This window comes from Eleginops maclovinus, chromosome 7, assembly GCF_036324505.1.
Source record: "Eleginops maclovinus isolate JMC-PN-2008 ecotype Puerto Natales chromosome 7, JC_Emac_rtc_rv5, whole genome shotgun sequence".
Lineage (NCBI taxonomy): Eukaryota > Metazoa > Chordata > Actinopteri > Perciformes > Eleginopidae > Eleginops > Eleginops maclovinus.
In genome coordinates, this window is record NC_086355.1 from 11,638,764 (window position 1) to 11,927,121 (window position 288,358).

Sequence of the window (288,358 nt, forward strand, 5' to 3'; positions counted from 1 at the left end):
GATAAGCCATGGTTAGAGAGCTCACTGCCGGACTATTTAAGGACATTTGTCACTTCCCCAGAAAGCCTGCACCCTTTCCTTAAACCTCGTGTCAAAGCAGTTAAGCCTCCAGCAGCCAAGCCTCCTGCAGCCAAGCCTTCTGCAGCAAAACCTTCTGCAGCCACGCTTCCGGCTCAAATTTCGGCCCTAGCAGCCGCGTTCCCGGCTGCAGTTCCGGCTCGGTCGACTCCAGTCCAACCTGTCCTGTCGGCGGCCCGGCCGACTCCAGCCCCTGCTGTCCTGTCGGCGGCCCGGCCAACTCCAGCCTCGCCTTTCCTCTCGACTCCGGCCTCGCCTGTCCAGTCGACTCCGGCCTCGACTCCAGCCTTTCCTGTCCAGTTGACTCCGGCCTTGACTCCGGTCTTGACTTCGGCCTTGACTCCAGCCTTGACTCTAGCCTTGACTCCAGCCTTGACTCCAGCCTCGCCTGTCCAGTCGACTCCAGTCACACCTGTTCCTGCTCCTGTCCTGTTTGGGGTCCCGTGAAGACCTGTTCTGCCGGGGGTCCCGAAGACATCATTTCCTGCTCCGTTGGGGGTCCTGCCGTCGCCTGTTCCGATGGGGGTCCCGCCAACACCTGCGCGGTTGGGGGTCCTGCCGTCACCTGTTCCGATGGGGGTCCCACCAACACCTGCTCTTGTTCCGACGGGGTCCTGCCAACATCTACTCCCGTTCTGTTGGGGGTCCCGCCGCTGGAACTAGCAAGCCTTGAAATTGACTGGAACTAGTGAGCGTTTCAATTGACTGGAACTAGCGAGAGTTGAAATTGTCTGGAACTAGCGAGCGCTGCAATTGACCGGAACTAGTGAAGGTTGAAATAAAGTGGAACTAGCGAGAGTTGAAATTGATGAGAACTAGCAAGCAAAGGTGGTGAGCAACGCAAAGGTGGTGAGCAACGCAAAGGTGGTGAGCAACGCAAAGCTTGTGAGCAACGCAAAGCTTGTGAGCAACGCAAAGCTTGTGAGCAACGCTCGCTAGTACAGGAACTAGAGGGTTGCAATTGACTGGAACTAGTGAGCGTTGAAATTGATGCGAACCAGCGAGCAAAGCTCGTGAGCAACGCTCGCTAGTACAGGAAAAAGCGATGATTTCAATCGACTGGAATTACCTAGCGTTGAAATTGACTGGAACTAGCAAGCATTGCAATTGACTGGAACTAGTGAGCGTTGAAATACAGTGGAACTAGTGAGCTTTGAAATTGACTGGGAACTAGCGAGAGTTGAAATTGATGAGAACCAGCGAGCAAAGCTCGTGAGCAACTCTCGCTAGTACAGGAAATAGTGATGATTTCAATTGACTGGAACTAGCAAGCATGGCAATTGACTGGAACTAGCAAGCCTTGAAATTGACTGGAACTAGTGAGCGTTTCAATTGACTGGAACTAGCGAGCGCTGCAATTGACCGGAACTAGTGAAGGTTGAAATAAAGTGGAACTAGCGAGAGTTGAAATTGATGCGAACCAGCGAGCAAAGCTTGTGAGCAACAGTCGCTAGTACAGGAAATAGCGATGATTTCAATTGACTGGAACTAGCGAGCGTTGCAATTGACTCGAACTAGCGAGCGTTGCAATTGACTCGAACTAGCGAGCGTTGCATTTGACCGGAACTTGCCGGTGTTGAAATTGACTGGAACTAGCGAGCGTTGCAATTGACCCGAACTAGCGAGTGTTGCAATTGACTGGAACTAGCAAGCCTTGAAATTGACTGGAACTAGTGAGCGTTTCAATTGACTGGAACTAGCGAGAGTTGAAATTGTCTGGAACTAGCGAGCGCTGCAATTGACCGGAACTAGTGAAGGTTGAAATAAAATGGAACTAGCGAGAGTTGAAATTGATGCGAACCAGCGAGCAAAGCTTGTGAGCAACAGTCGCTAGTACAGGAAATAGCGATGATTTCAATTGACTGGAATTACCTAGCGTTGAAATTGACTGGAACTAGCAAGCATTGCAATTGACTGGAACTAGTGAGCGTTGAAATACAGTGGAACTAGTGAGCTTTGAAATTGACTGGGAACTAGCGAGAGTTGAAATTGATGAGAACCAGCGAGCAAAGCTCGTGAGCAACTCTCGCTAGTACAGGAAATAGTGATGATTTCAATTGACTGGAACTAGCAAGCATGGCAATTGACTGGAACTAGCAAGCCTTGAAATTGACTGGAACTAGTGAGCGTTTCAATTGACTGGAACTAGCGAGCGCTGCAATTGACCGGAACTAGTGAAGGTTGAAATAAAGTGGAACTAGCGAGAGTTGAAATTGATGCGAACCAGCGAGCAAAGCTTGTGAGCAACAGTCGCTAGTACAGGAAATAGCGATGATTTCAATTGACTGGAACTAGCGAGCGTTGCAATTGACTCGAACTAGCGAGCGTTGCAATTGACTCGAACTAGCGAGCGTTGCATTTGACCGGAACTTGCCGGTGTTGAAATTGACTGGAACTAGCGAGCGTTGCAATTGACCCGAACTAGCGAGTGTTGCAATTGACTGGAACTAGCAAGCCTTGAAATTGACTGGAACTAGTGAGCGTTTCAATTGACTGGAACTAGCGAGAGTTGAAATTGTCTGGAACTAGCGAGCGCTGCAATTGACCGGAACTAGTGAAGGTTGAAATAAAGTGGAACTAGCGAGAGTTGAAATTGATGCGAACCAGCGAGCAAAGCTTGTGAGCAACAGTCGCTAGTACAGGAAATAGCGATGATTTCAATTGACTGGAACTAGCGAGCGTTGCAATTGACTCGAACTAGCGAGCGTTGCAATTGACTCGAACTAGCGAGCGTTGCATTTGACCGGAACTTGCCGGTGTTGAAATTGACTGGAACTAGCGAGCGTTGCAATTGACCCGAACTAGCGAGCGTTGCAATTGACTCGAACTAGCGAGCGTTGCATTTGACCGGAACTTGCCGGTGTTGAAATTGACTGGAACTAGCGAGCGTTGCAATTGACTCGAACTAGCGAGCGTTGCATTTGACCGGAACTTGCCGGTGTTGAAATTGACTGGAACTAGCGAGCGTTGCAATTGACCCGAACTAGCGAACATTGAAATTGACAGGAACTAGCAAGCACAGCTTGTGAGCAACGCTCGCTAGTACAGGAACTACTGAGGGTTGCATTTCAATCGAACTAGCGAGCGTTGCAATTGACTCAAACTAGCGAGCGTTGCATTTCAAACCATGGTTAGAGAGCTCACTGCCGGACTATTTAAGGACATTTGTCATGTCCCCAGAAAGCCTGCACCCTTTCCTTAAACCTCATGTCACAGCAGTGATGCTTCCTGCAGCCAAGCCTCCTGCAGCCAAGCCTCCTGCAGCCAAGCCTTCTGCAGCCAAGCCTTCTGCAGCCACGCTTCTGGCTCAAGTTTTGGCCCTAGCAGCCGCGTTCCCAGCTGCAGTTCCGGCTCGGTCGAGTCCAGCCCCACCTGTCCTGTCGGCGGCCCGGCCGACTCCAGCCCCTGCCGTCCTGTCGGCGGCCCGGTCGACTCCAGCCCCTGCTGTCCTGTCGGCAGCCCGGCCGACTCCAGCCCCTGCTGTCCTGTCGGCGGCCCGGCCGACACCAGCCTCGCCTTTCCTCTCGACTCCGGCCTCGACTCCAGCCTTGCTTGTCCAGTTGACTCTGGCCTTGACTCCGGTCTTGACTTCGGCCTTGACTCCAGCCTTGACTCTAGCCTTGACTCCAGCTTTGACTCCAGCCTCGCCTGTCCAGTCGACTCCAGTTTCCCCTGTCCAGTCGCCTCCAGTCACACCTGTTCCTGCTCCTGTCCTGTTTGGGGTCCCGTGGAGACTCGTTCTGCCGGGGGTCCCGAAGACATCATTTCCTGCTCCGTTGGGGGTCCTGCCGTCGCCTGTTCCGATGGGGGTCCCGCCAACACCTGCTCCGTTGGGGGTCCTGCCGTCACCTGTTCCGATGGGGGTCCCACCAACACCTGCTCTTGTTCCGACGGGGGTCCTGCCAACATCTACTCCCGTTCTGTTGGGGGTCCCGCCGCCACCTGTTCTGATGGGGCTCCCACCAACTCCTCACCCCCTCAAGTCGGTGGTCCCTCCGACACCTGTTCCGATGGGGGTCCCGCCAACTGTTGAGCATTTAAATTGACGAGAACTAGCGAGCAAAGGTGGTGAGCAATGCAAAGGTCGTGAGCAACGCAAAGGTCGTGAGCAACGCAAAGCTTGTGAGCAACGCAAAGCTCGTGAGCAACGCAAAGCTCGTGAGCAACGCTTGCTGGTACAGGAACTACAGGGTTGCAATTGACTGGAACTAGTGAGCGTTGAAATAGAGTGGAACTGTTGAGCATTGAAATTGACGCTAACTAGCGAGCAAAGCTTGTAATCAACGCTCGCTAGTACAGGAAAAAGCGATGATTTAAATCGACTGGAATTACCTAGCGTTGAAATTGACTGGAACTACTGAGTGTTGAAATTGACTGGAACTAGCGAGCATTGAAATTGTCTGGAACTAGCGAGCGTTGCAGTTGACTGGAACTAGTGAGCGTTGCAGTTGAGTGGAACTAGTGAGCTTTGAAATTGTCTGGAACTAGCAAGCATTGCAATTGACTGGAACTAGTGAGCGTTGAAATACAGTCGAACTAGTGAGAGTTGAAATTGACGCGAACCAGCGAGCAACGCTCGTGAGCAACTCTCGCTAGTACAAGAAATAGTGATGATTTCAATTGACTGGAACTAGCGAGCATGGCAATTGACTGGAACTAGCAAGCCTTGAAATTGACTGGAACTAGTGAGCGTTTCAATTGACCGGAACTTGCCGGTGTTGAAATTGACTGGAACTAGCGAGCGTTGCAATTGACCCGTACTAGCGAGTGTGCAATTGACTGGAACTTGCCGGTGTTGAAATTGACTGGAACTAGTGAGCGCTGCAATTGACCGGAACTAGCGACAGTTGAAATTGTCTGGAACTAGCGAGCGTTGCAATTGACCGGAAATAGTGAAGGTTGAAATAAAGTGGAACTAGTGAGAGTTGAAATTGATGCAAACCAGCGAGCAAAGCTTGTGACAACAGTCGTTAGTACAGGAACTAGCGAGCGTTGCAATTGACTGGAACTAGCAAGCGTTGCAATTGACCCGAACTAGCGACAGTTGAAATTGTCTGGAACTAGCGAGCGTTGCAATTGACCGGAAATAGTGAAGGTTGAAATAAAGTGGAACTAGTGAGAGTTGAAATTGATGCAAACCAGCGAGCAAAGCTTGTGACAACAGTCGTTAGTACAGGAACTAGCGATGATTTCAATTGACCGGAACTTGCGAGTGTTGAAATTGACTGGAACTAGCAAGCATTGAAATTGACGGGAACTAGCGAGCGTTGCAATTGACTGGAACTAGCAAGCGTTGCAATTGACTGGAACTAGTGAGAGTTGCAATTGACTGGAACTAGCGAGCATTGAAATTGACGGGAACTAGCAAGCACAGCGCATGAGCAACGCTCGCTAGTACAGGAACTACAGAGGGTTGCATTTCGATCGAATTAGCGAGCGTTGCAATTGACTCAAACTAGCGAGCATTGCATTTCAAGCCATGGTTAGAGAGCTCACTGCCGGAATATTTAAGGACATTTGTCATGTCCCCAGAAAGCCTGCACCCTTTCCTTAAACCTCATGTCACAGCAGTGATGCTTCCTGCAGCCAAGCCTCCTGCAGCCAATCCTCCTGCAGTCAAGCCTCCAGCAGTCAAGCCTCGAGCAGCCAAGCCTCGAGCAGCCAAGCCTCCTGCAGCCAAGCCTTCTGCAGCCAAGCCTTCTGCAGCCAAGCCTTCTCAAGTTTTGGCCTGGCTCGGCCGACTCCAGCCCCACCTGTCCTGTCGGCGGCCTGGTCGACTCTAGCCCCTGCTGTCCTGTCAGCGGCCTGGTCGACTCCAGCAGGGGCTGGTTGCATTTCAATCGAACTAGCGAGCGTTGCAATTGACACGAACTAGCGAGCGTTGCATTTGACCGGAACTTGCGAGTTTTGAAATTGACTGGAATTAGCGCGCATTGAAATTGACGGGAACTAGCAAGCAACCTTTTCCGAGAACCAGCACCTTATCGTGGTGGAGAGGTTTGTGTGCCCCGATGAACCTGGGGGCTGTGTTGTCTGGAACCTTGTGTTCCTGGTAGGGTCTCCCATGGCAAATTGGTCTCAGGTAAGGGGCCAGACTAAGATTGGTTCAAAAAGACTTCATGAATGAACATAATTGGAAGCGAGGATACCCGGCCCGGAGGAAGCCCGGGGTCCCCTTCTGGAGCCAGGCCCAGAAGGAGGACTCGTCAGCGAGCGTCTGGTGGCCGGGCTTGCCACGGAGCCCGGCCGGGCACAGCCCGAAAAAGCAACGTGGGCAACACCTCCGCTTCTCCGTCCCGCGGGCCCACCACCTACGGGAAACAACGATGGGGTCGGGTGCGCTGCCAGAAGGGTGGCAGTGAAAGCAGAGGGTCTCGACGGACCAGACTCAGGCGACAGAAGTTGGCTTTGGGGACGTGGAATGTCACCTCTCTGGGGGGGAAGGAGCCGGAGCTTGTGCGGGAGGTGGAGCGTTACCAGTTGGATCTGGTGGGGCTCACCTCTACGCACAGCGTCGGCTCTGGAACCTTACTTCTGGATAGGGGTTGGACTCTATTCTTCTCCGGAGTTGTCCAAGGTGTGAGGCGCCGAGCGGGTGTGGGGATACTCACAAGCCCCCGGTTGAGTGCCGCTTTGTTGGAGTTTACCCCAGTGGACGAGAGGGTCGCCTCCCTACGCCTGCGGGTCATGGGGGGGAAAACTCTGACTGTTGTGTGTGCTTATGCACCAAACAGCAGTTCAGAGTATTCGGCCTTCTTGGAGACCCTGAAAGAAGTCCTGTATGGGGCTCCTGAAGGGGACTCCTTAGTCTTGCTGGGAGACTTCAACGCACACGTGGGCAATGATGGAGACACTTGGAGGGGCGTGATTGGGAGGAACGGCCCCCCTGATCTGAACCGGAGTGGTGGTTTGTTACTGGACTTCTGTGCTAGTCATGGATTGGCCATAACAAACACCATGTTCGAACATAAGGATGCTCATAAGTGTACTGTGGTACCAGAGCACCCTAGGCAGAAGGTCCATGATCGATTTTGTAATCGTATCATCGGATCTGAGGCCGCATGTTTTGGACACTCGGGTGAAGAGAGGGGCGGAGTTGTCAACTGATCACCATCTGGTGGTGAGTTGGGTCGAGTGGCGGGGGAAGCCTCTGGACAGACCTGGTAAGCCCAAACGTGTAGTGCGGGTGAACTGAGAACGTCTGGAGGAGTCCCATGTCCAGGAAGCCTTCAACTCACACCTCCGGCGGAGCTTTTCAGGCATCCCTGTGGAGGCTGGGGACATTGAACCAGAGTGGGCGGTGTTCAAAGCTTCTATTGCCGAAGCTGCGGCGGGGAGCTGTGGTCTCAAGGTCTTAGGTGCCTCAAGGGGCGGTAACCCTCGAACCTCGTGGTGGACACCGGTGGTTAGGGAAGCCGTCCGACTGAAGAAGGAGGCCTTCCGGGATATGTTATCCCTGGGTACTCCTGACGCAGTTGCAAGGTATCGACAGGCCCGAAGGGCAGCAGCCTCAGCCGTGGCCGACGCAAAGCAGCGGGTGTGGGAGAAGTTCGGAGAAGCCATGGAGAAGGACTTTCGGTCGGCACCAAAGTTGTTCTGGAAAACTGTCCGGCACCTCAGGAGGGGGAAGCAGGGTACCATCCAAGCTGTGTACAGTAAGGATGGGGCGCTGTTGACCTCAACTGATAGTGTGTTAGGGCGGTGGAAGGAACACTTTGAGGAACTCCTGAATCCGACAACTCCGCACTCTATGTTAGAGGCGGAGCTGGAGTATGAAGGGGGATCAATTCCAATCTCACGGGGGGAAGTCACTGAGGTAGTTAAACAGCTCCACAGTGGCAAAGCCCCGGGGGTGGATGAGATCCGCCCAGAAATGCTGAAGGCTCTGGGTGTTGAGGGACTGTCATGGTTGACACGTCTCGTCAACATTGCGTGGAAGTCGGAAACAGTACCGAAGGAGTGGCAGACCGGGGTGGTGGTTCCTCTCTTTAAAAAGGGGGATCAGAGGGTGTGTGCCAATTACAGAGGCATCACATTACTCAGCCTCCCCGGGAAAGTTTACTCTAAGGTGCTGGAAAGGAGGGTCCGGCCTATTGTCGAACCTCAGATTGAAGAGGAACGGCGTATGACCGGGTTCCCAGGGAGATACTGTGGGAGGTGCTGCGGGAGTATGGGGTGAGGGGGTCTTTGCTCAGGGCCATCCAATCTCTGTACTCCCAAAGCGAGAGCTGTGTCCGGGTCCTCGGCAGCACGTCGGACCGTTTTCCGGTGAGGGTTGGCCTCCGCCAGGGCTGCGCTTTGTCACCAATCATGTTTGTGATATTCATGGACAGGATTTCGAGGCGTAGTCGTGGGGGAGGGGGTTTGCAGTTCGGTGGGCTAAGGATTGCACCACTGCTTTTTGCAGATGATGTGGTTCTAATGGCTTCATCGGTCTGTGACCTTCAGCACTCACTGGATCGGTTCGCGGCCGAGTGTGAAGCGGCTGGGATGAGGATCAGCACCTCCAAATCTGAGGCCATGGTTCTCAGCAGGAAACCGATGGATTGTCCACTCCAGGTAGGGAATGAAGCCTTACCCCAAGTGAAGGAGTTCAAGTATCTCGGGGTCTTGTTCTCGAGTGAGGGAACAATGGAGCGTGAGATGGGCCGGAGAATCGGAGCAGCGGGAACGGTACTGCAGTCGCTTTACCGCACCGTTGTGACGAAAAGAGAGCTGAGCCAGAAGGCAAAGCTCTCTGTCTACCGGGCCATCTTCATTCCTACCCTCACCTATGGTCATGAAGGATGGGTCATGACCGAAAGAACGAGATCGCGGATACAAGCGGCCGAAATGGGATTTCTCCGCAGGGTGGCTGGCATCTCCCTTAGGGATAAGGTGAGAAGTTCAGTCATCCGGGAGGGACTCGGAGTAGAACCGCTGCTCCTTCGCGTTGAAAGGAGCCAGTTGAGGTGGTTTGGGCACCTAGTGAGTGCCACCTAGTGAGGATGCCACCTGGGCGCCTCCCTAGGGAGGTGTTCCAGGCACGTCCAGCTGGGAAGAGACCGAGGGGTAGACCTAGGACCAGGTGGAGGGATTATATCTCTTCACTGGCCTGGGAGTGCCTTGGAATCCCCCAGTCAGAGCTGGTGGATGTGGCCAGGGAAAGGAAAGTTTGGGGCTCTCTGCTGGAGCTGTTACCTCCGCGACCCTGACGGAAAAGCGGGAGAAGATGGATGGATGGATGGATAGCAAGCAAAGCCCGTGAGCAACGCTCGCTAGTACAGGAACTAGCGAGTGTTGCATTTCAATCGAACTAGCGAGCAATTGACTGGAACTAGCGAGCGTTGCATTTGACTGGAACTAGTGAGTTTTGAAATTGACGGGAACTAGCGAGCGTTGCAATTCACTGGAACTAGTATGTGTTGAAACACAGTGGAACTGTTGAGCATTGAAAATGACGCGAACTACGGAGCAAAGCTCGTGAGCAACGCTCGGTAGTACAGGAAATAGCGATGATTGCAATTGACTGGAACTAGTGAGCGTTGCAATTGACGTGACCCAGCAAGCGTTGCAATTGACTGGAACTAGTGAGTGTTGCAATTGACTGGAACTAGTCAGCGTTGCATTTGACTGGAACTGGCAAGCTTTGCAATTGACTGGAACTATCGAGCGTTGAAATTGACTGGAAGTGGAGAGAGTTGCAATTGACGGTACTAGCGAGCTTTGCAAAAGACTGCAACTGATGCGCGTTGAATTTGAGGGGAACTAGTGAGCGTTGCAATAACTTGCTACCGTTGTAATTGAGGGGAAATATAGAACAAAGCTCATGAGCAACGCTTGCAAGCGTTGAAATTGACGAGAACTAGTGAGCAAAGCCTGGTCTGCTGTCCTTTTTTTCTCATGTTCCTGTATGACACGTTCTTCCTCACCCGGTCTGCTGTGCTCTCTTTCTCATGTTCCTGTAACACACGTTTTCCCTCATCCGTTCTGCTGTCCTCTATTTGTCATCTTCATGTAAGACATGTTTCTTCTCTCTTGGTCTTGTGAACATTTAAATAACCTTGAAAATACAGCATCATTTTCACCTGGTATTATAATGTATGTTAACCTTGATATATTCATGAAAGCATGTATTTCATCCAAACTGGCAAACACAACCTTCTCACAAGTCCTTAAAGTGTAGAGTGAGTGTCAGGGTAGAACTTCATTTAGAATTCAAGATCAAAGTCAAAGAGGATGTCATCTTGAAGGTTCCATTCCAAATAAGGAGTGAATGACTATGTAACAGGAAGTAAAAATGTACCCATGCTGTTGCTAAGCAACGCAATTCTGTTGAGATAATGTTAAGAAATGTAAACATCAATCAATACATTTATATATCAAAATACTTTATTAATCTTAAAGGGAAATGGAACATGTTCTGTAGAAACCCATGCTGGCAGACAATCAGAAGACAGTAAACAGTGTGTTTGCGTTTTCAGTTTCTTTTTCCCACTTCCTGTCTATATTCACTCCTATGTGTTAGCAGGTAATATAGACTTAAAGAGCCCTCAGAGCAGATATAAACTCTCCTATTTTTTTTATAAGAAGTTATTTCGAGGAACAAATCGGTTTCCTGTCGGCTCATTTCCTCTTCTTATTGGTGCGAGGTCACAAAAAGCAACTAAAAGTAACTCGAAACAACATGCAAAATGTGTAGATCATATCTCTTTTTCAGTAAAAAAATAAATAAATGTAAATCATAAGTAAAATACCATGATGACAACTGGAATTTTAATTTTTAATTTTTTTATACTGCAGTTGGTTAAGGTTTAAAGACTAGCAATGCACACACAAGAACTTCATGATAACTCAACCTAAATTGGAATTTATCAATGGATGCATTGTATATTATTTTCTGGAGTATAACAGAAATTACACTTTGTACAGTGTCAATTTATTACACACATTATTTATACTTTTTAAAATAATAGTATTTATTCATTATATGAAAAATAACAATCAGCTTGATAACCCACATCTTGAATTGCATTTATGGATGAAAGGATTGTCTTTTTCTATATCATGCTTGAATCTAAACATTGTTCAGTGTTTTTTAGAGTTTTTTTTGTTGGCAAATGTTTGCCTATTCCAACAATTGTTTATAGTTTCTCTTTTACAATAAAATGATTTTTCATTCATAAGTATACTGATAATAAAAAATGTTTTATTTTTTATACAAAAAAGTTTGTGCACATTTCTGTGTTTTTGTGCAGATACAGATTTAGTTGTGACTTTTTTTCAGTACCTTAGAGTACAAAGAAGTTATGAATGACTTTGACCTTTTAGAGCTGCAGAAAATATACCTGTAGACAAACAAAAAAACCCTGCAGACAATAGGCCAGCAGACCTAAAGACTTGAAGACATGCAAACCTGTAGATCTTTAGTCCTTTAGCCAATTGGTAGAGCCATAACATGAAGCCCACAGTGCCTTCTAGAGTTACTTTCGATGGACTGCTTGATCGGAAATGTGCTTTCATGTTCGGCTAATTTTATTGTTAATTAATGTTTAATGTTTAATGTTTCAGGTCAGACTAATGTTGGAGTACGTGTTGGAAGAAATGCAACCAAAACAGTCTTTATTTGGCAGAACATTTTGTTTTTATGATCGAAATGTAAATTGGGACGACAATTATTATTATAATTATTATTATTTGTAGTAGTAGTAGAAAAAGAGGTTATGAAATGTAGCATTTTGAGGGTTTGTCGCCCTCTGCAGGTACATATGGTAATTACAACTCTCCCTCTAAATCCTCCAATCCCCCCCCCAAAAAAACACAGTTTATGATTTACTAATATCTAAATAAATATGGAAATGTTTTAAGTATGCTATCATAAAATCTAAAACCGAATAATTTAGTTTTATTTTTAAAGTTTGAATCGTCACAGTTTTTCGACGGAAGTGGATTCGTCGGACTCATTTAGATGACGTACTTACATGGGCTACCGTTGCAACTTGACAGCTGAACATCAATGCTGCTAAAATGAGCTTATTGGCAACATTATAAACATTTAAAACAATTTAAGACCTATTTGTTTCTTACTTCACTATGAATTGAATCTGTCCTTGACCCTTCTTTAGGCAGACGGTGATTTTTATTGCGGATTAAAGGCTGTTTTACAGACATCATCATGTCGTTTCTAGTGGACTCAGTCATCATGTTCACCTCACAGGTAATCAAGAGTCTGTGAAGTCAACACATTGTTGTATTTCTTTAACTGAAGAAGAATGTACCTTGCATGTTGTAAGCTAAAGTTATAATCCATATTTTCAAAGCTTTATGACGATCTTCAACGGCAGGTTTCTTGTTCTTGTTGAGCCCTGGCGAAGTTTTGATATCTTTCATCTAAATTCCAAAACGCTGGGAAGTTAGATTTAGGTTTCTTATTTTACAGACTATTCCCTCAGTTTGAAAGACTGCCTACCTAAAGGGTTTTACTTAATGACCACCAATAAACGTCACAAAACTATCGGTATTTTCAATATCTCCGTGCTATATATCTCATATTCGTGAAAATATTGCTTCAAAAATCGTCATTAGTTTGAATTGATTGTCAGAGACAACACAAATGAAAACCATAATATATATTAACTTCCATGTCATGTGAACCAGTGACTTCAAATCCATACCCGATATTATTACTATACTGGACAAATAAGACAACATTTATTTTACACTGGATTTTGTTGCTTCTTATAATTTATATGAATATTCTTCATCAAAAGTATGCTGATCTTTTATAAAAAATCTGTTGCTGAGTCATGTGTAAGTGTGCTGGGATACAAAATGAAAGCAACTGAATTCAACTATATTATTATTTAAACCTGTGCTTTTCAGCATTTCCTTTTGGAAAAATGTATCAAGCACAAAGCACTGTAAATCTTAGGGTAATTCATAGAGTTGTTTTTGTAAATGAGCATTTCTGATGGAAAAATGTGAGAATGTAATCTTTAACCTCCCTCTTTCCTCATATGTCCCATTGATGCCAAAACAGGTGCTGTTCTTTGGATTTGGCTGGTTATTCTTTATGCGCCAGCTGTTTAAAGATTATGAGGTACAGTAGTGATCCTGGATGTGTTAGCATAATAAGTGTCCCACTGAGAGACATTTTCAAAGGCATTTTCATTGCCTCATCACCAATACAATTGTAGACATTGAAGTCCTGAAAGTGTTTGTGTTTGTTCACAGATACGACAGTATGTTGTCCAGGTGGTTTTCTCCATCACTTTTGCCTTTTCATGTACCATGTTTGAGCTTATCATCTTTGAGATCCTGGGGGCCTTAAGTAGCACGTAAGTACATTTTCTGTATACAATAACCTTTTATTTCATTTTTGAAGATGTAAATTATGACCTTCATGTGTTTTCCACAGCTCTAGGTATTTTCATTGGAAGTTCAACCTCTATGTGATACTGCTGGTCCTAATCTTTGTGGTGCCTTTTTACATTGGTTACTTTGTTGTCAGCAACATACGTCTGTGTAAGTAAAGCTGATTAGCTGTGTATTGACAAAAACAAAACTGTTACTAAACGATAAAATGGACAGCTATTTTTGAAGGATTTCTTTTTCCTGCACATTATGTCACAGAAAGCTGTTTTGTTTATATCTGTTGTAGTGCAGAGACAGAAGCTTCTGTTCGCTTGTATGGTGTGGTTCACCTTCATGTATTTCTTCTGGAAATTGGGTGACCCATTCCCAATCTTAAGTCCCAAACATGGTGAGTGTGCATCTTTCTCCTCTGGGCACCTTTATGCCTTATTTATGCCTTTTAAAAGAAAAAATGTGATAGGCCTTTGTAGAGAGTTTTGAAAAGCAAGTGACCCATGGTGTTACTGTTTTCAGTCAGTTGTGTTTATTTTGTTTAGGCATCCTGTCCATTGAGCAACTGATCAGCCGTGTTGGTGTGATCGGAGTGACACTCATGGCTCTGCTGTCCGGGTTTGGTGCAGTCAACTGTCCGTACACATACATGTCCTATTTCCTCAGGTAATTTCAGCTGTGTGATTTCTCTGGCTTTACCTTAGCAGCTGTAACTCACAGCCTTTTGATTGGAGTCATTAATGCATCAGAAGTTACCATCCCAAATCATATTCCTGTTCTCTAGACAGATGCTGGCTTTTATTTGATGCTTCCCATTTGTTATTTTCACAGAAATGTAACAGACAGTGACATTCTTGCCCTGGAAAGACGGCTGCTACAGACTATGGACATGATTGTCAGCAAGAAGAAAAGGCAAGTAAAAAAAAAAGAAAGATTTATTATTATACTTTTTTAAAATAAAATAAATGAAAATAAATTATTGTGCCACTGGTATTTGTTCTGTGTGTAGAATTGCCATGACACGGAGGCAGATGTACCAGCGTGGGGAAGACCAGAACAAACAGACAGGATTCTGGGGCATGATCAAGAGTGTAACCTCTACACCTCCAGGCAGCGAAAGTATCCTTCACACTTATTTTGAGTTTAACCATAAAGTCTCAATGTTAAGCTTTTACTAGATGAATATGTGCTTATTGTCTGCAGTATTTAGAAGATGTCAGCCTTGACTTTTTCCCTCCAGATCTTTCTCAGATCCAGCAGGAGGTTGATGCTCTAGAGGAGCTGAGTCGGCAACTCTTTCTGGAGACTGTGGACCTTCAATCCACCAAGGTAAAGAATACGCACGCACGCACGCACGCACGCACGCACGCACGCACGCACGCACGCACGCACGTACGCACGCACCTACAACACACACTCACTCACTCACTCACTCACATGAAAGCACAAGCTACTGTGCTCCATTTTTCCATGAAGAAACATAAATAGACGTAATCTAAAACAAGCACAGTTTAAAAACACCCCTCTGCTTAACGGAGCCTTGGTTAGTTTCAGCTCATCATCTAGCTGACCGCCTTGGGACTTTATAGTTCAGGTTCTGCCTCACAACTCTCATTCTTTCGTTCTAAGGCCGCAGGAGGGATCTGTTTAAAGTGAAAAAGCTAAGATAAGAGAAGGAACTTGTTTGCTTACTTGTTTGCCATATCAATTAACACGTGATGATGTGTCGGTGTGCTGTTGACGTGGCAATAAGCTAAACATATTACACGTTGAACCTACTTTAATTGTTATAGGTTTTATGAGCTGTTATTATTTTATAACTCCTCGTAAGGTTCAATTTAAGTATAGCACATGTTGCTGCTTATTGACTAGCAAGACCCATCCCCATAACTATCTCTCTTCATGTTATCAGTGTAGAGTTTTCCCAGCTGTAGACCTTGTCCAGGTGTGGCTTTGTGTTTCTCTGTAGTTGTTACGCACCTTGTACGTGTTTGTTGTTTGTGCCTTTCCCACCCCCTCAGTTGATTATTAGCAAGTAGTGCAGTTCGTACTGGTGTGGGGGGGCAGGTTTAAAAGCAAACGAAAAAGGTAAAGAGAAAACAACTGAAAACTGCAACTTTAAATCCCATTTACTAAAAAGGTGGTAGGGCTGTGTTGTTATCCCACCATTGAGTATGATCAATAATTGAGTCCAGCTTTTTTTGTGGAGTTCCTGTCTGGTTTAGTCTCCTTTAATATCTGGGTTTGTTTAAAAGGGCTTCCTGCAGCAGTTACTTACAATAATTTGCTTAGACTTAACCATACATTAAAAATCCTATAATAGAAAATGCAAAAAGAGACTTTAAGGCTCTGAAGTCTTTATTCTGTGAGTTTGGTACAGTGAGGTTCCCCTCTCACATTTCACAATCATTCTATGGAAATAAAAATGTCAATTATCTTGATTATTACTGTTTCAACCACAGAGTACCTACCTAAACTTTACAGAAACTGGTACAACACAAACATGACTTCATCATTTGTAATATATAAACAAGCCAGTGTCTGTACAATCCTCCTCCTCCACCAGGCTTATTGCCACAATATATATTTCATCACATTCAGTATTGCATCACAGGACCGGATACAATTAATAAATTAAAGATATACCTTTGATAGCGTATTTTCAGCTCTACTCTTGGTCTGTCACATGAGTTAGTCCCATGAAGTTGCCCTTATCAGTCCTTTCAATGGTTTTACACACAACTAAAAGCCTGATAACTTTCGCTAAACTGAAATGTAGGCTTGTAACCACTGGGCTATGCCAAGTACCTCACTTCTATCCATACACACTCATTTGAATTACTTCTCTTACATGCAATAAATGATTCACTTATTCCAACCACCTTTCCTTACCTTTAGGAGCGAATTGAGTACTCCAAGACTTTCCAGGGGAAGTACTTCAATTTCCTCGGATACTTCTTTTCCATCTACTGTGTTTGGAAAATCTTCATGGTGAGACCATTAACAATTCTATTCTGGCAAAGTTTTTTTGTCACTCACTCTCATACACACATACAGTCGGTAATGTAAGCACTGAGGCCCAGTGACATGATCACAATTTGCCCTTTGGTTTTCTCCATCGTTAAAAATGAAATAGAAAATGTACTTTGATTTACTTTTCACAATTCATCTTCTGTCCATCATAGGCCACAATAAACATTGTGTTTGATCGAGTTGGAAAGACGGATCCAGTGACGAGGGGTATTGAAATTACAGTGAACTACTTGGGCATCCAGTTTGATGTAAGACACACAAACACACACACACACACACACACACACACACACACACACACACACACACACACACACACACACACACACACACACACACACACACACACCTTCCACTGCAGTGATCCTGGTCTTGGTCGCTTTTAATCTTTTTCCGTGTAGGACATTATTTGATTGTTTTGTGTCCTCAGAATACGGGAGAATGTTCAAATTAAAATAATCGATGAATGAAGATTGACATGATCTATCCACACTTGTCTTTGCTTTTGGTCTAATCTTCTCCCTTTTCAGGTAAAGTTTTGGTCCCAACACATCTCTTTCATCTTGGTGGGGATAATAATCGTTACATCCATCCGTGGCTTACTCATCACCCTCACTAAGGTAAAATGATCCCACCATGACCATACATGTTGGAACGGCTAGAGATCTTGAGGCTAATACATGTGTGGGATGCATTGTGATTGATACCTTTTAACCAACCATTTCATTATTCTTGGTATTTTAGTTTTTCTACGCAATATCGAGCAGCAAGTCCTCCAATGTCATCGTACTTGTCCTCGCTCAGATCATGGTGAGTGAGCTGCTTTATAGTTATCTATTACCAGAGCACAGCCTACAAACACCAGGTCAACCTAAAATGTCTCTCTGTGTGTCTCACTCCACCAGGGGATGTATTTTGTATCATCTGTTCTGCTGATGCGTATGAGCATGCCGCTGGAGTATCGCTCTATCGTGACGGAGGTTCTGGGAGAGCTGCAGTTCAACTTCTACCACCGCTGGTTTGACGTCATTTTCCTGGTCAGCGCCTTGTCCAGCATCCTCTTCCTTTATCTCGCCCACAAGCAGGCGCCAGAGAAACAAATGTCCCTCTGATCCCCCTACATCTCTGGATGTGACTCCTGAGCCCTTGGTGACTTTGAATCTGGAATTCAGGGATATCCAGGAACCTGATTTTTTTTATATATATGGGGCATAATTATCTGGACTGCCTGTTCCTGAATCAGGAATAGCTAATTGTTGGATACTAATGATGGGGGAGTATTGGAGCACTACTTAAAAAATGTTGTTAATTCAACATACATTTCAAATTCAAACAATGACATTTTGCTCTCTGGCCCCTATATTATCATTATATTTGTCTGAACACACTGGAGTTGTTCTGTTCACGGCACATCCCTGCCTCTCTCTTACTGAAGTGAAAATGGACTGAGGAAAGATCATGATGTAACTCATGGTCTCCTTCATGACAGAAAATGTGTAATTCAATAATTGGGAACAAAAAGAAAAGCCTATAAAGTAAAATGAATTCAGATAGTTTGTGTTCATTTATTGTGTTTAATTATTTGGACATTAAAAAAGGCAGATCTTTGCATAGAGAAACTAATACATAACATTCCCCAGTGTTACTGGCAACAGGAATATTGTTAGCTTAGGTTCTGTTGCTTGTAGATATCTTGGTAACACAAGTCATCTCAGGTTTTGGCAGACATTATACATTAATAAGATCAATGCACATGCTCATTAACAAAAAGGCTAGATCTACTATTTGCATCATGGGAAGAAAAAAAAGTATTCAAGGACACTTTTTACATGGTTGAGATATTGACAATGAATTTCAAAAGTCTTTACTGTCCTTTATCCACGTGAATTTCCTTTTCTTCTCTGATATCAATTGGATGTGTGAAGCCCATAGAGTTGATTGTTTAAAATGACAATGGATCAACATTAGATAGACCAATCGGAGAGCGTCTCCTTGTGGTAGCTTCTCAGAGTCTCTCATCAAGACTGTCTTGAGATGAAGATGATTTTGTCTAGAAGAGAAAAGAAGGAATATTTGAAATATTTTACAATTTAATAGAAATGACATACATGCAATGAAACTCGGTCTAGTAAAGATGCAGCAACCACAGCTAAAACCAAGAATTCGAGTACAGATAGACACATGGGAGGGAAGGAGATTATTAGATAAACTATTTACAATGCTGAACATCTTAGCTTATTTTGTTTGCATGCTAACATTTGCTAACTGGCACAAAGTAGTGCTCAGGCTCATTACAGGTAAAAGGCCATCAAACAAAGTATTTAATCAATTAAAATAGTGACGAATGGATTATGGGGATAAATTCCAATAAGTTCTAATTCATCCTGAGGGGGTCAACAAAATGTAATGTCAATACAGTCAATGTATGGCCAAACATTTCACTCAAAACCACAAATATTTCATGATGTTTTTTGAGGAACTGTCAGAGGATCAACTCAGTTATTAGGATTTATTGTTCGGGGGATATCTGTTCCAAAGTGTATGTCAATCCAAAAGTAGTAGGGATATATGACTCTGGAACAAAGAACTGGACTGACAATCAACACTCACCCTCTCCCGCTCTTGTTCAGTTGGGCTTTCAGGTCTGGCCTCCTCTTCATGTCTCTCTTCTTCCTCTGGAGTGTCTGCAGTGTGGACCTGGACATAAGATGTTTCCCCAAGGAGCAGGCGTGTGATGGACACTCCTTTAGCTTTCAGTTGGTCATAGACACTCCTTTTAGCCAGTAGCATCTCCAGAGAGCTGCCACTGCTGCGGATCATTTCCACCACCTCCTCGTGGCTGCTCTGCTCCACATTCACTCCGTTCACCTCCACCACCATGTCGTCATCCTCCAGACCCGCCCTGTCAGCCGCTCCACCGCTTATCACCTGAAACAAAGTGTGTCACCACATTGATCTGCAATTGAAATGACTAAATGGCAGGCATTCCTTTAACCCTTACCTCCTTGATGAATTGTCCAGAGATCCCCTGGATGCCGTTCAGGTGAAAGCCATAGCCTGCCGCGGTCTTCTCCATCCTACACAGTTTAGGCTTGAGCTCCTCCTTCCTCGCCTGAACAGGTGTGGTTGGCCGCACAGGAGCAGGTAAATTCAGGGCTTCTGTGTAACTCGGAGGTGAGCTTGAATCTCTAGTCTCCTCCAAGAAGAGCATAGGAGACACTTTCCCCTGTGAGGGAAACAACAATGATGTTATATTGACCAAGGGTTCCCACATATTTGAAAAAGCATATCCTTACTACCATTTTTTTCTCTTGGATGAACTTTTCAACCTAAATTCCCATTTGAAATCATGTTAATACCGCTTAAATACTTTTAAATTACATTTTTCTTGTTAGTGATCTTGAAAACGTACAGAAAATGAGCAGTAGAAAACTGGCCCAATCCTTATACTGCCAGAAATGTAAACTTACCAGTGTAAAGCTGACTTTTGTTGTGCTTTTACTTTGAAACAATAACTCTTTGCAAACTGTCAGAATCAAATTATAGTTATAAAGGCCCAAAAGTTAACATGGGTGGAAGTACTGGACACAATACTGGAGGCTTGTTTTATAGTTGCAAATTGTGGCCATATGTAGATGTGCACGTTGTAATGATACAGCAGACTTAATTTATAGCATATTAGGGTAGCCTGACTCACCTTCTTATACATTTGGTCTGTGTCTTTGTCCACCACCAGGAAGCAGCATTTATTTCCACTCTGCCTGATCATGTCCACCACCTGCCCATGGTTGCAGCCGTCCACCTCCTTGCCGTCCACAGCTACTAGTCTGTCCATTTCCTTCACACCCTCCCTTTCTGCTGGGCTGCCTCTGGAAATGTCCTTCAAGAAGTGGCCTGCATGGAGTTAAGGAGCACACTGTTAGATGCCAGACATCTCTCTGCGTTAAAATACAAGTGATGTGTAATATGAATGGCCTTACATTTTTGGGTTGTGTCCTCATTGAGCAGGAAGCCAAAGCCATCAGTTCCTTTGGTAATTTCAATGATGCATGGCTTGTGTGGGAGATGCTTGGCGGTGGCTAACCACGCTCCTATCTTCTTGTTCTGGTAGTGCCTGTCTGTTTCCTCGTCCACAAGCAGGAACATGATGCTGCCGCCAGACAGCTTGATCTTCTCCACTACTTCCTCATGTGTGGCGCCTTCGACACTCTCCCCGTTGACTTCCAGCAGGCGGTCTTTGACATTAACCCCCGCCCTGTCAGCCACACTTCCTTTCATCACTTCTGTCATGAACAAACCCGGCGCACCTGGAGGATGTTATGGAAGGTATGAAAAAAAATTAGGATATATATTTAGACACTATATTACCAGACACCAGATATTTCAGGTGATGTTATCAACACAGTCATCTGCAGGCTGGTTGAAATTATAGTACCACTTTCTAATAAGACACCCCTTAATAATGCAGAAACCAATATTTGCATGAACATCCTTAAATCCCCGGGCTTTGCTAATCACTTGGTAGTTGGGTTACATCCACCTCTACTATGGCACTTGCTTTGCTTGAAATATTGCTCCAACCCTCCCTCTCACTTTGGACCTTCTGAAACCTTTTCAAATGTTTTGGGACGCCTAAAATCGGTTTAAAAATGTGGAACCCGAAGTGACACTAGATGGTGGAGTTTGCAATTACCTTTGTGGAACTGATAAACACTGAAAGGGTTACATTTGTAATATGAAAACACGGACACAACCACACCGTACAAAACATGTGATAGTGATCTTTGAATCACAAGGTAGCCATTCCCTGAAGCATACACTGCTCTATGGTCATTTCAAAACAAATGGGACCATCAGGATGTATTGAAGAAGAAAACAAGCAAGTACGATATAGTACCCATTACAAAAATGTTGACTAAGGTTTTTGCAAGAACACAGTGTCCTATAAGCTTGAAATTGCATCTCCTTGGGTGCGGTTGGTTGTGATGAGAAAAGGTTCTGTAGCACCTGTAACCACACCTAATGGTGATATTGCAAGTCTGGAAGTATGGACTTTTGTAGCGAGGTTAAACCCATTGCACGTCAGCAAAACTCTGATGTGTTAAAGACATTTGTGTAGTACCCCAAAGAACATGTCATACTGGAGGAGGATATAATATCACAAGTTTCTGATCTATACAGAAAAAGTGAAAATGTTATTTGACCATTAATAAAAAAACGAATAATTACAACTCCCTCCCACATTTGTAGATACATTTAACCATCCTCTTTTGGGCCTAAACTGTGATTCCCTAACTACCACCTCAGCTCACCTTTTTCTGACCGAATGGAAAACCCATAGCCTGAGCTGGACTTAACCAGGTAGCACAGTTTGGGTTTTAGATCCTGTTTGGAAGCCCCATTGGCCACTGGTGTGCTCTGAGGGTGGGACAGGTTCACTCCCTGTGCTTTAGCTTGCACGTAGGAATCTTCATCCAGGATGTGAAACGTGACTGTTGGTCCACTGTTTCTCACCATCTCCACCACCTGTCCCGGGGAAACACATACACAGCAGAAGGTCTTAAGCAAGATGCCTGTCACAGCATAATGCCATCAGTATATGGACACCAAAATGTATTTATAGGTAGTAAAAGACAGGTAAATAAAATAACAGAATACATGATTAACCTTTAAATAATACTGTTAGTTTAATTATTCAAATGTTAACATTTTAAAGAGGAAATATAAACTATAGAACTTTTCTTTAACATCCAATAGGTTGTTGTACTTTACCAACATCAGACGATGAATCAATTCTGTATCTATATGTAGTTTTGATACACATTTAACCATATATCCATTATTTATGATCATTATCTGCATATCATAATCTTGAGGAGCATGTACATGTCTCTTGTCTTCAGTGATGACCACAATGAAAACACGTTTTGGATTATTCGTGGGATCCTTGACATTCTGTGTATGATTTAGTATCTCTTCTCATAATGTGAAAGTCACCTGACTATTTATTCAAAAATGTTTATGTAGTTTAGTTAGCTTACTTTCTTGCCTGCTAAAATGGATATACCCATCTTGTTATTTCATAAGCAGGATATTTGAAATAGGGTAAGGCCTATTTTAATCAAACTCTGTTTTTGATTACTCTGAGTAATGGTGAAGAAAAATATTTAAAGCCTTACTTTACTATATTTCCTTTTGCATTTTCTGGGCTCCATGTCAGGATTTATTGTTGATAAATGTAATGCACTGCGGTAGTTCTACATCCTACTCACCTCTGAATGGGACAGTTCATCAACAAATTCTCCATTGACCCGCAGGATGCGATCTCCATCTTTCATGCCAGCCAGTTCAGCTGGACCTCCCATTTCCAGGCAGCGGATCAGGTGACCCTCTTCAGCGTGCTCCACCCTCAAGTAGAATCCAAATGTGTGACCCTGCCTCTTGGTCAGAGAAATCACCCTCGGCTTGTACCCGGCCATGTCCTAAGGTGGAGAAGGTAAAAACATAGACTCACAAATTAAATCTTGTTATGTCTTTTATCACATCATTTGGTGGTATGGAGCCTGTGATAAACAAAGAGGTACAAGTAAACAGGAAAGTGCTAAGTTAAAGTTATTAATTTAGCCTTTTATTCAAGGAGTAGCTGTAGATAGTGGTTTCTTAAATGACACTTAAATTCTCTCCTGCTGTCACTACTTTGACCATTTAGAAATCCTCATTAATCGGCAGACAACCCTAACCCAAAGAGGCCCTAGAAGTGCTGAAGGCTTCAGATGAAAAGTTAATCTTCCATGTTCTTGCGCTCCAGTGGCAGTTAATGGTTAAGAACTCACAAGCACAGCTGACTGCTTTGTGACACATCTCTTTAAAAAGACAGCCTGGACTTTGAATACATGCTAAGGATTGTGACTGCAATCATTTTACTGAAGTATATACATAAAGGAAACTCATAAAATGTGTGTATGTGCCTTCTGATAGATTAGATTAGTTAATGTAGGATACTGATGGTCCAACAGCTCTACCTGTGAACGGATGCGTCATCTCCCAACAAATATATGACCAAAATCATTTTTAGTTTGGATTTTTTTTGTAAAGACTTTATTTTACAGTATCTAACTTTTTTATTGGTTGCCGTCTCCTGCTAATAATATAATTGAAAAGGTGCACACACAAGCGGGCAGATTATAAAGTTAACTATCAGAATTACACTTGAGTTCATATAAATACACCCGTCTATATCGTCTTCAGGAAAGTTTACTCACTAATCCACTATGTTTACAGTAGAAGAATGTGTATTGTACTACTTGTTTGTAGTTTCCAAAGTTTTTGGCTAGTAATGTCTACATGCACTTATTACGTATGTGGCTAGCTCTACCAACAGGTTAACTTCTCCTATTTTCAAGAAACCTTAAGTGATAAAATGATCAACGTAAGGAAATATTTTTAATATTTCTAGCAATCTGACATGAATTGGAATTATATTATATATGATTATAAAGGCAAAACTATATACAGATTAGTAGTAGTGATTAGTAGCGTTTTGAATGCACACTCACCAGCTCGTCTCTGCTCAGTGTCCCAGTTCAAAGGAGGAGCTCACCTGTCACTGCTGTAATCTAATATTTCTTCAACCTGTCTTATTTCAACTCCTCCTCCGCCTCCTTCACCCTCTTGCTCTGTACACAGAGACTTTGACGGGACAAAGGTGCGCCTAAAGGCTGAGTTATTTAACAGTGTCTCGTGTCAGGAATGTCTCTGGAGGCGATGGCCCTTTGCAATCTGTCCACGAGATGAAGCATTCATCTGGTGGTCAAAGGTACAATGACGCAGGGGGCAATAAGCAATTTCAGGAATCATTATGGTATTCATATTACAGTCAGCAATACATTAAGGGAAAGGAATCATGTGTACTAATTTGCATAAATCGAATTGTTATAAATGGGAGTGTCTCGATTGTGTAACAGACTTTTGTAAGCTCATTCAAAATGATTGCTTATCTTAAAGCTATCCATTTTAAGCAACTTGAAAACAAGAAAACTAAATCTAATTTTGAGGTTTTTTTTATTCACTTTACTAAATTGTTATGGTATCCAGGGGGCAGTGTACGGTATTTTGCAGCAAGATATACAAACTGAAACAACTCCTATTAAACTTAACAGCCACAAAAAATCAAATCGTAAGGTGTCTTCTAACATGGAATAAATCAATGAATCTATTTTAAGTCAAATAATATCATAATTTGTCCCTGATAACAAGCCATCAGTGGGTTAGGGGTTAGGGTGTTTCAAAAGCCTTGGCAAACATCAAGGAAATTCAGTGATTCTATTTTTTAGTTGAACAGTAATCGCAAACTTAATGGATCTTTATTTATTTTCAGAACAACTTCTACATAGTTATGAGTGTTACGGCTGTAGTTCTGTTTTCCAGATTTATGGTTGGAGTGTTCTACTGAGTCCTGTGGCTATAAAAGTCTTATTACGATACTGCTGTCCTTCATATGGGACAAAGGTGACAAAAACTTAACTTAAGCCAAGCGAAACACATCTGCAACTGTAAAAGTGAAAGTATTACTGTGCTAGATTAGTGGACTTTAATTGTACCCTCATTACAATTAACAGGAGTCTGATCTTATCTGCCAACGCCTTCAGCGAGACTATTAATCTTCAGTTAAGGTGAAGCGATTACATTGGAGTGATAACAACAGTTTATGGTCCACATAGTCATCAGCAGTGCTTCCCCTTCTCTTTCAAACACAACATGGATTACAATCCTTCTTGACAACAATCTGTTGCAGTGACACTTTGGCTGCTTTGCAAAACCATGTTGCGGCCATCTACTGTTGTCATGAAGATTCATTCTTGAAATGTTTTTAAATGGATTTATACAGTATATTATTAAGTTGGAGACTCAACTCTTTTTGCTGATGTATCATAGCACATTGATCACTACAGTACTTTTACATGACATACTTTAGTACTCCTTATGTTACACTAACATTAATAATAATTATATATTCAACACAAATAAAACTAAAGCCAAAGATGCTACATTTTAAAAGAAATTACTTTTTCATTTTTTCTGAAATCATCCCTATATTCTGACAGCATGGCATGAGACGAATAGGTTGTGGAAAAAATAATGTTCCTCTGTCTTCATTTACTTTTTCCACATCAAACATATTAATCTCTGTGAGTCCTGTCAAATATTTCATTTCCCATAAATCCCTTGCAAAGCCCTTTTATCGATGCCTAGAAACCTGCATTAGCAGCACTTTTATTTTATCATACTCTTTTTGGCACACTGTTACACTTCACAGTGAATTACCGCCACCAGAGGTAATGTTTATCGACAGATATGCATACAGTAACCGTTGGTGGAAAGATTGCCAGATATCCATTACCATCCTCCCACTCTGCAGAAATGTGCATTATGCCCACGCTGTAAAGTGTATAGAGATATTGTGACATAAACAATACAGGAACCCTTATTCTTAAACATCACTCTACAGCACTTTGAAGATGCATTTACTGATTTATTTGCTTTGACCTTTTGGGAGAAGCGGAAACAAGCTGTGGACATAACATTAACATGTTATCACGTTTTGAGTTTATACTGTATACTTGTTGGCCACTATGTTACCTCTGTTTTTTGTCTCTACAGTAGCCTGTACAACTATATCTATAACTTCATCACTATAACGCTATGTAAGGCCATGGGAAGCTTCAGATTCAGGAGATGATTGTCTTAAGGTTCTGTGACCCCTTTTCGCATTGTCAAATTATGATGTGAAGTATAATGCTAAAAAGATGTATTGTAACCGCTTTAGGTAAAGACCAAATTGAGTTAAACCATAACTCTCTACCTCTTGTTCAGTGTATGTTTTCACCAACAGCACTCATGAAGGAAGGATGAGGGTGCAGGACTGTTTGCCACAAATTGAAAACAACTGCAGGAAATTGCAGAATCTTTGCCGGATCCAGGGCGTCAGTCTCCCTGCTTGTACACAAAGGCACTAACCCACGGGTGTGTGTACCGCTATAACATGCACTTACAACTGTTGATGGTTCGGTGCTCTAAGCTTACTGATGATAACACACACACCTCCAACCTTGTAGCTACGCACTCTCCAGCCCGGAGCCATGTTTGAACAATCGATCCCAGGGGTCTAGGAGCCACAACCAGAGAAGTGAGTGGAGACAGAAATGTTTTCAGCTTGGCTTAGCACTGGTGCATTCACTATCCATTACCCTCAGCCATCACCTTGTGTTTGCCTGAGAAAAATATTTTTCTGTGACCCGACTTCCTGGATTGATGAATCCTCTGTGCTCCAGGTGCTTATTTGATCTGAAACCTATTCTTAGTTTTGTGAACAGAACACACAAAAGTATGCATCTGCTGTATCTCCAGAGGATACAGACATTAGCTGGAAAATGTCACCCCAGAAGCTATTATCTCCAACCTGTCTTCATCAGCAGTGGAGCATCAGTAATCAACACGCCTTGCCAGTTTGTGATTACCGCACTCAACTGGGAGCCCTATTCTCTCTCTTCATCTTGATTGGCATCCTCACATGGCTTGTTTATCTGGGGTAAGTGGCCATGCACATGACCTGTCAGTATTAGCTAATTAGACCAGGAGAAAGATTAGAGGAGGGCCTCAAATAACGACCCCTTTTTTTCTCTCTGGGAGTCATTTGGGCATGCAGAGGCCAAGCCAGCCGGTCCCCTCTCTCCTCAGCAATAACACGCGACATTTCAACCTCCATAATGTCAGGTGGCGTGGAAGAGACAGGCTCTGCATTGCCTTGGAGGAAAAAAAAGCATGTAACCTGTCCTGGGTGGGCCAAAGGAACATATTAGCTCTATGGCTCATCTCCAGCTCAACACAACACCAAGGAGCAGCTGGACTAAACCCCATTATCTTAACCTTGATGAAATAATTTATGATAGGAGCTTTACAAAAGCATTTTTCTAATTAAAACAAAATTTTACACTGACCAGCCTTTAATAAATCATTAAAATATGTTTTGAACAGACCAGAAAAAAATGTAAGTGTTGCATTCATTAATACTATTATGATGATATACCAGTCCACTGCAAGGAAGAAACAGTATATACATTTTTATATGATAGGATTCAATTATAATGTGACAGAATGAAAATGATTTCAATTATGATAAGATATAATAACAAAGAGCAGACTGTCCGAGGTGCTTCGCTTGCAAAGGACTGCATGAATGCAACATGTATTTATATTTTCTGATGAGTATTTTCCATCAACACTGCTCTGTAACAGCATTTTTGATCGACAGACTGGAAGTGCACTCATACACCACACAGGGGCGACAGTGCGCATATAAAATCTCTACAGAGTCACACATCAGGAGCATGAGGTCACCCATCCATCCATTAGCTAAACCAGTTTATCCCTCAATGGTCGCGTGGAGGCTGGAGCTAACCGCAGCTGGCATTGGGAGAGAAGCCTGCTTCTCTTTGGTCAGATCTCCAGACTGACATACATCAATTCACCCACCCACACACCTTTGGGCAAAGTAGTATACGCCATTAGACTTACCTCCATGTCCGAGTATGTTTATAGTCTTTACTCGAATATGTTTTCAATCTCACTTACCTCGTTTATTAACATTGCTTCTAGTTTTATAATCGAAAATCTGAAATTGCACAGATTCTGAGTGTGTAAGGCCTAGATGTGACAAGATGATATTTTAACGGGACTAAGACAGGATAGCATGGCAAATGGGTTGTCACTCAAAACGCACTAAGCTGGGAAACTGTTATTCGTTAATTAGAATGAATGAACAATTAAGAAGGTTAATGTAGTGTTGTTGATAAGGCGCCTTCTTAATGACGTTTTATCCCCAACCCCCATGCTAGATGTTTCTAATTTTATAGCACCTTAAGTAATTAATTAACTCCCCTTATTAATGGTTTCATGATATTGTTTTATCCAACGTGTCAATAGCCTTACACGTTTCACACACAAAATGATATTTATTTCATTGTATGCTTTTAATCAAGGTTTTCTTTTTAATTCAGAAAAACAAAACTTTCTCATTAACACCTGTAATTGCCAAGTCTGTTTTAAATCTCTGTGCTGAAGTGTTTTCAAGTTAACAAAAAATATAACTGTTGAGAGCGTCCACAAACTGACCAATGGCCGTGACACACACACACACACACACACACACACACACACACACACACACACACACACACACACACACACACACACACACACACACACACACACACACACACACACACACACACACACACACACACTCTATATGACTACTACTCTCTCCATGCGGTTCATTTGGAAAGGCGCAGCATTGCGCCGCGCTCCTCCTCTCTCCTGGTGCGCACCGATCATTGATTAACAAGCGTGATGCAAAATGAGGCACATCTACAGCATCTAAGCAGGAAAAAATAACGAAAAATAAGTATTTAACAGGTTTTTGTTTATTTTAGAGTTGGAAAGCGAAACAATTGCCTCTGTCAGAAGGACTATGGATGCCGAGTTGTTTTTTTTTTTTTTACCACTTTAAAGGTTTAGACGATAATTGACAAACGCTCTGAATCGAACTTACATTAACCCTAGAGACAATTTTAATTAAAAAAACATGGATCTTTATGCGCAAAATGAGACCTTCTCTTCCCCAGAGTGCGTCAGACCGCAGACTGATGCGCTGCAGAACGGAGCCGGTAACGGGAGCTTGGAGACATCAAACATCACCTGCAGCAACGTTTCCACACTCCTCACACCTAAGCGTGCAAGGCACAAAGGTGAGCGGACACACACTCAACATGTTGGCATATATGGTGGTTAATTATAAACTGTTACACGACCTTTTGCTGTTCTCTATTGACCTGACTTAGGCTACTTGCCTTCAGGTAGTAGCTAATCGGAGACAAAATGTGCTTCAAAACAAAATGTAGTTTTAATAGAAATACTCCCAGTTCAACGTTAGGTTTTTAATAAAGTTGTATTAAATATATGCTGAACGATCAAGATCTCAAGATCTTGATCGTTCAGCATAACATTTTAGTTGATCAATTGTTATTCACCTGGACTAGGATATGATACACTGATGTACTAATCTCTATTTTAAGTAACAATAGTAAAGCTGTGTTAGGTTCTGCTCTATGTTAAGGAAAAAATAGCCTTTTTTAAATTTCCAGATTGGACATAGGTGCATAAAGTGAAATAGGAATACAAGAGCAGAGAGCGAGAGAGACATACAGTATATAGAGAGAAAGAGAGTGTGTGTGTGTGTGTGTGTGTGTGTGTGTGTGTGTGTGTGTGTGTGTGTGTGTGTGTGTGTGTGTGTGTGTGTGTGTGTGTGTGTCTGTCAGAAAGTTAGAAATTGCATTCTGTGACCCACAGGGGATTGATTCATAAAAAAAGTCTCATGGCTTCATATCTGGAGTGTGTTGTGCTGCTGCTCACTACGTTTTTACATATACGTACATTTAATATCTGATTAAAGTTTATATATTATATGTGTTTATTGTCCATTACTTAATTGAAATTGACAGAATAATGATGTGTTTTAGTCCATTGTTATCTATAAAAAGACTTGACTAGTGAACAAGACAGAACGTTAAAGTGCGTCATCACTCTCGCTATTTCCTCTCAGTCTCATCATCACATGCTATTTTCTAACTAACATTGGCTGTGTTTATTTCCTAATGGCTATTTGACAGCATTTGCATGTGTTGATGAGGTGTGTGTGTGTGTGTGTGTGTGTGTGTGTGTGTGTGTGTGTGTGTGTGTGTGTGTGTGTGTGTGTGTGTGTGTGTGTGTGTGTGTGTGTGTGTGTGTGTGTGTGTGTGTGTGTGTGTGTGTGAGTTGCTTCACATCTTCTACACCTGTTAGTGATGAGTAATGTTGCGCTCCCAGCCATGAATATGACATTACACTGAGCTAAATCAGTACATTAATGATTACTGACACACTTAGGGGGAAGCGCAGGAGCATAGTTAAATTGTGAGCTTAATCTATTTTTTATGTTGCACTATTATGTTGTGCCCAAACACTGCTATGCTTACAAATAATCACCTCTCTGCAGTTAAACTTTTCGTTGCATTTTTTCTTCTTAATTAACATTCCCACTGTATCCAACAAAAAGCACCACACAGCCATCTTCTAGTGAGACAAAACGATGATGTCTTACCCTGTACAACTGCTTTCACCATCATTATTCACGCTGTCACTCGAGAGTTTGATAACCTCCCACCCCGCTCACTCCTTTCCATCTCTCTCTGTCCATCAATCATAGGCTCTGTGTTTATGGAGCAGATTGAGCTGTGTTGCCACTTGCTCACCAAAGACCACGGATGTCGAAGCATGTGCCATGGACCGCTTATAACCTTCTAGCAGGTTTTCATTCTTACCAAAGGGATCTCACAAATATATGATTTCTCTCTCAAACACACTTTTTCAGGGAAATCAGGGAAGTAAGCTGGAGCTGATTAAAAATAATCAACATTAATCATTGGAGGGAAACAAACAGCAGTACCTTTGATATAAATATTCGGCACAAAGATAAGTGCCGAATGACGTAAAGTTAGGCAAAACATTTTGGTGGTTTAGTTGAAATGACAACTTTTCTAACGTTATGGAAACTTCACCTTCATGGTTACATTTATAATCAGATGTTCAAGGGGACTGAACAAATGTGGTCATTCTGTCTGTAAAGGGAACTTCTGCTCTTAAAATCTGACATTTGATTTACTTATCCCTCCATTCATCCGACCTCCCCCTATGCATAATTTATCGCTCCACAATAACTTCACCTGACTTTCCCCTTTGCTCGTAATGGTCTAGTAATTACAAATAACACAGAGGGCTTTGAATTTAACTATTGTTTCTCAGGAGGTGCTTTGTGAAGTAGAAATTAATAATCCTAAAGATTTAATTAGGCTTTGAGACTACAATTTATTATAAGAAAGCCTGCAATGTAGAGTTTGAGAGACTCTTACAAGGACTGTCAAACACTTGGGTTAATATCTGTCTTAATTAAATTCCTCACTTCTATAGAAGAGCAGTACACTCTTATTTGGGCAAAATGCACCCAGCATGGGTAATAGATATTTCTATGAAAAATGGTTTAAATACATCATTGCTTTCAGATAATTTCACTATTCTGGCATCAACCTCTGACACAGGCACTGAATGATAGCAAACACATCTTAAAGCCAAGAAAATCTACTCTCACTGTTGGGAGGGAACATGTCACACCATAAACACCTTTTAGAGTGTTTTCACATTGCATTAAGCTTAGGAGTTATATTTATTTGAAACAGAAACCTGCAGACTCTCTAATTGCTTCATGGCAAAGGGTTGACACCCACTGCAGTAAACTTGATAGAGTTTATGGTCGCTTTACGTTAAGCCTGCCATGCCATATTTACTGCACAAGACACACAGTGATGACTTCATTAATAGAGTCAATAAAGATGCTGTCAAAGATGCTGATGCTGATTATAGTTCTATTTATTTACAGTAGGCCATTCATTTGGAGCGGATGATGATGATGAGGCAACAGCAGGGTTCATCATTCGCTAACTGTAACAAACAGCCATTTTTTCAATGCCTTAACACAGAACAGTTCATCCCTCACAAAAGTAATTTAGTAGAATTATATTTCAACCCTCCACCGCTTTTTATTTCCCTCTTCACTCCTCCCACTTCTCTCAGTGCTCCATCTCTCCTGTTTGTGTTTATTTCACTATCTCCATTGATCATCCTCTCTCATCTCCATGTCTCAGAGCTGATGTGTTTAATACATGCTTGCACTGTGTGAAAACCAACCAACATGTTGTGTAAAAGTCAGTCTGCCATGACCAGGGTCTCTGCGGCTCATGTGTTGTAGTCTGTCAGTCAACAGAAAGTGGTTTCATTCAGTGCCTCGATCAACTTGCCCAGGGTACGGTTGGCTTAGTGGCAAGGCTGAGATGACATTTACTATGCTGGATTAGCTACTGGCTGTGACATTTACCAATACCTCAGTCTTACAAGAGCAGAGTCGACTTTTCCCTGATAGGTGCAGCGACACGAGGGCCAACTGGGACAGAGAGAGACACGCACTGCATATGTATGAGGAAGGGAGTAAATCAGAGTAAATATAATGTCTGACGTACTGAATATGAGAAGCAGGTGAAAGCTTAAATATTCATGGACGGAATGCAAACCTCATTATTAATTCATCCACCAGTTCACTGCATATCTAATAATAGTGTGCAGTTATGGTTCCGCTTAAAGCATTTTAATGTTATTGTTGGCACATAATCTGTTAACCAGCTTTTCATTTTCAACACTTACATTGCTGGTAAAATAACAGTGATTATGTGTTCATATCGAGGTTACACAGGAGGTGGTTAAGTTGGCATTTCCACAACTGAACTGAAATATGTCTCGTAGAGTGTATGTACACAGAGTGTTGAATATAGCAGACATGCCATGTATAGTGATTAAACCAAATACAGATACATTACAGAGGTATAAGGTGCAAGGAATGCATTCTTAAAAAAGTATAATTGCACGTCAAAATCTGTTTTCTCTGACATGGATTTCTTTGAAAACTGCAATGCATTAACCTGTGGAAATTGCAACACAATAATTGTTCCAGCTACATGCACATCGCCTCTTGTCTGTAAAGATCAGACTGTGTGCCAGGGCCTGTGGTGAGAGGTGGGCTGGCAGTAACATCAGTGGGCAAAGTAGTAAGTAAGTAAGTCATGAAGTAATGAGACTCAAATGTCGTGACAGTAATGGAAAAGAGCTGTGTGGGTTGGGCCAGAACTGCCAGGTTATTTACTTATAATAAAGTAATGCAGTTTAACAACTTTATTTGTACATTTGTAGTTGAACACACAAATCTGCCTTCAGACAAATATATCTGATGAACAACTGCTGAACATAAATAAAAAGTCAATAATTTGCACCATTGTTTAAAGAATAAGGTGCCTTGTGTGCTCTGAAAGTATAGAATATGCATACAAAGCAAAAACAAGCCCTCAATAAGACATTTGCTATTGATTATGTTAATATATTTCTGTCATGAGCGGCATTGTATTATTATTATAAAATAACTGCAGTGTATTCGCTGAATTTATTTAATCACTTATTTTAAGAAAAATTAGCTTTTTTGGTTTACGCAACCCAACAGTGAGCGTGTAATATTTTCCTCTTATGGTAGTAGTACAACATTAACAAGTCTCTCAGTCTTTGCATCATGTCTTGAGACTCTCCAGATAATATGGGTTTGTCTGCCAGTTCTCACAGGTGGTGTATTATTTAAAGTAAAATTATTTAAAGCTAAACACTGTAGGTGGAGTGTTCATTATACACCCCCCTGAGGAGCACCACATGCAGCACAGCTGTGTGATGTAGACCAGCACAGAACAGCCAGAAGGAAGCCAGTGAACCTGAGGGAAATATATAATAACTCTCCACCATGTTCAACAGTTAGTCACTAAATCTGATTGGCTGCTGTTCAGGTTGTGTGCAGTGTGCTCATTGTCACTGTTAAGCCGTGCCCTACTGTCTGAATTAAAAAGATGTTGGCCCTAAAGCCGAAACAATGATCCAAAATAAAACGCACCTACATCAATCCTTAGCTTAACCTGATATAATATGTAATAATGTTATTGTTAATCTGCATCGGCAAAGAAACTAGCAACTAAAATAAATGTAAACAAGTAAACAAATCCTTCAGAATTTTAGTGCAGAAGAAATGTAAGGTAGCAGAAAAGTTTCCAACACTGACAGATCCTAGCTTGATTTACACTCATCGATGAAAACTGTGACCATTTTATTTTCCAGCACTATATATGTTGTTGAGAAACTGTAGACCTGTCTTTGTACATCATAATAACTTTACAGCCTTTAGGAAAAGAGACTAATAATGTCATCATGCTAACAGTCTTTTTTTAACACATCCATTTCAGAAATAATAACCTGTGCAGCACAATGGTGAGCGAGGTGATTTATATAAATGCTTCCGCTCTAAACACATAAGCAGGTATTGGGAATACTGGCCTGAAGGTATGTGTAAATGTGCTGAGGGAGTTATCAGTGTTTCCCGCACAGCCAGCAAACACACAGGGAAGCTAATTGGCTTTAATTAAGCAAAGGCCAGTGTAACACATTTCAGGAGGGAGGGAGAGAGGGAGAGAGAGGGAGAGAGAGGGAGGGAGAGAGCGAGAGAGAGAGAGAGAGCGAGAGAGAGAGAGGCAGGCAAAGGCCAGTGTAACACATTTCAGGAGAGAGAGAGAGAGAAATTAAGAAGTGGTGGTTACTCGCCTGCCAATCATCCTTCTGCACATTTTCATTATGCTCATGCAGATGAATGTGAACAAAATGAAACACCTTCAGTTCCCTCCATTTGCAAGCCTGGTGTGGTTGAGAAACCCTGATGTTCAGTCAGCACAAGAGTACCCACAGAATACAGGCTACTGCCTTTTATCTGCATATAAGTGTGTGAGACAGATGGTGCGGCCTAATGTCATTAGATGTGTGTGTGTGTGTGTGTGTGTGTGTGTGTGTGTGTGTGTGTGTGTGTGTGTGTGTGTGTGTGTGTGTGTGTGTGTGTGTGTGTGTGTGTGTGTGTGTGTGTGTGTGTGTGTGTGTGTGTGTGTGTGTGTGTGTGTGTGTGTGTATGTGTATTTGTTTGTGTGTGTGTATGTGTATTTGTTTGTTTGTGTGTGTGAGGTTGGAAGACAGACTGACTTTTGATGAACGAGCTGAGAGTTGCTGGGTGGAGGCAAGAGCATTACATCAATTAGGTGACATGCCATCAACCTGCTTTCATTCATGAACATCTACTTTTGGAGAATCTTAAACAGCAACAGGGAGTGCTGCATTATGAGTAGTTTTCCTGTAGAATAATAAAGACTATTATATGCTGTGAGGGTGAGGAGAAGGATTTTAAATTCTAGATGGTGGAGATCAATGTGAGAAAAGCAGTCTAAATATATAGTAGATTCGGAGGTAGATAAATCATTGCGGTTCAAAGGAGGGGATTAATTGTGTCTCTTTAAATGATAATTTTATCATTAAAGAAGCACAAGAAATTATCATAACTGACTGATACAGGAACAAAAGGCTCAATGGAGCTTTAGCTCTCTCAGTGCTGAAAAGAAACCTTGAGTTGTTTTAATTTTTCTTTTATAAATGATGAGGAATATGCTGCTATCACATTAGATAGACTATTTTACCAGTTTAAACAAGATCCTTCCAGTTTGGGGGAACGCCATTTCCTTTCAAGTTATTTCCTGTGCTGTACTGTTCAAATGTTTTACATTTTGACCTAAAGGTAAGGCTGCCTTTTTAATGAATGTGGATGTGACACAGGCCAAGGGCTAAATACTGTTCATATACTTTTGATGTTCAGAGTCATTGAGCTGTGATCGATATGACACTAAAAGAATAACCTTGAGGGTACTGGTCAGCAAGAAAAACATTAATCAATGATGATGTTGTCAACATATGGTTGTTAACAAGCAGAATGTTAAAAGGGCCTGTGTTCAAAACCTGACTTTCTGCTGGTTCAAGGGAATTGAGAAACATGTCATGAGATGTGTCATGGTGTGCTGGCTTTGCTCCTACAGTACTTACATGTGTTTTTGAGACAATTCTACTTGAGAGCAGGAAGAGAGGAAAAATTTCAAGTAATAATGCAAACCACAAAAAACTCTTGAGATGCAAAAAGGGTAAAGCTCAAGGAGAGAGGCCTGAAAGATTACAATTAACTTTAAAAAATAGCCTCATAGAAACAGTTCTGCAGTGAGTCAACAGAAACATGGAGCTAGCACATTTGGTTAAGGTTGCAGGGAACATACCCTCTCTGGATGTGTTTTATTTTAATACACCAGTGCCTTCAAAGGACTGTTGCTGGTATATTTTCAGGGGATTAAGGTTTGAGTGTTTTGGCTATCTCTACAACTCTGTCAGTGATGTTTGCATGTGAAGTGATTTGTGTCCTGGGGATGTGCACATGGGTGCGTTCAATACCCAGGATAGAGACCCAGTAGGTAGCCTGTTAAAAAAAAGTGTTGTTTCTAGGCAGATGGTGAGGTAAAGATAACAGAAAAGCAGAAAACATTCCAGTAAAGGTGCCAATTGCTAAGCGCACAGATTGCAGTTGTACTTTAGTATGTTTGAAGTGGAAACTATATTAATGTTGCTACCCAAATGCTGTGTGGTGAAGAACTACACAAAAAATCCAGAATTGGACTTTCATGATGATTTGACAGGATCTAGACTTTGATATCTTTCTCAGTCAAACCTGGTTACACTAGACCTAGATAATTAGTGGCTTGCCATGTCAGCAGAAATGCATAACAACAGCCAAAGCAACCTGAATCAGGATGGTACAGCAGAGACAAAAACAGCAGGTAGATTCGGGTCAATTATATCTGTAAATATGTTTTTAACTTGTATTCCCTTTTTGTTCTCCAACAGGTTTAACACTTTACTTTACACTTCCTCACTTTTTTGACTGTTTAGCCATCATGAATCCACGGTTTAGTGAGTTCCTCAAACAAAAAATTCATATTTTCCATGGTGTTTTCTGATGGACAAAACGAATGTTTGTTGTCCACAGTGGTCGTTAATTTGACGGGACTTCTTTCTGCAGATTGAGATGCCTGAACAGAATCCCTTCATCTTCCTAAGAAATGGTCTGTTCTCTTTAGCAGCGGTCTACTAGCAAAAAATAGCACACCTCTGGAATGTCCAAATTGACCAATTAGAATTGAGTATTAAAATAAGCTGTGTAAAAGAATTAGAGTGATATTATAAAAAAGAGACCAACTCAGTTAGTTGGATCTAGTATGTTTAGTATAACACAGAAGTATTGCTATTGGTACCAGGTATTCGTAATCAATAATGACAGCATGATTGTATTGATCCTCATCTGATGGTTCAATACTGCAAACACACCAACTCATCCTCTCCTCTTGTCCCTCTCTGTACCAGATGAAGACCACACACTGCGGATTCTGCTCTACTCACTGATCTTTTTCCTGAGCGTGTTTGGCAACCTGCTGATTATTCTGGTGCTGACAGTCAATAAGCGCATGCGCACCGTGACAAACACCTTCCTGCTGTCGCTCGCCGTCAGTGACCTGATGATGGCCGTTTTCTGTATGCCTTTCACCCTCATCCCCAGCATCCTCAAGAACTTCATCTTTGGAGCGGCCATGTGCAAGATAGTCTCCTACCTAATGGGTGAGTTGAGGAGAGACAAAAATCCTTGCTTGGATACATTGAAAGCAGAATAAAACATGCTTATTGTTATGTAGAAATGGTCTCTGTAAAGCAGTTGTATTAAACTGTTGCCACAGAAGGTTGTTTCAAATATAATCAGGCTTTTTATGCACAAACAAAAAAGTGAAGGATCTTGCTCCCTCTTATTTAACACATTTTCTTTGAAGGTTTAGAGAAGTCGTTCATTATTCAGAAGAATTACCATGACCAAATATTTTGAACAAATCTGCATTCAGTGTGCAGGCAACAAGGAACAAACAGATTGCAGAGACCCATTAAACCCACAGACATGTTCTTACCATTAGGAAGTGCATGTTTCAAAATGATGACTCTCTATACACTTGTAAGTATGGGAATCCACCATTTCTTCTTGAAACATTTTCATGAATATTCACAACCATATGTCCATTTATTGGTATACACAGCCTCACAAGATGCCAGACAGATAATTGATATATAATATGCTTTCACGTAATAATTTTTTTTAGCAGTTTTGGACTTTTTATTTTATTTGTATTTTCTCCCCTTGCATCTTATAGAGTAAAAGCTAGCCTAGTCACTGAAAAACAAACATGAGATCAGTTTATAATAATACAATTGTTACTTGCAGCCTAGTTATCTTAATTGCACTCTTCAAAGGCAAACAAGCATGGCTTCATAGAGAGCATATTGTAAACAAACTATTTTCGCTAATATTTCCATAAGTCTTTTCTAAGCAACACCTAATTTAAGATGGTGTTTTCAAGGATATTCGGTACAGACACTTTTTCCACAGCTGGTTAAAACAAAGCTCTGTGGCACACTGAAACATCACTTATTGGTGAACCGATTTGGCACTTCACAGTGAAATTGCTCAAACAGAAAGTATGTATTTTATTTGTTACTTTCATCAATTCTACTATGACCTGCCTGCAAACCTGACTAAACTAATTTGCTGTCTACATCTTCCATTTTTGTGTTAGCTTTAAATAGAAAGACAATTACATTTCAGTTTGATTAAAAACTCATATTGTCTTGAAAAGATGTCAACTGGCATATCCAATACAAACGTTTAAGGGGGACTAAGCACTACAAAATTGACGCCCACTGTTGTGACTACTGTGTGATTGTTGTACTGCGGAAATAAAACTCCATTAAGATGCAGTTACTGTATTGACTTACACCACTTTACAAAGGCATAGATTACCATTAAAGAGTAACTTTTTCATTACCTCCCCTGTTTGTGGGAGGTTCATGGGTGAGTTTGAGTTAGGAAAAGGTAATTCTAGTTTGCGTCAAGGAAAATATCCATTAACAATAACATAAAAATAGAAACATTGTGCTCACCCTGAAAGACAAGACATCTGAGAATAAAATAGAAAATGTGGATTCAATTAAGAAGATAGCATAGGATTGTTGGAAAGATAACCGTCATGCACTGAGAAAAGGTGAACAAACCCAAAGGACTGACTGTTGGCTGATTGTTCTTTACTTCATTGAGATCTGACTTGTGCATACAAACAAATACACACCAACAGAAATACACAAACACGCACGCACGCACGCACGCACGGACGCACGGACGCACGCTCGCACGCACACACACACAGTCTGTATTCTTGTTGAGAACATGGATAAAGAGTAATTTCCCGTCTTGCCCTGTCAGGAGGGATTGCAGATAACATCTGTGGCACAGGCCAACATGATTTCTCCTACCAAGACTCAGATAACCATCCCCGCCTTACATTATATTCATTGGCTCATCTCCACAGAGCCCCACATTTTGTTCCCTGTTATGATTGCAGATATTCAAAGAAAAACAAACATGTTTTTCTGACTTTTATATTGCGGGTCCAAGCTCTGTTCTGAGCACAGAGCGGTAATCACTTTTATTGATCAAAAGTAAAGATAGCTTGTATGTGTTTACTTACTTGTAAACAATCAGTTTTGTTTTGCTTACAGGAATATCTGTGAGCATCTCCACATTCAGCCTGGTTGCTATAGCTATCGAGCGGTACAGCGCCATCTGTAACCCCTTGAAGTCACGGGTGTGGCAGACCCGCTCCCATGCCTATCGGGTGATTGCTGCTACCTGGGTGCTGGCCTTCGTCATCATGATCCCCTACCCAGTTATCAGCAACTTGGATTCTTTTCAGCGTGCTGACAACACCACTGCTCACCAGTGCCGCCCCAAGTGGCCCCTCGCTACCGCCGAGCAGGCCTGGTGAGTGTTTGGCTTGCAGATGATGTGTGCTTTAAACATCCCACTTCATCATCGTCATGTTTATATGTGAGCAGAAGTACAGAGGGCTGTAAAGTCAGTGAACAGTGTAATTAATGTCAGTCACACAGCATTTATCAAAACTTTAGCTAGCATTAGCCACGAAAGTTACCACTAACATATTTAATGTCCCGTTACATAAAAGTGATGGGAAAATAATTACATTTTTTAAACAACTTAGTCTTACTTCAAGTTTTCTAGGAGACACAGGGAGATTTTGCATAAGAGACGACAGATTATCTGCATATGTTATGTTATATATTAAAATGTTTGGTTCTATACAATAAGAAATCGGAGAGGTTTACATTAAAGGTTATTTTTACTAACAACATTTAAGGTCATTTTAATGTTGAATGTCACATGACGTGAACAGAGAAGGCCAAAGGAGGAATTTTCCTCCTGCAATTAGTTTTTGGAATCCTCGCTTAAAATTCTCCATAGCAGCAAAGTGACAACTGTAATCCACCAACCATTGTCCGTTAAAACCATGCACTGCTCAGCACATCTCATTGAGGGATTAAAAAAGAACAAATACAGATTAGTGAGATCCTCCAAAACACACGCACGCACGCACGCACGCACGCACGCACGCACGCACGCACGCACGCACGCACGCACGCACGCACACACACACACACACACACACACACACACACACACACACACACACACACACACACATAATATTTGGATAACCAGTGGTGGAAATGTATGTCATTTTGTGTGTGTGTGTGTGTGTGTGTGTGTGTGTGTGTGTGTGTGTGTGTGTGTGTGTGTGTGTGTGTGTGTGTGTGTGTGTGTGTGTTTGTGCTTTCAACTAAGCATGCGACCCTGAAACACCTCATTTACTTTCATGTTTGGAAATCTTTTTTTGGCAGCTTTTATTATCCGACCATCGGGTGTTCCTTGTGGAAACATTAGGGCAGATGAAGAGAGCAGACGGATGTTTCAAGGTTTTTTATGAATGAAAAATTAGGATAGAACAGGCTTTAGGGTTATTTCAGAGAGCTCTGTGTGTTTTTGTGCACAGCTGGAAGATGTTCAAACATGTCTTTATTTGAGTGAATGCTTTGGTGTATGCATTTGTGAATGAGTACCAGACCCAGTGTCCCTACTGTATTAGCATAAGATTGTAATCCTCAGAGGATAGCATCACAAAAACACAATTAGTAATATTGCAACATTTACAGCTTTTCTAACGGTCTTGCCAACATTCCAGAAGACTTACCATCTGGATAGAGAATGCATTATTCACTGTATGATAACACTAAAAATGAACCATAAATATAGAGTGAGAGAAAGAAACACAAGTCCTCAATAAACTTCAGTACATCTGGAACTCTGCCGCTCGTCTCCTCACCCACACCCGCTCCCGTGACCACATCACCCCTGCCCTGCAGAACCTCCACTGGCTCCCCGTCCCACAACGCATCCACTTCAAGATCCTTCTCCTCACCCACAAAGCCCTCCATCACCAGGCCCCCTCCTACCTCACAGACCTGTTCCAACACCCAACTCCCTCTCACTTCCTCCCAGGACCAAACTCTGGACCTGGGGAGACAGAGCCTTCTCTGTCGCTGTCCCCTCCCCTCTGGAACTCACTCCCCAAAAACAACCGTGACCTCCCCGACCTCACAATGTTTAAATTCCAAATCAAAACTCACCTTTTCAAAACTGCTTTTGTAAATCTGTGAATTAATGTTGTGTTTTAAATATATTAAGTGTGTGGTTTGAATTGTGTTTTAATGAATTGTTTCTCTGTAAAGTGTCTTTGAGTTTTTAGAAAAGCTGTCTATAAATAAAATGTATTATTATTATTATTAGTAGTAGTAGCATTATTAGTACTATTATTATTAATAATAATAATCAAAGTCCCTGTTTAGGGTGTGGTTCATGATTGGAATTTTAGTCCATGAAAACACATTTTTACCTGTTCCGAATTTGCAACCCTATTTTATATCCAGACAGTGGAAATTAAATATTGTACACTGGAATAAAAGGTATGAATGTGTTTATGTATGAAAATTAAAAAGATAATAATACTGTAAATAAAAATATATTGTGTTTTAAAGTCTTTACACGCTTAGCAAGGTACGCTTTTTGAAAGCTAATCCACCTGTGCTAAGTGTTAGCTGAATGAAAAGTTAAATGTTATGTAGTTTCTAACATCAGGAAAAAGTTTTTCATCAAAATGGTTTGGAAAGTCTGTGAGGATTTTGGAAATACTGTATTCTCTGAATTTCCATTATTTGAATTTATTGATAGTGGTTAGACAATTAGAGATTAAAGGGTAGAAAACTGTGGCCACATGACTGCCTGAGTGCTGCACATGGGACCTTTACCCCTCTCTTGTGTCTTTTAGGTACATTCTTCTGCTGCTTGTGCTGTTTGCAATCCCAGGGCTGGTGATGATTGTAGCCTATGGACTGATCTCCAGGGAACTTTACAGAGGCATCCAGTTTGAGATGGACCACAAAAAAGACTCTACTGGTAAGACCATGCACACTAAACATACAGAAAACACACACAAGTGTACAGTAAAGCTTAAATGAGGACATGCTAGTTCATAGGCAACAGTCAATGAATATCATTGATCACAGAAGTGCAGCATTGAGTAGAAACAGCGAATGTTTAGACTCCAGAAGTATGAGCTTATGCAAAGACGAATGGGTAGTTTGGACAGACAGACAGACAGATAGACGGACGGACGGACGGACGGACCGGACAGACAGACAGACAGACAGACAGACAGACAGACAGACAGACAGACAGACAGACAGACAGACAGACAGACAGACAGACAGACAGACAGACAGACAGACAGACAGACAGACAGACAGACAGACAGACAGACAGACAGACAGACAGTTTATTAAAATGTCAACATGGTAATTTGCATGCATGGATTCACGATTTTTCTAGTGTCTTTGTTTCTCAAACCGAAATTACAACCAGTTATTGTCCTACATTTAGAGAGATGACTTAATAAAGGAATTATGAAGAAATCAATCCATGTGAACTGATGTGATGCCATCTGTTCCCCCCTCCTCAGAGGAGAGAAAGGATGTAGATGGACGGGAACAGAAAGATTGTTCAAGCTTTTGGAAAATAAGACTTGGACTTCATAAAAATGCGAAGGTGACCCATGAAGGTACAGCACACCCGGTTCTTTTCTCTACTACATTTTAGAATGAAAAAACCAAAAACAAATCACAGAACCAGCCAAGTTGTTAATCCTTATCCTATCATTGGCAATACCTCAACAAACATGACAAAAACAAGGCACTGACCACAACACTCAAAGCTTTCTTTTGACCTCAAAAAACGTTTTGAGTAAACACTGTTTTTTCTGATGATTTGATTGCATTATCATTACATTGTTGAGTCAGATAATGTCACAATATAAATGTCACACAATGTGGCACCCAACCCGAATGTAACGTTTTTTTAAATTCACGTTAATGATGAGTATTTTATTTTAATCACCACGATTTCATTAGTGCTACAATCATTGAAATGTGTGCAGGTTAAGTGGAACATAACCTTTTGTGAGCATATGAGAGTTTGTCTCGGGTGAAAGCAGCAGGGAGTGAATTTGCTGGTGCTTCATTAGTGGATGGATTGGCTGGCAGCTGCGGGCCTGGACATCACCATCTGTCTGGTCTCAGAGAGGAAGAGTTTTGGGTTAAAAAAAAAGAGCTTGAAAGAATACGAGCATGGGTTGAAAAAAAAAGGGGATTAAGGATTAAGAATTTCCCAAAATAACCTATTCAAAAATGTGGTTTACTACCTTAATAGTTTCTGTGAGTACTTGCTTGCCTCATGTGACTAAGCTGAGCAGCTGCTCTTTGAAGAGCTATGATTGACGTTAGACCAGCCTCACAGATGGGTGCATGTGTTATCACAGAGCTAGACTGTAGGACACACGGTTCCTCAGGTCAATTTCTAACAGGTGAGTATGTGGGTGGGAAAGGTCAGGTGATTGGGAAAGGCAAACAAGGGGTAATTGAAGGTGAGGGAGTGGCTGGATCTGGGAGTCTACCTAGTAAAGTAAAAGCAAGAACTTTAACATACAATACAGAAGTATACTTGCTATTATTAGTTTAAATATCCTTTTTTGCTCTGGTCTCCTATACAGATGTGAAGAATGGACTGACCCCCGCTGTGTCTAGCGGCAGTGATGATGGCGATGGCTGCTACGTTAATGTCGTCCGGCGACCGCACTCTAAGGAATGTCCACCATGGCTACATCTGTCAGGGCAAATAAGGCAGAGAGACCGCGTAGCAACACATCTGAAGCTAAGCTGGAGGCCAAAAAGCGAGTAATCCGCATGCTGGTGGTCATTGTTGTCCTTTTCTTCCTCTGCTGGATGCCGCTGTACTGTGTCAACACCTGGAGAGCGTTCGATGACATCTCGGCCAAACATGCCCTCACAGGCGCTCCCATCGCTTTCATCCATTTGCTGTGTTACACTTCTGCCTGCGTCAACCCTATTATTTACTGCTTCATGAACACACGTTTCCGCAAAGCTCTGCTAGCCACGTTCTCGTGCTGTGCATCACCTTGCAATCGCCGTCGCCACCATGGGCTACGGGACAACGAGGAGGATGTTATGGCAACGGGGGCGTCTATGTCCAAGTTTAGTTATACTACAGTCAGCACCATGGGAACCTGCTGAGGCAGATCGACGAAGCCACAATCCAGAGGAGACAGTTACTACGGCAACACAGCACCCTGCATCCTGTGTTTTTATGACAATTCTGCGCTCATGAGGACAGACATGGAAAAAACAGGCCAAACAGATAGAAGTATAGAAACATCACTCATTACTGAGACTAAAGTTATATATGTATATGAGTTACACATAGATTATTTAATGAAACCCAGTCCAACATACATAGATACTGTATGTTTAAAAAAGCACAAAAAAATACAGTTATGTCTTGTTGGACTGCACCAAGGCTAATTGTATGCTTAGATGTTTGTGTGTGTGTGTGTGTGTGTGTGTGTGTGTGTGTGTGTGTGTGTGTGTGTGTGTGTGTGTGTGTGTGTGTGTGTGTGTGTGTGTGTGTGTGTGTGTGTGTGTGTGTGTGTGTGTGTGTGTGGTGGGCTTGGCTGTATGATTATGTTCTGGTGGCAGCTTAACAACTTACTAGTGATTGTGTAGCTATACAAATAGGAAGGCAGTGTGCTATGTCATTTTTAACTGGGTTTTATACTTTGCTGTTAGTTGTTTATCCAAGTTTATGATGGTAATGCAATTGCCTTGTGGACTAAGTGCCTGGTTCTTAATACTATGTTATATCTGTCTTCTGTTGATGAGTCTCATTCATCACAAGCACCGTAATCACAGGCAGATTGAAACCTCGATGGTTGTGGAAGTTGTGTTTAAAGACACAAAGTGAAAATCCTCATCAGAATATACAGTAGGTCTCTCCTGACGGGACCTGATATATGAGCGTGTTGTCAGTTCTACATGGTTCCACGGTTTGCAGAAAATACTTGTATAGGTGGATAAATAGCTAAGATAAGGACATTGGTGATGCCTTGTGTAGTGGTTATAATCTGTAATGCTTGCCACCTATGTATTCTTTCTTATTTTTAGAGCCGGTTTTGTCTGCGTATGCTGCAATGTTAGTTATTAATGTACGTCAGTGCAGTTTTACATGGTAGCAAATGTGAGAACATTGACTTGACTCTGGTTGACTTGAACATGTGTTTCTTTTTCATTTGAGGGAATTTAGTTTGAGGGTAGTACATAATACCCATCACTTTGTGGAGAACATCTGGATTGAAATCTTGGTCAGAGTACAAGAGAAAATACTGCATACTGGAATTAAAAAAAAGATAACAAATGTAATAAAGTTCACCAGGAGCAGGCTCTAGAATTAAACAGTAAATGGTACTCATAGGATTTTATTAGTTACCATATCCGCGCTGTATGACAGCATGAAAGGCTTTTTTTTTATGAACACTGTTCCCTTCAGCCTGACAGTTATTGAGGGTTAAGCCACAACAAATAAGTTCACTGAGAATTCAAAAACTTGCAGTCCCTGTGAACCCACCCGCAGGCGACAAAATGGCAGCCGGGTTTCAGAGGTCTCTGTTTGTTGTGGCCTGTCTGGCGTGTCTGACTCTGTCTCCCCTGCTCACCTCACAGTAATTGTGTTACAACCCGAACCCTGCCAGGCTGAGTGCACCAAAGCACAATGCTGTCAGCCTCTCAAATACTAATAGATGAATAGCTTGCCTTACTGAGCTTTTTTTTTTTCATGTTCTAGATTGACTTTCAGCTTTTCTGCGTTTATTGTGTGCACCTTTTCCTTTGTGTTTAAAATATAAATCATACTGAAGTCTTGCTAGACTCAACTACAGAAAGACAGACTCTATTCAGCCAAAACTTCAATCTGTATAATGTAAAATACAGCAGGAAAAAAGCTTATTGACAAACAGCTCCTGCTCCTGTTGCTTTATACTGAGACAACTTTACCATCACGTGTGTCCAGTGTCAAGCTTATGTCAAGTGATGAGGGACAGCCAGAACATAACATATAACCTCCCTTTGTCTCACTGTGCAGACCCAGGCCCTATCATCTTTAAACACAAGAGGCACACATTCATCTATCTGATCCCATTGTCTCTGGGCTTGACGGGTCTGTACTGAAAAGCCTTTGTATGAATGGCTTATGAATCATACTCTAATATGAACCGGCAGTGAAAAAATACAAGATCAATTGTATTTCTGTGTTCTGATCACAAATTCATACTGTGAAAGCAGATTTTTAATTTGTCACAGTGATTGAAGTTCCCCTGCAGTAAAAAGGCAGAGAGGAGGTCATTATGTGTCTGCTATTGCGTTTCTCAGAAACAGAAATACTGTTACACCGGCATGTTTATCAGTGATAGGTGGAGAGTATTTTTTTTTCACAGAGAGCCGTGAGAAGCTGATTTCCCTGCAGTGTCATAGAAGCCGTTTGACGTTATGACTTGCTCCCCAATCCACATCACCTCATCCAGTTGTTACAAACACACACACACACCTAGAAAGTACTCCAGCTTAAACTGGTTATTATGCACTGGCTCCCAACGAATTACAAACATGTTCCAATAATTATTTTTCCAAGGGGGGGCTATGGTTTAAAAACTGCAAGAGTTAAAATCTTTTGTATTCACCAAACACAGAGAATACCCGCCCATCTGTAGAGTTTCCCCTCACAAAGAGGTTTTGCATGTTTTGTATGATTTCTTTTGCTTTTCCAGCCCATAATCCTGCACTTATCAACTAGAGACAGCTGGCAGTGTTTTTCCTAAAAGAAAAATAAAAGAAAAAAACTGCTCAGCACCAAACAGCAAACAGCAAACAGCAAACAGACAACGATAGTGTTTATTTGTTGAACATAGAGGAGAATAAATATTAAAATATCAAATATTTGGTGAAGACCAAAACAATGTATATAAGCCAGCTGTTTGCTGACATGTTACCTTACTAATTAAGATGATACTATATCGATGTTGTGTTTGAAGCTTGTTCTTCTTCACCTCAAACAAGTTAGTTTTGAAATAAAACATGTAATATATCTCAAAAGCTGGACAAAAAAAATGTGTTTTTGTTTCTCTGAGACTACATCACAATGAATACTGTGGTTTCTAAACATAAAACTCATTATAAAGAGGGTAAAAGTGTCGGCCGACTGCTATCAGGGATCCTCCTCACGTTCACACGAGTAATCAATCATGTTCAGACAAGGTAGCCTTTATAAACTGACAAGCACTCGCTCTTGTTTGTGATTATTATGCACCTGCTGCAGGTTAAACTACTCTCTTTTCACAAAGACTACATAAAGCTGTCATTGGTTGTGTTGATTGATATTTTTCCCGCTACCACCCTGGTCTTTTCATTGTTATAGCTTCCTATCACCATGCTTGAGGAGGGCATATACCTTGAGCATTATGTGTGCCCATTTCTCAGTTTCTGTTGGGCTGTCAGGGGCTTTATTGGATTCTCTGAAGCTCTCACCGCTGTTTGGATTTCAAAGTACCTTTATGATCTTTACCAAATAAAAGTGTAACCATTTGTTACACTGCTCGTGGATGATAAGTACGCCGTCCACAGGTGTTGCAGATAGAGCCGTTGGGACACAAGTCTTGGCAGGGTCATAATTGATTAATGAGAGCAAAGCTGGTATTTCAGGAGTTCACAGTTGCCTGAATTGGCTGCACAGGCAGGTGTGTTCATGACACATCCACTCAGCAGTGCTAAAATAAGGAATGATGAAGTTTGGTCTGAATTGTATTGTTACTCTTTGTATTGTGATCGTTGGTATTGCTTTTAACTTATTTCCATTTAACTGAAGGTTTTTGTTTATGAGGTTATTTCTGCAGTAGCAAATCTTTTCTGAATGTCATATGGACCTTTAAAGTTGTGTCCACTGCAACAAGTAGACCAGAGGTAGGATCAATCCTAGAAAAAGTGTGTGCTTATGGTAAATTGATTTACAACAACATATTATTATCATCATTAATTATTATTATCAACTGAGAAAGAAAGCACTAAAAGTAGAGGGCCTTTTTCAAGATGCCCACAACATTAGTTCATAATGCAGGACCTTCCTTTGTTGATTTTGTACTTTCGTGGTGCATCATTTGCTAACACATTTTTAATTATTCAAATTACTATAGCCACACGGTACATTTGGGGACCAAACAGGGTCTGGAGACCCAGGATAGTTTCCAGCTTGGAAGTGCTTGTACACATTTAATTGTGAAATAAGAAGCTCTGTTCTGGAACGAGAAAGGGTTCATTTTCCGATGTGTCCACCATAACACAATGCTGCCTTTTTCTAAAGGCTGTCAAAAACATCTTTGTTGTTGAGTCTACGAGACGGGGAGAATTGAGAAGCCCTCGTTCACATGTGCAGGAAGTGGCTCTGTGAGTTATGTTTTTTAATAGTCTTCAGAATTGTATAAGAAATATGTGTCAGTCACTTCCGCCATTATATCAATAAGATCCATGCAGTGTGAGTGCAGGAATAATATCGTGGAACATAATCATGAGGATTTTAGATTGTGTCGTCTGGGTATTGTTTCATTACTGAGGATATTTACCGTCTCTGGGGTGGATTTAGGATTAGTGCAGCCATCATCCTGTGAATGTCAGTGACAATATGTGGTGACACAAGTCTTGCTCAGCAACATGCAAATATGAATTGTACCTGCTCCAATCTGTGCTCATATCTGCTCATCTGTATCCTTATTGATATGCACAGTATAGTAGTATCTTAATAGTACATAAATAAGGTGTGACAATATGAAACTAATTATTCTCTTGTATATTTGTGTGTTTTGTGTTGGAAAGACCTGATCTTGTGTTTCAGTGATCTGTCATGTTCCATGTTCCCAAGCAACTTGTTTAGGCCGCAGGCCAATTGCGGGTGAACATGGATGAAGGGTTAGAGAAGCATACAGGGGTGAATTTTAGATCTGCTCCAACGGCCACAGTTGCCAGGCCACCATTGCCTTAAGTGTGTTTTGAGTGTACTGTATGTGTATGTCTGTGTGTGCATGTGTGTATGTCCTTCATGCATTTAATGTGCGCATACTTGAGTCACTGTTGTTTGAGGGGAAATGAGAGCTGGAGATGAATACATTTGGCAGCCTCGTTTCCCCTTCTACGAAAAAGACATGATGCTTAGAGTGACAATTGTCCTTCCTGAAACAGTGACATCTTTGAGAAAACAATCTGTGAAAAATAGTAGTTGTGTTTCTCTTGGCTGCTGTCCATGCTGTTATCTTGACATGTGTTTTTGTGCTGCTATGATGCTAAAAAGGCCTTTGGTGTTGACTTGTGCTTTGGAATGTGTAGTTTTCCACTCTGGTTTATGCTCTCGATGGAGGAGGTTCAACAGGTCTACCTCCCTTATGATAGAGCAGATTCATTGTTATTATGATTGTCATTACAGACACTATTTGTTTTTCTGACATGATACACAGAAGCGTGCTATCTCTCGGCATGAGGATCATCTGGATAGCATTTGTATATTCTAAGTACGGAAAAGTGCGCGCGTGTTCGTCAACGTAGGAGCCATCATTATAAAGTGGAGGCTCATTTTTAGCCATTCGTTACATGCGATCCTAGAAATGTAATGCTGGTTGCTAAGGCTTTCCTAACTGATGATCCTCATGACAGACAGATGCACATTTCATTTTTTCTAGTCTGTCTCTGTGTCTCTGTGTCTCTGTCTCTCTCATGCACAGACATGCGGGTGACTATCCAGCTGGTAGGCTTTTTTCTGTCCTGTTCTGTAATTCTAATAAAGTCTCTATGTAAAATCTATTCATGTATTCTATGACATTCTGGTGCAAGTATAAATGACTTTCCCTGTGCATTGGATGCTTCTCATACATTTGAAACCATCTTGCTCACCATTTAAGAGAGAACAACACATTCATTAGGCTTTATCTGTTTGTTTCAGCTGCTGTGAGCAGCAGAGAACCAGGCTGTGCAGAAACTGTAGAAGGTGAAGTGCACAGGCGTGGCAACTGGCTCATTACCTTGCTTAGTCGGTGGTTCTGCTTAAAGTGGCCTTAATATAATCAACAAATAAATGTAATGTTTGCATATAGCTACTCTTTACAAAGCCGCATAAAGCTGTTCAAAGCACTTACAGCAACTCAAATGTGAATAAACCCATAAGGGCTGTCAAAGTTAACGTGATAATAACGTGCTGACATTTGTTTGACACTTATTTTTTGTAAACAGATTAACGCATGCTGTGTTAAGAAGCACCCTACTTTTTTCATCCTGATAAAGCTACATTGTAAACAACAAATCTTTGTTCAAATCGGCAAAACAAAAGCTGGTTCACATTAGCTGTTATTAATCTATCACCTCCGAGACAGGAGCATTGCAGAACAGTGCCACATGGTAGCAATAATTGTGTTGGGGAATTTCACAGGGATTGGTATATACAGTATATCTGTATGTGCACATTACCATAGAGCATGCTTGAAAAAACAATCCATTAAGGTAGGCCTACGTCTTAAACAGATGGAAAATAAGTGATTCCTTTATAATAACTTATGATCAATAATCAACTTATGGTTGGTTCATGTTCTTCTAAAAAGCACATTAAAAACATGTGCGGATTTAGATTGTGTCGCCTGGGTTAGCTTGACCTTCAAAACACAATTCCCTTCCGGTCGACATCGATTGACAGCATTTACATTTTTACAACAGTGTGTGAAATCAACTCACTGTAAACTGAATATAATTTGATGACAAGGTTGTGTGAAATGTCTGATGAAGGAAGAACTTACTCTCAATACAGCAAAAGGACACTGCCTGGCTAATTAATGAATGGACGAGCATTAAGCCCGGAAATCAATGTGGCGTTAAAGGGATTTCATCATTCCAAACTACAATAATGACACAAATCCTTTTGCTCCCCCGACTGAATAGAATTACATGTATCTTGTCAGCTGCTGTCATTGAGACACAATTAGACTTAAAAAGGTTAAAGTGTTCTTTTTGTATGGCAGGTTTTGCTTGTTCCTAAGCAGCAACACTTTCCTCTTTTCATCATCTATTGATCTCTGCTCTGATCATTAGAGGATTTAAAGCCAGCAAATTTCTGGGAGCAATTACAAACAACGGCCATTACCTCCGGCCACACATCCTCCAATCACCGCCTCATTGCGGCCTAAATAAGGGGAGGTCAGCGAGGTCTTCTCTTGGGGGTTGGAGACATCTCTCTATGTCAATACATTCAAAAAGCAATTTGAAAGAGGACACTGATTTGGCACATTGTGTATTAACAGCTTTTCACTTCCTGGTCTGCACTGTATTCTGTATTTTGTGGCACCGACCCAACAGATTATTGAAGTCATGAATGGGCTACTGTGGGGCTAAACAAGGCCTTGGTTTATGAATTTAAATATAAAAGGGCCCTTCTGTCTTCTATCTGTGTGATATGAGCTGATGAGCAATCATGGACTCTATGAACCTGTGTGTCCCATAGGACATGTCAGAGATAAAATCCCTCCCCTTAAAATCCCTTATACTCTGATCAAATTGTAAACTGTAAATTGATTGGGGATTCAGAATTTGCTTCCCTGGAAAGAAGAAAATCTGCTGACAGGCAGGAGGAACTAAACGCCTTGGCAGTAAAAATGTACTAAATTGACAGAAAGTATTGTTCCCTGATTTGGAAAGCTGTGAAAGAACAGTATAAAATGAATTAAAGAGCCTTATAAAATGTCAGGGCTCTTGTGTACAGAACCAGATGCAATAACACAGTGACATTCTAGCTCAGGAACCACTTGAGCATGCCTTGACAAATGATAGGACTTAATGCCTCTGGGAGCCTCCCAGTAACTTTTAATTTATTCAAAATGTGTTTTAACCAGGAGGCACCCCTTGAGGTAACCTTATCTCTTTAAAACAGAAAACACAGAGATAATAATTAAAAGTTTTCGTAAGAAAAACTCAAGAGTCAGTTTTAAATAAATTGAAATTTATTTTGAAAGTTTATCCTCATCTTTTAACTGCAGTGTACATACCGTATGTGTTTGCTATATTGAGGTAGTCATCAATGACAATTTAAATACATTTTATTTTTTAAAGTGTTAGGATCCTCTATTTCACTTCCCTCAAGGTTTCAAATAAATTGTACGTATACAACCTAAAATGTATTATTTTTGTGTACTACATTTTAACAATGATGATACAAAATATAACCTTTTATTTCCATTAAAAAGCAATGCATGCACAAACCACAGTGACTGACAGCTTATGCTGACAGACAGACACATACAGACACACAGACACACAGACAGACAGACAGACAGACACACACACACAGACACACACACAGACACACAGACACAGCCAGACACACAGACAGACACACAGACACACAGACAGACACACACACACACAGCAGCCATCCATTAACAGAGGTATCAAACAACGGACCCCAGAGAACAAACGAGAGAAAGAGAAACACAAGGCATCTTGCAGAGTCTTTCATCCTTTTGATTCATTTTTGAATATAACATTTCCTCAAGTCAAGTTCAGAAACTTAGCAACTAACTCTGTGATACAAAGAAAGTACAATATATGTAGTTGTGTCTCTGTGGTGGGATGAAAGCTCCTTACCAAAGGTAGAAAATGCTATTGACAAGTAATAGCGCATTTATTTCTGCCATTCATTTCAAAGAAAGATTTAAATTGATTGAATTTTATTCCATGGATACCACTTGTGCTCTTTTGTTTATGTGCTTTAAAATACACTGTTAGAACAATTGGCCCATTATAGGAGTCCCTTCATATTTACAGAAGCAATTATTATCTTTAAATCAATTATTATTAATATTATTTTGTTGTTGTATGTTGCTTTGATTGTTTTAATTGTTCATACAATGCTACTGTTTGTACCTAAACAAAAAAGTCCCCTATTTTCTGCACCTATGGTTTTCTTACACACCATAATATGTAGAAAAATAATTGATCTAATATTGGCTGAATGAAGTACTGCGTGTTACTAGCTGCATTTGCAGTTTACAAATTACTCCAGTCCACATTTGCGAGTGATGATTTCCACTGTTCACCTTAGTGGTCTAACATGTTTATGTTTTCTGTACCTTCCTTCCTCTTATCCATTACAAAAAGGGCTTATTATGGCTTCTGACCAATGTGTGCCGCCTGTTTGATTTCATGTTCATTTTCTGCTATAATGTTTGCTCTGACAAGCTGCTGCCTAATTATCACTGGATCATTTAATGAACTTGGATCTCATTGAATAAACACTTTCATTAATTTGACAGGGGCAATACAAAACAAGGGAGACAAGCAGACATGGGGCATCATTCATTTTAAGTTAAGGAATGATAAGATGCTTTAGTTAAAGTTTAAATTACTACATCTATAAACATTTAGATTAGATATAGAACAATATGACTTTAATTAGATGGAGTGGTCTTGAGTATTAATCATAAGGGTATTGTTCAGAAAATGTTTGTTTCTTCTGTACCGGATCACATAAGGGATAGCATTTTCAAGATATGAAGTCCTACCAGTAGATGTGTGACAAAGGGACACATTTGTCCATTATAGAATCAGAAAATAAGAGGGGAAGCTGAACACCTAAAACCTTCAATAAAGGAACAGCAGGGTAAAAGGAAGAAAGGGGCATATAGGGGGATTAGTCAATGTTTCTTCCATCTCCACTTCCCTAATTGCCACATTAAGAGACAGGATGGGAAAATGGACAGAGTGCTCTGGTGAGCCTTGGAAATACAGACAAGAGTGAGTTTTAATGCAGTGTACAGCAATTCCATAGACCTGATGGAGCTCTGTATATTATTTCCACATGGCTAAAAGCCTATCCCAGAGAGGAATGCTTGCTCTTATTTTCCATACGTTCTACTTTAAAATCCATAACTGAGCTCTAGCATTTCCTGAGATGTACTCCAAAGAGAATAGTTAATTAACAAAATAAGGCTGTTTGAGAAATGTGGGAACTTGAGTGATGGAACAAATGCAAAAAAAACGTAGCTATGCAATGTCATTGTTGTCAAAGCTTTATGTTTAAGTATCTGAAATTAAGCTTTTAATTATAAAGCTAAACACTGAGCCACAGAGGTAACAGTGGATCAACAATATTCAAACAGATAAGGGACACAACCCTCCTCTCAATCCGAAACATGTCACATAGTTATCTTTGTGGTGTATTAGTGATGGCAGCTGCTACTTGATGGATAAGTGGGTTGTATGGAGGTTCAGGGATGGGAGGACCTGCCAACGATGCAGACAGGTGACCTTTGGGTTGTGTCACCATGCAAATAGAATAGCTCTATAAGGAGAAGGGTAGAGTGCATTAGAGTAATGGTTGCCCTTCATCAGAGACGTGATGGAAAGGCTGCTTATTGGGGCAATCAATGTTTTCAGGCCCCACCGTGGTCGCCAGGTCCATGAATAGAGACAGAAATCAACACATTGTTGTTTCTGTTAAATAATAAATGACCAACTACACAAATAATGCGGAAGTCTACATAATTTGCAATTAAAAATATTAATGAGTCTCTTGTTGCTAAAGACTAAATACAATATCAATGTTTTGTCTTATTGTTTTATAAGTCACAAATCATACAGAAAACAGACGTTAGAAAAAAATTTTTTTTTGCTAGAATACTGAAAAGTACAAAAATAAATGATCTGGTTATGCATATCAGATGATGCAGATAATGTGTTGAATCAGTAATGCACAGAAATGTACTTTAAACAACATTTTGGAACCAGGTTTCCTAACCTAGGTCCTATGCTTATCCAATAATGCAACCTACAATATACATTACTGGGCTCATGCACCTCAACTATAATACTCCAAGCTTAAAAAATTCCACTTTTTGAACTTTCATAATTAATACGGAAAATATACACAGACCAGAAACAATAAAACTTAAATATTTGAAAAGTATTTCATAACACACTCTTAATGCATCCTACATACAACAACAATGATATTCAATGGGAACCTCGTTTACAGAATATAGTCATTTATTTTTGCACGGTTCATGTCCTGCAGTGGTGGTTGAGGCTTTTGTCTCCCACCGGATGTTGGGTGAAGGGTATTCCAGGCACCCCATGTGGATTGAGGCACAAAATACACACATCTGTTGCATACTACTGTATTTGCTTTACTTTTACTCTTGGAAATCTCAAACAACATTTGGTTGAAAGCACATGAATTGGTTATTCAAATGTACCTTTCCTGTGTTAGACCACTCAAGATGAGGTTAAGTATTATTGTATGAATCAAACTTTAGAGTTAAAGATGATGAATGTAACTCTAACTCTTCATCTAGATTAATCAATTATAGCGCATACCAGCCAGTTAAATTGACATTGAGTTAATAAATGTCCAGAAGGCTAACTAAATTGATTACTGTGTAGCCACACACACACACACACACACACACACACACACACACACACACACACACACACACACACACACACACACACACACACACACACACACACACACACACACACACATGCACACACACATGCACACACGATGGAATCCTAATTTTAGAAGGGAATTCATCTAATCAAAAATAGTCAAAGGTAATTACTGATGTCACCTGCACCTCAGTCCCTGATGATGACTGATGTGGTCTGAAGGATTGAAGGAATATGGCTGCCGCATCTGCTCAGGATAGTCCCTGTTAGCCAGTGGGAGGCTGGTAAATGGCAACAACAGAGCTGAATTCTAACATGCTAATCAAAGAGTCAGACAGTTTCTACCGAAGGGAAATCAGTGGTTAATTTAGCTTCAAGCAAAACCTGCACAGACACTAAAACTCAGGTAAAAAATGAGCAGGCACTCTGGAGCGCATACATACACAGGACATTTGCTAATACACGTTTTTGTCTATTAGAGTTCCTTGGGACAGAATAACAATCCACACTCACATTAGTCCCAAAAATGGTTTGTGTCAATGCATAAATAGGTGGCTCATAAACGTTTATCAACTAGCAATGGGCTGATAAATTATCACAGTCGATCTTTCCCAAGACCAGCCATGCATGTCAGAGGCAGCGTGACTGAGTCAAAGGGTCTTGTTTTATTAAACATGAATATGTTCTTCTGGCCTGCGGCATGACAGATCTCATCAACCTTCAATTAACCCTGCAGCTCCTCATCTCCTCTGGCCCTTTCCTCATGTTCTGCGAGAGGCGGATGACCAGAGGATGTTTTTACAGTCGCACCAGGTTGACAACACTGAGGGGAAGTCGCTAATTGCAGTTTCCCTTCAGTGCCTTTCACTGGACGTAGAATCAGTGCTGGAATAAAATAGATTACTCAGGAAAAAGCAGCAAGGGTGATGCAAAAAGGTGAAGGTGTTTTTTTTTTTAATCTGTCTGCCTGCCTTTGTACCTTTAAAGTCAGCCTTTCCATTGCTGACCCATTTCACCTCACTCCCTGCTTTTCATTGATTTCACTCCAGCAAGTTTTAGATTATTTCAGATTTAATTGTTTTTGATTTGATCAAACATTTCTAGGAAGATAATGCTGGTTCTCAAAGTTGATAGGAAATTAAAAGCATTAGATCATTACAACAGTTACAGTTGTTGCTCTTATGATCCCCTTCTTATAATTAAATCTGAATATTTTTAATTATACGCTTTACACTAGCTTCGAGTGAGGCTGGGAATATTACCCAACTGTTATTTCTCAACAAATATTAGACAGGAGGTCGTGAAACTTTAAATAAATTGTAGACTGAGTAAATCATAAAGAGTTTTTATTCAACACTGACATGATGTTTCAATAATTGATTGTGTGTGTAATATTTTGAACTCTTTTAATGGATTGCCATGAAATCTGTTCAGGATTATAAAGGTTTCTAGAGGATTGTTTTTATTACATTTCCAGGACTAGTTTGTTAAATGTTTTCCCACTGATTGTTTTCTTAGAGAACAAATACAAGCACAAGCTAGGCCAGGTTTGCATCATTGATCTTTAATCATGACAAATCTAAACACTGCCGCCTGATCAGGCCAAAGCACATCCAAATATTTAGATTTAATCTGGTTGAGAATAATGAGGCATGTTAGAGATTCAAAAAACAAAACACTCACAAAACATTAGTTATTAGTTAAGTGAGGTAAAAGTGATAAATGTTTTTTTTCTATGCATGATGAAATAAGCAAAGCAGAAGGTTTAAATCTAAAAAAGATATTCTTGCAATGGGATCCTGCCTGCTGTGGCGCCAAATCGGCCATGACGCCACGATCATACCCTTCTTTAAATTCGGCCTTGAGTTTGATTTGAATCACTTGTTAAGTGGTTTACCTTCACGCTGTGTTTTCTATCTCGGTGATAAAATCTGTCCGAAGAATAAACATCTGGCAATTTACTCATAACAGATTAAGTGGTTGTTGAGGACAGATTTCCCAGGAGCACATTTCGCTCACAAGGTTAAAATAATACCAGCATTGCTGTCATGGCTGGAAAAAATGGTGGATGGAGTTTTCAAGGACATTAACATTGGGGGTGTCCCAGTGATAAGCACCTGTTTGAGACTTACTGCAACACAGCCTCTGCCTTCTGTCACATAACAATAGCTTGGCCTTGAGACCTCTCACTGTCCTCTGATGGAAAACACTGATAGTAATACTGCAAACTCTGTATGATAAGGACTGGATAAGAGAGAAAGTTCCACTTCTGGGTGGAAAACTGCTTGACAGATGCAAGTCTCAGCCTTGACGGTAGGCGTCCAGCCACAGCAGATTTACTCCCTGGAATCCCCTGTTGACACATTGATCTGAGAGAGCTTAACCCACTGCGACCTTTGGATTGACAATCACACATATCACACATTGTATAAACTTGGTGTGTCTGTGCCCATGATCACAGAAAGTTGAAGTCATCTCATAAAAACAACGTCTTACAGGACGGGAATTAGTGAATATTTTCCCAACACACAAGAGACAAAAGAGAGAGTGTGAGACAGTTAGTTATCTTACTCTACTCAAAAAATACGAGTTTTTTAGAAGCTGAAAACAAAGTTATCAGTGTGGGATGATGCCAGGTCGATTTGACCTCAGTACTTGGATTTATGATGTGCATGTATCAGTTATAAAAATAACATAAATTTATATTGTAAAACAGATGTTATTTTTTTTAAAAGCACATTTAACAAAAGTTAAAATTTTAACTTGCACCAAAGCAGGTGATTTATGTGCTAAACAGAAACCTTAAATCTAGGTTTGGCAGTAATGAACAAAAGGTTCAATGCTTTAAAGAAATGTTGCAGCAAACATGAAGGAGAGCGCCAAACTCTGTAGCCAGGACTGATATTTAGAAGGTTTGGGATGGGCAGCCTTGCACTTTAGGCACAGCGGGATTCAAAGCAAACACATGCCGCTATTTTTGCACCCACCAAGCCGCTTAGAAGTAATTCATAACATCAGCTCATATTTTTAAACCACTGAGAAAACATTGGTGTTTAACCGGTCATCGTCCTTTCAAATTCAATTTGTTGAACTAGGATGAATTACATTCTAGGTTCAGGGGTCATGCTTTAGTCCGCCAAATCTGTCTCTCTAATTCTTTCTTTGTAAATCATGTGACCTGTGTATGTTGTGGATGAAATACATGAGGAAAATTCTCTTAACGAATGATTAAAATACAATGCAGAAACCACTATATGTTGTACATTACACAAGGCTTATAAACTGGGATTTCCAGAATAATTTCATGTTTAATGCCTTGTATCCTTTGAATATCTGGACATGAAATGTATGTATAGTCATAAAAGAGCTGTAACCAGTAGCTTATTCTGAGGAGACTTCTCTCCAACAAAGCGGCAGCATCAGTTATGTCTGTATGTTCCGAAAAACAAAAAATGTTCACGTTTAAGTAACATATCCCCCGACAGGCCATGGTGATTATATTCTTTTTGTGGGAAAGTTATTTTTGCCTCTCTCTCTTCTCTGAACTTCTACATCCCGAGTCTTTTACGCATTATTCTTAACCTGTCCACCAGGTGTCCTCTAAATTTTCTCCTGCTACCCTGCCCTGAAATTACCTCAGCTGCCACGCCCTTCTCCACACCTGCACTTTATTTCTTCATCCCTGCAGTACTTATACCTGCCTCTTTTCCTCATTTCCAGTTTGTCAAATGTGCCTTGTGCTTCATGCCTTTGCTTTCTATCTTATGTTATCTCTTGTCTGTAGCCTACCTGAAACCTGGCCCTCTGGAGTCTTTTAGCCGCCTCTGCCTGACCTTTGGATTCTGGATTTATATGCCTGATCTTAGCTGGGTTTATATTTCTGTTTGGACTCCTGGTTTGGGCCTTTGCCTCGTGATTCCTGTCCCTGCCAGTAAGCCTATTTACATATACTTCTGTTTAATCACTGGACTTATCTTCTCTGCCTGCTCTGTCTGTTTGGCTCCAAAACTGTATTTCCTGACTCAAAAAGCAACATTGTCAAACAATTTATTTTGTAGATTTAGAGAACTCGATTGTGAAACAAGCCACATGTTTAACATTTCCCTCAAAATCTAAACTTTTTCTAGAAAAAAATAAATTAGGAAAACAGTTAATGTCTTATTAGTGCTGCATACAGATTGGAGTCACTTACCAATGTAATGGGAATTGATCCAATCTTAGTTTTAACATCTGTTGTGTTTGATATCCATTACTTTCAGACTCTTACTAAGACTAACTTAAAGAAGAAAATGCTAATTTTCAGTTTCATATTTGTATTATGTGACTCTCCTGTCTGTGCTGCAGCACCTCTTCCCTCTGTCTGAAACGAGAGCTGGGACCGAGAGTTTTAAAGTTTGTCTACCGTCACTTTCACTGAAAACATACAATTGTATTGGCTTATTTTAACAATGTCATCGAATAATTCCTTCCGATATAAATGCAGATCTGCTGTAAGCTAGCTACTGTAGCTAACGTAGCTAACTTAGTTATTTCAAACATACTCATCAAATTCGAACTATTATAAAACATGTTAAAGTATAAAGCATGTTTCGCCAAGTTGGTGACTGTTTTCTAAATGATGTGCATGTGTTGTCAAATTGGTGAATATGTTTCTTTATATGCATGTGTTTTAGCAAATTCGTGTTTTAATTGCATCATCTTGGCAAGAAGTGGTTTGCGCCATTGTAGCAGGTTTGCGCCATTGTAGCAGGTTTGCACCAGTCAGACACCATATGTAATTGATAGGAAAAGGATATTGTTTTTCATAGTACACATGGAAGCAAGGTGAAGAATAGATTGAAACTTCTTATCCTAAGCACATTCAAAAAGAGCTCAAATTCGGACTCTGTTGGAAATGGTTAACTAGGCTTTTGGCAGACCACCCTTAAAAATACCCTCTCTGATCAAATCTGATTCTGAAAGCATTCATTGATATGGTAATGCCAGTAACATGACAGAAAAAAATATTTACCATGCCTGCTTGACAAAATGATATATAGAAGGACAAACAAAAAACCCTATCTAGCCCATTAAAGCAGATGTAAGAGCTTTGGTTTGGCTTCTGAATTCAGGGCATTGTCTGTTTTCTCTGTATTAGATTGTCTTTGTATTATAGGAAACACTAATGCTTCATTAGCATTCCTCTTGACTTCAGATTAAAAAGTGAATCCAAATAACTTTGTTTACGGTATCCATCTCTCTGTAATGTAATTGTATGTGTTTGTATTATTCTGCCAGCAACAGTTAGTGAACATTTAAACATTCTGTTGCCAATAACAATACTGGCCCAACTGTTGCCATAGCAGCTGAGTGATTATTACATCCTCCATTTGTCAAATATAAGTTAGCTTATTTTATTCCCCCATCCAACCCTTATTTGAATCCCCCATTTAAAATTATTGTTAGACTTTTATCTGTAGGTACCCAAAATATTGTAGAAATTCTGTACATTTTATGAGCTTTTAAGATTTGAAGCCAAGAATGTCCCTTCTGTGCAAATGATTTGTTCTGGCGTTATCTTGACAAAATGAACATATACAGTTATTTTTCATGCCAATTTGTGAACATTAAAAAGTCTGATGAGATAAGTAGGTTTTACCCTTTTACACCTTTAAATTAAGATATATTGCAAGGGATCCGATAATGAGTAGTCAGCTTGAAGTACGTCAGTTCACAATGAGTAATTTGATGCGTCTCGAGCGACTGATTGTGACAGAAGCACACATACACACACTATAGGCAAATAAGCACATGCACCATTCCTATTCGCTAAGACTAAATGGATAATTGTTTTTGAACTGCAGTGGAAGAAATGCACTTAGCGGGACTGGCCTGCCAAAAACTAAAAGAAATGTTAATGAAAGTGATTATACTAGAAATATATATTTTTAATAATATCTCTAGTACAGAAACAATGGTGATGAACAATAGTGGTTGGCAGGCATAACATCAGCATCCTCTCTGTCTTAACTCTTGTAAAGATGTGTCACAAATAATGCTGCCGAATGTCCACTGAGGCCATGTCCTATTGATGACTGCTGTGGGTAAATGGAAAAACAAATGGGTAAAAGAAGGGTCAATATAACGCTTGTCAGGTATATTTCAGCATCTTATAATGGCAACGGCTGTCATAATGAGGCGCTCCTCAATCCTCAAAAAAGTGTAGACAACTTGAAATAATACAAATAAAAATAAATCATTGGCTGATCATTCATCTTGAAATTAAGTTGTTGTAAGAGTGTTTCCTGAAAAGATTCAAAAAAGTTTGACCATCTTAAAGTTATGTTTGTGATGCTTGAAATTAAACCAACCAGGGTCATGCACATGTAGTAATTTCTTTAATCCGGTTTGAAGATATGGTTCAACAATATTCCGCTATGCTCGCCAATGATAACTGCATGACTTCCTTTTCTAGCTTTGGCATGTTCTTCTGTAGTGTGGTAATGAGCTAATACAAGCTGGGTAATTTAGACATTATTAAAAGCAGCAAAGCTCTATGCTCTTTTGAACTATTCTTAGGTATCAAATTTAACATATGCAATATATTCCAAGAATCATTATGATGTGTCTTTATGGATAATGCACTAAAGAAAGATGATTTTCTCTACACAATGTGATTTATTCTATGTCACGCTCCCAGTTTCCTGCATACATTTCACAACCCAATTTAAGGTGAAGGTTCAACCTTTGGTAATGAGCTAATCAGGATTTGTCGTGCCACCACTATGATTAGGTTATTTGAAAGTTAACCGTTTTAATAGTAAATGATTGTGACAGAGCAACCAATAGATTTATGATTGATTATTACTTTTACTGGTAAAATGGTTACTTCACTACTCTTCGCACGTTATTTACAGTATGTGATTTATCGTTACAAACAGTTCCTTTTAGGTTACAGTAGTCTATTACTTCTGATGCAGATGTGTTCCTCGGCAGGCAGTGTGAAGCCTACGCAGCGTGAGAACAGTGGCTTGTCTAATAGACAAGATTCATGTGACCAAGTTCTGTGGTATTGAAGCACATTTAGGTAGCAGTTTTTCAAAGAACAAACTACCAATTAGGTCCAAAGGAAGACTGTAGGCAACTACACCAACAACCAATCAGATAGGGAAATGGAAAAGGCTTTTCTTAGAACATGAATAGTACTGCATTAAAAAACAAACACCTAAGGGAGTGCCTTGTTATGAGTTCTTACCGGTGTTGTAGTTTTTTCTTATTTTCTTAAGTCGGGTGAAAGCTGAGAGAGATTGAATGCACTCATATTTTCCTTCTTATTCTTACTTTTTAATCTCGAAAAGAGGCAATATTTTGAGATGCTTATTGTTAAATTTTTCACTGAGGAAGATTTTGCTCTCTCACCGTGAATGCTCCCGGTGTATTTATTGTAGACAGACAGCCCACCTTTGGCCAGTCAGCTGATGTCTGCGGCAGATGGTATTAGAAACAGATGCTATCGGTCAGGGTTTAGCTCCATTTGGGTTTAATAACTGGTGCTCTTTGTGACCCGTGTATGAGTAGGCTTTCATTTAAGAGAGGGCGATGGAGAAAAGAGGGGGAAATAGATTTACGCCCGCGTGTCAGTGAAATGCATCCCTGTACTCCTGATAAGACAACAACACATTTCTTATAACATCAGCGTAACAATGTTGGTCTGTTTATATTCAATCATAAGCCGCTAACTTTTAAATCCCCTCATCCCATCTGTTTGACCTTTGAGCACTTCAGCTTGCACACTGGTTTAGCTGTGGCATCTATCACAAAATGAACTGCAGCTAAACATCAGTGTTAAAATTGTGTTCATTGATGAGCAATGTAGTAAGAAGAAGTGAAGAGACGCTTCAAAGAACAAAATTTGACCCAGTGGTCTTGTTCTGATTATTTTGTTATTTGTGACCCACAGAAATTCGGAAAATGAGGGATTGAGACGGGGAGATCTGCAGATAATTGGACAGGACTTTTAACCCAGGCTTTGAAGATTTTAAATCTCAGGAGCCACACAGTCTTATTGGGGACAATTTAATGTTGCATTTGCTTTTTTTTAATTATGCCCCAAACTTTTGTAGGGGCAGCATAAATAATCAGGTCTGCATTGATAACGTTTTATATTAACGTTTTTATATACACGCATACCATTTTGAGCGATTATCTTGGGCTTCAGCGAGAGGTGTTTTTGTGCAAACTTTTGCACAATCTTCATTTTGATACTTGAAGAAAATTGTGTGATAGGAATAGGCACCACCAATTACAATATTGTGATGTTTAAATTCCAAATGTTACATCCTTGCCCTTATGCTCCAACTATGTATCTTCTTGCTTTAGTAGTTTCCTCAAATGACATCGTATCTATAATAACGCCATCAAATAAACAGAATTATCCTGTTATGAAACACATTGTTAACCCACAGAACAGTTGATCCCTGATAATACATGGGGAAAAAAACATAGCATTTTATGATGAAATGTTCCTGCTTTGTTTTCAGTTGTGACAAACGTTGGAGAATTTGCACATATAGTGTAAAACAGATAAAGTACCTTTTAAAAAAACTTTTTATTTGCACATTCTGGATCGCTGTACCTTTTGGAACCATAGAAATAAAATTGTTCACAAACCTGGTGATTAGGAAATTAGCAATGATGCAGTTTTTCATTAGATTTGTCACAGCACTAGTATTAATAGCTAACATGCAATGTGAATGGAAATTGTGAATACTTTGCTAGAATACCAGACAACCCAAACTGTGATGAACTCCTTAACGGGTAGATCGTGTGTGATACTTGTTAGTGAATATTTTGTGTAAGCTTGTAACCTTTCGCTCAGGCCTGTGACCTCCTCAAACACGTGGCCATTTGTCTCCTCACAGCTGCTTGTGTACTGCTTGTTTTCAAGTTAGCCAGTTGTGTCCTTCCTCTCTGTCCTCCTCTGGCATAGGCTAACAGCCTTGCAGGTGCTGTTATCTTCATTAAGCAGGGGCAGCATGGGCTTCCGAAGCCTTGTTGTCCCCACAGTGGGTACAAGCTCATGCTGACCTAAGATTGGCTTTATTGTTTAGGGACAGCTATCTCCAGTTCATCTGGACCCAGATGCTCCGGTAAATACCTTATTGTGACCTAGATGACAGTTCAAGTTAGACGTATTGTCCTAGATTGTTTAGTCTGCTGCTCTGAGAATGTTGATTACCCATTTGGAACTAGTTAAAACTCTTCCTATCCCTGAGATCTTCAGAATTGGTTTGGCAACCGCTGTGGCAACGCGTGTCTACAGTAAATGTCTTGTCAATTCTCGGGCCGTAACTCCGAATAAATCCAACAGTGTTTTGCCATGAAGTTCCATGCTCTCCAGGGTCTCTGAGTTTCGTCTCCATTCTTTCAGAAGTTTCCACCACAATACTGTCTTCTACCAAACTTTTAGTTCTTTTATAGCTATTGAGCACCAGTCAGGTTGTAAGCCACACGCCTTTCCTGTCTTTGCTGTTTACTGTGTACTTTATTTCTGGTAGCTTCGCACAAAATGGATGAAAGGAAGCAAAAGGCAACAAGTTGGTTTTTGAACACCTGCTGGAGAACAATTGAATAATCCAATATGGTTTATCTCTGGCTAGAGGTGAGTCTCCACCTGATGCGCTGAGGGAAATCCACACCATTAAGTCACACTATGCTTTTCAAGGTCATAAAGGTCACATGGCACTCATGCAAGAGTTGCTTGCGTGGCATTCAGACTGAAAAAAGCACTGAATAAATCAAAAGGAGTTGTGTTGGTTGCGTCATGCGCTGCTGAGATAAAGAAAGACAATCCAGAAAGTGGAGATGGAGAAAATCATCCAGAAATATGTCGGCCTATTAGAAGACTAAACATTTCACAGTTGTTTATGATACTGGGAGACAGGTCTTTCAAACTGGGAAAAGATATTAAGGAGACAACTTTTCTGCCTTTGCTGAGTTAAATCAAGCAATGTTAACCTGCATGTGTGTGTGATGTACAGTATGTAATCACATTGATTTGCAGCTATAGTTACGGGTTAAACCTTTCTCCTTGAAGACCCTGCATTGTTTTTCACTGAGCTCTCTGCCTAGACATCCCTATCATGTCAACACGGTGCCATTAAATAAATAGGAGTGCTTAAGAACTCATTATTCCTTGCATGTCTGATGCAGTTCAAATTAAACTTTTGTTTTATTTAATGTAATGCTAGTTTCATAGCCCTCAACTTGTGTTATGTACCAAACAGCTGTACTGAGGAAGAAGTGTGAAAGGGATATTTTGTCTGTCCAAGCTATCTCAGTGGCAGGAGGAAAGGCTAAGAGGCTTTGGGCTGGTCCTCTGGTCAGTACAACACACACAAGCGCACAGATATCAGCACAATCCATGCAAGCCTATTTTTAATGTCTAAGTAATATTGTAACAAATGCGGTACTGGTGAAAAAGGTATGATACCCAGGGAATGATTGAATAAGATGCCTGCTCCTTCCAGGTAGATGGTTCTAATGAGCAGTGCGTTTTAATTATGCAGATTTTAATCATCCTTAATTCTATTCCGTTCAACCAAGAAGTTATCACTACAATATGTTATTCATGGATAGTATACACTTCCTTTTTAAGGATGCAGACCCATAAGTCATGCCCCACTGTTTTCTCTGAATTTCCTTTGCCATTAATGCTGCCTTTTATTTTAAAACCGTGACCAAATTATCTTGTAGAAAGGCACCATATATCTGTATCTTAGATTAATGAATGGCTGGCTCTGCTGGCACTTTAACTTGGTGTGCACGTTCGGGATTAGATGGGGACAGATTATAAAGACGAGAAATGTTTTGTTGTAATAGATAACGGTGGAGGAAGATATAAAGAAACATATCGAGACAGCATTAAAAGCTCCAAATGGTTTCTTCTGATAATTTCACTAGCACCACAGGTGAGGGCAGAGTTATGCATATTATGTTTCACTGATAGAAAGGGAAGTATTCTGGAGACATTGCTTCTGCCTGACAGCCATATATAATCAGCTCTGAATTGTATTTCTATTTTTATCCAACTGCTTTAATATGTGCCCTTTCTCTCATTCTGTCATAAGACCCACTGAGGATTACAGGTGTCAGGCTTGCATTACACAACACTGAGTAACATTATCAATCAATCAACCAATCAGTCGAACTTTATTAATAATATCACACATTTTACATTTCTCAGTTGACTTTACAGTTTGTACAAAATATGAACACCACACCCTCTGTCCGTGGACCCTCACATCAACCAGGAAAAACTTCTAAAGAAACGCACTCACCACAGTCGAGGGGGAACATGGAAGAAAACCTCAGGGAGAGCAGCCGGGAAGGGATCCCTCTCCCAGGACAGACAGACTTGATGTCGTGTGTAAATTAAAAGGTGATGCATTTACAACATAGGTAGTCCAAATGCTCGAAAATGCATGAGTCTATAAATAAGAAGATGGTGAATCCAGGTTGATGTCAACAATCCTGTGGGTGCCATCAAAGAAGTACTAAGGTGAGCATCAGGCTGGACCACGGCAACAGGCACAGCCAGGACTCAGGGTCCAAGACTTAGGATCCACGACTTAGGATCCACTACTCGGGATCCACGACTCAGGACTAAACCAAATGAAACAAGAGAAGCCCTGAGAAAACTGTACACTGCATTGTGCATCAAAATCCACATGTGTTTTCACTTCATTATGTAATAGTTATTACAGAAACAATGGAGTAGTGAAATCAAAGGGAAAGTTGTCTCATATTAGCTCCTTAGAGTAACCTATCATTACATTTAGTTTCCAGTGTGGGTTTCTCACTCCTGTTTAAGTAAAATCTAAGGAGACCGTCATATTGGAGGCGCCTAATCAGTGACAGAGGGACAATAAGAAACAATTAATGATCAATTGGGCTTCTCTGGCTGTGACTGACACTTGCAACAATGCCACTCACACTGCTGTATAACATTTCTAACCCAGTACCCATCTCTGCTCATCTAATCAACTAAGCATCCATTTAATTATAATTCCATTAAGCCCTTAACACTGACCAAAGCTGATGCCCGTAGATCAGAAATAATAATGCAGGACAATCAGATGCTTCACTTTTCCCCCTAATGTCAGCAATGATGTGAATGACACTGCCGTGTTTGTTTGAATTTCCTTCTTATTCCCTGTAGCCCTAATGTTGCTTTCCTACCCCGCTTCCTGTTATAAAACCTGAACAGACGCAGAGTATACACTCTCAAAACAAGTGGGTAAAAAAACAGGAGGATTAAAAACATGACTCAGTTCAGTTTGGTTCAGTGCTTCTGCCTAGTTCTGCCTTTTTGATTTATGGATTGCTTCGGATCAAAAGCAACAGTTGGTTTTATATCAGTTACGGGAAGCAATTCTGTGCGACTGGTTTTAGTTTCAGTTTCAAAAGGCCATGTTTAAAAAAAAAAAAGACATGTTTCTCTTTATTAGTGAGACCAATAAAGTGATGTTATAATCCTGCATACTACTGACCTCTGTTGGTGGGTGTATGGCACCCATACCCATATGTAGTTTATTCTACTACAGTAGCAATAATGCTGCATGGCCACTCTGTAAAAATCTATTAAAAAAAATACATTTAATTTCAAAGCACACATACACACATAGTGTTATGCTCAAAGTCTGTGGTCTGGATGACAGGCAGTATATTGGATGATGTCGATTGGCGGGCTAGCTGAGGATTAGTCAGATGAGCTCATCCCTGCAGCAAGCTGAAATAGAAATGTGGGACATAATCCGAAGCAGAGGGGTTACTGGCACAGAGGAATATATGCAATTTGGTATTGTTCCTCAGCGTTACAGTATAATACACCATAACTAAAGCACAGAAACCCCCCATACTATGTTTGCAATAAAGCAAGTGGGAAATAAGACTTTGGCAGCCCATATTTGACCCACTCTAACTTAATCCTTGCAGTAACACTCAGTTAATGGGCCACATAAAGTATGAATGGACACAGCCATGGCATCAAACCTTATCATGCAAACTCATCATGCAGAGTCAACGATAATGCAATCCATAACGTCAGTGGTACTCAGTTAACAGCTTAATACATTTGTGTGCAGTGCCATTACTTTTTAAAAGCTCAGTTTATGCAATTGACCTGCCTGGCCTCAGCAGTTGTTGGTCAGCAGTTTCATAATGTATGATTGTAAAGTGTATCCAGCCCAGAGAGAAGGTAAATGCCTAAAGTGTGTGTGGCATAAATGCAATGTAAACACTTGATAGAATAACAGCATAACGTGGATGTGGTATAAAGAAATCCCTCTGCTGATATAAAGATCACCCAACTTCAGCACAAAATCGAATATATAAATGCCTGATATTCATTCATTAATTTCCCCAAGGGGTTATACTCTCAACATGTCTTCAAGATCTATTTCTGCTCTCTACCATGTATGCCAGAACACACACTCCTTCTTGCATGCTGATACTGCCATCTCATGGTTTCAAATGTGACTGCGTGCTTCAGCCTATCTCTTAAACATGGATAGATGCACAAAATCGGTACTATGGAAATTTGTTCAAGATTTTTATTGCATTATCATAAAACATTAAAAGCTTAAAAATATGGGTTACATATTGCTTGCTTACAATACCTACCAGTTGAGTTGTACTGTATATGTCCCTGTAAGATATATCTTTCTAAAGTATTTGTAAATAGTGACGTCATCATTGTTACTTAAACTCCAGCTCGGTGGTTACAGATTTTTAACATAATGTCAGAATTGGGCTTAGGATTACTGCAGTCTGAGCAAAGTTGAAATGGGCATTCACAGGCCATTGTTGGTTCAATGATGAGATCATCGGAATACCTTTATTGATCCTACAGAGGGGAAATGTACGAGTCTCTGCATTTGACCCATCCTAGTGTTAGGAGCAGTGGGCTGCCATTATGTACGGTGCCTGGGGAGCAGTGTCAGGGACTCTTCAGTAGCACTTGGTCATTCCGGGACTTGAACTGGTGACCTTCCAGTTCAGAAGCCAAATCCCTATGGACTTTGCCACCACCCCCCTCAGCGAGGCTCACTATGGGAAGTGTGGGGTCTAGGACTAAAATCATATGTTTTTTTATTCTATTTGTTTTGAAAAATGCTTTTATTAACATTATTATAATAAATATATATATATGATTAATTTATTAAAAGTAATTCAATTAGATTGCCTCCAAGATTGAAAAGCAAATTCAGCGTGATTTGAAATAGTGATTTATATCTTTTGAACAATCACAATTGTTATTTAACAATAAATATGTTTAGATTAGAGCATAAACTATGCATTTATTCAACAGTGAAACATATAAACTATTTCTTAATTCATAAATAAATACTGACGGTTGGTTTATTTCTTTAAGTGGATTTCTCTTGTGCTCAGTCAGCTGACAACATTACCATCAGCATGCATCATTAGGGAACATCATTGTCAGCACCTCAGTAGAAAATGTGCTGTGTGATTGCTCTTTGTGTCATCATCGGAGGTTGTTGAGAGGTGGAAATTGCAAATTCAGAAACTCCTTTAGATACTTATGATAACAGCTGTTATTCCCTGACCTGATATTGTGCGCATCAGTTCAACCATTTCTTTGAGGTAAAACGTTCACCCTTAGTTTATGAAAGCCTGTAACACAACCGCTGTTTGTCCATCTTAATTGAAACATGTTACATCATACAAAAACACAACAGAGGAACAGATTATATGTCTGTATTTATTTTCATCAGAACACAATTTTAATCATTGTAGCAGTAGTTTTCATACTTTTTGAAAAGATCATGACTTGTGAGACTTTTATAAATCATTTCATCAAAGTTGTTTGTAAAAAAATTAAAGAAGTTACTTGAACTAAAGCATCTATAATATTACAATATACTGGTAGTATAATAGTAATCATAATAATCATAATCGCAATGATACTTCTATATGACTTTAAACCTTTTTCATTTCTATAATCATAAATCTTTCACACACACAGAGCCACAACCTTTCACAATAAGGTTGCGAAGCTGAGGACGAGTCTATTGGTTAAACCTCACCACATTCTCTTTTAACATCAATGATTTCGGACGCTCCAAATCAAAAAATAAAAATAGAAGAAGAAGAAGAGAAAGAAGAAAGTAACAGCATGACGTGAACTAAAATACACAAGGAAACCTGGACGCAAAGACATACATTGTTCAGCATACTAGGGAACGTATTTACAACCAAAAAAGGAATGGGCTTCTGCATAGATCCACAGGATAGAGAACTGAACTATTGTGAAACAGAGAGAGGCTGAGAGGAGGGCAATATTTGTGTACATGCCATTTTGTGGTGGGTGCACAGGAGGTAAGGGGCAAGAGGCATACATAGTCTATATGTGCAGGGGGAAAAAACACAAATTTAGTTGTTGTAGTTTTGTGAAATGACAGACCATACCCTACGACTGCTACAGACCACTGTCAGGGATCTACAGTAGATTGAATCGATAGGACCCTACACAGTTTCTTCTCAGAATAGTGCAGTAAAAAGTGAAAACACACTAGAAATTAAATTAACACAGCAGAGTAACTGTTGCGTGCATGCCTGCATTACCAACGAAAGTCATCAGAGATTTACATCAGTCAAACCTAATTTTATTGTCTGGAAGAAACATTGCACTCCTTGGCGTGAAGCGGCATGAAAGACAACACAGCATTCACACCCACGCAACCACAGCCAGGATGGTTCCTGCATGTAAAGCAGAAGTGATTTATTGTATGAATACATGTCCAGCATTTGGTTTGTGATGGCTGTTGCATCACAGGATGAACTGCTGACATGATAGGCAGAATGAGATCACATGAATAGATCCCTTACCGTGGTGAGTGTTGTTGAGGCTTATGAAATGCAATCTGGTTATTGCTAACATGGCACATTTTTCTAACACTGACAGATCCTATTTGTCCTCCTGTTGTCCATTAAGTTTGATCATGAAAATCCTAGTGTCATATCAGATCTAAATTTGGTTTATTTTACTTGATATAAGGTAGGCTTTGGCACCAGTTTCAGGTCATTGCACCATCTAATTTCAGACAAGGGCATTGGGATATATTCTGAAGGGCAAGTGAAAGGAAACAAATACATACACCCCTATCTCAGTCAGATTTGGGTCAGGCGCTAACACAGTTATTTCATATTGTACATTACAATGATTTATATTAAAGTCCAGACAGTTTAAAGGCTGCAGTGAATAATGAGTTGACTAATGCAGCAGGTGCCTGTAAAGACAGTGGTGGTTTGCCACACCTGTCCCTAAGGCCCCAAGGTCATAGCAGAGCTAATGAGCGCTCCAAAGATTACAGAGTGATTAGCAACAGACATTAACACACACACACACACACTCGTGCACAAGCACGCAGATAGACACGCACACTCACACACACACACACACACACACACACACACACACACACACACACACACACACACACACACACACACACACACACACACACACACACACACACACATGCACGCACGCGGACACACACACACACGGACCCATCACCTTTTCCACCAGAGCTCAGCCTTCCTGACTCCTGTGTGTATGACAGTCCTTGTGTGAGAGGTCTTCAGCAGCGGTAGCAATATAATATAATAAAAGATATGTCTATCTACTGGTGACCAATAGAGTAGCAGCATTTTTCTATCACTGACTGCGGCCGTCTGAGATGGGCATGGGTGTGCTGAGCTGAATGACAATGAGTTGTTAGGTTTTTAATGCAAGCTGGAGTGGTAATGTCAAGAGTGGGGCAGGGTCCAAACACAAAAGAAAGTACAGCGTCAAATAATCCAATATAGTGGTTATTCAGACATGTTGTGAATAAAGATGAATTTTAAATCCTCATATAAGCTGTATAATAAAGTTCTTGACATCAGATTGAACATCTCAATTTACTTAAGAGGGTAAAATGCATTAAACAACATATGTTATCTTTGATTACCTGATCTCATAGCCTTGTTTATCAAAGGAAAAACAATCTTGAAACTAAAAAGAAGTCAGCCCTTAAAGTCACACCATTCCTTTCTGTTCACACACTGGTCAACATTTATAAAATAAACATGAGTTTTTACTATTATCCAGTTATTCCATTAGTGCTTAAACAAACACACTCCTCTCTATGGGTTTTTTCTCTCTGCAGCAACAGCCAGTGCACAAGTTTAAGAGAAACAGGAAATGATGAGCATTTTTTCACGCTCTGTCACCATCTGAATGTGAATGTTGTCAAGTGTGTCCGACTGTGTTGATTATAATGTTTTGTACTGTTTATCTTAATAAGCCCTTTACTTAATGAGACATTAGCTTGATGTTTTAGGAGAAAGTATGTGGCAGTGGGCATGCGACAGGGGCTGATTGTGGATGAGATGTGGAGTTCGGAGTGGGGCTGAGAACAATCAACAAAAGAGGCTGCCATACCCTTGCAGAGAGCCTCCACCTGCAGTTTGTTAACAGCCATTACACATTAAGATTCAACAGTCGAAGCAGTTGTCCGTGTGTTGGTGATATGTACCTACTGTATTATGGCTGGGATTTTCCTTCAAGTAACTGCAAGAAGCATGCTACCTTTCCCAGGGAGACATCTAATTTTCATCCTGTCTGCATGGGAGTTCCAATTAACCATTATAGAACTTAAAGGCAACATCCAGTCAGTATGATTCCTGTGAATGAAAAGGCCTGAGGATTAAATGAAACCACCAATATTGACATCAGAATTGGTTTGAGGGCAAAGCAGTGATAACAGGAACAACGTATTTCTGCTTTAACTGCTGGTTACAGCAGGCAGAAGAAAGTTTAGTAATTATTCAATGTTGTGAATAACTATTTTGACTGCATAGTACCTTTTTCAAATCTAAAATAGCACAAGCGTTTGTGTCAAGAACAACAGGGTAATATATTTATTGATCGAGTGTAATGTTTTTTTATGTCAGTGAACTTTGCTGAGCTGTGTTGTGTGACCACAATCTGAATGGGGTTTTCGTAAAATGCCTAAAATAAGAGCTTTGGTTAAAACAAGCTTTAAAGAGTTTCATGTTTTACTATATGAAATAAATATGTTCCTATTTGTGTTTTATTTTATTTTATAAGCTTCCTGTCCTGTGATTAAACACGGTTGATAACAAGTGGCTGATTTACATTTCATCATCTAGGATTAATAAAATGAAATTAAACAACAATTACCAAAACCAATGTTAAGATTCCCTCCTAACTTTGACGTTGTGTTTAATAAAAGCATTAAACAGGTCAAAAAACAGAAGAATGCAACCTGAGATCTTCATATTCATATTTGTTGACATTATATATATATATCATTTTTTATTTGAAGCAATATTTTATTCAGATTGTGTTTATTTGGCTCAGCCTTGTCGCAGTGTTGGCCTTAAACTTTAATGATCATTCTGGTTTAATACGTCTTGCATGCAACTTTTTATAGTTTTGGCTGTCAGTTTTATTGATAATGATAACGTTTTACAGAACAAAGTTACTGCTGAGATCTGTCAACACATTCCTTATATTAGTCCACAAGAGGTCAGATGACACATACTTAGTATATATTATAAGATATCAATTTAGCAAGATTAATTTATTTAGCATAAAGACTGATATTCAGATGTTGTTTGTGATGGTGAAGGAATGCATCCTGCTTGGGTCTGATGTGTTGCACAGTTCAGCCAAGGGTTAGCTTTTCACTGATTCTCTGTTTTTATATTTTAAAAAGGTGGGAATAGGTTAGCTCACTATATATAATGTAGGAAAACTGTAAACCTTAGTTCAGACATCAGAAGCACATATGAATCCCAGTTTCCCAGTGATTGTAGCCAACACAACAGCACAGCAGAGCTAAGTGACATGTGAAAGAGGGTTGGGGGGGACATTTTTGCTGCATCAGCCTTTTAACTCGCCATTTATGATACTTTTCAGTGACACGCACTCATCCTGTCGTGCACACACAGACATACAAGCACACCCATGCACACTCGCACACACACAGTTCATTTAGAAACGCATATCAATCGCAAATAAACTTGCAGCTAATTATTAATTTAACGTATTATCGGTCTTATTTAGAGAACACATTTTCTTCCTGTATGAGAGAACCAGAAAAAAACTCAAAAGGATGAACATTAGAAAGAGAATATGATTGTGTTATCCCTTAGTCAGCCAGTGCAACAGAAACCAATAATTGGAACACAGTGTAAAAAAGCGTAGTGAGAGAAACTCAGCCATGGGGAAGCCGACCTTCCCACTCAACAAAGGCTGTGGCATTGTCCCCTTTCTACCTAAGGGACTGTTGGGGTCCCTTAGTATGTCTGTTTGTTTTCTTATTTGTTTGTTGATTGATTTGTGTGTCTTTCGTCTCCAAGCGTCCCTCATTTTCCATTTGCCAGAAAGTGTTGCAGAGTGTCCACAGGCATACAGCTCCAGCCAATCGTACCACTGTGGCTGTATTTTTCCACATTGGTTGCCATGGTGAGGGATTCCCCCACCCCAACAACCTCACCTCGTTCTGGCAGCTCTATCACTCCTCATTGGCAGGGCTCTCCTCCAGAGGCGTGATGGTGGGGAGGCCCAGTCCTGTTGCATTGTGGGATGCAGTGAGGCTGGCAACAGTGTGTAGGAGGACAAGGACCAACAGGCAGAGTTTGAGCCGGCTGTTACACAGTCTGCAGGCTGCCGATGAGCTGAGGGAGGTTCGGTGCTGGCATGGCGGGTGAGTTCTTTTCAGTGTCCCCCGGGAACGGTTGTCCACTTTCAAGTCCCACCGCACATCGCAGCACTTTGCATTCGGGTCAACACCTGATGGGTAGTCCTCCAGCAGCCCTGGGGGTTGTTGGAAGGGAAAACAGATCTCAGTGAGATTGTCATTTCAAATGTAACACTTTTTTAAACTAATCAAAATGTACCAAAGCCAAGAGAGCTCAGTTCCCAAGAATGAAGAAAAAGTAAGCAAATGGAGAAAAAGTAAACATTGTTACCCAACTTTCCAACACACAATCTCTTTTCAAGACATTCACCTCAGCTTTTGATGTCCCTCTAAAATCTGTTTCATGGTTTTCCTATACTTATAGAGCTGAAACAATAACTCAAAGTAGACAAATGACAGCAACTAAAGAGAATTATTTTTCAGTCAATTACAATTTATTAAAACAATGTAAAAAACGAAATGGTTCAAGCTCCTAAAATATAAAAATCTGCCGATTTTTTGTATCTTTCTATAAAAACAATTAATGTCATATTTGGGGTAAGGGAAAAACAAACTTACATACAGTTTAGGTTTTGATCATTTCTTTATAAAAACCAACATCATCCTTAAAAATTAAAAATAAATGGACGAAAGCAGCATTGTTTATAGTTCTTCATGGATGAGTTAAAATGATAACAAGAAAAACGGACAAATCACAAACACTATTTTTATTATCTAATGCTATACTGTACATTAAGGTAACCTGATGCTCAACATGACCACCAGGGGGCAACATTAGCTTTGTGATTTGACTGAGTGTCTTAGTATGTTCTGGATGCCCCCACTCACCTTCCATGTATGAGGAAAAAAAATCTGGTTAAGGGTAACCATTTATTTAGCATTCAGCTTTGTGTATGCATGTGTGCGTGTGTGTTTTGACTGCAGCAAACATTATTTCATTGCATTCACTAAAGCTGCTAAGTTGTACAGCGGCCACTTGGTGCTGTCAGTAATTGGCCACCATGTTGTGGTATGGTGTAACACCCTGTTTGCCTGGTTATTAAACAGAACATCCTGTAACTGTCAAGTCATAAGGGTTTGGTGTGTGTCCGTGTGCTCAATAAGTGTGTGGGCATTATATTGAGGGATTGAGGTTCGATAAGCATGTACCTAGTGTTCAAAAGTCCATTATTTGGGGAGGTAATGCAGTTTGAACCATCAAAGTTCAATACTTCACAGGGCAGATGCATGTGCTGATCTTTAAAATAAGGTAAAACAAACCAATAAGCTTAAAACTATCCAAATAATCCATAAATTGTAAGACTTTCTTTTACCTGTGCATATAAAACTTGGGCTGCCTCCATGAATGAGATCATCATTGTCAGGCAGGACGAAAGGGCACCGCTGCTGCACCTCCAGGCAGTACTGACCACAGGGGATTGGCTTACTGCAGTGCATCTGGGTGGTCTGGAAGTACTGAGAACACAGCCAGGGCTTATAAACCATCTAGGTGGGAGACATAGAGGTGAGAGCAGGGGGGAGAGAGGAAGACAGGTGAAGGGGGTGCAGAGATAGGAAATTGAAGAGTTAAGGAGGGTTGCATTGGATGATACGCATGCACACACTCGCATGTACGTACATCAACCATGACCTCTACAGCTATTGATTCTCACAGGACTGAGCAGATATCCTGGTGATCCTGAAATTCCCTGTTTAATGAATGTGGCTGTTGCTGGGCTCTCATCACTTTGACAGTCAATATACAGTATTACCCCGCCTCATCTTCTCAACGACTCACATAATGCATGTGTACTGTGTCGTGCACAGAATTCAGAATAGGATGCTTTGATATCTTCAGCTGTTTCACTGTGACCACACATCAATAGTAAAACATAGTCACCTGCAACTTGTAATTAAACAGGCCTTAAACATTTGAAACATCTATTGAATCACCTTTCACTACCAAATTGATAACGATTTTAATACCATTTCAACAATCTAAATGATTAATGGTATCATATACTGTTAGGTTTGTTTGCAACAATAATGCTGTAAGCACTGAAAGAAAACAAGCTTATTTTTAAATTATCATTATTGCCCAATTTTGTAATGACACTGGTGTTAAATTATTATTAAAATATGTATTTGAGGCAAGTTTGAATATGCAGAATATGCATGTACATGCTCCTTACAGGGCCTGTATTATGTAATGTTGATTTCATCTGTGTTCATTTTGTAATTTCTTCTCACCAATTCTCTCAACTCTATAAGTGGGGACAAATGATTTACTTAGCACCTATTATTATTTTTTCTTCTAATGTGATTAGCTATTTGCATCATGCAGAATTATCACCTGCAGCAATATACTGGCATTTCCTGTGAAACACTCCAGGGACTCCTAGTCAAGCTAGCACCTGCTATTAGCTAATCATCACGCCTAAAAACAGTGCACCAAACCACAAGTCACACAACTTCCTGCATAGACTGTAAGAGAGGAATATCAAGTGTTGATAAATGTATAAACGGAAGTTCGTAATAATTCATATTTAATAATGAATTAACAACAATTCACATTCATGTTCTTGTATGTATTACATTTTCATAAACATGTATGTAGAGCTTCTTATGGATGAATAAGAATATCTTACTTGAAATAAGAGAATTACACAAGCACACAAAATCGTTAGAAATATATTCCCTATACAGGGAACAAAAAAAGTCTTCTACACTAAGGTTGCTTTGAACTGAGCTATAAATACATCTGTAAATGTTGACTCAATCTAGCCAAGATGTAAAGCAGAGGACAGGGGGAAAATAACATTGATGGTACAGAGTTAATTTTACATCCTTGACGGTGAATAACAGACATTGCCGGCTATGTTTTATGACAACAGAGGTTATAATGATAATGATGTTTGGACTTCATCAAACATAATTATGGGTTTAATATTGAAACCATTTTCTTGAACAATGGAGGAGTTAACAATGGTGGATGATAAAGGATGTAAGCCGCCTTCGTTTATTCCTCACAAAAAGGTTTCTCAAAAAGGTTGCTGTGTAATGTTGCTTCCTTATTTAAAATATGTGATATAAATACATTTAAAAAAGAGGATGCATTAGGACACTATTCTTAGAAATTGTATACTGTAAGTTTAAGGTTGTTGTCATAACAAAGAGATGCTTGACTATTGTCTTTATCGTAAAAAGTTCCTATTGTCTGCCACTCAAATATCTCTTGTGCTTATAATGGCCACACTGAGATGTCTTTTTGTAGCATCTGTAATGATATAATATATCACATCATTATATCATTATCTAAATATTGCTCCAACATAACATGACTGCTCAGTTGAATCATCTGTCATGCTCATTGCCGACTGAGAGCTATATATTATATGCATGACAGAACACATGCACATACGGTACAGTACAGTAAATTGCTCTGCTCTAATAATTAGATTTGCATTTGAAAATAAGGTTGGTTTCTCTGGACACACACACACACACACACACACACACACACACACACACACACACACACACACACACACACACACACACACACATAAAAACACACTGCCCTTCTTGCTAATCTACCAGTGTATAAATGTCACAAATGAAAATGTGTCACATTTGACATCTTGTGCATACAATATGAGATGGATATTTCTAAATGATTTACACACTGTGAGTCAGTGTATGTTTGAGTATCAGTGTCCCTGTACGTGTGAAAGTACACAGCAGTCTTTTGCAATATCTTTTCCACATCAAGTCCTCGTGTTTCCAGTGTTGTGGATCCTGTAGCTGTCAGAGTGGGAACATAAAGACAAACTGGGGTAGAATCTGCAACGTGTCGCATTACACTAACAATGTCACTGAGTGTCAAGTAAAGTCTGTTTTAGTATTTATCAGACATTTTACCTACTCAGCAGAATCTCAGAAAACAATGTCAAAGTCAAGGTCTGTTTAGTTGCACTGAAGCTTAGTTATAAATCAAAATGAACAATATATATCATCAAACTAAAGAGATTAACTTTAAACATTGCCTCAAGGAGTTTACCCTGACTTTAGCATAACAGAAAAGGGCTTGTATCAGAGGCAACCATGTTTTCCATCTGCATTTCCATTCCCTTTCATCAGAATTCATGTCAGTGTTCATTAAAGCTTATTTCCAAGGACAAAGAACTATGGTAGGTTTGATCTATGTGACACGATCTCCATGCAACTCGAACAAAAGGGCAAGCGTGCCCTGTAACCTGCAAGTCAGCAAAACATATGTCTGAACTGCAACAGATGTGGGAAAGAAACCATGTCTTTTTTGGCCCCTTTGCAATCAGTTTCAAGGTAGTGATGCCCACTGCTGCTGCTGCATGCTGCTGTAGACTGTACTGTAGACCCATGACTTGTTATTTATCATCCTACTGTCAAAGCCCAGAGATGGAGAAAGAGACATGGAGTGAGAGAAATATAAGGAGTGGCATTAGAGAGATAGTGGTAGAGTGGACTCTTTCTCTCCTTTATATAACAATCTGATGTGTACTCTCGTTTGCCTTGGGGAGACAGTAAAATACTGCTTTCTCCTTAGCCAGTTAGAGGTCGGCCAGCTGGCTCTTAAAACTTTACTCTCCTTTTTTCTGTCACCTTTCCATTCCTTTAACATCTCCCACTTGCGTTTGCTGTCTGAACTCATCCCCTCCTGTGTTGTCATCTTTCCCATGGAGGGTGTGACTGCGGCACAGTGTCACAGAACCTACCTCATTGTTTTGATTTGCTAGCGGTGCTTTTACCGTAAATTCCCCATTGGAAAGACGCATGAAAAACATAGGAAATGTATTTGCATCACTTTTGGCAAATATCAATGTAATACAGTGGATCACAACACTAATTTAATCATTGAGTATCTATTAATCAATGGAAGTTCACAATAATTAACATATGTGCTTTGTAAATTTTGAATGTTCATCTGCACTGCTTTAGGTATTTAGCTTCACATCAGTATGACAGCATAGTCACATGAAAATCACCGGTCTATTTTTTATTTGCTGTTATTTCCGTCCTTTCTATGCATTTGTATGCAAAATTGCTTCGCATTACAGCAAAATGGTTCATAAATGTAACCCTACAAATAAATAGATTTAATGTAAAATGATGTCATTAGGGGAAATTAAGATAAACTAATGTAAAAGCACAGTTGGACTATAGGTTAAATGTTATCCAAAACCAAATTTCCACTCTAAATGCTTTAGTTAAGTTATAATCTCTCTGCATAACACAGATATAGAGGAGGCATGATTGAATCAAAGTCAAAGGGAACAATACAGTGGAGATAAACAGATGCAAATTTGCTTAAAGCATTTTAGGTGAAAACACTTCTGCTGAAGGGTGAAAAAGGACAAGAACAACTTCAGTGAATATTTCATGCCGTCTGGATTGTGTGACGACATGAGTATACAAAGACCACAGACTGCATAGAGATAGATATCAGCTGATAAAGGGGGCGGCTGTTTCAGGAGTGGTTGTTCACCAATAGGGAGGACGGAGATTCGATCCCCCAGCCCCCGCGGTCAACTTGTCGAAGTGTGTGAAAGATACTGAACTCCAAGTTGTTCCCTAGTGTGTGTGTGTGTGTGTGTGTGTGTGTGTGTGTGTGTGTGTGTGTGTGTGTGTGTGTGTGTGTGTGTGTGTGTGTGTGTGTGTGTGTGTGTGTGTGTGTGTGTGTGTGTGTGTGTGTGTGTGTGTGTGTGTGTGTGTGTGTGTGTGTGTGTGTGTGTGTCAAAAAGGTGAAAGCCTCTGCCTAAAACTTGTGTTGTAAAAGCACGGAGTAGCTGTAAAAACTAGGAAAGCACAATATAAATGCAGTCCATGAGAGAGGGTCTAAGTCCAAATAGGCTACACGCTAAATCTCACTCCCCTCCATGCCCTCTTGGTTTACTTGGCTTTCTGCAGAGTTGCGACTCAGCTGTCCCGTGGATTGGATTATTTCATAACGATTAGGGTAATAGGGTTATAATTGATGGAAGGCCCTATCCTGGCCTGTGGTATTGGTTTTAAGTGGCCCCGGATGGCCCTGCCTTGTCAGTGCCTCATCTTTAATGGTTTATCATTACTTGTGGTTGTGGCTAAACTGATGTCAAAGGCTGAGGGAGCTGGTAACAACAATACAGATTACTGAATTCATTCCTCTTCAACATGAAGCATAGCAGTGCTACAGAGGCATAAACATTCAAAAACTCTCATGAGCCGCCTCGTCACTTACAACTAAAACAGCCATTCACTGCTTCACTGCATTTAGGCTATCCTCTTTTCTTTTATCCGCTTTTCTGCTCTGCTTATTTAAATGATCCTCGGCTTAAATAATGAACCAGGACAAGTGTACAGCACAATAGTTGGAATTTAAATGTGTTTTATTTGAAAGGGTCAACGCAATTTAACAAAGTTAAACCATAAACATGGTGTGCTGCAGAGAGTTTGTGGCTATTGCTCATTTTCAAATCTTTTCCCTGGTATGGCTTTTACTTGTGCAGTGCGCGTCAAATGCACAGCTTCTAGTAGCATACTGTAGGACCACAACACACAGTGATCTCATAATACACACATACAGCAATACTCATACAAAGACACCTTAACTGTTAAAGGTACAGGAAGCTAAACATGGAAAAGAAATGTCCTCTTGTTTGCTTTTAGTCATTATTTAACTTTGCTCGTGTATCTGGAATTATTTGATTTTTTTATGAGTTATGTGTACCAGAGTTGACAGCCTTTTATGGGAGAAAGCATTCACTATGCTCCTAGTTACTTTGCTACAGTCTTGTCTTTGGGTATATCTTTAATATTGTCTCAAATGCTAGATTGTTCATCAAGAAGATTGAGAGAACAACATTATTAAAGTTCTCAGAGCTGGTATTAGCATACTTTTAAGTTCTGTCAGGAAATTATAAAGATATGCAGAGTCAAGTAAAGCCTCATCGTCTCTGCTTTTAACCCATTTTACCACATAAACCAAAGAGTTTCTTTTGTTTAATCTGAATCATTCTAATTTTATCTTCACACACCAAATGCTGTTAGGTCTTCAGCTGCAAAATAATTACATAATTAGTAATTATAGTCAATAAGCACTGCTGAAACATTTTTAGAGACAGAAAAAGCAAATTCATCTTCAATGTTTGGAAGAGCTGGAAAACGTTTAAGGTTTTTGGATTGGTGCGTCTTTGACTATTGTAAATACTCATTAAAAAAAGATCTACAGTACAAGATTTAATTAGTTTTATTGAAATAAATTAATGGACCCTATGCACTATATACTGTCCACTGAATGAAATGTAATTTCCCATACAGTGAACATTATCATTCTGTATGCTCTCCACAGTGTTGGATGAAATGAGCAGTCCATTCAAGCAGTGACAGTAAGGCCTTCCGAGATGAAAGGGGTCAAATAGAGGTTGTGCTTTAGTAGGAGCCAGCATGTAAACTATCACTTTAAATCCTACAGCAGCAGCAGCAGCAGCAATGCCCCATGGGAGTTACAGTACATGATGGGGGCTAAAGGGTCAAATGGCAAAGGTTACACTAAATATAATCTTTAAAGAAAGCCATCCACATATTTAAACAAATGAATGTGCATGGCTAAACACTGTCAAGTCGATGAATGTAATCAAGCGTTAACTCAAATACAAAGAAAAATCAAACCAAGGGTCTCATGTGTATGTATAATTAATTCAATACTACCCAACTCCCCTGATCACATAAGCAGATAACATTTAATTGGCTGTGATGTGCATTTCCTTTTTATGTACGGTGAAAACATGCATGTGTGTATATTGACTATGTGTCTTAGTCTTAGTCTTAGGAGCCAGTGCAAACAGTGTCTACAGCTGTTTTTAAGGGAAAATGTAATGCAGCTAAGATCTCAACAACAAGACAGACTAAAATAAACAGGCAGGTTTAGCCAAGGTGGTAAGAAAATCCAATGAGATTTTTTGAGTAAAAACAAAAGGCGAGCAAGGCTGCTGGCACATCGACTCTACACACACAATTCATTGATTAAAAGAGAAGTGGCGCAGGAAGCACTCATGCAACTCCCTGAGAGGCACCTATTCAATTACATTCATGTTATATTTGAATGACTGTGTTGAAACATGAGGGCTGGTTTTCATTATGACCCACCTGCTGTTTGTGGCACATGCTTAACAAAAACGTTTGCACATACACACAATCGGTGGTGAACAGCTAAACACCACTTTGTATCTTTTAATATGGGCTGCTTATTTGGCAAACAAAAGCCATGCTAATGTAATTACCACACGCCAAGGGCATACAGTATTATATTGTGTCAGGTTATTAAAAGGAGAATATATCCAAACAAATAAAGAGACAGAGGGGGATGAGTGTGTAAACATAGAATAAGCTCAGTCTACAGACATGGCCAAGTTCACTCGATTGTTTCTTTCGACGTTTGACAGGGCATGTTTAATGTAGAAATCAGGTAGTGGGATTCTCAGGAAAAAAAATACAACAAGCATTACGAGTGCTGAATCTCAATAGCAGCAGAAAAGGGATACATGAAAAATGAATGAATGAAAGATACGGTCATGGCAGCGTGTGAATTAATAATGAGAGGAGTTGTTCACTGCCTACAAGAGTGCCGGGTGGTGCAGGTGTGAGCCTCCGAGACATTCTGCTTCAGAATCTACACTCAGGATGTCACTCTGTCTGGACTAGTTGATGAAGTTATCACCTAGCTAGCTCCCATCACACACACACACACACACACACACACACACACACACACACACACACACACACACACACACACACACACACACACACACACACACACACACACACACACACACACACACACACACACACACATTTATAAACATGAGCTGTGTGACAAAAATTGTGACGTCTCTGTTACTGTAACTATGATCTTAATGGATGACAGTACAGTATAAGGAAAACAAGTGGTTCTGATTCAGGCGCCAATACAGTTTACACTTGAGTAATTTGGGCTCTATTGACGACTAAACTCACGTTTTGGCAAGGCTCAAGGTTTTATAGATTGGCATGATATTTTGTACGGATATATCCTGGTTCCCAGAGATAAATTGGGATGATTTAGATTTTACTCAGCCTTTTCATGTAGCTCCACCAGCAGGTTTACATAACAAGTGAAGCTTGGCATAATGTTAAATCAGTATCAAATGAAGCTTGGCAAAATCACAACCCATTCCTTTAAATGGTAAGAGAAGATACAAGAATACGTAAAGTCTGAAGTAGGTGATAACAGCAAAATGCCACAGCAAATATGTACCAGGGGAACTTGGAGCAGATCAAATAGGAAGAAAGGTTAATACTAAAACATGACCTTACTATCAAACACAGTGAATTCCCTCTGCTGTTAACAGAAATTAACAAACTTACAAACAGAAACATGTTTGACCCCTTATTCATTTCAAAGGAACATTTGCCAATGGGCGAACTTATTGGGTTTGCTGTGGCCCAGCCAAGAATCCGCTAACATTTTGTGGTCCTGTTACTCTTTGCTTGCACCTACTGGTCTTGGTAGTCTAAACCCTAAAACTCCTCGTATACAGAATACAGATGGCAGAGACAAAGAGAGTGTCAGAGAAATGATGCATGCCAGGATGGAGATGGATGGAGAAGAACATTTTCTACAGGGAGCACATCCATATGCACAAAACATTTGCCCTAAACCTAATTTTGTTGATCAATCAAGGTTATCTGGATGTAATTCATCGACACTGTCCTGCTGACACACTATGATAATTAATTTGACAAAGATAATTATCAGCAAGACGGGCCTACTGTTAGTGAGAGTGATGAATCAACACCCACTGCAGTCATACAGCCTGCTGTTAGCTCTACTGGTCCATACTTGTCTGCAAGAGTCTTTACCTGCAGCTCAGCTATAAACTCCCGCTGAGGCTCTCATTCCTGCATCCCCAGCCATGCAAACATGTTAAATACTGCAGGTAATCCCAGCAACAGACAAATGTTCTCCATAAGTACCACAGGAAAATCCCTTTCCGCGATCTCTCCTGCTGCTATGCATGTCCCCCCCCCCCCGCCCCTCATTCACCACCTCACTCCCCCCCATGTCTCGCTCTGCAGTGTGTACTGCAGCAGTTGGATGAAAAATGGCCTTGAAGGGGGGGCTGGCGCAAGGTTGCCTGCAGAGACATAACAGATATACACGCTCACCTTCAGACACTCTTTCTAGCTTTGCTGTGCCAATTCACTATCTCACGTTCAGTGTCTTTCACAGATAAAGCATTTAAAACAGAGAGAAAGAGAGAAAGATGGACGAGGAGGATCCCTTGAAATTGTGCCCATGTCCTAAATTGGTCAGTACACACAAAAGTGCTCACTTGAAGTATGCAGCCTATGTGTGCATTCACATACACACAAATCTTTCCTCAGCACTTCAATTGGGATGTTTTTGGCTGTTCACATCTTTATAAAAAGAGTCATATCATCCATTTTAATCCGGCTAAGGCATGAAAGAAAAGTCAGAGACAAAGGAGTATGAATCCTGAAAGATTGCAGCTGAAGTGTATCCCTGCTTCAATTATTTGAAGTTTGAATTTACAGTTTTAGACCAAACCGTCAATCCATTTCAACAAAATTGTTGCTTACTGTAAGGATAGGACCTTTTGAGTCCAAGGTCGTGCGTTAATTGCATGCAGTGTCCTTTTGTGTTTCCAGTTTTTTGCCAATTATTTCATGTAAAAAAAAAAAACTTAAAAAAAACATGTAGCTATATAAAGGTATTAGAATTATTTTCCCGTGGCTAACATGGTTTTAATTTAATCATTTTTCAGCCCAAACTGCTATGCTGCATTCAAGTGTGTAACCGTTTCTCCTAGAAACAACCTCCAAGTGTGAGCATCCAAATTAGATTAATTTAGTTTAACATGAACACAAATAAGTTGCTGTCAACATGTGAGATACACAAACAAGTTTTGATGTCTGTGAACATCCTTACTAAACTTACAAGTACAGTACATACAATCACACATCCACTCACACATGCATGCCCAATCTCTTGGAACACAGCAGAACATCAGCACTATCAACTGTTTAATTATCAGATGAGCAGCAACCAGAGCTGAAGAGGTTTCGATAATAGAGGTCTTGTCCGGGCAGGTCCAGCAACAAGCTGGCTGTGAACCCGATGACAAGCTGCTTTAATACTTCACTAACACACACACGCACGCGTGCACGCACATGCACACACATACACTCACACTTGACAAGGGATTTGACTCTAAACCTTTCGTAGAATCAATCCTGCAAACACTAACTTACCAATTTACAGGCTAATTCCTACGTACAATCAAAAGGATAAACAACCTTAAGGCAATTGCAAAGTTTACGATGTTCTGTTCATGTCAACCCTGTGATACAGATGTTTTCATTTAGAGGTGTTTTTAATAAATAACTGTGGTTGTTTTTAAGGCTGTGGCTGATGTCTATAGTGTCACATTGGATTTTAAATGCTTCTTTTTTATATTGAAAATATAGTTATACTTGAGGACAAAAAAAACACAACGCAAAGGTTGTATTATAACAGCATCGAGTGATTGCTGTTGTGTGATTTTCGTAAGGTATAACATCACCATTCCTTTTTCTTTAATACCCCTTTTTTTATCTGTCAAAATACGAGTTAATATCAGCATAAAAGCACACAGCAGTTGAAGAAACACTTACACATTTGGAGGTTCAATTAAACCCTTCATGTGTCCTCAGACTTGGAGAACACACAAATGATAAACTAAACACTGACCCAATTGAAAAAGTTGCAAACTACTGTAAATAATGGATTGAATAATGTTATTCGTGAATCAATAAATGGAGTATTACTAGCCGCCGTTTTTTTAAACTCAATGCTCCTTTCAACAACAATTCCACCAATTTCATTCAGTTAAACCAAAACTCAAGCTGACATCTTACTAACCATCAATGTGATGTATCCATGCATTTGAAAAATAATTTATAAAGCCATTGAAAATATTATCCCAGTGAGATTTTGCAAATGTAAAGATATTTGTTTTTACATAGGCAATACGATGTTGTGATGGTCCCAGACAGAAACTTCAGAATCAGAATTAGAAGCAGTATATAGTTTGAGTTTGGTGTCTAGGCTCGGCCTCATCACTCCACATATTAACATAGAACATTGAGTGATGATTAGATAACTAACCCCCGAGCCCACAAGTGGAGAGGAAGCTGGGGTGTCGGTGGGGCAGGCGAGCATCCCCAACCTGAACACAGCAGCACCGAGGTGAACGCATTAGCAGCGTGGAAACAGCAGTGGCGGCAGCAGCATTAGCTTAAATAGAGCGCCAGATTTAGGAGACTGTGTTTGGTTGGTTGCAAGAGTGACGAGGGGCGTTATGTGCGAATGTATCATTGGTGCTCGAGTTGACTGCCTGAACTAGCTCGCAGGCTTCGCCCCTTTTGTGCTACTAGTTATAAGACTTACTATACTGACAAACGCATGAGGGTGGAACAGAAAATGAGCATTAAATGTTATGAAGGTGCTGTGGAAGTAATAATATAACCCTAAATGCAAACCTTAATTAGAGGTGGTAGTGATAACAAAAAATGTAATTAACCAGCAATGTACCATATGATTTGATAGCTATCGATGCCACCCTTCATATCAGATGATAGGCTACTAATGTGCACTGCTGTGTAAGCTATACTGTGTTGTGGTTGTGCCTGTTGACTCTGAATAAAAATATAGAGCCTGTTATAGCATATTTATGCTGCAAATTCAAAATTCAGGCAAGACAAAAAGCAGGAAATATCATGATGAGTTGGGAGAATTGGCATAAACAAATATTTAGTCTTGTACCCACACTGGTTGATTAATGTGGCCTGCCAGCCATACTTTCTCATAAACACTCAATATTATTTGGAACTGTTTCTCCATTTACAACATTAACAAAGACAAATGTTTAAGACAATAAATAAGGGAAAATACAGTATATTTAACATCTCATAACAAGCGACAAGACAATATATTAAGATATTTTAATGTACTGTACGTCCGATCTGTGTTTAATTTGGAATCTTAGGACTGATTGTTACACAAAAGAGTGCTTTAAGCTTATGTTATGACATTGTGGAGCTGATTTGATAGTAACAACTGATACATTCTGATCAGGACATAGTTGAGTTTAGGGTTAATGTTTCTGGCTAGCCTTAGGTTTGAATCATGAACAGTTTTCCACTTAGTGGAGCAGTTTTGTCTTTAAAGCAGTGGAAAGACACTTGAAACATGCAGTATTCGAAACATTTACAAAACTCATAATACTGGAAGTAAAGAACAAGAAGTATGTTTATTTTTTTAAAAGATCAAACAAAACATGCTCTGTAAGCAATGGTTCTGAGAAGATTGATTTCGAATAGGCATTTTCCACAAAGGAGGAGCAACATCTCTCCATATTATATGAGTGTGTTTACATATAAACATGTTTGCACAGATACCGTAGGTACACACTAATGCATGCACAACACAATGTCGAACAAGTCACTGCAGTGAACTGAAGATCTCTGTTCTGCAGCTGCAGTTTGAACCATCATATAACCCGGAGCTTTGCACTGATCCAAATATGCTTTCCATTCCCACAGAGGAAGTTGCAATGGTCCCTTTGGGAATCATTCCCAGCGGTACAAGGTCTCCATAGAACCAGAGGGGTCAATAGTACCTACGCATTTTGACCTCAATGAATCATTAACCTGAGTATCGACCCCCTTAAGTCCCTCAGCATTTCTTCTCCTGTCACTCTGCCTACCTTCCTTCTTAGTAACATCTTTACCCGTTTCCCTGGTTACAGTGTGGCATCTGCTAAAATATCACTGATCTCTCCTTTTTCACACATCTCTCCTTATCCAAAACACATCTATTGACACATTGACATGCGCACACAGACTACATTTTTGAGTCTTTCTAGAAACAGCGCTGCAGCACACACGTTGCTTGATTCTCAGTCATTTTTATCCAACTTCCTGTCTATCATAGCTTTCCATCTTTTCATGTTCTCTCTGATGTTATCTTTTTTATCTCACATATGGACGGGAAAATGGGCCAGGATTGGCAAATGTTTGAAATGCAGAACACATTTAGCAAAGGAATGGTAGAATCCGACAGGGTCACATCGTCTGGGCCAAGCCTGAGACATCGCAGTTTTGCTGCCCCCAATTAGACTAAAAACTACAGGCAGAGAGTCAGAGTCTGATATTTTCAACCAGGCCACATTCCACCCATGTGCTTCTTTCAGTGAGAGAAAGAAACAAAGTGGGAGAGCGAGGGAGAAATGGAGAGACGCAAACACTAGAAGAGGAGGAAAGAGAGACTGAACATAAATTGGTCAGCCCTCCCCCAACCTCCCTCTCTCCCTCTGCCTCTCTGTCTCTCTCTCTCTCGGGACTGCTGTGTGCGAGACTGCAGATAGATTCTGATGTTCTCATTTATGTCTTAATGATTGGCTTAGTATGCAGCTTGTGCTCTGCAATGCTGCGCTTAGACAGAAAGCAAGATCACACAGGCATACGAGCATACATCGGAGCTCATACAAACATAAACTGTGAGATGAAAGGAATAACAGAGATCTGATGCATGCAGTGGCAAATACAGTATGTTTCTGTGGAACCAGTGATCACACTATATATCACACTTTTGCAAAGCACACTTGTGTATGTATATTTGATCGGGTATCGAGCAAGTTGCAATTCTGCGGTACAATGTTCTTAAAATATACCACAACTGAAGCTAAAGTATGATATTCACTGACAGCCTTAGCCTACAGTGCACTTGTATGCAAAGGGTGGATTGAGGTAACAGAGGGAGGCAGGCAGAGAGAGATGGTACTTGTAATGACATGTCACATCATCATGGGTGGTTAATGCTTGAAATTTCAGGATGAGTGTCCCTTTAGTAAACAGCCGTATCATTTGAATATTTCATTGAGGACAATTAGCAGCTTGTTTACTTATTAATCTGATTGCTGCTGCCAGAATAAGCTGAAGCTCTGTATCAAGGAGAGAAGGAGAGATGTGCAAGCAGAGGAGAGCAGAACAGAGCAGCCCCCACACTGCTGCGAGGCCTACTGCAGGGGAAAAAAGCATCACATTTACACTGAATTATAATGATAGCTTGAAGAATATTGCCAGAATTGAGTTAAGTATTCAAGGCCTTAGAAAATATGTACCTAAATGTCTATTTAATGTGTATCCATGACCACCATACCCTCGCATCCTGTATGTAGAGAGCAGCACTCTAATAAGAACACACTGAAAGCACAAACAGATGTGAATGAAAAGCTAACATTTGCAAATATACAGGCACAATATGATGATAATATGATTGACATGCAGGTAATATGAGTAGCTCTGGAAATGCTCATTATGCAATCCTAAACCCTTTTCTCATTTAAAATGCAAATATATTTTCTCATTCTCTAATGTATGATTTATGTATTTTCTAGTCTTTACTCCCTTGCATCATAGTGCTGAGTTATACAAGTCAGCTTAGACTTTAGCAGCTATCAGCTAACAGTGCTAACATTGCTAACAGCACGAACAGAGAAAACAACTCCAACAGTGTTGAGAGAGCTACAGTGTTAACCTTGGGGGGAACTGGGGGTTGGTTTTTACATTTCCAACACCAGCTCAGGACTGTGTAATTAGTGGGTCAGATGTATGAGTGGCCTTGCAGATCTGTGACCATTAGCTGGCTGTGTACCTACAGTACATGCATGCACTACGTGAACTAAGCATAGAAATGCCTAGATAACAACACAGGAAGAGGGTAAGTCACTTCATTCTCTGCCCAGGTCGCCATTACTGTACAAAACATTGTTTGCTGCAATATTGATTTTCTTACTGCAGTATATACAACCAGTAACCAATGTTGATTCATAATTGAAAATAAAAATAAACACTAAAACACAAATGCTTGAGTTTAAGTTAAGATATTGTATGTTTCTCAGCTGAATGTGGATCCGTAATGTATGTTTAGACCAAGCAATGACAGGTCCATTAATCAAAGCTATATATCCCATTACAAGACACATGTGCAAGAACATGGCTGCGGGCTTATTGCAACTCAAGGGCCTACTTCACACCACACTATTGCATGTAACATACTGTACTCTCTTACGCATTCACATTTAGAGACAATAGGCATCTGTGGAAGAGAAAGGTTCACTGTGGTGTTTCAAGGTCTCCTTTCGTCACATCCAATATTTATCGAAGTCAAGAACATGGCCGTAATTCCATTGAGCTATGATAACAACATAGATCATCTAATAGCTTCATTGGCTGGGAGATAGCGAGCCTGGGGGCCCAGCTCTACACTGCTTAGGGGAGTCGATATATTAGAGGATGAGAAGAGAGCAGAAGGGAGGGGAGGTGTTTTGGGGCAGCAGCAGCAGTTTCTTTTAATAGTAACATTGCAATACCTGCAGCACTTACTGTATGATCAGTATGTTGCGTGTAAAGTGCAGGTGCAGAGAGTTTTACATAAATGGTGTGAGTATACCATGTGTGTGGTGTGCGTATGTGTGTGCATTTCATGAGGCCAGGCTCTTCATAATCCAGAGATTTTCCACTCTGCTGCCTCTATTGTGAGGAGGAGAGAACACAGGAACTCTTGGTGCACTCTGCTCCACTTCCAAACACCAGCTCCATGTAACAAAGGCTAATACTACACTTTAGCCTCATCAAGTATGTGTCCTCTTCAGCACTGATCACTGTCACCCACTCATAGAGGGCTTGCTTAATGAGGAACATTCTCACCAATTGTCTGATGTGATGAAAGCGCAACACTCTTTTCTGTGCACTGCAATAATACCTCATTTTGATAATTGATAGCTTGTATCTCCCCGCAGGTAACGATTTGCCCAGCTGGACGTTAGAGTTCAGGGCCCTGAATAGGGTTTAGTGCCGAGCTGTAGTAGGATCTCAAGTCATGTCATGTGACCTTGTTCATGTACGGACTAGCTGTAAAGGATAATGCACCCTTCTTTATTTCTATTATTGTTAACAAATCCCATGAAAAGACCAAAACCAAGCAGTAGATCGTATCTAAATAATTTCTGACTCATCGTGTATGTGTCTCTCAGCCCCAAGCCCATTCATCTCAATTGAAGACATGAATCTTTAAATATGGGTCTGAATATAGAACATACTTTAATTTTTAAGGAAGACACTGTAGTTTTCCTTTTTCTACATTAATGGGGAGAGGTCTGTCTTGCTGGCTTGTTTGTATTTCTTTAAACCAATCACAATTGTCTCGATTGGTGCCAAGCACAGGATGCAAAGACGTTGCCCTTGATAAACACATCAAATGCAGATAGTGGAAGGGGAGGAGAATGCAGCGTGAAATACTAAATTAATGCCGGGCCTTCAGCCTTACCTGCCAGTTAGTTTATCACAGCAAGCATATGTTTGGACCAAATTTGTTAAAGATGTAAAAATTGCAAGTCAAGATATCAATGTTTTCTAAATAACAAAACAAGATCTAGAAGAGTCCCCAAATCTACTTGAGTAAAACTTATGCTAAGAGTCTTGTTTGTGTAAGGGGGAGGAGGGTTTCTACTGCCTTTGTATTTTTAACCTTGACACATAATTATATAATAAAGCAATGAATGTGGGTTTTTGTGAAAGTGGTGGCAAAGTCTACTGGGAGTTGATTTGGGAACCGGAAGGCCACTCGTACAAGTACCCGAAAGACCAAGTGCTACCGGGGTGTCCCTAAGCAAGGCACTGTCCCCTACACTGCTCTCCAGATGCCGTACATATGGCAGTGCACTGCTCCTCACACTGGGATGGGTTAAATGCAAAATGTAAATTTCCCTCTGTGGGACGATAAAGGGTACTTTCTCTTCTCTTTTTAGAAATAAGTATTGATCAATTATTCATATGAAGGTTTTTTTTTTTTAGAACTAAAATGTTTTCTGTAGGTATTCAATACAACTTAGGACAATGGTGTTTTGACTATTCAATGTATTCCAAATAATCACAGCAAGATAAACCTGTGGGTATACAATATATAATACCTAGTAAACCCTAAGTGATACTAGCATGCACTTTTGCATTTTTTCTGACCTTGACTATAACTATACCCTTGTTTAACAGCTTTGGTTGGAATTTCGCTCACTTCAATTTCATCTATATTGCCATCTATTTTATGTTCTCTCATGTGTTTTTGCCCATTTGTTGACTGTCATTTGCTACTCCCTACATCCTACCAATAAAAGGAGGCATAAGTATGATAGATTCTATCTGGCATGGTAAAATCTGAGTATGGAGACACAGCTTGCTGAACCATGACAATGTGTTTTATGAAATTGAATATTTGGAGAATATTTCTGTAGAGTCACTATGTCCAATGAGCCTGTTCTATTCCATTATGTAGATGAGTCTGTAAGAGTTACTCGGGGGAATTTATAAAAGCTGGCAGATTTTTATAAAGTGCGTACATGTGCCGTGTCCTCCACTGCACCGGCTTCAGAGGCCGGACATGTAACTAACAGAGTTACAGACACATTATGGATTACCAGTAATCAAAAGCTTGAAAATGAAAAAAAGCAACACAGGCTGTTGTTTTTTTTTTGCACAAAGAACGAGCTGACCTTCTTCAGGTTATTCTCTGGTAGCTGTAATGATCCCAACAGGTCCTGCCCTTGTAGATCTTTACTAACAACAACCAATCAAGAGTTATATAGTCCGGTCTATAAACATCTTTGTCCATACATACTGTACACAGCACACTTTCCTCTCTGTTCCTGGAGTATCTGCTCTTCTAGTTGCTCACATTCCCAACATTAGCATTTAAATTGAAAACAGAGTAAGTAATTCCTTAATTCCCTGAGAATCCACAGTCCCAAATGACCCCACTCCACAGCGTCCTCCCACACACATCTACAAGAACAGAACAATCTTTTCCTGGACACCACTGTGCTTGACACCTCCTCTTCCTCCCCCACATACTATGCAAAGAAAAAGGGTGTACGTACACATGCGCATATGCACATACATGAATACAAATTAACATGCTAATACACACATGTTTAAACACACACCAAGCCATGTCAGCATCATAGGCGGATGTGTGAGGAGTTGTGTTATGATATGGGGGAGCTTAATGATTCCTGCTCTGCTGTGAGCTCTGATTTTTCTGTGATGATTCTGTTATGTGGGCAGTGGCTGAGTTGTCTGCTGCATCCCATCAACACGGGACATTGTGCCTAAGATGACATGATTAAAGAGTAAGTAGTCATTGTTTAACATACTGAAATAATTTTGAATAGATTTAAACACAGAGTTAATAGCCAGGGTACTATTTTTAACAATCTGCTGCTCTGTATCACTTATTTCTCACTTGTTATTCATCTGAACTGTTTCATTAGCATTTTGCTCTTCTTTTTGCTTCATACCTGTTTTGCTTGAGATCTCTGAGGCTTACATTAAAAAAAAGTTGATCCAAAGCAACACTGGAAACAATATTTTTTTGAATATGTCATTTTCAATATGGTGCAGTGCAGGCCAGAGATTTGAAGTGTCAGCATTTCTCTCACCCGCATTTCAACCCTGTGATAAGCAAGAATGAAATAAAGGTCAACGGTCAACTTTTTTTCATATCTGGTGACAATTATGAAGGTAAAATTGCTTCAGGGAATGTTGTTCATACTTCAGTCCTCCAACTTGCATAGGACGAGTGTTTGTGAATGCAGAATATGAACAGCATTAATGTTTGTCTTCCAAGAAACCTTAAGCTTATCACACAAGAAAAAGGGAAACAATGATGTTATGTTCCTCTTCAGGGTGAAGGCAGAGCATCAGGGAATGCTGGGTTTTTCTTTTGCAGTATACACGTAGCAATGGCAGTAAGACAGCAGCCATGCATGGGGGTAAATGTTGCAGTAAGAGGATTATGCCATATAAGTGCAGCAAAGGAATCTAGTTAGGCAGCCTGAACTAGCTTACAGGCTCTGCCGCATTTTGAACGTAGTATGGTATTCAAACAATTGTATGTTTCCTGCTTTCTGGTCACACATTGTCTAGACAATTTCATTGTTCTTGGTAACTGTAAGTCAAGATCTGCTTTGGTTCATTCATATTTTTATAATTTCGGGGTAAAAACTGTGTGGTTCTGCGACAGACATGCCCAAGATACAATAAAAAGTATATGTTGATGAATCAGGCCAGGAGCAATCTCACCATGCTTTCACTTGACACATGACATCATACTTTCACTGCTCAATGAGCCACCAAAATGCATTTAGTTGCAAAACACGTGCATCTGCTGCCTCAGGTGCATGGTGGCCTTAAATGTTCTCCAGTGTGCAAGCAGTTACATAACACAGAAATGCCAGTATGTCTTTTGCCTGTCTTCTCGCTGGTGTTTGCCAGTGCCTGCTTTGTGGCATCACAACAGATTGTGTCATCTGTACAGGCCTGGCTCCCCACACCACCACTGCTGTCTGTCTGCGTGCCTGCCTGCCTGGCAGCCCTGAGCTGCAGGCCTGCTGAGCAGCATGCTGGAGCACAAACAGCAGCAGGCTTCACGTCTCCTCTCATTTAACTCCACAGTCACGTGTCATCCTCTGTATCACAGTGATTTTTTACCATGGCTAAATATGTAAGTTAGTAACTTGAACATGTTAAAAACAAGACCAAAAGCATTGAAAGTATCTGCACTCTTTCAATCTATCTTCAATGTATTTTAAACTATTTGACAGAACAACACAAAGAAGAACATGTTTCAATAAAAAGCAGGTTAGGAAAGCCCTCAAATTCTGAAAGATAATATACAGCAGGCAATGGGAAGGCGCTATTTTCCTCTTTCCTGGAACTTATTCCTGTGATACAGTATGTACAGTAGATCTATGTGTGCAGATATCCTTTCTATCAGATGGGAGTCTCCTCTGTAAAAGATGCTGTGATGACAAATAGGTATGATGATAGAGCAAACAAGCATGTCTCTTGGGGATTCACTCTACTCATCCACATTATTGGGTTTGATATTACGACTTTGGTTCGCCAGCTTACAGTCATGTCTTAACGTCTCCATCATCTAAATAAGGTCCCCTGACTCCTCGCTCAGCTAAATGTCATCAGCATGCGAAAGCAGTAGCCACAAACCTCCCATAAGTGGCTTCTGCCTCTAAGCCTTGAAGGAAAGGTTCTAGCCTTAATATGCTAAGTAAAGATGAGCGCCCCAGTGCTCTCCTGGCCTGTATCAATTATTAATAAAAAAGCTAAGAGGTCCGCTCTCTGGGGATCTGATCAATGCTGAATCGCCTAAAGGAATACTTCACCCACAAAATGACCATTAGCATATCAATTACTGACTTCATGTGACTTAAAATGGCTGAAGAAAACATATGAACGTGTTGATGAATGGAAGTAAATTAGGGGTGTTGTTAACAACAGCAAAACTATATCACAACGTCCATTCAAACTTAAAATACTTTTCGAACAGAGCCGTTTTAGCCAAAAGCTTGCTATTTCAGACACTCAGAACACATGCACAAGTGTGACAGTGTTTTAAATTACATTGCATGTCACTTGTGAGATGCTTTTATCCAAAGTGATTTACATACATTCAATACGGTGGCCAATTCCCATAGGAGAAATTTGGGGCGAAGTGTCTTGCCCAGGGACACAACGACATGCTGACTGCAGTGGGACTTGACCCAGTTATCCCCTAATCCAAAGATCAGAGCACTATCCCACTGTGCCACTGCCTCCTAAATAACCAGGTTTTAGTCAAAATGAAAGTGTTTGGCTGAATTTTATTCCCTAGCTCTCTTGTCTCTATTTCCAAATGTATTGATCTCTCCCTTAAATAGTTGTTATGTTATAAGTGTTTATTTGTGATATGGGAAAAACCCTTTTTTGGATGGAAACACATAAGGTAACCTGGGGACAAAGTAACAGTTTTAAAAAGTGACCAAATTTGATTAAACCAGAATTGAATGTACTTGATTGAAACTGCATTGGTTGAAGCATCACACGTATAGCTGTAGTTATCTTCAGTTTTCACAGAACCGTCGAAATAAGAATGTATTAATTAACGAAGGAGGGTTGTCCTGAGAGGCTAGTAGAAATAAAACATTTTCTTTAAAATAGCTGATATAAAAACCATGGACAACTGTATGTAAAAATATGTGTTGTGTGGAGAGGATAAGGATGCACCATGGTCCGTATAAATAAACCCCTGGTTCTTTTAGCTGAATGCTGCCTCAAAGATATTTCTCCACCAAACGACCAAACAAAATTGAAATCTACCAATTCATTTTCTCAGTGTGAGTTGCTGCTGGAGCCGTTCTGAAATGTTAGCTACGGTAGCAGGTTGTCACTCTCCTGGCACTCATAAAAAACAACATCCCAGACCAGAATGATGCAAGTAAGCTACATTGCTTCCAGCTTCTGACTGTGTGTGTGTGTGTTTTTATTAAGGTGAAATGTTTCATTTTTATTTCCTATGTTATAAGAGGAATACAGGTTTATGTTTACCTGTGTGTCTTACTGTGCAACACATGTAGCACTGAGACGAACAAACAGCAGCTGCCACAACTGCTTGTCTGTATAAAGAGAAACAAACACATAGATGCTGGACCATTATTTCATAAAGTGTGTTTGTCTGTTGTTTTCTTGCTTGGTCTGTCCCAATGCCCTTGTTTCATGTTGGACACACCTCACAAAGGCTAAGACAATGGGAATGTTTTTTTCATGATTATTGCAACAGCTTCCAAAAAAATTCTATGTTGTCTTGATGAGAAGAAGGCTTATATCTAGTTAAACTAAAAGTTGTGTTTTTTGTTAAAGGTATGGATCAACATTTAGAATACATTTTAAGACCTCTGTAACAGCTTTTTTTCTCACAGTTTTACAAAAGATATTAAATCCTGCCGAGTACAACATCATGTTTGTTGCTTGGAGATTGCAACAAGTTAATGTTAAACTGTGTAACTCAAAAATATGTTCCCTGCACAATGAGTGAGAACAGCATGTGGTAATATTTAGCACAGTATACTGTATATAGATTATACCATTAGGTACTGGTTGCAATTTCAGACTTTCTCTACAATAAACTATTTTCAATTACAAAAATTCACCTAAAATAACAACTGTTAGGAAATTGTAAGCCCAACCTCTCAAAGGAATTTATACAAAGATAATAATTTCTGATCAAATATTCTCCAAGCTTGGAGCATGGGTCTATGACAGTGTTGGTATTTCCACAACTTTGGTCCGGACGGAAATATCTAAACAAACATTAGATGGATTGCCATGAAATTTTATAAACACATTCAACCAAACTTCCTGGTCATTAAGTTATCAAATATAAGCCTGCTAACATGTTCAGCTCAGCTAGTTAACATCATTGTGTTACTCAGCATTGTCATTGCGCATGCTAAATTACTGACATTAGCATTTAGACTAAAGCAAAGGTCTATGTGGAGACGTTGTCTTCAATATTTAGTTCAATAAATGCCATGTTTTTTTATTGGGAACAACTTTTTCCAGTATGAGTTTTGTCATTATATGAAAAATACAAACACAAGTTAGGATTGGTTGAACGAAAGATTGACACCATTCATAACTGATACACTATATTCTCCAATGAAAAACCTGGTCACTACATCAATGTGTCTTTTAAACATGGTTTGAATACAGTAAAAGTGATTTGTGTGTGTGTGTGTGTGTGTATGTGTATGTGTGTGTGTGTGTGTGTGTGTGTGTGTGTGTGTGTGTGTGTGTGTGTGTGTGTGTGTGTGTGTGTGTGTGTGTGTGTGTCTGTGTCTGTGTCTGTGTGTGTCTGTGTGTGTCTGTGTCTGTGTCTGTGTGTGTAAAAGAGAGAGAGAGACTCAGAGGTTAGCTCTCAAAGATTGCACAATGGAGCAAGCATTGAGACAGGAATGTCAATATACCCTATGAGCGTTGCCCGGAATACCTAAACGTGGTGGCAAGTAGAGACACAGTAGGACAGTCTCAGCCTTGAGGTTTGTGTGTGTGTGTGTGTGTGTGTGTGTGTGTGTGTGTGTGTGTGTGTGTGTGTGTGTGTGTGTGTGTGTGTGTGTGTGTGTGTGTGTGTGTGTGTGTGTGTGTGTGTGTGTGTGTGTGTGTGTGTGTGTGTGTGTGTCAGTAGTGTGTGTGTGTCAGTAGTGCTGCAGTTTATCCTCTGTGTGTGTACATCAACAGTTACCAGCACCGACGGCACTTCCCAGACACACACAAGACAGAGTGACATCTAAGACTCTCCCATTACCTTGCAAGGTCAACTCACAATTTCCATGTCATCAGAAATAGATTCAAACCGTAAGACAGCAGTAGGACAAATAACCAGCAAATACAATCACAGTTTACTGACAAACACACACACACACACACACACACACACACACACACACACACACACACACACACACACACACACACACACACACACACACACACACACACACACACCATACACACAAAACACGCATGTGCAGCACTTGTGTAATGACTGAGTGAGGGAGACAGATGGTGACTCTACCCACTTTAGATTGCCAGCACTACATTTCCCATGAGGCCACTCGTAACGCCTGCTGTCAGAGGCAATGTTCTTCCTGTTTTTCTGTGATTGGGGTGCATCCTCATGGGAAAAGGTCAGATGTCAGAGCAAGAGTAGGTGACCAGAAGGGACACATCACAGAGGAAGATAACAAATTTTATCAATTAGCTATGTTTGGAGATCAGAAATTATTTTTAGATTTTGTGGTTTCAATTTAACTAATTCTGGGCCTCATGTAGCTCTCCTGCTCTACTTGCTTTCTACCATTCCCCAGAATGACTTTCAGTAACCTCTAAAGAGAATTCAAAATCAACCTTGTGTGTGATGTTAGCATGATATCACCCACTATTGTCTTATCATATATTTCATGCCTAGTAATAACATTTATAACAATTGCTTCCTTATTTCTGTTTATAAGCTTTCACAATCAAGATTGTACTGAACTCATTGTATACTGGAGTTTTTGAGATAGTCAGTTAGTCAGAACCAATCAAGTGAAGTTTGCGGCCATGATTCAAACACAGTATGTCTTGTTGATGTGTCCTCTGAGGCAGCTGTCAGTACAGAAATTAGAACCACTCCCTCTTTTATGATGGATTTGTCTCTGTTGAACCTTGGTGCAGATTACATTATTGAATCCAGAAGGAAGCCCTTACTATTACTTTAAGCAACAGAAAATCAGTTGATTACCTTTAGTTAGCCAATGAAATGTCAGCAAATAGTAAATAATACAAATAAGAATCACCAATTTAACTATTTTAACTTTAACTTAATTGAAAAATCTGCACTTATTAACCTATCAAATCCTCATACTCACCGTGATTTTTGATGTGCATTTATGCTTGAAAAATAATATAAAATGGTTAAGAGATTTATTAAACACTTGATGTTTCATTGTTTGTTAATCCCAAAAGTGAATACTAAGACCTAAAACTGCACTGATAGCACTTTAAACTGTTTTTGTGGATGGTTTCATTTCCAGTTTTTGATGACACTGTGCTCTTGTTCCTTGATTTCCTGAGAGTGTTCCCTGAGTGTGATAGCACGAAGAAATCACTTTCAACAGACGCCAAATGAATGCAATGTAAATTATTGTTACACTGCCCACTCTGTGACTGCATGCACACACACACACACACACACACACACACACACACACACACACACACACACACACACACACACACACACACACACACACACACACACACACACACACACACACACACACACACACACACACACACATACACACACACACACACACACACACACACACACACACACACAAAAACACCCAAGACACCAGAGGTCATGGGTATTTTGTTCAACGTAAGATATGAGATCCCTGAAGTCTTGTTGACTAAAACAGAAGGCAATCAAAGAATAAAATACCTTATTGCTTGAGACCCTGAAAGTAACTAGTGTAAAACAGGTTAAATCCAAGGTGTTTCTAGTAGCAAAAAAAAAAAAACAGCTATAAATCCCAACCTGAAATATTTCTATCTTTGTCTTTACCCTCTTTTGTCAAGTTCCAATATTGTTTCACTTATTTTCTAAGTGTCTTTCACCCCATTCACCATACAAATTGTTGGTCATCTACATTTTGCCAAGTATTAGTAAGAATTTGGGGAACAACAGAAAGGTCAACGTTAACAATTGGCCAGTGGCTGTTTGTTTACCAGTCTTATGTGAATAATTCTCCTTTAAATCATTCATCCTCTCAAACTGTATGTGAGCTGATGGAGTCATACTGGCATGTTGTCCATGGAGGACCTTAAGGCAGGCTGAAAGGTCTTTCTAGCCACCTTGTAATGCCTTGAGGCTATTGCTTAGAGCTCTTTTACATTTCCCTTGAAGGGAGAGTGGAATTGATGCTCCCGGAGCAAGAGGAAAGTGTTTCAGTTGGTGTGTGTGTGTGTGTGTGTGTGTGTGTGTGTGTGTGTGTGTGTGTGTGTGTGTGTGTGTGTGTGTGTGTGTGTGTGTGTGTGTGTGTGTGTGTGTGTGTGTGTGTGTGTGTGTGTGTGTGTGTGTGTGTGTCAAATATGTCTACAGGGACATACAGATCTTCATCCTCAGTACTAAGAGCTGACAGATGCTGGTCAGAAGACATCCGCCTACCTCCATAAAGTAAAGTGAGTCAGCTGGAGCCAGGAGGAAAGTGTTTTCTACAATAGCACGATCACAGGAAGAGCTACAACTCATCCATGTGCTTGTCCTCCATAGCAGAAAAAAAAACATCCCAAAATGTAAATTAAAGTTCAACTGTTTGAAGTTGAGGCATGGTGCTGTACTTGCTTCATATTTTCACGTTTGCATTGTTTCCAGGTAACTTTGCTGAAATGTCCGAGGGGGAGAGCAAACAGGAAGCAGTTGTACATCACCTGACATTGAATAGTGATGTTCCCATGACAACCAGCAGACCTATTTCCACTTAGGAAGTGTGAGTGCTGAAAAGTGTAACCATGTTTTCCATGGCTCTGGACTTTCTTTTAGGGGTTGAATTTATAACATGTCAGATTGTATTACAGTAAGATCTAAAATACTGAATATATAGACATGAATGTGACACAAAAGGTATTTTCAGTTGTTTTCAATATTCATTAAATTCAATAATGCACTTTTAATATGTTTGTTGTAAGTATGCTTGTAAAGCATTCTTTAAGCAGCTTCAATCATTGTTTTAATATAAGCTATTAAATGACAATGTGAACACAATGAGTGACATAATGAAAGAGTCTCTCTCTTATAAACCAAACGGCAACAGGCACCAGACCCTGCACCTACAATTTGAGATACAGGCTTACTCTGCATTTGTAAACACAATATGGTGATGACATGTGCCAAGATAAATACAGAACATTTGAATATCCAGAAAGTAAATGTGTGTGCTCTCAGCAGCAGCCCCATGACTAAATCTCTCGGCAATCTGCGTGAAGTTTAGACAGGATTAGGCAAAGAAAGGATTCACTTGGCCCAATCCTAAAAACAAACAAATAAAATACAACTGAACATTTTCAAACAGATTCACAGAATATAAATGTGAACGCTTATTATATTTATTTTTCATGCTGCTGATCAGACGTAGCCATGTGTGCAGGTTTTATTTTAGGTTGTATATCTCAGTAGGTTAGTTAACTAAAAAGTTGGTTTAATATGTTAGACCCAATCTTGAATATATGAATAGTTCCTGAGTAAATAGGAAACCATAGTTCGGTGGGTTTGAAATGGACATAAGGGAGCAGTTTATCATTATGAATATCATTCCAAACCATGGCCCATTTAAAGAAATAGGACTGGCATTTGATGTTTGTTCTTTTTTGTTAGCTCTTGCCATTGTTTAGCAGTTGTTGGAGCCAGAAAATTCAAGCGGGCAGAGTGTGACGTTTGAACTGTGGGTGGGACAAGCCGGTGTGTACCACTGTGAAGGGCTGTTATAGTTAATAAGCAAACTCCTTATAAAAAGGCCTTATGTCTTATTATCTTTAAGGGTTTAACACTACTGGTGCTACAGTGCTATTTACCTTGAAGAGGACTTTTTTTTAAAGACAGAAGCTTCCAGAAAAAAAAAGTAATGCCACTTGATGGTGATAATGTGTGATACTAATAAATGATAAGTAAACAAGGTACTTTCCCCTTTAAGTATTAAAAAGAAGAAGCCATTTATGCTATACAGCATTTGGTCAGCATAAAAGTAGGACATGACTTTTAAATTGGTACTGAATTGCAGAATTGAATTGCAAGTACATTTCAAAAATACAAATGTAGTGGTAATTCCTTAATGGTACTATATTATCGTAGGACCATGACGAAAATATAATTGTTTTCTGTAATGTCATGATTACGAAGTCTCTAAGTGGAAAAAAAAATGTTTGGTGAAAAAACGTCTGAGCTTAACTATCCAAAAATGCTGAAAATATATGTTCTAACCTGCAATTTGCCTTCAGTTTGAGCTGTGTATACTTTAAAGTGAACATGCAAACACTTTGAATTGCATTGTACTGAATGATTCCACAGTTAGACTGTTCACATGTGCCTGTACAGTTCTCCCTGATACATGAGCAGGGGGATATTCATGAACATGTGATCCATCAGCTTATTAAGCTCATCTAATAAAATGGTTCCTCTGAAATACAAATGCACACTAAGACACAAATATACAAAGCTGGTCATGGACTTTTCAGCAATCTCCTCTCAGATCCATCTTAATTCTCATACTGCAGTCTCATTTAATACCAGTTAACAAACTAAACCCAAACAAATGCACCATGCCATTATCTCATTGCCTGTGTGTGTGTGTGTGTGTGTGTGTGTGTGTGTGTGTGTGTGTGTGTGTGTGTGTGTGTGTGTGTGTGTGTGTGTGTGTGTGTGTGTGTGTGTGTGTGTGTGTGTGTGTGTGTGTGTGTGTGTGTGTGTGTGTGTGTGTGTGTGTGTGTGTTTAAGGGGAAGAGAAATAGTCAGAGAAGAAAAGGGACCCATGTTTCTATGGCTTCATATGGAGAACGTTGTGTATTTCTCACTTGTTTTTCTATGCCAGTATTGGACCACCTATATTTTACTGCAGTATGGCAGAACAGAGCTAATAAATGGCAGTTTACTTATTGCCAAAAAGTATGTTGTTACAGTCATGCAAGATCACATCATTATGTAAATCCCAGGATTAAAACAATTTTCTTTAAGGTTTTGATCACAAACCATACAGAGAGATAGAGGAAACAAAAATAAAAAGAATGAGAAATACTCAAAGTCGATCAAAGCCCAATATTATAAAACATGCATTGAAGTGTGGGTGTAAAGACAAGGTCCATGGCCAGAATCCGGCTGAGAAGATATCAGTGATAGACGACCACTCATCCACCAGCTAATAAAACTTTATGCACACAGGTAGTCTGTAGCAGGACAGATCTTTATTGCCACTGAAACCCACACACGCATGGATAAGATCTATACCTAAACCTATCATTTTGAATTATCCCATTGACTTTAATGGTGGCCATACTGAATACTTACATGTTTTATATAAGACCTATCATTGACAAGTCGTTGAAACACCAAAAACGAATTTGCAGCCTCGAGTCCTTAAAACGCTTTAATCAATATTTTTTAAATAACGTTGGACAAGATGACTATGTGAAATGTGAAAGGGGTTAATTGTAGTCATGAACCCGCAGAATATGTATCACATCTTCAAACTTTACTGCTGCAACTGGCTGCAAGTCTACCTAAAGAAAACTCTAAAAGCTTGCTGTACAAAACATTAAACGTCAGACAGACGATGTAAGGGCAAGATATTTTTTCAGGAATTGGTGGAGACCCAAACAGAGCTAAAACATATATAAACAATATATATATATATATATATATATATATATATATATATATATATATATTTGTTTTTGTTTTAATTCACCTTGTGTTTGCTTTATCAATTTTATAGGTATGATTATATGTCAGTACTGTGTGAACAGCTTGGTTAAACGTCCCCTTAAGTGGCAAACACAATAAGATATTTACTCTTAAAGGTAATCTTGCTAATATTCTAAACATATATATCATATTGTTATATAATATTCAAACAGTCCAAACAATCCCCACAGTCTTAGTGTTGGCCACACAAACACATAACACAAATTGTATTTGGCAGCGGGTAAGAATTTATATGTAACTGAGTACATTACTTGAGAAATTACAACCTCCCTGGTAATAACCCAATATGAGTTATATGAATCAATATCAGTTATTCATTCTTGTTTTTGCCATTTGTCCATTATCTCATTGACCATACTCTTCATCGCTGTTGGCTCAGTAGGTTTTTGAGTATTTCACTTCCAATTTAAATCAGTTAAAAGCTTCCCTATAGTCTCAGACCAAGGCTTACTCTCAGTGGGACTGGCAGAAGCAAATCTGTTATATTATAGGATTTATTTGGTTGAATGTCTTTAATATGGCTTAATTTATCTTTAAATTAAAAGAAAATTAAGTTTTTTTATCACATAAATTAAATGTTTCCGCTTGTGTCTGTAGGAAGTCTGCAACCGCAAATCATAATGACGCCCAAATTGAAACTCATCATCTCACACCACAAGCACTACATATTTTAACACTCCAAGACTGACTGGTTGATTGAATTACTTTGGAAAATGATTAATTTGTTTAGTGCAAAACTACACAAACCCTCAAACACTGATAAGCTGAACAGCCAAACACATCCAAGTGCACACAGGTGCTCTAACCGGTAACTGATTGAATTTACAGCAGTCTAAGCCTGGTGAGTGGAGCCCAGAGAGAAACCATGGCGTGTGTTTAGAGGTCCCCCAGGACTATTAAATCAGCCCAGAGTGGATCAGGTCATTGCCATAGCGACAGGGAAAAGAAAGGGCCCGATTTACAGTTGCAGCACCATATGCTGTAAACACATCCTACCATCATGATCAATCACATACACACACCATTATCACAAACACACATCCTGGTCTTCCTGCTTGAACTTTCTTTAGCCATTTTATGTTTGGTTTGAAGGTGTAAAGCTGGGTCCTTTCCCCCTATACACCAAGCTCTGGAACAGCAGTCAGTGAGTCCATCACGGCTCAGTGGGAAGAGAAGGCCAAGACCTTGTGTTTAAGACAAGGATGAATAACATTGTAGTTTCATGGCCAAAGTGTTGCTAAGGGGCTAGGCCATGTCGGCAATTTACCCGTTTAACAAAAGAGGGTGTTGCACTTATTTGATTTTATGGGTCTTTTCCACTATGGGAACATAACGACCTGTAACTTGAGGTGTTCTGGTTTTGATTCTACTGTACTCCCAGGCTTTGGGGATGGGTTCCTGGAACTATATTTCTGCCACTACACAGGCTCTACAAACTAGCATTAGATTCAAATTGCAGGTACTATCAGGAGATTGGATAGCGTTTGCAACACGACAAATAACTGCAGATTGTGTGCAATTTGTTGAGAAGTACATCACTGGTTAAATAAAGCAATCAGGAAGCAGAGTTATTTTATAAAATCGTAGAACATAACCATTAGTGAGCAGCATGATCAAGCACTCGATCACTCTCTACATTTTATGTCCACCACAAGACATTGAAAGTATTGCGCTTCAACTATTTTTCAACTTTTATCCCATTTTCTGATTCAGGAAAGAATAAAGCAGCTGGTTGGTTTGACAGTACAGAGCAGCCAACACTTATCTAAAATATTTTTGTAGCCCCGGCAGGAGAAGTAAGAGATTAAAACCAGTGAGTTTCTTGTGAATTGGAGGAAAACATTAATGTAAGGCAAATGAAAAGAAAGTAGGAGTTTGAAAAAAAAAGAAGAAGGATTTACTTGTTTTTTTCTATCATAAACAAAGTAGAATGTAAATCGTTCAATACAAATAATTAAAAGTGGGGTAAACTGATACAAAATATACAGAAAGTGCCTTTAAATTCGGTTCTTTAGTTTGATTGGTTGCTGCAGGTATCAGATAGTGCCACCTGTGGTAATTGGTCGTAGGCCAGGAAGAGGGCTGGACAGAGAAAATAAACAAAACGCAAAAATGACGCTGAAGGAGACAGTCACAAGAGGACAGAGAAATAAACATGCACCGAGAGACATGTTGACAAACACTAGGATACTTTATTAAAGTGAAAGTTGTAGCGCGAAACCATGACGCCCATTTTAATCTCAGTTGACTATTGCGAAATAGTGCAAGCGCGTGTGTGCTAGCTGCTATGCTCACGTCATGAGTTGGAAGGCACGCAGAGGACGTGGTGCTTGTTTTCTGTTTCTTGGACCAGAACTTCCGGTTTCCAGTTTCATCTCTCGGACCACAGATTGTTTCTCCAAGAAGGACATCTCACTGTGAGTTAAACTTTCTGTTAATCTATCCTTCGATACAAACTTGGTCAGACGTATCACAAAAACAACTGCAACTTTTTCTGTGTGTCTGTGTGTGTGCCCACAAAGAGGTTAGGATTTCAGAGTGTGTACATGAACTGAGTTGGCTTTATGGAAATAATAGTTAAAGAAATTGGCAATAATTTTTCAAAAGAAATCTGTGGATTTCGGTTTTGAGGTCAAGTCAATTCAGGCAATTCCATGTTCATATTGATCACAGGTAAACTAATTGATCTGCTTATTAAAGTAGAGTTAATTGTGTTTAATATTATTTTGAATGTCATTTATCCTCATTGCAAGGGTTAGGGTTAGGGTACATACTATTTTGTACATTGCAACAAAACAGACAGTAAACTATTTCCCCTTTCTTTCTAACTGACCCCCTCCCCCTGGGGTCAGTTACTTAAAAAAGTAAACTTTTTAAAAATCTGATTCTAGTTTTGACACTATTCCATTCTGAAGTTACTGTATCTGAGTTCTGTTTTGCTACTGTACAATGTTCTTTATAAAAAAAACATGTTGGAACAAGAAGCGGAACTTAGACCTAACAGGTTCCTAAAAGTTTTTGGGGATCCATTGAAAAATTATCTCAGGTTAATTGTCTGTAAAGCTGCTAAAAAGGATAATTATCAGCCTTCACTTGCCCTAGAGCCAGCCCACACCTGGGGACACGTAAATAAAGCCTTGCAGTGTTTACAGAGAGAGAGAGATAGAGGGACAGCGGGAGGGAGGTGGGAGGACTCCAGAGCACTGAATCTGTAGGACAGGAGGAGATGTAAAGTCGGAGGTGAGAAATAACTGGTGCAATGCAGGTGAGTGAAGAAGAGGTTTAGCGGTGGGAAGAGGGGAGTGAGAGTCGGGCCTCTGCAGTGCTTTGCTGTGGAGAACATCAATCCAGATCCCACTTAGCTGCCATCTCTGCCTTCAGACTCCAATGGGACCCCCTATTCAGAGAACAGGAAGGACATGATCCGGCCCTGCAGCACTACACCATGCAACATTTTTCATTATAACTGACCCCATGTGTGCATTGCAGTAAATACATTGATCTTGTTTTCAGTCTCTTAATTACCACTCAGTTTTATGCAAGCACTATTTCATCTTCTGAACTGCGACAAGGGGGGGGTGATGGAGTTCTTCATCTTTATAAATATGTCACCATGCAGTTTATAAATCATGTTTTTGGTTTTGTTCTTGAGGTTCATTCTTTTTATTTTCAACTGTATCCGCTGTAATAATCCTCCAAACCCAGACCTCCTCCTGGGACCCTGCAGCATTTATAATCACATTGCAGTTGATACAACTTCTTTAATTTGAAGCAATAATGCTGAAATGTGACATAAGGAAAAATCCACTTGTCCGAAACGCGATCTGTTATCAGCATAACTCGCAATGCTCCAATCTGTATGCAACATTGGCCCAGTATCTATTAATATCTGTGTAGTTTGTGTATACTCGTGTCCCCTTCCCTCTGTGTTGTTTGGTTTGCCTCCTATTAGAGTGTTGACTGACAGTAGCTGCTCCATGCTGTGGAGATGCAGAGAGCGTGGGAGTTGATGGCCGGGATTATGCCACACAGCGCAGTAGAAACTTGCGTACTGACATTTAACCGTTATGAACAATGCATCTCATATACCTTATCTATAGCAAGGCTAACTTTGTTTTAATATTATTAATTGATTTGAAAAGTGGGATTATTTAAAACGATTAATTTATCATATCTTTACACGGGGATTTTATTTTGATCTCCCATAACCTGAATGCTACAAGGCATACGGTAGAATATGAACTACAAAAAATACAACCCTAACCTAGTCTGTTTATCCCAGCGTTCTACTTTTGATTTAAATATTGCAATCGTTTTTTACATTAACCTGCAATATGATATAGAGCTATAATCTTAGCGGTAAAAACATCTATGTGTTAATGCCTCAGTTTTCCCGCACACCCACAGTGCATCTCTCGTTTCTCTTTATCTCCCACTCTGCAGATTAACTGAAGCTGTTTCTCTTAACCCATCCATCTTTTTTCCTTTTCCTCATTTCTTTTTGTGTTCTCCCTTTATTTTCTCCTCTATAAAAATCTATTTTCGTCTTTGTTCTGTGATTCTCAGCACTACAAGCTACAAGCTCAAACTGTTACAGCCCTGGAAGAAATTAAGAGACCACTCTTTATCTCTACATGCATGGCAGCCATTCCAATGTTTGTTGATTTCAAACACAGAGAAATGTTGTCAGTAATTTATAGAACACAAATAAAAAAATAACTCAAAGATATGGATTCAAATGTTAAAACCGGAGAAACTGATAACGCTGCAGTGATCTTTTAATTATTCAAGAGCTGTATATTTTTTTATCAAAGGCTGCTTAACCGCAAATAGATGCTTTCAATCATGAGACTGTCTTGCGTTCTCACAAAGCACTCATTATAACTAAGACAGACATGGGGTGTGTTACATTGCTGGCTTGATCTATCTGTTAAAGCAACAATGTTAATGTATTCCGACGTGACCTGATCACAGAATATAGCTGCAATGCCCATGCAATATGTGTCATCTTGTAGGTGAGAGGTAGTGGTAGTGCCACTGGAGGACAGGTGGGGAGCTGGAAAGTTTAATGATTTTTTTTATCTGACGGATTAATTAAGGATAACTGTGATGGTTAGTGACGCACTGATTAGTCAACCCATCCAGACCCCCTAATATTTTTCTATATTCTGCGTACATTTTAACACTACAGTCATTACACTCATTTAAATACCATTTAATGGTGTTTGTAGCTTTTGGCCAGTGGTTAAGGAAATGTTGAAGTTGGACTGGTTCTCTCTTTTGTACTCAACCATAAAGAGGGAAATTAAAAGAACACACTGTTATAGACTGATCTGACACAAAAAACCTCCCGTCTCAAATTGAAATGGACTCATTCACACAGTTTTATTCAGCTGGTTTATTCTCGGTCTGCATAATAGATGATGGTTAAATGACAAAGTTTGACAGAGCTTTTAGAAGGTAGAAAAAGGCACACATTCATACTCGCTCTCTGTTTATTTAACCTTGACTGCATCGGAGTTGGAAATATAACCAGGTCTGATTCAGAATGATGCCCGCATAACTTTTATTAAAAAGTAAGTTGCACACTTATTCAAATATTATACTAACATTAAAACTGCCATCACATTTATGTAGCAAGGTTCAAACCTTAAAGTGGTTATAGGCCGCATTATGCTTTATATCCCTCCTGCGTGAGAACTACAGTAAAAAGATAGCTCATCTTACTCTTCCATCTTCTCCCCATTGCCAAAACATGTGCAGTTTTCATCCTAACTGGATTATCAGTAATCAATAGTAATTATGGGATGGATCTGCCCTGGCCTATACTGTAGCTGTGGTGTGCCAGTAATCAGTATAGAAGAGGGTTGGAGAGAACTAGTCTTTTCTCAGCCAAATAACACTACTGCCAGGCCATCACTATCGACCCTAACAGCAGAAATCACCCGAGGAACCCATAAATCCACACACACTGACAGAACAGTAGTCCTATAGAGAGCCCTATAAAGAAAGGACCTACTGTGTGTACTGTAGACACACACGTATGCATTAATAGGTACACACTGAGACACATAGAGCACAGTTTATACACACATACAGTAGATCACATGATATCATTTCAGGAACTGATCTGAAAAACATGAATTATCACCATGGGTTATTTTCTGATACCCCTGAGGCTTCCTTCAAGCCATGAAGACAATTAGTAGTCCTGAGTCATAACTGGCTAGAACCAAGAGTGTAGGAGTGAAAGCTGCTAAAAACAGCAGCAACAACACCCTGATGTGAGGGTGAAAGCTACTGCAGAATGCTAATTTCCCAACGTGAAACCCTTTCTGCTCAGTGATAATATTGCAAGAAGAGACTGCAACTTTGCCAGGCTAAAACCCGAGAGGAATTGCATTCGAAGAGCAAAAGGGAGCTAGGGCTCATGCAGCTGCAGCCGTTTAAATTGTTGAAGGTTTGATGCACATGAAAGTGTTGCCTTGGATACCGCAACAGTAGGGTTGCATAATGCCCACAAACTTCTCACAAGAACCGTGCCATGCGTTCTTTGGCTGTAGCTACACCAGATGCATGGATATTACTATAATGCAATGGGGAAATGGCTGGAGGCCAGTCAGACGCTTACTCATACACACACTGCATATAGGCCATGTAAGGTTCTATAAAGATTGTTTATTACACAGGTCTATGAAATATATAAACCATATAAAACACAAATAGGATTATATTTCAATCATATTAACAGCCCATAATGTGCTGTGTTGAAATCAAACAAGCACACGTTTCAAAATGTAACTATTAATGCATTTGGACTCATTATCTGTGAATCTGTTAAAGCTTCAAACCTATTATTCTGCTATAACTGGGGCTAATTATTGAGCACACACACAAACTCCACATGGGATTATCTTTTACACTTGTAATGAACATGCTCTTTGTTTTTTGCATTCTGGTCTTGCAGTGAGACTTGGGACAGAATTAGGTTTTCTGTACCCTTCTGGGTTGATAAGCTCAATAAACCATCAATCACAGTCGATGTGCATCAGTCTCTCTCTGCCACGCTCTCTGTGGACAACTGTATTCATGAACTGGCACGACGTTATTGCACAGGGGACTTCAAAACAAGACAAAGCTTTTCATCTGCCTCCCTGCATTTCTGTCTGTATGTGTACATTTCAGTTTCCACAAATGTTTTGGGGCCAAAAATGCAGACCACAACAGCACCTCAGGATTGACTGTCTGATCCGTCTACGTGATCACACACACCAAGAGCTTTCTCTCTATTGTGATAGGTATGACTCATAATTAAGACATTGGTATCTTTTTTTGGAAACAGAGATATTCTCACATCACAGGTAGCGTGTTAAAAAGAGATGACATCTTCTCACCTCTGTCTTACAATCCTGAAATAGCAACAAGAGTTAATTAAGAATTGGCAAAACAGAAAATACATTAATATTTGGTATCTTTTTTAACAGCCATGTGTCAAAAGCTAAACACATTTCTCCAAATGTCCTCTCTCTTACAGTGATGAACCACACACACACTACTCTCTCGGTGCCTCTCTAAGAAGCCTGAGGTAACTCGTGGCATTTCTATGGTTTCTCTCTGAGGAAACCAACGCCTTTCCTCTGTGCAGCCCATGTGTCCTCGGTTGTGCTTACCTCGTGTCCTCACTTTCCCTCTGTCTTATCTGTACTAATGCTGAAAAACATGGCAGTGCTTTGACAAACAAGTTGTTTTTGCCTTAACAGTTGTTTTATTTTGGAGACTTTGCCATGCACCAGCACTTGTTTATGTATTGATGGCAATTCCGTGCTGCACTGCTTTTTGTTGGTGTTGCATTGCGCTCCACCCCCTAGCTCAGACTAGTCAAACATGATCCTGCACAGAATTCATTTAGCTTATTGTTTTTATTTATTTTTCTGACATATACTTTGTCTCCACTACGTATAGACTGGTCTAACAACACGTTTCATTTTTCCCCACAAAAAAAACCCTGATCATCGCTGGCCCTCATGAGTTTCATGTGGTAAAGGAATCAGAATGCAAGAAACAACTGCAAAATGTAAACCATTGTACTGTGCAGCTTTGCGTACCACATAACAACATAACAACTAACAACAAAAGCACTGTGAGGAAAATGTAAACAAATCCCCCTTCCCTGAAACGGCAGAGTGCACATTTAAGTACTTTTAAGATTGAGAAGGGGACTACTTTCCCGGGCACTCAACGCAAGGCAAGTTTATTAATAGAGCACCTTTCAACACAAGGCAATTCAAAGTGCTTTACAAAAATTAAAGACATTAAGAGCATTAGAAATGCATAAAATTGGCAAAAAGAATACACCGAAAATTCAAGCGCCCTTCGCCACTTTTTCAACGGTATTGTGGTATATGAAAAATGAATATCATACGGTTTGAAGTTCACGGTATTCAGTATGAAACCGTACACCGCCCAGCACTACACCTACACATTGTGTTATTTTGTAAATCATCCAGCAACAGCAAAATGCATTTCCCTCTTCCTATAAATCACACATTCAGATGTACAGTGGGAATGCAAGGTAAATCCAATTACTGTATGTTAATAAGACCAGCAGTGAAAAGTATTGTTAAGATTAATGGAAGATGGTAGATTACATGTGGTGTTTACAGCACCGCCCTGGCATTTAGCTGCAAAGCAACTATACACAGATGTGAATTCTCTTCAAACTATTTGGATATACCTTCATATTACAGCCTTCTGCACTCGTTTTGCATTTATCTGAGTAACTTATCAGAGATGTACAGTGACAGCCTCAGGGCTCATTGAACACACACTTCACACACTATCTGAAACAAGCCATGCACAAACGGTTTTTATCGGAAGCAGTTTAGGAGAAGAACAACCTCTTCCTGGTGGAACGGAGATGGAGTGACTGTAACTAGCCTCGCACTGTGGCTGGTCACCTTTTCAAGTCACGACCCCCCCCAGAATAACCAGGCGAGTGTTCTTGCAAGGGGTTTGATGCTTTTTGGTGTCTAAATATTTTGTTATATATTACTGGACAGCCCAACAGCTAAGCAAATGGGCGTTCCTGCCGTGAAATGTTCCAATGAATAGCGTATGGATTAACTGAGGGGTGCTTGTATAGATGCACAGGTCCATGGTGCTGAAATGACAGGACGCAGGAGATTGATAGACAGACAAACCACAATCTCATCACGGGTTCTTACTTAGCCTGATTGCTTTCATGGTTGTATATAGAGGCCCTTATTCTATTTACCACCTATTGTATCAGGCACAGAGAGCAGGAAGTGAAGGAACAGTCAACAAGGCGTTAGCATCTGATTGATTATCATTGTGAGTGCTCTGGTTAACGAATGGGAATAAATAGTGCTTTGTTGGTGATTTCAATTTTGTAATGATGATTTTTGAGCTAGCATCTGACCACTGTGGATTGTTGTTGTAACAGTGTTTGTTTCTTCCAGCTGGGAATCCTCCCTGAGCATCTCATGTGGAGGCCCGCCTAAAATCTATTCTAAGGAAATTAGAATAGCTACCACTGGTGCAGTTGATGTAATGTTTAACCATTGCCCTGTGTCAAATCTGTTGTTTTGTTACTTGACAACCATCATACCCAAGGATTTGAACCTCTGCTCCAGCAAATCCTCTGACAATGTCTAGAAAAAGGAATAGCCTCATATTTACATCTGACCGTGTTAACCTGTGTTCACTGGACATACAGAAACCAAAACTGCAGACACTGTTTTGCTTTAAACCTTTACCTTCATCTTTCTGTGTCCACGTTTCCTTATTTTCTGGTACTATTCTATTCCCAGTACTGTATTTGTTGTGAAATGGAGGCCATCGGAAATAGGCTGGTACAGTAAGTGATGACTGCGCCGGCCACAATGACACCCAGGAGCCTAGAGCTACAGCACACTCACTCAGAACATAGCACACTCTCTAATTAACTAATGAAATATTAAGCACCTCTTCACTCTCCTGCTATTCTGTCTGCTTCCTTCTGCACTTTTCTTTCCAAGCTTCTTATTACCCATCCTCTTTAACCCTATTTTTCTGATGTTTTTTGTTCTTATACTGATTAAATGAGGTCAAACATCTGTAGAATCAGGTACAGTTATAATATATTTATGTGTAAGCTGTGCTCTCATTTTTCCAGGATATTGATGCAACATCACAATGTCATTATTTAGTTTTTTTTACATTAGATTTTTTAAAAGAGGCAGTAGTTTAAAGAAAGGCATTTTTCTTTCATGCAGATTAAGGACTGAAATAGAATAAAAAAACGTATGTAAAAGTGCCACTATATGAATACACAAGAGCCCACATATTGCACACACAATTGCTGCTGTGATATTGGCAGCTCGGCTCGGGGCCTATCAATAAAGCTCTGGAACAGGCCAGAGGGCCAGGACCCCATGCTGTTCTCCCAGGTGCCTGATCTATATTAAGGTGGGTTTCCAGACCAGCAGAGCCAGCGGGGGGTGCACAGCGAGGGGAGATGAGGCGGCCGGAACAGTAGTTGGTTACCTCCTGCTACGACTCTCTCAAGGAAAAGCACTTATTAGCCCCAAAGACACAAAATAGCAGGCAGGTTAACATAAATGGCTTGGAAATGTGTCTTCTTGTTAAAATGGTGAGGCGGTAGCAGAAACAAAGCAAAGCATCACTTCTTTATCACAATGTGGGAGCAACTGCAAAAAAATGCATTCAGGTATTCAGATTGTTGTGGATTTTGATTTTTGGCTAAATACTGACACGCAAGTTCTTACATTTGAAAGGTCTTACATGTGGCTTTGGATTATTTTCATATTATGTCTGTTATTGACCCTAGTATCGTCAGACAGCCTGCATACTTTGGTTTTCGTTCCCGTTGTGTTGCCCATCTATGTGTGAAAATGAAAACTATGGGGTTGTTCAGGAAACAAGTCGCTGCTACCGTTCAGGACACCGAGTTTATATCAGGTGACAAAGCCCCTAGTTTTCTCTCCTCAAATTTTAAAGAGAACCATATTCCCAGTTAAAACAGGTTTATTTTACACAAAGACGTTTCTGCTTTAGAAGAATGTGTTATCTTTCAGTCATCCAGTTGGTTCTTCATCCTTTTTGCATACTCTTAATAAACATAATGGCAACGCTAAAACATTGAATGTGTCTGAGATCCATATAAGTTTTTATTTGTATTTGTCGCTTGTGACGCAAAAAAACCATTATGTTTATTTACTACACATCAACATATAGTCATTTTCTTTCTTACAGCTCTCTCATTTCAAGAATTATCTTTCCCTGTAGAGCGGCAGTACAACTAAATATTCAGCAGAGGCTTTGTCACCTGATATAAACTCAGCGTCCTGAAAGATGGCAGAGCGCCTTTGTATTGTGTGCTGGACCACACAGATGTGTTGAACATCTTACATACGCAGACGTGGTTAGTTACAAGTCATATTTACTCTGTTATGTTTACTCAAGTATCTTTTTTAAATACGTATTTGTGGCAACAAACACAACTTTAATTTAGTACATTTTTTGGCTGCTGTAGCCACCTCTGCAGGAAGCTGAGGAAGGAACACACAGACATGCAGGTTTTCTAAGGATACAAAGGGAAAGGAAGATGTTGAAGAGGATGAATCATTTAAGGATAGAGTTGAGAATATCTTTGTTGCTGCCCTGTTTCAACTGATCCGGGGATCACTTGTAAAAAATGAGCCCGCAAAAGAAGTGGTTTCTGCAGATTGGATAGATAAAGAGCATGAGAAAAGCTGCACACAACCACCTTCCCAGCAAGGTAACCACAATTACTGTTTCCCTTTTTTGCTCTGTGTGCATCATGAAATAAAGTTGTGGATGCAATCTTTTATGATGAAGTTATAAGAAAACACAAGTTTGTTTGGCTTTCCTGGTAACAGATACAACAGTTGTATTTATGAATGTGCAACTTGTCACAAACTTTAAACACAAGGTAGTAGGACTCAAATGCACAACCCCAGGAGACAGAGTTAAGTATAAAAAAAATTCTTTATTTCCAAAACTGCAAAAACAAGAACTCAAGACGCTCACATGGAGGATAAATAAACAAAATGCTGGCACTACGTTGGTTCATGATCCACAGACAGGACAAGATGAACTGGCACAAGAGAAGGGGAGACAGGACTATTTAAACATGAGGTAACAGGAACAGGGGGAAACAATCAGGGGCGGGGCTGACGCTGAGAGGGCAATGACAGGGAGTCGAGTCCTGGAACGAGACACAGAAGGTTAGTACCAAAATAAAACAGGAAGTGGAAGACGTGACAAAAATGACTAAACAAAACATAAAACATGACCAACCATAAACCTGGGGCATGATGACACAAACAAGAAACTTGACAAGACTAACATTTTTGATGAGACACAACACAACTGCACGTGTGCTGTAGTTTTACTGCCTTTCAGTATCGTAAGTGTAGCCAAACTATCCGAGACTGGCTGGCTTTCACTGATGAACTGGACTGTCCATTTTTGGACCTGACCTTGTTGACTAGAATGATGTAGTTAGTGCCTACTTTTTCAAAAAATGATCTGTGGTTAACTGTGCACCTCTTAGCCAGCTGACTTCCCTTTTTGAAAACAATCATTACCTTATTGTGTTGTAAAAAACAAAACTAAACATATTCATGTAAATAAAGGGTAAATGCATACGTTTGCTAGGACTGCTAGGTCGCATTGTACAAATTTTCATCATTTGTTCTCATTCAAACCAAGTGTAACGATAGTCGACCTCTTATCAATTAGATATTAAAATAACCACACTTTACAACAAACAATAACATAAAGAACAACCTGAACATTATAACCTTCAAGAACTGCAATAGTTTGAGCTTGTTGTACCTAATAAACTTGCGACCCAGTGTTCCACCATATAATTCGTAATTAGCAAGTCATTGTACAATTTCAAAAGGCTGAAAGAAATATAATTTAGTCAGTTAAAACTACATAGTCTCAGTCTTCAGCCACAAGGTGCTTCATTATCATAGTGACTGTTCAAGGCACTTGGTCCTGTGAGAGATTATACAAAAGGATGATAGTAAATCCAAAGAGATTTTAGACTTGATTTAAACCCATGCCCAGACTTCAAACCCAACGTAAATTAGCATGAAAAGTTTAATAAAAAGCCAATCATTAATGTTCAGCAAGGCTCTCAGAGGGCTCTCTCTCCTCCTGTGTTCCTCTGCCAGGAACACCTGGGAAGGACAAAGGTCTACCTTTCATCACCAGAGTACAACAGGTTGCGGGGAACACGCTGACACAGGACAAAACATACACAGGTGCACGGCTGACTCCGATACCATCTTTCACAGAAACCTCTGCATTCACTGTATAACAGTATGACCTTTAATCTAATAATAGCATTTGCTGTATTTGTATTGCTTTGAAATATTCTCCCGGTTTATGTACATTATTGTTAAACCAAATTTGAGAAAAAACATCTAAGCCTACCTCTGAATTTGTCCCAGGTTGTTGTTTATGATACAGAAAATGGTAGAGTTTCAAGTGAGCCATATTTTCAATCTGTACCGCTCAGTCTGTCATTGTGTCAAAGTGTAGAGACATTTGGTAATACTTGGAGACATTAGCACTATTTTATGAAAAGCATTGCAACTGTCACTTGGTGAAATACTACCTTTTAGTTGGAGATCTATTATTAGCAAAGCAGCTGAACAAAATGGCAAGCATGGTGCCAGTATAAAAATCATCAATGAAAAATGTTTATACTTTACTGGCTGTTGGTATGCGTAGTTTGGTTCATCCCAAGTATTGGAGATGATACTGTACATGGATGGGACTCTTGCTTAGCTAGTATCTAGAGTTTGTTTTCATTTATAGTTTCATTACGTTATGATTCAAATAATCTTATTTTTTCAATCAAATTTGTGAATTGATGCTCGGAAGTCAAAAGTTTAAAGTATGGTCTGTTTGGATGTCATTTCTGAAAGTCATTAATAATAGAATGCTTGAATGAGTCACACCTAGCTGCCACTTGACATCTATGTTATTTAAAATGCGTGCCATGTAACAGGGTCTCAACGTGGAAAGGTTTGCATACTTAAATCTGCGTCAGGTGCACATACCCATAATATAATATAATGCTAAAATATTTCCCACATATGCATCAGAGCAGGAAATGTTTCCGAAAGCGCAGAAATGGTTAAAAAGACTCCAGTTTGAACACATTCTCAGCGTGTTTTTTATTAAATGAGAAGCTGAAGCATATGTGCAAGCTTGTACCAAATGATCTATTCCTTTGAAATATACAGTAGTTTGGTAGAGGCCTGGAAAGAACATTTATCGTTTTTCTTCACCTGCTACATTAAATATTAATGAAACTGATATCAAACATACTGAAAGTGAATGTTCAACCAAATGCCCTTGTATTGCAGGATTAAGTGTTCCATCTTGAATGCATTAACCTTTATTAATTAAACAAGTTCTCCTCGCTACATTTATAGAACCACTCTGACTGGATTAGCTTAAAGATGGCTGGTTTAAATGGGGAGAGAGAAAGCTTACATTAAAGAAACTCGGTCTAACATTTTCTTTGGTTTGGTAATAAAACATCTTGCTTTAAACTTGAAGTATTATAACTTCAGAAATATCATGAGAAACGTTCTGTTTGGCAAATGATTTGGGCGGTAATTAAAGTATATTCAGAATGAGCTTATCAATAATGCATTCACTTCATTCATCAATAGATATTTCTCCTTCTTACACGATAGCATATTAGCTCCTTTTCAATCAGACATATCATTATCTGAGATGCTGTCCTTGGTATCGGATCAAACACAGATTGTGTGGTATCATTTACCCCTGACCCAATTTATCTGAATATATTTGATTAAATACATCCTGTATCTTTTTTATTATTTTCGCTTAGTAGGAGTGGTGAGTTTAGTCGGAAACAGTGTTGGAAGTTAAAATGAGTGTTTGCATGCTTAACTAACTGTATGCATAACTGAAGAGGTAATATGCAGCTGTAACAAGAGCACCACTCAGCAGGTGAGCGTAGTAAAAGCTAGCTCTGCATGACTAAGTCAACCTGCTCCTTCATTTACCTCTCCAACACAAGAGAGTACTATTATTTCATCATCAAAGAAACACCACTGCCAATTCCCCTGACTGTTGAGTGTTGTTCTGGTTTCATAGAGGGGGCAGTTAGGTCAGAACATTAGGAGATATCTTTTTAAAAGCAGTGCAGCTACAGACAGTTTGGCTGATATTTGTCAACTTTGTATTTTGCAGCAGAGCTGGCATCGCAGATAGGATGCTGCATAATGCAAATCAGAGACCCCATTTCCTATTTCCTCTAGAAAAAAGTATCTAAGCAGCCAAGTCCCACCGCAGGTGCAGAATGTTCAATCCTTGAGCTCCAGTGTTCGTCTCAGCCCCTGACCCTCCAAATGTACTGTCTCGTTCTCTGTTTCTTTCTCTGTTGTTCCTACTGCAGAAAAACTTGAGATCTGCGTCACCAAGGACACAAGAGACCAGTCTGATGGATATGCTATCACTCTCTCCACTCATTTTTGCTTTCACTTTTTACAGTCTTCCTAACCTTCTTTGTTCAAGTAAAACATCCTAAATCCACAGAAAAGCATCCTGAACCACACAATTCTGTCTGTTTCAAATCCACAGCAAAAAACAAAGAAACCTGGCAGCACATTAAAGTGCTAACACTACATCCAAACAAAAACAGCTGTGAATCAGTTTCCCAGTGCAACACTGTTACACGGTACTAGGGCCATGCAGGATTACCTCAAAAACACCAAATTATCCTCTCAAGGATATCGTTTCTGTGAATTAAAGAGATGATTAGTGCCATGTTAGCATGTTAGCTTGTCCTCTCCTCCAGAAAGACTAGTCGGGCAGCTTGCTTCTGCTTTAGCATTCATGAGAAAGCGAGGATGCTAAGTGTTAGAGGCTGATTAACTGGAATGTGTGAAATCGGACAGAACCGGCCTGAGTGCAGACTCCCATATCCTCCCCTGACCCACTTCTTTCACTCGCTTTGGTTCTTTTACTTAATGTGCTTGCTGCAAACAACTCAGACCAACTTGGTGCAGCGCGCTCACAGCCATGCTTATACAAACGGCATTCAGGTGGGTCAACAGATGGGTATAGAAACAGGATGCTGATGTCTTAACACGAGAAAAGAAGTGTAAACTGATTCACAGCGAGCATCTCTGCCGAGGTTTGCAATGTAACCTTGCATTGTTGTGGTTTAAACTCAGTAAACCGGTCTATGTCTTTTACTAAATTCCAGCCCGGTTCCTGTTACCATGGCAACCTATCTGTTCCTTATTCCCAACTATTCCTCCTTTTCTACCTCTTCTTTGTCATTCATCCTGCCTTACTTCAGCATAAGCTACATCAAACAGTGTGTCTATAAAGAGAACTGCTAAGTTATTTAACGGAAAATGTGGTGCAGCCAGAAATGATTCATCTCGCTCGGTAATTCAAACAAAATTATATTATTATTATTATTCTAAAACTTTTTAATAGTGCATGTTTTCAAACTAAGCAATCGTGTACTGTTTCATCTCATTTTGCCAGCAAGAGAAATGAATAAACAGACATTATAGACGACGTCTGAGGAGAATGGGTGCAAGGAAACATTCAAACTGTTAACTTAAGAAGCTTTGTCTCTCTCTTTTGTCACACACACACACACACACACACACACATACATAAACACACATACACACACACACACACACACACACACACACGCACACACACACACACACACACACACACATGGTGGGTAGATTTTGCTGCAGTGGATGTGTCGTTGGTGTCTTCACAGTGACATTGGTGCTGAGTTACAGTGCTAATGAGAACTTTAATGTCACCCACACACGGACTCCTGGCAGACAGATTAGAGCTGTGATTACACTGAGCCCCAACAACACACAGGAACACAATGACACACACACACATACACACACACACACACACACACACACACTCACTCATTACACACCACACACATGCCCAGATCAAACTCACACATGTCCACAAACAAACATAATGGGCTTTCACAAGCAAAGACTTGTAAAAGCATCATGTGCTCCACCTGTGATTTTTCTCCTATCTACTGTCTCGCTCTGCTGTTGTTTGTGCAGCTTCAAGAGTGACAGACACATGCAGAGAAGGAGAGAAATTGAGACATTTAATCCAGGCAGACGGGGAAAAAGAGTTGGGATGCACCAATTTGTATTTTTAGCCACTGAAACTTACTGCACTGATACTTTAATGTCAGATAGTGCTTTATTTATATGATGAATGATGGATTAAGACATTTTGCGGGCTTACGTCTGGAAGATTTATCAAGGGATAAAATAAAACATCTCAGAAAACAACGGCTGATGATACATCTTATTAAAAAACACAAATGGTTAATAACTGATGGTACTTGCCTATTTATAGAGTAACATTCACAGGCATGTAAGTAAGAAATGTTTGCTAAAATGATCCAGAAGCTATAATTACGTAGTGAGGCTGAGGGAAGCCTTTTCTGTGTGGACACCGAATACATTAAGTGCGGCACTGGCTCTGATCCCCACTGCTCCCAGCAGCTCAGAGCTGTTTGTCATGTCTGTTCACAGCTGCAGTTAAACAGCATGAACTATGTTTGTGTTCCAACTTAAAGGTAATTTTCCTAATTACCAAAACCAAAAACACAAGAGCAAAAGAGTAACAGTGTTTATCAGCTCTAACAAGCTGTAAATGATAGCAGAGCAGATAACCGGCTTATTATCTACATTAGCCTTGTGTTTATTTATGGAAGTTTGCACTATTGTGACAAAATGTGTTTTAGCTTTAGCTGTGTACTTAGCTTACTTCGTCATAAAGAGATACCAAGAAACATCAAGATGGATGGGGGGAGAATCAACTCAACGGATACCAAGGATGTTGGCTGATGAAGAACGAGTAAGCTAGGTAGCCAATGTAAGGCTTAGTCATCTTGCAAAATAGTGAGCCTATGTTGATGTATGAAAACTATGTGAGAACTGGTTTATAAAAGATTGTTAATGATTAATAACGTGTTAGCAACCTAATTAATAACCTTATCATAAACCCTTTATGAATCCTTTATAAGGGTCAGTTTTACTGATACAGTAATGCTGTACTGTAATACTAGCTTACTAGCTCCACAAGCTCCAGCTTTTATTTCCGTGTCTTCTGTATTTCATCATCATGGTGAGGAGGCTGACTTTGTACCCGGGCTCTAGACTTTAGGAATAGAGGACTAATGGAGAGAGAGGAAGAGATAAAAGAGAGAGCCAAAACAATTCTGTCAGTGAAGTCCTGGTGCTCTCTGTACAGGATATGACTCGCATCGTCCCCTATCAATCAATCACCATCATTTCCTATGCCAGAGTTGTGCTACCAGCATCTGTGTGCCTTGACTGAAAACATCAATCTCAAATGGGGAGGGGGGGGGTTTTAAGGTCAAGCCTGCATCACCAGCCCCTCCCCCTGTGTGTCCACTCTCCTCTTACATGTGTGTCCAGCTCACTCCCTTTTCAAACACCATCATCAATATTATTCTGTTGTCCATCTCCGGCCCACCCCCCGCTCTTTTTGTCTTTTCTTCCACCTCATGTCTTCCTTTCTCTTGATGACTCCACCTCCAAACCTCTCCTGTCCGAAACCTCACCCCTGCTTTCAAATGGGAAATCAATAAGTCAGTTTATGAAAGTCGCCCTCATCTTCTTTGGCTCTCCCTTTTTTGCTTACTCACTCACACATGGTGTTATGTCTTGCTTCATATTCCACCAACTCCAAAAATACCACAAAAACAAATCATTAAAGTGTAGAGATTTTGAAAATATGTTCATCAAACTCACATTTCCTTTTCATCCTGTCATGTTCAAAGACACTGCACTGCGGGAATGAGTAACACACAGACACACACTAAGTAGGAATGACGGCATAATATGGTCACGTCCTGCATTGCAAACCATAACAGACTGACATCAAGGACTGTACAGTAGGACACAAAAATGAAGATTGAAGACATTTACTTTATAACTGGAAGAGAGGGCAAATAACGGGGGCGATGGAAATTAATTTGAAGCTCTCATTGAAAACCGCAGTGAGGTGTCTCTGTGCTGAGGTTCAGCAGAGGTGGGGCGCTTAGCCAGATGTGCATTGGTCAACCAACTAGTGAGTCATCATCGTAAAAGTCCTTTATCTTAAAATAATCTTTAGTGTGGCTTGTCTTACTCTGTTTATAGGTGCAGCATCTTCTCTGGCTTGCTGAAAAACCATATCAACATGCATAAGGCGGGAATAAGACTTTCAAACTGTAAACAAACTGGTTAGTTTGGCAAATGTTAATCTGGTTGCCTTCTCCGGTTAAATAGTAGCACAGCTACTTCCAAGGAACTTTTCTACGAGAACCAAAAGGGGGCTGGGAAAGCTATAGTTCAGGGGTGGCCAACCAGTCAGAGACGAAGAGACAATTATTTGACTAACTGCAAAGAGCCACATCATACACACATCGTGGATGTATGTCCCCCCACTTCTCTCGTGCCGTTTCTCATTTGCTTTCACCCTTTCTGTGTGCTCCAGGGGCATAACTAGTTTTGAAGTTTGAGTGGGGTGGACTTCACATCCTTTAGGGGGGTCCGATGGCATACTTCCCCGGGCAGATTTTTAAAAACACTTTAAAGTGAATTGCATGCTTGCATGTGTGGTCTTGGTAAGGGGAGGGGGCAGAACTCTCAACACTAATGTAAGACATAAACAAATATATATATACATTTTTCTTTTCAATTTCAAAATGTTCATTTGGGTGGGATTTAATTTTTTTTAGGTGGGCTGAAGTTCACCTAAAATAGGTATAGCTACACCACTGGTGTGCTCTCTCACTCTATTCCTTAGTGCCCTTCTCTAACTACACATAGAAAATGAAAATCTAAAAATGTACAATAATTGACACACAGACACACACACTCAAAGACACACACTCCAATAGAGACACACTCTGTCACACAGACAGACACACATACCTCTGCTCAGCCATATTTCTTGTAAATGTCACACACCATGATATTGACAGAAAGTATTAAGACCAGAGGCCAGTTATGTTCAGCCATTAAGATTGTGTGCACTGTTTCACACACACTCTCACTTAATCATGTGAAAACTACTTTTATATTACTGCATGTTGCTTCTTTGAACTAAGTTGGCATTCATTGCCTTGAGCAATCCTTTACAAATCTGGCTTACAATATTTAAATGTTTGTATTTAAGACAAACCCATGACTAAGGTTGGTTCAAATACTGCCTCATGACAGTTATTTAAAAATAAATGAAGTGTATTTTAGTTAATTATCCTCGTATGATAACTATCTGAACTTTTACCCTGTGACTGGCAGAAGCTCTGCTGACAGAGATGCACTTTCTCTCTTATTTATTTCGTAATCGTGATTCAGCAACCCGGGAGTCCTTCTGTGTCGGTGGCCAGCTTTCCGTGATCAAGCCCTCTCACACACAACTACAACTGCAATCCCTTTCAAATGGTGGTTGGTTGGACCTTCAGCGAGCTCCTACTTTGTGCAACTGAATCTCATCCCCTCAAAAGAGCACGGCCCTGTAACATTGAAGCTACCAAAAGAGTGCTAAAAGGGGGATATGAAGGGGTACTGCTGTAAATCCTGACATAAAGAGAAAGGATGGGAGACAGCATTATCCAGCTAAGAGCCTGCACTGGAGGATTAGGGCTACAGGGAGCGAGATAGTGAGAGGAGGAAGAGGTGGCACACAGGGCAGCGATTGTGTGACGCGTAACCACCTTGATAAAAATGGAAAGAGGAACAGAAGGGAGAGTGTGTAGGATCCCAGTGGGGAGACGATATCTACACCAAAACACATTCATGCCCTCAGGTTAAAGCAATGTAAACAAGCACAGAGTGGCGGTCTGGACTCCATAAAGAGCTTAGTGTTATGTAAAGTTCATCCTACTGTCTGCTGAATGACTACTGTCTCAGCTTTGTGTGTGGGATTCTGGGCACGTGGATCCTAAACACAAATTAAGTGCATGGAACAAACATTTTGACACATAACACGTAATAGCTAATTGGGGTCCAATAGTTAAAAATTAAGTGAAGTTAAATTGGGTTTTAGCACATTCGTGTTTCTGTTGAAATGACATTCGGTAAGTACTTGATTGTTGGGGCCATGCACATGCCTTTTGTGTGTTTGCTTACAAAGAAGCGAGGTACAGCACAGCGTCACAGAGGTGTAGGAGCAAGCGATAACAGTGTTGCAGTTCATCCTCGGTGCTTTTGAAAAGTCAATGGCAGATGAATAATTTACAGAGAATCAGTCAGGGGCTGTCAATGCCCTAAAACAGACAAAACAGACAAAGCAGGACAGCACTGAAGCATCGTATCTGATCCAGATGGTAGTTCACAGGTGGGAAAGAGATAGGAGAAAAATAATTTGAAAATGAAACATGACAGTGGGGAAGTTGGAGGAAAAGGCTGAGGAAATGATGACAGTTGTCAAACGGCAGATGGGCGCTAAGGACCAATGGACAAAAGGGTGTGAGTTAAAGAGGGAAACTTCAGCCGGTGGAAAACCCCGCTAACTCGTACACCATCCATCCACATCACACAAACGCTGCGAGCGAAAAAGCATTACAAAGAGGTGCCGATAAGACCCTCATCGTGAGGTCAAGCTCCCCTCCATTCCTCTTCTGTCTTGCGTTGTTCCTTTCCCATGTTCTGTCTGTACCCATCAATAATATCTCTCTCCCTCCTCTCTCTCTCTCTCTCTCTCTCTCTCTCTCTCTCTCTCTCTCTCTCTCTCTCTCTCTCTCTCTCTCTCTCTCTCTCCATCCACAATCAAATTACTGTCAGACGGGAAGAGGTGCGGGGCTGAGGATACTACTTGCTAAGGTTCAGCCCACTCACGAAATCGGGCCACGAAACTGTAGGTATCACATACTTAGGGCCTGTATCACGCTCCAGGAAAAGCTCCTCAGTGGTAAGGTGGTTGCTAGGTGCCACTGAATAATAATGTGAATAATCAGCGTCTTTGGCTTCGTAATGAGGCCTGTGAGGAGGACAACACAAACTCATTTGCATCAGTTTGAATGGAGGCGTTTAGTGTAATATTGCTTAAATGTATTTCTATTAGGATGTTCTTCCCCACCTGGGAAACCCTTTTTAGCAGAAACACAGCTGATGGTAAACATTTACAACGAAAATAATACATGTTTCAAAGCAAAGTTTGAATCACTAGCGAAAGGTTGTTGACCTCACTGTAGCCATCCTTCATGCTGTGATAACAATATTTTCATAATTTCTACTATTTTTCATTCAGGAATACAAAAATGACATCATGACTGAAGTAAATTAGAGCTTAAAGCAAAGTCCAAATTCTCAAACTTGTAAAAAAAAAAAATCCATAAAAACAAAAACACCCGCATCAACATCCCCCATGTGTTTCTACTTCTAAGTGTCACCACTGGTCCACTGAACACCAGGATGTTGCAGCTAGAGCTGACACAATTTATTGATTATTTGAAAGTCAATCGACTGCACAAATAACTGGCAACTACTTGGCTAACAAATTGTCTTTTCAGTGATTTATCGAGTAAAAATTCGAAAGAATCTCTGCTTCTGATTTTCTCTAAGAGGGATATTTTTTACTGCTGTGTTTGATCATTTTTGTTGGAAAATGGAATATCTTGAGGCTTGGATTTATGTTATATAACAATGAATACTGTACTGTATATAACTCGGGGATCAGGGTCATCGTAATGTGCATTCTTCAAATCATCTGGTTAATAGACTTAATAGTACACGGATTAATCTAGAATGAAAATAAATACATTTCATCCAATAACATAATAATATTCACAGCTTCAACTTGAATAACATTTTAGAGGAATAATTCAGAGATGTGTTTCTATCGAGAGTTCAATAACACTGTCTGTACAGCTAATATAAAGCTTGTGCATACAACTTTCCTTGCTTTTTCCAAAGGTAAACAAATAAACTACAAGCAGCTCAAACCTCTCAGTCAAAAAGAATGGGGGAAACCTCTTCAAGAATCTAAGCACCCCTACCAAAAAATGTGCCACTGCTCTCTTTGCTTACAGTATGCTAAGCTAACTGTATCCTGGCTTCATACATATACGTATTTAGCACATCCAATCAGATCCCTTGGTAGAAATCTGACTGTCAAGGACATTTGCTACATGTCATCCCCCTCTCTCTTCCTCTTTCTCCCTACTGCAGTTCTATCAACTGAAGGCAAAAAGACAGAACATTTATCATTTAAATTCTCATCCAACTCTGTAAGAAAGAAAACAAGTGAATCTCCCAGACTACTTGACACTTCGTACTTATGACACATTGCTGATGGAAAGGACTACAACATCCCCCTGCACCATGCACTCAAGCATGTAAACATGCACCCCCCCTCTACATACACACTCATCCACTGACAGAAACACTAGCCTGATTAAAATTGAAAGGATTAGGTAGGAGCAGGTGCTCAAATGAATTGTTTGTACAAAACCCAGAGAAAATACAGTATGTCAAGGGATTTGACACGAGCTCCTCATGCTGTACACATCACCGGGTATTTCCTCTAATCTAACCATTGATTTGTTCGTCTCTCTCCCCCCGTCTATTTGCTTCTGTCACCTGATCGCTGTCAGCTTCTCTCCTGTGAGTGCTGTTGTTGGTTTTGCAACAGTATGGGTCTGCTTGTATATGTGTGAGTTTGTAATCATGAAACTGCTTGTCGGTGTGTCAAACTTCTCTCGCATCTCTGCTCTCCCTGAATCAGGACGTACAGTGAGCGGCTGATTATGATGATGACTCAGTAATGTGCAAATGTCACCAGAGTCTGAGAACTGTGACTGGTTTCTGCGTCTCTGCCAGTGATGCTCAGTCTGTAGTTTCCTCAGAACAATTCACTTTTTCTACTGTCGGTTCCTTTTTTTATCTAGCTTTTTTTTGTTCTCAGTCCAGTTGTCCTATAGGAGAAATCCAGATGTGATTCAATAAACTTTCCCTGACACAGACATATGCGTCTCCAACAGATTGCAATCTTGGGATTAGCCGTGCTACACACAAATCAGGGACAGCACTACTTTGCACTGGAGGTAGTCGTAGCATACCTGAAGCTATTGGCTACATTAAAACATTACTGCCGTACATTAGTGGTGAAGTCACAACATTGGCAGCTTAGCTTAGCAACAAACAACTATCAGTGAACTAACACAAACACGTGCATGAATAGCTTACAGTAGATGGACTAAAGTTTTGCTCATCATTACAGGTTCTCACCAATTCATCTGCAGTTACACTGGCAGGGATCAGATAAACAGGACATTATGACTTTTGTATGACCTTGTCAAAGATGTTGGAATTGCTGTCTGGCTTTCTTCTGGTTGCTTTTAATATGACAGGAACAATTATGGCCAATTTCAGTGTGATGTCAGTGTCACCTCAGCTGTCCCTATAGGGGATGGGCTGTGTAAGTAGATTCTTAACAGGCTGCTTACTGATGTAGCCACACTTGGGAGGACAAGTGATTATCTTTCTGTCTTGGATAGATTAGCATTGTTACTTTTTTTCCCTATCTGGTTAGAATGCTGGTTTTGTTGCTCTTTGGCTGCATTGGCACTTTTAAAAAAATATACTAGCTTTATAATCCTCCAGAGATGCATGAAGTAGATGAATGTGTCGATGGGGTCTGAGTTCAGCTCAGTTCTGTAGGGTTTAACAAACATATTAATTTACCTACTTACCCCCTCTAAAATCAATGAGGTTTTAATCAACATCCTTTACATCAAATGCTTAAGGTTAAGGTCGGGGTTGTGATTAAGAGCAGATTTGTCAACAGCCTGAGAGAGAGTGCTGCCTCAGAAGGCACGCTCAGGGGAACAGAGTATCATTTTATTTGTGTATGTTAGCAGGAATTGGTTGGAAATATGATTTAAAAAAAAGCTTGTTCAAGATGAATGTTTAGGGTTTAAAGGAAGTACTCCACAGATTTAGCATTGAACTCTTAAAACACTGTTGAGTGTGTTATGCTAGTAGCAGCTAATGTCAAACCTTAAATAGAGATGAGGAGTGGGCTATCGAACTAAGTTCTCTTCTTTATTTACATTTTGCATAAGTTTCTTTCAGAGCCACAAATGGCTTTATAGATTCCACATGCAACATTAATCGTCAAGACCTGTAAACCTACAACTCATCCATTGAACTATTTTACGGAGAAGTTGATTGTAAAGATCCTGAAATCTCAAGTGGACCCTTAATTCAGGTGTCTTTATCTCTAGGAGAGATTGTTAAAAAAAAATGCGACGTGAGATGCCTTTCAATTTATCATCCAATATAAAAAACACCATCTAACTCTCTGCTTTGTAAACGCCCTCATTCAAGCTCAGATTAAATGATTCCATTGAGAGGAACATACTGTATATGTTCCTTTCAAATAAACAATTCAGTCTCCATATCACTGTCTTTTGGACACACACACACAAACACTGAATTAACATGTGCATCTCAACACAAAGGAGAACTTGACAACAGTAATGTGAAATAGTGCTGGACTGTTGTGGCAGCACTTGTTCATCTCTCCACACATTATCATATTTGTCAAGCTTCCTTTTGTTTGCTGAATAAAACTGAAGTGGCAGATATATCTGCATCCCGGACACATTTCAAAGTCTGTTCCCCAGACACACCCGTTATTTTCCAAAGCAAACTCATAGAGATGCTGACTATTTCAGATAATTATGGGCTGAAATCATTATATGCCTAAAATAAATGCCTATTGTTTTCCAACACATTTTGTATGGATATCCATAGCAGCCATTCCGCTCACTCTAGCCACTTCTCTCGTTTCACTTTGTCACAGAAAATCAAACATAACACTTCACCCACTCATCAAATCATTCAACTAAGCAGTGAGACAGAGGAGAGAAGAGACAGATAGCTAGTGTGCATTTGTAAAAGTCATAATTTGCTTATGCTTTTAATCGGATTGAATGGATGCATTTTAAAGAATCATTGCAACGTCGATCTCATTATGAGTGGAGCTGTTCTTGCACACAGTAACTCACAGGTGCATGGACAAGCCTATACTATTTTCTTTGACTTTTAAGCTGGCCTTAAAGGTGCCCACGCATCAGACAAATACTCCATATGTAACCTGATTGAGGGACGTGACTTTTTTCCGAGTAGCTGCTTGCAGGAAGGAGGGAGGAACATACTGTATATGGAGAGAAGGAAATGGGTGTGGAAGTGTTGATAGGAGCTGAGGCCCTAGGCTGCGAGAGAGGAGGGAGCTGTATGTTCTCAATGTGCTGCGTGGACGGGGAATAGAGGCCGACGAGGAGGCGTTTCCATGGGAGTGCTGTGTTCTTCTCGAACAGACGCATTCCCTTATCTCCTGCCTGGGGAGAAACAAACACTGGCAGCTCATATGAAGGGGAGTTTCCCTGGATCTATTTGAGCTGCGTAGAGAAGCAACAGAGCCCTAATTGAATTTGAGGGAGAGAGAGAAAAGTGCAGGACTTGCAGTAGGGCAATGCTGTCTGTGTCGATAGCAGCACAATCTATACATAATATGCTGTTTGCTACTTTAATAAAAGCTGTCGGTTTAAACAAATGTGAAGTTTAGCTAAACATATGATCGTATTAAAGCAAAATGTGTTTACAGAAACATGAGCTGAGTCAGCATTTTGTCTTAGATAACGTTTTTAGCCATTCAGCGAGACTCTAGGGGTCACATCGTCAGATCATCAGTTATCCCTGCAAATATTGGGAAGATCGCCATAACATTTTGTACAGTTGACATACATCATTTATGACTCACAGACAATGTATCCTATTGAGTTATGGTTCAGAGGGAATTTTCTGATAAACTCAGAAAAAACATCTTTACAAACTGTTCTTTAATAACTGGTGTGGAAATGCTATTGGATCCCACAATATATAAACATTTAAGCCAACATGGATAAGGGCTCAGAAATATAAATAAACATTTGGACAATGTCAAGCTGTTATGTAATGTAATATGATTGTGAGTCCTCCAATAGCTTCTAAAGCTCCCTTCAGATGATCAGCGGAAAAAGTGCTCTGTGCCGGCTGTATCGCTGGGTGTCTATGGAGAGAGCGGTTCAGCCAGACTAGCCGCAAGCACGACCCTCGGCATTGCACACCACTCGAAATTGTAACAGAGCCCTGTGCTTAAAGTTAAATTATTTAAACTTTGACCTCGATAGCCACTGACCTTTTGAAGCGCAACACGTGAGAACAGCTGTATGCCAACTACTGAGGTGATTGTAGAAACCAAACTGTTCTAGGCTCTATGCACTACCTCGTGGTGAGCAAGAGCAAATTGTGGATCATGCAATGGATGTTTTACAGTTTCAATCCCATCATTTTTAATATCATCTATTTAAAGAAACATGTCCCTCTCAGAAGAATTACAATCAGCTTGGTGACACATTTGTTTTTTTTAACTATAGCAGATCATCAAGTCAAAGTCTCGATTTGTCAAATTCTTTGTTTCATGATCAAATCATAACAAAAGCAATGATACTGTTTACCCATCATCATCACAATTGCTAACATGGCCAAAAGCATAACAAAATGAAAAGCTGTTAGTATTGTCATTGCTGACATTCATATTTAGTCCTTCTGTGTCTCAGTACGGCCCACAAACATGACTGTAAACCCTTACAACCTACCAACCATCTTGTGTTGTTCATACACTTTCATCAACCTTTTGTTATTTTATTTAATTAAATGGAGAACACAATCGGTCTGTCCTTACCGTAGAGGTAAAGATAAACAAATTAAACAGGGGCTTAACTGAAAAGGCTTTTAGAAATAGAGAAAAGGTTGTTTAATAAATGGAGGGCAATTGAGGCTGAGTGAGGGAACACACAGTGGGATTGGTGTGGACAGACCTGGTATTCATGGGAAGGAAAGGACCTTAACCTAGATAAGCATCTTTCACCCCAGCAGAAAAAGAGAGCTCAATGACTACATCATTCTGAGCAGAGAGAGGGGGATAGAAACAGAGGCATCTTACAGGGTGTTGCCTGTACTGTAAGGAGGAGGGCAACAGGGGTGGAGGTGACGTAGAGGCTGAAACTGGACATGTGTGATGTGTGATGATGGTCCTCAGAGCTCTGACACAGATGGGAGGAAGACAAAGAGGGAATGATGTGAAAGAAAGAGAGGGACAATGACAGAAAGATGGAGAAAAGAGATCAACATGTTGAGACGGAGCCCTGGAGACACAGCCACCAGAGAAAGCAGAGAATTATGGGAGTGCAAATTAAATTACACCGGAAGGGACAGTCAGGTCTGGACCTGCAGGAAACACGACACATGGGGCTGTGTGTGTGTGTGTGTATGTGTATGTGTGTGTGTGTGTGTGTGTGTGTGTGTGTGTGTGTGTGTGTGTGTGTGTGTGTGTGTGTGTGTGTGTGTGTGTGTGTGTGTGTGTGTGTGTGTGTGTGTGTGTGTGTGTGTGTGTGTGTGTGTGTGTGTGTGTGTGTGTGTGTGTGTGTCTGTGTGTGTGTGTGTGTGTGTGTGTTTGTGTTTCATACAGAAATCAAAAGGTGTAAGGAACACAACAAGGAAAGAGTAAACAAAGAAAGAAGAAAATTACCGGTACGGGAAAAGAGGATACATAACAATCATTTGATGCACAGTGACTGCACCCAACTACCTGCCCAAATAACTCCTCTTCAGATCAGTCAGTTTTCCTAGTCATAGTAGGAAAAGAACAGGTGTTTATATATATTAAAAATGAGTCTGTGTTATTCAAGTGACGCAGTAAGGCGTGATAGTGGGACAGTGAGCCAACATTCACCATGTCAGGACGTAGCAACTTGAGCAGCTAAATGGGATTTATTTGTTTAAACATGTGCTTTTCCTTCTGTGTTAGAATCAATTTAGTTGGAAAGCCTATCAAATGATCTTGTTTAGATTCAAAGTTAGTAGAAAAAGTGCTGGCAAAGGTCTGTGGCTGATAAATTAGCTAAATTGGAGTGCTCTTTACAAACACGTTTAGGCCCTCAGCTACAAGGTTGAAGGTTTAAAGGTTGAGTTATTTCCTAAAACTGCGGGGAACTGCAGCTCTTAGTAATTCAAAAGTAAATCGTGCATCCGTTGGGGACTATTTTCAGCCACGGATTATTACACATTTGAAGCGCTATTCACAACAGCAGGATAGGGAATGTGGATAGCTACTGTGCCAATTTTCATTGAAGTGGAGAAACATGTAACCCAGTGCAACCGTGTGGTTCACTGATGTGTTTCTAATAGTTTGGCCAACAATGGAGCTGTAGGACACAGAGGACTAGCATCTGTCCAATCTGTATTGTGCATATGCGACTCTCAATGGAGGTAAAAAAGATATTGACATGTGTTGTCGTTTCTGGAAAGCGTACTTTAGCTGCTTAATGATATCACAAGGTGGTACCAGATTGGTTCATAGACGTGAATTCTTGCCAATAGCCTATCAAGCATTTTAGACTTTATCAGAAGCATTTAGGATACTGGTAATGGTATTGGAACAACTCTAGTTATATCTGCTGATATTGTTGCCCTAAGTTTTCAATACAAAGTACATTTTGTGACACCTACTTCAGCTTCGAATCTTCTTTCAATGATTCCTTCACGGTTTTTTTTCATCACACTGCTAGTCTGTTTTCCTTTTTCCTTTTTAGACACTGCAAAAACACATCTACGGCAAACACAAATGCAATGTGATGACACAGTTTCAATCAAAACAAACCATTTGGAAGAAGCCAAATTAAAATGTGAATGACGAAGTAGAGAGGTCTGAGATGAGAGGAATAGGACAATAAAGAGTGAATAGCAATAGTTATTGTTTCAAGCTTTCTACTTTCTTTTTATTGTCCAGCAGAGTCTTTCTTAAAGAAGCAGGGTTGTGTGACGCAGGCCTGAGGTGCTGTTCTCTCACAAAGGTCACAGGAACATGGAGCAGATTAGCAATTCAGATTGGGCTAAAGGGGCTAAAATGCTGCTGTAGCCCTGCCTGAGTCTGATTACATTAGCAAAGAGTAGGAGTGCAAATGCACACTAGTGATTAGCTGACATAAGAGGGAAAGTGTCTATATACTTTAATGGGAAAAAGATTCATGCACATACACAGAGCAAATACATATATGCATGCACACAGGCCTAACAATAAGCTATGACTCAATGAATGAAGATATAAGCAGCACATGATTCCATTGTGAAGGTTTATCCTCGGTGTATCCTCCCACTAACTGGCCTTACAGACACACACACACACACACACACACACACACACACACACACACACACACATACACACACGGATTACCAGCACTCACAGCCAAGCACCCTGACCATCTGCCCTTGTACAACATCCATCTTGTAAAAATGGGTTTGGGTTGCAGGATCATTATGAGGGCAGTTATAAATGGAAGATTTCCTGCTTTCTTAGATTCATCCCCTGACCTGTGTTATAGTGCTCTTGTGGTGATACAGCAGCAACCCTGGCTTTTTGACCTTTTGTATAACATCTGTTATTGTGATAATAGAAAACCTTAATGTTAAGGACAAGAGAGTTGGTTTTGCTAAGCACCAAACACATACAAATCTGTATTTCACAGTCGAGCTTTAAAGTGCATCTGCCAAGCATACATACAAGTAACACAGTTCTTGTTCATTTACTGTATTTATAGCAGGAGCAACACTCGCCAGTCTAACATCATACATGTCTTGTGTCTTTAGCAGGCCACACTTCATATTACCATTACCGTATTCCATACTTCTTATTGATTATGAGAGATTCCCACACCATACATGACACAAGTGGTTGCTGTGTTCAATAAATTAGGTTGGTCATGGTCTCTGTCCAGTAAAGTACAGAATGTAACCCTACCTAACTGCCAGACTAGTTGAAACAATGGACATAGTTCATATGAAATTACACAGATAAAGAAACAATGAAAGTACACAGATAAAGAAACATGCAAGTCCTCCTAAAAGGCCATTTGCTGGGCCTTCTTTCAGCACCATGGACAGTGGTCACAGGGGGCTGTGCCGCTGTCTCGGAAGGAAACAGCCTCTGCAACAGTCCAGTGCACAACAAATGAAGCAGATTGAAGAGTAATTCAACCAGTGTATCCCTACAGTGTCACTATTTACAGGTATCTTTTCTTTGTTTAACACGGCCGAGCCAGGATGCTTTGAGCTACACACATAAAAGTGTGTTAGTTTGCGTGTGTATATGATGTAGACCTGGGTTTGTTTTGGACATGATCAACGTTTACTCCACAGCCTGAGATATGTTCTATCTAAGGTTGCTGTGTTATTGAATCAACAAGCAACTGGGGACAATACAAAGTCTGGATTAGGTGCAGAAATAACTTGTGTGCTATTAACGATATTGAAATGAGCTCCACTCAGCAGCCCTCTCTCCCCTCATCTCAAAGAGCTGTGGTGCAAGCCTTGCCCTTGCTCAAAATATCAAACATCACTTCCACAGTCACATTTTACAAAGTGGTCTAGAAATTCAACTCAGGGATTCAGAGAAAGAAAAACACTTCTCTGATTCTGCTGCTCTGTCCTCTAGCCTCCATACCATTGTCATCTGGTGCAGTTGTGTGTGTTGCTGTCATCTGGCCTGACAATCACAGGCCAAATGATGCAGTGAAGACACTGGTAGGTAGCCTACTGGTAGTAAAAAAAACGAAATAGCAACATACTGACAGATATGCCCAACGGTTACCATGGCGACTGTGAACCAGCCCCCCTAGATGTGTGTGTGTGTGTGTGTGTGTGTGTGTGTGTGTGTGTGTGTGTGTGTGTGTGTGTGTGTGTGTGTGTGTGTGTGTGTGTGTGTGTGTGTGTGTGTGTGTGTGTGTGTGTGTGTGTGTGTGTGTGTGTGTGTGTGTGTCCTCGACCTACCTTGCATTCCTCCATGCACGTCCTGACTGAGTATGCATCCGTCTCATATTTCTGAACCAGCAGTTCAAACTCCCGGTAGTTCTCCTCTGCTTGCTGGTCAAGAAGCTGATAAGCCCGGACACACTTGCTGCATCCCAGCACATCCTGCCCCATATCCAAGGAGCAATTTAAATCGTCCGGACTCGTAAACCCGTGAAACAAATCCAAAAGTGAGTAGGAATTACAAAAAGAAAGGTACAAATCGCTCAGATTCACGTTCGACAACTGTGTCCCCTTTTCCCCTCCAACGGAGAGGCCCAGGCACACGGTCTCCGCGTCCGTGAAAGTAAAGCACTCTTTGGACCAGCTGTCTGGATGACAGGTGTCCATTCGCCACAGAGGTTTGGTAGAATTCCCTAGAAAAATAACATCTTGCGCTCTGGCGAGACGGTCGGGGTCAGGTGATGTTGGGATATAGTGTCGGTGAAGGGAGTTTGGGTACTCGCCCATGTCCGTAATTGCAAGCCCCTCGTCCGACCGCTTGTCTCGGGTTCGCGTCAGTTTTGCCTCAGCACAGAACCACAAGTGATCAGAGAGCAGGACGGTGATGAAGAGCAGAGAGGCCAGCGACAGTCGCCATCTCTGGGCCCGCTCCGACTCGGTAAATGGCTTCTCGTTCTCTCGGGGTGCAAACCAGTATTTTAAGCCCTCATCATGCTGCCGACGCATCCAAGCACCCCTGGTCATATTTTAGGAAAGTGCTGCCCTGGCCGACTCCACCGCGGGGGCTGCTCTGCCACAATACTCATTGACTTGGGGGAGACGGACTCCGGTTGGTTCTCCTCTGTAGCGGTGGGGTACCGTGCCTCTGCCGGTCCAGGGCGCTCCTCTATCGCGCCCGCAGCAATCGGTGCTATTCCGATCCAATTAGCGCGCCCGCACAGATTAAGCTTCGCGCTGCCGCATCCCGGTTCTCCATGGCTCTCCGGGGGGAAACGGCGTCCTCTTTGACCGCATGCCCCCCTCTCCCTACCGTCCCTCCCCGGGTGTGTTTCTTTTAGGGGACACAGCGAGACCAGCTTTTGCGAGCCTCTCGGTACTGATGCTGCGCGTGTGTCGCCGTTCGGTTTGCAGATTGACTTAAAGGAGAGCAAAGAGCTCTTTCGATGCACGCACTCTGTCCGGTACCTGGGTGGAAAGCTTAGAATCCTTTCTCCCGTTGGCCATTGTCATCTTGGACCGCGGTTAAGTTGCCGCCATGTTCGTCTTGAAACACTTTTTCGGAGAGCTGGGTCGGTTTGCGTCATCTCCATCGTTGCGATAGCTCCATCGTTGCGCAGTGGCGGAGCAGCTTATTACCTATATGCACACACACACAGAAACACACATACACAGGGAGGGAGGGAGCGAGAGAGGGAGAGAGAGAGGGGGGGGGGGAGCGAGCACGGACACACAAAGTGTTAAGGCTATCCTCTGCTCTTCATGAGTATTCCCCTAATATTGTCTTTGCAGGGCACAAACGATACGACTTTTGGCGACATCTTGCTTTTGGTGCAGGATAGACTCGAGCCCATTCAAAAGAACAACAGTGCATATTAAACAAAAATCAGTTTTTATATATAGTCATTCAAATTGATTGATAACTACAATCTGTACATACCACAAATCCTCAATTAACATGGCCCAGCAGGTGTAAATAATATCAAGGAAATTATGACTTTGAAACACTATCTGAAACTAGTCAGGCCTGAGCCTCTGAACAAGTGGAAAGCAGCTGAACAAGCAAGGCTTTGAGCTTGTAGGTTTAACAATATCATGTACCTGTTTCCTGCACCTGGGTCCCCATCTTATCAGCTGTGTTGTGTTTGGCCAGTGGGTTTAAAGCAAACACATGAATTACAGTATGGCCCTATATGTAAAGTCCCTGTGTGTGACGGGGGAGAAAACGAGGGGGAGGCAGACGCAGGAGGTAGTTGCTCTTAAGGTGCTGAAAGTGAATTACAGTATTTATCCTCTTCCTTAGAGCTACTAATCAGTGAGTATGGTTGAAGACAGGGTTGCTTGATGTTAATGGTCTGTATGGGAATAAGACAAGAGACGATTATTAATGTGTGCTCAGGGCAGGGCATGAGGAGATCTACAATCTGTTGTTGAGCAGGAAAAGTGCTCATCTCACACCAGGCCCATTAGCTTTAGTGCAGCCAGTGTCCCTCTGCCAAAAAAACGACGTGACAACATATTGAATAGCACCGGAAATATAATGAAAATGTTTGTATCGTTTTCCTTTTTTTCCATGGCAAAGTGAAGCCATTTTATTTGTAAAGCATATTTCAGCAACAAAGAAATTCAAAGTGTTTTACATAAAAGCATTAAGACATAAAGCAAAAGCAGCACATTATACAACAACAAAACAAAAAAAAAAAGGTCTAAAATACAATAATAAAAGTTACACTCAGTGTAAGAGCATTTTATTTAATAAAAGTAACGGCAAACAGGAAAGTCTTAAGCCTTGATTAAAAGGACTTCGATTTGCATTGTTTGTTTTGGGAGTTGTTCCAGATATAATGCATGAAAACTGAACGTTGCTTCTTCATGATTATGTTTGTCTATGTGGACAGAAACCAGATGGCCTAAGTGTCCTGGATAGTTCATGATGTAGCAGAAATGTATGTGTGCCCTAAAGCAGTCAGTGTTTAAATATTATAAGGGAGATCAGCACTGAATCTCAGCACCTTGGATAGGTGCTTAACTCTGGTGCTTGTGTGGAAGCTGTTTTCCCAGCCTTCTGTCACAGAGGAAACTAGCCTCAAAAACATGTGTTCCTTTTAGTTGTACTGTCACTGGTGTTGCACCTTCTGTTGAAGAGCTGTTTAACATCAGAAATCTAAAAGCCAGTAATGTGAGCCATTTCTTTTATGGTCTGAGTAGAGGGAATACATCTTGACACTAACCTTATTTGCTGATGTATCGCCAAATGTCAGTGCTCACACACTGAGGTTCAATTTGCTTGATGTATTTGTTTTTTTATTCACCTCTGATTGTTCAGATGGCGAAAAATTCACCATGCAGGGCCTGAGTTTTGGTAGGGACATTAACTGGATTTGAAACTGTGGATGGTGTTATGGCAAACATCTGTTGTGTCATTGCTAAGGAGGCTTGAATTCTCCCCATTCATCAGTCATTGCTGCCACTTATTATGTCACTGCAGGATGCTGTGATGATGCCTCGCGGGGATAGATGTCCTACTTCAGCAGGGACTGTCTAGTCTGCCTTTACCTGTAGTTCTTCAATTTTGTGTTCTGTCTTTGACCCTGACTGTGTGTATGTGTTTTTGCAAGTGTGTGCTTGCCTCCTCCTGCACTGTTGGTAGACATATGGATAAAGGGACCTTGCCAGGAGTTTCATAACACCACTTTTAGATCATTTGATTGGTTCGAACTGAACGCCTGACTTATGTCAGCTCCTGAGAGGAGGCCAATCAACAACATACGTGTGTCTGGCACAGCAGAGAGTTGTCAGTTTCACACCACTCCCAACACTTACCCTACCTGTGTGTGTGTGTGTGTGTGTGTGTGTGTGTGTGTGTGTGTGTGTGTGTGTGTGTGTGTGTGTGTGTGTGTGTGTGTGTGTGTGTGTGTGTGTGTGTGTGTGTGTGTGTGTGTGTGTGTGTGTGTGTGTGTGTGTGTGTGTGTGTGTGTGTGTGTGTGTGTGTGTGTGTGTGTGTGTGTGTGTGTGTGCGCGCCAGAGACAGGAGAGAGAGCGGCAATGTGTGTCTGTGAGATGAATGCAGATTGCTTGCTCTTAAATCTGGAGCCATCACAGTAACAGTAAGGGATGACAGACATGACTCATCTGTGTGTGTGTGTGTGTGTGTGTGAGAATCCTCTGAATCGGCTATATAAATGTGTAGAATAGAGTTTGTTATCTTATTGTGCTGACAAGGTAACTCATGCTAAATCAAAGGTAATTTGCACACTTTTTTGTGTTAAGTTCGATGTCAAGTTTTTCAGGAAATCTAAAGCTGATAATAAATCAGTCAATATCAAAACCCCTTTTATATTTATTTTTACATCATTGTTCTGTCTGGCATGTCAAAGCTCAATCATCTATTTATAAATGTCTATTTAAAAGTGTTACATAAACAATAACCGGGTTGTTTGAAGCCTTTCAAGTCATTCTAAATCTGAACCTAGTCCAACTATAAAAAGTAATCACATCCTGTATCGTTTTTTTTGAGTCATGCAAAGCTTAAACTAAAATTGTTGGTTCTTTTAAAACCAATATGTCATGATCATTTTTTCCCCAAGTACTGGTTCCATCTTTGTTCACTGTCTTATCCCGGCAATGTGTTTCCCCAGCCATCAGCATTCCTCACAGGCAGAGACAGGGAGGAGGACAGAGGTGGTTGCCAGACTGGACCTAATGACAATCTGAGGAGGAGCATGGGGAGAAAGAAGAGACAGGGGACATCAGCCAACTGTGCCACAACCTTCACACCTCCCCCGTACTGTGTCAGAGTGGAAATGGACCTCTTAAGGTGAATCTGTCACTTTATCTCCTTCCATCTCCTGTCCTCTCTCCCCAACAGGCTTTGGGATGCATGGTCTTCTTTTTTTTCCTCCGTTCAATGATCTGTCAGTATTTTCTTTTTCCTTTTATAACTGACTGCCACCAGCTCTCTTCACCCTTCCCTTCCTTCTTCTCCCACTCAACAGACCCTATTCAACTCATCTGATTTATGTCTTCCTTAAGCTCTTCTTCACCATCCCTCATTCTTCCTCTGGATCTCAGTCCCACTCTCCTCATCTGCTTTCATTTGCCTGACGTCAAAGAACGTAAGGGACAGGATCAGTCGCTCTGATTGGTCAGAGAAGACAACACCCTCAGCCTTGGCTTACTGTCCTCAGTGGATGCTACAGAGATGTGTGATTTAAAGTGCATTACCCCACTCAAGAGCAAGTGTAGTGCATGCACCTGCAAAGATATGTTTGTGTATGTTTGCTGAATGCAGGTGTTCATTCATGCTTGTGTTTGTGTGTAGTTTGTCTGTGTGTTCTCCTGGGTTTGTGGCAATTTGTTTATATAATTATTATTTGTGTAATTATTATTTGAACATAACATGTATTTCTCAACCTTCATTTGTAGTTTTACAAAACGTCAACCCGCTCTTCAGTTGTCATCACGTAACGTATAGAGTATGGAACTCCAGTCATGTAATACCAGTCATTAATGTATTATAAATATCTTTAGTTAATATAAATTACAACAATATTGTTTTTGCTGTAAGTTTGCAAGTTTAAGCTCTTTTCAAACAAGGTGTAATGAAAATGAAAATCATTATCTTTCAAGGCATTTGTATAAATATTGTGTGCAGCACTTTGCCAAATAAATGTAATATAAATTGGAATTAAACAACTACATTGTTGTTGTTGCCCGTGATGGATTACACCACCAAAGAAAGTCTCAAATTGATTCCCACCGTACATAAATTAATGGAAACCAATGGCTGCCTGGAAGCTAAAAGAAAATCCATTTTAAAATGTGAAACGCTTCGCCACAGTTTGCCATATAGTCAGCAGTGATTTAAAATAGAAGTGATTTACCATAAATGCCATTATGTATGCAGACTCCCTGATATGGTCCATACATGTACTGTATGTGATCTAACACATCTACATTGTTCAATTGGTCACTAGACTCGAGGGGGGGGATTAGTCTTATGATGGAGATACCATCATGCAGTTCAACTTAGCACCTCTCCGAGCAACTCCCTGCTCCGCCTCAGGGTTTTACTCTCTTGATCAATTGGTTCAGCCCATTTCCATTCCAGGAATCCCTCAGCGGCTTATCAACACAGCTCACTTTCCCAAGGACAATGCCTATTCCCACATCTATGAACATGGATTCCCGGCCTATATTCCCCCCGTGCAACATGGATCTGTGCACTCACCCTGCCTCCAACTTCAAAGGAAATTCGTCTTTCAGGGAAAGGCACCTTTTTTCCCATGTAAGAAAACATGAAGACTTGTTTGTGTTGGAATACAATCTTCTTATGTCAGGGCAATTTTATTATATGAATTACGACCAATGTTAAACCTCAAAACCTTATGCATATACTGTATATTCATATCATTTTATGCCTTCTTGTGGTCTCACATCTTTTAATACTCTAAAAATCACAATTTTTAAAACATACTTGTAAAAAGAAACCTCTGATAGTACTGTCACAACATTCATATGAGGTATTTTAGGGTGTGTTTGTCTTCATCTTCTCTTACCCTGATGTTACATCACTGAAGGCCTAAGACTGTATGCTGATGCTCTCAGTCTCTACACAATCTCCTGCTCAACGAATGATTGCTCTCTCTGGGAATCGACCAGTAGCATGTTCAAAGTATAATCACACTGTGGGTTTAACTGTTCTTACTCTAGTTCTAACAATTTAACCATTTCAAAACGCCTGGGCCCTTTAGCAACAAACAAAATCCTTTTGCACGATATTTGTAATCTGAAACCATCTTAAAATTAAGCATTTGGCATTATATTGTTGAAAAATTTAAAAAAGACAAGTGTCAAGATATTTACGTTACAGTAAATTAATTTTTGAAATGTAGCGACTCCAAAAATGTAGGAGTGACATTATCAGGAAGAAGAACGCTATGCACATCCCAGATGGAGGGAGCGGGCCCCTGTAACACCAGCTTCAGCCCGAGTGTAAACAGCAGAAGGCAGGATTTACAGGAACTCCGGGGCTGAGGCTGAGGATCCACACTCCAGCAGAGAGAGCCCAAAGGGTTTTTGTCACCAAGCACCATGCTGTCAGCACGAACCTGAGCTGACCCTGCATTACCTTTCCCGTCTGTCTATCGATCCTCTTCTCCTCGTATCCTATCCATACATTGAGTTAAACTGAATGGAGAATCGAGATCAAATAGATTTATGGTTGCTGTTCTTCAACATGGAGCTGTTGGCATTACTTAGTGTTTCTTATAGGATGGGAGTTAACTACCATATGCTGAATGTAATGGGACAACAGGTAGAAGACCTTGAATGAACCATTTATTAATGCAGAGCATGGTAAAGGCTCAGTGTGTGAGCAAGGAAAATGAGCCTGGCGTTTCTAAATGCATTCGCCTCTCACTAATCTGTGCTGTCAGAGAAAAGCACCTCCTGATAAAAGGGATATGTCTGCCCCTGGATCCAACAGAAGGAAAAAAAATGCGTATTGAAGCCTTTGAAGAACTTGGAGGGAAATCAAATCCTGGCTAACATGAAACCTGAGCAGCATCCAGTGCTGAGATGCCTTCACCTCTCATCCTGTAGGAGTGGTGTGTTCACAGGAATAAAAATATAGCTACTATCCAGATTGTGCCTGGGATGGAGCTGGAGAAAGGCCAGGGTAGCTCTGCTCCAATCCCCCAGCCTCATCTCTCCATCTCCCTCCGCCTATCTTCCGCTTGGACCGTCAGTATGTTGAGCCTTAGATCACAACCAAGCAATCTCTACCAATGTGATACAACACAGCTGACAAAGCTGATCACACTGCTGTGGACCAATCACTTCTCTTCAATCTCTGTCTCCCTCATGTCATTGCTTTCTGTCGATGAAATTCCAAGGAAATTATCTGTGCTATTTCTGCTCTGGCCGGACTGCAACTCATTATGTGTTTGACCAGCTTTGTATAATTTTAAGTAATGCCCGCAGCACTTACAGTATGTTGTCAGTGTGTTGCTCTCATATTCCAGACTGAAATATCTCACATAACTATAACATTCATTTTTCCCATGAGGAAAATAATGACTGAAGATCCCTTGTCTTTTCTTTTTGTGGCACGAGCAGGTCAAAGTTTTCACATAGCCAACACAACAAATACTTCATGAATGTCGTAAAGACCTACCAGGCGATAAATCCCAAATACTTTGTGATACCCTCCAGAGCCCCCAGGAAGTTACAATTTGTGGTTTTGAGTGAAATATCCCCTCAATTATTGAGTGGGTTACCATAAAACAGAATTGATCCCCTGACCTTTCATCCAGCACCATCGTCAGGCCTTCAGGCATTTTAATTTCTAAATGACATCCCCATAAGCCTCAGCTATAACATGTGTATAACTTTTGTATCTCATTTTATAAATATTGTAAAAATTGTACCTGCTAATGTAGTAACGTCATTGTGAGCATGTTAAGCTTACACTCTCACAGAGCTGCCATTGGGGCTGTAGACTCTTAGTCTTGCTGTCATGTTGCTAAATTTCTCACGTAGCACTTTCTTTGAGGCTTTGTTGTTTGAAAAATAAAGCCAAGGGTTGATCACTAATCTAATCTAGTATGCAAGGTGGTGTGTTGTGTGTGTGTGAGACTGGGCCTGTGTGGCACAGCGCCGTACTGGGCCTAAGACCTTACTCTGCATCATCCATCTGATCACACAGACTGGCCGACCTCAGATGACTTTGCAGACACACTCTGCAGTCTACCAGTCACGTGCGATCTCTCCCTCTCTCCCTGTGGTGGCTTGTTCTACTTCTGATCACAGCACATATCTGTGCCTCTCCTGGCAATCTAAAATCTACGCTTAAATGAGACAATTAAAGGAGGAGTGCCATCCATTAGCAACTTTTCACGAGTTGCTTCTCAGATGTGCCACGGTAAATTCAGTTAACCTGGTTAAATGTAAAGATTGTGTCGCTGTTAATTGTGTTAACTGCCTATTTGCAGTGCTGCTAACTGCACCCTAAAAGCTCTTTTCATAGGAAACTTCCTGGCCTTCTGCATCAGCAAGTCGCGGCACACACACTCACATACACACACTTTTGACCTCCTTCCTTCCCAATCATCCACCCCATTTTCTATCCTGGACACTTATCCCTCCCCCTCCATCAGTCTCGCTCCTCCTTGTGAAACTCGCTAAATATCTGCCACAAACACAGTACAGTTCAGAAAAAGGTCAAAAGTGATAAATTCTGCACTGACCCAGTCTACTGTGTATCAGTTTAAAAACACAGTTAGAGAAAGTACCCAGTGTCCCCCCTCAGTGTATCATGGTTTCATCAGCTGAGATTATAGGACAAGCAGAATCATGATCTGCCTTCATATTTCTAACATCATGTTTATCAAGCATGTAAACAGTTGCTGCAACCATTAAACAGACCCTCTCAGCAATGATCCATAGAGAGCATCAATCATTTCTGCCGTGGTCCTCCAGGCTCGCTGGAGCTGTGATGCATTGCACCACTGAGATGCTAGGGGAGCATAAATGATATGCTGAAATTATGGCTACAGTTAAATCAATCAGCAACATCTGATTTTGAGAGCTCCCATCATGCAGTGGGACTAATTTATGGGGTCAAAGTGGGGTCATGGCTGTAGCTGCGGTGATACACTATAACCAAGCCCAGGGTCCACAGAGCCGAGGCCCGGGGAACATAAATCAACCGTAGGAACTGCCACTATGTTCCGCTCGGTGGTGAAACCAACACACACCAAGTAGGACAAATAAGCTATACCTCATTTATCCAGTTATCATGCACTACCATCAGGATGCACATGTTCACACACAGATACAGAACACCCTGCTCTCTGCTAATTCCTCCCATTAACAGTGACATTTAAAGATATCTCCCTTGTGCAAAGCTGCCAATGTAAAGTACCTTTTCATTAAGCTCTCATTGTGTGGGCCTCAAGGGTGAGGAGGGGAGGTTTGTGTGTGTCTGTGTGTGTATGTGAGGGAAAGAGAAACAGCTTGAAACGGACAACAAATAAGAATCATGTGTGGCGACAAATAGGGGAAGATGAGGAGGGGAAGCAGTGATATAGTGTGGAGATTCTCGGGATGAAACTCCTATCTTTAAATCACAAGGCTCCCTGACCTATGGCTATTACACTGACGTACTACAGGATCATGTGAGTAAAAGGAGAGAGATTTAAGAAGCCAGACACATATATCACTACCTGGACTTGTATGTTGGCCCTTCCTCTAAATCATTCTTGCCTCTACTCACCGTAGTACCTTTTCACAGAACCTTCTCTGTGCCCTTTCTACCTGGCGTACCAACTCTGTATTAGTAAATACTTTATGTCCGTCCGTCCGTCCGTCCGTCCATCCATCCATCCATCCATCATCCAACCATCTTCTCCTACTTATCCGTCAGGGTCGCGGAGGTAACAGCTCCAGCAGAGAGCCCCAAACTTCTCTTTCCCTGGCCACATCATCCGGAGCTCTGACTGGGGGATTCCAAGGCGCTCCCAGGCCAGCGAAGAGATATAATCCCTCCACCTGGTCCTAGGTCTACCCCTCTGTCTCTTCTCAGCTGGACGTGCCTGGAACACCTCCCTAGGGAAGCGCACTAGGTGCCCGAACCACCTCAACTGGCTCCTTTCAACGTGAAGGAGCAGCGGTTCTACTCCGATTCCCTCCCGGATGACTGAGCTTCTCACCTTATCCCTAAGGGAGATGCCAGCCAACCTGCGGAGAAATCCCATTTCGGCCGCTTGTTTCCGCGATCTCGTTCTTTCGGTCATGACCGATCCTTCATGACCATAGGTGAGGGTAGGAACGAAGATGGCCCAGTAGACAGAGAGCTTTGCCTTCTGGCTCAGCTCTCTTTTCGTCACAACGGTGTGGTAAAGCGACTGCAGTACTGGTCCCCCTGCGGCGATTCTCCAGCCCATCTCACGCTCCATTGTTCCCTCACTCGAGAACAAGACCCCGAGATACTTGAACTCCTTCACTTGGGGTAAGGCCTCATTCCCTACCTGGAGTGGACAGTCCATCGGTTTCCTGCTGAGAACCATGGCTTCAGATTTGGAGGTGCTGATCCTCATCCCCGCTGCTTCACACTCGGCCACGAACCGATCCAGTGAGTGCTGAAGGTCACAGACCGATGAAGCCATTAGGACCACATCATCTGCAAAAACCAGTGGTGCAATCCTTAGCCCACCAAACTGCAGACCCCCTCCACCACAACTACGCCTTGAAATCCTGTCCATGAATATCACAAACAGGATTGGTGACAAAGCGCAGCCCTGGCAGAAGCCATACCCCCCGGAAATCGGTACGACGTGCTACCGAGAACATGGACACTTTGGGAGTACAGAGATTGGATGGCCCTGAGTAGAGACCCCCTCACCCCATACTCCCGCAACACCTCCCACTGTATCTCCCTGGGAACCCGGTCATACGCCTTCTCCAAATCCACAAAGCACATGTAGACCGGATGAGCGTACTCCCAGGCCCCCTCCAGGATCCTTGCGAGAGTGAAAAGCTGGGACGTCGTTCCACGACCAGGACGAAATCCGCATTGTCCCTCTTCAATCTGAGGTTCGACAAACGGCCGGACCCTCCTTTCCAGCACCTTAGAGTAAACTTTCCCGGGGAGGCTGAGTAGTGTGATGCCTCTGTAATTGGCACACACCATCTGATCCCCCTTTTTAAAAAGAGGAACCACCACCCCGGTCTGCCACTCCTTCCGTACTGTTTCTGACTTCCACCCAATGTTGATGAGATGGAGAAGTGGAGGTGTTGCCCGTGTTGCTTTTTCGGGCTGTGCCCGGCCGGGCTCCATGGCAAGCCCGGCCACCAGACGCTCACCAAGGAGTCCTCCTTCTGTGCCTGGCTCCAGAAGGTGACCCCGGGCTTCCTCCGGGCCGGGTATCCTCGCTTCCATGTGTGTTTGTCATGAGGTACTTTATGTCGTGTTGTGAAAATCTCATGCTGTGCTATGATTACTCCCACATAATTTACTCTGATTTTATAGCAGCCACCTTTTGTGACAGGCTAAGTACTTAATGGAGGTGCAAACGGTCGGTAGCGTTGGTCAGTCAGTCCACTGAGTACAACACAAGATCTTAATTGGACGGATAACTCTTAAGCCTGCGGTGCATTCAAAGCATTGGTTCAGACTTAGTAGGCTTATTTGCTTTTAACTGGGCTATTAGTCTTTATTTGCAACACTCTTTTCCAGGATCTCCTTGAGTTCAGAGCATGACCTACACACACACACACCGATAAATAAAACAACCTTCCTTTCCCACATACGTTACATGATGCATTACTTTCAAGGAGCAACAAAAGCATGCATTAGTAAATGACAGTGACATTAGTGTTTGCTTGGTATTTACAAGAGCCCTCAATCTATTGCTGTTTGTGCATTACAGCATTCTTGAAGAGTGAATGTGATTTCATCCCTGTGTAAATAAGTCTTTATCTAATATAATCTTTAACTAAAAGATAAGGATCTGTTTTATAAGGGCTCTTAATATGTAAACTTTAATGTTGTTTTTATCAGCTCTACATATTAATTTACCACAGGTCAAAAACCTATATTTAGAATATGGTTCTTCATTCTTCTCTTTTAAACCTACCTTTTTTGGTCATTCAAATAACGCAAACTCCCTTGGACAAAAACACATATTTATATAATGAGAGATGAAAGATGACCTTTCCCTCCCCACAAGATAAAACAGTATCCTTTAATCTGGACTGCTACCCTGTTTTTTTTCTACTGTCGACCATAGTCTACATGTCCTCTAGTATCAGCTCAGTCAGGAGTGATCCCCCAAAACAACTTGTTTCTGGTCTGACTGACCTTCACAAGTGACAGGGATTTCTCTAAATTGAGTGAATTTGCTTTTTAAGTGGATAGCGGTTACCAACATGACCCTATATTAACTCAAATTCGTATGGATTACCCAACATTCAGGAACCTTGTGACTTTCCTTAAACAATGTGGCTGCATCTTTCAAGGACAGTGGGTTCTACTTCTCTGCAGAGACTGAAGTCTCCATCTGCTAAATTGAACACATTGTAATTACAGAATGCCCTTGATATTGCACTATTCAAATAGGGCTTGCTGAGGCTATTTCATAGTTGCACCTCCTTTCAAAAGAAAATGTCCTTCACAGAGGGACGTGTTTAGGCCTTACCCAATATGATGAGCTCTGGGCACAAATTGACGGTTAATTTATTACTGTAACTGGGATTAACAGGATAACGATGATGAAGATGAGCATTACTTTGGTGGTGGCAGCTGAAGTGGTTATCGCCTCGGAGGAATAGTTTGACATGAACTATGATTATTCGTCTACCTGAGGTAGACAAGAAGATCGATATCACTCTAATGTCCATGTAGCTGAAATCAACTGGTGATGAGCTCACTATTAAGATAGGAAGCAGAAAAGAAAGAGGAAGCCCTCGCTAGGACAAAAGTAAAAAATGCTTCCTGTAAGCACATTATGTGAGCTTAAGAGGTGTTACTGGGCATATTTTGAACTTTCAGGGAGCTATCTAGCTGCTTCCAGTCTTTAAACTAACCTAGGCTGAAGGTCTTCCTGGTTTTAGCTTAATAGGAGTGGTGTTGATGGTCTCATTTACAGTAATGTCCAAGTATTCCTTTACCTGTATGTGTCAGTATGTATTGGATTTAAATTGAGGTGTAGATAAACCGAAACAGATGTGATTGTGTTTGAGTGGTGATTGTTGGACAAGAAAAAAAATAACAAGATTGATGGATTCAAGTTGGTATACAAATAATGAAGGAAAACCATATGGAGTCGTTTTCGGTTGCACTGTTTTTCCAGATGTTTTTTTTTTTGTTGCATTTGTGTCATGAATATTATATCTTTCATATTTTTTTTTACATTCTTATCTTATGTAAAAACACAGACTTGATTGTCTTCCTCCTCCTTGTTTAAATCGTCTCCACCACCATGATATTATTAAGGTACGTAGAAACTGTCAGAGCTTTGATTAAGGCGCTCTGGCAACAAATCTTTTCACTGTGAAAGCTTTTCAGTTGTCTGAAGAGCCAACGAAAACCTTCTCTGACAGTAATCTTTTCATCTTTATTTTTGGCACAAATGCCAAATGTGCTGACTATCTATCTCTGCCATCACAGGAGGTTGAGCAACACCTGGAGATTAATGATGCCTTAGATAATATCTTGAACCCTAAAGTTGCTTGAGATATGATAAGAGCATTTTTGGTGAAACTGTACTCACTCTTCCTTCTTATCATTCCTCACTGATTTATACTAAAAGCAGTGATTTTTTTTTTCATTCATTTATCCATTTAACCTGTAAACCCTCTGTTTTGTTGTTGCTTCTCTATTACTTCACTGTATGGGTTTTTGTGGCAATTTTTTATACCTCCAAGTCACCGATTCTTTTCTTCTTCCTGCACTTAAAGACAGGTTGCACATTTCACATACACACATGGACACATATAGTATTCAAAACGCAATATTTGCAGGTTAATTAAAGTGACAGATATGATCGTACTATAAGGAAGAGAGAAAGTTTATTTGCAAGGGAAATGAGGGAAATGTAGGCTTTATTTAATGTCTGCCTCCACGCTACAGGAGGCTGCCTAATTGCTGCCTGAGACGTAGCAGCAATTTCCAGCCAATTTATTCTTGGCAGGCATGGTGTACTGTATGGGCGCTGTGGGCACTTTTGCTGCATGCCCACAGTGCCAGGTAGACCTGCCTAGTTCACTTAGCAGAGAAGGCCATCACTGTACAATGTATAATATCATTAGACCATCCTGACTGTCACCAAAATACAGCTTTAAGAGCCACACTCTTACTTTGTTACCAGCTGCGACACAGACGCTGGGAGGGTCTTCACCTTGTGAGTCTGTGTGTGTTTGTGTGTCTTTGGTGAGATTTTTGTGACAGCAATAGCATTGGAACTGTGCAAGGTGCATTCATACAAACTCAACTTTGAAGAAAAAGGGAGGATGATGTTAGAGTTACAGTAAAAACAAATTGACATATTGGTCAAAATAAATATTAGCTTTTTCTATGGTTAATTTTTAGAGTGCTTAGAGTAACATCACATTTTATTGCCTGGCGTCTTTTGTAGTACATAGGAACAAACTTAATAAGATTTTATATGACAACGTTACAGGTCAACTACAGCACAGTAGGAAAGAGCTTTGCGAGTCCTGAGTGGTGATGAAAGGTGTTAAATCCTCAGTGATATATCACACACTCTCTATCATGAATAGGCCCTATGAGTTGTTACGACAGGACGGATATACAGTTTCGCTGCTGCCTTTGGGGACAACACATTTCCAGAAGTCCTTCAAATCTCCTGGTTAAGTGTGTCTGAGTGATATTCGGTGTGTGATGTTTTTGTGGAGCATTTTGTCTTTACAGTAAATAACCTGTAATTTTTTTAGTACATGCCACAGACACAGAGAGGGTTCAATATAAATAAATAAACAAACTAAGTCATTCCCTCTGGCTGCTTCTGCCCCCTAGTCTGTTATGTGTTTAAAATGAAACGTTGCCATTATGCAGCTGTCCTCCCTGACTCAACGCTATGCTCTGTCTCCAAGGTGACAACACATTTACATTGTAGCCATGGACACCACATCTATCACCCGGAGCATGGCATTCAGTGACTTGCACATCAAAGAGGCATCAGTCATGATGATGTCAGATGAGCTTAACTATGTCTTTCACATACCCAGCAAAAATGCAATGACAGCAACTCTACACAGTAAGATATAAAGCCACAGCAGCTGTCAGAAAAGATGCTGACTGAGGGAGAAATCAATGTGTATCAATTGCCTGGCCATTGCGTGCACAGCGTGAGGTGAATGACAAGCGTGTCCTTTGGCCTGATGATATGATATTCCCAGAGAGGTCATCAGAGTCTCTCCCCATCCTGTTGCAGCTCTGGATCTGTATTATTGAGCCCAGGCCCTCCAGCTCTCTGGAGTGCTATATTTCAAGTAATTGAGTCGTGGAATACGCGACTTCAGCTACAGAGTGTGTATGTATGTGTGTATAAGAGCTTCAATGTGTGTGCGTGTGTGAGTGTGTAATAGATGTTTTGACTGGCTTGTCAAAGGTAATTGGATCGTAGGTAAGAGGGAGTGAACTTGCCAGCTGTCAGTCTCTTATAAGCCAAATCCATCAGAATGCAGCAGTCCCTATAACCTAAAGAGACGTGTGTGTTTGTGTGTGTTGTTGAGTGTTTGCACATTCCTGACAGCCGTGCATACTATAGATGCTGCAACTCCAAACAGGCAAGGCTGCTGCTGTATAAAAGGCCACCAATATAATTCTGTAACATTAGCTTCTTCTTTTTTTTTTAGTACAGAATGTGCATGACAAATGTTTTTTAAACATAGACATAGTGTAATCTTAAAGTCAATCTGTTGCATAAAACAGTCCTTCATCCTCAATTCTCATTTAGTTCAAAGAAACCATTTTCCCTTTAAGGGATATTTTCCAACTGAATTCTGAACTATGAGAGAGATTTGCAAATAGATATGAAAAAGAAAGAACATGTGCACATATGCCAAAAGCTGTTGTGTTGCTCCTTGTTTGAAATGTTAAAATACAATATGCCTGTATATCAAAACCTGAAGTTTGCCCTGTAGATTGTCCACAAACTAGCCACAATATAGATTAACATCTTTGTTTGAGGATGACCCTTATTCCACCTGCCTACCTGTTATCTTGCACATTTATTGTATAAGTCTGTTCACATCATATCCACCCCTCCAGAGAGCACGGCAAACATATCCTTACCTGCATCTGTAATGCAGCTATACAGCTGTTTATTGCAAGCATCAGCACATCTGCCTGAACATAAATATTAGACATTTACCATATGTTTTTTCACACTGATCACATTTTAGTTGACTTCATTTTGGTATTCTATGAAGTTATTAATCTACCAGAATAGAAAGTGCTTCCTGGGGTTTTGGTGCTGACTTGAATCAAATCAAAGAACCTCAAGGATAGAGCTGAACAGCCAACAGCTGCGCTAGTCTGCACATAATCTGTCTGTCTCCTCCAAGGTCACACTGAGAGAGCAAGATGTTAAATACAGCAGCACCAATAGTAAACATGAAAAAAGCACAAAACAGCAACATATAATTTTCAAACGTATTTCTCAGATGCATTTTGTTCCATTATCCCCATGTCTTTGTTTTATGTTCTGATGAGTGATAGATGATCACATGTATGTATTCTGAGATGTTGTGTACATGTTGATATGCTTTGTGCCCTCGCTGTCCTTTTATCAAGGGACATGTTCCTCAGTAACCCACCTGTCAGCATGGTGTTTTGGCTGTCACATTTACAATTTGACCCAGTTATTGGCTGTGAGATGTGTCAATTCTGACTCCACCCAGCCATCACATCCTTTCTAGTTTGTGGTTGAGATCAAAGCAGCAGGGTAACATTAGTTCCTCCTGTTAAAAATGATATCAGTATTGTATGATGTAGGAAGAAAAAATATAACATCAGTCTTACCTCTCATAATATATTTTCTTGGAATTAAGCTTTTAAGTGGCCAGTGCTAATTCTTGTATGCTTATATTAACATCAACATCTTACACCCACTTCATTTTTATGTTTGATGTCATGCATGAATGATAGCTACAGAGCCTGTCTGTTTGTGCATTATAACCCAGCATTGACCATTCACAAAGCATCCCACTGGCTTTAATTTGGGTATTTTACTCTGTAAAAATAAACCTTCACCTAGTGAATTCTTTGGATTATAGTCTTTCCTAGAGCACCATCTGGTGGGCAAGAATCGAATACAAATCTAAAATAAAGGTCAGACACCTTCATTTAACACCCAGTGCGTAGTAGTGGTTGCGGCTCTCTCTATTTTAGAATTTCAAAAAATTGCAACACTGCCAAGCGAATAGGTACTCATTTTTCTGCATATCTTTATGAAAATAATTGTATGTCTTTCAGTTTTCAAAGGCTTTTTAAACTGAATATTCAAAACATACATAATGACATTCTCCAGTTTATAGCTATGAAATGTGTGAACAAACTTCAATTGTTAGTGTGTTTATACTTAGGCTGTACAACACTTTGATGACGTTAGAATGTGGTGAACAAATCAAACGAAACAAATTCTTGGTCTGTGGTGAATAAGTCTATGTTCTGTTTAGTTATAAGCCAGGAGCATCCAGTAGCCTTAGCCTACAATTAAAAACAATTGGCAATATATTTAATTAAGTAAATTAAATATAGTAATTAAAGAGGGCACTAGTTAATGAGACCAACTAGATGCAAGCTGTTAAAAAGAAAAAAAAACAGACAACCATACTGACCATTTACAAATCAGAGGAAAAGGCATTATATACGGAAGAAAATGTATTGGATCAGAAGATAAGGGGAATAAATTGTCATGAATTGAGAGAATTAGTGCAGTAAATACAAACGCAGATACCATGTTGAACCTCAGAGAAGAAGGAACCTTTCTTCTGAATATCCCAACCAACACGGAACTTATTAAGGTTACACTAGCAATGCTAACCAGCTGTGTGGCTAGCCGGGTTACTGTCGACAGTTATTCACCTTGCTTTCTCACAAGTTAGCTTTCACTGTAATTTACCTAACTACTACATAGCTGCATGACAGTGACATTGATGTCTATGTGTTACGGTTTTGTGAAATATTCATGCTGCTGAGGTGCTAAAAATGAGAGAAGGGTGAGTATGTGGCTACTTTGCTAACCATTGCAGAGATAGGTGGCTAAATAAAACAGTGCTGTTAGCATTCGCCGCTATTGGAGCTGTGATAGGATAGGTTAGCTTAATAGTTAGCATGCTTGTTACAGAGCTAACTCGCAGCTAAGCAAGCTAGCTAGCGTACATTTCGGTGTTATAGTGAATCAGTTTAGTGCTTGGTATGTTGCCGTTTCGTACACAGTACGGCTTGACAGTCTATAAATGCTGTCGTGAATGTTAAACGTTGTTAAGTTAACGTTCGCCGGATAGTGCTAATTTTCATAGCTATCTTAGCGTTGGTCGTTGCTTTTATGGGCTTTTCACCAGGCTGCTAGCAGCTGTCAACATCTATTCCTTGTGGGTGGGGTCAAATGTTTTAGTCTTGTATTTTTTATTTATTTATAAATATATCCTGACGTTGTGTTTAGAAACATTTAGGTAGGTTTAACGTATTCCCATTCGTGGTGCTTATTCCTGGACCTGGAGAGCCCCACCACATCTACGCTGACCACACCTGACTAGGTGTAGTTTCAGTTTATCCAGACTTGGTGGCCACCACCCCTGTAATATGCTAAACACGCTGACTGATAAGTGAGGGTTGTATCAGGCATGTAGCATTTTATTTGCCCTAAACACAGGATGGAGATGCAAGGTGTTCGCAGAAGTTGAATATCTTGATAAACAACATGTGCTAGTAGCACAAAGGGGGTCTTTTGGTTATGGGGTTTTTAATAATATATCATTAAATATTACATATACTGCAAACAAATTTAATCGATTATGATTTTAATGCTGACAAAATGTTCTGAGCAGCATAAGTACATCGTTACGATGTTTTAATTAATACTTTCTTTAACCGGGTACGTTCATGTTGAACCACCTTCACTCCCTTTTACTCTTCCTTTGTATTCTTTCTTTATTTGCAGAGTGTGTGTCAAGTGACTCAGCTCTTGTGTCGCCATGGAGAAACCCTGGAGGCTGTGGGGGGCAGTGGAGCGTTGTACCCTGACTCTGGCCTCCTGGTCCTGGGGTGCTTGTCGAGTGTCCCTGTTGGCCCTCATCCTCACCTTCCACCTCTACGGAGGATTCTTTCTCCTAGCTCTTATCCTAGCGTCTGTGGCCGGCATCCTCTACAAGTTTCAGGATGTGCTTCTCTACTTTCCTGACCAACCCTCCTCCTCGCGACTTTACGTTCCCATGCCAACAGGAATCCCTCATGAGAATGTGTACATTCGCACCAAAGATGGTGTGAAGCTTAATCTCATCCTCCTTCGCTACACAGGAGGCGACACACCTCCTGGGGCCACCTCTGGCAATCAGAGCAGCCCCGCATCCTCTGCTCCACCTACCATCCTTTATTTCCACGGTAACGCAGGTAATATTGGACACAGGGTGCCAAACGCCCTGCTCATGCTGGTCAATCTGAAAGCTAACGTGGTGCTGGTGGACTACCGTGGATATGGAAAGAGTGAGGGGGAGCCCTGCGAGGATGGGCTGTACCTGGATGCAGAGGCCGCACTGGACTATGTCATGACCCGTCCTGATCTGGACAAGACAAAGGTGGTATTGTTTGGCCGCTCACTGGGGGGTGCTGTGGCTGTGCGCTTGGCATCAGTCAACCCTCACCGCGTAGCTGCCGTTATTGTTGAAAACACCTTCCTCAGCATCCCCCACATGGCAGCGACTCTCTTCTCCTTCATGCCCATGCGCTTGCTTCCCTTGTGGTGCTATAGGAATCAGTTCCTGTCCTATCGACAGATGGCGCTGTGCCGCATGCCTTCGCTGTTTGTGTCTGGCCTGTCAGACCAGCTCATCCCACCAGTCATGATGAAACAACTGTATGAGCTGTCCCCTGCGCGGACTAAACGCCTGGCCATCTTTCCAGAGGGCACACACAACGACACGTGGCAGTGTCAGGGCTACTTCGCTGCTTTGGAGCAGTTCATGAAAGAACTGCTGAAGAGCCACGCCCACGAGGAGAGTGCTCAGCCCTCATCGAGTGTAACCATCATCTGAAATGAGCAGTCAGGGACGACTGACTACAGATTATAGGATGGAGGAAGTGACGGCTGTCACAGGAATTGATTGGATGTACTTTTCTCATTTTTTCGAAAAGAATGTACCTTTTTATGCTTGTGTGGGTTTCTATATTATTTCACTCTTTCTACCTTTTCACTTTATGTAAATATAAAATTTGTTTAAATAATCTGACTATTTTAAGGTTTTAATAGAGGGTAACAATTCCCCTCATGGGTTATTTTGTGTTGCAGCTATGAATGCATGAATTTATGACTTTCAATGAATGATGCCAGATCATACATGCCCATCCTGCAAGACACATCACTACCACAAGCATCTGTAATGGGTCTACTGAAATGAAATCATCCACTGAAACAATTTCAATAATATTATAGGAAGATAAACAATATTACAGTAAAAACTGATTACTACTGGAAATTGAATTAACCTTCTCGTATTCAAAATAAAACACTGGTGATATGTAGGCCTATACTGTATATATCTCTGTTAATACATTAAATTGTACATCTTCTGATCACCCGCGTTTGGAGTTATGTCGGCTAACATCTTCTGAGCAATACTTTGAGGACATTAATATTAAAAATCCCTGCAGCTGCTGGACATGATATTCTAGTGATTTATATATAAATTCACCCTTGTCGGGCACAATTGCGCTAAGAAGAAACTTGTACTGTTGAATAATTATATTCAGCCCTGAAAAGTGGTGAGGTGGCTTTGACATGTATATTACTTCTGCCTATTTAAAATAACTTATTGAAATATTATTTCCTGTCAATGTTCTTCTGTTTTGGCGCAGTTTGGATAAGCTACAAGATATTTACCCTGATACTCTCCTGTTAACAGAGTATGGAACATTTTCCTCTTAAATGTGCCCAAATTGCTTATTTTAAGCAACTTACTGGCTACTGTAGTTTGGTAACGAGCAATTGTTCTGTTTGTGGTTTATTATTTAAAGGATAGGTGAAGTTTTCTACAGATTTATTAGTACACTACAACACATGTCCATATGTACAATGAAGTGTTGTCGTCTGTGTGAACCTCCTTCTAAATGACGAGATGCTTTTCTCAAGTAAATCCAAGATAGTTCTAGAAACGATGGTGGACAAAATACACAAGAAAATATTAGGCTTCTACAGTCTGTGCAAGATAAATCAAGTGGGTCTCTTTTTCAAGGTGAGCTCTTGTGTAACTGCCCCTCCACCTAAATTCAAGTTTTCCAAAAGAGAGACATGTAGAAAATCACTCATTTTGTCAGACTCAGGAGGACACTCTAAGCATACTAGGAAGGGATTTCTTAATGGCCAGTACAGACAGGAGGATCGATTACAGCGACCAATTACTCCGTCAAATACATGGCATGTGAGTATTGTATGAAACAGTCTTGAAATGATCTGAGCCTATCCTTTAAGATTTCACAATAAAGTGTAAGCATTTTAAATGAAATATGTGAGTATTTGCCATCATCAGCTTCTTTATTGTTCCTTTGAGGATTCTAGGTTTTAGGTCTCATCCCATGCTTGTGTGGCTTTGCTGTCTTTGAGGGCTTTTAATGAGCTGATGAACCTTTCCTGCATGTCTTCCAGGGGGGAGAAGAGCCGGACGATTAGCACACTGTTACCTGCTTTTGCTTTCAAAATGCAGCCTGCTGCACTGCAGCGGTTCTAAAGGCATTTGAATACAGATCTACTTAGCCATATTTGATACTGTTTTCAAACAGTATGCAGAACAAAAATTAACAAACATCAAAAGACCAAATTTGTTGGCATCTATGTGAAGCTGAAAAATGGTCTTAAGGCCTCTATGAATGTACATTTTTGTCTTGAATTGGCAAGTGTGCGTTAACAAGAATTACTGTATTGATGGTCTCTTTTCTCCCTTTTGTGTGACTTTCTGCCACCAGGGTGGAAGAACAGTTTTTATTTATGTCAAATCCATAAACTGAGTTAAATTTATCCCATTACGTGTTGTAGAGCACATTATGCAATCTGAGTTCAATCTTGTGAATAGAAACTCGTTTAGTCCCTCACACTTTGTTTTCCACACTTCTGCTGTTTGCATGACAACAAAAATAAGAACTTGGTTTATTGTTTGGGTGGCTGGCTTGAAGCAAACAAATACTAACTAAGTAATGGGTTTATTCTAAACACATGTATTATTACTTACCAACACCATGTTGATGAAAAGAAGTGGAATCAAACTGAATGTCTTCATTTTGTTTTCTTCAAAACGATCTACCAGGTTTTCTGCAAATGCACTATTGAACACATTTGTATACATTCATATGATGTTATTTGAGTTGAATGAATGATGAAAGTGTTCCCATCTCTAGGCTGGCATGTGATTATGTTTGGTTTCTGTAATGGACCTGCACAGTGTTTGTGTTTATCTACAATGACTCTCAGTAACTCCACATTCCACAACCGTTGATGGAGTTTCTGTGCACTCAGACATCTGAATGCTTCATATTTCTCCTCAATATAAAGCAGCCCGTTTGAGAGATTTTCCATCTTACATATGTTGTTTTTCTATTTCCAAACAATGTCAACAACATTTTTTGTAAGTACACATTTTCACTTTCTATTTTCTGTACTGTAACATGCAATAAATTGATACATTAAAAGCATGTCTTGTTAGATTTTTTTTTAAGATTACAAAATATAACCACTTCACTTTTTGAATTCTGAGAAGCACATTGGGTTTGTTGTGCCCATTTTTATTTTGTGTCGTTGTTCAAAATGAAGTAAATTTTGTACTTCCTTCTTTCAGTACGGATTATTATTAATGTGTATCTCGCTCGCCCTATTCCTCCACTAGACTGTTTGCCAAGCTTTCCTCCTTGTGTCCACTCTGTAACTATCACATTGTTTTGGGGAGTTCGTGGAGAAGCTGGAATGCGTTTTATCTTTATGAAAGAGTGGGATGAAGAGAAAGCAGATAGATTTGTCAAGGCAGGAAGCTGTGAGTGTGGTTAGCTGAGCGGAAGAGGAGAGGGGAAGCTGTTTTTTGTACAGTATTAGTTCTGAGTAATCCGTCATACATAACTGGAACCAGCGACTGAGTGCAAAATGACAGTTTAGGAGGTCTGTGAAACTTTTAGACTGGCGATAAGGTAAATTCAGACACATGACTGAAGCAAACATCCAGCATTCTTTGCGCCAGTCTGTCTGTCTGGTCATGCAGTCAGTGTGAGCTGTTGGGAAATTGTATGGGCCCTGGGATGGCAGCTTTGGCAGGTGCGGAGCATGGGACTGGACAAAGGACCGGTGAAGGGAGGCTGTCCTGGCCTGTTTTCCTTCTGACGCTAGCTGCTGTCACCTCCTCTCTTTCTGCTCTGTCTCTGTACCAACTGGTGGCACTCAGAGCCGAAGTAGAGGGACTCAAATCTGAGGTTTATCGTAGAGAGAAGAAGGACAAGATGCCAGGCATGGAGGCCAGGTGAGAGACAACTAGTTCCATAAAGACATCATCTTCTGCACAGGAGTGTAAAGGCCAGCATTCTACCAACATGTATTATTTTTCTGCTTTTTGTGTCCACTCAGACTGATAATATCAGTAGGAGAAACAGCCATGAGTCCATGCATCAACCTGGGTCCCCCCTGATGAGGATGAGAAGATTAGTCTCTGGATCAGAGACCTTAGGTAAGACACCGTGGGCTACAGCTGAACATGGTAGTCCACTGTGCAATCCAATATTAGGTCCTATAGTTTCATGGAAAGCAAGATTGTTAATGTTTTACAAATCCATTGGTCCATTAGCAAAAGGACTGAGAACAAATTATGTGTTTGACTACCATTTAACACATCATTCAGAGGAGCCAAAAATCATAAGTCAAGAAAAGATTGTCCATTTTCAAACTGTATAATAGTCAACTGTAAACAACTCATCAGTTTTGGTGATAACCACTTGACAAATAGGAAGTCTGTTGTGGTGAGATTATGCTACCAGACACTATTAACTAACGGCGTGAATGTGTTCGACATACTGTAAGCTTAAACTATTAAACCATCTCTGGGGTGTACAGAACCCCAATACCTAAAGTACGATGTTGCAAAGTGATGAGCTTGTTAATGGAATTTTGCTCAAATTAGAGAAAGGGAAGGAGCACATAACGAAAGAGACAGCCATGAAATAAGCAAATGTTGTTGGGAAACAACGAGCAGTTTTAACATGTTGAAATTTCTCATGTATTTTAACAGTAACTCAGCCTTGCCTGCAGTTGTTGGCAAACAATAACAGGAAAACCTTCTCGAAAGGTAAAGTATTCCTGATCTGGACTATGAACGTTTTCTGATTGGTAATAGTGATTGTATTAACATTTTATATGACATTAATTCAGTACAGCATTATATTCGTATCAACATCATCATTAGCGACCCCAGTAACTGATTTGAAAGAGGGTGAATGTCAGTGTCCATGTTTGATGCTTTGACATGGTTTCTCATACATTCTTATTTCTTGGATCAGAACATAATTCGGAGCTGCACACAGGGATCCCCTGGCAGACCGGGCTGAAGAGAGGCTCTGCGCTGGAGGAAGATAGAGACACCATATTAGTCAGAGAGGAGGGCTTCTACTTTGTATACAGTCAGGTACAGTATATGTGTTTGTCATTGCACGTGTCATTGCATGGTTTGTCCACAGGGAGGTGCTGCTAGTCTGTTTGCCACTCATCAGATATCAGCAAAAAGAGAAATGCAGAAAAAAGCGTGTGCTTGATCTTAGTATACATTTGGTTAACCTTGAATAAAGGTAAGATAAAGTAGAGAACATGCAAACACTGAGTGCATATTCAATTGATATAAAACCCACATGACTGTTTAACCATGCCTCATAATACCACATATTTAACCCATTGTTTCTGATGTGATCAGGTCTACTACATAGACAGCACCTTTGCAATGGGACATGTGGTGATCCGCAGGAAGAGGAACGTTGTGGGAGACGAGCCTCAGTATGTGATCTTGTTCCGCTGCATCCAGAACATGAACCCTGTATACCCTTACAACACCTGCTACACAGGAGGTTAGTCTGAGTTATTGTTAATGTCAAGTTCACCCTGTTTTACAACACCTGTTATGGAAGGCCAGTAAGTGTTTTATTTATTTATTATTTAAGCTCTCAAGCATGTGTGTGTGTCTGGGGAGTTGCTGCATACTGTATTGTTGTGAAGCTGTTCTATGTCTGAAGTGTGCATTTGCATCCCACAGGTATTGTTAAGCTGGAGGTCGGGGACCACCTGGAGCTGCTTATCCCTCGTTCCACAGCCAACGTGTCCCTGTATGGAGACTCCACCTTCCTGGGTGCTCTCAAACTGACTTAGAGTGTGTCAACCGAAATGTGCACTAGGGGGATGCTGTTGTTGCAGGAATGAGGTACCATAAGGGGAGTAAAAAGACACAGTTCTAGTGACCTCGTCTGACTTTGAGTCAATATGTGAGGCGAGGTGAAGAATAAGGATGCAAAGCAACTGTTTCTGCTTTGGCTGAACAATAGACGGTGTGACTCACAGTGTGTTCAGCCTGATGGGACATGAAGAGGACTGAGTCACATAACGTAGTATTTACTCTTTCAAAAACCATACACCTAGCTTCATCAGTATGTTCATTTCTGCTACACAACAGGGATTAATCAAGTACTTCTTCTTTAAATATTTACAATGGCATGATCTGACTTGTATCATTGTTGTATCATTCTCATCCTGTTTATCTCATTTATATACTCCTATAGCGGCATTACTGAAATAGTTATTTCCATCTGCTTTGTTGTTCCAGATATTTAAACAATCAACAACAGTTGTTTGATTTATCATCTGTTTATGATTTAATGAAGGTTAACCTATATATGTCTACTCGAAAATTCCGATGCAATAAAGAGAGAGTTCTTGCACAAGCCATGACATCAGCTGGAATCTTGGTGGATGTTGTTCTTCTGCTGGCCATAAGGGGGAAATGTGTTCAGCGTGGCAGATCAGCCTGCCAGGCAGCAGAAAAGGCTCAGGTTGAGCAGGAAAACTCGAGTAAACGTGTCTATTTTTAGATTGAGAAAAACTGTACAGGAAAGATGATGTCTGCATTCAATTGAGATGCTGCTCAATGGATTGGTAATGCATGAGGAGCCTCGAGGTAATAGTGAAATGGTGTTAATGGATGAATCTTCATGTTAAGCTTTAGGAAGAGGGAGATTTACATCTGGGGCAGGATCCGACATATTTTGATCATTTTGGAAAAATGCACAAGAGACATTATTCCCCAACCCACTATTTCTATGGTATAACTGTAAGTCATGAAAGTAAATCACAAGTAGATCTATATTTCAAATGTAGATTCAGGCCCAAACTTTTTTTGTTATTTAAGTAGCGTAGTCATGTTAACCTCACCTTTATTTTTTAAATGTGGATCCACTCAGCCAACTGTTTATTTTAAAGAAATGTATATTTAAATGTATTACTATTTGAGTTCTCATCCACGCACCACCCTGCCATTTTCTCCCTCTCTGTGTAGCTCATTCACTCACTCACTCACACACACACACACCCACACACACACACACACACATACACACACACACTCACACACACACACACACACACACACACACACACACACACACACATAGGCCTCTGTCGGTTGGGGCAAAGAGTTAGACAAAGCCCAGTGGGTGGTCACTCCTTCAGTAGGCAGTTTGCCCTTGGAGTCATGGCTCCCTTTGACATGAAGAGAGTCCAAAAGAGGGGGAGGGAGGAAGAAGGTCTAAAATAGAAGACTTAGAAATAAAAGATTTCAGATGGACTAAATGAATAGCAGTAGCCATTAGTGAAAGAGCAAGTGGAAGAGAAGAGAGAGGCTTGGAGGCTAAAACAGAGAGCAGGCCGGCCGATGGTACTACAGCCATGGAAGTCAGAGACGTTCTTTGATACTCTGGTAAACAGAGCAGGCGGCTGTACAAACACCAATTGGAAAAAGAAGAAGTAGGGGGAAGGACGGTATAAGAGAAGAGGGGAGCCCAGACCTCTCCTATAAATGTGTCAAGCATGATGCTCCCCCTCCCTCTGGGCCAGAAATGTCTTTGTGTGGTGCCATGGTGACGGCTGGTGTGTTGGCGGAAGCTGATGTCATTGTGGGCTCGCCTCTCAAAAGAGAAATCAGCGTCTGACCGGAGAATCAGGAAATGAGACCTGCTGAGTACACATGCTGTCACTGTATCGTTCACACACTCACACACATGTGGCAAATGCCATGTATTCTCTAACACACAAAAAATCTGAAATGTTATTTTCACATATATACAGTCTTAAAATGTAATATATTTTCACGATCAATACATTTGTGTTTAGTAATAGTCTGAACATCACTAGCATTAGGATAATTAATTGATTTAATCTTTTTTTTTTTGTCTGAGCTGACAACAAACAAGTCTTAAATGTTGAATGTTAAAAAGCATAGGTCATCATCACTAAAAACTATGTATTTTCACAGGAGGTACAATAAGCAGGATAACCTCATGTATAGATTTTTTGTTTGATCCTAGTTCTATTCTCTAGTAGAACAGTACAAAATATATTGCTTCCTTTAAAGAGAGGTACAAATCAGTGGAATCATCATCCTATCCCTTAGAATCTGACTCCTCCCATATTGCAGGCAACATCACCATAGTATCTCTGTGTCCCCATTTGTCCTTTTCATTTCTCCATCCTCCCTCTCTCCATGTTTGGGAGCTTGAGGACAGGTCTGACTGATGAAGGGGTTAAAGGTGATCCCTGAATCCAAATATTAAAAGCCAGCATGGTCTGTTTCCGAAGCAAACCAAAAATAAACAATCTGCAGCTTTTGCAAGTAGACATGGATTTGCACATAAATACACTCACATGCACCTTAATTTCCTCCCATAAACACTGACAAAATGTAGACTGCAACCTACATATATTCTACATCATATCAATGTGTTTCAGTGTACAACACAGTTTTTCTGTGTACTTCTCTAGTATTTGGGGATTACTTTGATCTGTAGTAGTCAGACCAGAGTAATCAGGCTAATCCAGAGCCCTCCAGCTGAACTGGCAGCAGCACTGCATGGATTTCTCATTTAAGTGAGGATTTGGTTTACCAACAAACACGATTGTGCCAACTGTTACTATAAAGTCTAAACACCCTGTTCTGTGCCAGCATTCCTGTATTTTTAATCGATTCAGCTTGAGAAAACACTTACTGCTTTGGATCTGAAAAACGTTATTGACCAATCACTATGAAAGGTTTATTTGTTTTAAACAGTGTTCACGTTAGATGTGGTTTAGTTGTCTCTCCCCTGACTAAAGGATCTGTTGGAATATAAGCTGATCTATAATTGATATAGTTCTGCCTCGGCCAGGAACCAAACTGTCATGAAACGTAAGGCTTGCAATCTGCGTGTTTCGCAATAAATAGTAAAAAACTGATTCAAAAGCTGTGTCTGGTCAAGATCATCTTGATAAACACTTTAATTCTTGGTCTTTTTTTTCAAGGACATCAGCCTCTCACAGGGGAAAAAACATCAAATGGGTAGAAAAAGGATTTTGGTTTTCCACAATTTGGCACCCTTTCCTCTCTTCATCTCCTGACTCCCACACTCTGCATCTTTATGGCTCCAAGAAGGAGCTTTGGCAAGGACACAGAGAGCAAGCAACATTTGTCTGGGACTTTTTTGTGTGTCTTTTTTAGATGCCCTCACACAAATCAACAGGGCTGCAGGAGTAACTGTGCACTTTGGTAACGTTGTAAATGTTCTCTTATGCACTCTTATGCCAACTGATCTCCTCATCTCTACACCAGTGTGTTTAAAAACATTCAGGGCACTCAACTATGGCTTTAACGTGGCAACAACATGCATCTTTTGAAATCCGTGAGCATGAAGACAACAAAAAGCACCCATGAGAATATATATTACTATAAATTTAGGTATGTATGTTACAATGTTCCAATATTTTTGCGACAAAGGTGTTACAGAAATGTGATAAATCTAGTTTTAGAGTCATATTTTCTAATAGTCATAATGGTTTTAAGCTCAAATCAGCATGCTAACATGTCTACAATGACATTGCCTATGCCAACATGCTGATGTTTAGCAGGTATACAGTTTACCAAACTCACCATTTTAGTTTAGCATTAGCGTCCTAACTTTAGCTCAGTAGCCCTTAACACAAAGTTTAGCTGAGCTTGATGGAAATGTCATTTGTTTTGTAAATCTGAACCAAAGTCAGACCATCCCCAGACCATGATGCAAGCATGGCTGAAAACTGAAAACATACTGTATACACACCAAAATTAAATAATGACATTATGTGGAAACAGTAAAATAATCCTATACCTTCTTCATAATTTCAACAGCAAGTGCATGCTGGGTATAGCTAGCTAACATGTGCTAATTTGTTTGTGTCGGATTACATCCCAGGATCGTTCCTTCAAGGGTGATTTAATTGTTTACTTTCAGTCAGGTGTTTGAGACCATTGATGGCAAAAACCTTGAAATTAAGGAGAGCAGATGTGTTGACAAGTTATAGAGACTGAACAAGCAGAACATTTAGAGGAGTACGTCGCGGTGCTAAATCTTCGATTATGCTCTTCAGACAGGTGGGTAAAAAATATCTTTAAAAGGTGTGTAATAACTGGACTCTTTATTTAAGTTTACTGGTATTTGTGTGCGCTGTAGCTACTCCAAGTATACTGTAAAGCCTATTACTTTTACATTTCTAAAGAGGAATGTTATTTAGTGTCGCACATAGCACGCAGTGTGGATCACTTGTTTTGCCTTAATCTTGGTCATCAGAAATGATAAAACTCCTTGGTAGTGCACAATTACGAAAGGAAATTAATAAATACCAGTTAAATATATACCAGAAGGAGCAAAATATACAACATAGATAACATGTACAAGGTAGTAAAGATTATAGAAAGATTGAGGGGAAGCAGTGTGTCTGTTGTTGGTTAGGTAATAAAGGGCGATGTTGTTCCAATTCAGTAGCTTTTCTGACTTTATTTTGTAGTTTAAGGTAATCTTCGATGTAATAGTTCTAATAGCCTAACATTATTGACCTACTTATGACTTTTTTCCTTTTATCAACATTTCAAATAATTGTTCTTTTGCTGGTACTCTTTCCATCCTTCGAGTTAAGGGGATGAGAGAACATGCAGTAGCTAGGAACTGTCCTCTTGCTCACCACATCTGCTCTGCACTAATTCCTTTGTCCCCGTGTTTTGTCTATATGGTTTCTCTTTCAGTCCATTGTTTAAGTGTTTGTTTCTCCTCCCCCTAGCATGCAAACATCACACAGGCGCAACAGAGTGTAGTTGTGTATGATGTCCTGTGTCACTCATTCCCACCAGCTGCTTCTGGGCTCCTGACAAGATAAGATTTAAAGTCTCTGTTCTCACTCACTGTTTTTTTTTTCTCTCACAACACACATGCTCGCTCCCTGACAAACTCCTAAATCTCCCTCTCTCTCTCTCTCTCTCTCTCTCTCTCTCTCTCATTGACTCATGCTCTCTTTCCCTTTCAACTACTCCCCCCTCATTCAGTCAAATTGGCACAATCCCCTCTCTCCCTCTATCTCCCCTTTTCTCTGATGTGATGTCAGTGGAGGATTTTTGCCTATGGGTGTAGATGTAGAGAGAGCTGGAAGTTGATCTCCATCTTTCTCTCTCTCCCTCCCTCTCTCTCTTGAGTGTTTCAGGTCTTTGCAGCTGATGATCTCTGGATGTTACTTCCTCGCTGGAAAGAAAGCATCCAGTACTACGGGGGAAATGTAACCATGAGGTACGGTGCCACTTGTTCCCTGTTTGTGTTTAGCTGTGTGTCTTCTCTGTTTACTATGCTACCTGATGGAACAATGTATAGCCTTTGGCAATTTGTTTCTCACTATCATTTTGAATGCTTTATTAACTACATTCATGTGCTTTGGTAAAGGAACAAACATCTCAATAAGAGTATAATGTCAGTCTGCTTCTGCCTCTGTCTGCATCCATTTAGTTGTATATGTTTTCCAAGGGAAAGTCTTTTTCTTCCTCTTAAATGGCCACCGTCTGTCTATTGACTGGCCTTTCTGTTTCTCTCTCTTTTTTCCCTTCTTGCATGCTTTTGTTTGCCTTGAGATGTTGCATGTGTGCTGGCTGGCAGCACAGAAAAAGGAAAACAGGTTTGTTGGCTTGATTACTGCACATTCAAACACACTCTTCAAAAAGCCTTGGGGTAGTGGATGTCAGCTGGGAATCGTCCCAGATTCAGAGGCCCTTGGGCGGCTTTCACCAAAAAGCTGTGTGGTTGTGTTGTGTGTTGAGTGTCTACTGGTGTATCACTAGCAGAGAGTGAAACTGATAAAAGAAGCAGGATAGGTAGGGAGAGAATATTAAATAAGTAAGACACAGAAACCAATGAATTAAACCAGGCAGACAGAAAAGAGCAGCGAGGAGATGGACAGACCAGTCTGTAAAGCATTTTCTGCTTGATGTGACAGAACAGACAACATAACTCTGCCTGTGTCACCCCACAAAACTCTGCTTTTGTTTCACAGGAGCTCACAGATGGGCTCATTCAGACGTGTGTATGGGAAAGGATCTGTGTTTGTACATGTGAGTTGCGTTAAACCCTTGGATAAACGATGCAGAGTTGTTACTTTGACACACTGTAAAACAATAAATCATGGTTCTGATGTACAAGCCATTGTACTCACAGCTCCAATTAATTGCGTGTGTGCGTGTTTGCGCACTACACCCATCTGTATTACTGCTCAGCCAGATTGTGGGGTCTGTGTAAGGCAGTGTTGCATGGAGGTATCACTCTCTTTAAACTAAAGAGATTATCTCAGCTACATGGTTCCATAATGCCATTTTCCAGCAGTTGCCATCTTGCTTGTTTCTTCTTTGGAAAATGGTAAATCGTGCTGTGTTGGTCTTTGGGTGTAGCCAGCAACAGGCTGAAGGCTTGAGGCTGTAGTCTGTCTGTCTGAGTCAGGACGCAGCCCAGTCCCCTGTGCTGTGGTCAGCTGTTAAACCACATCATTTCAAGACTTAGTCACTCCGTCTCTCTCATAATTATGGGCTGATTAAGGGGCTAAAGAGAATCATGGCGAAGAGGTGGAGTAGGATGGGGAGGAAAAAAATGGCTGTGACAAGTCTTCCCTGCAAGAACGCTTTTTGGATGGATCGTCTGCTGTCAGAGCTCCAGAGGTGTTCAAGGAATATACAGCCCCTCCCCACTGTTTTACCCATGTAAAGCTGCCCACTGGCTGTGTTGCAATGCTGAGGCCCTGTGGCTTTTGCAAGATTTAAACGACACCTTTTATGCATGATTAAGTAGGAGAATACTTTGCAGAGAGGTTTGTGAGGAAGTGTGGTGTGGTCGTAAAAGCCATAGCTGCATTGAATTCAGAAAGCATAAACTAGAAATGACAGCCACCACCTGTTACCTAGAATATTCCTTTTGCCTGTCTGATCGTTGAAATCAATCTAGTGAAGAATTCCTGTTTGCTAAAGCCTAATTGTCGGTCTGTACATCACAAACCTTTGGTGTGTCTACCAGCTGATCTATTCTTGGACGGGACCAGCCGGTTACCCATGCTTACTAGGTTTCCTCTGCATCTCCTTTGGATAGTCAGCCCCCCGAACCCCTGCAGAAAAAAAGCACATGCATACATGCACAGACATGCACTGTGTGGATTGATGTATTTCATGAGCCTGACGTCAAGGCAGACAGCTGACTGGGCAGACAGAAGGGGGGGTTGGGGGATTAAGGGGGTTACCGCTCATCTGGGGAAGCCTGGATTAGTTTCACCCTCCAATCTGGTTAGTGCAAATTGTAATCCACACCAATATGTGCTATCTATAATTGGCAAACTATGACTTGAGACAGATGTCTGTCATATATGACTAGACATGTAAAGTATCTATAAGCAGAATGTTAAGAATTGTGTTTAGTACTGCATTAACTTTAATGTATATGGATCCCACATGGTTACCTTTTTATTAAAGTGTTTTGTCCATACAATCAGTACATTCTGATAAATCCTGAATAAAGCAGGAATTAAGAAACAACAAACTCAACAAATTCCATGCTGCAGAAACAAATGAGTACCGTAATTTCCGGACTATAAGCCGCTAATTTTTGCACAAACTTTGAACCCTGTGGCTTATAGTCCGGTGCGGCTTTTCTATGGATTTTTCATGATTTTTGTGATATTGTAACAGGTTTTGTTTTGGTTTGTTCCGCTGTTGTACGGCACTACTTTGTCTGGCGGAAGGGCATGTGATCAGACACACAGTCACGGGGGGAAAGAGTGGTATGTTGGTCACATGTCCGTCCGCCAGGCAAAGTAGTGCCGTACGAATTAGCTCGAAAAAGATACTAGATTAGCAAGAGCAAGACGAGATATTACAGGAGCAAAGGAAGCTTTCATCCACAAACCCTCATTATGGCAAACAAAAGAAATGCATATGATGCAGCTTTTAAATTAAAGGCAGTCGATTTGGCTCTCAACGAGGGAAATAGAGCTGCTGCACTTACCCTTGGTATAAACGAATGAATGGTGAGACGTTGGAGACGCCAGCGTGAAGAACTGGCTCAGTCCAAAAAGACGAAAAAAGCTTTCAGAGGTAATAAAAGCAGATGGCCCAAACTTGAAGACTTTATTGAAGACTGGGTGAACACACAGAGAGCCAACGGGCGAGGTGTTTCAACTGTGCAGATCCGACTGAAAGCCAAAACAGTCGCCACCGAAATGAAGATGGAACATTTCAGAGGTGGACCATCCTGGTGTCACAGATTTACGAAACGAAAAGGACTGTCCATCAGGGCGCGGACGACTGTGTGTCAGCAACTCCCTCCCGACTACGCGGAAAAAATAACAAACTTCTGCAAATTCACACTAAGAAAGATATATGCATGTTCTCTTACATATGGTAATTAAACATTAAAACACCTGCGGCTTTTAGTGCGGTGCAGGCTAATGTATGAACAAAACAGGATTTCCCCCTAATTTTAGCTTGTGCGGCTAATATTCAGGTGCGCCTTGTAGTCCGGAAAATACGGTATTTTCATCATCCATTAATTAGCTGATTTATTTTTTTTTTTAAATGTTTGGTCTTTAAAATGTCAGGAAAGAGAGTAATGTTCATCCCAATCGTTGTAAGTCCAAGGTGATGTGTGTGTTTTGTTGAAATCTCTGTAAGAGGCTAAAAACAGCATTTCCTGCAAATACTGAATAAAAAAATGCTTGAGCTGTTAATTGGGTATCAAAATAGTCGCAATAATGATGGAGTTATTGCCTTATTTTTGTAACATACATTCTTATGATCAAAACCTGGCACCTACTCTACCAACAAACATTACTTGAACACCAACAGTTGGGGCATATATTCGGATGTGTTTGCGAGAAGCAGCTAATGTTGAGGATGGATGAAGAGTGCTTTTATGTGGTGGTATTCCTGAAAATGTAATCAGTAGAAGGAAAAAAAAAAGCAAGTTTAAGCCAAACATTTTCTGCCTGGTATTTCTTCTTTCTTCCTTTAAAACACAGGTGACTGCATGAGTGGAAAAATGATCCTGCGATGAAGATGAACTCCTAGACTATTCCTATAAGTGATACCCAGGGGACTGGGCAGTTGGCAGACTCAAATGGCAGCTAAAGCTAATGACAGGTGGTGGGAAGCACGGCTGGCAGCAGCAGCAGCAACATGTTATTTGGGCGTGGAACACTTCCAGCAGGCTAAGATTAAATCCAAACCTTTGGTCTTTGAGATTTTCCCCCATCTAATGAAACAATGTGATCAAAGCAAAGCGGTGTGCATGGGTCCAATACTAAACAGGTGCTTCGGTTTCACCAAGTCCATATGATGGTTGTCTCTGTCAGAGGAGCGGGAGGCTTTTCCCCCATGTGACTTAATCTTTCTATAGAAGACTTCCTCGTATTAATACAGGCCTGCTGCTGCTGCTGCTGGCATGTGGCTGGTGGCCTTGCAGACTTTTTTCTCTTACATAGCTATTATTGGACACCGTGTCAATAAGGGACAGCAATGTTAGGGTCAGTGTCTGGGCTTGCCAGGACTTGCATCTGCTACATTTGTGTGTTCAAACATGTTTGCTTCTTACCTGGTGCCAACTCTACTGGAAGAGAAAGCTGTATAGGATCACGAAAATGAGAACAAAAGAACAAACGGTGCTGGACTTTATGCTTACGGAGTGAGAAGAGCACTACATATTGTGGGTTAAGGTACTTAATCCAAAGGTTTTGAGAGTCATTTTGTGTTAAGGAGTGGGGGCTGAAAGGACAAGATTGTGTGACATTTCAAAGATGGTTATGGAATATGGCTTTTTACAAAGAGGTGGGAGGGAAATAGAGCATCTCATATATGGCAGCAGGTTCTCTCCTTCCCTCGAAGGTGTATATGAGGGCAGGTATATGAAATGTAACCGCTTTACTGCTCCTGTTACCATGAAGAGACACACACACACACACACACACACACACATCGACCCTCTCCCTTGCACACAAACACTTGTCCTCCTACCTGGTTCCCTTGCCTGCAGCCACACAGTGTATAGAGAGGCTGAGAGTGAGCCCAGCTGCAGAGTCATGCAAATGATTTGAACAGGACTGGTTAAGCATTCCCTTTAAGAATAAAAAAAAAAACACAGCTTTGATCTATCCGAGAAGCTGTGGGGGGTTGGGAGTTTATGCTGAGATGAAAGATAACGTCTAGCTGTGATGTTTGTGTGCTTGATTTCAAACATGTCATCGCTCAAATTCAACCTTGATCAAATTAGGTCAATACTTAATGGGGCGTGATGCCCCCTTCTCACAATGCTATGATACGCTCCCTCCTACTCTCATGCTAACATGCTACAGATCCCTGTCAAACTGCTGTCTACTCAGAAAGAGGGAGGGCGGAGCATAATGAAAAGGTGAGGAAAGATAACTGAGAAAAAGATTATCACACAGTGAAGCTAAATTGAGGGTGGAACATAGTGATGGAAAGAGAGAAATCAAGGTGAAGGGTAATGTGATTGGCTAAGAGAAGGGATGGAGGAAAGGGCGATAAAGGCCTGACTGTTGGTCTCGTATTTGGCCTTTTGTGTGCTCACTTCTGCAGGTGCAGATAAGATTTGGTAAGGCAACATCTCAGACCATACTGTGAAGAGAATTGCTTCAGTTTTGGATTACAGGTTTCGTGTGTGTGTGTGTGTGTGTGTGTGTTAGTGCAGTGTGTTTGATTTGAACCACTAGTCTAGTAATTCCATGACCCTGAGGTACCTCAACTCAGAGATTTAATACACGCTCACCGCTGAACCTCCCTCACCTTCTCCATCCTCCTCCTCTGCTCATCGTTCTTACGTTTGCCGACTTGGCCTATTCCAGAGTAGAGGGGATTTTCAGTTTTCAGATTACTGAAAACATTACAACACACATTACTCCTTGTAACAGAGGGCGGATAAGCGTAAGAAAGTGTTGGTAAGTCAAGGTGAAGGATGATATTCCAAATAAATGTGGCCTGGCGTAGCAGCCTGGCTACAGATTCTGGCCGGAGAATGGCTAGTTCTTTGTTTCTGTGTCTAAAAAGAAATGTCACCCATCTGATTCTTGGCATTACCTCAAAGTCCTGGTTTGCAAGGCAAGGGTAGTTAAATATACATTTTCAAAAAAGGACCATAGAAGGATAAATGTATGAGTATAAGCAGTGTCCCTTAGTCATTAAAAGCAAAGGAGAAGAAAATGTTTAATTAATTGTGTGGCTCTCTATTCTGGCCCATTATCTAACCATTTAAAAGGATTAATTCAGTTAATTAATTAAATTAGCCTATTCTGGGTGTGTGTGTTCATCGGAAGATGGTCTCGCGGTGCACTGAGCAAGATTGAGAAAATGTGTGATGAAGTTCCTGCAAGGAAAATGCAAAAAGCGAATTAATTTAAGTGTGAATATGTGTTACTCTATCTGTGGCTGGGTAAAAACCATCATTAATTATTTGAGAAGCAACACAGAGATTTAGAATGACGGGCGTGAGATCGATGCAGACAGACGGAGAGATTTTCTACACGAGAAGCTAATTAAAAACCAGATAATGTGTGAAGAGATGTGACTGAGAGGAGATCCCTGTCTGTTCAGGGATACCCCTCACTCTCTTTCTCTCGTTAAGCCTTCTGAGTTACTTGCTCATTTCTTGATTACCTTTATAAACTCTGCTTCTGTTTCCTTTGTCCCACTCCGTGCCAAATCTGCTGACTCCGATGAGAAGATGTCTTGTTTTTCACCCCTATGTGTCTTCTGTTATAGTTTCTGATCTGCCCCTCTTTGTTTGCAGGTGAAGATGAAAGTAGGTAGGAGGGTAGATGCAAAAGGGAGATATAGCATATGAAAATAGCGGGGTGGGTGATGGGTGGGAGTGCAATGTGAAATGGTTCGAGTAGGCAGCCTGTGAAAAGACTGCTGGCTTAGAATAGAAATTAGGAATTGGGGGAGATGGTGGCTAATAATTAAATAAGGGGGGGGGGGGGGGGCTTTAGACAAGGTGGTGATGTGGGTATTTGATTGTGTCTCTTAGTGACCAGATTTTCCTCCCCCTTTTCCAAGGTCAACATGGGGATTATTAGCAGAGAGGCACCGTAGTAATTATGGTGCTGGTCATTAACTATTCATCAGCTCACACTGCACTGCTGGGCCAAGTGTTTGTGCTTATGTGTGTGTTTGGGAGTAATAGACACACATCTGTGCTTCAGTATTTAGGCTCTGTATGCAAATGAGACAGCTGGCTTACATCTCAACAGGAGATTTCCAGGCGCACCTATTCAGCCTCTGTTGTGTCTCCCCCTTCTCTTTGTCTTTAGGGGCAGCATTGACAAAAGTACGCCCGTCTGACCACAAACTCTTCAGGGCGTGTGCGCTACAGGGGATGAATCCATGTGCCTCCCCTTTTTGTGTTTTGTACCCTCCTACTCATTTTTTACACCAGCAATGTCATGGTTGGGAGGGGGGGGGGGTGGTTGGGGGTGTAACTGTACCCCGTCAGATGGAGTAAGTGGGCCGGGTTCACTGGGGTCTGGGGAGGGGGGGAGGGACGTAGAAAGAGAGCGAGAAAGACAGACGTAAAAGAATGAACGGCTCAAAGCGGCAGAGTTGCCATGGCTACGGGGAGAAACGGATGAATGAATGACATCACAGTGGCAGGGAGGTGAGGGAGTGTGAAATTGATTTGGTGGCGGAGCACGGGGAGGCGTCTCTCGTTGGGCAGACACATTTCTCTCTCCTCCGTGCCGTGGTGTCTCCGGTGGACGCACTCTCACTGGTAAGGCTGCGCTTTTCTCTCTTTCCACGCTACTTATCAGAGTGAATGCTGTTTTTTGAGGAGGCTGGTGAGTGTAATGTTTGATGTTTCACTCTGATAAATGTTTTCAGCCCTGACAACGTGTGGGACGGACATAGTGAGAGCACGCGTCTGTGTTAATGTGCGTGGATGTCATGTGTTGCTCCCAGCATGCCACTGGGAATGAAGGGAAAGGCAGATGTGCCGTGCAGTTGTCGCAGCTCTAAATATACCGTCAGATGCCTAGGGTGGAAGAATGTGTGTGTTTCTGGCTGGGAATGAACAGCTGATTGAGCAAGAATGATTACAATGTGCTGTCAGATCCTGCCTATGACATAAATCTGAATAAGTGTACGGTATATGCTGTCAGACTTAAAGGCTGTTGTTAGTATTTATGTTTGTTAAAAGTAGACATGCACTCTTGTACTCTTCTCGTTGTCAAGCAACTTAGAGTGCTCCTCTCCAACAGGGAGATCAAAAACATGGGCAGTCATTGAACAGCTTCCTGTAGTAAAGTCTCTTTAAGGAACACTTCACTCTCTACATTGTAAACTTGGCTCCTGTGATTTAAAAGGGGGGTCTAACTTCGCAGTTCTCCACCCCACTGCGAGTTTGTGGGCAAAGCCTGTGGCATTCATCTGTGATTAATTACAAAGTTGACCTGCATTGAGTGCTGGAAGACAGACAGCCAGAGTTCAAGTGTCAGTGCTAGAGGCCAGAGCAAAGCCAATCAGAAGCTTCAGTGTCTCTTCCCTATGGCCAGCATCCAGGATGGGGGAACAGATCACAAAGAGGCTCAATGGATCAAAAATGTTGGCCAAATTGGGAAAGCATAATCCATTACTATGACTTTCAACTGATCTGTTGTAATGCACCCCCCTATCACAGTGTGGAAAGGATTTTGGGATGGTGGTTGGGCACACTTCTTTTTAATGGATGCCAACAAGGCACCACTGATGTTGAGCAGAGCATTACAACTCCAAGGACGCTCTCCTGCAGGCGATCTAGTATAGTGGCTTTGTGTGGAAAGTAAACAGTGCTGTCTTTTTGGTTAAAGGGAGAATATGTAGTCAGATACATTTGTATTGTTTGGCTGACATTGCTAAGAGGCTAACCTGTTCTTTTCAGAAAATCAAAGTAGACAAGTATTAGGCTAACGGCCATGACCATACATTTCACACATTTACCCTGATGGTTTGGCTTGGAAATGTTAGCGTTAAGGCAGAAATGTAACATTTTAAAACGGCAGGAGAAACATTATTGTTTCTATGTGAGTCCATTCCATTTCCATTGTAGTATTACTGCAATTTATTGGAGCAAGTGTTGCTGCCAAAGTGTTCAGCCTCAGCACTGTGGGAAGGCTAAGGGCATCTATTATGAATAGGGAAGGGAGGAATATACCTGAGGCTTTCTCAGACAGTTGAATTTGATACTGAGAGAAAACACCCATGGCAGGTGTAGGAAACGGCTCTGTCGGTGTGGGTCACTGTGTTTTTGTGTGTGCATGTTCCTTGTTTACATACACAGGCATGTTGTCTGTGATGTGAGGAGACATCCGGGTGTATATTTTAGGGCTTCAGTACAAGCAGTGCTGGCATTTCTTTTAAGTTTAAAGTTAGTTTAAAAGCCAGCTGGGTTAATGGCTGTGAGTCTGCCAGCTTTTTGGATTGCATGGTTGGGGGCACAAGTGGGTCAAACCAGCTCTGATTGCACTTTGTCTCCACTTTGAGAACAGATCTGCCCTGTAGCGAAACGCAGCGCAACTGAGTTTTTTTTATTGCTGTTGTAAGAAAAGAATCTGAAGTCTATTGCATAGTTTTTATGTGAGTTGAGTGTTGTACTAGTTCACTTTGTTCCCCTCTAGTTCACTATCCATGACCACTGACAAAGAGGAGACGTTCCAACAAAGTGTGTGTGCGATAGTGTGTGTCCATCTGTGTGCAGTCAGTCCATCCTCCTTGTGTTGTCACGTGGTCTGGTATGGTGACTGGACCCGTACACAAACACTCCCACAGTACCCACATCCACAGACTGTGTGGAGGGATTCGTCTTGCAGGTCTACCTTATGAGTTATACAGAGACTTCTTACAAGATGAACTGCTTCAACTTTCTCATCACCATGTGGCCTAATCTGACATATGAATCTATCAGTGACTGTCGTCTGTGTAGAAATTAAACCCATTTAATTAATCAGTGCTCACACTCGTCGCACATAAAACATCTTATTTGTGTAGTGTGTTCAGTACGCTTATAGTTGGTATCGGTAAGCTACAATTACAGACGTTTCTGATTCATGTTACTCCACACAGTAGCAGCATAATTGCAGTTTATTTTAGCAGCAGTCTAATTTCTGTCTTCATGCCAGTGCTTATAGTGTTAAGTAACCGGAAAGAGTTAATGAGGCAATCCTTTAACTTTTGCTATGAAGCTGTGTGGAGGATAGAGCCTTGCCGGATGAAAACCTACCACCCTCGTATTGAAAGTTCTACCAGAAAGACCGGCCTCACTGCCAGCCAACGTTCAAGATCAACACCAGCGCACTGAGCATAAATTTACTTGAAAGATTCTGGGTGTAATCTGCAACACAGGCGTTGTCAACCGTAGAAACGTTCATCTTCCTGGCATCCCAGTTGGGTTCTGTAAACTAATTAACCAGGCTTGTCAAGAAGGCGTTGCTGCATATGAATGCAGAATCTGCAGGCATCACAACATGGTTATGGTATCGGATTAATTGAATATATAATGAATATGTGTGTCAGTTTGACTGTGTTTCTGTGGGACTCAATTGGTCCCAAATGGAAAACCTTCACCTAGTGTGACTTGACAATATGTACAATCGATAATTGGTGTATACGCTCTGACCTTGTCCAGCTTGAAAGGCTTCACTTTAACAGCATGCATGGCAGAGGAAGAGTGTCCACAAAGACATACAGATAAACGTTTTTTATGTCCTGTTGTATATGTGAAGTCTGCGTTGTCTGTCTGACCTGCCTGCCAGTCTTGGCATGTTTTCTTGTTGGCTGTAGTTTTTGACCCTATAGACAGTTATTCCCCCACCAGTTCTTTCTGAAAGAAATTGTAGTTGTTACTGTGTTCTAATGTTATTGTTGCTTTTGAGTTCTGAAAGATTGATAGAAACAAAGAATGAGCAGATTTCTAGTCCTTTAGAGACACATTTTTTTTTTCCAGTCTTGCCATTCTCCCTTTCCTGCACAGCAGCTTTCTAAAATCAATTTAGACATCCCACAGTCATGGTACATTAGATTAAGAAGAATGATAAATGACTCTGCCGTTGTCTGGTCTTGTACGACAAATTTGTCTCAAACTAATCTGTCACTTTTTAATATTTTATGTGCTTGATGCTGCTATTCTCAGTTGTTCAGAAGCGAAAAATGCAAACAGGAATGCACAAAAGTGAGTTTGTGAAAGTTAGATTCTGGGACTGTTTGTTTGGAACAGGCCATTACAATTGATCTCACTGTCATTCTTTGCTTTTAACTGTCTCAACTCTTTCTATCTACTTTAATGTTTTTGTTTTGCAGTGTTGTGTTGACGCCACTGTGACCAAATGTCTGTGCGCTCGCTGTGTCGTCCTTAAGATCTGTTTGTTCAATGACTCTTAAAGCCAGATGGGACAAGTTGCAAATTGTAGGTATACGAAAACCTTAGTTTTTTCACAACTTCAGCAAGTGTTGCTCTGGATTTCAAAGTAAGCATTTGCATATGACTCACTCGACTATACAGTTGTTTTCTTTCTATTGTACACTCAAACTGTATTAATGTTACATTGATATTGCACTTTCTCTTTGAACTCTCTCCTCACTTCCTTATTGTTTTATCGTTTCATAAGTATTCTATCTCGGCTATTATAAGAAAAGAACAGGCAAGTTCAGATTGTCTTTATTGTTATTGGTTTGCAGGCAGGGGTCTACAGATTGTTTCTCGAAGAGGATCTTCAGCATTGAGGTCAGAATACAAGTAAACAGCCCAATCAATCTAAAGACAACAGTTAAACATGTGAATGGCAGCAGGATGAAGGTAGCCTCTAGGTCCTTCTCTTTAAAAGACGACCCGAGGAACAGTTTTATCCGTCTGAAAGGGTTGGGGTTATCCTGGCACTCCAGAAGTGAGGTAGCCTTCTTTATTGTGAATACGTCATTCAGCTGGGCTTGAATCATTAAGAATCCTTACTAACAGCCACTTTAGGGTGGCAGTGGCTTGGTCTGTAAGGGCATGGATTTGGGTCCAAAGGGTCGCCGGTTCACGTCCCGATTGGACCCAAAAAAATTTGATCTGGTAGCTGGAGAGTTTGGAGCCACTGCACCAAGCCCTGAAAACTGGTGCCGTGAATTTTCACAGCTGTGAGTATTTCATGGTAACATAAGCTGTATGGTGATGTGGGTTATGAGTTAGACCCAAATGTGCCTACGTCTGTTAGCTCTCTGTGAGTCACTAATACAGTGTGTGTCATGGAGTGGTCATGGTTTTCACTCTTAGTCAATCAAAAACAGAACAAGGCAAGAGGCGGACGCTGCGTCTCTGTGCCACTTCAGTTTGGAGCTTCTCGGATGCCGGCCTGCGTTGCTCTTTTGTTAGTCTGGTTATTGATTGTCTCTCGCTGAAGCATGCAGCCAGCTTTCATGTTCCCATGTTGTCCATTGTGCCAGCTGCTGGGAGCTAGGGGATGGGGTAAGGAAGAGACAAAAACAGAGAGAGAGAGATGAACTTGCTTCCAGTTAAAGGGATTTTGGGGTTGACAGGTGGAGGGGAGGTGATTTAGAAGGAGTAGCAGAAATGTAATTATAGGCAGAAAGTGAGGCATTCAAACCCAAGAACTTGTAAGGGTAGAGAAAGTGCCTCATAAGTTAATTATTGTTTTATTATTATTGTCTCACAGCCTTTGTCCTATACACCACTAATTTACTTAATTTGTCTGTCAAATTGTCCTGAAATGAACAGACTTTTCACTGAACTCTGCCTCCAACTCACAATTCCAGCATGTCCTTTTCTGTCTCCACACAGCCAGTGGTGTTAATGACATGTCTGACACATTTGTAGCAATCTATCAACTTAGAGACACTATAAATGGTACATCTCTGTCCTTGCCTCATCCTGTTCTTCCTCACTGAGCTGAGAAATAACTACATTCAAGATTACCTTAGCTCCTTTGTTGTCCAGCTAATCTATGCCACACGAGGACTAAAAGTCTTCCACCTGATCACGCTGTCGGGATCCTCAGCAAGCAGAATGATTTATAATCAACTAATGGTCTGGTTTCTCTCTTTTTTTTTTATAAACCCTTCAATTGGAGTTAATCCTTTTTGTCTTGATGTCAGTTTCTATGATCATCTTCAATGGTGAGATGATTACAATTATATAGATCAGCGATCTTTCACATTTGAAGACGTGTGCAGTGAGGGCTTGTTGTTGCTCTAATATACATACGTATGACAGGACTGAGCAGAATGACACAGCGATGATGGGTCTGGTACATGTGACGTGCAGGCTGTTCTGAAACACACTGCCTATGTTCTCACACCTGGTGAAAGCCTGTTTTATCTGGAACAAAACGAGTCTTGTTTCAGAACGAACGATTATTTAAATATTTTATTCTACCAGAAAGACCGGCCTCACTGCCAGCCAACGTTCAAGATCAACATCAGCGCAATATTTACTTTATTATTGTGTATTACTTGAAAGAAAAAAAAAAAGTGACTGTTGGCGCAGGCTATCATTTACATTTTTCACTTCACTTTTTTTAAACGTTTTTTTATTTTATTTTAAGAGAAGAAGCAAAACATATCTGATCAAAGAATTTGTTAACAACAGTCATGCTCATAGTAGTAATGAGTTAAAAATACCTAACCCCTTGTGACTATTGGACAGTGGCGGGCCGTGCATTTCACACCTAGGCCTTCAGTGATGTCCTACACAGTCCTACCTGAATTATTCCACCTCTTAATGCCATCATTATGACGCCATGGCTCTAGAAACTATACATTTAGACAGAAACGCAGTATAACCGGGCGTTGCATCACCTTAACATAGTCAAGTACAACAGAGTTATATTAATATTTCTGAAGCATTTATAATCAATACATCAGCATTTACAGTTAACTTAATTAATCAGATTATCTGACAAACCGCTCCTTGACACCTGTGTCTGTCACATAACGCAGAACAAGTGCCAGCTGTGCTACATTACCCACATCTGACGTCTCGTCCACCATAACAGCGACAAAGGGTGCTTTTTTAATCTTCATTTTGATCTCTTCTCCCATCACTTCAGCAATAGCATAAATCAGGTCGTTTTGTATTTTGCCTGACGTCCCAGTAAACATGTTGTTTGTGTACAGGTGGTAATGCAAATCTGTGCTGTTCTCAGCAAGAAAGAAAGAAGCTCCACGTAGTTTCCTCTGTTTCTGGACTCGGCGCTTTCATCGTGTCCCCTAAATGAAAGTTCCTGTTTACCCAAAAACAGGACACAATCAATCAGTCTTTCAATATTTCCCTATTTTTGTTCACCCTTTCGTTGTGGAGCTCCGTTTCCCTGCGCACTTGTTCGTTGAGCTGTAGATCCACTCGGGTGTCCCCAAAGGTTTTCAAAAGCACCAGTGCTTCCAAGTGCCCAGCTGTGCTTTGGTGTCTCGTTGCTGCCTTGGTTAGACAACTCAAGTTTGCAAATTTAGTGTGGCTCCAAACACCAAATCGATCAGTTGCAAATACCAGGCATTCCCGGCAGTACAATTTGCAGTGCTAGCCAGGGGTACCGCTCGTAGTTTCCCTGCTGTGCTAGGCTCGCTAGTGTTGGAGTTGGTCGTTCCCTTTTCAAGATGTGTAGCTTTACATGAAAAGTTCTGAAAAAAAAAGTTTTGAAAATGGCGTTGTAATTATATCTTCTACCAAATTGATCTCTTCTCCTCCTTCAGCCATTGTGGGTTGAAAAAAATAGCTTGTAGAAATCTACACAAATTAGCTCGCTCAAGTTCTAGTTCTGTTTGCTAGCTTTGCCCATAGACTGTTTGGCTCTGCCTACTGCCTAGCTCTGCCTCGTATCCAATCAGAAGATGTGCACGTGCTAACGTTAGCGTACGCCTGCTAGCTGGCCCGTTGTCGCCACCTCGAAATCTGATTGGTTAACGCCACAGTTTTGTTTGCGTTCACTTTAAGCTACAGCTGCCCGCACTGTTGATTCTGAAGGCCTAAGGGCAGATTTCTTTGACCCTAGCAACACATTATGGCTGAAAGATGATTGGATAAAAGCTCTAACATAAAGGCCAGCCCTCCAAATCTCGTTCTGAGGCTGGAAGCAGCGCAGCCAAGATGAACGCTATAAAATGAAGAGAATAGACTATGGGGAATAATTTAATACGTATTTGTGGAAAAAATATATCAAAATTTAATTTATATTCTGATGATGTTTAGGCCAGCAGAGAAGGCCTTGCTGGCCCTGACGGCCCACCACTGCTATTGGACAATGTGTACCTTCAATATAATCAAGGTCAAGAACAGCAATAAGACTCACACGTTTTAGTTTTATTTGTAACAAATGAATTAAAAGGGACACTACTTGCTTTGTGTCAGGACCATAAATAAGGTTTATAGGGAAGAAATTCATCACTCTGTAGTGATGCCCTGTTCGATCGGTGTCTGCGAGCTGTTTAAAGCAACACTTGGCATTGAACAACTGTCTGTGATTGAGCCGCCCCAGTGAAATGATCATCTCTTTGGTACAGATGGCTGGGTCTTACATGGACGCCATTCTTACCTTCAGCTGTCCACCTGTTGTCCATCATGTTTAACTACCAATGCATTGATTTAGTTTTCTAATAAATCAACAATGTGATTAATTTCCTCCTTGGATTTATATGCTGGCAGTTGTGTTATCCATTAGAACTTCATTGACTGATATTGTGTCAGAGTTTGTTGTTATTTGTGAGTCAGTCTGATTGAATAAGATCAGATAAGTATACTTTTATTTGTCCCACAGAGTGGAAATGTACATTGTTACATCAAGTAAAGAGCCAAAGATAGCTTAATATAATTAGGAAGCATGCATAACAAATTGAAAATACACATCCAGTACCAGTACAGTTTTGAGATAGCAGCCAGGTGAAAGTAGTGCATGATGCAGCTTTAATAACCATTCATATGGACTTGAGAAAAGTAAAATAACTCTTTGATTCAGTTTCTTGTTGCGCTGCAGCATCATGCAGAAAAGCATTTAAATCCTCCACATGCAGGAAACAATCCACTTCGGAATCGACCCAATAAAGCTGTTATGCTATTAACTAGTATTATAAACATTAAATAGTAATCCTTGCTGTTCAGTTTAGAACTGGTCTGATCTGCTGTTTTGGAGGAAAACATGGTTGGATTATAATATAATCCATCCTAAAGTATGATATAAATATAAATAGATTTTGGACAGAGGAAACAGAAGTCTGTGCACTTTTAACTATATGCACTGTACAATCTCTGCTAGTAAAAGGCCTTGAATATAACAGGGAAGTTATGTTTTGCTTGAAATGGAAAAATCCATTTTTTCTTCAGTCAGTTTTGTAGATTTAAGTTGCATCTTATTTATAGTTCTGGTTATTTCTTTCTGTCTTGTTGCCGCCTGGTTTTATGTTATGTTGTGTCTATGTGAATAACAGATGCTACCATTTGTGGGCACATTGCCTTCTACTATTGAGAATCCAGTCACTTGAGTTCAGTTTGAGGTCCAAAACACTTTTTTTGTAAACAAACTGGAGAAAATCTGCCGTGTATTGACTTTTCTGAAGCAAAAAACAACTGTAAAGGTTAAGCAATTGGATGGTACATCAGCAAGTCACTCCCAAAACCACTACAGCGTGACATCAGCACCATACAGAAGACAGACGGCCAATCTGGGTTTACCACACACGCATTACATTAAATAAATACTATAGCACACTTTAGGACATACCTTTAAATCAGTCACAGCCTAAGTGTTTTTGCTGTTTTGATATTAGTTTTTTTAAAGTACTTCTGTTCTATTTGGTCATTAATATTTAATTCTTGCACTTACTTGGTCATTTTTATCTCCCTTCTTCTGAAGCAAATATTCACAAGAGTGTAACTCATGGTGTAGACCGTCAACACCCGGCCTTGTTAATCCATGGCCGCTCACCATTAAACCCAGTCATTACATATTCTAACATATATTTTGACTAATCCTTAAAAACAACAATCATGTGGGTAAAAAGATGTGATGAAACAAATGCTTACAATACTTTCTGTTTATAAGGTTAGCTCACAAAAGAAACTGGCCATAAAGACAACTTAAAAGTCCTTTTTATCACTGAAAATACTCAGATCAGATGTAAAAAATGAATGTCTGAGAGGACTCAACAGTTCATTTTACACCTTATGTTTTGGTACAGTAATAGTTCGCTGTATTGTCTTAGAACAGGGATTCCCAAAGTGTGGTAGGGGTGTGCGAGCTGCCACCAGGGGGTGCGCGAGATGAAACATGTAATGGTGGTCTGGTGTAAAAATATTACACAGTGTTGTTTTTTAAGTGGGATTTTTCCATAGGCTACAATAAAAATCAGGAACAATAAACATTTCCTTTGTAATCCCTTTTATTTTAAATCAAAAAACTATAATGTATTAGTTTTTGATAGATGCACGCCAACTCGTTTCATTCTTTCTTTCAAATATGATTAACTGGCTGAAATCAGGGAAACTGTCAAGTGGAACATCTCATGACAAAGTTATTTATATGGTGATAAAACAAAGCTTTGTTGCGTTTTTTGGGGGGGGTGCGTCAACCCGGTTGGGACGTAGAAGGGAGTGCGCCGCAGAAAAAGTTTGGGAACCGCTGTCTTAGAATTTCCCCATGCAGTTTAATTTCCAATTAGTTAAATCTCATGTAAAGAAATGAACAATGAACCATTTCATAGTGTTTCGTCAGCAGCATTTTTAACAAAACAATTACAGCGAAATTGGCAATGTACCGATAAAACCCAATGTAGTGACAAAAAAACAAGCTGCCACCAGAGATTAACAACCACTGCACGGCGGATTGCAGCAAATGTAACACAATGCACTTTGGTAATTATAAAATTCCCTGTGTATTTATAGGGAACCTTGCAATAAATGGTGCTGTTTCCCCCTAAAACCCTCATGAGCAAGAGATGTTTCGCTATACTTTACCTAAAAAGGTAAAAAAAAAAAAAAAAGGTGTGTGTGTGTGTGTGTGTGTGTGTTGCAGTCAGTACATATGGTCTGTATCTGCATGGCAACATCAAGCAAAGCATAACTGATGCAAATTTTAAATTTGACTGATAAAATAAATAAATATTTATTTGTGTAAATATATCACACTTGCTGAATAATTGATCCAAAGAGATCTCAATTCATATATAATGCATCAACCCCAAACTTTCCACTGCCTGCAGCTTTGCCGTAATTGGGAACATTTCCTGCATCAGACATCCTGCATTACTAGCCTCAGCCGTCAGATGCGCACATATGCTCACACTCCTCTGTGTGTGCCATAGAAAACTGTAGTGGTAGTACAGTTGTAATATTGGCTGACACATGAGTGTGATGATGCAGAATGACAGCTGTGTCAAATAATATGTCATGTCCTTTGGGACAGAAGCTGTTAAAATGAGACCGTGTCATAGCTGTATGGAGGCGGGGTTGTGATCTCCACACAGCATCTGCTACAGTAAGGGCTAACAATAATTTTGATATAAACATGCACAGATGTATAGTGTTGCACAGGTCTACGTCATCGAATAAAAGCATCTTTAAAAAACTGTGAAACCAGCCATTGTTGCATTTTAAAATATCTTTCATGTGTAATGACTTTTCTCCATCATTTATCTTTGATTTGATTTATTTTGAACATGTAAAACAATAATATAAAACATAATAATGAAACAAAAGAATTATGATCCTGTACAAACTTAAGCAGTATCACATTGGTAAAGAAAAATATTATTAACTTAGAAATGATATATTTGATCTACCTGATTACACATCCGAAAAGGGATGGGAAGAAATGAACTCTTATGTAAACCCACCCTTTCTCCCAAAACTAAATTATTAACATTTATATGTTTTTATATATATTTTTTTCTCTTAACAAAATGTACATTTAAATCTATGTCTACATACAATATTAATTTCCAATTATAAATAGATGATATCATTATTACCTCTATATATATAATTCTTTCACGTTGCATGTTATATTTGATAATACAAAAATGAAAGACTATCTTTTTACAACCACCATCCAAAATACATTTGTTATTAAAAAACAATCTAACTCTCAAACTATCTTTATTTTCTTCCCTGATCTGCACTCTCTGTCTGCCTCTTAGCTTAGGTCCTAAACTTTTTTGTAGCTGTAAAGAAGTAAAAAATGATAAGGACGAGACTCCAACACATTATCCTGAGGCTGTTACACCCGAGATAACATGCCTTCTATAGCGGGGTGTCTCACATTGAGACCTCATGTTACCTTTGTCCCAAAGCTCCAGCACACCCCCACTCCACTGATACAGCATGTTACAGGTCTATCCCTGCAGGCACACATTAACACGGGCCATTAATGCCTACCGACATTCAAATGATAAAGCATGACATTTTCTTGTCAGATCTGTGAAGTGTGGACGTCAGGCGCATTGTTAATGGGCCAGTCAAATGTGTTATCCTTGACAAAAAGAAAGAACGCTGTATGTGGAGGAGCAGGCAAGCCGCAAGTGGTGTTCACGGCGTAGCAATGACTTATTCAGTCGTCGCTATACAGCAATCTTTGCAAGAGATTGGGCATTGAAACACACACACACACACACACACACACACACACACACACACACACACACACACACACACACACACACACACACACACACACACAACACGGCATCTTTACTCAGGTAGATGTTTAAGCAGTCGTTCTAGCAGTGTCTCGCTGAAGATGCAGCGCCTTGCTTCTGTGACCTGATTTCCGAAGACAAGAATTACTCGAGCATTCAGTCTGACACACACGCACACACACACACACACACACACACACACACACACACACACACACACACACACACACACACACACACACACACACACACACACACACACACACACACTCACAGTCTCTGCCTTCCTCTCATTCCCTTTCAAGGGTTTGCTTTGCTGCTCCTCTCCGTTCAATACCCTCATAAACCTCACGTGCTTCTCACATCCTTTTATCTCATCTCCACATGCCCATGTTTGACAGCTATGAGAGATTTAGCTCAACCCCCCCCCTCAGAAAATGCAGCATGCTACAGAACTTGCAGATGTGTGAGCACTGTGGCACAGATTTTTAATGTGTGTCACAATCCTTTTTAACTCATACGATGCACACCTCGTTGAGCTCATCCATACTGTGTGTGAGTCTGCAGTCTGTCTCTCTCACTTTATCTTTTCCTCTTCTTCACTCTGGTCTGCTCTTCCCTGCTTCCCTCTCCAGCCTGTCTTTTTCTCTCCTCTCATTCACTCTCGCCTTCTCACCCTGCTCGTACAAATCCTCATTTTAATGCAAAGCTTTATTCATGTATGCAAATTAGCCTTAAAGTCATACATTGCCCTACTGACATTGCGAGCACATAGTGCATGTTGCGTCACTTAAAACGGTGTGTGCTGAAGCATGATAAACGCATGATGAAGTTTGTGTGTGTTCATTTGATGGTCTCAAGCCCTACAATTCTAGTAAACTACACTTATCTTGACTCAATTTGTGGCCAGTTTAAGACCGTTGATGAGCACTTAACCTGTCAGCGCACCAAAAGCCGCACTGCAGCAGCTTCTCTTTTCTCTTTTGAGCTGTCCAATCCAATTTATTTTTATTTTTATTGCTTCCCCTGCTGTATCTGCATTTCCTCTATTTTTCCCTTTCTATATCTATCCTTCTGGTTTTTCCAACGACCTCCCGTGCTTTCATTCTTTATCTCTCTCTGTTACAGCCACCGAACAGGGAGGCACAATTAATCCCACCCCCTCCTTTTCTTTCCCATCCGGCTGGGAAGGTAGAGGATAGTCCAAAGAGGTGTGCATCCCTATGAGTCACTGCATATGTGTGATGGACGGAGACTGGGAGGGGGGTGTGTATGGAGGTGAAGAGCATTGCGTCATTGGGGGTGTGTTGAGCAGGAGGTGGGCTTAGCCGGCTGTCAGTCAGTGACGCGAGCGCAGCACGTGCGTCGGTCATGGCTGGGAAGACGTTTTGCGGCGGTTATCAGGCTGTAGGCAAGGAGAGCTAGAAACAGCCGCAGCTCCCTTTGCCGACGGGTTGATCGAGGGAGTGAATGTCTGTGTGAGTGTGTGTGTGTGTGTGTATGTGTGTGAGTCTGTGATTGTGTAGATGCTGCAACCGGAGCTGCTGCTGTTACTGCCGGTGAATAATACAGACAAGGGAACGGAGTTTGGGTAGCATGCAGGGAGCCAAATTAATAATGCATCCTGCTGGGCTACATTAGTTAGTTGTGCTGGAACCTGTAGCTGCCTACTGTCTGCCCGCCTGCTTGACTTACTGACTCCCCGCCTACCTTCCTGCCTGCCTGCCAGCCTTTTTGCCTGACTGGCGGACTGTCCGACTTAGTCAGAAAATGTCTCACTACCATTTCATCAAATGCTGTAAGTAGCCATTCACCATCTCTTTGTGTGTGTGTGTGTGTGTGTGTGTGTGTGTGTGTGTGTGTGTGTGTGTGTGTGTGTGTGTGTGTGTGTGTGTGTGTGTGTGTGTGTGTGTGTGTGTGTGTGTGTGTGTGTGTGTGTGTGTGTGTTATAATTGTATCAGCACTTACTATATATGCAGGGTGTCATGTACTGTATGAGTTTACATGCTTAAGGAATTCTGGTCACCAGCTGCCAACACAGAGGCACAATCTTAACTTTGAATGTGTATCATTGTCCCTGTGTGTCCCTGCCTGTGAGTGTGTGTGCACAGTAAGTGGGAGTGTGGGCTTGCTGCAGAGAGCTTCTGCAGATGTGGGAAGTTGACCGGTGAATGCGGCAGGTACTGGCAGAGAGAAAGAATGCTAAAATAGAGGCACAGAGACGCATATCCCATGAGCCTTTGGCATATTCATAACACAGACAGACTGATAGAGAGAGAAAGTCGATTCAAGGAAAGAGGGACAGATGGAGAGAAACTGGTGATTTAGAGGAGCGTTGCAGAGAGGAGACGGAATGGCAGGAAGAGAAATGGAAAGGAAGCGAGGATAAGATGAGTGACACTTGAAGAAGGCAGCCAAGAATGATGAGCAGATGGGAAAGAGAAAGAGTGAATAAAAGGGGAGAAAAAGTGGAAAATATCATAAAGGTGATGCATACCGCCATAAAGACTTTCCTTGACTCTTAGAACCCTACCTGTCTTACCCCCAAATCGCTCCCTACAACATCCCTCTATATCCTGCACATTTATGGTGTCTGCAGCCTTTGCCTGAGTGTGTGTGTGAGTGTGCACATCTTTGAGAGCAAATTTCTAATTTACAATGTCCTGCATTGCTGTCAGCGTTATTAGCTGGAGCCTGCTTGATGTTCCACATTCAATCAATAACTGATAGCCTGGTGATGGGATGGCAGCAGCAGAAAGCAACTGTTTTCTATCCCTCTCTGTCTCTCCACTCACTCAATCATTCTCGGATTCATTCAGCCTCTGTTTCCCATCAGACTCAGCTCTTTCCCTCTCTTATTCACATTTCATTGGTCTGTTCAGAGCCCTTCATCACACAGTAGAACATGCCAGTGTTCATTATTCAGAGCAAACATTGCCATGATTTTTGCAAATTCTGCGATTAGGTATGAATGATGTGTGTTTTCTTCAGCCAGGTCGATGCACATTAGCATACTGTTTTTATTAGAAAAATTGAAACTCAAATATGTATTGACTGAAAGAAAATTCTTATTGATCTTCGCTGTCAGTGCTTTCTGTATTTGACATTTTCATCTACAAAGGGAAGACAAAGAAATGCTCCTGGGAATGTTCTGAAAAACCAACCAATAATGTAACATGTATATCAGCAACACATTCAGCAACGTTACAGACAGCAACATACAGCAGGTTATGGCAAGTCATGAGGGACATATTTTATAGCCTCAATCACAACATTTTGTGCCACATATAAAGTGAACCTTTTAGCAAACTGAGCAAACATCATTATTCATTTACGTACAAGTGCATTTGTATCACTTAATGTTCATTTATTAACAGCATGATTATTTAACATCAGGGTGTTCTTGAAAATCTATTTTTCCTTTTAATGGATATCCTTATGCCACTGTACATAATGTATACAGCCTCGGAAATAATTAGGAGACCAATCCACATTTTTCTTAAATCTTTATCTCTACATGTATGGCAGCCATTGCAGTGTCTGTTGAATTCCACCACTGAGAAATGTTGTCAGAAAAACATTTAACTCAAAGACATATCTATTAATAATAAAACCAGAGAAACTGATAATGCTGCAGTGGTCTCTTAATTTGTTCTGAGTCCAGTGTGCATCAATATGTCAGGTTGTGTGACGTCTGTCATGTGCAGGGAGTTTATGGGTCGATGTGACTGTAGCCTTGAATGCCTGTATAGTGGATGATATATGAGGTTGACAAAGAGTGTGAAGGATAGGCCAAACCACGGAGGAGAAGTCATGGCAGAGATGGAGACATACTGTTCGTCATATCTACATTGTGTTTGGTTCAATGGAAAGAGCTAATGGTGGTGCACATACGTAAAGCTAGCCTAAACCTACAGGAGTGGTGACGACTTCTGCTCTCTATGCTCTGTACTGTAGCTCTGCAGCGAGCTTACAATAGAACAAGGCAACATCTACCAGTTCTCTCAATCTCATAGATGTCTACTATGGACACTCAACACTCCTACTGCTTCAAGCCACAGATCGAAATGGCCTGAGTAGAAGAAAAAGGTGAGCAGGGAACAATGTGAGGGATGAAAAAGAAGGCAATAACAGTGGACTGAGCGATGGAATGGCGTGGTATTGGAAAAGGCAGTAGGTTGAGTGTTTCTCTGTGTTTGTATGTGTGTGTTTTCAACGTGCAGCCAAGTTCCTGAAATAAAATACAGTTGAAGCAGACACCTGGCATGAACAGTATAATAGTGACCCCCCCTGTCTGGAACCTGAATACAAAAGAACCTTTTTTACATGTCTAACCACAGCAGATGGCCCTGTGTGTGTGTGTGTGTGTGTGTGTGTGTGTGTGTGTGTGTGTGTGTGTGTGTGTGTGTGTGTGTGTGTGTGTGTGTGTGTGTGTGTGTGTGTGTGTGTGTGTGTGTGTGTGTGTGTGTGTGTGTGTGTCACATTGGGGTTGAGGGGGCCGGTGTTGAATAAATGTGTGGATGTAAGTTGTCTCTATTCTGCCTGCATAGTTTTGTCTGCACCAGATATAGATCTAGTCCAAACACACCTCAGGCCCTCCAGAGAAGAAACAACATGTCACTGTATAGAGTTTACACAAAGTCACAGCAGTCCTCCAACGGCCACTCAATGCCTTTCAGTGTTGTGCTGCTTCATACTCCTGGATTTAAAACTGATCAAGACACATATCATTTTGTAGATATGCAAAGAGATGAAGAGAAATGGTAAAGCAGTGAGAAAGAGAAGGATGATTCTGTGGGGAAAGATCTCCTCATCTTTTGCTTGTCCATAAGGGTGGGTGTGACTCTACATTTGTAGCATTATCAATACAATCAACGCCAACCTTATATAAACATTAGTTTCTCTTGATTTTACCTGAGCACACACTCTGTGAATCCCATTCTGAGCCCACCTACTGCTCAAGCATCGTACATCCTAGTCATCCAAGCAGACCATAAAAGGTTTAGCATCTGCCTGAGATCTGTTTGGCTAGGTTCCACTGAGAGGCAGAGAGATTATGTGGAGTCAGGAGAATCATTGGGACAGGACAGACAACAAACTAAATGCTGTGATGGTTTTTCTCAAATCACCCCATGTCTTAACAGACACAGAAGATATCCTTTACATTAAATATACTAAACGACTGCCCACACACGACACAGATGTGCAAAGCATACATACAAGTTAAACGAATATAACTGACAGCATGTTGTATTTGATATGGTCTCCTTAGCTCAGTGTCAATGTCCCGGAGTAAATATTATGGACTGCAGTGTTCACTGATTAACCAGATGATTTCCCTCACTTCTTGGATGGACAGCTTGCCACTAAAGCTTCAGTGAAAACAGTTAATTCGAGATTAAATTAGTTTTGCCTTTTTAATTTTCCGACGGTTTTCATCACTCTGTTGCTCTTTCTGTTTCTGCCCAGGTTGCTTCCAGCTATGTAATGTCTTTCGTCAGAACATGGAGATAGACCAGTGCCTGCTGGAGTCTCTCCCCATTGGCCAGCGCCAGCGGCTGGTGAGGAGGATGCGCTGTGACCAAATAAGGGCGTACTACGAGAGGGAAAAAAGCCTTCAGAGACAACAAGGTGGCCTTAAGGTTCGTGCCCTTGCCACCCAGCGCAAGAAGCATCGCGTACGCTTCGGCCTCCCTGATGTCCTACAGGATGCCATCATTCGCCATGACGACAAAGCAGGTGGGTTTGCAGGTGCACCTTTAGAGAGAGTGTATGGGTGTTTCTCATTAGGTTATTAGTGTGTGTGGATGTGTGTTCATTACACGTTTAAAGGGGAGATCTGGCTGATAGATGCGCAGTGAGTGTATTACTCACGCTCTTTCTAATACACGCAGACAAGTGGTCCAATACAGTGTTTGTTTTTCACTCAAGGTCACACAATCTTTTTCGGCTGGAAGTTGTCAACACGGCATGAAAATCAGTGTAAAGCTTTTATCCTGATACAAATAGCTTTCAATGACAAAAATACATTAGCAGCGATAACAATGCCCGCTGTTAAGAACAAATCAGTAATTCCACAAAGTGGCAATCACTTTGTGTTGGAGTAAAAGACTGCACTTTTCATTGGCAGTGAAAACAGATTTTGAAATATTCGAATATACTTGGTCATATTTGTAACTCAAACATAAAGTAATGCATCAAAACAAATATCAGCCTGTGAAAATATTAGGGACAGTGAATACTGGGCATTGGTTCACCCATGCAGCCATTTGGTTTAAACCAATGAGAGCTTTCTTATTCTGGGTATACTAGAATGATTTTGTCTTCAAACAATGCATATAACATTGAGATCGATTCAGTTTTATCCACTGTTAATTCAGCAAAAAAAGACCTCTGCGGCAGCACTCCTGCCTGCTTGTCTCCCAGTAATGACACACTCAAGTACTCAGGCTCGTCTTTTGAGATCAGATACTCATAAACTTCAAGAGGTCGTCACACTCAAAAGGACATCGATTTTTCTTGTCTAACCTCACTGTCTTTTCTTTTGACTATGCCAGTCATTTGGCAGTAGTTTACCCAGCTGTCCGGGTGTATCAGTGTCACTCTTACTAACCGTCTTTGCAGGTCACCGTGTTAATCTCTGCTCTCTGGCTGCCAATAAGGTTCAGATGGGGTCTGAGGGAGCAGCTGGTGGACCGTTGCATCAGCCTGAAAACAGTGTTCTTTGGCATGGCATGAATCAGATCTGCTACATCTCTGTCTGCATGATAGATTTCACTTTAATCAGACTTCTTGAGTATGAGGGTCACTTCAAAGCTTTGTGTTTCACTACCCTGTGTTGGCCTGCCTTGTCCTTGCAGTGTGTATCTTCTAATGAGTAAACACTTGTTTGGGTAGATCAGCACTTGCAATATTTAGACAATAGTTCTCGACTGTTCCTCAATGCTCTTAATGAGGTGACAACTAACTTTTTCATACTGTTCTGCTTCAGTTGGTTCTCCCTTCTTCTTTTGTAAACAGTGATGGGGTTTTTCCCAGGCTTGTACCTTCCCCAGACTAAAGTGGCAGTCACTGTAATGGGAGCCCAAATGTGTTAATCTGGTTGGTAAAAAATGAAGAGATGTTTACACATTGACAAGGCCAAGATCTACTCGTGTCTTGCCTGGAAAGCAGACCTTTCTCTCTTTGTGATGCAGATTGATCATCATATCTGTATCAGATGAATTCCAGAAGAATATGCCGATTCCTTGATTTCCTTTATGCTTTCAGAATTATCGTTAAAGGGATTCACGAGAGGGAGGATTAAGTGTGGAGTGCGAGACTAATGGACTCATCGTATGAAGCCAACAAAGGAATGAACGCTGTGTTAGCTGATATCATTGGTATCAGATTGAATGAACTGTACACTTCTTAATTTGATTAGATTTCAATTCTCAGGCCCGTGTCCCCCAGATGGTGATAATTAATTAACAATTTGATGATGAGATGTTTTGGTAACTAATCATTGTTTTTAAAATGAAGACAGACCCTGAGAAATAAAAGGAGAGGTAAAAAAAAAAGGCAATTGAGTGAACGTTTTAATTAAAACCTGTTTTCTGTGAACTGGCTTCAGAAAATGAGCAGAAACTTAGTCTGCTGACGAGGCAGCCAGGTAATCATAGATCTCTCATACAGTCACACAAGGATTTACTTTCTTATCGGCCATATTTTAGAGGAAATAAGATGAATGAGATAGTAGCAGGATGGAGAACAAAGGAAAAGTTGACCTCAAAGGTGAAATGAAATTTGCATAAGACAAGGAAATGTTAAAGCAGCAGAACAGAAGCGTCAGGTTAGGGAGGAAATTGTAGGGTTGGGGTAAAAGAACTACCTGAAGCACACAGCCCAATAGTATAGGAGCAATACTATATGCCTCATTTCAATTCTCCATTCACAGCTGTCATATGTTAACATCTGGCTCACTTGCGTTTTGACATTTGGAGGAAATTGCTTTTCCCAAACCCATCTCTTAACTTCATCAAAGAAATACACAAGTGGAACGAGAGCAGCTGTTGGCTTGTAGGAATGTAACTTACAATCCATTGTTATTATGTCTTCCCCTTTCAACTAAATAATGATATTAAATATGACATTGTTATGTTTGTTGTACTCGTGATGAAGGTAAACAGCAATTCAGTTACATCTTTGAGGACAATCTAGTAATAGTCTAAGTGGACTGTAGTATAACATCATCTGGGACACATGTACTTGGAATGCCACATGAATGGTTTGAAAACCCATCTTGTAAAAACTTTACAGGTTAGACTACAGCACATGTTGATAGCTAATTGTTCTTTGGTAAAACATTGAACCCTTATCCATCCCATGAAGTAGTTCAGCCCAATTCCTCCTAATACATGTATCACATTTTCTACGGGTAAACATATTGGATAAATCCTCGGACATTGCTATATTTGTTTGGCATGTGCAGGTTTTTTTTAAATGCAATTCGACTCTAAAGCATCCGGGAGCCCTACCATTATTGATCAGAGTATAGATCCCATCCTTCAGGCACAGCGCAGGGACTCGGACTGCAATCAGTTCTCCATAGCGGGGGGAAGTGAAGCGAGCAGAGGTAATAGTAATAGGTAATAGCTTCCAGATTTGAGTGCTGTGTTGAAGCTTTGCTTAAGACACAATTCATACTGAATCCAACTGAACAGAATCACAGCACAGCTAAAAAAAGAACTTGTGCACCATGTCTAGTGTTATATGCAGTATATATTGTTCAGTGTTAATGCATTCGCCACCCCCACATCAGTACAGCAAAGCTTTTTAACAAACAGAGCAGACAATTTTCCTGGAAGGTTAACATAGGGGTTTGCTCTATTAATTATTTTATACAATTTATTACACAATCAAATTTCTAGGTTCATGGGTCTGTGTGCAGATAAGGTATATGCTAAACAGTTTTTCTCTGAGTTTTGTTATAGTTTGTCCTATATTCTCTGGTAGACACCTTGTAATTGTAATAAATGCTAGACGAGATCACAGATTGAGTTAAAAATCCATTCAGAGTGGGTCGGGATGTTTGTATTGTGATAGGAAACTCCAGACATTAAGCTAGAAGTGTATTATTAGTCAGAGTAATAGATTAAACACTCAGGTGTCCTGTTCAGTAGAGAAAACATGTCACATTTTTACTGTCACAAACTTTAGATTATGAAAATATTTAATCTCAGAAACATCAACCAGACAGGGAATATGGATGTTAGAGGAGACCATTGATATTTTTCTACAATTGAGAGATTGAAGCCATGTCAACACTGTCGTGGTGTGACATAACTGGCCCTAGGTGCACAGAGCTGTTAGAGAACATTGTCGCGATACAGCAGGGATCCTTTACTGCCAACTGCAGCATCCTGCAGCATATTGAGGATTCACACCGGCAGTAGCCTAGTGTTTCTCTGAGCTTCTAAAATTACATTTGTTTGGTTTACTCGATGACTCATCTTTTTATATAACAGTTTACAAAGGATGGAAAGCGAGCATGGCACATAAAAGTACTTAATTAATTCATTTTCTCACAAAGGTGATTAAAAATAAATGTAGAAGTGTTCCTTCTGGCCCTGGCCGTGGCGCAACTGGCTGGGGCACCTGCACCGTACGCCGGTGACCCGGGTTCGATTCCTGACCCGTGGTCTTTTCCGGATTCCACCCCGACTCTCTCTCCCACTTTCCTGTCACTCTCTCCTATCCGATTAAAGGCAAAAACCCCCAAAAAATAACTTAAAAAAACAGTTCCTTCTATGTTTGGATTAAAGTGGGAAGAGTATGTAATGACACTTCTTCCCAATATGGTCAACACATATTATTTAAGGGTTGATACAATACAAGTTCACTGTGTTTACTGGGAACGTTTTATCAATGTAATCCATAAAATCTTTTCATATCTCAACAGGTGGGCAGGAGACCCCTGTTCAATTTTTGAAAATCTGCATTTAGAGTCAAGCTTTATGGAAAACTATACAAGTACCTTTTTTCATCATGATCGAGACAATGGAAACATGTCAAAGCTCATTCCAGAAACATGGGGCAGTCAGGTGAGACCGGGCTTCTTGTGAGTATGACTGTGTGATAAGGACCGAAGGGACAGCAGTGCTTATACGAGTGAGGGATTTGGACCTAATCTAATACATGGCTGCCAAGGAATGATGCTGTGCATGGGGAGAATATGTCTGGTCGCTATATGAGAAAATTGGCAATATTTCTGTAAATGGCATATTATGGAGGATGCATTACAGAGACTTTATTAAATTCATGGAATATCATGGCCCAGTGGGATTTATAAGAGCCAAATAATAAAAAAAAGAGAGGCTGAAGAAAAGACATTCAATCTTGTACTGTATCTACAGAGCATATATCAATATATATGTGCAATATATCTACTTCAACAAGTTCAAGATGTGCAATGAATGATATTATCACTTACATGGCTTTCTGTGCAGGTTCATGATGATATTTCTTAGCCAAGGTGGTATAGCTCATGTAGATTTAGATTTTGTTACCTGTCAGAGGTGTGCATTTTTCAGTATAAGCAAGAATTAATGTATTCAGGTTTAATACAATCACAGAGACGGTTAAAGGACAGACCATCCTTCAGTCTGAATGATGAGGTGAGCAGGTTAGTCATCAGGAGTCAGAGCAGTAATAACTCACCTGGTGTTAGCTGCAGTTTGCCTGTAGTTCCTAATGCATGTCGGTCAATCCTCACCTTATTTAGGTTGCTCTCCCTGATCCTCTCTCCTCCCCTCTCTCTCTCTCTTTTCTACTCTGCAGTTCCCATTTGGTTTCCATGGAAACTCCACATAAGTCTATGTTTTGCTATTTTTCACAAAATGACAGCCGACTTCGCTTCGCACCCATTCTCCGTTCCCCTATCAGTAGCCTCCTAATAAAGGGGTAACACACACACACACACACACACGGACAGAAAACACACACTATGAAATGCACAGCTTAAGTTATGATTATACTAAAACACCAACTGACATGAAGACACTTAAAATGAGAAAGCTACTGTTGCTGTTGAGGGAAGTGTATAATATAGTTGTTCTAAAGATGTACATCTCTGTGGTGAAAGTGTTTATTTCTCTTTAAACTTCATTAAAATAGATGTGATCTTCACTATAAGCTTTAAACACTCCAAAGAAATTCATTTCCTCTCGACTTTCCTTGTTCATGTACATTTCTCTAGTTCAATCAGTAGATAATAGGATGCTGTATGGAAAAATAACACATCTTCAACTACAGGAATGTCAAAGAAGCTTTGGTATTTACTAGCACAGCTGGAAAATACCCTAAGCCAATCAGATTGGTTGCCATTTACAGCAGCATCTGAGCCTTGGGACAAGCCGTCATTTATATCCATTGTCGTATTGGCTTGACATACAGTATGTCTTCTTCCCTCTGAGGGTGAAATCCCAGGACTGTGGATTTTGTACTCAATCTTTTAGAATTGGAGAACCCAAGGATCCACGGATGGCCAATAGGAAAAGGTAGAATGATTAGATCAAGTGAAACCTGTATAGATGTTCATATAGACCACTGAATTCACAGGAAACAATATGGGAGCCTACTTTTTTGGTTACACTGCTTTTGAATCAATGATTGACATGTTTACCCAAGACTCCTGTCAATCTCAATAATCGAAAAGCAAATAGAAACAGTTGATCCCTGGGCTTTACGCACAGACTACAATGAAGGATGATTTTTACTAATCCGCCAATGGTACAACAGTGCTATAGATCTCTAATGGCCATATCGCTAGACCAATGCTTAGTTTTTTTGCTGTATCTCTTGACCTTTGACCTCTATTCAGGCAAATTAAATGCCATAAAGTTCTGGTAAATTCACCCATCATTGATGAACACTAACTGGCTGTAAAAAGAGAGAAGTTGCCAGACCAGTGACTCACCTATTTGTGTTAATAAATAAATAATTTTCTATAATGCATGCTTAGAAATCACTGCTCCACATTAGCTATGAGCAGCCTGTAATATAGTTTGATCGACAGGAAAGCAAGAGCATTATCTATTCCCTGGTCACGACTTCAGTGCTTGATGAGTCGTAATTGGGGGTTTACAGTCGGTGCCCTATAGTATGTCGAGGAGACGGGAGATAATTGTGCTGAATGACTGAAAAGGTTGGCCGGTTTATTTCTCAGCAACCATTTAAAGGCCATTAAGCACTGGTGGCCATTAGAAGGGTGGGAACATGCCTGTGCACAGTAAGTGTTTGATATGTGTACTACTGTATGCTTAGTCACTTAGTCACTTAGTAACTGATGAGTGAGCTGACAGAAAAGTAACTGATGACAGCATTGATCATTGATAAATGCAAATAAAAATGCCAAACATATCTAACATAACATCTTTGTAAATAAAATAGCAAAAATGTACATTTTATAGGGTAGGATTTCTATCAAAGCTGTCGTAAATGACTGGTTTTACTTAGGTGTACTTAAGAAACCACATTGTGTTCATGTCTGCAGCGATGATTTAACATGTTGTAGATTCAGACAGAAGCAGAGAGTGTGGTTTTTGATCTGTGTGGAGAAGTGAGTGTAACAGCTGTAGCTTGGTAATGAGGTTAGCAAGTTATAGACTGGTACATGTTCAGTCATCATGAAGACCGTGTCAAGTAGAATGTGTTAATTGAGACATATAATAGTTTTGGAGGCCATGTTATAGTTCTTTCTTTTGCATAATCATTATAATACTGTTATGTGCGCCAGCTATTTTATACATTGATGGCACAAAACCTACCGATTTAAACTTGTACATGTTCATATAATAACAGGTACTGTTCTACTTCTCTAAGTGTGTGTGTGTGTGTGTGTGTGTGTGTGTGTGTGTGTGTGTGTGTGTGTGTGTGTGTGTGTGTGTGTGTGTGTGTGTGTGTGTGTGTGTGTGTGTGTGTGTGTGTGTGTGTGTGTGTGTGTGTGTGTGTGTGTGTGGGGGATGAGTTTATTTAAGCATGTCTGTCTACATAATGACCCTTTAAGCAAAATGACCTCATGGGGGTCATCAACAGGCTTCATTAGCTAGAATTATCACCACTGTAATTACTTCGGTTTCTGTCTTCAGAGCTGGTTTCCGGCTTAAAGACTCCAGTTTGTATGTGTGGTGGGATTGCGTGACAGTGGTGGCTGTTTTGTCATGAGAAATTCTTCCAGGGTTTAGTCAGCATCCATCTAGTGCTGTCAGTGTCAGTAAAATCACATACGTCCAAACCACCTCCCTCTCTGCTTGCCCCCTCTTGTTTGTCCATCCTGCTCTATTTATCTGTCACACACTGCGGTTCTCTCTCTCTGTCTCTCCCTCTCTCCTGCTCTCTGTCCTCTCTCCCCTGCCGTGTTCTCGTTCCCTTTTGGTACAGAACATAAATAATATATCAGCGGTATAGGGAAATCGCTGCAACCTTGTTCAGCCTACTACAACTCTTTTATGGCTGACTGCGTGAACTTGTTTGTAGTGATCTGTGTTCCCCTCAGTGGATCTGTGTCAGTGTGTGAGTGGGTTGCGCTGCTCACTGGAGCCTACACTGTGTGACGTGAGTCTTTGTAACCCAGAGGCTTCCTGACCTGCTGCTGGGACAAGGAGCTACCAAACACACACAAGCTTAACTCTGATCCACACCGACATGTCATGGACAGTCAGAGGACACGCAACGCATATTGGTTCTGATAGAGTGGCAGTGATTAGTGTGTAAGTGTGTTAGGTCTCATGTGTCTTCACTATATGCCCTAAGCGCCCTCTCTGTCTTCACATACAGAAAGTGTTAACACATAGATGTTTGTTGTGTTACAGTGTTGCGTCTCCTGAAGGAGGGAGCAGACCCCAACACTCCCATCTCTTCTGGCGGATCTTTGCTACACCTGGTAACCTGACGCTCGCACAAAAAGAAATACAGACAAAAAATAACAGTTACATAAAAGAAGTTCATTTTATTATTATTTTTAATTCACTTCCTGTCAGGATTAACTAATATTAATACAAAGTTTTTACTAGAAGAATGTTACTTTGTTTTGAAATATTAATAAATAGTATGATATAGTTATCTAAGTGTCTATTAAATCATACTTAATTACAATACACCTTTATTTGTATTACACAGGACTGTCACCTGCTGTGTGTATCATATAGGCCAACCCTACCTCCTGATTATTATTTTTGTGTTCTTTCAAAACAGTAAAACTAGAAAACATGCATTAATTAAAAAATGTTGCGACTGTGGCTGTTGTCCCATACAATTATAAAGTCCCAATAACTGTTCTCCATGCCTTTTATCGCTTAGCATTTCCCCCTGTAGCAGTACAAGTGTGTAGTTGTTAAAATTGCTGTTCAATTCATTTTTCACTTCTATTAGTTATTCTGCGGTGAATCTCTCATGTTTTTGTTAGCAATGCTTCGGGAAATGTACATATTTGAAAAGTAATTATAATGAAATCCACTGTGTTTTCATCCCGCAGTGTGCTCGCCATGACAACGTGTTTGCGGCTGAGGTTCTGATTGAGCGCGGCCTAAATGTGAACCTGCAGGACGAGGACCTGTGGACGGCCCTGCATGTGGCGTGTGTGTGTGACTATGCAGACCTGGTGCTGCTCCTGCTGCTGGTAAGAAACACAAACATGATCACCTGGTATATTGGGGGGGGGGAATAACAACAATTTGCATGTATGAATGGACACATATTTTATAATTGAGTTATTTTCTTGTTGCTATGCTAAAAATTAGATTAGTGTTGCGGGATGTGTCGACATACTAGCTCCATGTTTTGATTCAGCTCGGAGGCAGTGGATGTGTTTACATTAGTCAACTAGAAATCTCTTTTCAAGTCGAGCGTCTTCCCTTGATGAGGGGTTTTGGATTAGCGAGGGTCTGAAACACGACTTTCTATTCCCTCACAAACCCCACTGAATAACCGAGGATGAGAATATTTCGGATGTGGGCATTAGCATGATATCAGAGGGAGAGCCTGTACTGTGCAGGACCTTCCCAGCTCTTGTCGGGTCTGTCTTGGTGAAGCTGTGGTCGTACTGATTAGGTCCATGATGAGAGCGGGGCCAGCTGCAGGGGAGGACATGCACATCCAGAACAGTCACTCAGTGGGCTGGTTCTGTTCTGCTGGTGTTGATTAGACCCAGGGAGGGTTAACTGCAGTCTGGAGCTCCACTCTATCCGGTACAGGCTGGTTCTGCTGATTGGGTCCTGAGTGATTGCTTGCTGTTTGTCTGCGGGGCAGGGAAGAGACATCCCTGAGAGGAATGGATGTTTGAAGATCTGCCAGGCAAAGTGGATCTGTCAGTTTGTGTGACTACTGCTGCTTCATGTGAATGTTTGTGTATTTGCATGTATTTTATTTCCTTCAAAGCAAAGATTCATGCGGGCTGCCTAGCTTGTATAGCATGGTGTGATATAGATACGCCAAATGCAATTTATGCAGTGAGTTATGCTTTCATGATAGGCAATGCCACGGGTGAGAGAGCGAGAGAGAAGAGAGAGAGAGAGAGAGAGATTTCATTCTGGTGCCTTTGAGGCAGTACTGAAGGGTTTCTCATACCCTACCAAGTCAGAACCAGTTCCTTATAAATGAGGTCATATTTATTTACTGTTGGAAGAGAGCAAGGGGTAAAAGAAAAAAGGTTCAGAAAAGCTGTAAGAAAAATAGGAAATCAGATTTAACACTGTGAAAAGTTCAAACATCTTCCAAGCTTACTCTGAAGCAACAACAAAACATTTCTTCAGCTTTCACAGCTTGAATGCCCTTTGATACACATTGTTTATTTATTTGACTGTGTTCATTTGAGTTTGCCCTTGTGTGAGAGGACTAGCGTATAAACGTATACATTTTCCATAAGGATGCACCATTTTATCGACTTCTTATTGTGCCTAAGGTAAGATAAATCCTTGAGTTTCTTTCCATCAGCAGGAAACCCCAATGCTCTTCTGTCTAAGTGTAAAAATAGCTTCAGTCAAGCAATATTTCCGATAGAGATGCAGTATCCCTTTTATTCTATTTATTCATTTCGACAACCATCTTCTCCTCCACGAACCGTGCCAGTGCTCAGTCATTCATTTCAAGCTGCAGCCTTATCACAATTGTTAAGTGTAGGATCTTCCCTCTGAATATAACAGGTTTATTTTTTAATAAGAAGTGGAATAGTGGTCTCGCCAGAGGAGCTTGACTGGCAGCTCTATCTTTGATTGGCAATATGTACTAATCTATTGTGTCCTCCTCCTTAATCTCTTCCTGCGTTTCCCTCCCCTCGTCCTCTGACTCTATGTCTTTGATTTCCTGTCTCCAGTTCCAGGGCGTTTTTTTTCTTTGCTGACTGAGATGTTACCAGGCTTTTCTCGTGAGTAATGGAGGAGGGGTTGATTAGAAGTGTGGTTTTATTGTGGCACAGCGTCCGGATTGGCAGAAATGTTAATTCTCTTATCTCCTGCCTCCAAACAGCAGGGGAGGAAGTAAGCCATTTCTAAACTGACTCATTCCCACTCCATTTTCTAAATACACTCCTAAAGCTACTCCGAGCTCCAGCTCTGGTTAATGTTGGTCATTGAGACACTGCCAGGATTAAATGCGTGTTCAGAGTCACAATAGAAACATGACAGGGTGTGTAGGCTAAAGAACGATTCCATTAAAATATTACAGTGTTACTGTAATATTCAATGGGGAATACCGTCTGATTAACTAAAAAAAACCTGATGGACATTTACATTTTCATAAAGATTTCAGTGTAGTAGGACTCATACATATCCATTAGGACGCATCAACAGAGCCTCACAATCTCCATGTGCTACATCTTCGCTGACCTTTTATTCAAAGCCACGGCCCACAAGATACTTATCAAGTCTTACTTGTTCTAGTGGCGCAGTTAGAAATGTCTCATGTGCTATCTTATGAAACTCTGAACTGAAAAGATGTGCTAAGTGATTAGACCTAATCACAGACTGGCCCTAATTCTGATTAAGTGTCTCCTTGAGAGGAACACAGTGTTGAAAATATGCACTCCACTCGAGAGCATAACAACGAGTCTCTGAAACTGTTTACCACAAAAGCACTTTAACTGATTGTTTTTATTCATATCAATTCTCTTCCTTCCTCTTCTCTGTCATGTCTTCTCTGATACTCGCTTTCAGTCCCTAAACTTAAGCCAGGGAAGATGTAGCCTTGATCCCTGGGAGACAGGTTGTGCTCCAAATGTTATTTCTCATCTTACCGTTAAAAACCCAACGGGGTTACAGTTGTAGAAGTGACCCACTTTCATGGTTTGTAAATTATGAATTTAAAACTTCTGAACTCTGAGTCCTTTGAAGTTAAGTTATGAACAGTAAGCCTCCGGCTGCTCCGAACGCAAGTTGAACTTAGTGGATTTCCTGTTGATAATGTAGCCCCCCCTCTTCTGCAATTGTTGCACACCACTATTCCCCTTTTTTTCTGTAATCTGCTTTAATGTAGTACCAGAACTTTGAAGTCTAAAACTAAATATTTTTGCTTGATTAAATCTATATTTCAATTCATAAAAATACTTTTTTAACCAAAACTTGGTTAGGTGTATTGAAATAAATGTATTCATCTTGATCAATGTGAGCAAATACTGAATTTAGCTGTAAAGATTTGCCCTCAGTTTTATGTTAACATTACAGTATGTTGTGTTATCCTTGCATTAAATTCCTAATCATGTCAACGTGCAATCACAAAAGAAAGCACTGACACATGCTTTGTGGTGATTTCGAAGAAGTGTGATCATTACGGTTTCTTTTACACCACATTTCACACCACCAAACTGAAGTGTGGCAGGGCACAGCTGAGATGATGTTGACAATTGTCATTTATTTCTGGTACATTTATATGTCGCAGCTTTTTCATCATCATGTTTGAAGTTGTCCTTGACACTGGATTTTGTGATATTTCAAAATGAGAAATATTGGTTTGCTGGTTCTTTTACCAGAGAAAGCTTTGGGTTTATTTAAAAACCTTGTTCAACATGTGATTTCAGATAGGAGAGTCTAATACTAGTGTGTATAGACCGAGTGTATCCCTGCTCTGGATGCTTTCCACTGGGTTGTAACAGTGTGACTGCCCCTGGGGAGAGCTTTCAGTGCATATCTGCTGGTTGTTATTGATTCTGTAACAGTCACTGCCTCTAACAACTGCCATTATGAACCACGGGCAGCATAATATAAACAGATTTCCATTTCTGCGACAGCCGGGGAGGATTTATCAAAATGTGTCAGGGAGCGTGTTGGGGTCAGAAGTCAACTTGTTAACCCCACGCTGCCTGTGAGGCCAGACAGCACCGACTCATTTATATCTGTCAGGTCATATCATGTGTGCTCAGACACATTATTTATGTCTCTGGATCAATGGCCCACACGTCACACTTACTTCACCATAACCTGCCTATGGACATTAACGGAAATTCAGAATGTTTTTTTTTTCTGTTGTGACTGATTGTTATTGTCATAAAAGTGTGTGAAACTACTATAGGCTTAGGAAGGCATGTATAGCATTTTCACATTAAGTTAGTACATGGCTCGTGATTGAAACATCATCAATATACATGCATTTGATCCGGTTATTTTTTTTACTAGATTCCAAAATTAAAATGACTATTGTCAACCAAAGTGTTAAATGATTAACGCAACCAGTGATTGGCCTTCTAACGCAGCAGCTACTACCCTTACAGTGTGTCGTGTGGTAAAGTCTATTTACGGAGGAGAGGGGATAGAATGTAACGTGCTTAAATCCTTCCATTCTTATAATGGATGTTTAAAGAAGTAAAAAAAAAAAAGGTATCAAATACTTAACAGGGAATGCTAATTTAAAAGCATCTCTCTCAGCCCTATGTCTGACAGATACGGGAACACATGTCTTTGTCAGCTGATAACTTTATTCAGCCAGACCCCTATTGACTTTTACTGGACCTTGAAGTGAATTGTCTGGGTTAGTTCAGACACACACACACAAACAGATGTTGATCATAGACTTTATATGAAGATGTCCACAGAGGCTAGCAGAGAGCTGTCAGGTTCATAAATAAGTGGATTACTGCCAATATATAGATGCAGCAGTCCAAATTTGTGTGTGTGTGTGTGTGTGTGTGTGTGTGTGTGTGTGTGTGTGTGTGTGTGTGTGTGTGTGTGTGTGTGTGTGTGTGTGTGTGTGTGTGTGTGTGTGTGTGTGTGTGTGTGTGTGTGTGTGTGTGTGTGTGTGGTGTAGAGGTGGGTGGAAGGGGTTACAATAATTTGCACGCTGTCTGACCATTCATCTCATCTCTCCTGCTCTTCAAGCTGTGCTTCACGTTGCGATAAGCTTGTGTGTGAATAGTCACGACGCAGCAGCTGATATTTTTTAATGTTAATTAATTCCCTTTGTTAACCCCTAACTAACCCTTATTACCGAGCGATAACAGCTCCCGGTAGACCACACAGAGGGGTGCAGTGCACAATGAAACTGCAACGCTCACCAGAACAAACCCTCTGATAACTGGAATTAACAGCATTGTGCTGCCTTTATTGAAGTGTAATTGCTCGGGATTTCTTGGATGACAAATGGTTCCTCTGATTATCTAAAAAACATTTTCATAATTAGCAAAAATCAGCTATACTCTTATTTATATCAATTAAAAATGTTGCGGTTACGTTGAGGGTTTCAGGCTCAGGGTCCTTGTGGTTTTGCTGCTCTGTTTTCGGAGCACTCCCTCCTTGAATTGTTTAGCCCCTTTCCTCTCATTTTTCCCTGTCCCCAACCCTTCCCTCTCTGTCTGCTTGAGGACCAGGTCATTAATCTCTTTGCCACGCTCCAACTCGGTCGTTAGAGTTCTATTAGCTGTAAATATTCAATAAGGATCCTCACTTAGAGTCCCCTGTCCCTGTTATCAGACCTGGTCCAGCTACGATCGTTACACTGGCTTGTCTTTTATGGTTAAGTCAAACAACAAGAAGCAATTCATGGCTGGATGCTGACAATTGCCACTTGAAAAGATGTATGTTACTTTTAGTACCCAACCCAAGAGGGGATGATAAAAATAAAACAGACAGAATGTTAGTCCAGGAATACATTTTGCATAGCTTGTACACATCTCTGCTCTACTGGTGAAGCATTGCGACGTTTTTACAAATAATAATGCAGTTGAGTTCCTCCAAAGAAAGGCAATCAATCATAGCCATATTGTGACAAATGACTGTGCTGTTGTCAGAGTAACAGTCATTAAAGCCGCCAGACGGAAGGCCTACCATGTTATCTCATACTATAACAGTAAATACTGTGGCAGGGTCCCTGTTGAGTAAATACACATTAATCATGTCACACACTCAACCCGACCAACCAGGTAACAGTAACCAGCGCCCTCGCTCTTCACTGGCCCAACCCCCAGGCTGTTTTTTAATGAGTTATTTAATTCACTGTATTGTTTGTTAACGTCTCCATGGTTCTCTTCAGGTATACGCCTCCGGGAAGCCAAGATAATTGTGCCCACTTCATCATTGATTCAAGTCTGATGAATGACCCAGGCTAACACTCAGTTTATTTGTGTCTTCTCTGCTATTTTCTCTGCCGTGCCCATTGAAGTCTGGAGTGAATGTGCTGCTGCAGGACGTCAACGGAAACATTCCTCTGGACTACGCATCCGAGGGAACTGAGACTAGCTACATCCTCCGAAAACACTTGGAGGAAAATGGTAAAACTCTTATTAGTTTTTGTGTTGCACGCATATTATCGTTCCCCTTTTCAAATAGAGAGAACATCACAAAAGTACTGTATTTCATTGAGGAAGTCTAGGGATGTTTTCAAATCATGTTCCCAGGTAACCATGAGGTGTTTTGTGTGTGAAGGGGAAGTATACCCCAAGGCGTAATGATGGTGGGTTGCGATTGGGGCTCTTGTCTCCCGCAGAGAAAGTAGAAGGTCAACACAGGAGCGACGACTCCATGAGATAAAAACAAAGGCCACAGAGAGAAACCGATTGGGCACACACATGGTGACAGAGGGAGGGCAGAATGCCAGAGAAATACAGAGCGACAGAGAAAAAGGGGAACAGGAATCATGCTGACAAAGCTAGACCGAAACAGATGTAGACACTGATGGAGGGTCTTCCCTCATCCATCTGCCATTGGCCACAAGTGCACATGACAAATGCCAGCTTCTGACTGCAGACAGCTAACTCATCAAAGCTCAAACCACGCACACACGCACGCACAAAGTCTCACTTTCTGACTCCCCAAGCACCTCATTTTTTTTAGACTTTTCTTCTGCCTCTGTCTGCCAGCCCCCATGGTGCTCTCCCTCCTGCCTAGCTCCAGCTCCCATGAAACCCCCCCCCTTTGCCACCATGAAACGCGCCCAGACTCACTCTGCTTCTGTTGCTATAGCAACTTGGTTTTACATTTTCCATTCCAACTAAGTTGTGTGTTTGTGGGAAAAAGACAAACTGTACATGTGTCTCTACACCAGGAAGACGTAGAAATGTTGTTGGCACAGTATAGAACAATTATTTTCTTCCTATGTTAATGTCTCCATGACAATGTCTTAGAAAGCTACATATCCCGTGGCTCTCAGTTGTTTACAAAGACAAACTCATTGATTAGCTAATCCAACCAGTCTACTCGGAAAAGTCCCATTAGTTAGTACCCTAGAGCTTAACTATAGATTGATTGAAAATCCATTCATGCTATTACCGCAACCAATTCATGTCTGCAGTGTGTCTGTGGTTAGCTGGCAGTGCATTGATCCTCATAGTTTTTGGATAGACCTAGCGTCAGCTAAATGGCCTTGAACCAGTGAGATTAGCGACTGAAGCCCTATATTGAACCTCCTGATTGTTTGTATTGATGTGTCATCAACATAAGGATCACTTATAGCCATCATTTAATCTGCCAGGCTTGGTTCCATGTGTTATGCAGTTAGTAATGTTTTCACACGGGTGCTGACAGCCAACATCCTGCCTAACATTGGATTGTGTAGTTGTGTTGTAATACAGTGTGACCCTGTACAAGTTCTGCATAAAGCTGGTAGTGAGCGTTCTGACTCACGCTTGGTTTAAAGATTACAGAAAGGAGATGGATGATTTTGAAAATAAAACTGTTTATTTACACAAAATGAAACGGTGCCCGCCACGTAGGCTAATAAACACGAAATGCACCTGTTGTGGTCTCCCTATGACTGGAGGTGCTGGAGTGGGCCCCCCTCTCAGGACCCAGCCTACTGCAAGAAGACCAGAATCAGGTTACCAGCATGCTTTTATGTAGTGACTCATTACCTGATTCCGATCAGCTGTCTGGCCTCCGGCTGAGCCTCTCCCATCACTCCAGCAGCTGGCGCTCTAACCACACCCCCCCCCCTTCCTACAATGGGTAATATTTAAATGCTAAATCCATCAGACGACTTTACCTAAATGCAACCCATTCATACATATTGCAAAAAGACCACCAACTAACTTAACAATTGTAACTTGTGAATTTGGTAAAAAGGATTTGTTGGACAGTTTGGGAAATATGTATTATTGTCTTCTTGTTTAGAGTTAGATAGATAAGACACATAACAGACCAATGCTATGCTGGAAACCAATGGAATGCTTTTCCGTTGCTACACTTACCGTCCCCTGACTAAAGACTCTTTAACACAAAGATATGTACAAACTTGTGTCTCTATTTTGTTTTTAGGTGTGGATGTGTCATCTATGCATGCAATGAAGATGCAGAGACCAAGCACAATGCTGTCTGATGTTAGACAGCTTGTAGCCAAGGGGGAAAGCATCAACCAGCCCAATGATGACGGGGTCACTCTGGTAAGTAAGGTCCCATGGTGTTGGTGTGTGTATGAGTTGACCTCTTTCTATCTCTCTTCCTCTGGTTTTGGATTATTGTCTTTCTGTTATTAGATACTGTACCTTAAACTTTTTGCTCTCATAACTTTATAATTCCTTCTCTCTCCCTCCCTCTCCCTCCCTGAAGATCCACATAGCGTCTGCCAGTGGTTATAGAGAGGTGGTGTCTGTGTTGTTGGAGAGTGGGGCGGACCCTCATCCTGCTGACAACAACTTCTGGACCCCTCTTCACCTGGCTGCTAAATATGGACAGGTAACTCACAGCTGCTCAACAAATTGTCAGAATGTTTTTAATGAAGTAGTTTCGTATTTAGCTTCCTGTAGCTGAATTGATCGGATGTGATTGAAGTCTTTAATGAAATAACGAGGAAATTATTGACGGATTGATTGTTCCTCTGAGACAGTTGCCTCTGGTTACCCTGCACACACTCTGATAAACTTCTCTTTTTGGGCCTATTGATCAAAAGCAATCAAACTGCTGGCACAGAGCTGCACTGCAAATGCATTTGTTACAGCATTTTATATTAGCAGTTTAATGGTCTCTCTTAGAGGGAAGGAGATTGATTTCCAGAAGGGGCGGAGGTGAGCTTTTGGAGCGATGAGATCTAGAGGTTTGGATGGGGTCCAACTATGAAGGAGAGGAAGTGATCACGTTCAGATCTTGCTGACCCAACTGGATATTTAATTACATTTCTGGGCTGTGTGCTTGGGCTGCTGACAAAGAGAATTAAATTATTTGGTATTAAGAGTCGCTCTCTAGTTCTTTTGTTCATCTGCCCCAAAGCCATGTTTTTTATCCCCTACTAGAGTGGGTTATTAAAAGTCTTGCTACTCTGTTAGTCTTTCTCTGTTTCATTAATGCAGATCTGCTTCCTTTTTTTTCCTCTCGCACAAGTCCTTTATCCAATTGTAGATGAAAAAATAATCATTATTCAGTTGCTATAGATGTACAATCTTTTAAATGGACTGACAACCTCCTTGTGTCTTTGTTTATAAGACTTTCTGCATACTCAATTACTCTGTGTGAGTATGAGTAATGTGTAAGTGCATCTGACTTAAAAGTGGCAGTCTGGAGGATTGCAGAATCGATTGGCTGCCCTTACAGTGCTAAATCACCTCAGCCATCGGCTTGTTACTGGTGCCAGTGCTCTGCCTCATGCATACCAACTACTCCCTGGGCCTTCTTAACACTCACTTCCTGTCACCGTTCCCTTATACTGACACTGACACGTCAGTAATGTAGGATATTGCGGGTTCAGGATGTGTGTATGCATGCAGCCAACAAGAACCCCAGAACAGTTTTGCTGATATGAGGCACAAGCACACTGTTGCCTGGAAACACTTGCTGGCAACTGTAACACTAGCTGGTATGTTAAACCCAAAGACCCCTTCTGCAATGCGCCGTATGTACTACACTCACCCTTTAAGAAGATACATAACCCTATTACTGCAGTTAATTAAGCTTCCTTCTCCCGGTATTGTGATAATTTGGACCCTGGCTCTTGGTGCCCTCGGTGTGAGTCTAGGCTTTTCAAGATGTGTTCTCTTGGGGAAAGGATTTTAAATAGTTCTGTGAGTGGATTCTTTAACAAAAATGACAGGATATTAAAATACAGCCCTACTGGGATAGGATTAGTCATTTCAGTTTTATAATGAGGTACAGGGAAACCTAGGGAAATATAGCTGACTCCCTGAGTCTATTGAAATTTCAAAAGTACCTTTTCAACTCAAGATTTATTTTCAGCTCACATATTATTAAAAGAGCATTTGGGGCTCTTGCCAAAAATGGTTCCGTCTTTTTAAGTCTACATCAGCTCTGGGTTTGCTCTGTCCCAGCTGATCCCAATGTGATGACCTTTTCCTGAAACCCCCCCCCCCCGACCCATTCGAGAGTTCAAATCTTGTGGTGCCACTGACGTGTGCTCGGTATTTATAGGGTGTGAGTGCAGCTGACAGTTTGTGGGCAGTACAGATGCTGTAGAATCGTAACCAAACAGTTGTCGATGTGGGTCAGAACCACTCTGCTGAATGTGCTGAGTCATTATCTTCTGAAGTGCAGTCGATGTCGTTTATTCTGCCATGATAAAAAGAAGTTCTCCTATTTTTGTAATACTCCACCAGAGTCACAGAGGACTTTGCAAAAGAGGTTTTTTCTCTTTCACAGGATGAGTAATACTGCCCTTGTTTAATACAATGTTCTTGATGCGATTGGAGTCCCACTTTATGGTTTTTACAATGTTGAATAAGCATGCAGTTTTTTAATGAAGCATCTGCTAAGCCTTTTTGAATTCAATACAATGCAGAGAAACCCTGATTATAGTTTGTGGTTAGTTCTACCAGCTTAGTTTACTTGGTTAAACTAAATGATATGGTTCTGTTTATTGTACTCTGTGCACATGTTAACTTCAAAGCAGTGGAAATGTTTTAGTTCTGATATACAACCTCAACGGAACAGCCTTAATCTTTTAGTGCTTCCTCAGTGCTAGTTTCAGTGCAGCCAAGTCAAGTAGTGAAAACTGAGCAGTAGGGGGTTTATTATTTACCCAGAATTTGCTCTTGTAATGTTGCTGCTTGTGTTGAATTATTATCCACACATTTTATCTTTAAAACAATTCAATTCTATGTATTTCCTAAATCACCATACAAATCAGTATTACAGATCACATAGAGCACCACCACCTTCTTTTATCCGATGCTGTTGAATCTCCACAGAGCCAAAGAGGGGTGGTGACAGAGAGAAAGTAATGAGAGGGGAAGGAGAACATGTCTGACAGAGAGACAGGGCCCGTGTGAGCTTCGAATAAAAGAAAATCCTAGAGGAACAATAGAGGACAGAGGTGACAGCCATCACATGTCACTGAGTGAAAATGAGGGAGGACGACTATGGGGTTCTTCCACCGTGATATGTGATGGAAGATACTCATTATTAAAGGATCTCTTCTGTCAGGAGCGTCACTTGTTGAAGCCTGTCATGTGTGACACACACTGACTGTTTGTGTCATCTGCTCACCGTTTAAATTCTAGGTCTGTCATAGTATATCCTACATTTACATATACAGCAGTGTCTGTTTGCTTGGCCTCTGGTATCACTGCTTGCAACCGCTCATCCAAATAACCTTACACTCGATACTGTGCCATGACATAATTGCATCTACCAGCATTGCTATTTAATGCAAAGTATTTGTGTGCAAAAGCTCACATGACCATTGACGCAGAGCAAGCTTTACATAGCATGCTGTTTGGTGGTGTAACAGTTAAAAAGGATCTCTACACTGTTTACACAACAAATGTGTCCCATACTGTAGATCTCAAGAGCGTGTACTTGACACTTCTCTCGTGTCTTCAGTTGAATGGATGAACTGTTGTTGAGAATATCTGAAGACAGAAATGCATGCATAGATTCCTTCCATTTGAAGTTGATGCATCTGTGTCTAAATGTGGGGGAAAGTCCATTGCATCTTCTATAAGCGAAATGTTTTTTCTCCTTGTGCTGATGGTTTTTGTAAGTAGATGCAGAGAATAGTGCCCTTGAAATGCTCTGTTTTTTGTCAGATCTAATGAAAATGGATGCTGGTGTTTCTCCCATCTCTTACAGACAAGCATCGTTAGCCAGCTCCTGAGGCACAGAGCAAACCCGACTCTGTTGAACTGCAACCAAGACAAGCCTTCAGGTAACATATTGAGGCATCGACACAAACACACACATGTACATGTACACGCACAATTATTGCTGTTGGGCAAATGTGTTTTAGCAAGCAAAAGTTAATGAGCCAGGGAAGCCAAGAAATAGATTTTGACTTATTCAGCTGCAAATGCATTAACGATCACTGTGATAGACTGACACACACACACACACACACACACACACACACACACACACACACACACACACACACACACACACACACACACACACACACACACACACACACACACACACACACACACAGTGATTGAGGCTTCACCATCATCAGTCTCTGCTAAGATCATCTGTATCTGCAAGAACTCATTTATTAATTAAAGAAATCACTTACTGAGGCCTGTACAATCTTACAAACATGCTTTAAAAGGGACGGCAGGAGTAATCAAAGGAAGCATGTATGCTTAATTTGCTACCGGGCATTAATGTGTTATATTGTTATGAAGGGGGATTATCAATGCAATGTATTCTCATAATGAAAGCTCACAGGATCAACAGAGGAAATTCAACTAAACACATGTCGCACCAATTCAAAAAGGGGCTAGTGTATGTGGATCCTGCTTTGCGTGGTAGGCACTACAGTTCAGATCTAATTGATTATTAATTATTTAAACAGTGTAGATACTGTTACAATCTAATAGAATAAGCATAGTCTTACTGTAACTGTACAGTATTTAATTCTGCCCAATTACCTCAAAAGCATTAAAGATACCCTGTACTCTTTTCTAACACTGCCATAGAGAAATGTCTTGCTCCTCTTGCAAAACTATCTATAATTGATAAAGAGCAGGAAGATGGAAACTGAGGGCTGACTAATGCAGTTCTCCGCTTTGATTCACTGTGGGAAAATCTGATGTTTTTAAAATCACATGATGATCAAAGACCTTTAAACATGAATCCTACGAGTATAATCTATATGTACATGTAAGCTGAATAGAGGGTATAGACATGAGATTTCGCTTTTTTCGTGTAGGCTGATAAATCCTAATCTCATGTTCTGCTGGCATGCACACATTCCTGCCAGCTGGAGAGGGTGCTACAACTTTCAGAACATGAGTGCCTTGAAGATGCATGCGCTGGCTCCAAACACAAATGTGCATGTTAAAAGGAACCTGAATGCTGTTTTATGTTGCGTAGTGGTAAATGTAAGCGTGTATTCCTTTGCGCTTCTGTCCATTGTGGCCTTGAATATCATAGCGGCCTCAAACCATTTACTCCCAAGGCTTCATCATACCCCTTAATGCCTCACTCCGGCCTTAATCAATAGCCTCTTCTAGCATGTAGGCTTCGAAAAGATGTGAGAAAATCCCCCTCTTTCTCACTCGGAGCCCTACAGCATCTACATGACGAAAGGAATCTGGAGAAAGAGATGGGAGTCTAGGGGGTTGTCAGTCACACTGAAATAAAAAGACAGGATGAAGCCATTCCCCTCCCTCGTGCCCTGTTAGACCTCATTACAGACATGGGGGGATCTTATCTCCCCCTTCCTCTTAAGCACAGTTGGATTGATCCACAGTGGGGTTCACATTCTGCATCAGAGCAGGTTCATCCACATTGATTTTTAAGGAGCATTGGTATGGTGAACATGTGAGCAGAAAGGCCTGTGTCCTTACCAGTTGCACAGAATAATGTGCAAGACGAATTTGGAGACTTCTAACATGTTTAAGTTCTTGTCAACGTCAAATTAAAACTTGTTTCTGTGAAGTTCCATTATCAAAACAAACTGTTGTTTTGATGACTCTGTCTTGTCTTGTCACCAGACATTTCCGCGTCAGAGCCCATAGCTGACATGCTGCTGAATGCAGAGGAGAGCTGGCTGCAGAGACTCAAGGACCCCTCCGCTCCTCTACCCCCCACTGACCAACGCTATGACGGCGGCTCACACGACATCAACACTCCTGTCAAGAACTTGTGAGTAAACAGTTTCATGCGCACAGTGGTTAACTCATGGTTATTTCACAGATTGTAAATCCAGTTTTGTTTTTCCCACATTTTTCTATCATCCTTTGTTCCAAATCTGCTTCCTTTCCCTCCATCTTGTGTCGTTTTTGCCAGGAACCCCCTGGGTCTCTCTATCTCTAAGCGTGACAGTCTGCTGGAGAAGTGTGCCATGTTCAGAGAGGCAGGTGGAGCGCTGAGCCGACAGCCCTCACAGGACAATGGCCTAGATGGCCCCTTTAGCTCCGGTGCCAGCAAACTGGAGCAGGTACCTTGTCTTTTTAAGCTTCGGCGCCTCATAAAAATCCCAGCTTTGTGCCAAATTGCAGATTGCAGTTATGATCCAGCAGTGATAATTGATAAGTAATCAAGTATGTTCTAGTTAAGCAATGTGCTGTATATAGGCAATAATGTGCATTCGAGACCCACGAGCAGTGTTTACCTCTCAAATGAAAGGTTTGAACAAATCAATTGGTGTAGAGTGTGATTGGAACAATGAATTTCAATCTCTGTGGGCTGCAGTTGAATATGACTGCAGATCACTGTCTCTGACTTGTTTATGTTTCATCTAGAGTACTCTGCCTCAAGCTGCTGATCAGCAGTTGGTTGGTTTAAATTTTCACCATGCATTTCCTGTAGGTCAAGCTGATGCCTCCAGCTCCCAATGACGACCTGGCCTCCCTCAGCGAGCTGACCGACAGCAGTCTGCTCTACGAGATGCAGAAGCGATTTGGCAACGATCAAATCTACGTAAGACTCGACTGTCCTCGTGCCACTTAACAAGGAGGTCCCTCTCAGCATTAAACATGCATTAAACACAAAGTACACACAGAACAGATAAAAAAACAAACATTCACACACGCACACACACTCTCTCTCTCCGGCATAACTGGGCCACTACAGCTGTTTATTTGTAGAGGAGTGCTGTGTTGTTTACGGTCTGGGAATTTCAGAGTGTAATGTTTGGATCCCATCACATGGATATTTATACCCATGAGCACCTACTGCAGTTGGTTTCCCTCCAGCATGTGTTCATGTAGTGTACTCTGTTTCTGGAGTATGAGCACTGCACAACAGTGTTACAAATAATCTACCCCCTCAACTGAAGACTATAATGCAGACCGCTTTAATTGTGACCTCTGAGTCCTTGTACGCCCAACGACTCGGGGCGAAACGTTTTTTTCTGAATGTAGTGAAATCTCAGCATTTAATACACCCTTTTGTGTTCATGAGCTGAAAACCTTTCCATGCACACACACACACACACACACACACACACACAGACACACACACACGCACAAACTCACACACTCAATCATATCCACACACAGACATATACTTACTATTGGGACAATGGCAAAATGAATACCATTTATATCGATTGGAAAGATAAATCCATCACTTTATTCAGGAGTAAAATGCCTTCATCTCCAACAATTGGTCCATTTTATATTTCTGTTTCCTGTCATTTTCTCCTTCCCTATAAAACTGTAACATAGCGCATGCTCATCCATGGGGACCGAGCTCTATAAAGACTGGAAGCAGATCAATGTGGAGCCATCCCGTGCTCTCTGTTCTCTGTGAAGAGGCAGTAATAGTCGGTTATTATAGAAACCCAGATGGGCGACAGACAGTATGGTGAGCCACAGCAGGGGACGATAGATAAGGAGGACGACAATAGGATGGCAGGAGATTGGTGGATGAAGAAAAGAGAAATTATTACAATAATGGGATTGGATTTGAGGTACAGTCCAATGAGAAAAGCAGAGAAGAAACGACAGAGTGCAGCGATCAGATAGCGATAAGAGCACATATGATACGATTGTATATATCGTCTGTCATGGAGACAAACACATTGCATTGGTCTCGTTTCCATTATTATTTCTAAATGTATACAGGTTGGCAAATAATGGTTTTGACATGTAATTCAGTCTTATCCAACTTTTTAGCAATAAGCTTGACTTGGCTCCATGGCTCTTTTTCATAATAATAATAATAAAGAAATACAATGTTCAAGCATATATTTATATAATATATCAAATAATACATTTTAACATATGGCTGCTACACATGTACTGTTAAAATATTCAACTGATCAACAAAAAGTAAATGTACCATTTTATATTTTTATGTACTTTTTTACAGTACTGTATACACCTCTACATTTCTAGTTTACTGTTTACATTCAGTTTGTTTATTTATTGACAATAATGTCTCACAAGTTTATATTACTCAGTTTATATTTATTTCTTTTTATTTTATCCCTTTGTTTTATCTTGAACTGTTTTATGTTTTTGATTCAGTTTATGTTTGCTTGCAGGAATGTATTTTCTATGCATATTTAATGAGCATTGTTGGAGAATGACTAAAGCCCATGAACACTTTATTACAAATCCACTGCTTCAACTTTTCATGTTACAGAATAAATGAATTCCTTTGCAGTTTTTAAATAAAATGTGACCTTATGCACAGAATGGAGGGTATTTAAAGAGGTGAACAAAGCTTAGATGTGATGAGGGACAGAAATAAGGGGGGAGGACAAAGGAGGTAGATGCTCCATATGCCCCCAGCAGGGTGGTCAGAGAGGGGGCTTTGATGAGGGGTCTGCTGCCTTCTGCCAGGATAGAAGGACCAGTGCTCCACTAAACCCCTGATGAGAATGCCAAGGAACCAGGGAAGGATACGACAGAACACATTCTTTAATCTTTTCACATAATTGTCAATCATTCAACGTCTTCAGTGGGTGAGGAAGTTTTACTCGTTGAAAAAAGCAACACTTGTAGATTGACTTTCGCTCTCTGCCTGCAACAGCGGAACATTTGTTCAAGTCATTAACCTTGAGCCAAGGCCTAAGGACAGAGCAGCATGCTGCAGAATGTTAGCAATGTCTGCGCTCTCCCGGGGGACTGAGTGTTAGCTTTCAAACAGCCTTCGGGTATCATACCGAGAAACAGAGGGTTAGCAGTTTAGTGCGAAGGGTCAGGAATTGGCAGTTGGTTATTTTATCTAAATGGCCTCAGGGTTTGTGTACGTTGCGCAGGAGGGCGGAATTGGGTTTTTTCCCTGGAAAAAGGTCATTACTAAGGTTATCCTCGAAGGTCCCGTCCTGACCTTTGTTTGCCATGAGATTACCATATTCTTAAGGTAATACGGATTGTCACCGCCATGAATACTAATGTAAGGGAAAGTGTGTGACAGCACTTATTCTCAGTCCAGTGTTAGCTTCAGGCAATCTGTTGGTAATTAAATCACAGCTTCCGCCTGTGTGTATGTCAAAACGGTCATGCTCAAAAGACAAAGGTTTTCCATAATTGTATTCATGAGTTAAAGATCAGTTAGGTGTGTTTTTTCTTCTTTGTAGACTTACATTGGACACATCCTTCTGCTGGTCAATCCAAACAAAGAGCTGCCCATCTACTCCACCTTGGTAAGCATGCATTGAAATTACATCAATTCCACATAAGCTTAAAATGACCGCTCTGCTTTGCTCTCCTAATGTTTATTTTGCATGTCTATGTACTATGATCCATGCTGAAAAGACGTGGCTTTCCACTTGATAGGCTATGCATTTTACATGTGCAATTGTGCTATAGAAAAGGCATGTTTGCTGCATAATAAGAAGGTCATGAACAGATGAAATGGACCTTGTGGTTGATAAATAATGCAGTCTTCCTGTCAGTGATACACAGCACTAGGCTGACTCTGCATCAGATGGGGAGAGAGATTCAGTTTAGCTTTTTTTTTAAAGCACACACACACACACACACAAAAACTATCTTACGTTACTTTTCTACTACATTAACAGCTTTTAAAACACCACCTCTTCTGGTAAAATACAGCATATTTACCACTGATTGTGTGTCAGATGTGTTAAACAGTGAATAACTCCAAAAAGCTGAATTAATGGCAGCTGAGTCCTCGCTCATGTGAGCCCAGGAGGGGTTGGATGGAGGAGGAGACATCTTCTCCTCGCCAGGGCCCCTCTGGCCGTCCCATTCCAGCCTCGGTCTGGACTCTCTCCAGGCTTCCACACCCGATAGAGAAGATGTGTGGACGAGCAGGGAGGAGTCGGTGTGAGAAGGACATATGTCACAACATGTGTGACCTGCTGGCCGTCTGTCACCCCCTCTGTTCTGGTGGTCCACGGCCCATCCTCCCTACGTTTTCCATTGCCAAATACAGCACTGTATGGCTCACTGTATGGACTGGTTAAAGAGGGGGTGTTCGGTATGGCAGACAGTGTAGGGATTCACTGTCTGATACACTAACCATGTTCCAACAAAAAGAAAAAATAAATATCTGAGTAGCATTGTACAAACCCCTCGTTTGGTCAGAGATTCAGTGTGAAAATATTGATACAAAAACAGATTTTTAGATCTGAACTAAAAGCTATTCAACATTTTCAAGCCTGTGTGTGTGTCCATGTAACACCAGGTTGTAATTAATTGTCTTTCTCTCTCAGGTGAGTCAGTTGTACCTGAGCTCCACGGGTCGTCTGTGCTCCTCTCTGCCGCCTCACATCTTCTCCTCAGCAGAAAGAGCTTACCACATGATGCTGCAGGAGAGACGCCCGCAGTGTTTCATCTTGAGGTACACACTCAACTCCGTGCCTTCGGGATTATGAGACGAAAATATCAACAAAGTGAATGAATTGTGCGAATAATCGTGACGTTCAGCTGGCCACCTGGCTTGTCCACACCCCTCCACCTGTTTAACACTCCCTGAGAGATTAATATCTCTCCGCCCGACCTGTTCAATGCAGACATGGAGGTTAGCTCAGAGCGTTGAAGCTTCTTGCCCTTTCTCCTCAGCTGGACGGAGGCAGTTTCCTGATTGCAATTAAATCCCGTTCCGGCTCTACAGTGACATTCCCGCTGAGTTGTAACCAGTCTGGCAGAGAGTTAATGCACCCTGGCCACAGGCTATCCATCTCACTCACACACACAAACAAACACACACACACCTGCTAGGACATTACACCGTGCCTTCTCACATACACACACTGTACTTTATTCCGCCTTTTCTCGCTTTTCTTTCTTTTCAAGCCCTCTGTTACGCTCCATATTTCCTCACACATGCACTAAAGCACACACACTAACACGTTTACAGGCAAGGCCATGATCCCCCAGGGCTAGTGCTCTAACAAAATGCCCTTGAAATCTAATAAAAACTGCTAAATGAAAAGGCAGTGGAAAGACATTTGGACTTTGCACTCAGCAGGGCAGTTAGTAAGAAACATAGCAACAAACAGCACACCACAGCACACTGCGCCCATTAGTGATGATTTCTGACCTACTGCAGCCATCTGCTAGGTGTTATACGCCGGTCTCAGCTCTCTGCGTGGTGGTGAGTGCATGTACTGCGTTGTTACCAGATTTAACATCCACTCAATGACTAATTGAAAAAAGCCTTAACTGCCAGATAGGTTGTGGCATAACAGCGTGTGAAAAGTGGTGATCAATGGAGCAACATTAGGTGTGTCAGAAAGACGGAATATATGGTATTTTAGATGGGTGGGGGTCCCTGAAGGGGTGATGTCAGATAGGTGGAGACATGCAACTGAGATGACAGATGTTGGTAACACCCTGATGACTAATGCCTGTCATCTATTCTTCTGAGACACATCTAGAGCAATGTGACTGACACAGATGCTTGGTTTTTGTGCTGTTAAATTTGCTTCTTATTCATGATTATTATTCTTTCTTAGTAGCAGCTTTTAATTTGACTGTGTTAGCGTACCAATAATTGGACTCACAATCTATTCATTTAAGATAAGAGAATAATATAAGACTCTATCTAATATCTGATCTAATATCAATAGATGTGACATTGTGACATGAGGATTTGGTACCCCATTATTTACATTGGATCAGAAAGAATTACGTTAACTCAGCATTTTTTCCTCCCTAGTGGTGAAAGTGGTTCTGGGAAAACAGAGGCCTGTAAGCACATAGTGAGACATCTGACAGCCCGCTCCAGCCCCAAAGGCTTTGCGCTGGAGCCCAGAATGAAACACGTAAGTCTGTACTCTATACTCTGTATTTATGTAATACTTCTAGCAGTCATCACGTCGGGTCCTGGAGGCTTAGGAACATGTGATGAAATCTCAGTGTCTTGAATCATTTGTTGCTCTAATGCCCTTGAGTCGTTACATTGGGTGGCAAAAAAGCAAAATGTTCGAACGATAATCTTGTAGCAGATATTTGTGCTGTTATTCCATTTCAAATTCCATGCTACTCACAATCATTCCTCAGTGAGAACCTCATGAATATTTGTGCACTGTTCAAAGCCTGGCATTGACTGAATGTTTCCGCCCTTCTCCCTGTGCTTATGTTTAATACTCTGCCTTTTGTTCCTTCTCCCTCCATTTCTTTGATTCAAAAATCAGGTAGTTACAGTGTAAGTGTAGTAAGGCAGGAGTCATGTAAATGTCTCCTGCTGTTCTTCTGTTGCTGTGCTGAGTAAAATGGATGTATAGATTACCACACAGAGTATGGGGCTTAACTGGTAGTCTTTTTTCTCTGCTTGATAGCTATTCATTCGCCAAAGGCATCATTTGAGCATTCAAAGCCTGTTTGATTGCATCATCAAGATTTCCATTAAGATCACGCTTTCTGTTGGAATAAACCATTTCCAGCAGAGGAAATCATTTGAAAACATTGTTCTTAACAGTCCCTTTTCCTTATACTCTAGAGCCTCAGAAGAGAGTATTGATTAAAAAAACGATTTCAGATTAAAGCAGGACATCAAATACCCATGTCCTTTCCATGGCACATTTTCAGGTGTTTAAGCAAGGTCAGGTTTTCATATCCTTCCTCATATTGTATATTTATCCTGACACTCGTGGTGCTCTACATATGATTCACTGCTATGCACTGAGTCTATCGGGCGGGTAACGAAGCTCTTGTTGCCTGGGATTGCAAATGTTGTATTCTGATGAAGTCATCGTTATGTAGTCGATAACTGGGTCAGCTCGCTCTCTGATCATCCTGGGACACAAAAAATACTGAAGTCCCACATAATGGATGAATACTGACATCTAGTGGCAGGAATTAGTACAGGAGCAGACCCTTTTTGATTCAGGTTTAGAAATATGTTAACTAACTTGAATTTAATATTTTAGAAAAGAAAAAGATAAACATACTCGGCAGTGAAAGTCATGCTTATGTAAAACTTTATCTCACTGGTAACGCTTTTATTTTGGCCTGATACAATATGCAGGTGAACTGTATTCTGGAGGCCTTCGGTCATGCGAAGACGCTGAAGAACAACAACTCGAGCCGCTTTATCAAACTGCTGACCCTCCAATACTGTGACAAGAGGAGGACACTGCTCAGAGGTAAGCTACATTTCTAGAGGAGAAGTAATTGTTTATTAGGAAGCTTTACGCTTTATCTTTCTTTATCTGTATTTTCCATAAGAGACGAGAGAAACTGATCAGTGTCTAAATAACCTATATTTGAATATATCCTAAGCTTTATGTTCAAGATAGAACATTGAAATTGATTTCACAGTCTTGATCACAAGGTATTACAGAGATCTTAGACATTTATTACATTACATTACATTGTACTTATTAGACGCTGTTATCCAAAGCAACTCGCATACATTCAATACTGTGGACAATCCCTCCAGGTGCAATTTTTGGGTGAATTGTCTTGCCCAGGGACACAACGACATCCTGGGGCACCGCACTACACCAGCAGGGAGCAGTAGAAGCCCATCAGTCCTGTTTTACAGCCCTGCTCACCTTATTTTTATCCATCTTAATTTGATCAGTGAGCACTGCCCATTGAACCACAAATTTACTATTGTACTATCCTCAGCACTGGTGAAATGAAATTGACCCACGTGTTATTGAACTGTAATACACTTCTGATGTTTAAGCCCGTGTGTACGCCCACATGCTGGAGAAGTCTCGTCTGGTCCACCTGCCTCCTCAGCAACACAGCTTCAACATCTTCCATCTGATGGCTGAAGGCCAGTCGCCTGAGGAGAACAGCGCCCTTTACCTAAACAATATCCTGGCTCATAGGTACGTGGCGGTCAGCTGGCTCGTGTATTTTGAGACTTTACAAAATCAGATGTGAAAGTAGAAAAGGTTGGTGGTGGTTGCTCTCCCCCACAATAGTAATTGTTTATTTAAATATCTTTCTTGCCTCTTAGTTGAACAGGTTTTTACTTACTTAAAAAAAAGCTGCTCACATACACAGCTAAACTCAACACTGATGATATAAACATTCATATTTGATGTCTTCAGAGAGATTGTGTGTCTGTTTATGCCTGAATACATGAGTGTCAGTATCCATTTTTAACATCCATTGGTCTCTGAGAATGTCTTACTTTTATCTGATGTTGAGTTTGTGTTTCACACCTCGACTCATGCATGCTCTTTCTTGCTCAGTAACAGTGGGATTGTGGGTTACACTTACAGCACTTTTATTCACTGTACTCCACCAATGTGATAACCACTGACCTGGACTGCTCTGTTTTGGAGGCTCGAAGTACGCAAGCCCCTCTGGCACCTCACTATCCTGTTATGTCTCCATGGGTCTTTGTTAGATGGGCTTGATCCAGTTCTGTAGATTTAAAACCCAATTTACACATTTTTTTCTCCATTCCAAACACAGCTTTCTGAAAAGGGTTCCTGGGACTTTATTTCTACACAAAAATATTTTTTTTAAAGTCCTGGGTAACACATGAATTCATGTTTGGAACCAATGCACCTGAACACTCATCATAGGACACACCTTGCTCACTTTGGTCATTTCGTTTTTATGGATGTCTTAAACATTTGTCAGCATTGTCCCATTTTTCCGTTCTTTTCCAGGTATCTTAGTGGAAGACTTTCCGGGGAGAACCCTCCAGTAGCTGCTGCCTCCACCGAGAGCAGGGAACGCCTGGCAGCAGTCAAACAAGCCCTGCGAGCCTTGGGCTTCAACAAGCAGGTATCAATTGGCACTGCATTCGGCTTTTGTTCACTCTGTTTATTCAAAGGTTATTTACATCAGGCATCATTCAAAGTGTTGATGTCACACACACTAAAGTAGCTACATATAAGGTCATTGATGACAATTATCCTCAGGTAAAAACAGAGTCTGTAAATGTGCCCAAGTCTAAAAGCTGCATTATCCAAATGATGTGTTTGTAACCTCATAGACGAAAAAACGAATTTCTCAGACTATGGAATTGTGTACAGTTTGTTAAGAAAGATATCCCAAAAATGTATGACTGCAATGTTGTTAAAGTTATACTTCATAAATAATGATCATTTCCAAGTTGACAGGGATTATCCATGCTCCATTAAACACTTGACCAGTGCACAATGGATTATGGGATACCAGAGGATACAACAGGGTGTCCTCTCGGGTTAGGCAGAGCCGTTGTAATACGACAGGCATCATCTGCCTGTTATGACATGTACGGCCTAGATGTTTAGATTGGGATTGGGACTCTTGGGATCCTGAATGGGGACTCATCATGTGTTTCAATTATCTATCTAAAGACATGTTTGACCAAATGCAGAAGACGAGGTCTGTGATTTATGAACGCTGCGTGTGCCACAGTGTGCACCACCAGCTGTGTTCCCAGCCCCATTATCAGGTTCTATTCTTAGATTCCCAGTCAGCATCTGTCAGCAGTGAGTGACCACCAGCTCACCTTTTAATCCAGCAGCAGTCAATACACACAGGAAAAGCCTAAGGGGCAGAGGAATAGAGCGATAGATTTATATCAGTGTCCACTGGATAAGAGAGGGTGTCCACAGGACAGGAGAAGTAGTGGGGGATCAGGAGTGGAAGTCATAGACCACCCATTGGTCTCTGTCTAAGCCTAATCAGGGGAAGACTCCCAGTCCAGACCTGAAGGTCAATCGTCATTAACGCTCCCTAACGCTCCTTTTTTCTCCCTTGCACCCCTGCTCCCTTTCTTCTCCTTTTCTAAGCAGGGGGAGTCTGTATGTGTATCGAGTGTCAGACAGAGACTAATGCTTGTGTTTATCTCCCAGATATCAGTTCCAATATCCTGCCTTGAGAGAGTGCACACGCAGACATATTTAGAGACACACACTCACACACACACAGACTCGAACTGGAACATCCCCCTCTCAGAGATTCAGAGCAGTGGGTAATGGGGTATTCCATTAAGCGTCCTCTACTCAAGGGCAGAGAGGAAGGGAGAGTGGGGCGGAGGAAGAAAAGTGTGTGAATGAAGGGAGGAGGGTTGATACATATCATTTATTTATTTAATTTCATGGGAACTGTTGACAAAATATCACCAGTTCTTTCCTTTTGAAGAGGTTTAGGATCATGAAACATTTCCTCAGCATTACTTGTAGTGCAAGTTGGTATTTATCATAAAAAAAGGAAATCTATGTTTTTGATTAGGACTACATTTGACTAATTTCCAACAGCTAGGCATTATTGTGTTAATGCCTCACTAACACCCCTCTCTCTCTCTCTCTCTCCTGTCTATGTGTGTCTCTTTTAGGAGGTTGACTCGGTGTTTACGCTGCTATCTGCTGTGCTCCATATTGGGGACATAGGTTTTACTGCATTGACAGATGCCGATACAGCCTTCCCTTCTGACCTGCAGCTGCTGGAGAGAGGTCAGTGCCTCCGTCTCACCTACCAGTGGTCACATTTCCACCCTGTGTGTAGGTGGGATGGTTTGGAAAGGAGGGGTGCATCTCTACCGCTCTTGTTGTTTAGCTCGTCATCGTCGCTCCTCCCCCACCTTGTAGTTCTGCTTGGCAGCTTGCCAGCACTAGCTAAGGGCCAGACATTCACCTGTCTGGTGAGCCTCATTTTCTGCCAAAATGTGACCGAGGTGGTGAGGAGGGATCTGTCTTCAACCCACACATTCCTGCTCATTGTGCCTGGGTTTCCAACCTTTCCACATCTCCCTTTTTATGCAACTGCTACAAAGTGCTCCTGTGACCCCTGACCTTTGTGAGATGGTAAACAAATGACATCAGCGCCTGAACGGGAAAGAGCCACTTGTTGTCAGGGAGATGTGGTGACAGCAAAAGGATTCTGGCCTCATGTCACCTGTTCCTGCTGCTTGTTTATGGGCTATGCTAAGAAACCCGCTGATGACTATTTGCTGCCAGCTCTACTGATCGATTAAGTGGGAATGATCCGAAGCAGGGCTCAGCTTGTTGTGCTGGCAGTAGATTTATTTCTGGGATGTTATCAGCATTTCCTTTCCGACACACATCATCACATGTAGTGATTAATGCTGTTATTGTGATGTTTTTCCTCCTGTCAACACGTCAGTGTCAGTTATTGAGGTACTGTTTCTTTCTCTCTCTTCCTCTTTGATCTTCCTCTGCACAGTTGCTGGATTGTTGCAGGTTTGCTCCGGTGACCTAAGCAATGCCCTCATCTCTGACGTTCAGTACTTTAAAGGTACCCACACACTGGCCTTCGCCATCTGTCGGACATTCTTATGTAACACACATTAGCAGATTCACAATGATGACAACAGATTAAGTTCACAATACACACTTCCAACTTGGCTTTCAACAACCATCCGTCATCAATCAAGATCAGTCCTATCAAGGTTTATAGTAAATAACTAATGACCACAGTGTTAAGGGAATTAGGGGGGAAAAAGTCACATTTGCCAAAACGTATTTTCTGAGAGATTAAATATGTAAATTGTCAACGGAAATAACTTTTAGGCTGACAGAGATGTTCAAGGTAAAAGATATTTTAACAATACGTTTGCTTATATTTGTTTTTTTAAAGCAAAACAACCTAACACTACATGTGTTTAATGGATCCCTTATAATGTCCAAGATATGTTTTGTTTTATGCATTGTTTTAGTTTGTTTTATATATAGGTTCTCTCGTAGACCAGAGATAAAGTAGCAAAACAACAAGATTTATTTCAGAAATACTGTACTATCCCTGTGCTCCTTATCAAATTGTAATTGATTTGTGTTGTCTTAGGTGACATGATCTCCCGACGCCACACGGTGGAGATGTCAGAACAGTACAGAGACCAGCTTGCGAAAGCCATCTATGGTCGCCTCTTCAGTTATCTGGTCAACAGCACCAACGACTACCTTCAGGGACAGGACGACAGCATTGGGTACATCTATGTGTGTGCATGTGTGTGTATGTCTGTGATTCTGTTTATGCACATGTGCGCCAAGGTTGCTTTTTTTCAGTGTAAACTGGCAAACAAAATTTCTTTGGAAGCCCCGGGAGCTGATAACTGTTATCATCAACACAACCAATGCATCTGTCATCACACAAGAGCAGTCTCTCATAGGAGTGACTGCTCTCATACTGTTACATGACACATAGCATGGAGAGGTGGCCAGTAGTTTACATGGCATGACATGCTCAAATAGGTATGTATGCTGAAATGGAAAGTCCTGAACAAAAACGGTTGAGATGGAGGACACACCCAAGGTTAATGTGAAGGTCTCTCACTCAACAGCATACACACACACACACACACAGTTCTAGGTGGAGGCCAATGGAATCCTTGGTATTGTTTATGTTGTGAAGTCTTATCACACTCTGTCAGATAACCGGCGCTCCATATTCTGGAATGTGTTTGTGCTTTGCCTTGTTTACACACCAACCTCAAAACATAATAAATATGTCAACCACTCTGCTCACTACTGGCACACCCCTTTTAAATGTGTAATTTCACACACACACACACACACACACACACACACACACACACACACACACACACACACACACACACACACACACACACACACACATACACATACACATACACATACACATACACACACACACACACAAATATGATAATTCCTGTCAGTCATGCAACCACGCTAACAAGTTCTCAAGGTGATCCTGGAGTAAAAGTGGTGTAAGATAATACAAATTCTCTTTGTTCCAGTGATCCTGCCCTTGAAATCGGGATCTTGGACATCTTTGGGTTTGAAGAATTTCAAAGGAATGGATTTGAGCAGGTGGGACTATGCTTACTTTTATTAAATCTAAGTTATCCCCAAAGAAACCTATCACTGTTGTGTCCTCTTTCACTCAAGCTGACAGATCAGGCCAAATGCATTTGTGACATTCCATGAATAACGTCAATTTGCTTAGAGGACATCTCTCTGAACAGAGTGTGGTACTTTAGTTTCACACAGATCTTAATCAAATTGTGAAAAATATTTGGGGCTGTTTTTCTATTTTAGCCCGGCATTTTAGTCTGTAATTGTAATGAATTAGATGAGGTCTGTGGCGTGATTTTCAGCTGTCCTCAAACGAACCGACGGCTGACACAATGAGCGCTCAGTGTGTGAGATGTTGGAGTAATGGGCAGCTTCAAACCAGTGTGTATTTGTCCGTGTGTGTGAGAGAGAGTCCAGTTTTTACATACATTATTGAGTTTAGATTTCTCGGGTGACACAAATAGTGTATGTGCACCTGCTTTGTTCACAGTTAGATCAGCATGTCTGTGATGCTTGGTTGTTTTCGGTATTTCACTGTGTGTTATTACATTGCATTGTTTACAGAGTACAACATGTGCATCTCTCTACAGCTCACCTGTTATTGGCCATTAGTCTTTTATGTGCAAGAATTCACTGTTAATGGACTACTACATTGCAGAGGTGAAGCAGACAAGTCTGTAAATCACTCTGTGTGTGTTTGCGTGAGTGTGCATGTGAGTCTGTGTGTATCTAGTGTCTTAGGGTGTAATGCACAAGAGGCTAAGTACTTATTTGTGCTACTCAGAACTTACGTTCCCTCAATGTGGAACTTCCAATCCCCTCCCAGACTTTATTATGGCCAGTGTGTGTGTGTGTGTGTGTGTGTGTGTGTGTGTGTGTGTGTGTGTGTGTGTGTGTGTGTGTAGGGCACTAGGATGTCAGTGGCCTTAGTCCTCCCCTCCATGTTCTCTAATCCAAGTGGAAGCAAGGGATTGCGTGACCTTTCCTCTTCGGGTCGCGGAGAGTGCAAGTGCCAGAAGGAAAGAAAAGGGGAGGGGGATTTAACAAAATGAGAAGTGAAACTAGACTATCTCTGGCAAGTGGTGGCATTGCCTCATTCCCTCTTAACCTCTTTTCCTTTGTTGCTGCTGGGCGACCTATTAATATCATCCTGTTCAAATCACACACATTTACCGCCCACCCACGGAAAGAAAAAAAAAATGGTGGAGTGAGATCTTGATAAACAAACTCGATGATCTCTTACAGTAGATGTGTCCCTCACTCTCTGACATGTTTGTACACACATGCAGACACATACACAGGCAGGCTCTACAGGCGCAGCTTGATCAGGTCAGGGTCATTAGGGCTTGTTAATTAGAGCTGTGTTTGTCATGGCTGTGTTGTACCTGCTCAGCACTTTGCTAATGAGTTAACTCAATCAACCACCTGCAGGGACTAAGCCTTTAATGTAATAGACTTGCTTGAAGACGAGGAATAGACAAACACTGATGGAAGAAAACCAGGGCCATTGCCGCCATCACTACGGCACAACACACCTTCAGATCAGCGGTTGTCGGTCATAGCATTAACCTGAAGCTACGACTGCAAGGCTTTATTTCTGTACTGATTATACCATCAATATTTACATGTTTTACTTCATTTGTAAGTCTTTATCACTTCAGCTACAAGGTTCAAATCATCACATGGCTGTTAAAGTCCTTTAACCGTCCACCCAACAACCGGTGATTGTCGGTATATTAATACATGTGTTGATTGGCATAGTAAAAACACATTCAAACTCCAAAGGAGCAAAGAAAACAACCTTTTGGTTAGTTTTCCCCCCTTTCCAACAATTGCCCACCAAAATAACCCCTTAATTCAGTTAAATGTGAAACTTTCCCTGCTTCAAACACTTTTCCCTCAATGTCTCTCTGATGCTGAACGGTGGTTGTGACTTTGGAGGCAGACTATTAAATGGGCTAAATAAAATGACAAAAATCACGAAAAAAAACTACTGCTGTTGTACTCAGCCAACATAGCCAATGTATTCATCTAATCATCCAGCTACAGCCATGACTAAAAAAGATGGATACATCAGATTTTGGGTTGAAAGGAGGGACACCTCATAAAAACATAAGAATGACAAGTTCATTCCGAGAGTACATCACTATAACTTTTTGTTTGTTCTTCCACATGACACTTTTGAGTTCAGGAGAAGTTGAAACTGGCCTGCAGCTGCAGTGTTCTGTGCTGTGTTGTTCCATTTCATATTTTGTGATCTTTTTCAGTACATCAATGTGACAATTCACACTTGAGTCTCCCCTCCAGAGGTTGGCAAAGTAAGACAACAGACAAACTCATTTGATTGAATCCCGTGCTGTGATTGGTTGACTGCTGGGTTAGGTAGAGTTCATGTGTCTCAGCAGGCACACTTTGTCCATATTATAGTGGGATTGAAAAAGCCCCTACATAGGGAACATCCATCAATAATTTCGGGCTCTGGTGTTTATATGAGTAGTCATTTCCTTTATGCCCCATTGACTTCCCCGTCGGTACCCCAGCAGGATGTGTTTGAGATCTTATTTGTGCATTTGTTTTCTTCAAAAACAAACATACAGCATCGTGTCTCCAAGGAGGAATTTCATGCCATGTGCACTGAAGTGTGTGTTTACAGGGTGATGTGTGTTTTGTGTGCATTCCAGCTGTGCGTGAACATGAACAACGAGCGGCTGAGGCAGTATGTCTCTGAGGTGCTATTCCAGCAGGAGCAGGCTGAGTGTCTGCAGGAGGGCATCGCCATGGAGACCCCCCACTACTCTAGCAACCAATCAGCCGTCCTGGACTTCTTTCTTGAGGTACGTTGCTGGTTTGGAACGGTCCTGTCCAGTTAGTTTGTCATGATGTAATTCAACATTGCACACACATTCAGAGCTTTGGCAAAGGCATAACATTTATGAGATTCAAATTCCCACTTTCTGAGTATCTGTTTCTTTTTGTTCTATTTTTATAAAGATGGAAATGATTTCAACAAAAGTGAAGCTGTTTCTCTCATTGATATAAAGTTACATTACTGGTAGGACTGGTGGTCTCCCATGTAATTGAGATCTGTCCCTTGTTCGACCTTGATTGCATGTTACCCTTTCACTTTGGATTTTTTGTCCATCTACAATCTTTATCAATTATGACCAAAACACCAACCAAAATTTTAAACTAATGAAATTGATCTGTTATCAAAAGGGACAACTATACCTGACAGTGATCAATAAAAGTGTCACGATGTAAATAATTAACTACTATTATTATCAAAAAGTGCTTTGTGAAGATGACTGACATAAATAACATTTGGGCCTCTGTTTGTTCCTCATCCAGAAGCCTCAGGGATTGCTCTGCGTGTTAGATGAGGAGAGCCAGAGCCTGCGGCCGGCAGAGCAGAGTCTGTACAAGAGGCTGTCAACGCAGCTGGACTCATGTCCTACTCATGGTCTGTCTCTAACAACCAAGGATGGAAACGGAAACCCACCACCCAAAGATCAGGGGCCAGCCTTCACTGTCAGCCACTACGCAGGACAGGTCTGTCTTTGTTACATAAAAATTATTTAGAGGTGGTAGGGCTTGGCAGTGTAACGTGAAATCAGGGACGACTAATTGCTTGTCAATCAATGGGTTTTTACAAAAACAAACCTTCACATCATAAACATTCACAATATCAGTCGCTCATTTGTTGTCTTTGGAGCCGCTCCAGACATTATACTTAATGAAATCACAAGTTTGAGAACTACTGCTCTGGTTTTTGGCTTTGAGAAAGAGAAGCTTTATAGACAGACGTTGATTGAACTCTCGTAGGCCATGGAAGTTACATCTTTGGGTTTCACAAATTCAGGTCTGATAAATGTTTTTTCAGTCTGTGTTCAGAAGAAATGACCAAACTGACCCCTTCTCCTTCACTACTGACATCTTTTTAAATCTTAGCACAAATATTAGATTCCTTTTCTTAAAAAAGATGGAGTTAGTTATTGGAATTTATTATAGTTCAGGTTATTGTTATTGTTCAGGGGCATATTTTGTATATACTTGTATTAAAGCTGTCTTTTCCCTTTATTGGAAACAAATAAAAAAGTATTCAAAATGTAGGTTACAGCTTGCACTCCCAACAACACATTAAATCATTTTCATTATCTCACTCCCCCATTGCCTCCTCCATATCCCCCTCCCTCAACAGTTCCAGAAACATCCAAATATCGTAAAATTCAGAAGCCCTCTTTCTAACAATATAGGTCAGTTTCTCAAGAGCCAAACTCGATGTTAAGTTACGTAAGCAGTGGATAAAAGAGGGGCGACCAGCATTCTTCCAAAATAATGCAATACAGCGTTTGGCCTGCAATAAACAAAGGTCAACCATTTTTCTTTCCTTGCAAGATAAAGAACAGTCATCTGGATAAATACCTAAAATACATACCTTAGGGCATAAAGGTATAGGGGAAGTCGTGATCCGAGAGATATACTTTAACACTGAGCTCCAAAATTTCGCTTCACATTTCCATAAACAGTGATATAATGTACCCTGGTGATTGTTGCACTTATAACATAGATCAAGTATATTAGGATCAAATTTATTTAATTGTACAGGGGAGATATATGTTCGCATTATCCAATTAAATTGTATCATTCTCAATCGAGTGTTGATGGTTTGAGTGTGTATTTTTAAACATATTTCACTCCATTCAATGAGAGTAATATCTTCTTGTAGGTCTCGTATCCATTGCTGTCTCTTACTATCAGAGTTTTCCTTATGGTTTTCAACCAACATGTTATAAAACCGGGATACCAATCTTTTACCCAAACAGTTTTCTGTAACATGTGTTTCTAAGATGGAGAATGGAGGTCGTTGCACTGAATTGTTTAAGTGTGCCAGAATAAAACTTCTAAGTTGTAGATACTTAAAGAAGTGTTTTTGCGGTACATCAAACTTTGCCTTTATGACATTAGAGTATTGTCCTCATATACATCCTGTAGTTTTACTATGCCCTTGTTCAGCCATGCTTTAAAACCCATGTCGTTCTTTGCTGGGGCGAAGTGATCATTACCCCATATTGGGGAGAAACAGGACAACCCTGGGGAGTCCCCTAACAGTTTTTGAACTACATGCCAAACAACAATAGTGTTTTTTACAAAAGGATTAGTAGTACTCTTCTTTAATGTTTTATAGGATGCTGAGTATAGATAGCTATTCAATGACAAACCTTTTGAAGATAGTTTTTCTATTTCTATCCAGGGCATGTAAACATCATTAGAAAACCAAAACATTGTGGCTCTCAACTGCGCAGCCCAATAATACCATTCTAGATTTGGCAACTGTAGCCCTCCCCTATCATACGGTAAATATAATAGAGAGAGTCTGAGTCTTGGCTTCCTATTATTCCAGATGAATTTAGAAAGGAGCTTTCTAGTCCTAGGAAAGAAAGAAGGAGGCGGGGCAAGCGGGATTGACTGAAAAACATATAAAAATGTAGGTAGTATAGTCATCTTTACAATGTTTATTCTTCCCAGTAAAGAAAGCGGTAGTGTTGTCCACCTAGTGATCTCTTCCGACACCTCTGCTACCATGGGCTCATAACTGACTGAACTAAGATTACTTATCTTTGGGGTTGTTCTGATGCCCAAGTATTTAAATCCCTCTGTGGCGTTCACAAATGGGTGGGATACTACAGGTTTCTTCCTTTCCCTTACATTTAAGAACATAATAGATTACTTTTCTTTGTTCACTTTGAATCCAGAGATAGTACCAAACTGAATAAACAACTCCAAGAGAGATGGTATCGATTCTGTAAGATGTGACAAAAATACAATGGTATCATCAGCGTACATTGCTGTTTTGTGTTCCATGTCCCCAATCTTTATACCATGGATTGAGGGGTGAGATCTAATCGCAATAGCTAATGGTTCCATGGCCATTACAAAAAGTAGAGGCGAAAGTGGTGACCCTTGCCTTGTGCCTCGGAATAGCTCAAAAAGTTGAGAGGTGAGATTATTAGTAGATACCATTGCAGAAGAATCAACAAATACAATTTCGACCCATCTACGAAAGTAATCACCAAATCCAAAACGCCTAAGCACCTCGAGGAGATAGGGCCATTCGACTCAGTCGAACGCCTTTTCCGCGTCGAGTGATAGTACTGCGGTGTCAGGAGACTCTTCACACTCGTGGATTATATTAAGAACTCTCCTCACATTGTGGAACCCCTGACGATTTTGTACAAACCCATTCTGGTCTCCATGTATAATGGCTGGTAGAACCCTCTCTAGTCTCATAGCTAAAGCCTTAGCTAGAATCTTTGCATCAGAATTTAAAAGTGATATGGGCCTGTAAGAACCGCTTTCTGTTGCCGCTTTGCCTGGTTTTAAAATAAGAGTGATCAAAGCGCTACGTAATGAAGCGGGGAGGCCACCTGTTTTAAAGGATTCCAAATAAACATCTAATAATGGGGCTATTAATTTTGCTGTAAATAATTTATATATATCTATCGGAAGCCCGTCTGGACACGAAGCCTTACCACCTCTCATGTTTGTAATGGCGTTAGAGACATCATTCAAATTTAATTCCCTCTCCAAATCAATTTTTGTACTATCAGAAATACAGGGAATGGCTAATCCATCCAGGAAACTGTTTTGGTTTACCAGGTCTAGTGGGCATTCAGAATTATAAAGGGTTTTATAATATGAAACAAAGGTGTTATTAATTTCTGTGGGATCTGTAGATAATTCTCCTCGTTCGTTCTTAATTATATTGATGGCTCTGTCAGACTCAAGTTTCTTTATCTGCCAAGCTAGCAATTTCCCCGGCTTTTCACCCTGATCATAAAAAGTTTGTTTCAGTCTTATTAGACCATCTTCAGCCTTAAGCAGAGAGAGCTCCTCGTATTCTGCTTTGAGGGTCAGTAATTCCTGGTTTTTTTTTGTCGAATCATCTATGATAGCCTCATTCTGTAATTCTTTAATTTTAGAATCTAATTCATTCATTGTCTGTTTGAATTTGTTAAGTTTAGAGCTGGAGAAGCTTATCAATTGCCCTCTAATATATGCTTTAAAAGCTTCCCACCTAATGGTTGCAGTTGTTTGATTCGTATTTATTGAGAAGTAGAGATCAATGTGTTCTCCTACAAATTTTATAAAGTCAGGGTGGTGTAGCCATTTAGGGTGTAAGCGCCAATTAGTTGAGTGTCTCTTCAATTGCTCATCGTTGTAAAATAGTGAGGTTGGGGCATGATCTGACAAAACAATACTATCATATGTACAATTAGTTATACTGGGTAGCAGGGAAGAGGAAATTAAAAAATAATCTATTCTGGAGTGGGTTTTATATACTGCTGAGTAGCATGAGAATTCCCTTTTGTTGGGGTTTTGAATCCTCCACGGATCAGAGATTCAGGTCTTTCATATATTGTTGAATTTTTTTTCTAGATCGTGAATGGGATGTATCCATCACTGACTAGCGATCCAGCTCCGGTTCTAGAGCACAATTTAAGTCACCAGCCAATATTATCTTACCAGGGAGGGTGGCCATCAACAGAAATACATTTTCCAAAAATGATGGGTTATCATCATTGGGGCCATAAACATTAATCAAATTGATATTTTCTCTCAGGAGAGTTCCTTGAACCACCAAAATCTACCAGCTTTATCATAAATAGTGTTGTTGACCTGGAAAGGCACTGAGTTATGAATTAACACCATAACCCCTCTCGAATGAGAAGGGAAACAGGATGCTAGCACTTTGCCTGGCCATCTCCTACGTATTTTCACCAAGTCCTCTTTGAGTAAATGAGTCTCCTGAATAAACACTATTGAAGACTTAAGTTGTTTAAGTCTGGTAATAACCTGTTTTAATTTAGTCAATTTTACCATCCCTCTAACGTTCCAAGAAGTACATTTAAAGTTCTTATTCGAAGTCATCTAATCTTAATAATACACTAGTTTGCGCAGCATAGCATCATCTTTTAGTTGTTGGCAAACCTGTTGGATATCTCTGTGTTGTATTGGGAGTGCGCCAGCAAAGTGCAACATGTTGTAAACAATACACAAAAAAAACACAAAAAAACCAACATAAAACTCAAAATCTGCCTTACAACAATCCCCTTAGCTGTCAACCTGAACAGAATAACAGTTGTTGTTTTACCCGGTCGAAACCCCTCCTACGTCGGTGGAGCTCCGTAGAAAGATCCGGGAAGAACATGATCTCCTGACCGCCGCAGATGACGTTGCCTTTGGCCCTGGCTCCTCTCATCACCCGAACTTTATCCTGGAAGTTTAAAAACTTCACGATGAGGACTCTCGGTCTGGTCGATCGATTAGGTTGCGTCCGGCCGGGCAACCTGTGTGCTCTTTCGATGAGAGGTTGTCTTGGGAATGCCTCTGGTCCCAGGGCTTCGGGGAGCCATTTCTCCAGGAAAGCCACCGCATCATTTCCTTCCATCTTCTCCGGTACGTTAACTAGTCGCAGGTTGGATCGGTGAGAGCGGTTTTCAAGCTCGTCGAGTTTGTTCGTGAGGAGAGTAACTTGTTTAACCAGCGCATCAGTCTTGCCTTTCTCTGAGTTAACTGTGTCCTCTACGCTGCTGATGCGCACTTCTGCTTCATCCATGCGAGCCGAGGAGTCCTGCACGTCCCTCTTAACGTCTTTGATTGCTTTCAGGACCATATCAGTGTTTGTGGAAAAGTTATTTCTAATCCCATCGAGTATCTGAATAATGTCCATGTTGTGGGCCCCTCCAGCATCCACGTCTCCGTGACACACGTGGCTAGCTTCACCTGTTGAGTTAGCTAGGCTGTTAGCATCTGAGACCTCCTCTTCGTCACTCGGAGAAAAGTGTGCTTTAGATTTGTTTTGTGCTTTCTTTGTCGGCATCTTGTCGCGGGTGTACAAAAATAAGTGCCGCAAATGATAGTTATCCCTGTTCATGCAGTTAAAGGAACATTTACAGGCAGTGTTCGAACTATGCCGAGATTTTCGGGGGGTCCCATTTTTCTCTCGGGGGGGGGGGGCGCTTGCTCTTGCGCTTGACTCAGAGCGCGGATCTCGAAAACACAAGCCTACATACAGAATCATACGCGGACAGCACAGCTTTACGGCAATTACGCACACAGGCTCCACACACGCATCGCGTGTAAAGCTACTAGCCACCCATCGTATAGTGAATATTTGTACGATTCTCAAAACCTGCATATTGAGGTCAGCAGCCGCCTCCTCAAGCAAGCGTGCATTCTTTGCGGACTGGTGGTACAGAGCATAGAGCTTGGAGATGAAAATCTCAAAGTGGTTACATCCAGCAACCTCCTTGAGTGAGTCATGGACAGCCAATTCAAGGCGGTGGGCGAGACAGTGGATTGACTGTATGTTGGGGAAATCGCGTTTCAGCCTCGCAATCAGCCCAGTGGTTTTACCGGTGAGGACTGCAGCACCATCTGTGGCGATGCTAATGAGGTTCCGGCCCAAAAACTCGTCATCTAACCCAGCTTGGCGCAAACACCCCCTCAAACTATTGAAAATGGATTCTGCATTTGTGCCCTGTGTCAGCTCTGCAATGTCCAAAAATACATTGTCCACGTCTCCTTTCCCACTCACGTCACATCTTACATAAATAATGAGATAGGCACGTCCGTGCACTGTGCTCTCATAAATGGTTAGGCTGATTCTTGAATTCATTTCTTTTATGTTTGAAACTAACTTTCTTCTAATTTCCTGCGCAATATGACCAATCATTTCAGCACATGATTTGTCTGATTTGTGCACAGGACCCACTTTTGCCCCATTCAGCTCTTGCAATTTCATTATAGCAGGTAGCTTCTGATAGGCTAGCCTTTCCTTGGCCACCATATAGGCCGATCTAAAGGACAGTGCCGTTTCTTCTGTCGCTTTGGCATTAATCGCAGTAACTCTGTTGGGTAGAATGTCCTTTTGCTTGGTTTCTGTTATCTCGACTGCCCTTCTGTGCGCGTTGCTATCCCTATGTTTGTATATTTTTTTACGTAACCCGAATTGTGTCTGGCTACTTACATCCCCGTGTATCCATTCCTCAGACAGGTGTGTGCCACTTCCCATTTCCGATAAAAGGGTTTTTGTGTCCCGGCAGACAGAGCATCCCAACTTGCCATCCTTTGTATACAGCCAGGGGTTTCGAGACTTCCACTCTGTCCACTGCTGGCTCGTCCAGATGCTCGGGTGAGAGAGGGCCACGGACGTGGACTCACCGGCAGATAGCTCCACGCTGCCTGCTCGATCCTGCTGCATGCTGCATGCTGACCGTTGGTCCTGCTGCACGCTGACCGTGGGTCCAGCGTTTCCAGTCATGCACGTGGTTGCGGACGCTTGTCCACTGTCATCTGCTGACTGAACAACATCTTGTTCCTCAGAACTTTTGCTTTTTTAAAAAAATCCAAAATGGGAAAGAGTGCCTTGCTGGCGTTTAGCCATTGCTAACGCTGACCACTTGCACTTACACGATCTGACTGAAGACGGAATTATTAAAAAAACACTTTCTCAAACTTCGGCCACACCCACAACATACATTGTATCAAAATGCGCATGGGAAAGAGGCACAACCACACACAAACAGGCCTAGAATTCATTCGTGAGAAATTATGGGGATAGACTGCAGTCGTTGTCATATCTGTTTATTTTATCTTTGATGTAAACACAACACTTCTGATATGCAAATAGTTCCCGTTACACACGATTTCAATATCAATAAAACACATTTTGCCAATATTTTAGAGACCCCCCAACATTTCCCAAATCATGTTTTCGGGGGATCTCGTGTCAGTTTCAGGGGGTCTCGGATCCCCCGAGTCCCCCCGTAGTTCGGACACTGTTTACAGGATTTTACAAGAATATCGCCAGGAGCTCACAAAAAGACGTGTGCTTAGGTCGGTGGCATAACCACGCCCCAGGTCTTAAGGTTTTAAGGTTTAAAGGTGAAATATTGCTTTCCTTTAAAAGACTAGATAGCAATAGTCAAACATTAACAACAAATAAATAACGTTATTTTGTCAACCCATACTTGAAGATGTTTTAAAGGATTATAACAAAAAAAACACAAACAAATATTTTTCTTTTAAATCTTTCAGCTGAAGATGCTAGTTTGGTGCTTTTACAAATGTACTCGTATATTTCTGACTATTTTATGTTTCATATAAGTCTAAATGCACTGTATAAGTGAATATCCATGTGTGATTTGTTTCTCCACCAGATTTCATATGATCTCACAGGATCACTCACAAGAAACAAAGACTCCCTTCCTCAGAATCTCCTGTTTACGATGAAGTGTAAGTACCAAATGAAAAACACACGTATGAGCACATTGTGGCGTCAGAACACTTGAACACAAAGATGCACTCTAGTTTAAACTAACAGCACACAGAACCGCTCTTTGTCTAAGTGTGCTTGTGTTTGTATGTGTGTGTTTCATCCCATATCCAGCAGACAGCACCGTCTGTGTGTATATTGTCTATAGAAGGTGCCAGATGTGGGGTGTTGTGTTTAGCAGGACACAGGCAGTCTTTGTGTGCCTGCCAGGCTAGCCTTGCATCCAGCAGCCTAATTGCTATAATTTCCATGATGAGGCTAATCTTCTAAAGGCTAGCCCTTCACTCACACTTGGCTGTTGTCCCTCCGTCTGACCCAGTCGATGCGTCGCCACCACTCAGACACACACACTGACATACATACTACGTGGTTACTTTTTATGGATGTCATCTCTTCCCCACTTAAAGCTAAAGCCTTAAAGCTAATACGAGAGCAGAGGGATCTATGTAAGTCTATACTCAGGTGGTGGTGGAAATAATTGTTTTAAATGAAAAGACAATTACACTTGAATCTGTGTGTGATTAAGTCCTTAAATGAGTGCAGGAGTCATGTTTGTTTTTCTTTGCTTGGTACTCCTACTTGGCACCATCCTTTCTCCTTCTCTCTCCATCTCCCTCTCTCTCAGCCTTTCAGATGAGAGCCACACTCCCACGTTCACACACATGTTGTTAGGCTTTCTGAATGGGTTCGTTGTTGTTGTGGTCGTGCCACGTGTTGTCGAGTGGCATGGTCCACCCCCTCTTGTTGCTCTCTGATTGTTTACATGAAGCCTAACTTTCCTCCTCTTCCTCTTTTCCTGATGCCTCTCTCCTTTCTTGTTTCCTGATCTTTCTTTTCTTTCTCTCCATCTAATTGTTCATTCTACCCTTCCTTACTCTCCTCCACCCCCTGATTTCCACCAATGCTGTTGCTTCTTTTCATCGTTATTTTCCTCCCTCTCTCTCTCTGTATGTGCTTTGTGCCCGGCAGCCAGTGAGAGAGTGTTACTGCAGCAGCTCTTCCAGTCCAAGCTGACTCAGACTGGTTCCCTGGTGCCAGCTGCCCAGGGCCGCGCCGGGCTGAGGGGGCCTAAAGCCGCCCTGTTGCTCCACAGGATGCCATCATCCTCCCTTGTCACAGTCAGCAGTGTCCCCCAACAGCCCCGGAGGTACCATGACCTTTCCAAGGTACAGTACACTGCTCACAGGGTGGCGAATGTATATGAACCACACAAGCAATTACTCTGTTGCTGCACTATAGCTCCGCTCAGCTTAATAATACAGCTTAGCAACTTGGCTGTAGCCATTAAATATATTCAAGTTGTGCCGATCAAAAAAGAACGACAGGAATAGTGTTTTCTGCAACAACAAAAAAACTAATCTAATTTAAGCTACTTCCCTCCACAGTGCTATTTATAAACTGGGGATTAGATTTGTTTCAGACAGAAATGCCACAGTCATGTGATCAGATTGTTTACTTATGATATATGTGGAGAGGCTTGCTGGTTGTGTAACCTCCTGGGGGTCCTGCCTGCTGTCTCAGTGTCTTATTAGCCTTCTAGAGAATAGGCTTACATAACACCGCCCTCACCTCCCAGATCTGTGCCAGCGGCCTTATACGGTAACATTAGCTAATATGGCATGACTACACTAGTTGTAGAGAAGGCAATAAATGCCATAGGTTGGGTTGTAAAGCATATGAAACAAAATAATTGGGACTGACAGAGAAGTGGTTTAATTGGTCTGTTAAGTGTGCTTTGCAACTATCCTGCACAGAATCAAGAAATCGAACAGTGTTTTGTCATCTAGTGAAAGCCACGTATCATGTGATGATTATATTGTAATGATTCCATATTCATCTGTGTCCTCGATGATGCACATCTATCTCATATTTCTCTTCTCTCTTTCATCTTCTTCCATTGTCAGATCTTGAAGAAGAAAGGATCGAGTTCCTTCCTCCAACGGCTGGAGCGCTGTGGGCCCATCACAGTGGCTGTCCAGCTGAGGGTAAGATACACCCCATTTGTATTTTTTTGACCGCCTTAATTCTACATCTCTAAGTCATAAATCATGATGCTTGGTCTTATTTTCCATGAACATGTTGATCCATTGGTTAGCAGTTGTTTCCCACAGTTGGATGGTAGGAATCTGCCGCCTGTAGGGACTCTTTCCGAGTGGGGTTTTGAACTTCCTCTGCATGGGCTTCTCCCACACTAAAGTGAAAAGGCGTTCAGGTCAAGTTATTGGACTCTTAATTGTCCATAGGTATGAATGTTTTTCTCTGTATGAATATGTAAGCCCAGTGAACTCTGTCTCTCGCTTTCTTTGAGTCCTAGTGCAAAGTAAAAGACGTTAACAAAAAAAGTTAATATACAAGTTTAATATAATTTTAAAGTATATTCATTTTACATTGTCTTACCTTTTCCTCACAGAGTGTAACTGCAAGCATCTGGATCAGATCTTGCATGAATGAAGGGATTTGTTTATGAAACTTAAGGTTTTTTGTGAATAAAGTCTTCATCTCAATAAATCACTGGACATATTTTTTGATTGCCTAACTATGTACAACAGAAATAATATTCATTCAGAAGAAAAACTAGTTCAGTCTCTGCTGGAGACAGAGGGCGGCTGAAATGTGGCTCAGAGTAGCAGTACCTTTGGCTTGAATGAAGCCAGTGTATTGCACAATCAGAGTTGTGGGTTTTTGGTGGACAAGACCCTCAGGGAATGGAAGGGAAGGAGAGAGTGGGATGAAGAATGAAGCTGCACCAAGCCAAGCATGAAGCCCTCATGAATGAATGAACAATGAACAACAACCACTGTGTGCCGTGCGCATGCATTTGTGTGTGCACACGCACATGTTGGAGGGAGGAGAGCAATGTAAATACTGGTAGTGACGTTCAAAGTCGAGGAGTGAGTTGTTGATCGTTCTAACCAAAGCTATGCAGAGCTCAGGCTGACGTCAGTTTGAAAAGTGTAAGCAACACAGATGTAAGCGTTTACGTAGGGGTGGGTGGGTGTGTGTGTGTGTGTGTGTGTGTGTGTGTGTGTGTGTGGGGCCTTGGATGCAGCATCTGTGAATTCAGGGCTTGAAGAAAAACTATCTCACACACCCTTCTAAAGAGCTCTTTGTTTTTTTGTTTCCACCAGAGGCAAAACACCACCACCCCCCAAAAATCTGACCATTTTGTCTCAACACTATGTGATCTCACTCCAGTCACAAATCCAGTTACAACATCAAAGAAGAGCGCACTGCCTTCTCATGGCTGGCACTGCACAAAAACAGCACAGTAAATGTTTTTAATGCTTTTTTATGACTGTAAAATTACAAGTGGGTGCCTTCAACTGTATCTCCTCTCCTTTTAACTCTTTCAGAACACACTGTCAGAAGTGATGAGTAAGCTGCAGGCTTGCACTCCTCACTTTGTGGAGTGTGTGCGCCCCAACACAAGCGGTCAGCCCGAAAGTTTTGACAGCATCCATGTGTCCACCCAGCTGCAGTACATCGGGGTGCTTGAGATGGTGCGCATGATCCGTTATGGATACCCTGTCCGCCTCTCCTTCCCCGGATTCCTCAGCAGGTCTGTATCAGAGCAAGTTGAAAAACGATGAGCGCTATAAACGTCTGAAGCCGTCTTCCATTGTTCTGTCACTACCTGCTGAATTATTTACTTCACATCTTCCTTTCCTTGTTCAACTTCTTCTTAAATGGGAAAGGATTTAAAGATGAATTGCTCTGATTTCTCTAACTGATGTCAGCCGTTTAGACAGATTACATTCCCGACAGGTCAATGTGATATCTGTCAGCTTATATATGCCTGGGCGAACAGGTCAAAGCCTTGGTAGAGTTGAATGCTGTAGTTTGCTGATATTCTTTTACCACATGCCCAGACTATAAGTCAAAGGTATTAAAACTGTCTTATAAGTAATTTAATTTGCATATAGCAAATGGCAGCAGCCTTTTTCTACCTGTCATAATGAATGCATATTGTACAGGATGTCACGCTCACATACAGACTGACACATTAGCCTTGACAAGTCACGGCAACCGTTAGTGTTAGAAGGACAAAATGACCCTGAAAGGCTTTTATAGAGTATGATTGGAGTCTATTGCAGGCGATGAATGCCACTATCACGTTTCCCATGTCAGTCCGACACACACACATTAACCAGTCAGTTGTGTGTAAGGTCTCCGTGACCCAAACCCGAATGGTCAGCAATATTTCTCCCCCTCACCTCTTCTCTTAACTTTTTCAATACGTTCCAGGCTTTCTTGCTAAGTGGTATATTCCCATCCTTTTCTCTTCTTAAACTGCTCCTCGACTCCATCTAACAAGCCTTTTATTTTGCTCCCAAGTTTTCGTTTGTGTCACACCGTCACTCTTAATTTTTCTTTCTGTCAATGTATGCCTCTCAGTTTGACTGTTTGTCTCCCCTCTGATTCTGAGAACTAGTAAAATACTGTGGATTTAGCTCTAAGTCTCTCTCTCTCTTTCTCACTTTTTCTCTCCCTCCCATCCTCACTCTGTCTCCCAGCCTCTCTCTTGCTCTTTTTGAGGATAAAGGGATTAACATGACATTCCTGCCAGATAATAAGAGAGGACAAAGCTGGTCACATGACCCCACCACCAAAAAAGTTTCCACTACCGTGCTGTAAACATCATCACATTGCTAGACGGAGACACACACACACACACACACACACACACACACACACACACACACACACACACACACACACACACACACCATCAACCATGTGGTTTGGTTGAAGTGTGCTGCCTTTATTTTTCCAACACTTGAAGTTGCTGGTCAAACAAACACCAAGTAAAATGGGTTATTGAAACTCATAGATTTTCATAAGGGAAAATCTGAACAGGGAACCTGGAGAACCATGTCGAATGGTGAAGTGAATCCAATATAGATTGGAGTATTGCCTGTACATAAGCTGCTGCTGGCTCCTTTGTGTTTTTGACGGATATACCTTGTAGTGCCAGGACTTTCATTGTTCAAGCTGTAATTGAAAGAGTCCTGCTGAGGGTTTTGTGAAAGCTGTTAGTTAAGCCGCGCGTGTGTTGTATGTGTCTGAGCTTGAGCGAGTATGGTAGTAAGTGTCATATTATGTAAGTTAAGGCTAGCCCTGTGTTGTATGATAATCTCCTGGCCATGCGTGTGACCAGCAGATAACTGAGCATAACACATGGTCCAGCTAGTCACCAGAACGTGGAAACTTAATCATCAAGGGTATAAACCCAAAATGTGTATTTTCAGTTTATTATAAGGAGGTTGTTTTGATTGTAGTATTATAATCAGGCAACTCTTTGAGTGCAGGCTGGTTCACTGATTTTTGTTGTACATTGTAAACTTAGAAGATGTTTATGTACATCAAGCATGGGGGGAACTAAACTCATGTGGAAGAGCAAGGAGACATGAGAGCTCCAATACCAACATCTGGAATATCCACTTTAAGGATAAACCATTAAAAAGGGTGCAGTGTGTTGGAAATGCTGGAAAAAGTGTAGGATCCTCTCTGATCGCCTACAATGAGTCTACCTGAGTTTGCCCAGTCGAAGCATCAATGCTTTTATTGTCATGTGCACAGTAGCTACAGTGTAGTCTTAGCAATGAAAATCTTAGGTCCCGAGCTCCTCCAACAATGCAGCATATTATAAATAGGACATAAGACAAAATAATACAAAATAAAACAAAAAATAGTGCAAGTGAGTAGGATCAATTAGAATAAAATAGTGCAGTTGATGTTGCTATGTTATATTTTCTGGATGCGAGAGGGAGCAGAGATGACAAAGAGATAGACAAGCACCAGAGAGGAGATTGTCAAACAGGCAGTGTGATGGTTGGGTGGTTGCTCGCTTTTTGCCAAACACTTCCTGCAGCTTGTTACAGTGAGATGTAACGTTAGACAGGTTGACAAGCTGTGATTGAGCAACGAACACACTATTAATAGACTCAGGTGAACACGTGTGGCAGCTTTGTTGACACGCAGTCCTCCATTTCTCCAATTTACCATCTGTCCAGTCAATGTGGGGATTGTACAGAGCGGGACACCGTTTCATCAACACTCAGGGAAAAGTCAGGATCAGCAGACAGCCATCAAGAGAATGGGCAATGATCTTTTCTCAGTTGGGCGGAAATCCCCACATTTCATCTCATTGAAATTGTCAAACTGGTTACCTGCCACCCTGAATCCATGAAAGCAATATTGCGTACTGCTTCATGTGATCCCCTCGAGGGATCTTGGAGGATAGCATCAAATGTGATACATGGGGTGAGGGGGTAAACAAGGAAACCCTACTTCATTGTTAGGACTGATCTTTCACTGGATGCAAGACTATAGACAGAAGACGATATGTGAATCTCCATATGCTCCTTCACATCTAAACCATTACTGGGGAAGGAGAGAATAAGAGTGTGTAAAGGTATAGTAGTGAATTCATCTCTGTTCTGCTATCCATGATGGTAAAAGAAACCAGCACCATATTCAAAGAGTGTACTCAGTAACTGCATTGCTCTGTTGTTGTAAATAATACAGCTTTTTTGCTATCTTTTGATTTGTAACTGGATGATTTATATATTGTAGATCTGATGCAAGATCAAAGAGTGTGGCAAGCAGATGCTCACTGATCTTATAATGTGGTGGCCGGGTATGGCCTGGTGAGTAAGGACATCATCGATCATTTAAACACTTAGATGGCTTAGCTTCCAGGGCTCAGGGAGAACTGGAGCTTTTTCAATCAGCCACAGCACAGGATGTTTCTTCTAGTGTCTGAAACTGCTTCCAGGCTTCCCTCTAGTAGTCCAGTTTCACCTGGTGTTTTGTGTTATTGTGTCCCAGTGTTTGCCAGGCAAGGTACTTGAACATGTTTGCCTATAAATTACTTATTACTTGATACTAATTGTAAGTGTTATGATACTGAAACCATTTCCAGCACATCTATCCACCTACTGGATAAAATAAATATAATCCCAAAAATGTTGAAGCATTTCATTTCTAGGCATAAAAACTGCAGTTTGAAAACTGAAATTCAATTGTATTGCCACTCATTCAAATTCCCATTATTCTTCATTCAGAAGTGCATAACTGCCCAGCTCTGGTTTGTGTGCATTGCATACCAGTGTTTTGTTTTCATACAAATCAACCTTTTTGAGTGTGCCTTTGTCTGACGTGTGTCCCCGTTCTGCTGTTTATACATTAAGGCCATGCTTAATTTGAGTGGCTGCCACTCACAAAGACAACAGTCAGCCCGTCCAAAGTGCCATTCATATCGCTCTTTCTTTCTTTCTTTCTTTCTTTCTTCTTCTTCCTCTCTCTCTCTCTCTCTCCCCTCCACTGGGTTCAACACAGACATAGCCAATGAATGAATACAGTCTCGGCCAAGGAGGGAGCTGCCGCAGTCTTCACAAAGCTCTTTCTCACACAAATTCTTATCCTTTCCTCACATGCTCTCTTGTCTGAACTGCCTTTTCTTTTTCTTTTTCATCTCCTTGTTTTTTTCCCCCCCTGACCCTGACATTATTTATTTCTTCAGTCCTTTCAGTCTTAACATTTCAGTCTTTATCTTTCCTCTTCTCCTTTGCCCGTTTCTCTTTTTTACACACACATTATCGCAATTTTCCCCTGTTTCTTATTTATATTCCTCTTTCCATTTGTCACTTTTTCAAAACAACCCTGGCCCTTGACTAATCAAAATGACGGGACAATAAATCAACCAATAATCTGAAGGTTGCTATATTCTCATGAACCCAAACACACACTTGCACACTGGAACCATGCAGGCAACTTCACTAAGTCATAGTGGCTGCCTGAAGCAAATTACATTATTGTCCTGGTAACCAGAATGATTTATGAGGAAATCTATTTTACTGTAGCTTTTGTTTGTCTTTTATGATACACAATGTGTTTTGTGGCCAGATTTATTTTCTGCCAATGTGTAAGGTCAAATCCTAACGCTTGAACCTTGTTTCTTTCCTCAGTTCTTCATTGCAACAGATTGGATGTGAAAGCACCATCAGTATTCATAGAGCATGTCTCCAATGCAGCATACAAGCACATAGGTCATGTTGTCTATATGGCCAGTTCCAAGTAGGTCCTCATTATCTCCCACTGATGGATAAAGACACACATTTGCAGGTTATTAAGTTACCTAGAGCAGCATATCCATCATTTCAGACTGACTGGTGGGATGAATATCAAGGACTAAGCAAAGCCAAAAGGATTTGAGAATTTGGCAACTGAAAAGGTGTGTGATGAATAGGAGCAGCTTCAGAGAGGAAGGGAGTGGTTTAAAATCCAGCTGCATTACCTTAAGCATCTTGGTGACACTCACTAACAGGGATCTGATGGCCTGCTGGTCAAAGAGAACCAAGTTGGTGCACTGTAGCCTCCCATTTAAACTCTTATCAAAGGCTTTATTTCACTTCTTTGACTCCACATGAAGCCCCCTTGGGTCTTGTAAAAGCAGGGACCATCGATGGTTTTCATATCCTCACAGGGAAGGTCATGGGTTTACAGAGTTCCTTTGTGTTTTATGGGCCCAGTGGGATGGTGCGTGCTGTCTGCAGGACTGGTATTAACATACAGAGAGAAGGTTAGGGAGAGTTCAGACAGAATCCACTCCTGCAAATCAAACACATCCAACATTCACGTGCACTTACTTACTCACTATTGACAACACAAGTGCTTTATGCCTCCAGCCATCTGCTTGTTATATTTTCATCATCATGATGTGACATCATCAGCTGGCACTGCGTCTTGTTGATAACTGAAGAGAACTCTGACAATCCAACTGATATGAAGTTTGAGAGTTGTGTGTATTGTTGAGTTGACTTTCCTATTTAATTCAGAAAATGTCATAATTACAATTATACAATTAGCTCTTGTTAAAATGAGGTGTGACAAAGAAAATTGTATAAGAAAGATAGGAATGAAAAGGTGGGACTACTTTAGAATACTGACCATCTTTGTTGCCCGGCCATGTCGGGTTCTTGTATCATTCATTCATTTTATCAGTCTATCAAATGTTACATTAACTAATTACTTTACTTCACCACTATTCATTTACCTACATTTCCTGGACCATTTGCCAAGGGTGAATTCTCAACCTATAGTCTTAAAAAAAAGTAAGTGTGTCTCCTGTGGCGTTAACTTCAGTGTTTCATTTTTGTATTTAATCATTGTCATGTTCTTGTGAATATAACTATGATCACAAGTGTATTATTTCCACTTCATTCTTTTTTCTTCAGTACAATTGTATCTATGCTTATCGCATGGGTCTTCCTTGAGCAGCTGGCTCAAAAACACACTATGAAAGTTTTGCTAATGTAAAGCAAAAAATATTTGTATTCCACTCTAGCCCAATATAAATAAACGTCATAACCCAGCTTCTGTGTGTAAATATAAAGAGCAGTATATTTTTTGTCGTTGGATTCTTTGTCAATAGTTCGCCTCACTTTCTCTTTCACCGTACCAGGCACAAACAAACCACTGTCTCCAGCTGACCATTCATAGCAACCGTTGCCCGGGGCAACACCAATAGGAACAGATGCTGTGTGGCTGGTCTGCCGTATGACCCCACTGAACTTTGAACCCATTGTTTCTTAGAAAAGGCGCATTAACGTCTACATTTTAAAGTTTGGAGCTTCAGCTTTAATATCAGTTTTTTGTGTCTCAGATATAAAGATCTCGTGGTCCCGACTTTGGGAGACAAGAAGAAACTGTCCCCTGAAGAAAGATGTCGCTCCGTTCTGCAACAGTCCAAACTCCAGGGATGGCAGGTGTGTGTGTGTGTGTGTGTGTGTGTGTGTGTGTGTGTGTGTGTGTGTGTGTGTGTGTGTGTGTGTGTGTGTGTGTGTGTGTTGCCTCTTTTTCTGTCCCCATCAATAACAAAAGATTTGCCAAATGACTTAATCCCTGACCCTCTATTTGAAAAATCCCATGGAGTTTTTGACAACTCGTTCCAGCTGTCCCGCCTCATCATCATTCTCGTCACACACAATCAGTCACACAGCAGCACGGAGCCGTCCGCCCCCCTCTCTGTCCTGTCTGCCAGACTGCTGTTGTGTCTGAGTGTGTGACCCTACAGGTCATAACAACTCCAGCCTCACACACGCAGACAAACTCCTCCACAATGCCTTGCAGACACCTTTTCATACAGCTCTGCTCAACACACTCACACACGCACCACTCCTACTCCTAGTAGCGTGTGTTGGAATGAATGGTGTGTGTGTGAAAGCATGTCACCCCCTCAGTGCTGTGCACCTGGTATAGGGTGACCTTTGCCGCCCCCCAAATGCCCTTTAAATCCAGGAAGTGAATGCAGTGTCAACATGCAAACTCCATACCCTGCCCACACTCCACACCGACCTATTATCATACATCACTGCTCTCCTATCTCTCAACTAGCAAGGCACTCTTTTCTGAGATTTCCTGACAGCCAGACTCACAGAAGCTACCAATCATAGTAATGTAGTTTACAGTAATGTGTTTGAGTATATGTATGAGGGGATGACTTGTAATTGTTGTGTGTGTAGATGGGCAGCAGCAAAGTGTTTCTGAGGTACTGGCAGGCTGACCAGCTGAACGACCGCTGCTACCAGCTTCATAAAAAGATCATCACCTGTCAGAAAGGTAATATCCAAAATAACGGACCAATAACATTTGCGGGTTCAGCTGTCTTTTTTTGCTGAAACCTCTGACCTCTGTGTCTTCCTCTCCCCTCTTCCTCCCTTCCTCTTGTCTCAGTGGTGCGTGGCTGGCTGGCCAGACAGCGTGTTCATCGCCGGCTGTCATCACAGCAGAAAGAGGAGGGCGGTGTGCAGCGTTTCCTGCAGGGGGCAGAAGACTTGGGGATGCGAACCTACGACCACTTGGTCATCCAAAATGCTTCCGACATCGCACGAGAGAGCGATCGCCTGCGCTGCCATGGCAACAGCCTTATCAACACCCTTGGCAATAGCCCACCACTTGGTGAGAGGCCTGAGCCGGTGGGCAAGGAGGAGGATCAGCCCATCAAGAGGTATATTAGCAAACAGCCTCAAAACTAACACACCCTTATTCAGATTTGAAGGTTAAACGTGATATTCCAGCAATTTCAATGTGTAGTTAGTAATTTTGTCCACATTCTCAAAAATATTCATTTGATTATTTAGTGTATTAGTGATTGCTACTCATTTACTATTGACAGTTAAAATCACTGAAATAGGTCTTTAACCATAACGTAATTCATATTACTAAATGTAAGGGCTTCACAGTGACTGTATCCTGGAACATGCAGTTACTGACATTAACAGGATTTATGATTGTAAAAAGAAATTGTGTGTGTGTGTGTGTGTGTGTGTGTGTGTGTGTGTGTGTGTGTGTGTGTGTGTGTGTGTGTGTGTGTGTGTGTGTGTGTGTGTGTGTGTGTGTGTGTGTGTGTGTGTGTGCCTATTGACGTCATTGTATCACTGTGCACTGAAGGCTTTTAATTGTTCATTTCATGAAGAATAGTCAGAAAATGAGCTGCGTTCAGATTGTATTGGTATAGTGTTGTGCCATTGGAAGGTTATCCTTATCTCCACCTCTCTGCATGCTAATATAACATATCAAGGAATTGGAATAATCCTGCAGGGCTGAGTACGAAAGGGTTACAAAAATAAAGCACTGCAATGTTCTGACATTTTTAAACGTGTTTCAATAAATACATTTATTGAAGGAAATATATCCTGAAAGATCAAACGAGACATAAACACACATGATGTCTGTGTCCTCTGTGTCCTTGTCCATGGAACATCTGCTGCTGAGACGGGAGCACGGGGTGGCTTCCAGCAGGAGGAGGGGCGTCAGTGGGCAGACTGGGAGAGGAGTCACAGTTGTATTGTGAATGGGATTAAAATTCATCCAAACTCACCTAATTTCTCTGCAGCTTTTTTAATGCCTTCTCACATCACCTGCACACATGCCCGGCCAGCCCCCCCCCCCCCTGCTATTCTACAACCAACAGATGGCTCACACAGATTAGCAAGGGAAATATCTAACTGGATGTTATCAAATTAGTGCAAGGAGATTAGATTTAAAGCATAATCTCTTTGGTCCTTATCCTTCAATTGGCCTCCTTAGCTCATATTTGTGGAATGACAGCTGAAGCAGGCATACATTAAGGTTGAGCATACTGATGATATCATTACCTTAATCTGGATCAGAGAACTATTGGAGTGGAAAAAGGGTAGTGCCTGTAGCTAAGGCGTGTTTGTTCTTTTGGTAAAGCATGAATATGCAACAGTAATGGTCAAACATTTACATTTTGTTAATGTATTTCTGGTTTCTGTTCCTTTTGTAGGGTTGTGGAGAAAAGCGGAAAAGCTTACGATGGTCCTGTCAATGGGGGTGGTCGAGTTATTCGCCATTTTCGGTCTAGCTCAGTACCCATCCCTCTCGCCATGGAGAACATGTTCCCTTCCACAGCCAGTCCACCCATCAAACCAGCCCTGCAGCAGGTGGCTCATACCAACGAGGAAGGGGCAGGCGGGGGAGCTCTCTCCTCCCCTCGCAAGCAACCTCCGCCCAAACCAAAGAGGGACCCCAACACCCGCCTGAGTGCGTCTTATGAAGCTGTCAGTGCAGGGTTGACGATGTCAGCCAAAGAGAGTCCCACTCCAGAGGGATATGGTTCCCCAGCTGGAAGCCCTCCTAAATCCCAGCTGTCACCCACAGACCCAGCAGGTAAATCACCTCTACTCGTCTTTAAAGGATGCAGCAGATGCTTTCCTTTCTGTACCTTAATTCAGAATGTCTGACTTTCTGTGTGTTTATTTGCTTTCTTTAATATTTCCTCAGCCTTGTGCAAGCCCCGTCCCCATAGTGATGACTATACAACCATGAGGAAGGTGCCACCCCCCAAACCTAAACGCAGTCCCAACACCAAGCTGTCGGGCTCGTATGAGGAGATCAACGCTGTAGCTCCGCACATCCACCAGCTGCGTCCTGCTGATGTAAAACTGGCCCTGCTCTCCCGGGCCGGGGGATTCGGAGGCTTTGGTGGTTTATTGCAGAAAGCAGCATCTGTAGATGTCCCACAAGGGCTAGGGCTGAGCCTGTACCACGGCCAAGACGAAGAGGACGTGTACATAGAGATGTTAGGCTCCCAGCAGCGGACTCGGAGCCTCCAGGAGCCTCCTGATAGTCCGGAGCTGGACGACTCTGAGGCCGTCTATGAAGAGATGAAGTATTTCCCTAATGAAGATGGTGCAAGTCCTGCCACTGTGGTAAGCAAGGCGGCCAAACTGGAGGCTCTTGGCTTGAACCTGGTGGGATTAGGGCCGTCTCCCCCTCATAGCGGGGAGATCAAACGGATGGCGGCAGGGTTGACGGCTGCTATGGACATCACTCACTCACAGAGCAGTGCCAACAGCGGCAAAGACGGCAGCTGCGACATCCCTGCTCCCTTCCCCAATTTGCTCCCCCACCGTCCACCTCTCCTGGTGTTTCCCCCCTCCCCCGTAACCTGCTCTCCTGCTTCAGATGAGTCTCCCCTCACCCCACTAGAGGTGAAGAAGCTGCCGGTGTTTGAGACTAACCTGAACTATGCTACTGGCCCAGACAGCCCCCTGTCTCCACAGTACGCCCGCCAAAGGGCTGACTCCTCCCCTAGCCTCACTGTCCTCATGCCAGACAAGAAGTCCACCCCTCCACTCACCCCTCCACCTCCACCTCCTCCCCCCAACGCCCTGCCTCCCCCCTACAGACCGCCATCACACTTCCCCTTCCCACCTGAGACCAACTTCCAGGGTGTGACCAGATGTGTCACAGGAAGCTCAGACCCCCCCAAAACCTCATCCTCTCAAAGGGTAAGTGGGGAGCCCCTGGGGAAGCCCCCTCCCTACTCCCCAGCGAAGATGACTCGTCCTGAGCCTCGGAGGGCTCACTCGTGCTCCTCCTCTCCCCTGCTGTTCAACCCAGCCAATGGCAGACCCCTGACCAGCCCCCTGGATGAGCTCAACACTCTGTTCAGCTCGGGACGCAGCCTGCTGAGGAAGCCCAGCTCCGGCCGCAAGACAAGAGATGGAGGTCTGTCGGTCATTTCTCTCACACACCTGTACACTCACACACACACTCACTGTAAAAGACAGCAGAGGTGGGATTATATGGAGAAAATAAAATATCAAAATATTTCTGATCAAATAAGTTGATATCGACAATATTGTTTTTGCATAGAATATTTACAACATTGAATTTCTTTTAATAAAAAATCATCAATTATGTGGATATAATGGCAAATGATATAACATAAACAATGATATGCATTTACTGTCATGCAGTCTTCAAAACCAGCAAAAGAAACTTGTGTGATATTAATTGAAGGACAATATCTGGTGTCATTTCACCATATCAGGTAGATATGCTGCCAAGCCGTAGATCACAGATCTTTGAACATCGCCAGGGGATAAAATAACTCTCTTTTTGTCTTCCCTTTTTTCTCGAATCATTGTTTTTAAATGCATCTAAAAGCATGCGTTTGCTGTCGGTATATCTTGAGCTGAACGAAGCCAAAACCACCAACAATATGTGAACCTGTTGGTGTGTTGGGGGTTGGGTTGACATTTGTTTTGCAGTAATTGTGTACACTGTGTCAGATTAAACCTGTGTGTGTGTGTGTGTGTGTGTGTGTGTGTGTGTGTGTGTGTGTGTGTGTGTGTGTGTGTGTGTGTGTGTGTGTGTGTGTGTGTGTGTGTGTGTGTGTGTGTGTGTGTGTGTGTGTGTGTGTGACAACATTTTGAACTGAGCCATGTTGGTTTTCAAAAAGCAGACTTTTCGAAATGAAACAGATCACTTTGGAAGGCACGTTGTGTGTGTGTGTGTGTGTGTGTGTGTGTGTGTGTGTGTGTCCATTTTGTGGTCTGTGATGAGTTCATGATCAAAGTTTCAGCCTGCTTTGTGACACATGATTTATTGTTCACTGGGTGATTACCTCCTCTACAGCAGTAGTTGTGTTGGGTTGCAGGTAAGTAATAACGCCCCCCTCCCCCCTGTTTTTGTGTCGCTCTCTTGAGTCTGTGTGTATACGGAATCAAACAAGTATTCTGTGTTTGAGTGGTAGGGAGGTGAGATGAACTATCACCCAACAGCCTTAGTCATAAATCCCCCCTTTTCTACATTTAGAAACTCCTCACATTTATTCAGGGTTAGCTAGACACCCTCGTTGGCCCACTTGGGACCCATTTGTTACAGTCTCCAGTGCAGCAGTCTTCGGCGGCTGCAACTGCCTCCTTACATGTAACCTAATGAGCCCACTAGTGTAGCCCATTTAGCATCATACTGCACTGGAGGGTCTGCCGTGTTGGTGTGTGTTGTAGCTCAGTGCTCTACATGCAGAGCACATTCAGTCTCTGACACTGATGCAACGATGGACCTTTACAAAAAGAGGATAAACATATTTGTTACACTTTGTCAATGAAGAGGGAGGGTCCCTCAGGTGGGAGGTTACCAACCCACAAAGAGATTACTTTGTTGGGCCTTCTATGAAAGCGAATGTTTTATACCTAGGCTGGAGAAAGCACAGGGAAATGAGAGCAGTTACAAACTGTGTTGTCCCTCTGTGTTTTTATCGGAGTCTCTGTTTCCTCCAAGTGTATTAGTTGTGGCTAGGTTAATAATACATGAGCAGTAGAGTGATGAGGATGGATATAAATATTTAACAGCTCATTCATGTTCTCCTGAAGCCAGTGTGACTGCCCAGCAGCAGCGAACAGGACACCCTGAACGGTTAGAAAAATTACAATCAAGTGAAAGGATTATCGTGTTATTGTTGAGCTTGAATTATATAAGACACGGCTATGTCATAGGTCTGAGAGTGTTTCCCGTTAATTACCTAGGTCCGCAAAAGTTTCGTAATAAACTGAACAAGGGTTTAACTTTCAAATGTACACATCTTTCTTCCGGGGAAAGTGCTTCCCCTGCACCCTTCTAAGGTCTGAGGTCCGACCACCACAGTCAAACAATCCTGTGAAGCCCTGCGTCTAATAATGTTACAAGTTCAAGGGGCAGATAGCTGAAGTCCTTATAAGAGACGGAATGAGAGCAAGTGTACAGGCTGACCTATATGCCTCACTTGACATCCTGCGCTTGACTCATCGTCAGCACCTTAACCCGCGCGGGAAAAGTGCTGGCGTCATGGAAACAGTGTGTGTGACAGGGGAACTTGGCACTGGGGTTCACAACCTTGCTGTTATTTTGAGTGGGCCAAGCAAGGCGGTCCGCTTAGATCAGAGTGCAGAGGGATACCGATGGGCTTAACAGGATGGCCTACTTCCGCTCCCTTTCGGCTGTTAAATGACTGTGATACCTGACGCTGTGGGAGTGTCTGCGGGTTACAGTTGCCATCCCCGACATCTCTGTGAAGAGCAGCTGCCTCTCCCTCCTCCTCCTCCTCCCCTTCTTCATCCTCAGAGAATGAGAAAACCACAGGAATGCCAGGGGAAGAGGGCAGGTGGTCTTGGCAAGCTTCAGGAAATCACTGTCATAAGACACCTCATGCCTCAACGGCAACATACGTATTTACTGAAATTGGATTTAAGTCTAATTCTCCCTAATTATAGTCTTTATTGTACAAATCCAAATACTCACTGTGACTCTTCGTAAGCGTGCGACTATCACATTGAAATCACTCCCTCTACCTGGCCTTGTGTCCATCAGAAACACACACCTGCCGAATGCTAAGTTTATATTTAGGCATCTTGTGACCATGGCGGGGGTAGGGAGGCAGGGAGGCACACATTCTCGTGTGGGACAGCAGCTGACAAATTCCCATTCACACTCCCATGCACATTTGTACCCATAGTCACTTACTGATTCAGTGTGAGAGCATGTGAGCCCTGAGGAGCAGCAGCAGGGGCAGAGTCAGGTCATGTGGAGTCACCTTCGACCACACAGAGAATGTGGATACTTTTTTAAGGCTTAAGGGGGGTCGGACTCAGGAAAGAGAAGATTTGGGAAGTCAACACATGATGAGCTACATTTTAAATGAACAAAATTAGACAACTATGCAATATTTCCAGTTTTAAACAATGTACTCCCTGCAAAGCTTTGGGCTATGTTGTATCACACAAACTCTATGCATGATGACATCTTAATATTTTCTGTATCGTTATGACTGTGTGTGACATGCACTGACAGGTAGTGTGTTCGCCTCTGGCTTCATTCTTCACAGGATTCAATTCTAATATCAATCTGCCGGGGAGGGAAGAATGTGGCTCTGCTCCCAACTCACCATCTGTGCAGCTACAGGACAAGAACGCCAACAACCACACACACCCTCACTCCCAAAGCCCCGCCCCCGTAGAGAACGGCAACCAGATTTCCAACGGTAACAGCCCGAGTATTTCACTTTTTTATAGATAATTTCCAATCAAATCTATTTTTTATTTAAGGCTGAAACTGATAATACATACTAGAGCTAAAATAATTAAACCAACTCAACCTGTGGAGTTAGAAAATAACAGAAAGTGAAGTTTGAGTATGTGTTAAATGATTTATGTGTAGACTTTTGCATATGTGAGTTTTATATTGGTGTGTAGGTCTGCATCTTGATGACAAAGTGATGGGAGTCAGGCTCAATGGTGTGTCCTCCAAAGGCCTTGTGATCCGAATTAAAGAGGCTGCTGCTGTAATTAGTGTCCTTAAAAGTCCTAAAAACTCCACTGACCTGTGGAGTGAAGAAAGGAATCTGTCAGGCCGGACCAGGCTATTAACTGTATTTCTATTTTTACCCATTTCACAACTTAATGACTTAAACGCATCTTGGACATGCCGGAAATAAAAGCTAGAAGACCGGGAGGAAGGGTTACAAAGAATGAGGGGAAAGCATGACACAATGAAGAGGCCTGAGACATAAGAAAGAATGCATTATAAGCTATCATTTATCCTTTCTCTTAGCTCTGGCCAAAGACTTTTTAGAATAAACCATAAATGCTCAGAGAGATTGACAACCGCAGTGTCTGTCTGTGTGCTAAGCAATGTGCTTTTGATATTGTGTTCTCAGGGTCGCTGGAGGATGAGAGTCACAGCAAGTCAAACTCCTCAAGCTCCGCTTCTCTACACAGACACATGGACAGCCATCATACTCAGGTAAACACACAAAGACAGGCCCTGAGCAGCCGCACCAAACACGGATAATGACCACACGTCTATATCGGGCCTTTATGTTGCTGTGGGTTGAGAAGAAAGTGGCCTCCATTGAACAACATGTATCAGTCATGACATGTGAGCTTTCTGTGTAGACCGGTGTATGGTTACAGTATCAAATGTAATGTCCTGCAAGCGCATACACACACAGCCTCTGATATATGCAATTGATAAAATTCAGTTGACCAAATGAGACACACCACAAACAAATAGCTGCATCTATTTAAGAATGCCTTGATGGTTTAAATATATAATCATATAGGAGTTTACCGGCTCAATCACACTCGCATGACTAGCAAACAACTGAGTCACAACAAGAGCTTTCCTGCAATTAAACTGTACCTTCTCAACTCAAAATGAGGTTTGTGTTTTATCAAGAAAGGCCACATTCATATTTTCCTAACATTTGTGATTTGTGATAAAGCTCTGTCTTATTAATCAATCATTAGACTGAACATCAACACTGTGATAACACTCTTCCTCCTCTGTTAGCTTGGTGGGCAAATCATTTGGTTGGAGATACATTTTCTTGTAAATGTCCCTTTTAGATCATTTTATCCCATTGAAGATGAGCTGTTATAATGTGAGAAGTATTCACCGAGATAGAAAAGACCAGATGTACATTGACACTACTTCTGAACGGTGTATTGTACACATGATTGGACTGCTTCATGTTATGGCGTCGCATTGGCTACCAAAGACAATCATTGGCCCTACTAACCTCTCTCGTAACTAGTTGACCATAATTCATTTTCAATATGTTGTAATGCAGATAAAACCATTATTTTACAATCACGTCAGACAAGATCAGCTGTTCTTACATATGATTGATTGTTAGAAGTAACAAAGGGATGTCATATTCATGTAGAGCCACAGCGCTTCCGTTACACATCCAAATGAACTGCTAATGTTTTTTATATTTGTTGAACATGAAATACTTAGGCAAAACAGATTAATGCTGTGTTATTAATGTGGCTGGATCATGACGCAGCCACATTCTGCTTCCATTTGATATAACAAACACACACACACACACTTTCTCTCTCTGCAGTGACTGAGAGGATGTCCACGGGCTGAGCAGTGAACCCACAGACTCCAACAGGAAATTAGATTTATTTAAGGCTGCGGCTGTCATAACAATAATTGATTTGCAGATGTTGCCGTTGTAGTCTTTACTTACTTTACTCACATCTGTTCCACCACTGCATTAGTGGCATCTGGAAATCATAATAATGCAGGCTACATACAAGGTAAAAGCTCTGTATTGTGTTTTCCAGTACGCAGCTTCAGTCCAAGAAAGTTTCAGCACATTAAAACCAATTCAGATTCCTCACAGCCTGCATCATTCCATCGTTGAGTGTCACTATGACTGATGATTGAAACACAGGGAAAGAGTAAAGCACACAGCGTACCACTTTGAAAGAAACTAAGGACACAGCATTCATAAGGTACTGCCACTAGAGATGTGAAGGCACGTTGTGTTCCCTCTTCACAATCCTCTGGTCCACCAGACTTTAGGGGGGAACTCACCTGTTCAAGGCTGCGTCTTACAGACTTCGAAAAAATCTGAAGATCATTCCTGCTTACACAAAAGTCTTTCTCAGTAAGTTTGGCTGCATAGAAATGAGTCTCTTTCTCCCTTTCTCCTGTTGTTTCTAATGAGCTAGGCTGTTACTCTCACTCCCTACTTTATCTTTCAGAGGGGTCATCTCAACTTTTCTCCATTCGGTGCGGGGGCCGCCCTCTAAAAACAGCGAGGGGGGGCAGGGGGTTTCACTGGAAGCCTGGTTCAAATGTAGGGATGTGGTGAGTGTATCTCATTCCTCGCTGCTCTCCACCCTCAATAGCAGTGTTTTTCAGAGACATAGTGTGGGATCATGGCAGTAATGATCCATATTTTACAAAACGAGAAAAGCCTCAGACGTTTGTTTAAAGTAATACTCCACTTAAAGTCTATTCTTGGAGTACAAATGACTAACCCTCCTGTAGAGTGGCTTGAAAGAATTTATAGTGTACTCCTGCATGGATACAAATCTCTGAAAATGTGGGCCATCAAGACAAAATCTTGAAAACCACTGCTTTTCCAGAACTTTATTTAGCTTCACCTGCTCCCCTTATTTACTGTGCTTTAAACACGGCTCTGGGATCAGATTAGCTTTCCGCCCTATGTTCTGGAGGGGGGGAAAAGTCTGATCCTAGAATCAGTGGCATTGCTTCTTTTTCCCTCTTCCTTTATCGGTCATTTCTAAAAGGAAACTGCAGCTCTTGTTGCTCGCTAAACTTTGCAACTGTATACCTTATCAGCATCACTGCCAAAATATATTCTAATCACACTATAACATTTCCTTCTCCTTTGAGACAATAAGTACCGTTTGTTGTTCAGTGAGATTTATTATGATGAATTAATGAAATCTGTAAGTCTGTATATCTCTATATACTTCAGTGATACAGAAGGTACTTGTGAAAGAGAGAGGGGTGCACATAATAAGTAAGCCTATCCAGAAGACTGATTCATATTTGAGATATGAATATATTGACCCTGATATCAAAATCATCACAGAAATATTAGGTATATATGATTTGTGGGTGATTAAACTGGCGATTACAAGTGCATAAATTAGGGTTTATGTATTTGAATCTAGTAAAAGCTTGAATTTAGTAGAATATTTTTGATATGGATGTTTTACAAACATCTGTTTGGATGAAAAAAAAGCTAAATTTCTCCCTTTTAATTATTTCTTCATTATATTTTTCCACTTAAGGCAGCTATGTGATAGCCACCCTCTTACAGCAACATTTTCAAGGTTGCACATTCTGAGGAAAGAAAGACAAAAAACAAAAGTTGTCTGATGCAAGAAATTGACTTTAATCAAAATGACCAGAGAACCTGGGCTTTATTTGACATTTGTAAAATGCATCTTAATGCATCTTTCAGGGAACAGTAAGCATCCTCGTTCCTTTGAAACTGTCCTCAGATTAGCAAATGCTAATGAAGATGCAAATGAGCATGCATGCCAACACTGATAGACATAGATTTCAAAGCTAACACACACTCAAACTTCGGATAGGTCTGTTCCACAAAGCAGAGCTGCAGTTTTTATTGTTGCTTATTCACTTGCTTGCTGAGATTTTCAGTTGCTGCTCCATCACATTACTCCCTTCTTATATCATCGTTATTATCTTTTTTATTCAAAAAAAACCTCAGAAGTGACAGATCTTCTCCCTCATGGGCCTGACATTATCTCCTAAAACATGGAGAAGTAGACACTTTTATATTGGATTCTTACTTCACTAATCTTGTGTGTGTTCCGGAACAGGTTCATTACCATGAGTTCATTCAAGAGATGGAACAACTCCGTGACCCAGAATGCCTTTCAATTAGCTGCATTCCAGTCAGTGTTTTTGTAGGATTAGCAGATCTAATGGGATAAATGAAAAGGAAAGGATGAAGGAAGAAGAGGGGGATGGATAACTCCTTTAGGAATGAATGGGCTGCTTGTTTTGGTCCCTGTTGACATCAGTCTAGACTATTCATGTAAAGAAAAGGTGGACTGTCTATTTTGCCAACTAAATGATAGGATGGCACTGAGATTGTCATTCTTTGTTTTTCCCCTTGACGTTTAAATGGGGAGAAGGACTGCGCCACATGTTTGTTATTCTGAATAACTCCACTTTGAAGATGAGAAGGACAGACGGGGACAGAGAGCCTTGTTTTCCCTGTATGAATCCCCCCCCCCATGTTTGCCAGGGTTAAAGCATCCGTGTGTCAAAAAGGTGTCATGCCAGTTTCTCTGAAATCCCAACATGACCTAATCCATTTGTTGAAATTTCCAGGAAAGAGCTCACACATAGGTCAATAAAGACCATCAACATCTCTCTCGCTATTATCAGTCCGTCTGTTTTTCCACCAGTTGCTTTCCAAGCCCCTATTAAACGGTTCGGGAAAAACACACTGTGATTTGTTTTCCTTGTATTACTGTTAGCCTAGGCATTTATGTCTTGTAAATTAGATATATTCTGTGCAGAAATATGTGATCTGCACACACAGTGAATAAGAAAGGTCAGAAATCATACACGCATGTACACATTAGGTGTTTGTCGTGTGTGCGTGTGAGTAGAAGCTCAGAGGTCATATTATTACCATAAAATTACAAATCCATTAACATGTTGGTTCGGATATCGGCTCCCTCCCCCCATGCCATTGTGATCAAGGGCACGGGTAAAATTTCAGATGGCAGTGGATTGATGTAATGGAGTCTTGTCCTCAATCACAAAATGTTTGAATTATTTTATATCACTCATATTAGTTTGATTGATACGATTTATTTGGGGAATATGCAAGTGAGCAAGTGTTTGGACAGAGAACAGCCCTGTTTCAAACATGCTAAGGGCTGTTTTGATTGAAGCATGTTGACGCAGGCACCAGTGAGATAGCTAATTCAAATCTATGAATCATTTTTGATGTTTTTTAATGCCTTTTAGTTTTAAATAAAAGAATACTTATGCTACAGCATGACATGAACTCTAAGGCAACACATTATTACCCAATGATTCTCTTTGATTTGAGTGTGGAAGATCTTGACAGGCCTGACGAAAGGTCTTGTGGCTGAATGAGAACAAATCCCTGCAGCCATGTTCCAAGACATTGAGCAGCATATTATTGCTCGTGGCTTTGAAATGAGAGTAGTCTTGATGTTTAGGAATCCACGTACTTGCAGTAAGAGAGTCTTTAGCGTGAGGTTAATGTAATTTCTATTCAGCAATACCATCTTCTTACCTTGACTCTCGGAAGATAAGTATTCAAATTATTTATATTTTAAAGCATCAAGGCCACAAGCTATAAATGTTTTGAATGTTATTCTCGCAGAATTTGATTCTCCAAGTGTGTGTGTCTGTGTGTCTGTGTGTGTCCATGTACAGTCATAGAGTCATGCATTGCGGAAGGACACAGTGTTCTTTCTTGTCTAATGTTCCAGTAGCTGGTGTTCCTGCCTGGCGCCAGAGCAGAGAATAGCCTGGCAGGGAGGTGTAAATTATGGATTAGGTCACTGGGTTTTGTGCTTGTGCAGGCAATCAATGTGTATGTGTGTTTGAGTGCATGTGCATATGGACACTCACAGGTGTGCGACCCTCCAGATATGTGCATGTGATCCTTGCTGTGTGCGTGTGTGTGTGTGGCAATGTCTTTGAGGAATGCATCACTAAATGAACTCTGTGCTTGGCAAAGATTCAAAGCAGAAAAGGGGGGTAAGGGAAAGACTGTACAAGAAAATAATTATAAAATAAAGTGCATTTTATAGCATCAAGTAGGTCCAAGAATAGATACTGTATGGAGGTCAGATAGGCACAACACACGTTTGTTTTAGTCTTTTATTGGATTTGTAGACTGTAAAAAATAGACAATATGGTAATGCCAGCGGTATACTTCAGATCTCATCCCTGACCCCACCATTGAAACGTCCCCTGCCTCCTCTGATCCTGGTCGTTAGAGAAGGACTCGGCCCTGTTGCTGGTCAAACTGACTGAGCAGATTGGAGGCCTGAGTGATTTACCTGCGTCTTGGCAGCAAGCTCATCATGTGCTTCATGCAGACTGATGTCCATGTGTGAGCCTTTTGTGTATTTGACCATGTGTGAGAAAGAACAAGAGTCACTTAAGTGCTTGCTGCTCAAGGTCCTCTACTGTAGATCACAAAAGACTTCATTCGATGTAAAGAATGGAGACCAGAGACAGAATATGTAAATGAGGCGCCGTTAACGCTGTCAGTCAGGGAAGGGATTCCCCTCCAACTGCTTCGCCCTTTATCAACTGTCCCGTGAGATGGCTCGGTGCCAGCCCCAGATACAGCTTGGTGTTGTTTATGAGAGTGATTCATGAGGAAGACGGTCCTGCTTTAAAGAGGAGCCGTCAGTGATCACAGCCTCTTTCAAGATGATGGATCGGATAAAACTGTCCTATCTTTCTTGCTTTAGAGGCAGGAATCTCTGATGGACACATGATGATATTTTAAATATTTTTTTGCCTTTTTGATCGTTTCACAACTGCAATGAGATAGCTTTTTTTCTTTTAAAGAAACCACTGCTTATCATTTACACTCCCCTCCAATCACGGCCTGGTCATTTTATTTTTCAGTCATCTGCTTGTCAATCCACTCAGGAGAAAGTCACTATTTATGTGTGATTTGAATGAAATCACTCTCTCTTCTTCCCTTCTTCTTCGCTTCAGGTGTTCCAGCGGTTACGTCTGTCCAACGGGGATGAGAGCGCTACCCTCGGGGAGCTTCTGCGATGGCGGCGAGTTCAGTGTGAGGGGCGGGGTGACTGGAAGCACCGTCCACCTCAGCCTCCACCCCAGCCCCCCACGCTGCTCTGGACCAACAGGAAGGCCTCTCCATGACAGAGGTGGTATGCAGATGCAGCACCTCTCTCTTTTTCACTCCAGCCAGAATCAGACATCTTTTTGTTTTGTTTTTTGTGGACCAAGTTACCTCCATGCCCAGGAGCTGTGTTAGAGCTCCATGTCCGAAAGTATGAGCCTCGTCCCTGGGCTGAAGGTCCTGCCTCTGCGCCTTTGACCTTGACTGTGGAGGATCCCATAACCTAAATGATACAAACTAACACTCTGTAACGCTTACAGGTGTTATCTATGAAAAAACACAGTGGGATACAGACACAGTAAAAGTCTATAGAGATCCAGATTTTATTATTAGAAAGAGACATATTATTATTTATTTTCAGTTCTTCTAAGACAAAATGTATGATGTCCATAAATGGGTGATTGAATATAAGAGCAGACGATTTCTGTTTTCATAGTCCAATATTAAATGGCCCTTTTACTCAGTCTGTATAATAAACAGAGGAGCTCCACCCCAGAACATGGTGCTGATTATACTTGACTTGCTGTCCTGTGATGTTCCCATGAATGCTTGTGCGTGCGCCCCCGAGTCTCAGACCTCTCTGAAGTTTACAAGTCAAACAGCGCCTTTGTACGGGATTAGACATGGGAACTTTTCAGGTACAGCTCTCACTTTGCCTCTCACATTCGGGCACTAAGTGCTACTGCAGCCCTGGCGATTTGAGACCAGGGGTCAGGGTAACCTCAATAATATCCCACGGTGCATTTCTCTTCCTCATTGTTACCACCAGCCTTTGAGGAATAAAAACCTCCGGCCAAAACAGAAACTACTGCACTTACCTTTACCAGGATAAGGGGATCCAACAAAAAGAAACTACTGTGGTTTAAGGTATAAAGGTAAAGCTTTAGCTGACAGGTATATAGTTCATGTTTTGAACATGGAACTCTGTGCCAAAGTGATACAACTTGCAAAAGATACGTCTAAAATAATAAGTAGAGTTATTTAAAAAATACTCATATACATACTGACATGAATGACCAAATCATAGCTGTTACTGTGCTTCAGTGTTGATTCAAAGGACCGTTTCTCAAGATCAGAAGAACATGGCGGAAAGAAGTAAAAAACTACAGTCTACACTTGAAAAGTAGCAACTAAACTCTCATTGTACACCTTAACAGTTTCATGTGTTCGGTGTTGTTCAGGAGACTGTGCAGAGCTCAGGAACTCACGCACAGATGAACTGGATTATTGTATAGACGCCCCTCACCTTCATCTCCTTCTCCTCCGGACCCCAACAAACACACCTCTCTCCCACCTCCCATTTCTAGTGGATCAAACCGGCTCTACGGGTGTTTCCATGATGACGGCTTTGTAAATATTGACCTGTGTTGTATGTTCTAGCTTGTACTGTATATTAGAAGAGCACCGAGATTGAATTGAAAGAGGGAGAGATGAGATAATGCTGTCTATGATGGTGAACTGAGATTTAAGAATGTCTTGGGTTAGATGCAATGACTGAGGTAAAGAGAAGAGGTTTATTTTAAAATGTGAATATCTTTTTTTCAGAATGATTGTCTATGGCTATAAAATTCTTTATACTCTATTTAATACCCCCCCGGCCCCTTTGTTCTGTTCCTATGAAGCAAGGCAGATGTTTTCATTGTATTTGGATGTTTTATTGCACAATATTTATGTGGTGTTGTGTTGACTTCTGTAATGGGCTGGGCGTGTCTCAACAAGCTTTTTTGATCTTTAAATATCGGTCGGGATTGTTAGAGCCGCAAAGTGTCAATAGCTCTAATTGATTTCTCATTCCCACTGATCACCCACAATGTGTCTGATTGATTCAGCCATACGAATTAGCAGCGCTATCACAGGATCGATCTCAGCTGCTGTCAGTGCCCAAATATTCAAGAGGAATTAGAGGGAGATCACCGATACTCACAGCAGAGATGGCTGAGCTGCATTTTGGACTGACTGGCTGAATGTATAATAGCAACGTTTTCTTTCACTGCCTGAAACCCTGTGTATATTATTACTGGAACATGCGCCTGTATCTAAACACTGACTGCTTAATGTGATTTATTGTCTTCAGAAGTTGTGTACGCAGGCCATTTTTTTTAAAAAGCAAGTTAATAACGATGCAGCATTTCTGATAAGGTATGGATTTGCTCCCTGATTCACAGCCTGTGTGCTGAGATTTGGGGTTGCATGAGTAGCACTGCAAGGCAGAACTATGTCAAACATTTTCATCATGATTCAGCCGAGATCAAGCTACTCAACCTTGCCAATGCCAATGAAAGAAAACGTAGAGCCTGTGTATTAGTCCTTTATCATGATCAGAGATCTGGTTAGTCGTGTGCATTACGGTTTTGTGTGATTCCATGTTTACTGAAATCATGAAATGAGATTAATTGTTTTTTTATTGTCTTTTAAAGCATATCAAGCTTTTACCTTTGCATGACCACATGTTGGGCCTGGCCCTTTATAACGTGCTCATGCTGAAAAGATAAATATGGCTTTATAATGTGAAGAACTGCTTCCCACTGCACTGTGAGTCATTGCACTGTCCCCTGTCTGTCATCTAAACACTCGTCATCCATTTACGTCCACCTTTAACTGGACCGCTCCATCATTTACAATCCCTGATGATGTCTCTCAGTCTGTCGTAAGCAAAACAGAGCTCTGGCAGCCAGTCATTGTTGTTGGTCAGGAATCTATAAATCCTCTGCTCTGAAATCAACTCTCGGGTGTTACAGCCAGTGCAGAGTGGCCATTTTATCGTCCCCAGTCCATGTATAGTTGTCCGGAGAGACACAATGTTTTAGCACCTAAACAGGGGTATCTCACTGCCTTTCATAGTGTTGTCGTTTTTTTTTTTATTGTTGTTGTCTTTCCTTTGTACATGACAACAGTATATTTGAACCTGCATACATATGTGTTTGTGGAAAGAAAAAAGATTGTATGTGATCTTTCATAATTATTATGTTACCAATGTTTTATAAGTACTGTACCTGTACAGCAATAAAGCACAATTGTGTCAATGCCAGTCTTAGTTTGTCTGTGCGTGCATATATGAGAATAATGCATGTTGATCTCAGGACACAAATGTAAATGACTAGTGAAGTGCTCAGTTATTCTGGAAATTTGCAAAAGTACAACATTGTTTATGAAACATTGTGGAGTAGAAAAACATGTAGCATGAAATGTAAATACTCAAGCAAAGGTGTGTGTGTGTGGGGGGGGGGATTGGATGTGCCAGTGTCAGTGTCACACATAACCAAAGCTTACAAGGGAAGACTGGCAGATTGAAATGAACATCAGTCACAGAGATTATGTGAGATTCAATTTAATGCAGCAGCTCAGGTGCCTCATGTAAATTCTGACCCTGGTAACCATACAGATTGTTCTAGTGTCTTTTGTTCAGGTGTTTGACACCTGTAGATTTCTGAATAAATACCAATTAAAGGAGGTGATAAAAATCAGATTAAGTTATTTAGGTGAGTCACCCTTTTCAGAAAGCTATCATGTTTGCAGGGTTAAATGTGCAAACTGTTGTTTCTCAGGATGATGAGTTTACCCCTCCAGGTGTTTACTAGAGTGGTTTCTTTTCAGAGTCAGGTCAAGACAAGCACAAGTCAAGTCAGCGAGCTCAATCAAACCATGTCTTCCCACATTAATAATCTGCCTTTGTATTTAAGAAGAATGTTTTCCCCAGGCGTTCACCACTGGAAGGCTTCACCTCAGAGTGTGGGAGCCTGTGTTTGAAGTGTATGTGTCAGTATGTGTCACCGTTAAAAGCATACACCCAGGTGTGTGAAGTATTTACTCTGAGAATGAAAAAAACAATATATTGCAGCGGTATGAAGCTGGGAAGAGAGGTTGTTATTTTAATAATAATGTAACGCAATACCCTAACCAACACCAAGATGGAAGGGCTCAGGATATTATTACTTTATGTCAGATTCACCTTGTTAACATCAAAGCATAGAGTAGAGTGTTTATGACTACATGTACTAGTGATATATCACAACATATTTATTATTAACATATACAAAGTGGCGTATCTGATAGATCATATGGATGGTGTAAAAATTATATTTTCCTAACTACTTTCTTACCTATGATTCAACTTCCATGCAAACAAAATGTAATACTTGCTGCCACACAGTAGTGATTAGAAAATACAACAGGTAATCTCAACTCCTTTCTTTCTTCTAACTTTAAACATATGGTGTTGGTAAATCCAAAGTCAAAAATACCTTGATCTATGCATTCGCTTTTCCAATTGTATCTACTAATCCTCATTTGATCTCATTGCAGATTTTACTTTGTGACATATTCAAAGACTTAAAGGTGCGGCTTTTCTATTATATCTGTTTAAAGAATATCATCATGAACCACAATTGCTATAGAATATATAATTATTCCAATAAACAGTGCCTCCAGATGCCTGGTTCTGCATGCTTTTCAACCAACACTTATGATTCATAATGATACCCAGATATTTAAAGCAGTGAACGTTTCCACCCTTCTTTTCTTTGTTACAAACAAGCATAGAATCACTCGTTTTATCTATCTGCATCTGAGTATATGAACTGAAAGAGACCCAAAGCTGCACATATTTTATAATACTAACAGCACCAACTTTTTAGTTTTTTAATTATTCTCCTTCAATCTAATTTGTTTTTATCTGGTGATATTTAACTCCCTTTCGTCTCTTTGTTGTTCATTTCCTGGATTCTTTGATCCAATGTTAATCTATCCCCATGGGCCACACCCATCTCCCACTTACGCCGTTTTGTTCATTTGAACACAGCTCCTAGCAATTTCTTTATTTTTCACTAGATTTTATTATATACTATTTTGAAACAAAGCAAATAACAAGAAATCCCCCAATATTTCGATTTCACATATGACATTATCTACAGTATGATTACACCAACACCCTTTTTAATGTTTACATGGTGGTTGGGTGTTGCCTTACATCTGTTGACCATTACTCTAAAGCCAAACCACCTCCCCCAGACCTAATTCATCCCCAACACTGGAAATAGCAACGAGGTCACTCTGTCATTTATTCTGGGTGGAAAAGGTCCACCATTACACAGAGGGAGGGGGTAAATGACCAAGAGGTAATTTGGACCAAGCTGCCCCCTGATGCTACACCAATAAACCCTGAATCAAACACACATCCTCTTCCTCTCACCCATTAATTTATGGCACTAACTGTGGTTACCTTTGCCATATATCCTGAGTTTCACCTGATTCTCTTTGGTCTCATCACTCCCTCAGGGCTACTTTGGCGAGCAGTTTGTACCCAGGTGTGTACTGCGTCTATAAATTGTATTTCTGTGTGTTTTTAATGGCTAAAAAGAAGATGGAGGAGAGGGTTTGCCAGGCCGACAACCTGATACCTTTCAGTATAATAGCAGGAACAAACAGAAAGCGGTATATTCTTTCTTTCAGCAAACCCTTCAGTCAGCCAGAAAATAACGTAACTTAACAAGCAAAATTCACATGTGGAAACATGTACAGAGTAGATTAAAAATTACATTTATTTTCTCAAAAATAAACTGTAAATGTTAGCGTGCCTGGCTAAATATTGAAGCTTGGAATTAGGATAACCTCTTACATTGAATACAAGTTGTGTTTTATTAAGGATCTGTTCAGAACTGATATGGAGATGTGACTTACAGTAGCTCATATAGACAAGCATATCATCACAAATGTGGCTATTACCTTCATCAAAATAGATCATTTTCATATAAAATAGGTAGGTAATGTCAGGAAAATTACATGTAAATTATAAAACAATGCAACGTTTCCATTCTTTGCATCTGGAGTATTACCATTCGAAAGATGTGTTGTTTAGTATTTGCATGACAGATTACATCATCTCATGCCTGATCAAACCGAGATTGCTATTGTTCCTGGATAGCACTGTTGGTTTTCCAACAGAGTGGATGGGGGTGTTGGGAAAGCACATGCACTATGGGCAAGGAAAGGCGAAGTATTGATCATATTTGTTTGTTTTGCTCTACAAACAGCCTTTATGAATTCACCAGGGACAGGCTGACATATACTGTTTGCCTTTGGGTCTGTATATTAGTGTGTGCAAAGACAGAACACGAGAGAGAGGAAGAAGATGAAGGCTGGATGCGCCCCTCCATCTGAGACATAAACACGATTCCCACCTCTATTGATTTGTTGAGCACTGGTGGTTGTAGGGTTTGGAGGTTTACTTTGACTTGTAAACAGCCAGGGGACTCGCTTCTGTGTGGTCGATGATGCCATGAAAAGGCATAGGTTATAAGGGTTGTTCCTCAGGCTGTGAGCCTATACCAGCTTTATGATATCCCCAGGTTTAGGGTTATGTTCGTAACATGCATTGAGCCATAAAAGATGGTAGCTCTTTTCCTAGCATTTAAAGGCCCCATAATGTCAATCTTTCAACCCCACTTTACAGCATGCCCTAACCTCATGATCTCCTTCTCTCTCTTCCTTTTGCCCTCTCTGCTCCTCCTACTCCCCCATCCCATTTTCTCTATCCTCCTCTGACCCCGCTGTTATTTCCTCATCACCTCTTAACCCGGTTTTGCAATGGCACGGACTTCCGCGTACTCTGCACTGAGAGTGTGAAAATCAATAACATCATCTCAACACTGTCTCAATTTTCAATTAATGACTTTGAGGTCTGTCTCTCCAGACACATCCATCACATCACATCCGATCAGCCTTCGAATCACCGGATGAGATGTAAACTTACAGAGGCAGGCACTGTTGCTCTCACAATGATGAAACCCTCGACTATTAACAGAGGTGGGAAGAAAAAGTCTCAAAAACGTTGAAAAAGCTAGAATAAAATGGCTGACTCCTATTGTGGAACAATCAACTAAAAATCTTCTCTTTCTCTTGTGTAAGTGGAGAATGAAACAAGATAGATTACAAGACAATGCATATTGGCCTTAGTTTCCCCCAGTGGACAGAAATGATTACAAATAAATGCTAATGGTTCACGGTGTCTGCTGGATGCATAAACAGGGTAAAGATTTTCTGAAAAACAATGTTACAGGGTGATAAAAGGTATGATGTGTTTTTACCTTGCTCCAATGCCTTCAAATCACCAGAAAAGCTACCTTAATCTGCTAAATGACTTGTAATCATAGATAATTATGGGTGCAAATGAGTTTGTTTTACACCCCCCCCCCCCCCCCCCCCCCCCCAACAAACACTGTTCAGCTCCAGAGCAGGGGCAAGTATTGTGTCTATAGCTCAACAAGCATGCGCTCTGAACATACCTTGCAACCATGGAAATTCCTTCCCGCATCTGAACTTGATAAACAAGCAGTAAACGCTCTTGCTATCTGTGTCCTGATATAGAACCACAATGATCCCATGCTCATATGCTTCAGAAAAGGAAAACAAAGTGATAAATCATTGACAGCAGATCAGTAACAGAAGATGAATCCTGTCTGCTCCACCCTCCCTGAATCCAGACGGCAGCCACGGGAATCCTCCTCTTTCCATTTCACTTTTTAACCGGCAGTAAGCAGATCAGCAGACACTGAGGTGGCCTTTGATGATAAAGCTAATTAACATGGCAATTACCAAGACTCTGTATTGCTGACGAGGTCAGAGAGACCAAGACACATTTTTTAACTGTTGCCCTTGTTAGGTATGGTACTAATAGGGTATTGTGGGAAAACAGTAATTAGGTTTGATGTGTGTGTAATGTTACTATACATTACAGACCTGTGTGGAGCAAAACCCACACCTTTGGCCCTCCATCGCTCTCTTTTGGTTTGAATATGTTACAAGAGTATGGGCATATCAGGTGATTTTTATGCCCTCAGCTCAGATTCGGGCATTAAAGGAATCATTGACAAAATTATGGAAGTGCTGGATTCCTGGGAACTCTCTGAAAATTATGTCAATAACCCGTGTAGCGTTTCCATAGCAACGAGAGGCCTTGTCAGAGCAGCTTAACCATTGTGCTGCAGTGTTGCTTTTTTCCCTCGGGCCGTCTCTCCAAGGATCTCTCTGAGCTGTTCGTCATGTTTGGATGACAAACCCACGTCATTCCCAAAAGCAAACATATTGCACTCTATCCTGCGGTCTATATTCCTGTTAAGAGCAACTGGGAGTAAATTCCTCATGGTGTCCAGGCCTGTTTGGTAACTCAGTCAGGGTTGTTGAAATGCTGATCGATTCCATGGATCTTTACATTTGGGTGTGCGATGAATTAAACATTCAGAGGAGAGATATGTATGTGCTATAAAAATACAGGGAGGTCAAGCAGGAAAAGTTTGTCGGCTTTTTCTCCCGGGTCTTGCCTTTGTGTTGTTGCCAAGATTTCTTCCGCCATTTCTCTCTGCTGTCAGTGGTGAAATGAAAGATTAGAGAAAACCGCAGACAATATGCTCTACATCAAAGGGAGACACAGTGACAAATGGAAAGAGGAAAACACCCCACCATATTGTTTTGACTCTACATACACGGAACTGTCTTTATTTAATTTGTCTGAGCTCCCCTCATCCCTCCACCAAGTGTGAATGACAATCAGCACTGCATAGTACTGAAGCACTTTTTTAATCAAGCAATGGTTATCTAATCAACCAACTCGCCAACCAATTTAATCTTATAATTGCCCTACTTACGAGGTATACGCAATTTAATTAGCATGGCTGGGTCTTCTTTATGGGTGAAAGGGGGAGGTGCTAAAATGAGCTTCTTGGTCCATCCTACATTAACATTGAGTCACCCACAGGCCATCCGCATGTATTGTCTGTCAAGGAAATTAAGGGTTAAGAACTGACAATCACACAAAGGCACATGTGAACACACACACACACACACACACACACACACACACACACACACACACACACACACACACACACACACACACACACACACACACACACAGAAAGTTTAAACATAGAGCAAGACAGACTGTTCCTCTCTCTGCCCCTATATCAGTTCATCATTGACAGGAAAGTTTCTGTTGAGAAATTAAGGGATGATTTTATGCACACTGCTTTGTAAAGAGGACTATGAGCTCAGCGATGGATGAGCTTAGTAACAGTGACTTTTATTACGTGAATATCCTTTCCGTTCCTCTTCCAGACTGTGACGTTGGCACACATGCACGAGTACAAATAATCACAAACACATGCCCTTATACACACACAAACCATTTGTACTACAATTCATAGTCATGTGCTTTTCATAGCTGAAGAGAGTGATAACACACACCCTTATCTGTAACCATGACAACGCACATCCACTATGTGCCTCTGACGCCTATTCTGAATCGGCAAAGTGTTGTGAATGGTGTTTAGATAGGAGCAGGAGACGGCTGCTGTGGGAAAACTGTGAGATAACAGGACCTTTGATAATGCTAAACTCCAGAGGAATTCTGGGGGCACTTTCTGCTCTGATGACCTTGGATTGTATTGTTCCTACAGACGTGAACACCTTCTACTCATTTGAAAGCCAAAAATAATGGTTGCCCTAGACAACTGAAGGTTTATACGAAATAAAATGTCACATGCATGACATTCATGATACGCTGCTGTCTAGGCTGAGGAGGAATGTGATGCATCTCCTTTGGCAGACAGATGTTAATCATAGTCAATGTTTGTACCAAAAACATTGTGTTCTTGTATTTGAGTTAGCCATAGCATGAGGCCAGCACCCAACCCCCCACCGTCTGCCGTCCTCTACAGACAGAAAGGTCAGCCAGAGAGCACCATAAAGAGAAGTCGACCGTGGTCATTGAGTTCCTCTAAAGTTCAATCAGATTCAGCAGAGGCCCACCGCTCTCCCTCTCTCTGCTGCTCCGCTCGCCTCTATGTTTGTGGCTAAGGGAGGGGAGGAGCTAAGGACACCAAGATTTTAAGATTGTGTTTAATAAGCAAAGGGGGGGTATGCCGAACCCTGAGGCAGACTGACCCCAGGGTCAAAACAACAGGAAGGAAGTCACATGACCTATTTAAACTCACAGAGAGTAGAGGGTGAAGGGTAGAGGGTTAGAGAAACACAGAGGAAGATACAGAGAGAGACACTTTTGTTTTTCTCAGGCAGTCTGACGCAGGTGTCTGCAGACATGCTTGGCGCCTGTCCAGGTGTGGATTACAACATCAAGACCACTACAGGGAAAACAAAAAGCAGGGTGAGACAGGAAAGTAGCGACTGAGAGTGGCAGAATCAAAAAGAGACAGAAAGAGCAAGACGGATATTGTTCCCCTTCACATAACATAATATGCCAGTATGAAACTGCAGTATTGTTACAAATGTGAGGGGTAAAGAACAGAAAAGAAGATGGTTAGTCCAGCAATTGGCTTGACAATGCAGAAAAAGGGGAAAATGGGTCAGGCTGACATTTTATTCTTCCTCCTTTACGAGAGATGTCCAGGTCAAGAGGCAGGATAAACAGGGGTCATTAATGACACACGTTATTGGTCCCTCAAGTCCTAACAGAGTGGTAGTGTGATATTGGGTCATATGAAAGAGGGCAGTAAAAGAACTGCTGGTTTATTGGTGGGTTGTTAAACTTTGGCCTTTTGATGTTTCCTATGTGAGATCACCTACAATTGGGCAAATATAGTGGCCCTAGTTTAACCGCTGTGTATCAGAGCTGCTTTTAAGACAACACAAGTTAAGGCTGGTTTTATTCTGTAATTTTCTTACTCTCAATGCAAGTCAACCATTGTTCCTTCTGGAGATATAAATCTTTAAAAATAGGTCACAAGTACACACTTTCATTTTTGAAAAAGGCTGAGTAATTTGTAGGTTGTATAAAACCAAGCATATGCTGTTTCCCACACATAAACCAGAGCACATAAAAACTGCTCCATGAGAATGCTCACAGGATTCAGACTAGTTACACAGACAGTTTTCTAAAGTGAGTGAAGAGTGATATAAGATGGAGATGATGAAATAGGGAGAAATTAAGTCATATTAAATTGTTGGTTTATGTTGTTAAACTGTTCAAATTTGTTCACTTTTTGTTTGATTGTTTTGTTTTGTTTCCGCAGCCTAGTGTGTACAAAAGCATGCTCTCCCCCACAAACATGCACCCCCTTCACACTTGTTCTCACTGACCGCCACGTTCTGTGTCCAGTACAGGAAGGAGATTATTAGCTTCCTGAGGAGCTGATGGGACCAGCGGCGGGGGGAGTGGGGACAGACAGAGAGGAGAGGATGAGGTTAGCACTGCTATGGATTGGCTGGTCGGAAGCTCTCAGTATCAGTTACCGCACAACCACTGGGCATTTTGAAATTGAGAGTTTGGGGGGTTGCAGCAAATGTAGTGGAGTGGGTGGATTAAAAGATAAAGATAGGGAGGAATGATGGGAAATGTCAACACGGAGGCTTTTGCACCGAAATCAGTCACAGTCATTCTTGCAGAGAGATGGCTGGCGTAGAGGATGCGGAGGGAAAGTGATATTGTTCCAGTCAGGATGTGGAGGTCAAGAGGCTCTCTGACCAAGGATAAACCGAGGCCAAAACACTCCATTAAAATTGGCCTGACCTTCAACCTGCTACAACTGTCAGATTTGGACAGCGCCAACATGTCCAGCACTCCTCTTATCAGCTTTCTGATGATAATTATTGTGTGCACAGCCAAATATGTACGTGTGTCTTTCCTTCTTTGTGTGCCATTGTCCAGTGCGCATGTTTGAACAGCAGATACCTGAGACCGCAGGTAACCCAAACAAGGTCACAGTGTACCTTGGGATTTTCGTTTGACCTGGAGTGACAAGAGAAATGAGACAAATGGGAAAACAAGCAGATGAAAGACATGGTACAAATATGAACATATAATGTACTGACAGCATGACTAGAGTTATGACCTTAACAATTTTATTTCAGGTCGTGTGTCTGGGTGGAGGCCGTGTGGTATAATGTTGGTGGTGTCGGGGAAAGCTCATCACGCTGTCATTACCACAGAGAAAAACAGAAAACACACATGCACGCAGAATCATGTAAACACAAACAGATCCCTCTCACTATCTCTTTCTCTTATGCACAAACACATTTGCCCGATCCTGCCCTCAGCGCAGCTTTGTTCCAGCGAGCAAGTGGGTTTAAAAACAAATGACGTGCTTGGCCTTTTATTATGTTCCGGACACTGTTTTTCCTGAGGCTGGAATGCGGACAGGAATGTGTTTTTGCTCTGCTAGGGCTCAGGGGGAGAAAAACCTATCATGCTCGAGGAAAAATAAGAGAGAAAGAGAGGAGAGAAAACAAGTTTTAACACAGGATTTCAAGAGAAGAAGGGGGGGTGGGAATATATAAAAAGAGAGGAACGTTTCTCAGACCAAAAGTAGTTGCAGGAAAACAGACTATCACTGTTCAGGGAAAACCAGGGAGGCAGTGAATTCTGGAGTTGTGATGGGAGCTTTACTACTTTTTACTAGCCTACTCTGTCTATGTGTGTCTGGTTTTCATTACAGCTGTTATGATGTTGTGTGCTCAGGCCAGACCAACACTTGCATAATAGCCTACCTGATATTGGCCTGTAAGTCTAAACTGTGCCCCTGTGTTTATATACAGTTCTGATGTGCTTCTACTTCACCAAACCTGAATGTAAGTCAGACAGACAGTTTTTCCTTGAAGGCATGTACATACACAAATTGATGGCAGGAAATGTGTGAAGAATTGATGAAAACAAAGAGTTTGAAGCCTCCTCACTTTCTTACCTCTGCACACTTGATGTATCACAGTTTTGAATGGGTGTAAATGTCAGCTTGTCAGTTTTGGAGAGCTTTTTAAATTGATGGACACAGAACCCTTCCGATTTCGGGACAGATGCTGTTTCACCATCCAAAGAAGCACTTTGGTTGCACCATACTGACAAATCATACACTTCCCAGTCAACTTATTTAAAGTAGGACAGGGGTGTCCTGTCGATCCAGAATGTTAAAATCTGATTTATTTAGTCTGTTTTCTTCTTAAGTTAGGTCTCTGCCTACATATGGGAAGCGTGTCAAATCCACTTTGGCTTACAACATTTATTTTTTTAGCAAAGATACTGTTAACTACTTATTTCTTCTCATGCATTTGCAATATGTACATGCAGACAGATCATAAGCTACTAAAGAAATTGGTTATTTTGAGCGAGGAAAGTTTTTTTTTCTTCAGTATTTTGATTGGGATTTGTAAAAAATCTGAAAGAAATGTAACATAAACAATCTCATTTAGCAACACGAGGAGACGTGAAGTGCCTTAAAGTGTCATCCTGTAAAGTAAGTAACAGTTCTGGCTTTGCACTGAGAGTGTAATGTACCTGGACAGAAACACATAGTGCTGTACCGTCTCATTCAGCATTCTGCAAGGTGTCGACTGCAGCGAAGATGCCCTGAAAACAAATTTCCTGGTTGTGATATGCTCTCAACAATAAACAAATGGATGTCATGGTTGAAATCATTCAACAGTGCTTATTGCCACAGGAAAACATCACGTACCATGTAAAGATTCCCTTTGTGGGTGACAATGACTGTATAGCCTATAAAAAATGTATGGACACCTTTGTAAATCTCTAACAAATCACTGAGTAATGGAGCCCAATTATGCATATGGAAACTGAGTTCGATTTTTTTTTTTTTGTGAATTCATACAAGGGCGGCAAACAGAAAATGCTTGTAGGCCTATAATATGTTACAGCCTCATCCTTCACCAAAGGCACTCTAAGACCTATTTGTCCCAGCATGGAGATGCGGGTGAGGGATGAGGACTAGAGCCCCCTCGGCTTGACTGGAGCAAGAAGCAGGGCAGGAACACACAAGATGGATGAGAGGGGGGCTAATCGAGAAAAGGTTGATCAATGAGAGCTGGATAAAACAGGAGCGGAGAAGAGGATAGCTGATTGGACGAGAGAAGAGAAGATGAGCGATGGGTGGACAGTCCTTCTTTTGATCCATCATTGAGTGATGCTCCATTCAATCTGTTGACTGAGACCACCTGGGGGACTCTAAGGGAGGCTGTGTGTTTGTTTATTAGCGCTCGGGGGGAGGGGTATCACTCAGCTATAGATGGCTGTCAGCCTCACAGCCCTCCGCATTAGGGTGATTGAAGGAAACTGATGGCCCACTTCCAGACAGTGTCAATGTCTTTGGAGCGCTCGGTAAACCTGCTGTGTGAACTCAATGATGGAAAACAGCTTTCGTTACACTGATACAGGAGAAGCCAAAGAACAAAATCTTTTGTGTGTAGGATCCCATTTTGTTATTGTCGTCAATGAAATGAAGTGAAATGTAGTAGAGTGGGTAAATCAATCCATGCCTCTGTTTTATAAGGGTTGTTTATTTTTACCTTTTCTCAGCTTAGCTGTTTTTTTCTATTTCGCCTTGAAAAGAAAGAGCCCTGTGTTCTTCAACTGTATGTTTCTCTCATTGTTTATTTATCTACCCTTCACAACTACCAGCCTCCATCATTCATATAATAATGTGGTAATTCCTAAATGAGGCCCCCATCCCCCCTCTATTCTCCTCCCACTCTTTACAAGCTCTGCATTCTGGCCCTCCACCTATAGCGTTTATCACTTGCTAGTGTGTTTCTCTATGAGATTCTCTTTCTCTTGCTCACACACGCATGCACGCACACACACGCACCGCACACGCACATGCACACGCACACACACACACACACACACACACACACACACACACACACACACACACACACACACACACACACACACACACACACACACACACACACACACACACAAACCACACAATGACCTCAGGCTGGGGTCAATGCTCAGGCTGAATTTGTCTTTTAAACAATGAAAGCATTGTCCTTTAGCTCTCATTCACATTGTATCACTCTTCCTATCCACCCATCACTCTCGAATATAGAAACATTTCAAAAAGCAAGGAGTCATTCTGAGATTGGATATTTGACGACATTGTCAAAGTGTTGTAAAGAAACTGCATGTCCTTGGTCTTGCTCTGTGTGTCATACGGAGAGCAGCCGAGATAAGACATGAGCTCTAAGAATTCAGAACATTATCAGCGATAAAGAGAAATGGAGACAGAGGCGACACAGAGATTAAAGGACCTGAAACATGTGTGATCATCAGTTAAGAAGACAAATACATTTCAAGAATAGGAAAGGAAAAGAGAGTGGTGAACGGAGAAAGGAGCAGTCAAGATTATACAGAAAACAGGAGGAGATATACACTACTTGTTAACATACATTTCATGTCAAAAGAAATATCATTGTGAAATTTAAATGTTATACACTACTTATGCCTTTATATATTTTAATGTGAACCATCACTGATATTGCAGGTAGCTTGTGGTGAATGCTTAGCTGATGAAGGCCCTGTAGGCCTAAATCACCCTTACCGTGATTTTAACTGGAAATCGATACTCATGAATACATGTGTTGTCTCCAAGTCTCATTACAGAATGGTAAAAGACAAATTAGCATGCCATTTACTGAGCATTGGTTGGTCATTTTTTATCACAGACATTTATAGAGCGCACTGGCACATTGGTACAAAAACATAATGCATCATATGAGACTCTACAATATCTCCCTTTTTTGTTTTTGTCTTTTCCTAAGATGCCCCAAAATCAGAAAGCTGTGTGCATTCTTGACTTAAACACAGACTGTATCTTTGTGTGTTTGGGTAATGATTGCCCCAACACCATTTTCCATATGTATTACAAAATGAGCAAGACTCATTGAGAGAAAAAATGTTGTGAGGGCTTTGGAGTGTAGACTTCAACTTATTTGACCTGCTATTCTCTTCATTATGTAGGATACTACAAATAACCAACAACAAACATATTTTCAGACAGATGGAGAGACATGTTGAAAAGGGCTGTTAAAGCTGGAATTACCCCAATGTCCTTCAACTGGAATTTTTCAAAGGCTGACCCTGTGTTGAGAGAGTGAATTTTTGGCAGCTTAGTATGTCCACGACAGAGTGCAGTTTTACAAGTTGAATTTTTAGCACACAAGGAACAGAAGCAGACCATGAACCAGGCAGGCTAAAATATTTGTATGTGTTGCCAACGAGTTCTGACATTATATATCTGAGTTGTGTTCATATATACACATGATCACCAAATAAAATCCACACATGCAGCACATTGACGCTCAGCAGCCGAAGTAGCAGATGTTGTTTCCATCTAAGGAGCTGGTGGCTGTCTGCAGGTCGTGTGCCGTCTCCACAAACCATATCCATCACTTTGAAGCAGAAGCAGGCAAGGGAACAGAAGAGAAGACTTGTAGCAGGGGGCTACTGCTAAAACATTGATGATTTTTAGAGAGAGTGTGATTTCTTTTCAATTGACTGCATACTCAACAGTTTCTAAATGTGTAGTCCTTACCTCATATACTCTGCCAGGCCACCATAATTTAACTGATGTCCAATAATGTTTGCTGTAAAAGCCTTTCTTTCTGTTGCTCATAGTGGCTTTTATTAGGCCACACAGCGTGGTATTAAAGAAGGGAAGCTGTTGGAATACCACTGTGATGAATAGCTCTACCTGTGCTTGAGGAAACATGTTCCCCCAGCAGTGTAATGAGGACACACCCTGAGCTGACCTGCAGCTACAAACACACAAGCAGACGCACCTGCCCGAGTGTGAGTCACACACAGTGGGCAGGGCCAGGAGAGAGCATGAGCTCATCATGTCGATTCCCGCACATTCCCACATCTCATCTTCACCTCCCACTTCTTTGTCTTTCAATCTCGCTTACCTGCCTCTTCCTGTTTCTCCCTTGTCATTCCTCCTCCATTGTGTGTGTGTGTGTGTGTGTGTGTGTGTGTGTGTGTGTGTGTGTGTGTGTGTGTGTGTGTGTGTGTGTGTGTGTGTGTGTGTGTGTGTGAGTGTGTGTGTGTGTGTGTGTTTGTGTGTGTGTGTGTGTGTGTGTGTGTGCGTGTGTTTGTCTCTGGGTAGGCTTATTCTACCCTTGTCCTGTCTTTGTTGTGCCTCTCTATTATCAGAAACAGGAAGTCACGTGTGTGCGCATGGGTGTGTTAAGTGGGGTTTTGTTCACCTTTTGGCCAAGTAAAGAGGCGGGACAGTGTGTGTGTGTGTGTGTGTGTGTGTGTGTGTGTGTGTGTGTGTGTGTGTGTGTGTGTGTGTGTGTGTGTGTGTGTGTGTGTGCGTGCGTGCGTGCGTGCGTGTGTGTGTGGTTGTGTTTGTTTGTGTGTGTGTGTGTGTGTGTGTGTGTGTGTGTGTGTGTGTGTGTGTGTGTGTGTGTGTGTGTGTGTGTGTGTGTGTGTGTGTGTGTGTGTGTGTGTGTGTGTTCATGTTCATTAGGATTACTGTCAAAGCCAGCGTGAGAAACAGGAGATGCAGCAGAAGCGTGAGAACACTACCTGTAAAACAGCTGGGAACGTCAGCTGAACAGACTGAATAAACACACATGTGTATACTTAGAAACACATCCATACGCACACACTAATATGTGAGTGAGAAACAGACGCTCCCATATGAGCATTCCTGCAAAATACACGCTGGGTCAGACCCATAGTGGTACCAGGTATAGGACCTCCATACTGACTTCTGGAAGTCATGCATTGTTTTGGACTATGGTGATTAAACATGATGGTGCAGGAAATTATCACGCATACACTTACATATCCTCTTACATGTCTTGTATTAATGCAGAATTTGATGCCCAATTTTGGTTGAATAAAGCCAGTTTGTGTGTGTTTATAAGTGGGTGTGTGTAAAAGTGGATGGGAAGAAACAATTTCTGCATTCTCAGGTTTCACTGGAAAGAGGAAGTCAACCCTTGTTTACCAAACTATTGCTGCCGGATTATGTAACACTGAAAAGATGACACTAGTGTGTTCAAGCAAACAACCACACACACACACACACACACACACACTAGTAAAATCCTGTGTGCCTCAGGATATGCGCGTACTCTTTGATTCTGTCTTTCCAATGAACCTGTCATACATTCTCCCCAATGCAGAATCCAGTATATACGAATATATTGAAAACATTCCTGTATTCGGAAATGTTTGCATTCATCCTTGTTGGATCTTGGAAATATCCGAACACCTGAATAAAGAAAAATGTGCACAGCTCCAGATCACATCTGCTGGCAGAGTTGACGGAGCTTGACGGATTCCAAATATTTGGCTTGTGGTCAGAGGAAGAACACATTTAGTTCTGCGTCAGACATCTTTTGTGGTGTCACCTGTTTGGATTATAGAAAAAAAAAAAAAAAAAAAAAGCTTTTTCCCTGTAGCGGATTTAATTAATTTGCAATTTGCAACTTGCAACGGTTAAAACAATTAGGCAGTAGGAGAATTGTATATACAAATATTCATGCTGTGCAACCGCCTACATTATTTTTATTTTATCTATTAGAAATGCATCATAATACTCAGAGCATTTCTCCCACAATCTGATATGCTCCACAATTGATATTGTACCACATGCCATTGATTGGATCCCAATTTGCAGTGTGATATGTAGTAAACCTGCAATATCAAGGTTCTCCCACAGTGTCAGTATTCTGCAAAAATTTAAATTGTAAGGTCATTTTTTGTATTTTCTCAAATAAATTATAAAGTTGTGTGTTTATTTATAGTCTGTTTGAGCTCAAGCTATTCTCTCTCTCTCTCTCTCTCTCTCTCTCTCTCTCTCTCTCTCTCTCTCTCTCTCTCTCTCTCAGCACACACACGGCCACTAATGTAGTGGCGGTGTCCCAGACAGCTTTCCGGTAACATGCCATTTCCTGTGGAGCTTATGCAGGTCTCTGTCCATAAGGCTGACGACTCCCTGGGGCAAACGGTTACTTTACACTGATCATTTGGACCTAGCTACTGTTGCACGACCCCACTAACAAACACACACACACACACACACACACACACACACACACACACACACACACACACACACACACACACACACACACACACACACACACACACACATACTTATTCACAGAGCTGACACAGACAATATTCCCGAGGTAATACTGATTTGCATGGTACATAGAGACTATGCTAAAGTATTATCTTCTGTTTGACTTTATCATCTTACGGTTACACAAGTATTATAATTGTCCTCTCCTTCTCATCAGCCTTTTGACAGTGAGTAGAACATTCCCCCACGACAGGACAAATTAAGGGTTTCTGATCAGAATACAGTAAAAAGACAGAGAATAAAATGCCCGAAGCTTGTTTTCTATCCTTTCTTTACAATTAAATTAGACAATCTAGTCTTTAATTAAACCTTAAGAGCAAGAGGGAAAGAGGAGCACTGAAGAGACCAGTGATGGATGATATTTGGTTTTCAGACAATATGTCACACTTTGCTCTTAAGGTTTTTGCTCTCTCATTAGCGATTTAGCTTCTGCATATGCTGTGGGGACAAATCGGCCTAATGGATGAGACCTAACTTCAGGTTACCATTATGTAGACCCGCACATTTCTCTACTGCCCCTCCCTTCCAGCTGTTTTCGTCCACCCCTATCTGACTTACGCCATCTGTACTGCTCACACATTTAAGATTTAAGTACAAACATGTCATGTCCCTCACCCTGCTCATGCATACAATCCTAAAGCCAACCCCTCCTCCAATCCAAACACACAAGACTAGCCATAGTAGACTATTATACCTCTTTCTTAGCATTAATTACCATTTTAATTAGCAAGGCTGTGAGAATGAATAATCTGACAGCATATGGCTAATGGTGCAAAATCATAATCCTATCACAGTGTTATTTATTCCCTCCCAGTTCCAGGGGCTGTTTCAACATGCTGGTCTAATTACTATTGCTGGGGGTGGGGACTTGGAGCCAAGCGCAGAAAAACAATAACAATGCTAATGCTGGAGGCAACACAAGGTTAGGCCTACACCCAACTCTTAATGCACTGTTTCTCAATAGGCAGCAGGGCTTTAAAAACACAAGGAGGGACATGGGAAATGAAAGAGAATCAAGATATGTCCTCTCTTTCCTAATGAGGGTTTCTTAATGAAAGAGGCAGGGAACTGAATTGAAACATCTGCTCTGGCGAGTGCCTATTCAAATAAAAGATGAAAAGCTAGTGCTTGTTTGTGATGTGTCGGGAGGAGAAAGGGAGGAGAACAGAAACAGAGAGGCAAATGGTTTCTTAAATAACATCATTATTTATTGCATGTGTCTACGAAGAATCAATTCAATCTAAAGCAATGAACTAAGTTTAAATTACCATCTCTTAGTAGCATTACAATATGCAGAATATGAAATATGTACAATGAAAGACACAGCAAGATAAGCCCACGTTCGTAACCTTTAGATGCTGAATAAAAACATTATTAAAATGCAAAAACACTGCTCAAAACACCAAGAGGCTCGATTAGCAAAAACGAACACAAAAAAGTTTTCAAATTTGGAGAAAAAAATGTACAAACAGCAAAAATCTGATTTAAGGTTTAACAAACATTATTAACAATATTTATACATTTGGTACATCTTTGTAAATATATGCCATTTGTGTTGTACCTAAGAAACAATAATTATTCATGTCAATTATTAATGATTTCTCTCAAAACCTTTTTTTTTCAGAATTACAGCATTAGAAAATGTCCTCATAGTGGCATTCAGTTCACAAGACCATCCCATGACAGTTTGAAAAAAAAAAAATCAAGCCAAACCATAATGGTTAGCATATAACTTAATTAGTGCTTTTGTTGTATCAGAAAGTTCACTCAAACACATACTATGTACAGTACAAACAACATAAGTTATTTAACTTAACATCTCTCAAAGTTTCTCAGCGTTTGTTAAATGTAATTCTCTGTAACACCGCACTGTTTAGTTTATAGGCAACGGTTAAGTATCAGTGAATTCAGATAAATAAAAAGATACTTCCCCTGGTTTGTTTCTTTAATTCGGCTTGTATCAGCGTCATAGTTTTGATTCAGTACCTCTGCATATTTTACTTTTGTTGCAAGTTTTGTGGTCGTTGTTGGGTTGTGTTCCCAAGCTCAGAACACAGCATGTACTACATTCAATGTGTCTTGTGTTACAATCTAGAAAGTTTGTAAGTGCAAGACCATGCATTAGCTCCTGTGTCTCTCGTCTGGCTCTCTCAGCCTAGAGTGGTTTCAATCTATCGAGCGGCTCATTGAACAGCCAGTCAGATTTGCCACATTGCCCAGCGCTGCCTGCACCTGCCAGACAACCATGTGTTGTGGCAGAGCTCTGCAATGATGAGGCATCAGGTGAGAAAATGTAAGATTCTGAGCTGTCCAGTTACTTTATATTAATAACTTCAAACATTCATGTCCATGTCTCTTTTCCTGACAGGTCATAACTTCCTGCAGGCTTTGCAGGATGTACCGTGTGCAGTGGCTGAGTATAAAGTGTATAAAAGGTGGGGAGACTTGGGCTCAGACAGGCCACAGATCTGGTTTTCAGGTCCAGTTGAATATGGTTCGTGCTGCAATGTGTGGATGTGTGAAACCTGCATGCATGTTTGGTACAATGCAATGTAAGGTACTCCTTTAAAGTCCTCTGGATATTTTGTAAGTGTTTGAATCCCCCATCTCAGGCATATTAATAAATATATTACTCTGGATCTTTAATACATACTCTTGTAATAAACATAAGGGTGGGAGAGAAGAAATGTAATCTCAGAGAGGTTGTCTCTGTCATTCGGCTCTGATGGACATTCAGTCAGATGATCTTTTATCTCTTTGATATACTGCGTGTTTATAGGTCCAAACTTAAAAAAGGTCCATCAGACGGGAGCTGATGGCTAGAGTAAGGCTTTGGATTGGTGATTTTTAAAAAACATTCACCTCTGAAAATAAATATTTTATATATATTTCTACCTTGTGAATTGGTACCAACCTGGTTTTTGCTGAGGTAGGTATTTTTTTTAGCAGTTGTTAACTTTGATTTTTAAATATGTTCATAAATGCCACCTCTTTTTGCAAGCACAATCTGTATACAAATACACACACACACACACACACACACACACACACACACACACTTCATTAAATGCATACATACATGATAAATAAATAAATATATGTAATCTGTATGCATGAAAGGTATTTTGTGTATGTGTGTGCACACTATTCTCTGCAGGTTTGGTTCACAGGTTTCCAGGTGAGAAGATCTGGCATCTATTGGCTGAAGCCAAAAGCAGACCAGCTGAAAATGTATGAATGTCAATAATAACAATAATAATAATAAGTAAAATAACAATATACTGCAGAATAATTTTGCAGGGAGATAAATAGTTACCAATCTATAGTTAGGGTCAAAAGGCTGTTTAAGTTTTTGTTATTTAAGGTAATCTAGTACAGCAGCAGCAATGGCGCCTCAATGTTTTGGTGCCAAGAAAAAGCGGAGGGAAGATTTGGGGCAAGGGTCAAGTGTCTGTGTTGCCATGGTAATGGCTGTCCACACGACCCTCGAAGGCGGCAAAGAGGTCAAAGGACATCGACTGCAGCACATGGTCCAGCTGTCGCTGAGGCGACCTCGTCACTTGGCTGCAGTGAAATCCTACGTTCACAGGAAAGGAGGGAGGAGAGGAGAGGGCCGGGAGGACCCATCAGCCTTTATTCTGAAAGAAAAAAAAAAAAAGTTATTTTTCTT

General features: G+C 41.1%; 8 protein-coding genes across 8 annotated transcripts in view; 5 read left to right on the plus strand and 3 right to left on the minus strand.

The window, feature by feature from the left end:
* The first annotated feature begins 12,033 nt into the window (after positions 1 to 12,033).
* On the plus strand, positions 12,034 to 18,004 carry si:ch73-390b10.2 (Golgi pH regulator). The gene is made up of 14 exons (XM_063888116.1): positions 12,034 to 12,274; positions 13,097 to 13,156; positions 13,291 to 13,394; positions 13,475 to 13,581; positions 13,718 to 13,819; positions 13,968 to 14,088; positions 14,254 to 14,334; positions 14,432 to 14,541; positions 14,663 to 14,751; positions 16,321 to 16,413; positions 16,608 to 16,703; positions 16,986 to 17,075; positions 17,200 to 17,265; positions 17,361 to 18,004. The coding sequence occupies exons 1-14, from the start codon at positions 12,233 to 12,235 to the stop codon at positions 17,565 to 17,567; spliced, it is 1,368 nt and encodes a 455-aa protein (XP_063744186.1). The 5' UTR covers positions 12,034 to 12,232; the 3' UTR covers positions 17,568 to 18,004.
* Positions 17,997 to 24,250, minus strand: pdzk1 (PDZ domain containing 1). The gene is made up of 8 exons (XM_063888115.1): positions 24,012 to 24,250; positions 22,728 to 22,937; positions 21,768 to 21,981; positions 20,436 to 20,762; positions 20,153 to 20,349; positions 19,457 to 19,681; positions 19,066 to 19,383; positions 17,997 to 18,505 (listed from the first exon to the last, which is right to left on the minus strand). Exons 2-8 carry the CDS (start codon positions 22,932 to 22,934, stop codon positions 18,461 to 18,463), a joined length of 1,533 nt encoding a protein of 510 aa, XP_063744185.1. The 5' UTR covers positions 22,935 to 22,937; positions 24,012 to 24,250; the 3' UTR covers positions 17,997 to 18,460.
* Positions 24,251 to 28,831: 4,581 nt separating this feature from the next.
* On the plus strand, positions 28,832 to 50,346 carry cckbrb (cholecystokinin B receptor b). The gene is given in 7 exon segments (XM_063886982.1): positions 28,832 to 29,261; positions 37,462 to 37,713; positions 39,694 to 39,955; positions 42,375 to 42,502; positions 43,065 to 43,163; positions 44,151 to 44,243; positions 44,246 to 50,346. Coding segments are annotated over 7 exon segments (1,443 nt in total). The 5' UTR covers positions 28,832 to 29,098; the 3' UTR covers positions 44,692 to 50,346.
* A 20,381-nt stretch (positions 50,347 to 70,727) lies between these two features.
* On the minus strand, positions 70,728 to 138,500 carry LOC134866964 (NALCN channel auxiliary factor 1). The gene is made up of 3 exons (XM_063887207.1): positions 137,775 to 138,500; positions 77,069 to 77,240; positions 70,728 to 75,871 (listed from the first exon to the last, which is right to left on the minus strand). Exons 1-3 carry the CDS (start codon positions 138,498 to 138,500, stop codon positions 75,570 to 75,572), a joined length of 1,200 nt encoding a protein of 399 aa, XP_063743277.1. The 3' UTR covers positions 70,728 to 75,569.
* Positions 138,501 to 155,955: 17,455 nt separating this feature from the next.
* Positions 155,956 to 158,793, plus strand: abhd13 (abhydrolase domain containing 13). Its single transcript, XM_063888257.1, has 2 exons — positions 155,956 to 156,221; positions 157,166 to 158,793. Exon 2 carries the CDS (start codon positions 157,200 to 157,202, stop codon positions 158,253 to 158,255), a length of 1,056 nt encoding a protein of 351 aa, XP_063744327.1. The 5' UTR covers positions 155,956 to 156,221; positions 157,166 to 157,199; the 3' UTR covers positions 158,256 to 158,793.
* Positions 158,794 to 161,226: 2,433 nt separating this feature from the next.
* On the plus strand, positions 161,227 to 164,181 carry tnfsf13b (TNF superfamily member 13b). Its single transcript, XM_063888593.1, is given in 7 exon segments — positions 161,227 to 161,674; positions 161,677 to 161,714; positions 161,819 to 161,918; positions 162,477 to 162,533; positions 162,745 to 162,869; positions 163,152 to 163,302; positions 163,488 to 164,181. Coding segments are annotated over 7 exon segments (774 nt in total). The 5' UTR covers positions 161,227 to 161,484; the 3' UTR covers positions 163,601 to 164,181.
* A 25,707-nt stretch (positions 164,182 to 189,888) lies between these two features.
* Positions 189,889 to 268,814, plus strand: myo16 (myosin XVI). The gene is made up of 35 exons (XM_063887002.1): positions 189,889 to 190,257; positions 193,929 to 194,198; positions 202,310 to 202,380; positions 202,972 to 203,115; positions 209,079 to 209,187; positions 211,169 to 211,293; positions 211,460 to 211,585; positions 214,928 to 215,003; positions 216,793 to 216,943; positions 217,088 to 217,238; positions 217,610 to 217,720; positions 220,332 to 220,397; positions 221,433 to 221,560; positions 222,881 to 222,986; positions 224,192 to 224,309; positions 224,858 to 225,005; positions 225,801 to 225,918; positions 227,459 to 227,576; positions 228,307 to 228,378; positions 228,925 to 229,066; positions 229,862 to 229,934; positions 232,601 to 232,753; positions 233,268 to 233,468; positions 241,142 to 241,217; positions 242,227 to 242,423; positions 243,162 to 243,242; positions 244,611 to 244,816; positions 250,925 to 251,027; positions 251,784 to 251,880; positions 251,995 to 252,268; positions 253,571 to 253,953; positions 254,068 to 255,297; positions 258,437 to 258,592; positions 259,268 to 259,353; positions 265,636 to 268,814. The coding sequence occupies exons 1-35, from the start codon at positions 190,230 to 190,232 to the stop codon at positions 265,804 to 265,806; spliced, it is 5,865 nt and encodes a 1,954-aa protein (XP_063743072.1). The 5' UTR covers positions 189,889 to 190,229; the 3' UTR covers positions 265,807 to 268,814.
* A 17,059-nt stretch (positions 268,815 to 285,873) lies between these two features.
* irs2b (insulin receptor substrate 2b) overlaps positions 285,874 to 288,358 on the minus strand; it is a 12,340-nt gene continuing 9,855 nt past the window's right edge. The window contains 1 exon segment of the mRNA XM_063887514.1: positions 285,874 to 288,326. Coding sequence (XP_063743584.1) covers positions 288,322 to 288,326 — 5 coding nt within the window. The 3' untranslated portion in view covers positions 285,874 to 288,321.

Bases quoted from the DNA above. Each gene is read 5' to 3' on its own strand.
- abhd13 (XM_063888257.1), top strand. From the start codon at position 157,200: ATGGAGAAACCCTGGAGGCTGTGGGGGGCAGTGGAGCGTTGTACCCTG.
- LOC134866964 (XM_063887207.1), bottom strand. From the start codon at position 138,500: ATGACCAGGGGTGCTTGGATGCGTCGGCAGCATGATGAGGGCTTAAAA. The intron at 77,241-137,774 runs GTAGGTCGAGGA...TCTCCCACCTAG, and splicing joins CGTGCATGGAGGAATGCAAG to ATGGTTTATAAGCCCTGGCT. The intron at 75,872-77,068 runs GTAAAAGAAAGT...AACAACCCCCAG, and splicing joins CCCAAGTTTTATATGCACAG to GGCTGCTGGAGGACTACCCA.
- pdzk1 (XM_063888115.1), bottom strand. From the start codon at position 22,934: ATGGCCGGGTACAAGCCGAGGGTGATTTCTCTGACCAAGAGGCAGGGT. The intron at 20,350-20,435 runs GTAAGGCCATTC...AACTCCATGCAG, and splicing joins TGAGGACACAACCCAAAAAT to GCCACTTCTTGAAGGACATT. The intron at 19,682-20,152 runs GTGAGTCAGGCT...TTTCCCTCACAG, and splicing joins CAGACCAAATGTATAAGAAG to GGGAAAGTGTCTCCTATGCT.
- si:ch73-390b10.2 (XM_063888116.1), top strand. From the start codon at position 12,233: ATGTCGTTTCTAGTGGACTCAGTCATCATGTTCACCTCACAG. The intron at 13,820-13,967 runs GTGAGTGTGCAT...TATTTTGTTTAG, and splicing joins AATCTTAAGTCCCAAACATG to GCATCCTGTCCATTGAGCAA. The intron at 14,089-14,253 runs GTAATTTCAGCT...TTATTTTCACAG, and splicing joins TACATGTCCTATTTCCTCAG to AAATGTAACAGACAGTGACA.
- myo16 (XM_063887002.1), top strand. From the start codon at position 190,230: ATGTCTCACTACCATTTCATCAAATGCT. The intron at 251,881-251,994 runs GTAATATCCAAA...CTCTTGTCTCAG, and splicing joins GATCATCACCTGTCAGAAAG to TGGTGCGTGGCTGGCTGGCC. The intron at 252,269-253,570 runs GTATATTAGCAA...TTCCTTTTGTAG, and splicing joins GAGGATCAGCCCATCAAGAG to GGTTGTGGAGAAAAGCGGAA.